At 44.1% G+C, this 272,490-nt stretch overlaps 2 protein-coding genes across 2 annotated transcripts in view; one reads left to right on the plus strand and one right to left on the minus strand.

Moving 5' to 3' along the window:
- The first annotated feature begins 82,890 nt into the window (after positions 1 to 82,890).
- Positions 82,891 to 190,626, plus strand: arhgap18 (Rho GTPase activating protein 18). The gene is made up of 15 exons (XM_078541292.1): positions 82,891 to 83,021; positions 127,874 to 128,073; positions 129,282 to 129,487; positions 135,112 to 135,187; positions 136,802 to 136,950; positions 155,840 to 156,005; positions 156,885 to 156,976; positions 158,641 to 158,718; positions 161,204 to 161,363; positions 163,829 to 163,911; positions 168,684 to 168,878; positions 174,913 to 175,065; positions 179,239 to 179,372; positions 179,588 to 179,646; positions 189,810 to 190,626. The coding sequence occupies exons 1-15, from the start codon at positions 82,906 to 82,908 to the stop codon at positions 189,899 to 189,901; spliced, it is 1,959 nt and encodes a 652-aa protein (XP_078397418.1). The 5' UTR covers positions 82,891 to 82,905; the 3' UTR covers positions 189,902 to 190,626.
- Positions 190,627 to 241,405: 50,779 nt separating this feature from the next.
- Positions 241,406 to 272,490, minus strand: part of lama2 (laminin, alpha 2) — a 582,487-nt gene continuing 551,402 nt past the window's right edge. The window contains exons 59-63 of the mRNA XM_078542125.1: positions 265,932 to 266,194; positions 263,030 to 263,183; positions 248,405 to 248,535; positions 247,958 to 248,180; positions 241,406 to 241,770 (exon numbers count right to left, since the gene is read on the minus strand). Of these exons, the coding sequence (XP_078398251.1) occupies positions 241,619 to 241,770; positions 247,958 to 248,180; positions 248,405 to 248,535; positions 263,030 to 263,183; positions 265,932 to 266,194 (923 nt within the window). The 3' untranslated portion in view covers positions 241,406 to 241,618. The remainder of the gene's footprint in view (positions 241,771 to 247,957; positions 248,181 to 248,404; positions 248,536 to 263,029; positions 263,184 to 265,931; positions 266,195 to 272,490) is intronic.

Here is a 272,490-nt window from a genome sequence, read left to right on the forward strand (position 1 = left end):
GACTTTTCCAACAGCAAATAAAAATAAAATAAAACATCTTACATTTAATTTATAACTTGACCCTGCTCATGTGACAGAGTCACATGTGGGGACATATATATAACATTTTAAAAATCTTTATATATTTTTTGAAAACTGTTTGAGCTGCCTCAGGGAGATTTTCGTGCATGCGTGCTTGAAGTTCCCCACTCGCCATCCTCCCCCTCCCCGCACAGGCAGCGCTGAACGCTGCTGCTTGCGTTTCACACTGGGCGGGCCTTAATTGGCCCGCCAGCGTGAAATCACGGTCTGGCCCCGATTGCTTCCCGACCTCCCCCCCCCGCCACCCAAGCCCACCTGACAGGGGCAAAATCCTGCCCCATGGAATCATACCTTACAGACAATGCCCTAGATACCACCATCACCTGCCATGGGTATGTCCAGCCCAATCAGGAGGACAGACCCAACAGGATGGTGGTACAGTCTGGAGAGAGTTGCTGTGGGAGTCCTCAACGTTGACTCCGGACCCCATGAAGTTTCAGGGCATCAGGACAAACATGGACAAGGTTACCATGATTACCCAAACATGATTACCATGTACCGCACCCACCTTTCAGCTAATGAATCAGTACTCCAACATGTTGAACACAACTTGGAAGGAGCATTGAGGGTGCAGAATGTACTCTAGGTGGGGGATTTCAATGTCAATCACCAAGAATGGCTTGGTAGCACCACTACAGACTGAGCTGGCTGAATCCTAAAGGACATTGCTGCTAGACTGGGTCCAGGGCAGGTGGTGAGGGAACCAACAAGAGGGCAAAACATGCTTAACTTCATCCTCACCAACCTGCCTACCACAGATGTATCTGTCCATGACAGTATGGATAGGAGTGACTACTGCACAGTCCTTGTGGAGATGAAGTCCTGTCTTCACATTGAGAATACCCTCTATCATGTTCTGTGGCGCTAACAATGGGCGAAGTGGGTTAGATTTCAAACAGATCTAGCAACTCAAGACTGGGCAACCATGAGGCGCTGTGGGCAGCAGCAGAATGGTACTTGAACACAATCTGTAACCTCATGCCCCGGCATAGCCCCCACTCTACCATTACCATCAAGCCAGGGGATCAACCCTGGTTCAATGAAGAGTGCAGGAGGGCATGCCAGGAACAACACCAGGCATACCTAAAAATGAGGTGTCAACCTGGTTAAACATATTACACAGGACTACTTGCGTGCCAAATAGCATAAGCAACAAGTGATAGACAGGGCTAAGCGATTCCACAACCAATGGATCAGATCTAAGCTCTGCAGCCCTGCCACAGCCAGTCATGAATGGTGGTGGAGAATTAAACAACTCACTGGAGGAGAAGGCTCCACAAGTATCCCCATCCTCAGTAAGGGAGGAGCCCAGCACATCAGTGCAAAAGATAAGGCTGAAGCATTTGCAACAATCTTCAGCCAGAAGTGCCAAGTGAATGCGGAGGTCCCCAGCATCACAGATGCCAGTTTTCAGCCAATTCAATTCACTCCATATAATATCAAGAAATGGCTGGAAGCACTGGATACTACAAAGGCTGTGGACCCTGATAACATTCTGGCAATAGTACTGAACACTTGTGCTCCAGAACTTGCCGCACCCCTAGCCAAGCAGTTTCCGTACAGATACAACACTGCATTTACCTGGCAACCTGGAAAATTGCCAGGTGTGCCCTGTACACAAAAAGCAGGACAAATCCAACCCAGCCAATTATCGCCCCATCAGTCTACTCTCCATCATCAGTAAAGTGATGGAAGTGGTCATCAACAGTGCTATCAAGTGGCACTTGCTTAGCAGTAACCTGCTCACTGACGCTCAGTTTGGATTCAGCCAGGGCCACTCAGCTTCTGACTTCATTACAGTCTTGGTTCAAACATGGACAAAAGAGTTGAACACCAGAAGTGAAGTGAGAGTGACTGCCCTTGACATCAAGGCCACATTTGGCTGATTGTGGCATCAAGGAGTCCTAGCAAATCGGAGTCAATGGGAATCAGGGGGAAAAATCTCTGCTGGTTGGAGTCATCTAGCACAAAGGAAGATGGTTGTGGTTGTTGGAGGTCAATTATACTAGTTCCAGTACATTACTTCAGGAGTTCCTCAAGGTAGTGTCCTAGGCCCAACCACTTTCAGCTGCTTCATCAATGACCTTCCTTCCATCATAAGGTCAGTTGTGGGGATGTTCACTGATGATTGCACAATGTTCAGCACCATTCACGATTCCTTAGATACTGAAGTAGTCCATGTCCAAATGCAGCAGGACCTGGACAATATCCAGGCTTGGGCTGACAAGTGGCAAGTAACATTCGCTCCACAAGAAGGAAGGCAATGACCATCTCCAACAAAGTGAATCTAACCATTTCCTCTTGACTTTCAATGGCATTGCCATCGCTGAATCCCCCACTATCAACATCCTGGGGGATACCATTGACCAGAAACTGAACTGCACTAGCCATATAAATACTGTGGCTACAAGAGCAGGTCAGATGCTAGGAATCCTGTGGCAAGTAACTCACCTCCTGACTCCCCAAAACCTGTCCATCATCTACAAGGCAAAGTCAGGAGTATGATGGAATACTCTCCATTTGCCTGGATGAGTGCAGCTCCCACAACACTCAAAAAGCTTGACACCATCCAGGGCAAAGCAGCCCACTTGATTGCACCACGTGCACTAATATTCACTTCCTCCACCACCGACAAACAATGGCAGAAGTGTGTACCATCTACAAGATGCATTGCAGGAAATCACCAAGGCTTCTTAGACAACACCTTCCAGACTCACGACCACTACCATATAGAAGAACAAGGGCTGCAGACACATGGGAACACCACCGACTGGAAGTTCCCCTCCAAGCCACTTATCATCCTGACTTGGAAATATATCACCGTTCCTTCACTGTCGCTGGGTCAAAAACCTGGAACCCCCTTCCTAACAGCACTGTGGGTGTACCTGCACCACATGGGCTGCAGCGGTTCAAGAAGGCAGCTCACCACCACCTTCTCAAGGGCAATTAGGAATGGGCAGTAAATGCTGGCCCAGCCAGCAACGTCCACATCCCATGAATGAATAAAAGAAAATGAACATGACAGTGATATCTGGGTCACTAAATAACAGAAGAATGGAAGGCAATTTGAGAATAATTCTTTACAACTACCAATTTCAGTAGAAGACAAAAGAGTCAGCTCAGACCTGTATATCTAACTTGCATATTCATTGGTCAGCCCTATGCTGAGTTCCTCCTGAGATATCCACCTCCTTTTTTTGCCCCAGCCCCTGCATTGAGTGGCTCCCCATCCTCAGCAATGTGGAAAAGTGTACAAGTATGTCCTGTCCACAAAAAGCACTATTTAAACAAACCAGCCAGCCAACTATGGCACCATCAGTCTACTCTCAATCATCATCAACAAAGTGATGGAATATGTCAGTGACAGTGTGATCAAATGGCATACCTACCAATAACCTGCTCACTGATGCTCTGTTTGGGTTCCATCAGGAACACACAACTTCAGACCTCATTACTGCCTTGATCCAAACATGGACAAAAGAGCCAATGACGTGAGAGTAGCATCAAGGCAGTATTTGAATAAGTGTGGCATCAAGGAGCCCTAGCAAAATTGAAATAAACGGGAATCAAGGGAAAGCCCTCTTCTGGTTGGTGTCATACCTAACAAAAAAAGATGGTTGTTGTTGTCAGAGGCCAATCATCTCAGCCCCAAGACATCGCTGCAGGAGTTCCTCAGGATAGTGTCCTAGGCCCAAGCATTTTTCGTTGTTTCATTAATAACTTTCCGTCCATTTTCAGGTCAGAAGTGGGTATGTTCACTGATGATTGCACAATGATCAGCACCATTTGCAACTCCTCAGATACTGAAGCAGCCCATGTCCAAATGCAGCAAAATCTGGACAATATCCAGTTGTACCCGCACCAGTCCTAGAATTTTGTGCCTCTCTTTCACTCTTTCTCTCCCTCTCTTCCTTTCCCCTCTCTCTCCAACTTTGTCTGACAGCTGGTAGTAAATTAGAATGATTACTTTGTTCAGCTATCAACAAAACCTGAATGATAATCAAATACTAACTAAAGGCTGTTTACTTTAAAATTCAGCCTTTCTTTAAAAAATGAATTCAAATTATGATGAGGAAATGCATTTTGTCTCCCTCAGCTTAATTCATGTTGAAGTTTACATGATAGCAAACAGAAGTTCCGTTAGGTTTGTAAATATTAAACTGTTTTTTTTGACTCTGTCTCTTTTCTTTACTCTCTTTTTCTCAACCTCATACAGGCACAGTTTCTTAGTTTTAAGAAAGCCTCAAGATAAATTTTACATGAATAAACTTTTAACATGCATCCTCCAGTTTTCCTTCAGATAATTTTGAAAAGCAACTGGATCGAAACTGACAGAACAAAAGAAAGACATTACATCAGCGCTAATAGAATGGTACTAATGTAGCAATGAACATTAGATACATAGAAACATAAAAACATTTACGGTACAGAAAGATGCCATTGTATTTGTGCAGGTTAAACAGGACCCATCCAGTCTAATGCCACCTTCCGGCTCTTGGTCTTTATTTGCCTCGGTTTCAGCACCTGAAGTGCATATCCAAATGTTTCTTTTAAATGGAATGAGAATTTCTGCATCCACAACTCTTTCAAGCAGTAAGTTTCAGATACCAGCACACTTTGGGCGAAAAAAAGTTCGCTATTCCTTTCTAATCCTTCTGCCAATTGTTTTATATCTATGCCCCCCTCTGGTTATTGACCTAAGGGATCTCGATGCTTCCTATCCATTATATCTAGGTTCACAATTTTGTACACGTCAATTAAATTTCCTCTCAACCTCCACTGTTCCATGTAAACAATGCAATTTCCTATCCAATCTTTTCTCATGACTAGAACTCTCCATATCTGGCAACATCCTTGCAAATCTCTTCTATACCCACTCTAGGGGCAGAATTGTACGTCCCCCACTGGCGGGTTTGCAGGCGGGAGAGCGTAAAATTCCCTGAGTGGCCTCCTGCCGTCCTCTTGCCCACCCCCGACCTACCTGCAATTTTCTGGAGGCTGTGCAAGGCCTAGGGCAGTCCATCCATATTCGCCCCAATTGAGGCCCTTAAGAGGCCAATTATTGGCCATTTAATGGCCTCTTCCGCTTCCAGCCCGGCCTCAATTTTGATGCTGTCAGGAGTTCAGGGGTGGGTGGTGGTGGTGGGGGCGGTTGGGGGGGGGCTGTAGGGCGGTAAAGCCCCCCAGGTCACCCTGCTTGAGTTTTGGTTGGATGGAAGAGGATTGCTTCCCTCAAGACCGCCATTTCCACGTCGGTTATTACCTCCCCCGACGGTCTGGGCCCCTCCCCACATGGGCATTCCCTCTCTCCTGGCCTAGGCCCCCACCCTCCCCCCGCCACCACCGCCACCTCTCCCCGCGCCCCCCCCCCCCCATCCCTCACACCCCACACTGGGCCTCACCTCCCCTCCCTGCCATGAAATTTCCAGCCCTTCCAACCCCCCCTCCCCCCTACCAGCAATTATCTGCACCCGGACTCTGGGACTTCTTTTAGTCCCAGCCATGGATGCTGCTGCCAAAGACACTGCTGGGACTACAGAGCTGCCGACCAATCTCTGAGATGGGACTTCCTCCTGAGTGAACGGTGGAAATCCCATCTCCAGCCAATTAATGCTCCTCAGAAGGTTAAATGGCTGTGGGGCTGCCATGATCAGTGAGGAAGCCTTCCCCATTGACTCATTGGTGGTGGGGCGGAAAACCCCACAATCCGAAAAATCCTGCCATAGGTGTGATCACATTTTTCCTGTAATTCGGTGACCAGAACTGTATGCAATACTGTAGCTGCAGTCTAACTAGTGTTTTTTACAGTTTACTATAACCTCCCTACTCTTATATTAGCTCTCGTCAAATAAAAGAAAGCATCCCTTACACTTTCTTTACTACCTTATCTACCTGTTCAGCTACCTTCAGGGATCTGTGCGCATACGATCGAAGGTCCTTCAGTTCCTCTACACTTCTCTGAATCCTACCTTTTATTGTTTATTCCCTTGCCTTGATTGTTCTCCTCACATGCATTTCCCATATTTCTAACCACCTGATCAGTCCATTGATATCTTTCTAAGGTCTATAGATTTCTTCCTCACTATCAACCACGTGGTTAATTTTCATATTGTTTGCAAACTTCTTAATCATGCACCTGGTGTACCATGCACATCTTTGGTCCCCTTACTTGGGGAAGGATGTAGTTGCATTGGAGGCGGTTCAGAGGAGGTTCACTAGATTGATTTCAGAGATGCGGGGTTTGTCTTATGAGGAGAGATTGAGCAATTTAGGCATATACTCGCTAGAGTTTAGAAAGATGAGAGGAGATCTAATTGAGGTATATAAGATGCTAAAGGGGATAGACAAAGTAGACGTGGAGCGGATGTTTCCCCTTGTGGGGCATTCTAGAACAAAAGGCCAAAATTTTAAGCTAAGTGATGGTAGATTTAAATCAGAGATGAGGAGGAATTACTTTTCTCAAAGGGTCGTGAATCTGTGGAATTCACTACCTCAGAGTGCAGTGGATGCCGGGACACTGAATAAATTTAAGGAGGAGATGGAAAGATTTTAAATTAGTAATGGGTTGAAAGGTTATGGGGAGAGGGCGGGAAATTGGAGTTGAGTCCGAAATGAGATCAACCATGATCGTATTGAATGGCGGGGCAGGCTCGAGGGGCTGAATTGCCTACTCCTGTTCCTAGTTCTTATATCCTTATGTTCTTATGTTCCTACATGTAAGTCTAATTCATTGATATATACTATGAGCAGCAAGGGACCCAGCATTTCAATCTGCGAAACCCCACCAGAAACAGCCTTCCTGTCACAATAACATTCGGCCATTACTCTTTGCTCCTGCCTTTGAGCCAATATTGGATCCAACTTGCCACTTGCTTTTAAATTATATGAGTTTTAAATTTTTGGCCAGTCTGCCATGTGGGGCCTTGTCAAAAGCCTTGCTTGAATCCATATAAGCTGCAGCAGACATGTTAACCTCATTGACCCTCCTTATGTCCTCAAAAAAAAAATCAAGTTAGTCACACATGGTCTTCCCTTAAAAAAACTTATGTTGACTATCCTTGAATAGTCCATGCCCATCTAAAGAACAATTTATACTTAGCACTTTTTCCTGCAACCACGCCCAAACCCCACTGTGGAACCATGATGTCTCTGCTCCTGCACACCTCCACTACTAATGCCTCCAGCATCATTATAATAGCACTTTTTCCAATAGTTTTCCCAACACTGAATTTAGGCTGACTGATAGTTATTACTTAGGCTATCCCTCCCTCCCTTTTTGAACAATGGTGCAATGTTACCAGTTCTTCAGTCCTCCAGCACCACTCTTCAAATATCCAAAGAGCATTATTGTCATGAAAATATAATAATTCTCATGACATTATTGCAGTTTATTGAAAAGTGGGTTAATAGTGGGATTTAATTGAGTTGGAGATAGCTGGTCTGGAGGCTTTGAGTTATCAAAAAGGAAGTTAGGTTTGAAATGCTAAATATGTAAACATGGCTGAAGTTTGAGAATGTGAGTTGCAAGGAAAATTTACGTTTATAGATAAGTTATGTTGGCTTGAATTTCAAAGAGATGGTAGGATGTTACACTTAGCCAGGAGAAGCTAAGCCAAACAGTGTGTTTATTTTCCCCAAAAGTTACTGATAAAATTAGCACTATGAAAGATTTATATTATGAGAAAAGTAAAGTTGCAAAAACATGGGAACAATGGAATTTGCAGTAAAAAGGGAGAAACATGTGTAAAGGAGATGAGGCTATGTATCAGAGAAGAAGACATTCTAAGATCTAACACAAGTGCGAAAAGCCTCCTGCCTCTGTGCGTCAAATTGCTGTCTACAGGAACCGAAGCTGAGAAAACTCACTTTGAATTCAACTGTCCAGGATATTGTGTGGCTTTGCCGGGGTCTGTTTAAATCTATTTGTTTCTACTGTTGCCTGAACTGAGGTGTAACTGGGAGCCAGATAAATTAGGGGCTTTAAGAGTTATTAAAGTAGTAATTTGTAGACCTATGTATGTGCTTGAAATCTTTTCTTTTGTTAAAAATATTTAATTTAGTTTTCTAAAACTTCTGAAGTTGTGGTAGTCTTATTACTGCTGAATTCAGGGCACAAAATAAAATACAACTTACAAAATTGTAGTGACCTCGTGGATTTGATCCACCTGGCACACACCATCTGCCGCATCATAATACTATATAAATTCAACTTAGAGTGTCATAGCTTTGGGCAAAAATATTAGCTCAGGTTTTGCTGGAGCATGCTGTTAATTTGATTCATTTGTGCATATTCATGTTTTTTTTTAAATTTTGCCCACGACATTGCTGATAATGATGTAAGTGAGGGCAACAGGGCACCCAGGACCTTGGTAACAATGGGACAAACAACATGGGAGCAAATTTTAGCAGCTCTACAAAGGTCTGGCACCATTTTTCTGGGACGTGCTGTACTGCCAACCTCTTCTAGTGCAGCCCCTATGGCATGCCCTCTTGACAAGGGCATCCCTAGTGTCTGCCACTAGTCTATGAAGGAGCATTAACCTAACGTCACATAGCCCAACTGGCTGATGTGTCACCAGGATACCTAGTTTTGACCACACAGGTCTAGGCTACAAATTTACGTATCACTCTGAAAATAAGTGCTAAGTTGCAAAATGGGCCCCCTACTCGTGCAATTTAAAGGAACAGAAACCCAAACTTAAGTAAGGTAATTCATAAGAACCTCTGCTATTGCAAAGTGTATGTAAGTACTCTGGAGTGTTAGAGGTGTTGTTCCTGGATTTGGCAGAGAGCATTGCAGGGAATTGGATGACGTGTCCACACAAAGGCTGTAATAGGTATGGGGGCAGCAGTGGTTGTGTCTTTGTGATGGCAACACAACAGGGAGATGGAGCAAGAGGTCCATGCTCACACCATCAACAATTTATCATGATAGATAGTAGGATAGTGTGCTGAGAGTTGAGAAAAGCTCATAAGGTAAGAACATACCATTATCCTCAATGTTTTCAGCTACGATGAATGCCACAAACTCCCTCAAAGCTAGCCCAATGATGCTGAAAGCCATCTTTGCCATTAAGTGTCCTTGCCTCCCATCAGTTCTGCCCTGCCACCTTGTTCTGTAAGAATATCAGTGGTTGCATTGTACTGTCTTTGGGTGATGTGCCTGCCATAGCTGAATAGCTTGAGGCATTGAGAGATGGGTGTGAGTTTGGCAGCATTGGTAATCATGTGGAGGTGAGGCGGAGTATCTTTGTGGTCACCACAAGTCCTCAGTGCCAGGGAGTGTTGCTCTGTGAGTGATGGGGGTGTGGAGCTTTGAGCAGTGTGAGAGGCTGGTGTTGCAGTGGGTAGAAGATGGGTCATGTGAAGATGCACTCAGTGAGTTGACCACCTGAATGAGGTCATTAGACATCTTGTGGCACTATTTCCATGTCCTCTGGTCCAGACTCCTCCCTGGCCATGTGCTCCCATTCCCTTCGGAGTTGTCTGCCCTTGAAGGGCCTCCTGCAACCACACCCCCCACCCCACTGTGGAACCATGGTGTCTCTGCTCCTGCACACCTCCACTACTAATGCCTCCAGTCTGTCTCCCTGGAACCTTCTCCATGCTCTGGTCCAGATTTTAAATTCCAGCAACATTATAAAATGCATAATGCTGTTCAGCCACTCTGTTGCGCGCAAAGCAACCAGCAGTACCAAGAGGAAAACAGCAGTGAGGAACCCACTCAGCCCCACATTACAATCATGGTAACCTGGTGGGAGCACCAACATTATATGTTGCCCACCTCCAACGGAACTGACGTAGTGAGCCCTGCAAGTGACTCGCGTGCCCCACACCCAAAAAAACCAAGAAAGACCAATTTTTGGTCCTATATCTCTTTAATTAATGACATTTAATGATTGAGCGATAAACAGAGGAAATACTGAGAAGGAGTGTAAATTAAAATGGGTGAACTTAATGTCAAATCAGGTGCAGAAAGAAATAAATTGTGGGAAAGATTGGATTAAAAGGGAGAAAAAAGATGACAAAGTATGCGTAAAAAATAAAAATTCTAAATTTGACTTTTTAAGATCTAAAATAATTTGCAAGCTGAAGAAATTAGACTTTTAATGGTTTACTTCCTGGATAAAGTGAGGTTGCTCAACATTCATAAACAATTCTCATGTCATTAAGTGGGTTCAAATGCTGTTAATTACTAGACCTATCTTGCTATGGCAAGTTTAATGGACAATTAATGTGCAAATGCACCAACTTCATGAAACTGATGGGGAGGTTAAGCATGAGATGTTGTTTTCACAAAGCTAACGACAGAGCAGTGTGTTATCAGTCAGCAACTAGTGATAATTCACGATTCTTACTTGCTGCCAAGTTGCTAGTTGTTTTACTCAGTAATAATGATGTGCATCCATCAAACGTGTTACTCCTTCAGCAAAATCTAGGACATTGGGTCCATGTCTACTTTTGTGAGAGGCCGAGTTTTTCAAGTAAATACTTAAACAGGGGGATTAAGGATACAAGAGGAAATTCAAAAGGCGTATTTAATTAGGCTTTTGTGATTTTGATGTTTTTTGTTTTTAACATTAGATACCCAATAATATCTTGAATTCCCCAGCAGCGATGAAAAATAAAACGATGATTTAATGATACGTCATTTTCAAAAATAAACTTCATTAAAGGGGCTGTTTTCAGGAAGAGTTTGATTTGCTTGCAACGCAATGAGGGATTTCACGGATACAAAGCTCTTTCCTCCAAACAATAAGCTTTGTAAACATTTCCAGAGGACTATCCTTGCCGTAGTTTATTGGCGGCTATCCCAAGGAGACTGTGGGATCCATGTGCGGAGAAAGCAGCATCGGGGAAGGGCAAGGGTTCTTTCCCTAGACCGGGGGATGTTATCAGATTCGCCTGGTCTAGGATAAATCACTGCTCTTGTTTTTGTGTCGCCAAGTTGGTGCAGGCGCCACATTTTACTTTGGAGAGAGGCTGCGCTCTAACTTGACCTCGGCGTTTGACAGATGGGAATAAAACTAAGCCGGCTCCAGCGTCTGTTACTTCAAATCATGTAATTCGATATATTCAACGGGAAAGAGGGGGAGAGCCCTGATCAGTAACAGCATATGCAGTTACAGCCATTCTTTAAATTGGGTTTGTTCGTTTGGTATACATTAATGTATTTTTAGAGATGATTTCCAGAGGGATTACAGTTTGTTATGTTCAGGTCCCTTAGGAGAATAAATACTGTTGCAGGAAAGTGACGAATGTTCTGAGCTACCAAAAGGTGGAAGAGGGATTCCAAAAATGGTCACGATGTGTACTAAATTGGTACATTACCTTCATCTGAGGTGAGATTTATTGCTTTCAAAATGTTGGCGCAGCCAAATTTGTTTTTTTTTTTGGCAATGTTATTTTTCATTTCCTGCCCTGTTATCATTCTGATGTTTGGACACTGAAATAATTTGTGTGGTTTGTAATTTGGGTCCGTGACCAGGGTAAAGCAAAAGGAACAGGTGACTTTGGACACTGTGAAATGTGAATGATCTACTGGCGATGTTTAGGGACATGGTCCATTTTGCAGCTTTAATTGTTTCCGCTACCATAGTTTATCTGGTACAATAACAGGCTGTGTTTTGCTCTGAGTTGTTTTTCTGTAAGCTCAGTTGGCCTGTCAGAACTGCGTTGGTGAAAGTTACTGTAGGGTATATGTTTATAAAAGGAGGGATTGATAAAACGGATCAAAATGTAGAGATTGGATAATATACCATTGCAAACACATAATTGTGATAGGATTTAACTTGGCTGCATGCATCTTGCACCTATCTTTCTACAAGCCATAGTGCCCTACTATATGGGAATTTCTGAACTGATTGTATGTGGTATCTAAAGATAAAAAGAACGCCACAAATGCTGGGAATCTAAAATAAAACAGGAGCAGGTGGGCATGCTCAATAGATCAATTAGTAAATAGAAGAGAAAAATAAAAGAGTAGATTTCCATCCCTTATTCAGCACCTGTTCGAAGCTCAAAGAAGATTGTGTGGCAGAGGATTGCACACCCCTTATGCAACTCCTGGTCAGTGGTACAGCAACGCCGCTCGTCACTGACATGAAATGAACCTACTGTGATCTCCATGGAGGGAATGTCATTTTCCTTCTCTCCACCTTTGGCTGCAGTGGGGCACAGCAGTGCAGTTATGCACGGGTGAAAACATCAGGCAGTTGTGGTGTGGCTTCCAGTCAATACATCAGGAAAGGTGTAGAAACCAGGCTGATGAACTCAAAGGAAAAGTCAGATTGAGTACATATGATTCATTTTGCAAAATTGAAAATGTAAACATATTTTTCAAAAGCACAATGATTTGGTCAGAACCATTTTCATATATTTATTTTATTCTTAAATGGGACGTGGACGTCACTGACTGGGTAAGCATTTTTATTGCCCACCCCTAGTTGCCCTTGAGAAGGCAGTGGAGAGCTGCTTTCTTGAACCGCTGCAGTCCATGTGCTGTAGGTATACCCACAGTGACGTTAGGGAGGGAGTGCCAGGATTTTGACCCAGTCAGTTTTGATGAAGTCTGAAAAATCCATTTTAAGAAGTAATACCCGTTGAAACATTTTAAAAGTCTGATAAACCATGCCAAAAAGTCATATATGTTACTTCTTAACAAGATTTACCAGACGTTTCATGTTGGTCTTTTAACAAGATTTATCTAACTTAAAAACAACAAAAAGCCTGATAAATCTTGTTTAAAAAAGTGATTACATTAAAACAGTGAAAAAGTGTGATAAATCATCTTAAAACATTTAAAAAGTCAGATTAATGTTCTTAAAATCAATCCACTTTAACATTTAAAGGATCTTTTCTGGTTTGGGCTTCATTAAGTTTTTGTGAATTGATAGGAGGTCCATTACATCTGAAAATACAAGGACTGCATTTTTAAGTGGAAATAATTAATTAGTGAGAAATCAGACCAAATTCATGATGGTTCCATACATGCTATTAGAAGTGGTGAAGCCTTGGAAGTAGTGCTGGTTGGTCCATTGCAACTTCCATATTTTCATGCCGCAGAGTACATGTTTTGGAGGTTGCAGGCCTCTCTGACATCTTAGATCACCCGTGTACTGGGAAAAGTCTGTATTTTCTTTTGTGTGATACTCCTTTAAGAACAAAATGAGCTGGGGAATATTTTGAAAGAGGGTTAATTGGTTTCCTGATTCACACTTCACTAGATTCCAAGATATACCCAAATGATCTGGGATTGAACTGCTAAGAAACAAAGGGTAAGTAGAAAGCTAATTGCAGTGGGGTGGGGTCAGCCTGTTGTTTTTCTATTTGGCAGTTCAGAACACTGGGAATTTGTGCAAAGAGAAAACAAGCTAGACTCTCTCTGAATGGAAGTTTTTTGTTTGGCAGTCTTCAAACAGATATTGGTGTTGAAGTAGGTCTCTGAGAGTAGAGCAGATACTGTGTTACTGTTTGTATTTTATCATTGAGAGACAAGAACACTGAAGACAGGGAGTGTTAGAGATTGTGGATCTAACAATACCCATTGGTGCAGTTTAAGGGGCGCCAGAGCCCACCACACTTAAAGGACTGGCAGAAGAGTCTCTGGGCATTCTATGCCATCAGGCCTGCCATAACCTGAGTTGAGAGAGGGTTTGCAGACATGTGCCTTGTCAGTGGTAACCATGTCCAAGAACTTCAGATGGAATACAGCTGCTGGTGAACACAAATCAAGGGCCAAAATGATTAGATAGGAAATGAGAGATTATACGTGATATATTTGTGCGGGAGGTAATGTGAGTGTTTGTAACTGCATAAGGCGTATCTTTGTTGTACTGACTATTTTAAGCGAAATTTACCTTCTTTATTTGAAATATCCTTCACCTGGTAATTAATGTTTCAATTATGTTGATCTTAGTTGGTTTATTAAGTAAAAATTTTTAAAAGTGAAATCCAGCAGTTTTCTTTCCGATGATTCTGTTGTGATTCCTTTCTTTTCAAAAAGTTACTGGTGTCTGTGGGGATCATAATCTAAGAACGGTAGGTGCTGAATACACAAAATCTGGGTCATTACCATGAGAATGTGGGTGATTGCCTATTGCTGTGTTCTATCTGCAAATCCAAGCAACGTGTGAAACATCTCTCAGAATAGCAGTGCTGCAACTGTTCTTCTCCACTATAGGAAGAAAACTGGGCAAATCCAGAGTTATTGAGGAAGAAGTGAATATTTTATCTCTGACATCAAAAGCAGAAAATGTATTTTTGCTCTAGAGGACCATAAGGATGATTTCTAAATTATTCTCAAAAATCTGTTGAATCTGGTGTCATCCACAGTAATGAACAACCTGTGAAATTTTGGAAAAAACAATAACATTTATTTCTGGATGTGGACCAGCTGATTAGAGAATAGGAAAAATAGGTTTGTGAATTGTTGCTCTGTTTTGCTTTAATTCAGTGCAATATTCTGCCACAGCCCAGTTTACCCATTTGGTTATTTTGTGCTGCTCTGTTTTGTTTGCTCTCTTGTGATCTTCTAAGTTTATATAGTAGATGGATTCTGGAAGTGATAAAATCTAATCAGTAATGGTCTATACCTAATGACAACTCAGCAAGTTACCGTAATGTTTTCTCAACAATTATGTTTAGTAAAACAAAGTAATTATCTTCCTGTCTTCCCAACCCACACCCATTTACACAGAGGATTGCTTTGTTTAGCACTATTTCCTTAGAACTCTAAGAAACACAGGTATGCAGGCATAAAAACAGAAAATGTTGGAAAAACTCAGCAGGAATGGCACCATCTGTGGAGAGGGAAATAGCTTAATGGTTCGAGCCCGTATGACTCTTCTTCAAAGTCTGAAGAAGTGTCATATGGGCTCGAACCATTAAACTGTTTCCTGCTCCACAGATGCTACCAGACCTGCTGAGTTTTTCTAGCATTTTCTGTTTTTATTTCAGATTTCTAGCGTCACAGTACTTTGCTTTTATCTAAAGGTATGCAGGCCTTGTTTGTTCCTTTGCAAATCGTAGTTTTAATAAATTATGAAAAATCAGATCTTGTTACTTCTCCAATTCACACATGACCCTGATTTGAACATATTTCTACATTGCCACTGGATCAAAATCCTGAAACTCCCTATCTACCAGCATTTTAGGAGTACCTTTATCAGAGGGACTGCAATGATTAAAAACAAAGGCTCACCACCACCTTATAAAAGGCAACTAGGGATGGGCAATAAATGCCAGCATCATCCACATCCCAAGAATGAAAACAACATATTTACCATCTTTAGGGAATTAAGGTCAAAGCCTAGTTCATTTACCCTGTTAACTCAAATATTTAATTGTCAAAGTTAGTCTTGGGTAGCAGCTTATAATGTGCAAAAGCAAATTGGCAGCCTGGCTTGTACCTAGCCCAATTTTCTTTTTCCTTCGATTTAAATGATAATTGTCAGGCAGCGTTTAGAACTGGCGATTATCTACTGATTTGCTATCTACTGCCTCAGGCTACCACTCGAGACTAACTTCACCCTGAATATCTTATTTTTTTTAAAAAAACTTCCGTGATTACCCTTTACTTTGAACCACAAGCTTTCAATGTAACCTTTCAAAACCATTCATGGCAAATATAGTCAAAGGATGACAAAACATTACATCAGATTTATCCTTCCCTGTCTTACTGAACAGAGATGTTACATTGACTTCTCTCCAATTCTACAATGTCGTTTGCATACTTAGAGTTGAGAATTTCAGCGAGAACCTTTGCTATCCTCTCTGACTTCTTTCAACAGGCTAAGGTGCAAAGCATCAGGGCTGTTGACCAACTCAACTTCAGTTCTACTAAACATTTTAGAACGCAAAACTTTTCCACAATTATTTCAAGCAAATGTGCAACATATGTTCCTATCTTCTTCAATACACCTACAATCTTGTTTCCACTGTCATTTACTTACAATCCACAATTAAACTCCTTTCCTACAGCATATGCTTTTTTTTTAGTTTTTAGGCACCTAAAAAGATCCTTGCTATTTCCTAATACATTATTTGATAGCCTTTTCTTATGTGCTCCTCTCACCCGTTGAATCTCAGATGAATATAAAAGATCACATGACACTATTTAAAGAAGGACCAGAGAATTTCCCTTGATAAAAGCAGAGAATGCTGGAAATACTCAGCAAGTCTGGCAGCATCGGTGGAGAGAGAAACAGAGTTAGAGTTTCATGTCTCTGACCCTACATCAGAACTGGAATATGTTAGAAATTAAATAGATTTTACATAGGTCAAATGAGGGAGGATGGTAAAGGAACAAAAGGGAAGGTCTGTGATAAAGCAGAGAGTGGGAGACATTAAACGACAGGACAGTTGGGGAGAATAGCCAAAGGAAATAATCATGGGACAAGTAAAAAGAAAAGTCCAGAGGAGGTATGAATGGCAGAAAAATGAACAACTGCCCTCCCAGAGGTACTTGTAATCATGGGTGGATCCGAAACATGAAGGATGGAATTTTAGTTGGAATCCATGTGGAATAAGTCAGAGAGAATCTTGCTGAGGAAGTTGATGTGGCAGTGAAAGTAAGTATTCATGGATACCTGATTAAACTCAAGAAGGGAAATGGAAAGTATTGAAAGTGAACAAGGTGAAAGAGACAAAAGGTATCTTCATGATGTTCTGCCCAATATATATTAATTAACCTCATTGAAAAACAGACATTTCTAATTGCTGTTTGTGGAACTTTGCCATGTGATATTGTTGACTGTGTTTACTCAATTTTAATCATGAATATACTTTCAAAAGTGCTTGATTGGATGTGAAACACTTTGGGGCATTCTGAAGTTGTGAAAGGTAATATGTAAATATACTTTTTTTTCAGTTTCCTTGTTGGATCGGAAACATACTGATCTAGCATAAATTCCCGGATATATTCTAAAAGAAAATTCCCTCCTTTTGAGGATATATATTACCTTTATTTCAATCTAACTTGCAATAATTAGCATTACCTCTTATTATTGTTCTGTTGTTCTTGTATGTTTCTACAACTGCCTTAAGATTTTTATAATCTTATTTGTGGCCTATACTAGACACCAAGATTTGTATTATTTCCCTTATGATCTCCTAACTCTATCCACATGGATTTAATACGACAGTTTCAAAGTTTAGTGATAAGATAAGGCAAACAGTGAGCAGGACTGGAAAAACATTGGGAAGGCTTAGGTTAGTAGAATGTGCAGACAAGTAGAATATGAAATTCAAAATGGAGAAGTGTAAGGTATAGTATTTTGGGAGGAAGTCAAGTCCCATGGTTTGTGTGGGCAGGTTGGAAACAGTGTGGTGGCAGTACTTAGTACTTATCAAAATGAAAATGGTTCTTGAGGTCCTGACAAGATTTGAATATTTTAGCTCTGTCAGTGCTTGTTTCTGGTTGGAGTGCTGGCTGGAAAAATCAAGGGGGTCCTGAAATCAGAATAGTTGGAACTTCAGCAATGATTCAATATTTTCTTCCCCAGTTTTAGAAAATCAGCCCCTCATTTCATGCAGCAGCATAGGATGCAGTACAGCCTCTGGAAAGCACCTTGGCCCATTCCCATTTTAGTGCCCAGGTATCATTAGACAGATTACATAAATATGGCAGAAACACAAAGAAAGTGATGATATGCATCACTTCTGAGGTTTCTGCTGAAGTTACAGTGCAAGACTGGGAGAATCTGCACAGAAATTTCACCAGTATAACTGTATGCAGCCACACTAGGTTGCCGACAGAGATAGGATTTAGTATGTGTAGATTTATTTAGTCAATATTGATGTATGACAAATGTATTAAATCCATGAAAGCTGTTTCTTTCACACATCATATACAAAACTGTTCCACTGTAGTGTCTTCCCCAGTGATTTATCCTCCTTTCACCATATATTCTAGCCTACCAGGGGTCCTACCACCAACATCTAATCTCCTGCTATGCATTATTTTCAATTTACCCTATCAGGTACTCTGCCTCACCTATTTAATCTAGAGGAAAGCTTTTTAAAATGAAACTATGTGAAACCCCGGAATATCTGTCTCATTTTATAGCCTGACAATTGACTTTTATTTATTCCTAAAACTTTTCTGAAAATCATTAATCTTACAACCTTAGCTAAGAAAATGATGGAAGCAGTCAAACCAGATTGCAAAACACACTCATCCTACTTGGGTAGGAACCATGAGGAGCAAAGCCTGCCATCTGTAGCTCATTGAGAGTAACATCATGTCAGCCATATGTTGTAGCTATGTTCCTGGTGATAACTAATGGGAAACCAGTAAAGTGCTGGCTGCCCATTTCTCACTTGAAAACAGTCAATCAGCAGTTGAAGGTCTGGCAGGAACTGTGTGCACCTTTTTTTTTTAGTGATTTCGTGGATGTGAATGTCATTGGCAAGGCCAATGTTTGTTCTTCCCTAATTGCCCTTGAGAAGGTCGTAGCGAGCTGCCATCTTGAATTGCTGCAGTCCATGTGGTGTAGGTACACCCACAGTACTGTTAGGAAGGGAGTTCCAGGATTTTGACCCAGCGACAGTGAAAGGACAGCAATATATTTCCAAGTCAGGATGGTGTGTGGCTTGGAGGTGAACTTGCAGGTGGGAGTGTTCCCATGTATCTGCTCCCCTTGCCCTTCTAGGTGGTAGAGGTCATGGGTTTAAAAGGTGCTATTGAAGATTGGCTAGCTGCTGCAGTGCATCTTGTATATGGTACACACTGCTGCCACTATGCGCAGTGGTGGAAGTAGTGTATGTTTAAAGTGGTGGATGGGGTACCAGTCAAGCGGGCTGCTTTGTCCTGAAAGTTTCTTTGAGTGTTGTTGGAGCTGCACTCATCCAGGCAAGTGGGGAGTATCCCATCACACTCCTGACGTGTGCCTTGTAGATGCTGGACATGCTTTATGAAGTCAGGAGGTGAGTTACTCAAAATTCTCAGCCTCTGACCTGCTCTTGTAGCCAAACTATCTATATGGCTGGTCCAGTTCTGGTCAATAGCAGTTCTCAGGACGTTGAAAGTGGAGGATTCAATGATGGTAATGCCACTGAATATCAAGGGATATAGTTAGACTCTCTCTTGTTGGAGATGGTCATTGCCAGGCACTTGTGTGATGCAAATGTAACTTGCCACTTATCACCCCACTTGCTGTGCCCCTAGCCAAGCTGTTCTAGTACAACTGCAACACTGGCATCTACCTGGCTATGTGGAAAATTGCCCAGTTATGTCCTGTACACAAAAAGCAGGGCCAATCCAACCCGGCCAATTACGGCCCTTCAGTCCACTCTTGATCATCAATAAAATAATGGAAGGGGTCATCAACAGTGATATCAAGCGGAACTTTCTTAGCAATAAACTGATCACTGACGCCCAGTTTGGGTTCTGCCAGGGCCACTTAGCTCCTGACCACTTTACAGCTTTGGTTGAAACATGGACAAAAGAGCTGAACTCGTGAGGTGAGAGTGACTGCCCTTGACATCAAGGCCACATTTGGCAGATTGTGGCATCAAGGAGCCCAGCAAAACTGGAGTCATTGAGAATCAGGGGGAAAGCTCTCCGCTGGTTGGAATCATACCTAACACAAAGGAAGATGGTTGTGGCTGTTGGAGGTCAGTGATCTCAGCTCCAGGACATTACTGCAGGAGTTCCTCAGGGTAGTGTCCTTGGCCCAACCACCTTCAGCTGCTTCATCAATGACCATCGTTCTATCATAAGGTTAGAAGTGAGGATGTTCGCTGATGATTGCACCATGATCAGCATCATTTGCGAATCCTCAGATACTGAAGCAGTCCATGTCCAAATGCAGCAAGACCTGGACAATATCAAGGCTTGGGCTGACACCTGGCAAGTAACATTCGTGCCACACAAGTGTCAGGCAATGACCATCTCCAACAAGAGAGAATCCAACCATTGCCCCTTGATGTTCAATGGCATTACCATCACTGAATCCCCCACTATCAACTTCCTACAGGTTACCATTGACCAGAAACTGAACTGGACTAGCCATATTGTATAGACTCCCCAAAGCCTGTCCACCATCTACAAGGCACAGGTCAGGATGGAATACTCCCCACTTGCCCGGATGAGTGCAGTTCCCATAATACTCAATAAGCTTGACACCATCCAGGACAAAGCATTCCACTTGATTGGCACCACATCCGCAAACATTCACTCCCTCCACCGCCGACGTACAGTAGCAGCAGTGTGTACCATCCACAAGATGCACTGCAGGAATTCACCAAGGCTCCTTCGACAGCACCTTCCAAACCCACAACCATTACCACCTAGATGGACAAGGGCAGCAGCTAGATGGGAACACTAGCACCTGGAAGTTCCCCTCGGAGTCACTCACCATCCTGACTTGGAAATATATTGCAGTTCCTTCACTGTCGCTGGGTCAAAATCCTGGAACTTCCTTCCTAAGAGCACTGTGACTGTACCTACACCATATGGACTGCAGCAGTTCAAGACGGCAGTCCAGCACCACCACCTCAAGGGCAACTAGCGATGGGCAATAAATGCTGGCCCAGCCAATGAAGCCCACGTCCCGTGAATGAATTAAAAAAAAACCTGAATGTTCTCTCTGTCTTGCTGCATATGAACATGGACTGCTTCTGTATCTGAGCAGTCATGAATGGTTTTGAACATTGTGCAATCATCTGTCAATATCCCCACTTTTGACCTTTATGATGGAAGGAAGGTCATTGATGAAGCAGCTGAAGATGGTTGGGCTGAGGACACTACCCTGAGGAACTCCTGCAGTGATGTCCCTGGGCTAAGATGATTGGCCTCCACCAACACAGCCATCTTCCTTTGTGCTGGGTATGGCTCTAAACCTGAACCAAATTCCAGACAGGCTTTTAAACGTCACTCAGCACACCCACCCAAACTGGGCAGGAGGCTGTTTCGGAATGAAATTGGAGTCCTGCGTCTGTTTCAGCTTCCAGAGGGCACTGATAACAAATATGCATATTGCAAGCTAAGTTCATTTCTCCAGGCATTTAGAGACCTAACTGGTGGTCCTTTATACAGATAGCTGGAGGTTCTCCCAAAATGTATGTTTTATGTATTTTTAAGATTTTAATATGGTGAGGAAGAACAGCAGTGCTCCTTCAAGCCCACAAAACCTTCTAACTTATGCTGATTTGTTTTACATTTCACCCGAACCCATCCACCACATCCTTGAAACAGGCCTTAGCCACCGACCAGTTGTGCAATTTAGCCCAATTCCTGCTTGGGAAACTGACAAGCTACAGAAGAGTGCCTGTGTGGTGTCCAAAGCTCACTGTTAACTAGGCCCAAACCTGAAGGTGTTTCAGGACTCCCGACTGCTGCGTGGGGCTGGTTCCACAAGTGCATCGCCAATATCTTATGAGATGTTGTGAGGGACATTGTCCTTCTTGATACTCCATGGCACAATGTCAGTAGGTCTTTATTACAGGTAGAATACAAGTTTGAGGCCAAACTAGCCTGTTCTGTCACCTGTACTATCTCTGTACCAAACGATAGCTGCATGTGTTTGCGGAGCAGATGGTACAGTTCGACATCTGGCTCTTTGACGATCTGGACCTGGTGCCATAAATTCCCTATGGCCATTGCCAAGCAGGTGTACCAGGTCCTTGAGAAATGGTCGGTGGTTTCTTGGCAGAAGCAACTAATACACCATGTCAGCTCTTGATCACTTCACATCCCTTCTTTCATGTAGTATCATGTAAAAGCTGACAGAATTTGGGGTCCTGCTGAGAGAGCATGTAACCTTATAGTTAATCGGACATTTGTACTAGCAGGTCTGCTGTTCCAACTTCCTTTAGGAATAGGATCCACTGGTGACCCCTATTAAAACCTGGTCTGTGTGCCCCTGTTTGTAGATACAAATATGCAGATAACATCAGAAGCTGTCCGACCAGCCTGGTGTCCCTCTGTTGTTCCTTCTCTATTTATGCAAATGATATCACTCCAGAGCTATTTTAATGGGAAACACATTGGACCAGATTTTCATCTTTGAGGTGGGAATCAGGAGTCGGGAGAATTCCTGATGTTGCGGTCCTGCTTCCTGACAGGCAGTGCCTGCCAACACTATTTTTGTGGCGAGGAGGTGGGCATCGGCTCAAGCTGGGCCTGCATCTCAGCCAGAAGGCTTGAGATGGAGATGAAGGCGGACTGATGCCAAGGCAGCCAGGTTAAAAGACCCGTCTCTGTTCGCTGAGACAACAGTCCAGTTCTGGAGATGAATGCAAGGCCCCCCAGTCATCACCACCTTACCACATTCACCCCTTACCTCCGCCACCCCCTTACTCCCTCACTCCATACCTCCAACACACTCGCCCAGTATCCACTATACACAGAACACATAAGCCCATTATAACAACAGGAAGTCTTTGAGAAGCTCATGAATCTGTCAAAATAGGAACATAAAAACAGATAATAGGAGCAGGTTATTTGACCCTTTGAGCCTGCTCTGCCATTCAATATAATCATGGCTGACCCTGTACCTCAACACCATACTCCTCTTCTCTTCCCATACTCTTTGACACTTTTAGAGTCCAGAAATCTATCTATTTCTTTCTTAAATAAATTCATTGACTTGGCCTCCACAGCCCTCTATAGTGGGGAACTCCACAGGTTTGCCACCTCTGAGTGAAGAAGTTTCTCCTCATCTCAGTCCTAAATGGCCTACCTTGTATCCTGAAACTGTGACCCCTTGTTCTAGACCTCCCAGCCAAAGGAAACATCAGCCCTGCACCCAGTCTGTCCAGCCCTGACAGAATTTTATATGTTTCAATGAGATCACCTCTCATTCCTCTAAACTCTGGCGAGGCCTAATCGGCCCAATCCCCCCTCATATGACAATCCTGTCATCCTAATAATCAGTCTGGTGAGCCTTTGCTGCTCTATGGCAAGTATATCCCTTCTTAGGTAAGGAGACCAAAACTGCACACAATACTCCAGGTTTGGCCTCACCAAGGCCCTGTACAGCTGCAGTAAGACATCCTTGCTCCTGTACTCAAGTTCTTTTGCAATGAAAGCCAATATACCATTTGCTTTTTTAACTGCTTGCTGCACCTGCATGCTTGCTTTCAGTGATTGGTGTACGAGGACATCCAGGTCCCTTTGTACATCAACATTTCCCAATCTATTACAATTACATTAGACTCTGCTATTCTGTTTTTCCCACCAAAGTGGATAACTTCACACTTATCCACATTATACTGCATCTGCTATGTATTTGCCCAGTCACTCAACCTGTCTAAATCGCCTTGAAACATCTTACCACCCTCTTCACCACTCACATTCCAACCAAATTTCATGTCATCAGCAGTTTGTTGGATCTTGTTCACATGCTTGTTGGAAGGGGATGCCGATTTGGTACTAATGATTGAAGTATCTGCTGCTCAAGTAAAAATGCTGTGTTTATTTACAAAGATACTCAGCAGCAACTAAACATGTGCTAACACTTCAAACTCTATCTCCACACTCTGCTGCTGCTACTAAATACTGACTACAGAGGTAGCCCACACTACTCTGTTGTTGGATACTAAGATCATGTGATCTTCCATTATAACATTATTCTTAAAGGTGTATCACACATCAGATTACCACATCCCTCCCCCTTTACTCAGAAATACATTTTATATTGACATTTACAATCTTCTCAAAATAGCTAACTATTTACACTGGTAAGTAATTTACAAATTCATTCATTCTGGGGGTTTCCTTATGCGTGTAAAGCATCTCAGCTCTACAACTTCATATACTTTGTCAGGAACCTCCTTTTCCAGAGTTGCCTGAACATCAGGTGCTACGCTGGACTCCAGCAGATCTGTATCCTTCACTCTTGAAGGAACAACAGATGTGCCTGAACTGGGTTGAGTTCTCTCAACAGGAAATGCTGACCTGGTCACGAGCACTGATGGAATCAATTCTTGGTGCGTAGTTTCTCTTTTCCTTAGATGATCCGCATGTCTCCAGATGACTCAGTCTTCCATCTCCACACAGTAAGATAGAGGTCCAGTTACCGCACTTATTTTACCCGGTAACCACTTTGGTCCTTCTCTGAATTTCTTCACGTATACCGTCTCTCCCACGGTAAATTTCCTCTCGTGACTATGCCAGTCGTGTCTAGTTTTCTGAGTTCCCTGACTCCTTTCCACCTTCCTCCCTAAATTTGGTGTTATTAAGCTCAATCTCACCCTGAGACAGCATTTCATCAATAAGTCTGCAGTTGTGACACCTGGTATTGTGTGAGGGGTGGTCCTATAATGGAAAAGAAAGCATGCTAGCTTGGTTGTTAAGGAATCTCCAGTTAATTTCTTCACGCCTGCCTTGAACATTTAAACCGCCCTTTCAGCCAGTCTATTTGAGGAAGTATGGTACATGAGTGATACCATTGAGGCTGATAAACTGCTGAAACTCAGCACTCTTAAATGTAGTGCCATTATCAGAATCGACCACTTCTGGTAGTCTGTTAATGGCAAAACCTTGACATAAATTCTCAATTTTAGCAGAAGACTAATGATTTCACCTCATATATGTCCATCCATTTTGAGTGGGCATCAACAATGAGCAGAAACATTGTTCCCATGAAAGGTCGAACATAGTCAATGTGCACCCACACCCATGGTCTTCCTGGCCATTCCCAAGGTTGTAATCGAGCTGTTGAAGGTAACTTTTGCAGTTGCTGACATTGTACGCAATTCTTCACTAAACTCTCTTTCACCATCCATCGCAGGCCACCATAGCTAGCTGCAAGCTATGGTCTTCATTCAGGATATTCCTGGATGTGAGCTGAATAGTTCAATTAGCAATGGCTGTCCACCCTTTTGGAGGTACTGTCACTTATGCTCCCCACAATAAGATGCCATCCTGGCTGGTTATTTCATGGCTTCTGTTGAAGTATGGTTTCGTTTTGTCAGATACAGGCTCTTGTGACCAACCATGAAGTACTTGTTCTCGTACTTTTCATAGGACTGGGTCCCTACTTGTCCAGTCTCTGATCTGTTAAACGCATACTGGTGATGAATCTAAGAAATGTATCAACAAAATAAGTTCTTGTGGAGCTGGGACTTCCATATCCTTTTCTATTAAGGCAAATGGCTAAGTGCATCGGCGTTTGCAATTTAACTACCAGGCCTATGTAAGAAAGTGTACTCTTATGCTGCCAGGATTAAAGCCTTATTTGTGCTTTTGTGTCTTTTTACGAGCTGCCGCCTTTCTAGCGCTGACTGTAATCTTACCCTTTTTGGTTTCAATATTGACCTGACTAATGTAAGCTCAACTTGAGTGAACTCAGTGGTTGCATCTCCCAGAATTTCATCATCTGTCTCCTTTAGAAAATTCTGCAACTTTTCCTCCAAAGCCTCTTTGGCTTCATGTAGCGGATTCTTCAGCTCTTCCATCTCCTTTCTGTATTGGTTTGCTGTCTCCTGGAAAATTTAAGCATTGTTGTGTCTTCTCTGCCAACTCATCCTTCATTTTGGTCAGAGAGGTGCTGAATTCTTTCCATTTATCTTCGTACTTTTCCAGTGGTACAAACTTTGACCTGAGGAAATCTGGTATTGTGTGAAGGTCTTTCAGCAGGTTTTCCTTTTCCTTTCAGAGGTTGCTCCCCTCATCTCGAACTCTGACCTTAAGCATGGTCTCTTTGAATTCCTTCTGTTTTTCTTCCTTGTTTTGGCTTAAGACAGCCTGCAATTCTTCAGGTTGTTGAGTCTTTACACACTCCTTTACCAAAGCAAAAACGTTTCCTGCTTCCGTTTGGAATCTCGGTGATCCCTCAAGGCTGATTTCCCTTTGCTAGTCTTGTCCTAGGAGGCTTGGTCCTCTTCCTCTCAGTACCAACACTGGTAGCTTTACCGATTGGTTCCCATAATTAACAGTTACACTACTTATGCCTTTGACTTGAATGTTTTCACCCATGTATGTTTTTAATTGGGCAGTTGTTTCCTCCACATTTAATTGATGTCCCCCATTACTCAGGAATTTGAAGGTGTGTCCTCCAATTACTGAAGTGGAAGCTCCTGTGTCCACTTCCATTCAAACAGGTCTACCATTCACTTTCACTGTTACATAGATTGGTTCCGTTCTTCCAACATTCAAGTTATACAATGAATAATTCTGTTGCTTCAGGCTGTTCCACATTCTAGATCTCACTTTTTTTTCTTTTGTTTAAAAGTCTGCTTGACTCTTTCCTTACACTGTCTCATTGTGTGAGCATTTTTTATGACAATAAAAACATTCTATTTTTTTTTAAAGTGCCAATTGTTAAAAGATTATTTATTTCTACCTCTATTTATATTATTCCTTGTTTTCACTGCAGAATTGCTTTTATCTCATTTTCCTGCGAGCAGGGGCTGTTTTCCGCCTCTCAGTAGAGTATTGCATTTTCCCGTCCTTTTTGGCTAGGGCTTCCCACCCGATGTAGAGGACGGTGCCGTTTTGTGCTCCCTGTATGGCTTTCGAATCTCTTACTGCAATTCCCATTGCCAGTGCTATCTCTAGCGCCTTCTTAAAATCCAAATTTGTTTTGGATAACAATTGCTTCTGAATCATGTCCTCATTCACAGTACACACTAAACAATCTCTAAGCATATCATTTAAGGAACTACCAAACTCACAATGTTCTGTTAATTGCTTCAAGCTTGCCAGATAGCTTGCAACTGTCTCTCCTGGGGCTCTAATTCTTGAGATAAACTTTGCATCATTACTAACAGCTTTGGTTGGTAATGGCCCTTCATTAGGTTCACTAATTCATCAAAATTTCTCGAGTCTGGGGCACTGGGTGCTGTCAAACTTCAAATCAAACAATAAGTCTTATTCCCACATGTACTTAAGAGGATCACCCGCCTCCTCCCCTGAAATCTCATTTGGTTGGAAAAAGAACGAGAGACGCTCAATGTAGTGGGACCAATTATCCGTTGCTGGATCAAAAGGATCAATTCTTCCGAATTGCGGCATGCTATGAGGGAGTTACTTCGACGATTTGAATGGAACTTCTACTTACAATTGCTGTGCGAGGTACAGCACCAATTTTGTTTCTCATGCTTGCTTCTGTTTAACTTGTTTAATCCTCGTCACCAGTTTGTTGGATCCTGTTTGCATCCTTGTTGTAAGGGGTGGCCGATTTGGTACTAATGATAGAGTTGAGTAGCAGACACTTCACAGGTAGAAACTCTGTTTATTTGCAAAGGTACTCAGCAGCAACTAAACATGTGCTAACACTTCAGACTCTATCTCTACACTCTGCTGCTACTAACTACTGACTACAGACTACTAACTACAGAGGTAGCCCATGCTACTCTGCTATTAGATACTAAGATCGTGTGATCTTCCATTATAACATTCTTTTTAAAGGTATATTACACACCAGATTACCACAATTACATTTTGTTCCCTCATCCAAATCATTGATATATATTGTGAATAGCTGGGGCTCAAGCACTGATCCCTGCGGTACACCACTAGTCACTACCTGCCACTCTGAAAAATACCCATTTATTCCTACACTCTGTTTCCTGTCTGCTAATCAATTCTCAACCCGTGCAAATATATTGCCCCCAATCCCACGTGCTTTAATTTTACCCACTTATCTCTAACGTGGGACTTTATCAAAAGCTTTCCGAAAATCCAAATACACCACATCCACTGGTTCTCCCTTATCTATTCTGCTAGTTATGTCCTCAAAAAAACTCCAGTAGGTTTGTCAAACATGATTTCCCTTTCATAAATCTATATTGACTTTGTCTAATCCCATTGATATTTCCTAAGTGTCCATAAGACATAGGAGCAGAAATTAGGCCATTCGGCCCATTGAGTCTGCTCCGCCACTCAATCATGGCTGATAAGTTTCTCAACCCATTCTCCCGCCTTCTCCCCGTAACCTTTGATCCCCTTACCAATCAAGAACCTATCTATCTCGGTCTTAAATACACTCAATGACCTGGCCTCCCAGCCTTCTGTGGCAATGAATTCCATAGATTCACCACTCTCTGGCTAAAGAAGTTTCTCCTCATCTCTGTTCTAAAAGGTCTTCCCTTTACTCTGAGGCTATGCCCTCAGGTCCTAGTCTCTCCTACTAATGGAAACATCTTCCCCATGTCCACTCTATCCAGGCCTTTCAGTATTCTGTAAGTTTCAATCAGATCCCCCCCTCATCCTTCTAAACTCCATCGAGTGTAGACCCAGAGTCCTCAAACGTTCCTCATATGTTAAGCCTTTCATTCCTGGGATCATTCTCGTGAACCTCCTCTGGACCTTCTCCAGGGCCAGCACATCCTTCCTGAGATACGGGACCCAAAATTGCTCACAATATTCTAAATGTGGTCTGACCAGAGCCTTATAAAGCCTCAGCAGCACATCCCTGCTTTTATATTCTAGTCCTCTGGAAATAAATGCTAACATTGCATTTGCCTTCCTAACTACCGACTCAACCTGCAAGTTAGCCTTAAGAGAATCCTGGACTAGGACTCCCAAGTCCCTTTGCACTCCAGATTTCTGAATTCTCTCCCCATTTAGAAAATAGTCTATGCCTCTATTCTTCCTACCAAAGTGCATGACCTCACACTTCCCCACGTTGTATTCCATCTGCCACTTTGCCCATTCTCCTAACCTGTCCAAATCCTTCTGCAGCCTCCCCGCCTCCTCAATACTACCTGTCCCTCCACCTATCTTTGTATCATCTGCAAACCTAGCCAGGTTGCCCTCAGTTCCTTCATCTAGATCATTAATGTATAAAGTGAAAAGTTGTGGTCCCAACACTGACCCCTGCGGAACTCCACTAGTCACCGGCCACCATCCTGAGAAGCACCCCCTTATCCCCGCTCTCTGCCTCCTGCCAGACAGCCAATCTTCTATCCATGCTAGTACCTTGCCTCTAACACCATAGGCTCTTATCTTACTAAGCAGCCTCCTGTGCGGCACCTTGTCAAAGGCCTTCTGGAAGTCCAAGTAGATAACATCCATTGGCTCTCCTTTGTCTAACCTACTCGTTACCTGTGTCCTGTTATCACATCCTTTATTATAGCCTCTAGCATTTTCCCTACTACTGATGTTAGGCTAACCAGTGTGTAATTGATTACTTGGAAATATTCTTTAAGAAGATCATAATCCTCTTAATAGCTCATAAATCTGTCAAAATAACCAAGCTCACATTCCTCTTAACAGCTGATGTGAAAATTTAGCCCATTGTGCCTGCTCCAGATCATGTGGGAGGAAGGCAACACCAAAGCAAGTGATTTAAAACAAGATAAAAATATTAAGAGTAGTAACAGTTTCCTTCCGGAGTTCTTTAAATGGATTTGTGCATGCTGCTGAGTGCCTAACAAGCCATGGAACCCAATTTTCTATTAGTGAGAAGATGAAACACTGTTATTCAGGGGCAAATTATGGTAAAATGGCATGCACTACATATATCATGACCTTACTTTTGGTAATTATATATCCACATGACCAAAGGTAGGCAGATGCTTAAATGGTCACAGAAAATTAGTGGGAAGTAAAAGTGGACAGAGATCCATTTTAATGGAACTTCACCCCTTTTCCCAATCAGGCCAGCCTGCTTTGCCCATTCAAATGGGACATTGGAAAGTCTACCCTAAGGTGACAACACTGAAATCTCTTTACATTGATATAGTGGCCATTTCAAATTAAATTTTGCAGCTATATTTAATTAAATTAATTTTCATTACTTAGTTAATACATGTTATGAATAGAATACATAGACAATATTCCACAATTTGTCATGCTTCACTAATGACGCTGACAGGCAATTGAGAGTTATCTGATCAGCCACCTTGTTGGGTGTAAATAATGTCCAATGTCTCCTTACACCTATATTTTCAGAGTAGTTATATGATGGAATTTCTTGTTTATCTGGACAAAGGAGAAAGTGTACAGATTACCTAAGCCTCACACTCGTTCCTTATGTTTGAATTGATGCTTAAAGAATCAATGATTACTCAGCACAAAATGCTGCGGCATCCTGCAGCAAGTAAGCTGGCCCTGAGTGATGCTGTTCTAAAGAATGGATTGAACTACTTTAACAACTCAAGCTAGATAATCTGGATCTAGGATCTATTTTAACAGATCCACTGCCAATTATGTGAGACAAAACAAAAGAGACTTCAGTCATTTTATTGTCAATAAGAGTGCAATTGATCTGAAGTCTAAAATCGAAACTTCTTTTAATTGTGTCTTATGTCTAAAAATTGCTATTTAATGATGAATTCTTTGATATGTGAGGCTCAGACAGTGGTGTATGGCCTTTGATAGGCATATGGGGATCAGACAGTGGTAGGTACATTGGAACAGGAGTAGGCCATTTAACCTTTGAGCTTGTTCCATCTTTCAATGAGATCATGCTTGACCTGTGACCTAACTCCATATACCCACCTTTGCCCCATTTCCCTTAATGCCTTGGATAACAAAAGTATATCAATCACATATTTAAAATTAAGAATTGATCTAGCATCAATTGTCATTTATGGAAAATAATGTTTCCTAATTTCACTCCTGAAAGGCCTGGCTCTAATTTTTTGACCCTGACCCCCTAGTCCTAAACAGCTGAAGCAGCAGGTATCACTCCTCGCTATTTACCCAATTTGTTCCTCTGTTTCCCTTAGCCTTCTAAATTCCCGGGAATACAACCCCAGTTTGTGTAGTCTCTTCTCATAATTTACGCCTTGGAACCCAGGTATCAATCTGGTAATTCTGGGCTGCACCGTTTAGAAAGTACTATGTTTTCTTCTTTTTGGATCCAAAGTGGACGACCTCACATTAGTTTATATTGAAATCTATTTCCTAGAGTTTTCCTGTTCATTATATTTATCAATAACTCTTTGCTTGGCATCGGGTGTCTTGGTGGGCGGAGGGCAACAATATGGCAAGAAGGCCAAAAATCGGTTTCACACTGTCATGAAACCAGTTTACAATCATCCGCTCCACATGTTGGGAACCTAATTTCAATACTTTAGCATCTCATTATAAGCCCAGCTCACCAGAATCGCCCCCCTATGCTGCATCATCCGAGCACATTGGTGTGATTGCATGCCATATGTTTCACAATTCTACACAAGTGATGTGCACCTGTTTGCCTACCTTGCTTTGGGCAGCACTCGCAGTCATCAGCACGAGGCTTCGCAGAGAGCACCGCGTCACTTTTAGGGCGGTTCACAGGCAGGTCTCTACCTACTAGCAGGGGTGGCTTTTCAACGGCTGCAGGGCTCGGGCTTGCTTGGGGAAGGGGGAGAAGTGGCCTCAGGCAAGGGAAGAGGCTGCAGGGCGAGGGCTGTACTGGGGAAGGAGGTATCCCAGGGTGTGTGTGGGGGCACATGTTGATCTGTGCAAGTGGCCTCAGGATGGTGAGAGCTAAGGAGGCAGTCTCCAGAGGAAGTAAGGCCAGATGGAGATGTGAGTGTGTGTGTGAGAGAGTGAGTGGTGATGTCCCTTGAGCTGGCAGTGAGTGAGATTCCAGTGAGAGTATGATGGCCTTGTGAGTGTGTGAGAGTTTAGAGTGACAAGATGGCTGCCTTGCCTTGGTGGCACGGATGAGATCATTCATCCATTTTCTGCACTGGATGGCCGACCTCTTGTGTCCAGCATTGGCGCTGACCACCTCTGCCACCTCCTCCCAAGCTGGAGTGGTGAGACTGATGGGTCTCCTGTGGCCAGAGCAGGGGTAGAGGGCATCGCGGTGGGTCTCCAAAGCGCCAAGGTGTCCTGAGGATGCGTCATTGAATTGAGGGGCTGCCCTCTTCGTGAGCAGTCCTGGGCTGAAAGCATTTAGAAATGTACGCGTGGCTGCAGTTTAAATATGGTGCTGTGAATGAAGAAGCAGTGAAGTAACAGCGTGTTTCTTGTGGCTGCATAATTAATAAGGTGGGTATGGGACAATATAACGCGAAAACATGCCATTGCGGCCAGCGGATAAAATGACTTTTTTCCTGTCCACTACCGCACTTTGTAGAAATCTGGGACAATTCCACCCTTTGTAATTTTATGCTCCCATGTATGCTGCTTACAATATTGCCTTTTTTTTCTGTCATCGGTAAATTTAGATATGTGGCTTTCTATCCCAACATCTAAGTTGTTAATAAATATGGTGAATAGTTGAGGCTGCAACGCAGATCCTTGCAAGACACCACTAGTCACATCCTGCCAATATGAGTACCTGCCCATTATCCCTACTCTCTGTCTGCTGCTGCTCAGCCAATTTTCTAACCAGCTCAGTAATTTGCCTTCAATTCCATAAGCTTCAAGTTTAGCTCACAGAATCTTATAAGGGATTTTATTAAACGCCTTCTGAAGTGCTGTAACCTGCAGGGCAACAGACCAAATACTGCAATTTCTTTCTCTTCAGATGCTTATCTCCCAATCTTGCAACTCTCCCAAGTATCCTCTCAATGTTCTCTGCTCTGAGGAGAACAACCCGAACTTCTCCAATCTATGTAAGGAGGATGTAAAGAGGCTTCAAGGGGATTTACACAGGCTAAGTGAATAGGCAAGAACATGGCAGATGGAATATAATGTGGGAAAATGTGAGGTTATGCACTTCAGTAGGGAAAAAAAACAGAAATGCGGAGTAATTCTTAAATGGTGAGAGATTGGGAAGTGTTGCTGTACAAAGGGACCTGGGTGTCCTTGTTCATAAGTCACTGGAAGCTAACATGCAGGTGCAACAAGCAATTAGGAAGGCAAATGGTATGTTGGCCTGGGATGTTGGGATTGTCCAATGAGGAAAGGTTGAGGAGACTGAGCCTATGTTCTCTGCAGTTTAGAAGAATGAGAAGCAATCTCATGAAACATACAAAATTCTTACATGGCTCAATAGGATAGATGCAAGAAGGATGTTTGCCCTTTCTGGGTGGTCTAGAACCAAGGGGCGCAGCCTCACTAATAAGAGGTAGGCCATTTAGGACTGAAGTGAGGAGTAATTTAATTACTTAGAGGGTAGTGAATCTTTGGGATTCTTTACCCCAGAGGATTGTGGACATTTAGTCATTGAGTATCTTCAAGTCAAAGATCGATAGTGTGGGACAACGGCCTACTGTTGCTCCCATTTCCTATGTTCCTATCTACATAACTGATCCCCTCATCCCTGGAACTATTCTCATAAATCTTTGTTGTATCCTCCCTGAAACCTTCACATTTTTCCTAGAATTGGGTGCAGTACTCCAGCAGAGGCCAAACCAGAGTTTTATAAAGGTTTATCATAACTTCCTTACCTTTTTTACTCTATACCCCTATTTATAAAGCCCAAGACCGTTTGCCTTTCCAAACCACCTTCTCAACCTATATATATAAAAACAAAAAGCTAAAAGCTACTGCGGATGCTGGAAATCCAAAACAAAAACAGAATTACCTGGAAAAACTCAGCAGGTCTGGCAGCATCGGTGGAGAAGAAATCAGTTAACGTTTCGAGTCTTCATGACCCTTCGGCAGAACTGAGTATAGTTAGGAGAAAGGTGAAATATAAGCTGGTCTAAGGTGGGGGGGCGGGGGGAGAGAGAAGTTGAGGGTGGGATGATTGTGGAGATAAGCAAGCAGTGATAGGAGCAGATAATCAAAAGATGTCACAGACAAAAGGATCAAAGAGGTGTTGAAGGTGGTGATATTGTCTAAGAAAAGTGCTAATTAAGAATGGAAGACAGGATACTCAAGGTACAGCTCTAGTGGGGGTGGGGTGGAAAGACTAACAAAGTTTTAGTTTTAGATTTAAAAATAATGGAAATAGGTGGGAAAAGAAGAATCTATATAAATTATTGAAAAAAAAGGGAGGGGGGAGAAATGGGGTGGGGATGAGGGGAGGGGGAGTTTAAGATCTAAAGTAGTTGAATTCAATATTCAGCCCGGAAGGCTGTAAAGTGCCTAGTCGGAAGATGAGGTGCTGTTCCTCCAGTTTGCATTGGGCTTCACTGGAACAATGCAGCAAGCCAAGGACAGACATGTGGGCAAGAGAACAGGGTGGAGTGTTAAAATGGCAAGGGACAGGGAGGTTTGGGTCTTTCTTGCGGACAGACCCAAACTTCCACCACCATGATCCAGACCCACCTTCTCAGCCTGCCTGCCATCTTCAACGATTTTTGCATTTATACCCACAGGTATCTCATGTCTGCACCCCATTTAGAATTGCACTCTTTGTTTTATATTGCCTTGCTTTGTTCTACCTAGCAAAATGTATCACTTCATTTTTCTCTATATTAAATTGCATTTACCCTGTGCCCACTTATCCCATCAGCCTGTCTCTGTCCTTTTGAAATCCGTCACTCTCCTCCTCAAGTCCACAATACTTTCAAATTTTGTGGCAGCTGCAAATTTTGAAATTGTGTCTTGCAAACCTAAGTCTAGGTCTTTAATATAGACCAAGAAAAGCAATGGTCCTGGTACTGACCAAGTAGGTCTTGGAACCTCACTTCATACCTTTCTCCAGTCCAAAAACAACCATTCACCACAACAGTCTGTTTCCTGTCACCTTTTATTCCATGGACTTTAACTTTGCTGGTAAGCCTGTTACTTTTGGCACTTCATCAAAAGCCTTTTGGAAGTCCATATGTAAATCAACCGCATCACCCTCATTAACCATCCCTGTTACCTCATCAAAAAACTCAATCAAGTTGATTAAACACTGCAGCAACATGCTGGATTTCTCTAATTAAGTCACACTTGTCCAAGTGACTGTTAATTTTGTCCCAGATTATCATCTCTAAAAGCTTTCCCACCACAGAGGTTAAACTGACTGGCTTGTAGTTGCTGGATCGGAAGATTATGGGCAATTTCCACCCTTACTCCCCTCAGCATCTTTGTATGCACACTATCTGATCCTGGTGACTTTAAGTACAGTCATTCTTTCTAATATCTCCTCTTTATCAATTTTTAGCCCATCAATTATGTCAAGTACGCCCTTTTTCACTATGACTTGGGCAGTATTTTCTCCCTTAGTAAAAATAGGTGCAAAGCAATCATTTAATACCTCCGCCATGTCCCCTGTCCCCTGCCCCCTTTTAGCTCCATAATTAACCCCACTCATTTTCTTACTACCCTTTCACTGTACATGCTTATAGAAGACTTTTGGATTCTCTTTTACGCTAGCTGCTAGTCTCTTCTCATCACTTTCTTTGCATCTCTAATTTCTTTTTTTACTTCCCCTTTCAACTTTCTATACTCAGCCTGTTTTTCACTTGTGTTACCAACCTTTCATCAATCATGCACCCACTTTTTCTGCTTCATCTAGCTCTTTATCCCTTTTGTCATCCCGAAAGCTCTGGCTTTGCTTATCCTACCTTTCTCCTTTGTGGGAATGTACTTCGACTGTGCCTGAGCTATTGCCTCTTGAAAGGCAGCCCATTGTTCTACTACAGTTTTGCCTGTCAATTGTTGATTCCAATTTTCCTGGGACAGATCTGTTCTCACCCCATTGAAATTGGTCTTCCTCCAAATTAGTATTTTTACTTTAGCTTGCTCCTTGTCCTTTTCCATGGCATAAAATTTATGATACTATGATCCCTAAAAGTTCCTAGCCTGATGCTTGATCCACTTGACCCACCTTATTCCCCAGAATCATATCCAGCAATGCCTCTTTTGTCATTGGGCCAGAAACACACTGATCAAGAAAATCCTCTTTGATACAGAGTTTCTCTAACTGCCCTCTCCACCTGTCCCAACCTCAACCCATTCCTCTGGGTCAAGGTTCATTCCATTTCCCTGGCAATGATGCATTGGGAGTTTTGCTGTCGATGGAGAGCCTGCGGTATAAGGACAAAATATCCCAGTGATGCCTCTTAGGTGCAACCTGAGGGCAGTATTTCAAGAGATGGTTAGCTACTCCTGTGGGTCAAGATTCCCTTAGACCCTTGATGGCACTTTGATCCAAGGAGAGAACCTCTGCTGTCTGCATATTGCCTGTGCCTGGGCAGCCTGGTGTCACCTCCTATGTGTCACCTTTATGGAGAAAGAAAAGGCTGGTCCCATGAAGTGCTGCTGCCCTGAGTAATGGCAGCATTATGCTGGTCTACTCTAGCTATTCTGCAGGGACATGGAGCTCAATGCCCACTGTGGACTTGCTGATCTGATGTCAGCTATCAGATCCTGAAAGTTCTGAGAGACAAAAGCCAATTGGAGCAACCAGTGGCCAATGGGTAGTATCCTGGTCTCCAGTGGGATAGCTAATCAAAAGATGCTGTATATTCTGCTTCTGACTACCAACATTGGCAGTATTCTGAGCTTCTGTGGAGCCACGTCAATGAGAAATTTGAGGTAGAGAGCTGCATCATATTTGAATTAAACTGCAAGTCACTCCATTCACACCTTCAGCTGTGGAAAATATCACAATGTTTCTCTGACTGTCCTCTCCATCTGTCCCAACATCAAGCCATTTCTCAAACCCCAAATAGTGCAAGGAAGTTAGAAGAGCAAATATGAAGGCAAATTTCTGAGTACAAAAACAATAGGGCAGTAATAGTTGGAGACTTCAACTACCCTAATATCAGTTGGAATACAGAGAGCGTGAAGGGCACAAAATTCTTAAACTGCATTCAAGACAACTTTTTTAGCCAGCACGTAACAAGCCCAATGAGAGGGGACACAATTCTAGATTTGGTCTTAGGGAATGAAGCTGGGCAAGTGGATGAAGTAGCAGGGGGTGACCATTTTGAAGATAATGACCATAATACAGTTAGATTTAACATCAATATGGAAAAGGACAGAGATAGAACAGGAGTAAAAGTTCTAAGTTGGGGGGAGGCAAATTTTAGAAAGCTGAAAGGTGAACTGATGAAAGTGGACTGGATACAGCTACTAGAAGGGAAAACAGTGTCAAATCAGTGGGAGGTATTCAAAAGCGAGATTCTACAGTGACAGTGTAAACATGTCCCCACAAAGAAAAAGGATGGTACTGCCAAAACTAGAGCTCCCTGGTTATCCAGAAGAATACAGGCTAAGATAAAGCAGAAAAAGCAAGCTCATGACAGTCACAAAAAGCTTAATACTGTAGGAAGCCTAGAGGTGCATAGAAAGTACAGAGGTGAAGTAAAAATGGGAATTAGGAAAGCAAAGAGAGGATACAAATAAATATTGGCAGGTAAAATCAAAGAAAACCCAAAGATGTTTTACCAGTACATTAAGAGCGAGAGAATAACTAAGGAAAGGGTAGGGCCTATCAGAGATGTACATGGTAACTTGTGTGCTGATGCAGAAGATGTGGGCAAGGTTCTCAATGTGTACTTTGTCTCTGTCTTCACTAAGAAGAGGGATGATTCAGACTTTCAAATTCAAGAGGAAGAGTGTGAAATATTAGATACAATAAGCATAATGAGAGAGGAGGTATGGAGGGACTGGCATCCTTGAAGGTGGATAAATCACCAGGGCTGGATGGATTGTATCCCAGGCTGCTAAAGGAAGCCAAGGAGGAAATAGTGGATGCTCTGAGGATCATTTTCCAATCCTCACTAGATACAGGTAAGGTGTCAGAGGATTGGAGGTCTGTGAACATTGTACCAATATTTAAAAAAGGTGCAAAGCATAGGCCAAAAAATTGGTCAGCCTGACTTCGGTGGTGAACAAATTATTGGAATCAATTCTGAGAGACAGGGTAAACTGTCACTTAGAAAGGCAAGGATTGGTCAGGGATAGTCAGCATGGTCTTGTTAGGGGAAGATCGTATCTTACTAACTTAATAGAATTTTTTGAGGAAGCAACAACGAGGATGTTGCCTATATGGATTTTGGTAAGGCACTTGACAAGGTCCTACATGGCAGACTGGTCAGAAAAGTGAAATCCCATGGGATACAGGGGAAGGTGGGGAAACAAAGAGTAATGGTTGATGGATGTTTTTGCGAATTAAAAGTGGTTTCCAGTTACATTCCACAGGGCTCAGTGTTGGGGCACTTGCTGCTTGTTGTATATATTGATGATTTGGGCATAAATGTGGGAGGTATGATCGGGAAATTTGCAGATGACACAAAAATCGGCCACATAATTGATAGTGAAGAGGATAGCTGTTGTCTCCAGAATTATGTCAATGGTTTGGTTGAGTGGGCGGAAAAGTGGCAAATGGAATTCGATCTGGAGAAGTGTGAGGTGATGCATTACAAAACAAGGGAACACTCAACAAATGGGAGGATATTGAGAGGGGTTGAGGAAATGAGAGACCTTGGAGTGCATGTTCACAGATCCCTGAAGGTGACAAGAGAGGTGGATAAGGTGGTAAAGAAAGCACATGGAATGCTTTCCTTTATTGGACAAGGTATTGAATACAAAAGCAAGGATCTAATGCTGGAACTGTATAAAACACTGGTTAGGCGACAGCTGGCATTTTATGTACAATTCTGGTCACCAAATTACAGGAAGGACATAATTGCTCTGGAGAGAATACAGAGGAGATTTACAAGAATGTTGCCAGGGCTTGAAAATTGCAGCTATGAGGAATGATTGGATAGGCAAGGGTTGTTTTCCTTAGAACAGAGGAGGCTGAGGGGTGACCTAATTGAGGTGTACAAAATTATATGGGGCCTAGATAGGGTAGACAGTAAAGACCTGTTTCCCCTAGCTGAGGGGTCAATTACCAGGTGGTGTAGATTTAAAGTGATTGGTGGAAGGATTAGAGGAGACATGAGGAAAAACTTTTCACCCAGAGAGTGGTGGGCATCTGGAATTCAGTGCCTAAATTGGTGGTTGAGACTGAAACGCTTAACTCATTTAAAAGGTAGCTGGATCTGCACTTGAAGTGCTGTAACCTGCAAGGCTACAGACCAGGTACTGGAAAGTGGGATTAAAAATGATCAGTGAGCTGCTGCTTTTCTCTTTTTGTGGCTGGCACAGATACAATAGGCTGAATGGCTTCTTTCTTCACGGTAACTTTGCTATGGTTCTAATGCTCCAGCAATTTAGTTCTGCAGACTTATGAGTTGTACATGCTTGGAAACTGACTTCAGAGCCTGTGCATGGGCATGGTGCTCTTCCAATGATTTCCTTTTCCTGTGAGTAGCCATGAGTTCCAATCCGACAACTCCAGAGCCACTGGTAACCTTCTCCTCAGCTTCTGCTGCAAAGTGGCACAGCCCGCACCTATTCCCCACTCTCTGGTGCTGTCCTGCACTGTGCATCACCCAAAACCAGCTTCCCATAATCTAATTCCCCTATGAGTCACTATTCGGCACATGACAGTGAGAGAGCAAGTCATGCAGGGCACAACATCTGGAGATCTCACTGCAGGAACATGAGGCAGGCTTTCTTTTCATGGGCTCCTGTGCAGCCTGGTCATCATACTTATTATTATCATTGTAGTCAACAAAGAATAAATGTCTGTCTTGCTCCTCCTCCACCTCTTTATTATCATCATCTTCCTCACTGCCTCACCCCCGCCCCACCGTCCCATAATAAATCAGTTTTAGACAGTTTAATTGTTTTCTAAAGCAATCCAAATTGTTTATAATGAGGATACTCATTAAGATGTAAGAGACAGCAGCAGACACAGACTGCTGTTTTTATGATGCCAGCATTAATTTATAAACATTATGCAGCTTAATAATTAATTACAGAAGAAATAGGTACGTGTTGTGATCTTTGCCATTATTTCTAGTAATTGTACTTCTTTTGCTTAGCTTGTATTATTCTGTGCTCATTAAATACAACTAATGTTTATAAATAAATTTGCTTCACCTCACCAGACATATCAAAATATGAACAGATACTTTTACTAATTTGATCTAAAGTCCGATAATAAAAGTATGCTGTTCTTTAGCCTCTCAAATCATGATGTGAAAAAGTTATTTATGTGAAAATAAAAGTTTTCCCATTGAATCTGATGCTGAGATTTATGGGATTGATTCTAAATACTTTGTCCAGACAATGAACTACTGATATTAATACAATACTAATATACTTTGGTTTTATGTTATATAATTGTCCAAATAATTAAATCAAACATAAATTCTGCATAAAATACATTTCTGAAATGTGAGAAATGCTAATGCAACCAATAGATAATGCTAAATGTATCTTTACCAATTGAGGGACAGAAAAGAGTATGAGTGCTGTTCATGGACAAACTCCCATTATCAGCCCAGTTAGAGAAATAAAAGACACAAGCATCAAGCTGCTGTGTCTCAGCTGAGTACTGCTGGGAATTATTTTTAAGTACTGCAATAAAAATGCATTATAGATAGACTGAAGAACTGGTTGGTAATTGGCCTCCTGCTATTTTCTAGATAGTGAAATGTAAAACAGTGCATTTTGTGAACTGACAAAAAGGAAAATGTAAGGTTTTATGTTTGTTTTCACTTGGTCAAATTGGAGTCAACTATGGGACAAGAAATCTGCAGAAGTTCCTTCACTGCATCATGTCTACATTGGTGAGGAGAAAAATCTGCAAATGGATTCATGGTGCTTTAAACTGTGTTCAATTATGATTAATAAAGGTTGGAATAGGCATTTGTACGTAAGCTCCTACAGTTTGTATGTCATAAATAATGGTCAAAGCCATAGTGCCCTTCATAATCACTAACATTTGCTTGCACTTGCAATCTGCTGCTGAGCTCCTGTATTCATTTTCTTTATAGGGTTGCCATCTACATGTAAAAGTGGGTGGCAAAAAGATTTGTTATTTCTTTACACAGTATGATAATATAAATCACATTGAGGCGAATTATTGTGCTCCTAGTGCCATCAAAGATGTGGTTAACTGGGGAGGGGCCATACATTAAATACTGACTAAATTCATTATAAGCTGATTGCAACAGAAATTGTCTCCCAACTATGAAAACACAGGTGCATGTAAGTCAGATAACATTTTGGGTAAGCCATCAACAATGGACTTTGTTACACCAAAGAACAATAGTCCTTAACAATGAATATGTGCATTGTGCCTTTGATCAGGTTTGATAACTGTTCTCTAGTGGGCTACTAATAAAGGAGAATATCTATAGGTTTACCATTTCAAGTTGATGACCCTCATCAGAACTGGAAAAGGTTGGAAATATTAAATGTTAGAGATTTTGGAGTTTTTAATCTGGGACAGAGGCATGGAAGTGGGAAAGAACAAGAGGGTTGATTATGCAAGGGAAAAAGGGATGACAATGGGACAAGTAAAGAAATAAATGTGGGACCAGAGAAGCTGTAAATTACCAGCACCCACTGGTATGAAATTGTTGAACTCAATGTTGAATCTGGAAGGTTATGAAATGTTTTTAGAGCTTTCATCGAGATTCATTGGAACAGTTGGAAGGTTAAAAATTTGCAAAATAGGAAATCAAAGCACAAGGAGTGTAGGAAAAATGAAAGATAAATCCATGAAGTTTTCAAGAACAGATCAGAAGGAGCATAGATTAAAATGAAATAAAAACTATACATGCTAATAATACTCAGTAGGTCTGGCAGCATTTGTAGAGAGAAACAGAGGTAATGGGCTGGATTTTCATTCTCAAAGTGGGTAGTGAGAGTCAGGAAAATTCTGGGCTTGGCCTGCCCACCTCAGGAGAAAGTGCCCACAAGGATGGGATTTTCATTGTTTGGATTGGGGAGATGGGAGTGGGTGTGGGCTGCAGTTGAACCAGCCAATCTGGGAGAAAGTTTGGAGGCAGCCACGGGGGTTGCCGGGTGCAGACGGGAGCTATTTAAAAGGCCTGCCTTGGTGCTGTAGGACACCATCCCAGTTATAATAAAAACAGAATGGCCCTCAAGCTCTTACCCCTCACCCCACACATTCCCTATACCCCATCCATGACACCTCCTGGCCCCCAACCAACCCCTAAGGCCCCTCATGCCCACCATGCCAAGCTAAGCCCCATAAACAACCCCAGTGGCCCCTCATGTTCCCATGCCAGTCTATAAGTCTATACCTTCCATGCCCATTCAACCCCCTAAAACTGTATAGAAGCAATGAACGCAGTAATGACAGTAGGGTGTGTTAAAAGAAAGCTTTAAAAAAGTCAGTCAGTCATTCATTGGTAACTTTCCACTCTCTTTAAAAAAAAAACTCCTTTCTACTACAACCCAATAAAAGTGAATCATCCACACCCTTTTAAAGTATCAATAGCAGTTGTATCAATAGCAGAAACTGCATGCACTTGAAACCACCATATCTTGTGTAAATAAACATTGTAAAATTGACAGCATAAGTCAGAGGGCCAGAGCTGTCAATCATACTATGTTTTCCCTGGGATGTAGGTGTTTCAACAGGCTGATGGGCTAATAGATTTCTGGGGTCTCAGCCAAGCATATAAAAATGGGGCCATAAGGGTTTTTTTGGGGTGCATACCTTGGCATGGGAGGCATGAGGAGCCGTAGGGTGTAGATGGGGCATACCTTGACATGGGGGGCATGAGAAGGACTTTTGAACTAACCTTTCAAAATGTTTCCTCATGCAGACTATAGTTGATGAAACCTCTGCGGTGCCATGAACCACAGCTCTTTAAAAAGCTGGTCCAACTCCATGAAAATTGTAGAGAACGAGGACATGCCTATCCCCCACAATGGAGCCAGCCAGGTTAGGAGTACAGGGTGTGAGCTTGAGACCTGAACCAGCCCACACCCTTAATAGGCACTCCCAAATATCAGGAAAGGGGTCAGGAATCCTGAAATTGGGACCCGCCTGCTATTTTTAAAGGGCTCCCAAGTCATCCTGACTCATCAAAAATCTAGCCCATTTTAGCTCTGATGACAGGGCTGGACAGACTGGATGCAGGATGATATTTCCTCTGGATGAGGAGTCTAGAACAAGGGGTCACAATCTCAGGATATGGGGCAGGTGATTCAGGACTGAGATGAGAAACTTCTTCACCTAGAGGGTGGTGAACCTGTGGAATTTTCTACTACAGAGGGCTGTAGAGGCCAAGTCACTGAATATATTTAAGAAGGTAATAGATGTCTAGACTCTAAAGGCATCAATGGGTATGAGGAGAGAGCGGGAGTATGGCGTTGAGATATTCAATGGCGGAGCAGGCTCGAAGGGCCGAATGGCCTACTCCTGCTTCTATGTTTCTATGAAGAGTCACAAAATTGAAATGTTAATTCTATTTCTCTCTGCACAGATGCTGCCTGACCTAATTATTTCCGTTTTTTCTGTTTTTTGTTTCATGTTTCTGGCATCTGCAGTATTTTGGCTTTTGTAATAGATTAAAAGGAGTAAGATCGCCAAACTGATTTTTTTTTTCAGTACAACATAGAATTGTACATATTTGCAGTACAAAGTATTGCTCAGAAAATTGGTAAGCTAAACCACAAGTTTTTAAAAGGGTTATGATATAACATTGGAGGGGTATATAACGGCTGGTCAATCCATTGCAGCCTGTTCAAAAATATAAGAATTATGAGGTAAAGCACCTGAAGTTTCTTCTGATCTACAGAAATTTATTAATTTAGTGCCAATTATTTGATAAATAGGCTGGTTTCAGCTTGGGATGCATATCCATAACAAACTGAATAGAAACTGACCAAACTCAATGTATGGCCAGCAGAGGGAGGAAAGCTTCTGACCATCAATCTGAGTTAGCTTTAAGCTTGTGTCCTGAAAACAAAACACAAGCGTGTGCTAATGTTAATCCACTCCATTACTGTTGCTGATCCCAACAACAGCACATTTTCTCCCCTCTCCACTTCCCAGAGACACTACTTTGCATTGGGATTATTTATTCTTCGGCCACCCCAAACTTCCACCTTTTCTTCCCTGGAACTTTGCAATGCAAAAGCAGCAGCTGCACCACATGTTTATTCCTCTCTTTCCATACTATTGTCCGGCTCCACAAACAGTCTTTCCATGTGAAGCAGCAATTTGTGTGTATTTCTTCCGTTTCCATATATTATACCCAATGCACATAGTTCGGTCCCTCCTACATTGATCATCCAATAAGCATTAGTTATGACTAATGTGTGCGCAAGTTTGAACTAGACCTCTCTGTACATTTCCACTTCAGCACCACCCGCTGCCTCCCCTCGCACCCACCAACTCACCTACCCACAATTCCATTTCCACTAATCATACCCTCTTTGGCTTTAAACACTGTTCCAATGAAACTCCAAAACAAACTTTAGGTGCTTTACCTCATAATCCTAGTGTCCACAGCCCTCTAGTTTCAATATTGACTTTCATAACAACAGACCTAAAGCTATAATGTTCCTTTTTTACTATTTCAAGTGGTGCTGAAAATTTGTAGTTGGCCTTGCTGACATCTGAGTGGAAAAGGCAGATTTTGGATGTAAGGCTCAAGGAGTTGAGGGTGATGTTTGTGGTTGGGATATTGACTTTTTGCCCTATTTATTTGGAACTGGTAAATTGTTTCCAGCATTTCCTGTTTAACTTTCAAGTTATTTGAATTTGCATCTTGTTTTTCTTTTCCATTTCCTTCATTTCCGTGTGTGGAACTCTTGGCTCCTTTTACAGTATCTTAATGGACAGAATTTAACACTTCACGGGCGAGCATGTGCCCGACCTGAATGGAAGTGAAATAGTGCAAGCATCCGGACGTCATCCCACACGCGAGCAGTTTTCAGATTGGCGGGTGCTCCCGGATGTCGGAGCCACAATTAAAAGGTCACTTAAGGCCATTATAAAGGCAATGGTTCGTGATTTTACGTTGCCTGTGTGATTTCGTGCTCGTCGCATGGGCAAAATGGGCAGGCAAGGCAGCCCACATTTAGCAAAACCTCATCCAAGGGCGGGATAACAAGGGTCAGCAGCATTGCAAGTGTGTGTAGTGAGGTGTTTAGCGGATAATTTGCTGCTAGTTGCTTATTTGAACTTGACAGCTTCATCTCAGTTCTGAGCTTCATTCGTAGCATTTCTAGGATTCGTTTCTGGACTCATTGGTGTCTCCAAGGCCTCAGGAGAATTTTGACCGTGTGGACCCTTTCAGTTATCAGACAGCCTTCTGTTACCCTGGTAATGGGGATTGTGGCCTCCACTGGAGGCACCTCCTCTGAGGAGGAAGAGAGGAGCAGAAAGGAGAGGAAGCGAGGTGTCCCTGTGCAGTTTCCAGGGGAGTGACCTGTGGGAGGAGAGGCGCGGGCGCAGGGTGGCGCAGAAAATGCCACTATCCTGCTGCCAGGGTTTACAGGCAGCGACACAGCTATCACAACATGTCAGAGGTGCAATGCTGAAGGAGGTTCCGCCTCTCCAGGGAGACGGTGACCTCCATTTGTCAGATGATTGGGCCTGAGATCAGCTCCGACTGTGTGGGTGGACACCCCATGCCAGTGGCTCTGAAGGTCACAGTGGCCCTCAACTTCAGTGCCTCCGACTCATTCCAGAAGTCAGTGGGGGATCTTTGTGGAGTGTCCCAATCAGCTGTCCACAGTTGTGTCAAGCTGGTAACACAAGCTCTGTTCAGGCGGGTATTGACATTTATTTATTTCCGTATGGATGAAGCCAGCCAGGCTGAGTACTCCAGAGGGTTTGTAGCGATTGCTGGGTTCCCCCGCATCCAGGGTGCAATAGACTGCACACATGTAGCCACCAAAGCGCCAGCGGGTAAGCCGGGTCCCTTCGTATATAGGAAGGGATTCCACTCCATGAACATCCAGGTAGTTTGCGATCACAAGACACAGATTCTGCAAGTCTGTGCTAGGTACCCTGGCGGCTCCCATGACGCCTTCATCCTCAGACAGTCCCAGGTGCCGGGGCTCTTCAGTGCTCCAGCCCACCTCAATGGATGGCTGCTGGGTGACAAGGGCTATCTGTTGGAAAGGTGGCTTATGACGCCTCTCCACCACCGAAGAACAGAGGAGCGGCGTTATAATAGGAGCCATGCCTCCACAAGGGCAGCGATAGGGAGGACCATAGGTCTTCTGAAGATGCGCTTCCACTGCCTGGGCCAGTCAGGGGGAGCATTACAATACCTCCCAGAGTGGGTGTCACTGATAGTGGTTGCATGCTGCGCTCTCCACAATCTGGCACTGGAAGAAGAGGAAATTGACGCAGCTCCACAGGCCACAGAGGATAAATCCAGTACCGAATCAGAAGAGGAGTGAGGAGAGCACTCAGGACATTCAGGCAGACCTCTGTATCCCCCAAGGAGGCAGTGACACCAGGGACACCTTGATCCAACGCTCCTTCAGCTAGGCTGCAAGAGATCTACTCCCACCTCATGCCAGGCCTGCCGCCTCCATCCCGGATGTCTGAAATGACCCTTTCCTTTGAACACAGAGTCCATTCAGTGCCTGTGCAATAAGGTTTAGAGCCACTCATGCCAGCATGAGATATTGGTGTGCCCTGCACAAAAAAGGGGTGAAGCATGCTCAGGCCATTAAGACACAAGCAAAATTTATATCATTTTGACCACCACAACAAATGAACAGAACTATATCTGGTGTTAATGGCCACACCAGTAAACATATTAACAAAACATAGCAGAACAGAAGATCACCCATGAACAGTTCCTCTTAAGGCCATAAGAGTAGGAGCAGAAGTAGAGCATTTGGCCCATTGAATCTGCTCCACCATTCAATGAGATCATGGCTGATCTGATAATCCTCAATTCCACTTTCCTGGCCTTTTCCCCATAACCCTTGATTCCCTTACTGATTAAAAATCTGTCTATCTCCGCCTTGAATATATTTAATGACCCAGCATCTACAGCCCTCTGCGGTAAAGAATTCCACAGATTCACTACCCTCTCAGAGAAGAAATTCCTCCTCATCTCTGTCTTAAGTGGGTGACCCCTTACTCTGAGATTATGCCCTCTGGTCCTAGAGTCTCCCACAAGGGGAAATAACCTCTCAGCATCTACCCTGCCAAGCCCTCTAAGAATCTTATATGTTTCAATAAGGTCGCCCCTCATTCTTCTAAACTCAATGGGTACAGGCCCAACCTACTCAATCTCTCCTGATAAGAAAATCCCTCCATACCCAGGATCAACCTAGTGAGCCATCTCTGGGCTGCCTCCAATGCCAGTATATCTTTCCTTAGATAAGGGGACCAAAACTATTCACAGTATTCTAGGTGTGGCCTAACTAGCTCCTTGTATAGTTTAAGTAAGACTTCCCTATTTTTATACTCCATTCCCTTTGAAATAAAGGCTAACATTCCATTTGCCTTCCCTATTACCTGCTGAACTTGTATGCTAGCTTTTTGTGATTCATGCATGAGGACTCCCAAATTCCTCTGTGCTGCAGTTTTCTCCATTTAAATAATATTCAGTTCCTCTATTCTTCCTGCCAAAGGGCATAACCTCACATTTTCCCACATTATATTCCATCTGCCAAGTTTTTACCCATGCACTTAACCTGTCTATATCCCTCTGTAGACTGTGACATCCTTGCCACTTGCCTTCCCATCTATTTTTGTGTGATCTGCAAACTTGGCAATAGTACATTCACTTCCCTCATCCAAGTTATTAATATATATTGTAAAAAATTGAAGCCTCAGCACTGATCCCTGTGGCACTCCACTAGTTACAGGTTGCCATCCTGAAATGCCCCCTCTTATCCCAACTCTCTATCTTCTATTAGTTAGCCAATCCTCTCTCCATGCTAATATACTACCTCCAATACCATGGACTCTTATCTTCTTAAGTAGGCTTATCGAACGCCTTTTGGAAATCCAAATATATTACATCTACTGGTTCCCCTTTATCTATCCTGCTTGTTACCTCCTCAAAGAACTCTGATAAATTTGTCATTTGATTTCCACTGTTTGAAGCCATGCTGACTCTGCTTGGCTATATGATGTATTTGTAAATGCTTTGCTATTATATCCTTTATAATAGACTCTAACATTTTCCAATGACAGATGTTAAGTTAACTGGCCTATAGTTACCTTTTTTTTTTAAATTTCCCTCCCTTTTTGAATAAGGGTGTTACATTGGCAGTTTTCCAATCCTCTGGGACTTTTCCAGTATCAAAGGATTCTTGGAAGATTACTACCAGTGCATCCACTATTTCTGTGGCTACTTCCTTTAATATCCTAGGATGCAATCCATCAAGTCCAGGGGACTTACCGGCCGTTAACCCCATTAGTTTCCACAATACTTTTTCTCTAGTGATAGTTATTGTATTTATTTCTTCCCTGTTTTTGCCGCTTGATTATTTGGTATTTTTGGAATGCTATTTGTATCTTCTACCGTGAAGACTGATACAAAATATTTATTCAACTCCTCTGCCATTCCCTGGTTCCCTATTATTATTTCCCCAGCCTCATTCTCTAAGGGGCCTATGTTCACTTTGGCCTCTCTCTTCCTTTTTATATATTTAAAGAAGCTCTTACTGTCCATTTTCATATGACGTATTAGTTTACCCTCAAAGTTTATTTTCTCTCTCGTTATATTTTTGGTCATCTTTTGTTGGTGTTTAAAACTTTCTCAAACCTCTGGTTTACCACTAATCTTTGTCACATTGTAATGTTTTTTCTTTCAATTTCATACTATCCTTAACTTCCTTGGTTAACCATGCATGGTTTATGCCCTTCCCAAAATCCTCCTTTCTCACTGGGATGTATCTTGTTGCGAGTGATGGACTATTTTCTTAAATGTCTGCTGTTCTTCATGGATCATTTTATTTGTTAAACTCCTTTCCCAGTCCACTCCAGCCAATTCTGCCCTCATTCCTTTGTAATTACCCTTATTTAAGTTTAGCACAGTTGTTTCCGACCCAACTTTCGAACTCTCAAATTAAATGCTAAATTCTACCATGTTATGGTCACTGTTTCCTAGGGGATCTTTTACTCTGAGATCATTTATTAAACCTGCCTCATTACACATTACCAGATCCAAAATAGCCTGATCTCTGGTTGGATCCACAACATATTGTTCTAGGAAACTGTCCTGAATACAATGAGTTCTTGCTTGTGGCTACCTCTGCCAATTTGATTTTCCCAATCTACATGAAGATCAAAGTCACCCATTTTTAGAAAATTCATTCATGGAATGTGGGTGATGCTGGCGAGGCCGTATTTATTGTCCATCCCTAATTGCCCTTGTTCAGAGGGCATTTAAGAGTCAAGAACATTGCTGGTGTTTCTGAAGTTACATGTAGGTCAGACCAGTTAAGGTTAGCAGATTTCCTTCCCTAAAGGACATTAATGTACTGTCTTTTTTAACAGGCCCTCATTATCTCTGATTTATTCCCTGTCCTACAGCATAGTTACTGTTAGGGGCCTGTAGACTACTCCCACCAGTGTCGACTTCCCCTTGTTATTTCTTACCTCCACCCAAATGGATTCTACATCATTCTATCCAAGATCATTTCTTGCTGTCGTACTTATTCTATCTGGTACTAACAAAGTTACCCCACCACCCTTTCCCTCCTGCCTGTCCTTTCGAAAAGTTACGTACCCCTGAATATTTAGTTCCCAACTTTGATCTCCTTGTAACCATGTCTTCGTAATGGCTATAAGATCATACGCATTAACCTCTATTTGTGTCGTTAGTTCATTTATTTCCAAATACTACGTGCATTTAAGTAAAGAGCCATTACTTTTGACATTTTACCATTTTTCCCCCTTTGACCTGATTTGCTGCTGTTTTTTGTGTTTGTACACTCTGTCCTTTCCTGTCACATTCTGGGTATCATTATCTAAGTAGCTGCCCTGCAATGCTGTTATATCCTTTTGCTTTATAAGCCTACGTGTCCCCTCTCCAGAACCCTCCCCCCTCCTCCCCATCCCCCTGCAGCCCTAGTTATTCGATTTGCCAGGACCAGCAAGCTTCAGTTGCAGCCCATCCCACCGGAACAGCTCCCTTCTACCCCAGTACAGGTGGCAGTGCCCCATGAACTGAAACTCATTCCTCCCACGCCAATCTTTGAGCCATGCATTTAAGTCCTTGACTTTATTTACCCTATGTCAGTTTGCCCGTGGCTCAGGTAGTAATTTTGAGATTGTTACCTTGGAGGTTCTGCTTTTTAATTTAGCTCCTAACTGTTCAAGTTCTTTCAGCAGAACCTCCTTTCTAGTCCTATCAATGTCGTTGGTACCAACGCAGACGACGACAACTGGATTCCTCCCCTCCCACTCCCAAGTTCCTCTCCAGCTCTGAGGAGATGTCCTTAATCCTGGCACTGGGAAAGCAATACGGCCCTCGGGACTCACGCTCATGGCTGCAGAGAACAGTATCTATCCCCCTAATTATACAGTCCCCTACCACTATTATGTTCTTACTTCCTCACCCCACTTGAATGGCTCCCTGTACCATGGTGCTGTGGTCAGTTCACTCATCCTCCCTGCAGTCTCTGCTCTCATCCACACAGCTTGCAAGAACCTCATAACTGTTGGACAATTGCAGGTGCCGAGGCTCCTCGAACGCTACCCCCTGGGTCCCCATACCTGCCGTCACATCCTCCTGTCCCTGATCACTGACCAAATTTGAATTACCTAATCTGAGGGGTGTGACCGTGTCCTGGAGAAACCAGGTAACTTTCCCCCCCTCCCTGATGTGGCGCAATGTCTGTAGCTCGACTCCAGCTCCTTAACTCAGATCCGAAGTTCCTCGAGCTGCAAACACTTACTACAGATGTGTTTGCTCTGGATCACCTTGTTGTCCAGCAGTCCCCAATGCTGCAGCAGCAACACATCACCCATCCTGCCATCACTATAGTATTTTAATTAATTAATTATTTGAGTATCCCTACTCTTTACGCTTTATTGTAATTTTTTTTTTAAACCAGTATCAATCTTATACTTAGCAAGCTATTTTTGAGAAAAAGAGTTAGAGACCTAAACTCAAACTAAAAACCTTGCTTTTACTTTAAAGACTAGAAATACTCACCAATCAGCTGCTTTCCTTGCATTCATGTCACATTGTGGTTTGTGACATCTCTCCACCACTGGTCTCACTGCAGGTAGGCCTCTCAATCCACACCATTTATCCCCTTCTGCCCACCTCTCACTCAAAATATAATGTTTTGAGCCTTAAGAATAGGATAAACCTTAATCACTTACCAGATACTCACTCACCAATTAATCAGTTTCTTCTCCTGTAGCAGAGCAAGAATCAATTCCTGGAGGCTGAAAAAGTTTAAACAAAAGCAACCAAACACCTCTTTCCTTTTTAACTCGCATAACTCCCTGACGCACTCAACTTCCACATTCTATTGTAAGTCGCATTCAAGTACGAAGTCGCACTAAGTTGGCTAGTTATATATATGCTCCTACCACAAAAGGCCTATCTGAGTCATGTAATAAGGATTCAGTTTCAGCTGCTCCTTAATTAAGCTGCTCTTTCACTGGAAGCCTTGAAAAAACCCTGCTTAAGGCTGGCAACTACAGAATTTAAACTGTAGCTTTCAGTTTAATGCCAGCTACAAACTAAATTAGGTTTGTACAAGTTAAAAATTTAGACTTTTTTTACCCAACAACTGCACGCACTCAATCCTAGGTTAAACTTGAGTCTTGTGCTCATCGTGCCTGAAACTTATGTTTATGAGTGCTAAATCTTGTTGCGACCTTGCTGGCAGCAGCAGCATTGGAGGCAGCCTGCTCGCTCTGCTGTCTTGGTGGCCTTGATGACCTTGCCGGTCATCCTCTGGCCAGCCTGTGCTGGTCCTGCCTGGGAAGGAATGGTCAGTGCCATGGCTGGCATCTCCCCAGTCATCGCAGCCTCATCAGATGCCACAGTCACTGGCAGCGGGGCGGAGGAGCTGCTGCCGTCATCCAGAGCGCCCTGAGAGGAGCCCACAGAGACAACAAGCAGGTCGTGCGCCAATGTGAGGTCGCTCTGAGCCTCCCTGTTCCCCATTGATGGACGGGCACCAAGCTAGGATAGTGGGTGCCTCATCTATCTTGCACACTGGCACTGACCACCTGAGGCCATTACCTGTGTGAGGGTTTGAAGGTCCGAGCGCAACCCTGGATTCAGCTCCTGGAGGAGCCTCTCCATGAGAGTTGCCAATCCCTCAATGGAGGAGGCAGTGCACTCAGCGATGAAGTTCAATGCAGTGTTCATGCTCTGCATGGACTCATCCAAAATAGAGATCATGGCACACACACCCTCATGGATCTCCACCAGATCCTCCCGCACATCCCGCTGGACATCCAGCATCTGCTGTCTAATGGAAGACTCCAGAAGCTCATCATCTGCCTTCAACTCAGCATCGTCCTGGTCTCCAGCAGTCTTCCAACTGCCGGCGCCCTGGGCACTCTCTGCTTCTGCATGCTCCTCAAGCAAGTGTGAAGTGCCCTTGCCAATTGTGCACTAACAATCTAATGCCCACCAAGGTCCTGGTATCTGTGCTGGTGTAAGGTACAGAGAGGGGGTGTGACGCAAGTGCAACTGAAGCTCAGTGGTCCTCCGGCGTCAAGTGTGGCTCTTTGGGGCACTGAAATTGAGTGCGTGCTGACAAATCTAAGGGAGAACAACAACATGTCATTAGTTTAAATAATCGCATTGTCACTGTGCATGCCAGGCCCTGTGGTGAGGCAATAGAGATCTGCATCATGGTGCCATTGTCTTTCAATGATCAATGGGAACTCCAGCTTTGAGGATTTCATTAATGATGAGACTACAGAAGAATGTTTGCACAATCTGACACACTCATCTCTATGTACTGCGCCCTTATCTTTGTCAGAGACCCCTGCCTTTCCATGACCAGCTGACCAAGGTGGGTGGCAACTCTCCAGCACCAAAGCATCTATTTCATACCTCGTCATGATTAGGAGGCTTGGGGGACCTCCGCCTGTCCTTGACCTCTGGATGGTTTTATAGCTCCTTTTCTCCTGAAAGGACAGAGGAGCATTGCAGCCTAGCCAACCCCACCTGAGGAGCACCTCACAACTCGTGTTGTGACCCTCGAGCTGCAAGGCACTCAGGCCAAGCAGCCAGGGCTCACCCCCTTGGCCAGCTCTGGTGTCATTGACAGTTGGCACTTAGACTCCCCTGAGCTCCACAGGGTGATGGCCAGCCCTTAACAATTCTCCACGCTGATCCATGCCAACACGGTACTCACCTTTGCTGAGTACAGCAGTTCGTTGAACCTTTTGCGGCACTGCACCCATGTGCGCCTCACAATGTCGTGGCTGCTGACCTCGGCTGCCACCTCCTCCAAAGTATTTTTGGTCTGGTGTGGTGGCCTCCTCCTCCCATTTCTGGGTACAAGGGTGTCCCGCCTGACACCAACCTGCTCCATAAGGACTGCAAGGCACTCATCCGAGAAACAGGGGAACCAAGTGCCCACCTGACCTGCCTTCCCACCTGATGTTTCCTTTGAAATGTGTCATTGTAGAGCCCTTGAGATGATTTGCATGGCGGATGAAAAAGGCATATTCAGTGATGTCAGCCAAATGGCCCAGGATCTCATCACAGAGAAAATGAACACCTTTTGTTGCCCTTGGTGTAACTTGAGCATTCAGTCAGAAGAAATAACCAATTAACGAGCTTAATTTTTGTCCTACCAGAGCCACGAAACATTTCTTATTTCTAAACATTCAGTGTTCCCATAAGCAACTCCCAACCCTTTATTGGGACTGAAGCGGCTAAAGAGGTCACCTTGCCCTGCTCTTAAACTACAATAAGACCTCCTTAGTGTTACTGGTGAGAGGCTGAAATTGCTTTTGTTCCAGGTGCTGGTACATATTAAGCATTTGATTCAGTACCCTGGGTCAAATATATTTGCATTTTGGCATCAGGGATAACATTTTGGCACCAGGGAAAATATTACAGTACCGAATACTATTTTCTTCATCAGTGATTAAGCACATAGCACAATAAAGAGTCTGTTCCAAGTTTAAAAAAAACTGCATTATTGTCAGGGGTAGGTTTCAGCTTTTGGACTGCCAACCAGCAATGTGCGCCAGCCACCCATCTGCCTGTACTGACAGTGAAGAAGAGGAGCCGTTTTAAACCCTTGGACTTATTTAACTCGAACCAATGAGTTGTAGGTAGCCCATATGCTTTGATCGGTACAATATGAGGCAGCTATCTGTACAGCAGCAGAGTATGGGCTGGCGGGACTTGTAGTCCTGGGGTGTGATAATGCCCCGAGCGGCAGCAGCTCAGATTATTTCTTTGGTGCCCAGAGGAGAACTCTGATCTCTCAATGATATTTTCAAACTTGCCTTTTTGAGGTCTTTTGGCAGGACTAGTCAGAATGTGTATTATGCAAATCAGGCAACCCCAATTTGCATATTAAATATGATCAGATACTTTGGCTGCACAGCAGTGGCCCCTGTAAAAATGGTGGTGACCAGAGTAATGATATCAATGTGCCAATCAGCCTACCAAATGCATTGAGGGCATTACTGCCATGTGAATGCCAATTTTGGTAAGTTAAAATCTTTTACATAGATTTGATTTGACTTGCGTTGACAGAGAGAAATAGCATAGTACATTGTAAAGCATGCAGGTGTGTCCTAAATATAATTATAATATTTCCTTTACATAGCTTGAGCGCACAAATCCCTAGGGTTCATATTGGACTGAAAAATATGGAAACATTTACATTTATGTCTTCATGTGCGTGTAACACAATGAGCCTCATGGAAGTACAGCTTATGGACTAAAGCTGTTATTCCAGCATTCAAAAGATAGGAAGAGCCAGGAATACCAATAACCCACAAACAACATATCAGATCTGAGTGCCAAGAGTATACTTCACCTAGGTGCATAACATTATTGCCAACCCAAACACACCGCTGCAATTCCATTTCCCAGTTCCCATCTCCCACTCACCAGAGCAAATATGGCAGTCACTGAGAATATCGTTGTATATTATCATCATGGAGGAGAAGAAGGTGAAGCACAGGATGGAGAAAAGGAGACTCAGGCACTTTTTATTGCAATGGGTTATCTCATCACTCAATTCTTTTTTTAAATCTTTCATTTGATGTGGGCATCACTAGCAAGGCCAGCAACTGTTACCTATCCCTAATTGCCTTTGAGAAGGTGCTGGGGAGCCTCCTTCTTGAATCACTACAGTCCATGTGGCACAGGTACACCCACAATGCTGTTAGGAAGGAAGATCCAGGATTTTGACCCAGCAACAGTAAAGGAACAGAGATATGGTTCCAAGTCAGGATGGTATGTGGCTTGGAGGGTAACTTGCAGGTTCTGGTGTTTGCAAGCATTTGCTGCCCTTGCCCTTCTGAGTTGTAGGGGTCGTGGGTTTGGAAAGTGCTGTTGAAGGAGCCTTGGTGAATTGCTCCAGTGTATCTTGTATATGGTACGCACTGCTGCCACTGTGTGTCAGTGGTGGAAGGAGTGAATGTTTAAGTTGATACATGGGGGTTGCGATCAAGTGGGCTACTTTGTCCTGGATGGTATCTAGCTTCTTAAGTATTGTTGGAACTGCACTCATCTAAGCAAGTGACGAGTATTCCATCACACTCCTGACTTGTGCCTGCAGATGGTGGACAACTTTGGGGAGACAGGTGGTGAGTTACTTGCTGCAGAATTCCTAGCCTCTGACCTGCTTTTATAATCTGTATTTTTATGGCTAGTTTGTGGTCAATGGTAACTCCAGGATGTTGATAGTGGGGGATTCAGTGATCATCATGCTGTTGAATGTCATGGGGAGATGGTTAGATTCTCTCTTGTTGTAGATGGTCATTGCTTGGAACTTGTATGGTGCAAATGTTACTTGCCACTTATCAGCCCAAGGCTGCATTTTGACCAATTCTTGCTGCATGTGGATACAGGCCGCTTCAATATTGGAGGAGAAGTGAATGGTACTGAAAACTCTGCAATCGTCAGCAAGCACCCCCACTTCTGACCTTACGATGGTGGGAAGGTCAGTTCTTAATATTCTTTCACAGGATTGCTGGGCATCGCTGGCTAGACCAGCATTTATTGCCCATGTCTAAATGCCCTTGAGAAGGTGGTGGTGAGTCACCTTCTTGAACTGCTGCAGTCCATGTGATGTAGGTACACCTGCAGTGCTGTTAGGAAGAGGGTTCCAGGATTTTGACTCAGCGACAGTGAAGGAACAGCAATATATTTCCAAGTCAGGGTTGAAGGGTATTTCTACCACCTGGGTTCGGTGGTTTACTCTGGATATCAATGCCCAAAACTCGAGGCTTCACCCAAAACAACTACACTTTATTATTTGATTTCTGTTACAGACAGCTCAATAATAGTTATACCAGTGACTACTCACCCCATGCTTTAGTTGCTTGGTTTCCCTGAGAAACAGACAGGATCGAGTGGTTGATCCGCCCTTGACGGTTCTCTGTTCAGATAGCTGACCAGGTTATCCCCTTCCTTGACCGGCTGCAACGATGGTCTCGAGTTTAACGAATACCATGCTTAAATAGGCCTCTGCTTCCCGCCCTGCCATGTACACACTAATTGGCTCCTTTCTCTGATAGCAACGATCCATGATTGGCTCCTTTTCATCCCTGACAACCCTCTCTAGAGCAGGAAGGTCCCGAAAGCAGGTTTGGTCAATCTCCTCCGAGGTCTGCTTGCTTCAGCACCTCCCCCACCTGTCCCCAGATCCACCGAGCAACCATTGCATAAGGGTGATTACAAACTGCCCAATTCCTACTTATTCAATGATATTCTAAACAAACAGCAGTCATCAGTTGTCTTTTGTTAAGACATCACCTTTTGATCATAGTTTGAGTTTTAAGCAAACACCTTTACACAATATTTGGTCATCAAAAAGGTCACGAAGTGGGAAAATACAGTTGTTGCCTGGCCTTTAACCAGTCACCTTCCCAATATTAGCACAACACCATGAACACAGCATAAAGATTCTCTGTTAACTCATTTGCAGAAGTTAGCCTTACAATTACTATTCAACATTATTTATAAGTTTAGCTTTTTCCTGTATCCATAAAAAGTTTCCACAATGTAATGACCCTTTTATTACATTCAAAGAGCAGCAGCTGCCCACAGGATGGTGTTTGGCTTGGCGGGAACTTTCAAGTGGTGATGTTCCCATACAACTGCTGCCCTTGTCCTATGAGGTGGTAGAGGTCGCAGGTTTGTAAGCTGCTGCCAAAGGAGCCTTAGTGAGTTGCTGCAATGCACCTTGTAGGTACACACTGCCACCACTGTGTGTCAGCAGTGGAAAGATTGAATGTTGAAGGTGGTGGATGGGGTGCCAGTCAAGCGGGCTGTTTTGTCCTGGGTGGTGTCGAGCTTCTTTGAGTGTTGTTGGAGCTGCACTCATCCAGGCAAGTGGGGAGTATTCCATCACACTCTTGACTTGTGCCTTGTAGATGGTGGACAGGCTTTGGGGAGTCAGCAGGTGAGTTACTCGCCACAGAATTCCTAACCTCTGACATGCTTTTGTAGACACAACATTTATATGGCTAGTCCAGTTCAGCTTCTGGTCAATGGTAACCCCCAAAACGTTGGTAGTGGGGGATTCAGTGATGGTAATGCTGTTGAATGTCAAGGCAGGTGGTTAGATTCTGTTAGAGATGGTCATTGTGGCATGTATGTAACTGGTCTCTTGTCAGCCCAAGCCTGAATATTGTCCAGGTCTTGCTGCATTTGGACATGGACAGCTTCAGTATCTGAAGGGTCACAAGTGGTGCTGAACATTGCACAATCAGCAAACATCCCCACCCCTGACCTTATGATGGAGGGAGGGTCATTGATGAAGCAGCTGTAGATAGTTGGGCCGAGGACACTACACTGATGAACTCCTGCAGTGATGTCCTGAAGCAGAGATGATTTACCTCCAACAACCACAACCATCTTCATTTGTGCTATGTATGACTACAACCAATGGAGCGTGTCATCTGATTCTCATTTAACTCCAGTTTTGCCAGTGTTCCTTGATGCCACACTCTGTCAAATGCTGCCTTGATGTCAAGTGCAGTCACTTTCACCTCATCTCTGGAGTTCAGCACTTTTGTCCATGTTTGAGCCAAGTAATGAGGTCAGGAGCTGAGTGGCCCTGGCAGAATCCAAGCTGAGCACCAGTGAGCAGGTAAGCTGAGTAAGTGCCTTTTGATAGCTCTGTTGATGACACCTTACATCACTTTACAGATGATCGAGAGTAGACTGATGGAGCAGTAATTGGCAGGGCTGGATTTCTCCTCAATTTGTGTACAGGACATATCTGGGCAATTTTCCACGTTGTTGGGTAGATACCAGTGCTATGGCTGTACTGGAACAGTTTGGCTAGGGGCGCAGCTATTTCTGGAGCATAAGTCTTCAGTACCAATGCCAGGATGTTGTCAGGGCCCATAGCCTTTGTACTATCCAATGCCTTCAGCCATTTCTTGATATCATTGGGAGTGAATCGAATTGGCTGAAGACTGGCTTCTGTGATGCTGAGGACTTCCGGAGGATGCTGAGCTGGAGCATCCGCTTTACACATCTGGCTGAAGATGGTTGCAAGTGCCTCAGCCTAATCTTTTGCACTGATATGCTGGGCTCCCCAATCATTGAGGGTGGGGATATTTGTAGATGATCCTCCTGAGTAATTGTCCACTACCATTCATGATTGGATGCAACAGGACCGCAGAGCTTTTGCTCTAATCCTTTGTGGAATCGATTAGCTCTGTCTATCGCATGTTGCTTCCTGTGTTGTGGCTTCACCAGGTTGACTCCTCATTTTTGCATGCCCTCCTGCACTTTTCATTGAACCAGGTTTGATCCCTTGGTTTCTCTCCTAAGGAATACAACCCACTATTGACTCCAGAACCTGACTTCCTTCTTCTTGTGTCAAATGAAGAGATATTCTCTCAATCCACTGCCCATCCAGCAATGCCACAATGCATCAGCCGCATTTCACCTACCAAACTCATTCAGCTTTTGCAAAGAATAAAAACTCACCTGCGCCATGACATAGGCTACAAATATTTGCTCTCATTTGCAGCCATTTAAATGTTAATGGCTGCATTTAGAGCACCTTGCAATATTCTGTGCTACCCCTGTTATTTCACCCCTGCAGGAAGTATGTTTAAATAATAAGCATGCAATATCAGGAGAAAACGGTTCTTCACTCTGCTAGCCCAGAGCTCGAAACTTGCACAACAATTTGAGTGTTTCTTTTGCCTAGCAAAGAGGAATGAGCACTAATAAATCTGCTGAGTTATGCTCATGGAGCTCTCAGTAGATTTAGAATACTGGGTAAGATTTCCCAAATTGGGGCACCTAAGCCATGTGACCTAGCACCAAGGAACGTAAAATATGAAGGCTGCTAAATCTGGTTGCATGGCACCTAAAGTTTCAACATTATGGGTGCCATTTCAGCTCCAAAATTGTGCCCGTGCCACGCATTCATATTTCTGGTGTGGGCTGCACTTGGTGCCATTTTGGAAGTGATTAGCATAGGTGCTGAAATGTGCTCTGAAATTAAATTACGTGGTGTAAGCAAATTGTGTCATTGGGCAGGCTGTAATGCTGATTTTACTGTAGCTGGGCATTTTCAACGCCAATGTTTCAGTTAACAACCTCTCTTAATTTCACACATATGAACATACGTTCAGTTGCAGGGGCTCCCAGCTCATATTATTTAATGGGATCATCAACCATTTCAGCTTTGTTACTGATTGTTTTTTTTGTTTCTGGCTGTTGCTGAGTTAAGAGAAATGTTTGGAGGCTTATACAGCTATTTAAAATTGGAAGTCTACAGAAGTGTCTTGCACACGGTGGAGGCCTTGGTTACCACTTTAGAAGCCGTTCGCCAAGGGTCTGCTCAGAACATTTGCTCCCAGTCACTGGTGTACCAATGCAGCAGTTTCTATCCCTTTTGGCTTGGACCATGGCAGGGAGAATGAATAGAGGTGACAGAAGAGGACAAGCTGCTCTTAGAAGAAATGGGAGAATAGCTCACAATAGGAGGCCATATCCACCCAGGATCCGCAGGGAGCATTTCTTCTTCAAGCTCAGTGAGGAAGTCTACTGCGTGTCTGCGTTTTGTTCAGGAGATACCCACTGAAATCTGCCACCGGTTGCAGACAGACCTGCAGTCTTAGAGAAGGGTGAGGATGGCATTGCTAGAGGCTATGGGGATGACTATGACCATGATTTTTTATGTATTGGGCTCCATTCAAGCTGGAGCAGACAGCATTTCCAACAAATGACAGTTCACTTTCCACTGTTGCATAAGGATGATCACTGAGGCTCTGCATGCAAGAAGAGCTGAATTCATTTCATTATCTCTAGCCAGAGAGAAGCAGGTAGAGCAAGCATGCATGTTTGCCAAGATTGCAGGCTTCCCCATGCTGTAGAATCCCATTGATTGTCAGAGGATACTGCGTGTAAATTCAGAGATATACTACAAAAGGAAAAGATTCCACTTCCTCAATGTCCAGCTCATGTGCAACCATACTCAGTGCATCATATAGGTCAATGCTCAGTATCCTGGTAGCAGTCATGATGCCCATATGTCTCACCGTATGCAGATTCAGCTTATAAGCTACTCTTGAGAATAGGTACCTCAGTTAGTATTTGAGCTGGTTGCAGCGAGAACAAGTGCTAGTGTTCCTTCATCATCAGTCTCTTCTTCCCCTTCCACTTCTTGTGTCTTTCCCAGGTCAAACTCAATCTTGCAATGACTTCCTGCATCTGCTCCAGCCAAAATGCCACTTCCATTTAAAATATGCAAGCTGGCTTTCCATGCTGCAGGATAGCTTGAAACACATGCTGGCCCCTCACAATGTTGCAGCTCCCGCTCAGATTTGCAGCCACTCAGCAGCACACTTTGTGCTGGTGGCATAAAGTTGACATGTGGCCTGCATCAGAAGGAACGGACACAGGGTCAGTTACTCATTGCACTCCCCGCACGTGTTTTCCGGGGCAATCTAATTTGAGAGAAAATGAAGCCAAATTATTATTTCACAAAACCTCTAAAAGTACGATCAAAGGACAAAAATGGAAATTAATGAAAAGCAAATTCTGAACAAATATCAGGAAAATATTTTACTCATTCAGTGCTGAAAGTTTAGAATAATATGCCATGCAAATCAATAGAGTGAAATTAATTAAAATGCCATGGTGGGAAAGTTAGACCTGCAGTATCATAATAACTAGGAGCAGGAGTAGGCAATTCAGCTCCTCGAGCCTGCCCCACCATTCAATACGATCATGGCTGATCTCATTTCGACCTCAACTCCAATTTCCCACCCTCTCCCCATAACCTTTCAACCCGTTACTAATTTAAAATCTGCCTATCTCCTCCTTAAATTTATTCAGCGTCCCAGCGTCCACTACACTCTTGAGGTACTGAATTCCACAGATTCACAACCCTTTGAGAAAAGTAAATCTTTTAAGGTGGGGCTGGCCCCCATCTCTTCATCATCTGTGACCAGTGATGCTCTGCTCCTGAAGGGGTCAGGTGCTGAAGGTGGATAAAGGATCAGATGCTTTTAAAGTTTCATGGCTGCGTCTCCATGATATGACCCTGATCACGAGTGCAAGCGAGCTGCCCTCAGACAGACGGGAGTCAGACATCCTCAGAGGCTATGTGAAGATCCATGGAGTATCCTCCTGCAATCCCTGAGTCTCCATGACAGGAGCATCATCACAGAGGGTGTGTGCACTGCCATAAGCCAGACTGGAGTCAAACATTCATAGATGCAATGTGAGGATCCACGGCATCTCTTCACTGCACGTTGTCATCATCCTCTAGAAATCTAACAGTTATGTGGGCCTCCCGAGCAAGCCTGCCTCGTCTGGCCAGTGCGAGGGCCTCATCTCGTCATAGTTTCCTTCGAAGACCTCCTCAACCTCATGCCCGTCAGCGTCCCCCTCACCAGAGGAGACCTCCAGCATCTCCTCCTCAGCCAGCTCCTCTCCCCGTTGCAGCGTCAGGTTGTAAAGGGGTCAGCAGGCGACAACGATGTGTGACACCCTCTGTGGACTATATTGCAGGACTCCACCAGACCAGTCCAGGCACCGGAACCTCATCTTCAGCATCCCAATGGTTTGCTCCACCAAGTTGCGAGTTGCAGCATGACCTTCGTTATACCTTTGCTTGGCTGCAGCCTGAGGCCGCTGCACGGGTGTCATCAACCACGGCCTCTGCGGGTAACCCTTGTCCCCAAGGAGCCAACCTTGCAGCTTCTGTGGACCCCAGAAGATATCAGGGATCTGTGAACAACTGACAATGTCGGAGTTGTGGACATCCCCTGGAAACCATGCGCAGACTTGCAGGATGCGTTTATGGTGGTGGCACGTCAGCTGCACATTCAGCGAATGGAAGCCCTTGCGGTTGACATAGTTGACTCCTTGTTGCAACGGAGATCTGAGCGCCAGTCAATGGCATCCTATGCCTGTGGAAAACTCGAGATCAGGGCAAATCCAATCACTCTTGCAGTCTAGCTCACTTGGTCCTGGGTGAAATGCATAAATTTGTGCGCCCTTGTGAAGGTGGCATCCGTGACCTCATGGATGCATCTGTGGGTGAAGGCTTGTGATATCCCACAGAGGTCACCTGTGGAGACCTGAAAGGAGCCACTGGTGTAAAAAAAAAATTGAGCATCATGGTCACTTTCACGGCCATTGGCAGCGGATGCTCTGCATGCCTCTGTGGCACAAAATCCTGCAGTAGCTGGCAGGTGTGACCGACCAGTTCCATTGACATGCTCAGTCATTGGCAACACTGGTTCTTGGTCACCTGCAGGAATGAAAGGCGGCGTCTGTCGACCCTAGTCTAGCTAGGTGCCGACTAGCTCTCTGTGGCTCTTCAGTGTGAGTGGGAGCCCCATCTGCCCCTTCTTCCTGATGGTGCAGCTCCTCCATGTGCACAGCCAGAAACCTCCGTTGCTCTCTTCTCCGTATGCCACGAGGCATACAGCTTATTCATCAGGCTACATGTTCCTGATGTACTCCTCCTGCAGGGTGAAAGAGAGAGATGCATGGGTGTACTAAGAACTTCCCTTGGTTAAGTCTGAAGGTCCCTTAACGCATCCCAGAGAGTGCTGGCCACCAGTTGGATGGCCAGAGTTTAGTGCACTGCATAGCTGCCCAAAACCCCACTCACCTCTGCCCCACTCCGGCAGCCTTGTCCACTGGACTGCATGCTGTGCTCTCAGTTCAGGCATTCTCCTAACCCGTGCTGCAAGGCTGCACTGTTAGCTTTAACCATTGAGGAGACAGGTCCAAACTGAGATGATGACATTGCAAGGGGCTGTGAGTGCCTCCACCAGTGACTGCTCCATTGCCAGCTTTAGCAGGGAGATTGTACAACATGCCCAGTTGTCCAACTGTTCTGTAGTCCACTAAAATGCTCATTAGTTTGCAGTCTGTGCTCAAGGGGTAAAAAGCTCTGGAGCACTTGGTGGCACTTGCATGCCTCTACATTGTCCAGTGGGCAGATAAGCAAGAGGCCCGACTCCACACATGTCAATGTGGCAGCGTCTGAACTGTCTGAGCTGCAAAGGAATGGTCACTTTATACAAGGTTTCCCTAATACGTGGCTGCCTCCATCCCCCACCCCGCCCTGCAGGTGCTTGTGCACTACATTCAACCGCAGGGCATCCCTTGTCCCCACCCCCAAGTCACCTCAACTGCAGGGCAGTCCTTGCCCACACACCTCCAACGTGCCTCAACATTGAAGTCCAACAGGCGATTTGTGCAAGCACTGTGTAACGTTACTGTGCACACAGCTCCAAGTTCTCCTCAAAGTGCAGCCTGCCAAATTCACGCCTTATATATGCTGTTGTGAAACACGTCGGCATCCATTCACACTGAAGTGGGCAGACGATCCAGCGAGTTGGTGGGGGGATGATTCTGGCGGGCTGGCCTTAAAATGATATGCAGATGTATTACAATGAGGTTCCCGATGCCCAATGGTGGGAAATGCAATACGCTATCGACAGGCTAAGCGGATGATCGCAAACTGGTTTCACGACGTCATGAAATCGATTTCTGATGTTCTCACCATATTGTCTGCTCATGCCACTGAGTACGCCTGACGCCAGCGGGCACGGACCATACCGCCCATCATCTTGCACCTTTGAAAATAATTTCCATAACATAGCTTGCAGAGGGAGTTAGACATGGGTTTCCTGGTCTGCTCATTTCCATTTGATTACTACAGTCGTTGGCAAGAAGTCTGTGTCAAACAGGTGAAAGGAGCTGAGCTACATGGAAATTCCTGTGCAGCCTTTGGAAAGACAGTACCTGCACCGCTTGAGACAACCAGTAAGAGAGGAACAATGTTAATTACTTTCGCTTCAATTCCTAATAACTTCACAGCATTTCTTGTGGCAGAGAACGCTGTTGTGGCTAACACCAAAGCTGCAGGAAATTAATTCATGCAGGTGGCACTGGCATTAACATCAAATCCTTCATGCCCAGGGCCAAGACTGGTTCGGAAAACATCCAGTGACCCCTTCATGGCTGGCAAATGCACCAACCGTGTTCTCTGCACTCCCTGGATACAAGCACCTTCGTCACCATCTTAAAGCAACACTTGCGCAGCCAACCCTTCATAATGCATTCTGGTAAAGAGTGGCTCTAATATAATATCTGAAGCAATGGCTACACAGTTCTCCTACCCAATTATTTTCTTGCCCAATCCAAAAATCCCTTTCTCTACTTTAACGTCATTATACTTCACATCTCTTATTTCAGCTCTTCCATGTCACTCATTTCGCACTCCTCAACTACTAGCTGTATCCTGGTTATTCTATCAACTTGTAAGACAAATTGGCACACAGTATCTTCCCAAAGTAGGTCACCACCACCCATAATCCACTCACCCCCTGTGAAAAGAAGGTCCGGAAACTAATGGGCATTTATTTGGCTCTTGTCATATGGCAAAGTCAGCAGCATCTTAATGTCAGGGTATTGTAAGTGTTCTATAACGACATGTTGCTTCCCAGTTTTCCCTGTGCCAACATTATTTTTGATCATTGGATGTGATGGAGAAGTAACTGCTGTCTGAAGCTGAAGGTTTTTACTGAACTATTTTTGATATTTACCTGGTCCGGGAGCAAGAACTCATGGGCAACTCAATGTGCAGTAAATTTCAATGGTGATCAAATGAGAGAAGCATTTAACTCCATTAGACTAATGGCTGGAGTATTTGTCCGTTGCCTCCAACAAGTTGATAAGTCCAACTGTGTTGGGTGCAACTAATTTTCAGAAGAGCTCACTAAGCAGGTTTTGTTTCTAGGCAAACTCTGACAATGGATAAGATTTTCAGATTCTGCTTCTAAAATGTTGGAATTTGGATCTCTGAGGTCAAAGGCTGTTGCTCGTTGAACTCTGCCCCCCTTATGGATGGCAATGATAAAAAGACAGCAGTTATGAATATCTAAACAAATTATTACTTTTCTTTGTTGGATTTCTTTCCTAAACTGTGTGAATACATTTTTGTCATGAGTTGTGACCTTTAGAAAACTTAATGTCATCAAAATTAAAAAGCAGTAGCTTAGGCTTTTCAATAAATACTGTTAAATCAAATCAAAGCCTATCTTTGCAAAGTAATTTGTGGCAGTTTGCTACTAATAGACCAAGAAGCTAATAAAATAGTGTAACCTATGCAGTAAAGGAAGAATTTATTAAGTCAGCTGTTGTCTATTAATATGTACACTCTCAAGATTGTTTTGTAGGCCAATTTATTACCTTTTATCAGACAATAAAAACTGGAGGACGTAAGATGTTTATGACATGGCATCAGGGCCATATGTGCAAAAATCTGTTCAGGAAGCATTTGTAAAGGAATGGTTAGCTGTTTGTCTAGTAAGTAACAAAATGCTTTATCAGTATTAGGAATGTGAGATCTCTAAAACATTGGGGGAAAACATTTGATAAGGTCTGTTTTTGGATGCGGCGATTGCAATGTGCACTTACTCTGTGCCCGGTCAAGTTGAGGCAAACTTGACACAAACTTCATGCTGCCTGCTCATCAACGTTATTGTAGCATGCAGCCCAATGCAAAACATGCTGCTGATTGACTGCATGCTCAGCAGGGGGCCCAGGTATGTGCTTGACTAGCAAAACATACAGCTAGGCTGCACTTCTCAACGGCAACCTGTGGTGGTGCATTCAGGCTAATCAACTGCTGGAACAGTGTAATAAAGGTTTTGCTTGAAGGAAGAAGACTGCAAATTGGGTGACAAGCCAGAGAGAAGTTCTCTGATGTGGAGCTAGAGACGTTAGTAATGAAGGTGAAAAGGAGAGAGGTGATGTTTCCGTAGAGGTTCTCAAGGCAAACCTTCCCAAAGAAATGGGAGCAGGTGGCTACGGAGGTTAGTTCCTAGAACCTTGCCCCAAGGACATGTGTGGTTAAGGTCAGTGAATGCATCTTTAAGTGCTAACTCCTACCTGCCGCATCACCAACCTCATGCTGCTGAATGCACCACACACCCATCACTCATCCAACGATACTCGGAACTCATGCATAACATTCAGATACTGCACCTCACCTCACATACTTAATGATGCTGTCAGCCTCACACCCACTTATTGCAGCTTCCGCATACCTCCAGCTATTCAGCTGTGGCAGACATGAAACCCAAACACATCGGTTGACATTCTCCCCTCTTTCTTGCAGGACAGGATTATGCATAGCCACAGGGAGCAGCAAAGAACCAACCTTTTGGATGAAACAGGGTTCAGCATTACAGGCCTGACAGTAAGGCTGACGTTGAATCCCACATCACAGTGAACATTCTCAAATTGCATTTTACCCTCTTCCTGCCACCTGGCATGTAGTGCAAGTTGCAGAAGGTATAATCATATTCGTTTTGTTTTCCTACTCTTCCCTGTCCTTCACTCCCTCCTGCTCTGTCTTCTGCATTTTTGCTTTCAGATACCCAAGGTCTCTACCTGGGCAGTCACTACAGCCTCACCATGAAGGGACTGAGCAACAGCAAAAATCTGATGAAGTACAATTGCTTAATTTGAAAATGTAGCCAACAGCTCCAATACTGGCACTGGGCAAGTGATAGTGTGTAGTTTTGAATTGAGATCAACACCTGGTGAGTCACTGAGCACAAGTGGACTGCAGCCAGGCAAAAGGAACGTGTAGCAAATGTTCTAGCTCACCAGAGTGTGAGATCATAGACAAGTTCTGCTGCAGAGCACCGAGATTAGAATTTCTTTGGGGTGGCATACAGGAAAACGCTGATGAGCATGCACACACAAATGCTATATGCAGGAATTCAACCCTTAACCATGAGTTGTCTTGCTTTTCCTGCCCCAAGGATGTTGGGTTCTTACAAAAGTACCAAGCAATCAAACTTTACAGTCCTTCACAAAAAATCATTTTCTGAATGGAAATGAGAAAAATATTTTCACCCAGACAGTGTGTTTCACATTTGTGAATATATATCATGGGTGAATAGTCAACTGTCAGCTCTGAGCTAACAAATCTCATTGTTACAGGACTTTACAGAGATAACAACACAGATTATAAGAACTCATCTTATAAGCTTCCATTTCAACAACTCATGAGGAGGAATGAAGTAACTACTCACTTATTGGCCGATACACTGCATAAGTATAAAATATTTCATTTTTGAGTTAATGTTCATGAAACATGTTTTGCTTGAAACTAAGACTTTCACCAGTAAAATGTCCAGAGTTTATCAGTTAGAGAGACTGAGGATAATTTTGGTCTTCTGTAATAGTGTAACACCAGCTGCCAATTCACCATCAGCCATTTTACACTATTACATAAGTCAAAATTGCCCTCACTAGGTCAAAATCTACAGGACAGTGATTTTGACACTTAAACCTGCTAAGGTCAGCAGTGTTTCAAGGTCAACAGATGTTTCCCCATTACCCTTCACACGGGACACATCTTGTGTAGCTGTAATGCTGGGAGGCCGGAAAGTCCAACCCAGTGGTCTAGAGTGGGGGATGATAGGGATAGGGTTCTGTGTCCAGAAAGATTGGAGCTGTCCAATGCACCTAATTGTTAGGATTGCCTAAAAATTGCTGTGTCAAATAATGGGCCCTCCTCATTGAGGGGGCTCAGTCACATGAAGCTGGGCCCCATCTCATGTCCAGTGGCCCAGTACACCAACAATGCTTGAGAGTCCAGGAGCTTGTGAATCCCTCATGTTGGAAACCCCCGTTGCCATCTGCATCAGGCCTTTATTGGAGGTGGAGGTTCTTGGGCAAGGTAAGGACCTGGCAGATCTGGACTATATTTGTCTTGCTCTATTCGTGCTCGACTTATGGTAGGTGTGTGCCAGAAAGGCCATGCATTTTCAGCCTTTGCTTCCTAATGAAATAAACTAGCTCAAGTTGAGGCAGACTTTACCAGAATTAAAAGTCATGAGAGGAGGGGCTGGGAAACTGAGCTCTGCCACCTGCACAGGAGAATAATGGAGTGCTCATAACAATGGAACTCAAAAAGTAAAAGGCTGGTTGATAATGAAAGAGTCTGATTTGAGGTTTGCTATTTTGTGCATATTATGCTGTTTCACAAGAAATGTAATTGCATAGCTTATGCAGGGCTCAAGCGGAATCCAAAATGGAATGATTACTGGATCAGTAACTGCAAAATGTGATTTTAAATTGGATCCAACATTATTGTAATACAGTAGTAGTAGGTGGTTGGGTCACAAAGGAAAAATTGGCCATGAAGGTACTTTTCAGTCATACTAACGTCTCCTGCTGAGTTATATCCGGCACTGGGTGCAGTGCTATTGTTCTTGTTGGTAATATTATAGGATTGCTGTTCAACTGTGTGTAACATGAGCAATGCCTGTGACAAGTTTGAGAAAATATTTACGTGGTGGCACTGTTCATCCTTGCTTCAAGCAGCTGGAAGCAACCCAAGTGAAAACTATTAGAGCAGTAGGTGGGAGATGATTAGTGCTGGAGTATAAACCCAGACCACCACCATTACCGTAATTTGTCATGATTCTGAGCTGAAAGGAACAGTGAATAGTGAATTACTATAAATTTTGAGAATGATGAATAGAATTGGTCAATAGAGCAATACGTGTTTAACCTCTCCACCACCACCCTATACCTCATGATTGTTTTTGTCCATCTTATGTCCTGACACAACTTTTTTGGAGTTTAATATTAGTAAGCTGAAAGCCATCCTGTGCTGTCCCACCAAAAAATTCACTCCTTAGGATCAAAGGCTATCCTCCATCCAGAATGTCCTTTCAACCTTAACCCAATCATAATCTCAATGTTCACCCTCACATCCAATCCATCACATAGACTGTCAATTTCCACACTGAAATATTAATACTGTTGTCTCTACTTCATCCCACCAATCATGTTCATAAATTGTCACCTCTGGCCTCATCCAAGTCCTTCACTTGCTTCCTAAGCTCCAGTGTACAGAAATTCTAACTCATTCAGAAGACTGCCATCCATAACATATCCTGTTCCTCTTTGGCTTGCCCCTTGGGAAATGGATTACCAGCCCTTAATAGAAGCCATTCACTTTTCATTCCAATACATTTGACCAAGTATTTTGCCCAGGAAGTGATGATGAAAATCTTCCCCATTGTATCTGCTCTCTGCTATATGCCGCTCCTCCACTGCTTGCCATATAGCTGGTAGCAAAGACATGCACTCATGATGATGAGCTTGTGCAGTATGCAGCAGACCATCACATAACTTGACATGCACTATGCAGATTATGTGTAGCAGAACCATGTTAAAGTATCCTAATGGTCTGCTCAATCAGATTCTGTGTGGCAGCATGGTTTTAGACACTGTTGCCCATGTGTGGATCGATTATGCACCAGAGTCATAAACCAGTTGGGCAGTGGATAGCTCTTGTAATTCAGTATCCCCTCTCTGGTTTTTTGTGGTGACTCAAAATGCAGTCGGTACAGTGGACTGCCACAGAATGAAGGCATCAGGATATCGGGCATTGCGGAAATTGAAAAAATTTAATACCTTCCTGTTGCTGTACATCACCTAATTGACAGAGTGCCACAAAGGGATAAGCATGCAGTTAATGGCACCCTGTATTATGTGGGATGCCCACTATCCTGGCAGAGCCACAGGCTTGTTCTGCCTGCTTCACTCTGGCAAGAGAGAATGAAGTGGAACATGGAACTTCAGTGATCTCCCTTGCACAGCAGTGGATGGTGAACTGCAAGATGTTGCATATACTGCCTGCTCCAAATTGGAAGGAGCCTGACACACACATTCAAGGCCATGATCACCTTCACAGCCGTTGGCAATACCATCATTACTTTTCTGACGCTGGAGTTTTGCATGCAACAGGGGGCAGTTTTCGGTGAGCACTGACTTAGTGAAGTGGAGATGTTGCGTGCACTGTTCCTCATGAAGGTTGAGGTACCAGAATTTCTCCCTGAAGATCCTGGGTGTATATGGCCACCTGCTGAGAACCCTTTTTTCCTTCTTCCTCCACTACTTACGGCAACTTGTTCTCCTCTGTGTGCCTCTACTCATTTTCCCCATCACACTGTAGATTAAGGGGTATGCAAACGACTGCACCCATCTGGGAGCAATTTTTTTTTTTCATTCATTCACGGGGTGTGGGCTTCACTGGTTAGGCCAGCATTTATTACCCACCCCTAGTTGCCCTTGGGAAGGTGATGGTGAGCTCCCTTCTTGAACTGCTATAGTCCATGTGATGTAGGTACACCCACAGTGCTGTTAGGAAGGGAGTTCTAGGATTTTGACCCAGCGACAGCGAGGGAACAACAATATATTTCCAAGTCAGGATAAAGAGTGACTTGGAGAGAAACTTCCAGGTGGTGGTGTTTCCATCTATCTGCTGCCCTTGTCGTTCTTCTTGGCAGTGGTCATGGGTTTGGAAGGTGCTGTCCAAGGAGTCTTGGTGAATTCCTTCAGTGCATCTTGTAGATGGTGCACATTGGTGCTACTGTGCATCGGTGGTGGAGGGAGTGAATGTTTGTGGATGTGGTGCCAATCAAGTGGGCTGCTTTGTCCTGGATGGTGTCAAGCTTCTTGAGTGTTGTGGGAGCTGCACTCATCCAGGCAACTGGAGAGTATTCCATGACACCACTGATTTGTACCTTGTAGATGGCGAACAGGTTTTGGGGAGTCAGGAGGTGAGTTACTCATTGCAGGATTCCGAGCATCTAATCTACTCTTGTAACCAAAGTATTTATATGGCTAGTCCAGTTCAGTTTCTGGTCAATGGTAACCCCCAGGATGTTGATAGTGGGAGATTCAATGATGGTAATGCTATTGAATGTCAAGGGATGATGGTTAGATTCTCTCTTGTTGGAGATGGTCATTGCCTGGCACTTGTGTGGTGCGAATGTTACCTGCCACTTGTCAGCCCGAGCCTGAATGTTGCCCAGGTCTTGCTGTATTTGGACACGGACTGCTTCAGGATCTGAGGAGTTACGAATCGTGCTGAACATTGTCATCAGCAAACATCCCCACTTCTGACCTTATGGTGGAAGGAAGGTCATTGCTGAAGCAACAGAAGATGGTTGGGCCTAGGACACTACCCTGAGGAACTCCTGCAGTGATATCCTGGAGCTGAGATGACTGACCTCCAACAACCATAGCCATCTTCCTTTGTGTGGAGAATTTACCCCTGATTTCCATTGACCCCTGTTTTTCTAGGGATCCTGATGCCACACTCTGTCAAATGCAGCTTTGATGTCAAGGGCAGTCACTCCCACCTCGCCTTGGGTGTTCAGTTCTTTTTTGTCCATGTTTGGACCAAGGTTGTAATGAGGTCAGGGGCTGAGTGGCCCTGGCGGAACTCAGGCGGCAGGTTATTGCTAAGCAAGTGCCACTTGATAGCACTGTTGATGACCCCTTTCATTACTTTACTGATGATCGACAGTAGACCGGTGGGGCGAAAATTGGCCTGGTTGGATGTGTTCTGTTTTTTGTGTACAGGACATACATCGGCAATTTTCCACATTGCCGGGTAGATGCCAGTGTCGTAGCTGTACTGGAACAGCTTGGCTAGGGGCGCGGCAAGTTCTGGAGTACAAGTCTTCAGTACTATTGCCGGAATATTGCCAGGGCCCACAGCCTTTGCACTATCCATGCCTTCAGCCATTTCTTGATATCACGTGGAGTGAATCAAATTGGCTGAAGACTAGCATCTGTGATGCTGGGGACCTCTGGAGGAGGCTGAGATAGATCATCCACTCAGCATTTCTGGCTAAAGATTGCAGCAAATCCTTCAGCCTTATCTTTTGCACTGATGTGCTGGGTTCCCCCATCATTGAGGATGGGGATGTTTGTGGAGCCTCCTCCTCCAGTGAGTTGTTACATTGTTCTCTACCATTCAAGACTGGATGTGGCAGGACTGCAGAGCTTTGATCTGATCCGTTGGTTATGGGATCGCTTAGCTCAGTCTATCACTTGCTATGTACGCTGCTTATGATGTTTGGCACACAAGTGTTATAGCTTAAAACAAAAACAGAATTACCTGGAAAAACTCAGCAGGTCTGGCAGCATCGGTGGAGAAGAAAAGAGTTGACGTTTCGAGTCCACATGACCCCACAACAGAACTGAGTGTAGTTAGGAGAGGGGTGAAATATAAGCTGGTTTAAGGTGGGGGGCGGGGGAAGAGAAGTTGAGGGTGGGGTGGTTGTAGGGACAAGCAAGCAGTGATAGGAGCAGATAATCAAAAGATGTCACAGACAAAAGGAACAAAGAGGTGTTGAAGGTGGTGATATTATCTAAGAAAAGTGCTAATTAAGAATGGATGGCAGGACACTCAAGGTACATCTGTAGTGGGGGTGGGGTGGAAAGACTGACAAGGTATTAGTTGTAGATTTAAAAATAATGGAAATAGGTGGGAAAAGAAAAATCTATATAAATTATTGAAAAAAACAAAAGGGAGGGGGAAGAAACGGGGTGGGGATGGGGGGAGGGAGTTTAAGATCTAAAGTTGTTGAATTCAATATTCAGCCCGGAAGGCTGTAAAGAGCCTAGTTGGAAGATGAGGTGCTGTTCCTCCAGTTTGCGTTGGGCTTCACTGGAACAATGCAGCAAGCCAAGGACAGACATGTGGGCAAGAGAGCAGGGTGGAGTGTTAAAATGGCAAGCGACAGGGAGGTTCACCAGTTTGACACCTCATTTTTAGGTATGCCTGGTGCTGCTCCTGGCATGCCCTCCTGCGCTCTTTATTAAACCAGGGTTGATCCCCTGTCTTGATGGTAATGATAGAGTTGGGGATATGCCAGGCCATGAGGTTACAGATTGTGCTCGAGTACAATTCTGCTGCTGTGATGGCCCTCAGCGCCTCATGGATGCCCAGCCTTGAGTTAGCAGATCTGTTTGAAACCTATCCCATTTAGCACGGTGGTAGTGCTGAATGGGATAGGTTTGGTTTGAGCATAAGCCTTGAAATAAGCAAAAAGGCTTTGCAACTGCAAATTCAAATAACAGAGCAAACCACCTAGGACAAACTGACAGGAGCCAGTAAAAAAAAAAATCAGTCGAAATCAATTGGCAACAAAATGTATGTACTTGATAATCCCTTAAAATAGCCCTAGTCATGGGGTATTTCCTGTTGCTGTATGCAACCGAGAAAGATTAAGAGAGGCGTTAGTTGGAGTATTGAATTCTGATCTGGGGTCAAAATAATGTCTTTTTGAGGGTTTTTGAGATATTCTCTACGGCTATTTTCTCATTTTTTGATTTTTCATTTTCACAAGCTCCTTTTTTATTAGATAATGTAGTCATGTAGTAACATTACCTTCTGTATTTGTGTTGAACTTTTTTTTAGGGTTTCCCACCCCCCCCATAACCCCTCTATGCCAATCTGTTCCCCTCCACCACACCCTTGGCCCTTTATAGCCCCTATGCCAACTCATGCCCCTAACTCACCATCCCTTGGCCTGAAACCAACCATGTCAACTCACCCAGTATTCACAATGGGTGGTCCTCTGTGGCCATGCAGCTATGAGATAAAATAAAATTCTATTAAATAAAGATTTAAGTGTCTATTGCAGGCTTCACTATATTGAATAAAAACATCATTTATAAAAACCCATTTACTATATTTTATGTTCCTTCAGTTCAATAAAGTCTTCTGAGAACAAACAGCTCTTTCACATCTGAACCCTTTATAACAACATGTATTGGAATTCATAGTTCCACTGCAAAGAGTATATAACCACTTGTAGCTGGCAATCAAACTGAAATGACAGGCACCCTGCTGTGATAGTGTTATGTATGCATCAGTCATGCAGCACTAATTCAATAATAGAAACCCTCAGGCTTCTGTCAACAGGCAGAGTGGAATAGCAAGCAATCATTTTTGTTAACACTCCAGAAGTTTTTTCAAAGGTTTAAAGGGCAGGATTTTTAAATGTCTTAATAGCTCCCTTTCACAGGTGCTTTTGACAGCTCCTTCTGGCTGTTTTAACAGTTGATTTTGATAGGTCTCTTGACAGTTCTAATCTGTTTGACAGTAAATGATTTAGGCACCTTTTACAAATATTTATGCCTACTTTTAACAATTCCAAAGGGCACCTTACCTCCCTCAAAGGGCACTTGATGTCCCCCAAAGGTGCCCTGGGGCCAGATCCAAAGGGGTAACTTACATCTCCAATGGGACATCCTGACTATCCAAATGAATCTACAAAGCTCCTACCAGGTCTAATCTGCAGACTTTGGGTTTTACACTCCATGCTATCAAAATCCCACGTAAAATGTGCCTTGCCTCCATAAAAATGAGAATTGTCCTGGGCATGGGCGGGATTTACAATTTTCAGCCACTTCTGCCATTTTTGCCATGATGGAGAGGCTCTGTCGTGGCAAAAATCTGGGCCCTAGATTGGAACCCTTTAACACAGAAGCACCATAATTACATTAAAAACACACAGAACTTCATAAAGATGAACTGACTGATTATAGCCCCCAATACCATACATTTTACAATGACCATTGAAAGCCTGTACACAAATGTAGAAACAGACAGAAATATTCTGTCAGTCTGAAACATCTTTAATAAATTCCCCAAGCCTGAAAGATCAGATGAAGCTCTAGGGTGGAACCGTCCCAGATTTGCACTATTTTGGGTAGCGGGCAGGGAAAACAACGTTTTACTCAATGGCGGCTTCTCACGCCGTATCCCACCACATTAATTATGAATTCCCAGGAACCATGCCATTTCCATGGTGGGCAGGCTCTCTCACCTGGCATGCCATCACCTCGCTGCTTCATCACATCAGGTGCCACGTTTAAAGTGCAGCCGCGCGCATGACTCAGTGCTCTCAGCCCAGGACTGCTGCACAGGAGGCAAGATGGCCCTGAAGGGCAAAAAGACTGCAGTCCCCTGGTTTAGTGACACGTCCCTTGAGCGCCTTTTGGATACCGTGGAGGCCAGCCATGATCTCCACTAGCCCCATTCTGGCCACAGGAGGGGCACCACCAATCCAGAATTGGAAGCGGTGGTTAGCATGAATGCCCTGCAAAAGAGGACAGCCGCCCAGTGCCACTAGAGGATGAATGGTCTCATCAATTCCGCCAGGGTAAGTCACCCTTCTCATCACTCTCAACTCTCATACACGCACAAACCCATCACACATCCACAGGGATCTCTCATCTCAAGGTACAACACCACTAACTCTCACACACACCCTCACATCTCCATCAGGCTCATATCCTCTGGAGCTCACGTCCTCATCCTGTCCATGTCTCCACTCACCACACAAACATTCCATGCTGTGTCACGTGTTCTGCTCACATTCTCTCCATCTGTTTCTCTGCAGGAGAAGCCTGTTCACATCAGCAGGGAGAGGTCCCAGACTGGGGGGTGGAGTGGCCCACATTAGGCCCCTCACTCACTTTAATGAGTGTGTCATCACACTGACTGTGAAGACATGGGACTGTACCTGCGGTGATGGTGAGGTCAGCAGCAAATATCCATGTGAGGATCCTGCACCACATCATCCCTCTTCAACGCAACTGTGAGTGCTCTCTCTCCTGCTTTTGACTCTGCTGCCAAGCACTCATTATCTCTACTTTGGTTCACAGGGAGCTCTGCCAAGCGACCAACACCCTCAGCCAGCCAGACCCTCAGCTCCATCCACATCCTCACCTCTGGCCAAAAGGACACTTCCTCCATTGAAGAGCTGGAAACAAGCAGCCTGGAAGACCCGTCACAGCGCTTACACACATCTTGCACCTGCGCAGAGACACACACCTCGGTGTGACCTAGATCTGGAGCAGGCTCAGGTTCACAATCTGGTGGTCAACGCACAGATACGTGTCCACGGCAAGAGGGGGCAGTTCGTGCAAGCTCCCTGGCGCTCAGAGGTCTGCTGGGGAAGAGGCATCTGTGTGGTCCAAGTCAGATGACGAACTTCTGGATTAGGTCTTTCAACTTATCTTGGAGAGTCGGCAGAAGGTGTAGAAACATCACACACAGCTGATGGAAGCCCTTGGATCATGAGTCGGAGGAGTGCCTCTGCCTACTCTCTGATGAAGTGGTGCCCAAATGTGCATGTATGGAGGTCTCCATGGGAAGGATGCGGGTGCCAATGCCATGAAAACCCTGGTCCAGCAGAACGCGCAGATGTGTGCCGACCTGCACTCCAGGGGAGCCATGGGTGAGTTTCTGCAGTGGCTACGCGAGAGGGAAACAGGGCACCTTGATGTCCCTCCAGGTACTCCTTCCCCTCAAGGAGTCAGGCCGGGGCCCCCGGCAACCTGAAGGGAAGAGGAGAGGCAGCTGGACATCCCTGAGTCATCCATTCAGTAATCTCAGAGGCTGTCCTCTCCGTCGGAGCATTTTCAACTGCCTGCTGGAGTTCTCTTTCAGTTGTCCATCTGAGCTGACCTGCGTCTCCGCCCACTGATCACACTCCCATGCAGCATCTGATCTCGCCCAACACACCACTCGTTTCACTTTTGATTTAGATAGCATGGTTGTGATTCAGTTTCTCATTTGCTCCCCCATCCTTTCCCTTCCCCCAGTCACCCATTTCCTTTCCCCAATCATAGCTGACCCGCTGGCATCAACCTTCCAATTCCCCACCGTGACCTACCAACTACAACCTTTTTCCTTCGGGGATGTCAAAGTGAATGTGCACATTCCCTTCCCTAAAATCCCACTCCCATCCACATAAACTTCCTGACTACCTCCTTCCCACCCCCAGGGTCCGTGTCTTCCTCTGAATCCCCACCATCCACCCTTGCCGTCCCTTCTATCGCTACCACTGAACCCTCACCCTGCAACCTTAATGCCTCACTCTGCCCTCATTCTCACCATTCCCTCGCACCAGACCCACCCTCAGTTCACTCCCCAGGAGGCAGTCATGGACTCAGAGCCCTCCCTTGCATGTTCACCTGGACAACCCCGCCACCCCCTCAGACCCATCCCCCTCCTCCCCCCCATTAGCACTTCCCCTTCCTGACTCCTTCCTGCACCCTTACCCCTTCCCCCCTCCCCACTCGGACTCTCTCCGCAATCCTTCTCACCACCACTCTCCCCACCCCCCTGCTCTCCGTACCTCCTTCACCACCCCCCACCTCCCTCAATGACTCTCTCCCCTCTCTGCACTCCTTCCCCCTCGGACTCCTTCCCTTACACCTTACACCTACACCTACCTCTCCAGTTGCTGCCATCTCCCCCCACTCCCCCAACCTACTCCCTCCCCCTCTGCACCTAACACCTTTGTTTCCCCCCACCTCCCAACCTCACCCCATCCTGGCACCTCTTCCTCTCCCAGTCGATCCTAGACCTTCCTCTCCCAACCCCCCGGTACATCTTCCTCTCCCAAGCTCAGCTGGACCTTCATCTCTACCCCCTCGGCCATCATTCGTCATGAGCAGATCCTCAATGATGACTTTCCAACCTCGTGAGCTGCTTTGCAGAAGAGCCACGTCCATGAGAATCCACCCAGCATGCCATGGATGTTCCTCCAGTGTGCCATTGCTCTCGGGCTCCAGCATCTTCTGCTCCTTGGATGTCTGCAATGTGAGCAAGGCCCTGGCGGTAAGTCCCGACTTCACACGTCACACTTGTCAAGACGTTTTCTGCACCGGCATGCAATCATGCTGATATGGGCAGACGATCCAACCCGGGGGCGGATGGATCTGGCGGGCTGGCCTTATAATGATGTGTCAATGTATTGCAATGAGGTTCCCAACATCCAATGGTGGGAAATGCGGTCTGAACGGACGATCACAAACTGATTTCATGATGTTGTGAAACAGTTTTCTGGTTGGCTCGCCATGTTGTCTGCTCACACCGAGCACACCCGATGCCAGCGGACACAGAAAATTCCACTCAATCTAGTTACTACACTTAGGTTTAGCAAAATACAGAGAACAGGGATAGAACACAAGCTACCCTAAACTGTGGTGACAAACAGTGTGGAAGATGCAAACATTTAAAGTCTTAACAATGATCCAAAATATGAACACAGGGAAAATCGCCTTTATAAATCAAAAGATGACACGCGAATAACGCAATTTAGTCTATGCATTCCACTGTATCTAGTCCCAAATCTTATGGGAAACAGGATATACTTTCAGGACTAGCCTTTCAGGATACCTTATTGCCATTAGAATAGGGAATAAGGACAAAGATTTCAATAGGCATTTCGTGCAACATGGGTTTCACTCCTTGGAAATGATGGGGCTTGAAACCAATATGAACTGGACAACACCGCAAAGGAAAAGAAGAGAGACAATGGATTGCAAAATTAACAGTTAACAAATGATTTGAATCAAGTATAAGGCAGGAGTTTCCATCCAGACTTAAAACTGAAAATACCCATAAAAATCCCCTATGATAAAAGCAAAATACTGCAGATGCTGGAAATCTGAAACAAAAACAGAAAATGGTAGAAAAACTCAGCCCGTCGAACAGCATCTGTGGAGAAAAAAGAGTTAATGTTTCGAGTCCGCGTGACTCTTCTTCATTGCTGAGTTTTTCCAGCATTTTCTGTTTTTGTTTCATAAAAATCCCCTGCCTGAAAGGGGGGAGGGGGTGTGCTGTGCTGTGGTGTGGTAAAGGACTGGAGAAAGGGCAGTCAAATGCCAACATAACATCCAGGGCATCACAAAGCCTGCCATCCGCCTGGCTCATGGAGGAGGCATTAAGAACATCTCATCTAATCCATGAGGAAACCTGGGGTTTGCTGATGGTCCTTCTGGAGAATATTAACAGAGATTCAGCTGTCTACACAAAGCATATGAAATATAGGACAGTCACTGCCCTGGATGTGGTGTATGCCCTGAAACAGCAAGAACAGACACTCTACACATTTGGTGGTTGAAAAAAAAAGTAAACACTGAGCCCAAAATAGTTAATTTACTCAGTTTATCTAACCCCAACTAGAAACCCCAAACACTCATCCAACCATAAGCTTGATCCTAATTTATCTAAGCCCAACACCAGGAACCATTTCTTACCTCCCTTCAAGACTGCCTCCTCTCGAAGTGATTGGTGATGATGGCAGCAGAACAATCCCAAGTACGTGCTCTAGTTTCTCCAATCACAGGCTCCCTCCCTCTTGCCCTTTCTGCTGTCAGGGGGATTAATAACCCGAGGACAGGTAACTGGCAAAGAACCAGAGGGGAGAAAAGGAGATTTTATTTTTTTTATAAGTGAGTTATGATGAGCTGGAATGCACTGAAAGGGTGGTGGTTGCAGATTCAATAATAACTTTCGAAAAGGAATTAGATATATGTTTGAAAAGGAGATTTCTTATAGGGCTATGGGAAAAGAGCAGGGGAGTGGGACTAATTGGTATCTTTTTCAAAGAGCTGGCGTAGGTACACTGGCCTACATCAGTGCTGTATGATTCTAGGATACAACACCTAGAATTGCTGGTAAGCTTGCCAGAAGGTGTAAGTTCTGTGCCCTCTCCAATTATAGCGTCTCCATTGGCAAACAAATGAAGGTGTTTTCCTTGGGAGTTCTGCATGGAGGAGAGCCACGGGGGAATCAAAGGGAGTGTTGGGGAATCTGTTGAAAACAGATGTGAGCAGAAACCCATATTTTGTAGTCAAGATGGATGTGTAGCACAACCAGGTTTTTTATAATTCCCTAAACACACCAAACGTATATATAAAAAATTGGAATTTCACTTCCTCAGTTCTATTTTTTTTGCATTGTTATCTTTTCAGAAACCTTGATATCACTTTTTTGAAAAGCTGTTTGTAAGCTTTTGCTAGTTTTTACAGTGGGCATTGAAAACATTTTCCTCAATCGTGTTTAACATTTTTATCCATGACCAATTGTATAAGAAGAACCCTGGGAAGGGCATGTTTCCCTTTTATGTACATAGTGCATGTACATACTAAAGGGATATCAATTAACAAACAAAAATGAATTTGGATAAGGTTATTGAGCATTAGGTAAAAAAATCTAATTGGAATGCACTTAAGAACCTTATACACATCAATGATAAGTCTATAGTTAGAATGTTAGATAATGTGTGCAGTTTTACTTCAAAGATTCTGAGAGAAATAGAAAATTCCAAAAGGCTTGCATTTATATAGCACTTTTTACGATCACCAGAGTCTCAAAGCAGTTTACAAACAATTAAATACATTTTTAAAGTGTGATTATTGTTGTAATGTAGGAAACCCAGCAGCCAATTCAGAAAACTCCAACGAGCAGCAATGTGGTCATGACCAGGTAATCCATTTTTGTGGTGTTGATTGAGGAATAAATATTAGCCAGGACACTGGGGATAATGCCGCTGCTCTTCTGAAAAATAGTGACATAGGACCTTTCACATCCAGCTGAGAAGTTCAGTGGGGTCTCGGTTTAACATCTCATCTGAAAGATGGCACCTCCAATAATGCAGCATTCCCTCAGTAATGCACTGGAGTGTCAGCTTGATTTTTTGCGCTCAAGGCTGATGTAAAAATTCTGATGAAAGGTTACAGAGCTGAAACATTAACCTCTCCGCAAACGCTGCCTGACCTGTAAAGTATTTCCAGTATTATCTGTTTTTATTAATAATTAAATGTGTGGACAGGAGGAACTGTTGGATGATGCCAAGGAAAGCAACTGGTGTAAGAAGTTTGGCATAGAATAAAAGGTTAGATTAGATTTTAGCTTGATTTAATTTTTTTTGTCCAGATGGAGGGGAGGGTGGAATAAAATGAAACTTTGCAGACTGTTTCCTGCATAGATTAGTTTGGTGGAGTGGAGCCCACCAATATCTTTCATACTTGGGTAAAGATTTGGATGGATTTTTGTAAAATGTAAAAGAAAGTTTACAGAACATTTTTCATGTTATATTTTATAGAATAGAATCACAGAACGGTTACAGCACAGAAAGAGGTTGTCATGCCTGGTAAAGGCATGCCATATTATGAACTTCCAGTTAATACCTTTGAAAATTGCACATAAACCAGCTGTTACGAAGGCTGCCACAAATCATGTGACTTTTGACATTTGGACTACAGAGTATCAAGTCACCAGTGAAAATCTAATTAAGTATGGACATAGGTGACAGTACCTCACAGAGATTTGTGGAATTTACACATTTCCATTTCATTGTTTAAGGATGGGCTCACACCTAAAGACTTTGGAGTTTCCAGTCTGCCTGTCTCCATGTTTAATACTGGACAAAAGAAAAGATCAATAGTCAATAGCCACTGTCAACTTTTCATTCTATTATAATGGCCTCCCCCATCCAAACTAAAAACTTGGTGGGCCTCAGAAGTGTTTACCCAGTGGTCAAGTGATTGAAGCTGGCTTCAGGCACTTCACCCTTATTACCCCAGGACCCAGCAGATCCATCTAAACTAATCAGTTGTCAGTCAATCTGAAAACTATACTCTGAAAGTATCTGCAAGTCATCAAGCAACAAAAGTACTTAACCTGTTCCAGTTTCAAAGTTCACCTGGAACCAACCTACTAGATATTCATCTACATGAAACCCCTCAACTGGCTGTGAACCCTTCATTTTACAAGAGCATAACTTCAACTATAAATCATCAAATCCATTTAAGAAACCATAGGCCTGCCATGGGGGAGACTGTAAACCAGGGACTGAATTAACTGTAATATGTAAAAGTGCACCATCAGTGTGTGTGTGAAAGAGAGACAGAGATAGAGAGAATATTGTTGCATTAATTCAGGGTAAGTGTGGAAAATAAATAACCTTTATTTTAAACTCTCAAAAGATTGCTGCTGAAATATTTAATTGGATACACACTCCATCTATTCCCATACAAGACACACATGTTATGAGAAGTAAGCAAGCAGATACATTGTCTGTGTGTGATAGAGACCAACAACAATTTAGCTAGCCACAATTCTCTGCACTTTCCCTGTAGTCCTGCAATTTTTTTTCCAGGTGCTTATCCAATTCCCTTTTGAAATCTTTGGTTGAATCTGCCTCTACCACCCTTTCAGGCAGTGCTTTCCAGATTGCAATCACTCATGTAAAAAAAGAATATTCCGTGCGCTGTTTTTGGTTATTTTGCCCTAACTCTTGTGTCCTCTGGTTTTTGACCATTTTGTCAATGGGAAGTACAATCTGACCTAGGAGTACTTGATTCTGACAAGGGTGTCCAAAATGTTCCATTCTGAAATAATACATTTAATCGCATCTATACTAACATTCATGAAAAGACAAATCAGCAAAGGCGCGTCATTAACCCAGAGCTTTTCAGTAATTGGGAGATTTCAACTGTGCCTGTCAATGCACTCCATTCACATTGTTCAATCAGAAGTTGTTCCAAGCCAGCTCATTCAATGATGGCACAACATTTTTAAAACAAAACAATTACAAAAAATATGAAACACATAAAAAAACAGAATAATCTTAATGTTTATTGTCAATAGCTTATTTTTAAATGTGTATTTTTTGATATTAGTTTCCTTCACAACTCAATGCTTTTATTTGTAAAAGTTGGAAAGAATATATATACCAACATTGGCAAATACCAAGAAATTCAGTAATGACACGCTCGAAGTTCAGTGTCTTTAATTTTACTGTTTCTTGTTTGGAACAACAAAGGCTTTTTCATGCACTAACCCTACCCTTCTTCAAAATTGTAGGGGTGGAGTTTCAATATGGAAATGATCCACGTTGCCAAGCAAGGAAGGAGTTTTATTACCCTTCTCTGCTTTATGTCGTGTCCAGTTGATCAATAACTAGCAGAAATTATGCCTCACACACTATGAATCCACTGCCTACTTCTCAGAGCGTAATTTTAACGGGATATCATTTAAATGATGAATCCACTGATGGTGTTGCGAACAGCGTAAAGGAGGAGACGGAACTCTCTTCACCAGGGTAGGAATATTATTCTTCAGTAAGAGGGATTGCATTATCTGTGAATGGCTTCAAAGAATCTCAGCACTTTGAAACATGCCTGTGCGTTAGTCATATTTCAATGTGTCAGTGCAGTGCAAAGGTTTCGGCTGCTGTGGTTAATTACTGTTGATCAATGATGCAAAGCTTTTTAAAAAAAAGTCTTTTCTACTATTTCAGAATTTGTCTGACCATAAATTGTGGAACTGCATGTTGTTACAAACCTGAATACTATTCGGATTTTAGTCCCTGTGCCATAGACTGAGCCTCTGTTAAACATGTACGTGCTTGTTTTACTGGGCTAGATTGTTGAAATACATCACAAAGTCTTTAATGTGAACTAAAACTGTAGCAGATCAAAATGAGTTGCAATTTTCTTTTGCAGAAAATATATTCTAGAAATTAGGAATTTATGTTCGCAAAGCAGAAACTCATTGTCATTATTGGCAATTGCAAAGAAATTATCTATTGTATTCGAATCACAAATTACATCACATTATATGTTACATATTTCTGCATTTTTACGAGGTACTGGTGTTCAAGTGTGTTTGCTGTTGCTACAATCACGTCATTGCACATCACATCTACTTCAAATCTCAAAAGGCTTTATTTTGATATGCCTCAGCTGAACATTTCAGCCTTTTTTTCTTGACAGTTTTGTGACTCATTCAGAAACAAATACTGAGTTTACACAACTCCTGTCATTATAGCATTTCTTATCTGTGGTATTCTACTAAAGTTTTAAAAACCTCCAATAAAATCTTCATTTGCACTGCATGAATTATTGGTTCTGCCTTCTGTTATTATAAAACACATTGGCCTAAACATTCATTAGCACTGTTCCCATTTTACAGGAGCAGAAGTGCTCCTCCCATCTCCACAGCATTACTGAAGACTGTTACCCATCTAATTGCAATGAGGCTTGGCATCCAATCTTGCTCAGGGATCACAGGCTGATCCTAACCAATTCCTCTGCCCTTTGACTCCATTGATAATTCAAAATTAAATAAGATTTTTTTTATATACTTATTGGACATCTAGGCACTTGGATTCTTAATTGAAAGAGTCAGACCGATTCATTTAGTGATCATAATGAGTTGATACAGGAGAGAAGACAACTGGCTTGAAGACAAAGGGTGACTCCATAGACTGAACAGTGGAGCAGCTGGCGGACTTCATTCCCTTGGCAAGGGCCCTTAGTGCCACCTCTGAATAGAGCAATACAAGTAACAAGACTAGTCAAAAACATATGGTGTGACATCAGTGGCAATGTTTTGGAGCAGGCCCTTCACTACCTCCACCAGATAAATCAGAACATCCAGGAAGCAGGAAGGCATTGTCCTTATACTTGAAGCCAATATACGCCTTCTGTGGGCTCTTGGTGTTCCAGAGCATAATTATCAGTGTTGAAATTCCTGATGAATGTATCTTGGATGGGATGGAACTTCTGTCCACACTGATTGCATTCCTAACTCCAGTCCATATCTTGAAGGTAGAAACATTTCTATTTTGTGGAGAGTACTGACAAGACATCTGGTTCAGGTGAGATTCCACTGTGGTGAAATGCTGCAATTCAAAAGTTTAGAACTCAAGGTTCCATATGCCAGTTTCTTAAAGCTTTATGATCGATTACCTTTGGGAAACTGTCATCTTAAATTTAAATCTCACCCAAAAGTCATAGCAATGTTGAACATACAGGTATTACTAAATGGTTAAATTACATAATATGACATGTTTCTCTCATTTATTTTTCAAAATAATTAGTATTGTTCTCCCCCACTTCCACTTAGTGGAAAAAAGTGATAGGTATTTGACTTAAGTGGGTCCTGTCCCAAATTCACCACCTACTAAATTTACCTTGGGCCAGAATTTTCCATCAAATTCAGCATTAGACTAATAGAGTTCACTATCATTTATGCATAAACGCTACAGCTACTTCAGGTGTGCAGCTATACCTGAAAATCCCAAAGTTGCTGTCTATGGTGTGCCGCTCTCATTAAAATGGCATCTCTTTGTCTGATCCATCATTGAAATAAATTGAATGACATGAAGTTGCTGCATTAGCAGAAACAAAACTAAAATCAGAAACATAGAAAACAGGACCGAATGACCTACTCCTGCTCCTTCGAGCCTGCTCAGCCATTCAGGATGATCCTCTATCTGAACACCATACTCCCTGACACTTCTAGATTCCAGAAATCTATTTCCTTTTTAAATATTCAGTGACTTGGCCTCCACAGCCCTCTGTGGTAGAGAATTCCAAAGCTTTACCACCCTCCGAGTGAAGAAATTTCTCCTCATCTCAATCCTAAATGGCCTACCCCCTATCCTGAGACTGTGACCCCTTGTTTAGAACCCCAGCCAGAGGAAAGATCATCCCTGCATCCGGTCTATCCATCCCTGTCAGAATTTTATATGTTTCAAGATCTCCTCTCACTCTTCTAATCTCCAGTGAATACAGGCCTAGTCGACTTAATTGCTCCTCATACAACAATCCTGCCATCCCAGGAATCAGTCTGGTGAAACGTTGTTGCGCTCCCTCTGTGGTAAGGAGACCAAAACAGACGTGATCCTCTAGGTGTGATCTCACCAAGGCCCTGTACAGCTGCAGTAAGACATCCTTGCTCCTGTACTTAAATCCTGTTGCAATGAAGGCCAAAATACCATTTGCATTCCTAACTGCTTGCTGCACTTGCATGCTTGACTGGTGTACAAGGACACCCAAATCCTTTGTACATCAACATTCACTGATCCATGCCAATATGTTACCCCCAATCCTATGTTTTAATTTTACACACTAACCTCTTATGTGGGACTTTATCAAAAGCTTTCTGAAAATCCAAATACACCACATCCAAGGGTTCTCTCTTACCTATTCTACTAGTTACATCCTCAAAACACTCCAGTAAGTTTGTCAAACATGATTTCCCTTTCATAAATCCATTTTGACTTTATCTAATCCCATTAATGTTTTTGAAGTGTCCTGTTATCACATTCTTTATAATAGACTGTAGCATTTTCTCCACTACTGATGTTAGGCTAAGTGGCCTGTAATTCCATTGTCTCCCTCCCTCCTTTTTTGTTAAAGAAAGATGAAAAGTGGGGTTACATTTACCACCCTCCAATCTGCCAGGACTGTCCCAGAATCTACAGAATTTGGGAAGATGACAATGCATCCAGTATTTCCATGGCCACCTCCTTTAGTATCCTGGGATGTAGATTATCAGGCCCTGGGGATTTATCAGCTTTCAGTCCCATTAATTTCTCCAGCACTATTTTTTTAGTAATACTAATCTCCTTCAATTCCTCCTGCTCACTAGACCTTTGGTTCCCCACCCTTCTGGGGAGTTATTTGTGTCTTCTTCTGTGAAGACAGAACTAAAGTAGTTGTTTAATTGCTCTGCCATTTCCTTGTTCTCTGTTATAAATTCTCCTGTTTCAGGTTGTAAGGGAACTACATTTTTCTTGACTAATCCTTTTATTTTTATGTACTTATAGAAGTTTTTACAGCCTGCTTTTATGCTTCTTGCAAGTTTACTCTCACATTCTATTTTTCACCTCTTAATCTCTTGGTCCTCCTTTGCCAAATTCTAAACTGCTCCTAATCCTCAGGCTTCCTAATTTTTCTAGCAACTTTATATGACTCCTCTTTGGATCTAATACTATCCTTAACTTCTTTTGTTAGCCATGGTTGGGCCACTTTTCTTGTTTTTTTTTGCACAAGCAAGGAATGTATAACTGTTACAATGCACACATTCTTTCCTTAAATATTAGCCATTGCCTATCCACTGTCAAGCCTTTTAATGAAGTTCCCCAATCTGTCGTAGCCAACTCATCCCTCATTCCTTCATAGTTGGACCTTAGTTTCAGGTTGGATTACTTCACTTACCATCCTAATGAAGAATTCTATCATGTTATGATTAATTTTCCCTAAAGAACCCCGCACATCAAGATTATTAATTAACCCCTTCTTGTTGCACAATACGAAATCTAGGATAGCCTGTTCCCTAGTTGGTTCCTTTTCACATTGGCCTTAAAAAAAAAAATCTCATACATACTCAAGGAATTCATCCACCACCGTATTTTGACAATTTGGTTTGCCTAGTCTATATGTAGATTAAAGTCATCCATGATTACTGCAGCACCTTTGTTACATGTATCTCTAATTTCATGTTTAATGCCGTTGCCTAACACCACTGTTGTTTGGAGGCTCGTAGACAACTCCCACCAATGATTTCTGCCCCTTGTTGTTTCTTAGCTCCACCCAGATTGATTCTGCATCTAGATTTTCTGAGCCAATATTCTTTCTCACTATTGTACTAATTTCTTCCTTAACTAACAACACCACACCACCTCCTTTTCCTTTTTGCCTGCCCCTCCTAAATATCAAACACCCTTGGATATTCAGTTCCCGGCCTAGGTCATCCTGCAGCCATGTCTCCATAGTCGCAATCATATTTGCGCTGTTAATTTGTCTACCTTGTTTGTGAATCTGTATGCATTCAGATACCAGTGCCTTTAGACTTGTATTTTTAACATTTTTACACATTTTTTGGTGCTATGGCCCTATTTGCTGCTAGTCCTTGTTTCTACTGCCTTCCACTTTTGCTTCCTACTTTTCTGTCTTTCATTCCTCTTTGTTTCCCTCCCCTGTATCTTCCTGCTCAGGTTCTCATCCCCCTGCCACTCTAGTTTAAACAACCCTCCCCCCAACACCACCAGCGAATACCCCCGTGAGGATATTGGTTCTGGTCCTGCTGGGGTGCAACCTTTCCAGCTTGTACAGGTCCCACCTTCCCCAGAATCAGTTCCAATGGCTCAGGAATCCAAATCCCTCCCACCTACACAATCTCTCCAGTCACACATTCATCTGGTCTATTCACCTATTTCTGATCTCGCTAGCATGTGGCACTAAGAGTAATCCTGAGATTACTACCTTTGAAGTCCTGCTTTTTAATTTATTTCCTAGCTTTCTATATTATGCTTTCAGGACCTCATCCCTCTTTTTACCTATATGTCATTGGTGCCAATACCAATATGGACGACAACATCTGGCTTTTCACTCTCCCCCTTCAGAATTTCCTGCAGCCACTCAATGACACCCTTGACCCTGGCACCGGCGAGGCAACATACCATCCTGGTGTCACATCTGCAGCCGCAGAAACATCTATCTGTTCTCCTTACAATAGAATTCCCTGTCCCTATCGCTCTCCCACTCTTGTTTGTTTACCCCACCCCCCCTCCAGCTGAGCCACTCATGGTGCCACAGACTTGGTTTCTCAGGGGAATAGAGCAAGAGCCATCTCCCCCAGCAGTATCCAAAACAGGAAATCTGTTAGAGAGGGAGATGGACCCTGGGGACTCCTGCACCACCTGCCTCATGTTTTTACTTTGTCTGTCAGTCACCTATTCCCTTTCTGCCTGCGCATTCTTTACCTGAAATGTGACCACCACACTGTACATGCTATCCATGAAGATCTCAGCCTTGCGGATGCTCCGGCAGTTGACTCCAACCACAGCTCCAGCTCTGAAATGCGGATTTTGAGTAGCTGTAGCTGGAGATACTTCCTGCACACTGGAAGTGTCCCTGACTTCCCAAATCACACAGGAGGAGCACTGCATGTGGCCAAGCTGCCCTGCCATTACTTACCCTTAAATTGCTCCCTTTACTTTTACTTCCTCTAGTTTAAAAAGGTGTATTAAATATATACTAGGGACCTTACTTCTTATAGCATAAACACTACTTAATCTAAACTAAAGACCAGTTTTTAGTTTAAAGACTGCAAAGTAGAAATACTGACCAGGTCCTACTTACCAAGGCTGCCACTGGTCTTAAGCCTGGTTTCCATCACTAAGGGTGCCACACGACTTGCATTATCAAAAACAAAAGAGCACCTCTTTCCCTTCCTCGCCTAATTCCTTAATCACCCAACTTCACTCAGTTGGCTGGCTTTATATGCTGCTAAGAGAAAGGCTAGCTGACCTAGTCACAGAAGAACCAGTTTCAGCTGCTTCTTTGATTAACTAAGCCCAACTGCTCACCCAGTGGAGACAGTTAAAACCCAGCTTAAGGCTGGAAACTTTAGAATTTAAACTGTAGATTTCGGTTAAATGTACTACAAACAAAATTAGACTTTTACAAAGATTTTTTAAAAATTAAGACTCCTTAGTCACCATCCACAAGCATTCAGCCCTAGGTCAAACTGAGTTTGCTGGTTGGCTTAAACGCTCCTAAAACAAAGTTAAGACTTATTATTTCAAGGCTAAGTACCATTTCATCAACGTGCTAGGTGTTAATTACTGTCAGTCAATCTACATTTCAAAAGTTCTTCATTAACTGTGGAGCACAGTGGGACATCTGATATGAAAGGCGATATAGATGCTTTCTAACACAAAAGCATAATAACTTGAATGTTGGAAATCTGAAATAAAAAAGCAAAATCATGGAAATATGCAGCAGGTCTGGGAGCACCTGCGGAAAGAGAAAAACAGTAGAATGTTTCTGTTCGATAATCTTTCTTTCTAAATTGGCTTACCTTTGGATTGCCTCGTATACCCCAGTTCAGGCACCCATAAAGGCCAAAAAAGGACCCAGTGCAATATTGATGAAATGTAGCTTAACTCATTTGCTAAAGACATCAGTAACTGAGTCAAAGACAGATATGATTAACTAATATTACCTTATTTAGCAATATCAATGATAATGCAATGGGCACCATCACAGGCAAAACATCGAGGGTTGAAATTTGATATCAATCAAACTATTTTAGACATTATGGTATTTTAGGTGCATTACAATGGGACTAAATTTCAACAGGGCCTCTCTTGTTTTGCTGTCATAACTTTGGCTGAATCACATTTATGTGGATTAAAGTGAATTTCTGGCAAACCTTTGTCAAAGCTATGGTGGTAGAGCAGAAAGACCCCTAAAGAAATTCTCCTCCAATATCTCAGCATTAACTGGGTTTTGCTTAGTGACAGCATAAAATACATTGTTGAAGATTATAGTACAGCCGTACCAATATTAAGCTTATAGCCCATGTAAAAAATATATCATTGGTAAGTTTTCAATATCTGTCCCTTTATGCTGTGAGCGTATACCCCTCCCCCCTTTTTGTAGTAGTTGGCTGATGCAGCATTGAACATTTCATTCACCCTGGCATGCTTGGGTTTCATCACTGCTGTGAGTCATCACCCATGGCCGTTGACTTATTTCTTTGATTGTGCTATAAATGTTTGTACTCTCCCTCTTCCTTAAAAAGGGCTATTAATTGTTTTGATGCAGTTTATAGTCTTCTATTTTGCTACACACTTACTCATTTTTACATTTCTAGCTTACCCTCTAGTCTTTGCCAAGGAGTGAATGATGCCTAAAATTTCTGATTATGTTAGCATTTTCACTAGCAACTTCTCCTTAGGATTTGCATAGCCACCGGGGGAATGAGTTAATCCTTTCTCCAATTATCAAAAAGGCCAGACAACAAAAACACAATAAACTAACAATTAGTTAATTAACCATAGAATCATAGTTAACAGAACTTTAACATTGAATACAGAAATAATTAGTAGAAAAGCTTAATTAATGAAATAAATAATAGTTCCAAAAGTAGTTTTGCTATTATATAGGATATGTAGCACAGAAACAGACAATTTGGGCCAACCAGTCCACACCAGAACAGTTTGTCACAGTAATTCAGCATTTACCACTTATTGAAGGTTTATTATAGGTTTACAGGAGATCTGTCTGAGATTGATACCAGTTGGTGATTCCTTAAGTTATAAGTGATAAGTTAACTTCATTAGGTAGCCAGTCTACTGAATAGATTAAAGTATGTATGCTTATAGTTAAGAGTGTATTTAGAACTCATAGGACCTTGTCCTTATGAGCTGACGTAGATGAACTGGGTGCCTTAACTTCCTCTGGAAGGATAGTACCAGCCTTCCGAAATGTCAGATTAATGTATCTCCATCTGTAGACCTGATAGTCATTCCTCTTGTATCCTCTGCTCATGAATATATTCATCTGCTGCATTGGTAGCTGTACCTTGACTAGCTGGCTTAAATCTCAATTTACTTGATCTCAGGGTAATGTGTGCATCTAAGTGAAATATTTGAATCTGCCAGTACCTGGCTGCTATAGACATACAATTTTAACCTTTGTAACCTTTCTCCCCCTCTGTGGGGGATGCAGGTTCTATTTAACAGAGGTACCCCACCACATCTGCTAAATATAGAACTGCTACACCTTCTACTACAAGAAATACAAAAGGAACAAGAATTTTACTGAGACTGAGAGCCGACGACTTTATTGTCAAAAATATCATTTAGATATCCTTAATTTCCAAAGAAAACTCCTCGATAGTATTGACCAATCTGTTAGAATAGCTCAGATCTTCTGGTATCAATCATTTCATACAGCCATGTTGATCTCCAAATCAATGAAGCATGTTAGCTCTCATGTTTACTTGTCAGTTCCTCAAGTCTTCCAGGAGGTCCAAATAAGATGGGGTATTTTAATGAGCCTCTTTAACAAGCTGTCTCCGGGCCTGTAGTGTTGATGCCATGTTTTCCATCCAAAGTAAGGAATGTTTTGTTTGTATAAGCCTTCATAGTTTAATTAGCATTAACCATTTCCTCTCCTAACATTCAGTTTGACTACTGACTCCATTTCAAGGATATAATTAAGGCAATTACTGAGGCATCTGCTAAAGCATCAAATTCCTGTTAAGAACAAGCTGTTCCACTTGCAGACAGATTTTTCTCTTTTACTGCATGACACATTGGGCAGAATCTTGTGGAGGTGATGGGGGTCTGGCCTGCTGGCTGGAGAGCCAGCGAGAAACCCATCTACTGAAAGCTGCCAGCTTCTGATCGGCTGGCAGCTCTTTTGCTAAGCAGCGTCACGGGGAGGCACTGGCTGTTCCCAGAACGACAACCAAATGAGGCCCAGCATCGCAAAACGATCCTAGCCTGAGGTAAGTAATGGTGAGAGGGGTTTCATGGGATGGGAGGGGTGGTAACAAGGTAGTGAAGATCGGCAGCAAGGACAGGATGGTGGCTCTCAGTGGGACTCCCTTCCCGGCACCAGGTCCCTCAATCAGGCACTGAACACCCTTGAAGGAGCTACATCTGCCTTAGGGAGATGACAAGCAGCCACACAGGCTTACTTGTCATGCTCCCTGTGTGGCGGTAGGCCTAGTTGCAGCTGAGTTAATGCCAGTGGCAGTGGTATGAGGCCCTTATGTGGTCATTAACTGTCCACTTAAGGGCCTCAGTTAGCGTCAGGGTGGGAAGGTGCACCATGGGCCTTCCCGCCCTGGACTTAGTCCAGTTGGAGGCGGGAAGGCAGCAGGGAGCTCCCCCGCCACCTTATTAAATGCCCTGCCTTGCTCCAAACACGCAACTTAGAGAGGGTAGAACATTCCACTTATTACGGTTATCATGCTCTCTGATTCAGATACATGCCAACCACCAGCACTTCACACTGACAGTCAGCATCACTGATACTCTATTGACATGCTGGAGGCAGGTCTCACAAAACAGCCATTTTGAATGCAGACATGTTTTTGTTTCAAGTCAGCCAAGAGTGCTGTGCAATTTAATTAGACATAGGCATACATCTTTATACATGTAAAACAGTCAGTAATCAGACAAGTGCAGAACTCTGCATATTGTATACATGACAGTCATCTGAATGAACAGGTACAAATGCGTTCTACGTGGGTCGGCAGCAGATCCAATTAGGGGATTTATATTTTAAGGTGGAAAATGCTTCTTACTGTAAACGAGTTTGTGTTGTAGCTAGAATGAATCGAGAAGAAAGGACGATCTTTCATTATTCTTATGTGGTTTTCCTTTCGATTTTAGGAAAGATGTAATCATAGATTCAAAGTGACTGAAGGTTTAGCAAAATCTGCCAGCAGCCAGCTGCCATAAAAGGAAGGCTACCGCATAGGCGTGCCTCCGATCGGCGCCCCCAATTGGGGGCGCGCCGCCATTTTACGTGGGGGGGCCAATTAAGGCCCATCCAATGTGACGTCCACACGGAAGCACTATGCACTCCCTGTGCGGCCCGGCGGGGGGAATCCCTAAACCCGAGAGTGCGCTCTTTCGCACATGCACACGAAAGAACGCATTCATCTCCTTGAAGCTAAGTGCTGCCTCAGGGAGGCCGGCTGTTCTGTCACAAATATTAAAAATAGAAAAAAAAATTTGTGACATGACCCCTCATGTGACACTGTCACATGAGTTGGGACATGTCGATAATTTTTTAAAAAGCTTTAATAAAACTTTTAAAAACCTACGTGAAACCTCATCCCGCCCGTGGATGTGGTTTCATGCTTTTTCTAATTCCCGCCAGAGAAGAAGGTAAAGCTTTAGTGTCAAAAGTAAAATAAAAACAGAAAATGCTGGAAATACTCAGCAGGTCAGGCAGCATCCGTAGAGAGAGAAACAGAGTTAATGGCCGGGATTTTCCATCCCCGCCTCGTGGGTGGGACCCGTCATGGGCGAGGCGGAGCCCCAGCCAGAAGTCCATTGACTTGTGGCGGGACTGGAAGATCCCAACGGCGGGCAGGTATAGAAAATCCCGCCCAATGTTTCAGTTTTCAATTTTTTGGATGCTGAAAGGATGTTTCCCCTTGTGGGACAGAATAGAGCTAGGGTACACAGTTTAAAAATAACGGATTTCCTATTTAAGACTAAGATGAGAAAAAATATTTTTCTCTGAGGGTCTTTGGAACTGTCTTCCCTGGAGAGAAGTGGAGGCTGGGTCATTGAATAATTTTAAGGCAGATCTAAATTCTTGACTAACAAGGGACTCAAAGATTATTGGGGGTAGGCAAAATGTGAAGTTGAGGCCACAAACAGATCGGTCAATATCTTATTGAATGGTGGAGCAGGGTTGAGGGGCTGAATGGCCTACTTTTGCTCTTAGTTCTCATGTTCGTAGGTTGATTTCCCTTCATCAGAACTGAGAAGAGAAATGTAACAGCTTATGAAATGGGGAAGGGGAGGAAGAACAAAGGGAAGGCTTTGAAGAGGTAATAGAAAGGATTGATGAAGGCAGTGCTGTTGATGTGGTGCACATGGACCTCCAAAAGTTGTTTGGTACAGAGCCAAAAAAAAAGACTTGTGAGCAAAGTTATACCTTATGGAATAAATAGGACAGTAGCAACATGGATACAAAATTGGCTGAGTGACAGAAAATAGAGGGTAGTGGCTACTGGATATTTTTCGGGCTGGAGGAAGGTTTGTAGTGGTTGGGACCCTTGCTTTTCCTGATGCATATTAATGAGCTAGGCCTTGGTGTAAAGGACACAGTTTCAAAATTTGAAGATGATACAAAACTTGGTAGCATTATGAACTGTGAGAAAGAAGTGCAGAACTTCAAAAGGACATAGACAAGCTGGTGGAATAGGCAGACAGATAGCAGATGAAGTTCAATGCAGAGAAATGTGAAGTGATTCATTTTGGTAGAAATAACATTGAGAGACAATATAAAATAATGGCACAATTCTAAAGGGGGTGTAGGAGCATAGGGACCTGGGTGTATATGTGCAGCTGGCAGGTTAAGAGAGTATCCTGGGCTTTATTAATAGGGACAGAGAGTACAAGAGCAATGAGGTATGTTGAACTTATATAAGATGCTCCAGCTCTGGGTGCTGCATTTAGGAAGATGTGGAGGATTGGAGGGAGTGCAGAAAAGATTAATGAGAATTGTCCCAGGGATGAGGAACTTTTGTAATGAAGATAGATTAGAGAAGATGGAACTGTTTTCCTTGGAGAAAAGAAGGCTGAAAGAAGACTTAATAGAGGTATTCATGCAGCGAGTAGCTAAGGTCTAGAATGTACTGCCTGAGAGTGTGGTAGGTTCAATCGAAGCATTCAAAAGGGAATTAGACGGTTATCTAAAAATGAAGAATGTGCAGGGTTACGGAGAGAAGGCGGGAGAGTGGCACTAAGTGAATTGCTTATTTGGCGAACTGGTGAAAACAGGATGGGCTGAATGGCCTCCTTCAGTGCTGTAAAAATTCTGTGGTCCTGTGAAATAGATTCATGGTGCAGAAGTCAAAGGGGGGTGGTAATGGGTATAATGAAGAAACAAAAAGATGTATGCAGATGAGGTGTGAATGGCTGCACAGCAGCTATCTGAATGCAAGGTGAAGAATAAAGAAGAAAATGAGAAAAAACAAAATAGCAAAGAAAAAGAAACAAAATGGAGCCGAGATTATGATCTGAAATTGTTGAGCTTAGTGTGGAGTCCAGAACGCTGTAGAGTGCCGAGTCAGAATATGAGACTGAATTTTGAAAAGTCACAAGGACTTTAAAAAAGGCTGCCCAGCAGCAACTTTACACTGCAGGTGGTCTTAACAAGCAGAGACTGGGACTTTTGCCCTTGGTAGGGGGTGCTGCTGGGACTGCAATCAGCCCCCAGAATAACACAGCTTAGATCCCGGAGACAGGTAAGCGGACCTTTTTGGGCAGGGAGGGATCAGGCACCTCAGAAATAGAGCAAGTGGCATGGGTGGGGAGGGTGGGTTCTGAAGACTAGGTGGAGAGGCACAAAAGGAGCGGCATTGTCTTGGGTGGGGAGGAGGGGTGCGGTGGTGGATGTAACCACCCCCCCCCCCCCAACCCCACCCCCCCGCCCCTCCCCTTCCTTCCCACCCTTTCACCAACTTTGTGAAAAAAGCAGCTTCCCACTCTTGCCCAGCTTACACTGCCCACCATATTATGACAGTGGAGACAGATTGAAATCCTGAATGGCCACTTAAGGGCCTCAATATGCCTATGGGCGGGCGAGCTAGTGGGCACCTTTACCCACCTTCCTAGTATGTGCACCAGGTTAGGGGTAGGCAGGAACACCTGTTGTATTTTATGTGCCCCGTGACTGAAAACACGCCAGCCAGTGGGGTCATAAAATCCAGCCCATGATGAGCTTACGTTAAGCTTCATTGAAACACTGCAGCAGGGCAAGGACAGAAAGATCAGAGTGGGAGCAAGGCGGAGAGTAGAAATGACAAGCGACTGGAGGCTCAGTGTCATGCTTGTGGACTGAATGGAGATGTTCTGCAAAGCTGTCACCCGGTCTACATTTGGTCTCCCCAGTGTAGAGGAGACATAGCCTCAGCAGCGAATACAGCATGCTAAATTGAAAGAAGTACAAGTAATTCACTGTTTCATTTGGAAGGAGTGTTTGGGGTCTTGGACAGTGAGAAGGGAAGAGGTGAAGGGCAGGTATTGCATCTCCTGCACTTGCATAGAAAGATGCTGTGCGAAAGGGATTGGTTGTTAGAGATGACTGAGAAGTGGAGCAGAGTGTTGCAGAGGGAATGGTCCCTTTGGAATTCTGAAATAGACCCTTTGCTATGGCACATTTCCATGTAAGCGTGGGAGATGCAACACCACTCCTTTTAACTCTTTCTCAGCAGGGCTGTTTTGTATGGTGAAGTTGTGCAGAGTCCAGTAGGATCGAACTATGCCACATGAGCTGGAGCATATTGCAGAGCAGGTCCCAGTCAGCGCTCTGCCAGCATATCTTCTGTTGAAATGAAGGATCCTATAAATATTGGCACACATAATCTGCACGAGAATACAAGTACACAAAAATTAGAGGCAGTAGTAGGCGGTGGCATAGTGGTACTGTCACTGGACTGGTAACCCAGAGACCCAGGATAATGCTCTGGGGTCCCGGGCTTGAATCCCACCATGGCAGATGATGGAATTTGAATTCAATAAAAGTCTAATGATGACCATGAAACCATTGTTGATTGTCGTAAAAACCCATCAGGTTCACTTTAGGGAAGGATATCTGCTGTCCTTACTTATCTGGTCTGGCCGACACGTGACTCCAGGCCCACAGCAATGTGGTTGTCTCTTAAATGCTCTCTGAACAAGGACAAGGGAAATTAGGGATGGGCAATAAATGCTGGCCTAGCCAGTGACACCCACATCCCAAGAATAAATAATTTAAAAATATCAGCCCCTTGAGCAGGCTCCACCATTCAATAAGATCATGGCTGATCTGAACCTGCTTTCCTCTCTACCTGCATAACCCTTGTCGATCAAAAATCTATCCATATTCAATGGACCAGATTCCACTGCTGCCTGGGGAAGAGAATTCCACAAACTAACGACCCCCTGAGATCCCCATCTCCATCTTAGATGGGAGACCCCTAATTTTTAAACTGTGTGCTAGACTTCCTCACAAGGGGAAACATCCTCTCAGCATCCCCCCCAGTCAAGTCCCCTCAGGATCTTCTATGTTTCAATATGATTACCTGTCATTCTTCTGAACTCCAATGGGTACAGGCCCAACTTGCTTAATCTTTCCTCAAAAGATAACCCCTACATCCCAGGAATGAGTTGAATGAACCTCTTTAAACTGCTTCTAATGAAATTATATTCTTTCTAAGGAGACCAAGGCTGTACGCTGTACTCCAGATGTGGTCTAACTAAGGCCCTGTACCGCTGTAGCAACACTTCCCTACTTTTATACTAAATTCCCCTTGCAATAAATACCAAAATTCCATTTGTCTTCCTAATCACTTGCTGTACCTACATACTAACTTTTTGTGATTCATGTATCAGGACACCCAAGTCTCTCTGTACCATAGAGTTCTGCCCTACCATAGAGTTCTGCAGTTTCTCTCCATTCAAATAATATACTGCTTTTCTAGTCTTCCTGTCAATGTGGACAAGTTCCCATTTTTCCACATTATACTCCATCTGCCAAATTTTTGCCCACTCACTTAACCTATCTATATCCCTTTGTAGACTCTCTATGTCCTCTTGACCACTTACTTTCCTACCTAGATAAAAACAAAAAGCTACTGCGGATGCTGGAAATCCAAAACAAAAACAGAATTACCTGAAAAAACTCAGCAGGTCTGGCAGCATCGGTGGAGAAGAAATCAGTTAACGTTTCGAGCCTTCACGACCCTTCGGCAGAACTGTTCTGCCGAAGGGTCGTGAAGGCTCGAAACGTTAACTGATTTCTTCTCCACCGATGCTGCCAGACCTGCTGAGTTTTTCCAGGTAATTCTGTTTTTGTTTTACTTTCCTACCTACTTTTGTGTCATCAGCAAATTTAGCAACCACACATTCAGTCCCTTCATCCAAGTCATTGATATGTAGATTTAGAAAGTGCAAGTCTTTCCTTTTGAGATAACTAAAGGATTTCTGTAAAAGTTCACAATCCCACATTGTTCCAATACTCTATGCTGTTCGCCTGTTATGAAAACAAAAATCATGTTGTTCAAATGTAGATAAATTCTTTGAAGTTTGTTTTCTTTTTCACTTTTTGATGCTAAAATGAAAATTTATACCATAGATTGCTTTATTCGACCTACAAGGTAACACACATTTGGCAGAATCTTTATGGAACATTTAATGCTGTATATACAGATATAGCAGCACCCACTGAATGTTTAATCTGTGGCAATTGTTTTCTTTTATCTGCACAACACAAGAAAATCCCTGGAAATCAGTGTTCCCATAGCAACCACACTCCAAATTCAGTGAAGCGGTTCAAGAAGGCAGCTCACCACCAGCTTCTCAAGGGCGATTAGAGATGGGCATTAAATACTGATCTTGCCTGCAACTATCAAATTCCATGAATGAATGATTTAAAAAGGGTGAAAGGGAAGCCACTGGACATTATCCTAATGCAAAAGCTTGATCCAACACCATTATTTAACATTGCCTGGTCAAGTCTGTTTTTGGATAAATATTAATCATTCGTGTATTGCACTGCACATGGGCAGAAAGATTTAAGTGTTATATTCAGGAAAAGCAGACTAGAGAGCAGAAGATAACTGGACTCAGGAAGTGGTAAGGGGGAGGAAAGGAATGCATAAGGGAGGGCAGGGAAGGGGGAAGTGGGGAGGGGGTAAGAGGATGAGGGGAAGAAGAGGGAACAGGAGGGAGGAACGGTGGGATGAGGAGGAGCAGAGAGGTAGAATGAGGAAGGGGATGTAGAGGGGAGGAGAGAAGGGGAAGGAAGAAGGAGATGGGGTGGAGAGGAGGAAAGAGATGGGAGGAAAGGGAGAGACTGCTGAAGAGAGGATGAAGAAAGAGGGGAGAGATGGGGAAAGGTGGAGATAATGATAAGGGAGGGGAGAAGGTGAGGGACAGAGGAGATAGGGAGGAGGAAGTGGTGGAGAGGGAGTGAGGTAAGGGAGAGATGGGAGGATAAGACTAGAGGAGGATGCAAGGAGACAAAGTGAGTCAGAGGTTAGGAAAGAGGGAAGAATAGGTGCAGTATGGTGGGGAGTAGAGATGGAAGGTGCAGAGCATAAGTTTGAAGGAGGACAGAGGAAGGAAATAAGGAGCGCAAAGGGAGGGGTGAGAGTAGAGTGAAAAGGAGTCAGCGGAGGAATATGAAACAAGGAATGAGGCTCGGAAGAACAAAGATAGGGATCGTAATGTCAACCAGGGAAAGCTATAAAACCCTCTTGAGGAGCTGGTGACAGTAGTAGCAGGAAGGTTCTCCTTTCCTCTGCCAAGGCAATTACATAATTTCAGATGGGGTGGGAATGCTGAATGCCATTCCCTTCATCACACCCTGATTTCTCTTATGTTTAGAGGGAGGGGAGAAGTTCTGGTGAGCTTTAACAATTTGCTCTTCCCTGGTTTTTCCTAATTCTTCAATGCTCGAACTATTTAATGGATAGAGTAAATGCCCTTGACCTTAACAACAGATCATCGTGAGGGGGAATTTGTATGAAATATGATGACCTTGAGTGGTCCCAATTTCTACGTTAGCAAGGGATGAACATTTATACCTACAATGTATGTCCTTAGCGCTGTGGCAACAAGAATGGAGCGGCATTAAAGAGGTTGAATATGACCCCACCCTATCTGTGGCTCATCGCTTTAATTCACCTCACTCTGACCAATCTGCCTTTGATCTTCTACACTGTTTCAATGAAGTGCAATGCAAGTTTCAAGAACAGTACCTCGGCAGAATTTTACATCCTGTGGGCAGGCGCATGCTTGACCCGATTGGGCGTAAAATCACGCGAGATGATGTTGGGCAAATGTCCTGACCCGTGATATTTCGCTTAGTGGGCACGCGCAAAAGTCAGAAGTGAGCCCGCTGACAATTAAAAGAGAAATTAAGCCCATTAACAGTGCAATTGTCTCCAATTTTTCGCCGCCTGTCCAATCTTACGGTTGGCAGACGGGCCAATCGGCCTGGCGGCCTTTACATTTTTCATCAAACTTTAGCCAAGGGCGGGCTGAAATCTCCTTTATGAAATAAAATAAAAATAAATATCTGTGAGCAGCATTTTGATGAGGTATATTTTCAGGTGCTTGATGGTGATGCATGGGCATTTTTTTCAGCTTTTTAAACTTTTATTTCAACATTTGAATGCAGCGCCATGAGGCAGCTGTCTGCCTTCAGGGAGCTCTCTCGCAGCGCTCACCCATGCCCGCGGCGACTTTATCGCCTGCCCTCTTCCCGCCCCACCTCGGCAGCACTGAGCTATTCAGTGGGTGTTTCACATTGGCTGGCCATTAATTGGCCAGCCAGTGTGAAATCGCGGTTGGGGGTTGACATCGGTTGGCGGTCTGTATCCCAGCTGCTCCTGGGCCTGCTGAATGCGTGCGCCCGCCAAAAGTAAAATTCAGGCCTCCATAGTCTTAATACTGACATTACTAACGTCAGACTGTAGCTACACCCTCAATTCTTTTCACAGCTTGTGATAGAGACCAGGTCTGCTAATATCTGGACAATTGGGATGTAGGTTGACATTTGAGTTGGAGACCCATCATCAAGCACAATGCTTGTGGAGATCTATGTGTTCTTATTCTCTCATGATTTGGGATTAACATTACTTCACTTGCATTTTCTGCTTAAATTTCATTTCTGCCAAATACACAGCTTTTTCCCTCTTTTTCTCAGTTCTTAATTTTTCAATTTTTTTTTTAACCAAGCAGACACTTTTTTATTGTGAATTTTCCTGTGTCTTTTCACTCCTTCCCTCCCAGTTGCACATTCTTTTGTCCTTTCCATGACCCCATTACCTCACAGATCAATGATGTCACCTGTTTTGATTTTGTGTGTTTGCAGGTTATTTAAAACATTAATTCCCTCTCTGGCTCCTTCTGTTTTCCAGAATTATTAAAATGCCTGTTTATTTCTTACCCTTTGGTCAGATGAAGGTTGCATATCCGAAAGATATCCTGTTGTTTTCTCCTTACAGATGTGATCTGCTCTGTATTTTCAGCATATTCAATTTATTTTAATTTCACAATGACATCGAGCTATTTGTGCTACCTTTCTAACTCAGGTAACTCTTATATTATTGAAGTTTCTTGTGTGTCCTTTAGTGAATGAATAGTAACTTTTTAGATTGTGACGTAGTTTAATGTTTAAGAATTAAATATACATAGCACAACTTATCTGCAAATCGCACTGGTTTTGTGTACCTGATAACACACTGTAGGCCCCAGCTTCAGATTGCCAATATTATTATTAATGGCTTAATGTCAACTTGAAATAAGAAAGAACTTAAATTTACATTGCTCCTTATCATGTTGTCAGGACATCCTGAAGCTCTTCTCATCTAATAAATTATTTTGGACATAAAATCACTTTTATACAAGTAAATGTAGCAAGCAATTTAGCTCATCAGGTTCCACAATCAGTAAATCAGATGAAGGATCAATTAATCTGATTTTGCTTGAGGGTAATTCATTCACAGAATCACAGCATTGTTACAGTGCAGAAGGAGGCCATTGGGCCTGTCATGTCTGTGCTGGCTCTCCATAGGAGCAATAATACCTCCCCCCACTGCCACTCCGTAACCTTCTCCCTGTAGCTCTGCACATTCTTTCTTTTCAGGTAATATTTCAATTCCCTCTTAAATGCTTCTTTTGAGCCTGCCTCCGCTACACTCTCAGGCAGTGCATTCCAGATCCCAACCACTTGCTGTGTGAAAAAGTTGCTCCTCATGTCTCCATTGCTTCTTTTGCCAATTATCTTAGATCTGTGTCCTCTTGTTCTTGATTCTTCCACAAACGGTAATAGTTTTTCCCTATGTACTCTGTCCAGACCTCTCATTATTTTGAACACCTTGATCAAATGTCCTCTCAACCTTCTCTTCCGCAAGGAAAACAGTCCCAACTTCTCCAATCTATCCATGTAACTGAAGTTCCTCATCCTTGGAACCATTCTCATGAATCCTTTCTGCACCCTCTCAACAATGCCTTCATATCTTTCTTCAAGTGTGGCACGCAGAACTGGACGCAATACTCTAGTTGAGGCCGAACCAGTATTCTATACAAGTTTAACATTACTTGCTTGCATTTGTACTCTATGCCCTATTAATAAAGCTGAGGATACTGTATGCTTTATCAAGCACTCTGTCAACCTGTCCTGCCACCTTTTTTTATTCGTTCATGGGATGCGGGTGTCACTGGCTAGGCCAGTGTTTATTGCCCATCCCTAATTGCCATTGAGAAGGTGGTGGTGAGCTGTCTTCTTGAGCTGCTGCAGTCCATGTGGTGTAGGTACACCCACAGTGCTATTAGGGAGGGAATTCCAGGGTTTTGCCCCCGCAACAGTGAAAGAATGGTGATATATTTCCAAGTCAGGATGGTGGGTGGCTTAGAGAGGAACTTCCAGGTGGCAGTGTTCCCATGTGTCTGCTGCCCTTGTCCTTCTAGATGGTAGTGGCCATGGGTTTGGAAGGTGCTGTCTGAGGAGGCTTGCTGAGTTCCTGCAATGCATCTTGTAGATTATACACACTGCTGCCACTGTGCGTCGGTGGTAGAGGGAGTGAATGTTTGTGGGCGTGGTGCCAATCAAGCAGGCTGCTTTTTCCTGGACAGTGTCAAGCTTCTTTAGTGTTTTGGGAGCTGAACTCATCCAGGCAAGTGAGCATTCCATCACACTCCTGACTTGTGCCTTGTAGATGGTGGACAGACTTTGGGGAGTCAGGAGGTGAGTTACTCATCACAGGATTCCTAGCCTCTGACCTGCTCTTGTAGCCACAGTATTTATATGGTTAGTCCAGTTCAGCTTTTGGTCAATGGTAACCCCCAGGAAGTTGATAGTGAGGAATTCAGCAATGGTAATGCCATTGAACTTCAAGGGATGATGGTTTCATTCTCTCTTGTTGGAGATGGTCATTGCCTGGCACCTGTATGGTGAAAAATGTTACTTGCCACTTGTCAGCCCAAGTCTGAATATTGTCCAGGTCTTGGTGCAGTTGGACATGGACTGCTTCAGTATCTGAGGGGTTGCGAACGGTGCTGAACATTGTGCAATCATCAGTGAACACCCCCACTTTTGACCTTATGATGGAAGGAAGGTCATTGATGAAGCAGCAGAAGATGGTTGGGCCTAGGACACTACCCTGAGAGACTCCTGGAACTGAGATGATTGACCTCCAACAACTACAACCATCTTTCTTTGTGCTAGATATGACTCCAACCAGAAGAGAGTTTTCCCCTTGATTCCCATTGACTCCAGTTTCCTAGGGCTTCTTGATGCCACACTCGTTCAAATGCTGCCTTGATGTTAAGGGCAGTCACTCTCACCTCACCTTTGCAGTTCAGCTCTTTTGTCCATGTCTCAACCAAGGCTGTAATGAGGTCAGGTGCTGAGTGGCCCTGGCGGACCCCAAACTGGGCATCAGTGAGCAAATTATTGCTAAGCGAGTGCCGCTTGATAGCATTGTTGATGACCCCTTCCATCACTTTACTGATGATCGAGAGCAGATGATGGGATGGTAATTGGCTTGGTTGGATGTGTTTTGCTTTTTGTGGACAGGACAGACCTGGGCAATTTTCCACATTGCCGGGTAGATGCCAGTGTTGTGGATGTACTGGAACAGCTTGGCTCGGAGCACGGCAAGTTGTTGAGCACAAGTTTTCAGCACTATTGCTGGAATATTGTCAGGGCCCATAGCCTTTGCAGTATCCAGTGCCTTCAGCCATTTCTTGATATCACGTAGAATGAATTGAATTGGCTGAAGACTGGCATCTGTGATGCTGGGGACCTCCGGAGAAGGCCGAGGTGGATCATCCACTCAACATTTCTGGCTGAACATTTGCGAATTCTTCAGCCTTATCTTTTGCACTGATGTGCTGGGATCCCCCATCATTGTGGATGGGGATATTTGTGGAACCTCCTCCTCCAGTGAGTTGTTTAATTGTCCATCATCATTCATGACTGGATGTTGCAGGACTGCAGAACTTAATCTAATCCATTCATTGTGGAATCGCTTAACTCTGTCTATCACTTGCTGCTTATGCTGTTTGGCATGCAAGTAGTCCTGTGTTGTAGCTTCACCAGGTTGACACCTCATTTTTTTTTGGTTTGCCTGGTGCTGCACCTGGCATGCCATCCTGCACTCTTCATTGAACCAGGGCTGATCCCTTGGCTTGGTGTTAATGGTAGAGTGGGGGATATCCCAGGCCATGTGGTTACAGATTGTGGTCAAGTACAATTCTGCAGCTGCTGATAACCCACAGCGCCTCATGGAAGCTCAGTCTTGAGTTGCTAGATCTGTTCGAAATCTATCCCACTTAGCACGTTGATAGTGCCACACAACCCCCCACTCCCCCCGTACTCCCTCCCCCTCTGTCCCTGACACCTTTGTTTCCCCCCACCTCCCAACCTCACCCCATCCTGGCACCTCTTCCTCTCCCAGTCGATCCTAGGCCTCCCTCTCCCAACCCCCCGGTACATCTTCCTTTCCCAAACTCAGCTGGACCTTCGTCTCCACCCCGTTGGCCATCATTCGTCATGAGCAGACCCTCACCTGCCGCAGACCCAGTCTAGCAGCTATGTCCTTTAGGACTCAACCAGCTTTATCTGTAGTGGTGCGATGGACATTGAAGTCCCCCACCCGGGGTATATTCTGCACCCTTACAATCCTCAGTGCCTTCTCCAAGTGGTGTCCAAATGGGGGAGTACTGATTCATCAGCTGAGGGAGGGTGGTACATGTTAATCAAAAGGAGGTTTCCTTGTCCATGTTTGACCTGATGCCATGAAACTTCATTGGGTCCAGAGTCAATGCTGAGGACTGCCAGGATAACTCCCTCCAGACTGTATACCACTCTGCTGGTGCTGTCCTGCCGGTGGGACAGGAACATACCCAGGGATGGTGATGGTGGTGCCTGGGCTATTGTCTGTAAGGTATGATTCTGTGTATGTAAGGCTATTGCTTGACTAGTCTGTGAGACAGCTCTCCCAATTTTGGCATTAGCCCCCAGGTATTAGTAAGGGGGACTTTGCCGTGTCAATAGGACTGAGTTTGCCTTTGTCATTACTGGTGCCTAGGTCGATGCTGGATGGTCCATAGAGTTTTATTCCTTTGAGACTTTTTAGCGGCTTGATACAACCAAGTGGCTTGCCAAGCAATTTCAGAGGGCAGGTAAGAGTCAACCACATTGTTGCTGGAGGGCAGGTTAAGGACAGCAGATGTCCTTCCCTAAAGGGGTGAACCAGATCTTTTAATTCCAGATTTTTATTGAATTCAAATTTCACCATCTGCTGGGATTTGAACCCCAGTCCCCAGAGTTTACCTTGGATTATTAGTCCAGTGACAGTACCACTATGCCACCTTCAATGACTTATGCACATAGACATCCAGCAGGTCCCTCTGTTGCTGCACTCCCTTTTGAATTGTATGCTTTATTTTATATTGTATCTCCACGGTCTTCCTACCAAAATGATTCACATCACCCTTCTCTGCATTGAATTTTATCTGCCACTTTTCTGTCCATTCTACCAACTTGTCTATGTCATCTTGAAGCCCTACAGTATCCTCTTCTCAGTTCACAATGCTTCCAAGCTTTGTATTATCCCCAAATTTTGAAATTGTGCCCTGTGCACCCAAGTCTGGGTCACTCATTGTTAGTCTAGATAATTTTTGGCTTACATTTATGTCCACTCAAGCTGGCAGGTTCAAATGTTTTACATTTCATCAAAAAGACAGTGGCTCCAACAACTCTCTCATTTCTGCACTGAAGCATCACCTAAACTACATGCCTTTTTAATGGGGCTTGACCTCATAACTGTACTTCAGAGACAGGAGTAATGCCAATGGAGCCAAGCTGACACATGTTATCTTGAACTTAAAATGTGTTGTCAATTCACACCAACTTGTATGGGTTAACTGAGCAGTAAGCACGTATGGCTAGTGGGTTAAAGGCAACAAGTGAGTCCATTTAGAGGAGGCAGATTATCTTAATGTCAGTAAAGATTTTAAATACTTCAGACCATTGAAGCTATAAATGATGGGTGAACTAGGTTCTATACAGTTGGCAGACTTAAAATAACAGTAAATATTCCCAATAGAGAAAAATTGTCAACCTCACTGATATGTTGAGAACTAACAGTGACGATTATTTTTAAGTAACATTGTGGATTAATGCAATGCATTTGAAATAATGTTATAGGGATTTCAGACGGAGACATTTCTATTGTAAAGATAAGTTTAATAATTCCCTATAAATTCTTTAACTTTTATGTCTTTATTATATACCTATTTCCAATAGTATATCCTGAGCTTAGAGGAGGAACTAAAATTAAGGCCGGAATTTTCCAGCCCCTCACTGGCGGGATGTTCTGACCCTGCCATTGTGAACAGAGATTTCAATAGCTCGCCGATCCTGCCACCAGGGAACCCACTGCGCGGGGGTGGGCAGCGGGGGGTGGGGGGGCTAGAAAATTCCAGCCAAAGTCTTTTTTTGAAAGGGAAACTTGCATTAATTGTATTCTCTCTTTTTATATTGATAGCTTTTGCTGGCTGTTCATTGGCTGTTATGGTTTGTTCTAGATTTTCTTTTCTACCTGTTTGATTGTTATGCTCTCTACCTATGAATATAGAAGAGCCAACAAGTTTTCCCAGCTGTGTTCAACCAAATTACATGATATTATCTACCATTATCATTTCACCATGCACCCCAGGATAACTAGATTGCACAGTAAACCTGAAACCTTGTATTGGATCTTAAGAAAGCTAATAAACTTCTCCAACATAATTAATCATGGGATGTTGGCATTACCGGCAAGGCCAGCATTTATTGCCCAATCCTCGTTGTCCTTGAGAAGATGGTGATGAGTTACCGTCTTGAACTGCTAGAGTCTGTATGGTGAAGGTACACCAATAGTGCCATTAGGGAGGGAATTCCAGGATTTTGACTCACCGACAATGAGGGAACAGTGATATATTTCCAAGTCAGGATGGTGTGTGACTTGGAGAGGACTTTTAGGTGGCAGTGTTCTCATGCATCCACAGCCCTTGTCCTTCTAGGTACTAGAGGTCGGGAGTTTGGAAGGTGCTGTTGAAGGAGACTTGGTGAGTTGCTGCATTACATCTTGTGTATGGTATACACTGCTGCCACTGTGTGCTGGTGCTGGAGGGGGTGAATGGGAATGAACTGATCCAAGCAAGTCAGGAGTATTCCACACACACCTAACTTGTACCTCATAGGTAAGTGGGAGTAGGGTTCACCTGAGGGGAGATTTGGGAAGTTCAAGAGAAAGGACAAGACAGTAGTGCAGGGTAGCGATATTGTTAATGATAACCAAACTATGTCAGAAATGGACAGAGTGTACAAACATGAATGCGCCAGCAAATAGGGTCAGAGTAGAGAAAAATGGTAAAAAGACAAAATGAAGTGCTCTTTATCTGAATGCATGCAGCACTCATAGCAATATGGATGAATTGATAGCACAACTAGAAGTAAGTTAGTTTGATATGATAGCCATTACAGAGACATGTTTGCAAAGTGACCACGGCTGGGACCTGAATATTCAAGTATATTTGACATTTTGTAAGGACAGGAAGAAAGTAAAAGGAACTGGGGTAACTCTGTTAATAAAGGATAAGATCAGTACAGCAGTGAGAAATGATCTTGGTTTGGAAGATCAAGATGTCGAATCACTTAGGATGAAGATAAGAAATAGCAAAGGAAAGTCACTGGTGGGGGTAGTTGATAGGCCCCCTGACAGTAGCTACACTGTCAGACATAGTATAAATCAAGAAATAATGGGGGCTTGTAAGAAAGATACCACAATAATTGTGGGTGACTTTAATCTTCATATAGATTGGACAAATCAAATTGGCAAAGGTGCCCTTTCATGAGTTCATAGAGTGTATTCGGAACAGTTTCTTAGAACAATAACTTCTGGAACCAACCAGGAAACAGGCTATTTTAGAACTGGTAATGTGTAATGAGACAGGATTAATTAATAACCTCATATAAAGGATCGTCTAAGTAACAACAATCAAATCATGATAAAATTTCACATTCAGTTTGAGTGTGAGAAATATGGTTCTGAAACTAATGTCTTAAATTTAAGTAATGGCAATTACAATAGTATGAAGACAGACTTGGCTAAAGTGGACTGGGAAAATAGGTTTAGAAGGTAAGATGTTAGAGAAGCAATGGCAGACATTTAAGGAGACATTTCATAATTCTCAACAAGGATATATTCAATTGAATAAAACACCATAAGAGTAGGATGCACACCCGTGGCTAACTAAGGAAGCTAAGGATGGTTCAATTGAAAAAAAAGACATACAATGCTGCAAATAATAGTGGTGACCCAGAAGATTTGGAACAACTTGGAAACCAGCAAAGGATGACTAAAAAAATAATAAAGGGGTGAAATTAGTGTACGAATTAGTGTAGAAAACTAACAAGAAGTATAAAAATAAATAGTAAAAGCTTCTAAGAATATAAAAATGAAAAGAGTAGCTAGAGTGAGTGTTGGCCTCTTGAAAGGTGATACTGAGAAATTAATAATGGAAAATAATGGAATGTTAGAGATTTTGAACAAGCATTTTGTATCCATCTCAACAATAAAGTCACAAAAAGCATCTAAAGAATAGAATAAAATCAAGAGGCAAAAGGGAGGGAGGAAATTAAAACAATCATGATCACTAGAGGAAAAGTACTGAAAAAACTAATGGGACTAAGGGCTGACAAGTCCCCTGAAGCTAATGGCCTGCATCCTAGCATCTTAAAACAGTTGCCTGCAGAGATAGTAGTCGCACTGGTTGTAATCTTCCAAAATTCCTTAGATTCTGGAAAGGTCACAGCAGATTGGAAAAGTGCAAGAAAGGAGAGAGACAAAAAGCAGGAAACCATAGACCAGTTAGCCTAACATGTATCATTAGGAAAATGCTGGAAACCATTATTAAGGAAACAGTAGGAGGATATTTAGAAAATCATAATGCGATTGACCTGAGTCAGCATGGTTCTGCAAAAGGGAAATCATGTTTGACAAACTTATTAAAGTTGTTTGATGATGTTACAAGCAGAATTGATAAAGGAGAATCAGTAGTTGTAGTATATTATTATTTCCAAAGGCACTTGACATGGTGAAACATACATCTTGTGTTATAATACACAACATAAGAGCTCATAGTGTTGGGGGTGATATCTTAGAATAGTTAGAGAATTGGCTAACTAACATAAAACAGTGAATCTGAATAAATGGATCATTTTCAGGTTTGTAAACTGTAACTAGTGGAGTGCCACAGGGATCAGTGCTGGATCCTTAGCTATTTATAATCTACATTAAAGACTTGGATGAAGGGACAGACTGCATTGTAGCAAAATTTATTTATGATACAAAGATAGGTGGGAAAGTAAATTGTGAGGAGGATACAAAGAGACTGCAAAGGGAAATAGATAGCTTAAGTGAGTGGAAATTTGTAAAGAGTAAAAATTTGGCAGATGGAGTATAATGTGGAAAATGTGAGATTGTCCACTTTGGCAGGAAGAATAGAAAAGCAAAATATTATTTCAATGGAGAGAGAATGCAGAATGCTGCAGTACAAAGGGACTTGGGTATCCTTGTACATGAATCACAAAAAGTTAGCATTCAGGTACAGCAAATAATTTGGAAGACCTGGCATATGCCTCACTCTACCATTATTATCAAACCAAGGGATGAACTCTGGTTCAATGAAAATTGCATGAAGACATGCCAAGAGCAGCACCCGGTATACCTAAAAATGAGGTGTCAGCCTGGCAAAGCTACAACACAAAATTACTTGCAAGCCAAATAGCGGAGGTAGCATCTGATAGAGCTAAGTGATCCCACAACCAATGGATCAGATCAAAGCTTTACAGAATTTTTTTTTAATTCATTCATGTGGGCTTTGCTGGCTGTGCCAGCATTTATTACCCATCCCTAGTTGCCCTGAGAAGGTGGTGGTGAGCTGCCTTCTTGAGCCGCTGCAGTCCATGTGGTGTAGGTACACCCACAGTGCTGTTAGGAAGGGAGTTCCATTTTGATCCAGTGATAGTGAAGAAACGGCGATATATTTCCAAGAAAGGATGGTGAGTGACTTGGAGGGGAACCTCCAGGTGGTGGTGCTCCCATTTATCTGCTGCCCTTGTCCTTTTATATGGTAGTGGTCATAGGTTCGGAAGGTGCTGTCTAAGGAGCCTTGGTGAATTCCTGCAGTGTATCTTGTAGATGTACAGATTGCTGCTACTGTGTGTCAGTGTGGGAGGGAGTGAATGTTTGTGGATGTGGTGCCAATTAAGTGGGCTGCTTTGTCCTGGACGGTGTCAAGCTTCTTGAGTGTTGTAGGAGCTGCACTCAGCCAGGCAAGTGGAGAGTATTCCATCACACTCCTGACTTGTGCCTTGTAGATAGTGGATAGGCTTTGGGGAGTCAGGAGGTGAGTTAACTCGCTGCAAGATTCCTAGCCTCTGACCTTCTCTTGTAGCCACAGTATTTATATGGCTAGTCCAATTCAGTTTCTGGTCAATGATAGCTTCCAGGATGTTGATAGTGGGGGATTCAGTGATGGTAATGCCATTCAACATCAAGGGTCCATGGTTAGATTCTCTCTTGTTGGAGATGGTCATTGTTTGGCATTTGTGTGGTGCGAATCTTACTTGCCACTTGTCATACCAAATCTGAATGTTGTCCAGGTCTTGCTGAATTTTGACATGGACTGCTTCAGTATCTGAGGAGTCACAAATGGTACTGAACATTGTGCAATCATCAGCGAACATCCCCACTTCTGACCTTCTGATGGGAGGAAGGTCATTGATGAAGCAGCTGAAGATGGTTGGGCCGCAGGCACTACCCTGAGGAACTCCTGCAGTGATCTCCTGGAGCTTAGATGACTGACCTCCAACAACCACAGCCATCTTCCTTTGTACTAGGTATGACTCCAATCGCGGAGAGTTTTCCCCCTGATTCTCATTGACCCCAGTTTTGCTAGGACTCTTTGATGCCACACTTGTCAAATGCAGCCTTGAGGTCAAGGGCAGTCACTCTCACCTCACCTCGGGAGTTCAGCTCTTTTGTCCATGTTTGAACCAAGGCTGAAATGAGGTCAGGAATGAGCTGAGTGGTCCTGACGGAATCCAAACTGGGCATCAATGAACAAGTTATTGCTAAGCAAGTGCCGCTTGAAAGCACTGTTGATGACCCCTTCCATTACATTACTGATGATGGAGAGTAGACTGATGGGGTGGTAATTGGCCAGGTTGGATTTGTCCTGCTTTTTGTGTATAGGACATACCTGGGCAATTTTCCACATATCCGAGTAGATGCCAGTGTTGTAGCTGTACTGGAACAGCTTGGCTAGGGGCGTGGCAAGTTCTGGAGCACAAGTCTTCAGTACTACCGCTGGAATATTGTCAGGGCCAATAGCCTTTGCAGTGTCTTCAGCCATTTCTTGATATCACGTGGAGTGAATCGAATTGGCTGAAGTCTGGCATACGTGATGCCGGGGACCTCTGGAGGAGGCCAAGTTGGATCACCCACTCGGTACTTCTGGCTGAAGATTGTTGCAAATGCTTCAGTCTTACCTTTTACACTGACGTGCTGGGCTTCCCCATTATTGAGGATGGGGATATTTGTGGAGCCTCTTCCTCCAGTGAGTTATTTAATTGTCCACCACCATTCACGACTGGATGCAGGAGGACTGCAGAGCTTAGATCTGATCCGTTGGTTGTGGAATCGCTTAGCTCTGTTTATTACTTGCTGTATATGCTGTTTGGCATGCAAGTAGTCCTTTGTTATAGCTCCACCAGGTTGACACCTCATTTTTAGATATGCCTGGTGCTGCTCCTGGCATGCCCTCCTGCTCTCTTCATTGAACCAGGGTTGAACCCCTGGCTTGATGGTAATGGTAGAGTGGGGGATATGCCGGGCCATGAGGTTACAGATTGTGGTTGAGTACAATTCTGTTGCTGCTGATGGCCCACAGCGCCTCATGGATGCCCAGCTTTGAATTGCTAAATCTGTTCAAAATCTTTCCCATTGAGCACGGTGGTAGTGCCACACAACACGATGGAGGGTATCCTCAATGTGAAGGCGGGACTTTGTCTCCACAATGACTGTGCGGTGGTCAATCCTACCAATGCTGTCATGGACAGGTGCATCTGCGGCAGGTAGGCTGATGAGGATGAGGTCAAGTATGTTTTTCTCTTTTGTTTGTTCCCTCACCACCTGCCGCAGTCCTCATCTAGCATCCTTATGTCCTTTAGAACTCAGCCAGCTCAGTCTGTAGTGGTGCTACTTATCCACTGTTAGTGATGGGCATTGAAATCCCCCATCCAGAGTACATTCTGCACCCTTGCCACCCTCAGTGCTTCCTCCCAGTAGTGGTCAATATGGAGGAGTACTGATTCATCAGCTGAGGGAGGGCGGTGCGTGGTAATCAGCAAGAGGCTTCCTTGCCCATGTTTGACCTGATGCCATGAGACTTCATAAGGTCTGGAGTCAATATTGAGGGCTCCCAAGGCAACTCCCTCCCGACTGTATACCACTGTGCTGCCACCTCTGCTCAGTCCGTCCTGCCAGTGGGACAGGACATACCCAGGGATGGTGATGGTGGTGTCTGCGACATTATCTGCAAGATATGATTCCGTGATGATGACTATGTTAGGCTGGTGCTTGACTAGTCTGTGAGAGAGCTGTCCCAATTTTGGGCACAAGTCCCCAGATGTTAGTAAGGAAGACTTTGCAGGGTCGACAGGGCAGAGATTGCCATTGTCGTTTCAGGTTTGTAGCGGTTGCTCAGCCTTTTCAGAGGGCATTTAAGAGTCAACCACATTGCTGTGGGTCTGGAGTCACATGTAGGCCAAACCAGGTAAAGACGGCAGATTTCCTTCCCTTATGGGTTTTTACAAGAATCATTAGACTTTTAATTCCAGATTATTATTGAATTCAAATTCCATCATCTGCTGTGGCGGGATTTGAACCCCAGAGCATTACCCCAGGTCTCTGGATTACTAGCCCAGCGACAACACCACTGCCATTTGTTTGTGGAACCTCCTGTTCCCAATAGTTGTTCCATTGTCTACCACCATTCACAACTGGATGTGGCAGAACTGTAGAGCTTTGATCTGATCTGTTGATTGTGGGATTATTGCATGTTTCTGCTGTTTAGCATGTATGTGGTCCTGTGTTGTAGGTTGACCAGGTTGGCATCTCATTTTTAGGTATGCCTGGTGCTGCTTCTGTAATGTTTTCTTACATTCCTCATTAACCTGATATGGTCCCCTGGCTTGATGGTAATGGTAGAGTGAGGGATGTTGAGGTTGCAGATTGTGGTAGAATGCAATTTTGCTGCCGCTGATGGTCCAACACCCCTCAAGAATACCCCGATTTAAGCTGTTAGATCTGTTGTTAATCTATCCTATTAGCACAGTAGTAATGCCACACACCATTGAACTACAGATCCATAGAAAAGTTAACATGCAGAAAGAGGCCATTCATCCCATTGTGTCTGCGCTGGCCAAAAAGAGAAAAAAGAAACTAGCCGCTCATTTTAAATCCTCTTTCCAGCACCTGTTCCCTAGCCTTGCAGGCTACAGCACTTCAGATACAGATTCAGGTACCTTTTAAATGAGTTCAGCATTTCAGCCTCAACCACCAGCTTAGGCAGTAAATTCCAGATACCCACCACCCTCTGGATGAAAAAGTTTTCCCTCATGTCTCCTCTAATCATTCTACAATCACCTTAAATCTATGTCCCCTGGTAATTGACCCCTCAGCTGGGGGAAACAAGACTTTCTTGTCTGCCCTACCAAGGCCCCTCATAATTTTGTAAACCTCAATTAGGTCATCCCTTAGCCTCCTCTGGTCTAAGGGAAACAACCCTAGCCTATCCAATCTCTCCTCATAGCTGCACTTTTCAAGCCCTGGCAACATTCTTGTAAGGAGATCTCTGCACTCTCTCCAGAGCAATTATGTCCTTCCTGTAATGTGGTGACCAGAACTGTACACAAAATTCCACAGTGGCCTAACCAGCGTTTCATACAGTTCCATCATTACATCCCTGCTTTTGTATACAATACCTCACCCAGTAAAGGAAAGCATTCCATACGCTTTCTTGACCACCTTGTCCACCTGTCCTGCCTCCTTCAAGGACCTGTGGACATGCACTCAAAGGTCTCTCACCTCCTGAACCCCTCTCAATAACTTCCCATTTATTGAGTATTCCCTTGCTTTGTTTGCTCTCCCCAATGCATTCCCTCACACTTTTATGGATTGAATTCCATTTGCCACTTCTCCACCCACTCAACCAAACCATTGATATCATTCAGGATTCGACAGCTATCCTCTTCACGATGAACTACACGGCCAATTTTTGTGTCATCTGCAAATTTCCCAATCATGCCTCTCATATTTAAGTCTAACTCATTAATATATACAACAAACAGCAAGGGCCCCAAGACTGAACACTGTGGAACACCACTGGAAACTGTTTCCAATTCACAAAAACATCCATCGACCATTACTCTTTGTTTCCCTTCACTGAGCCAACTTTGGATCCAACTTGCCACCTTCCCCTGTATCTATCCCATGAGCTGTCACTTTCCTAACAAGTCTGCCATGCAGGACCTTGTCAAATGCCTTACTAAAATCCATGTAGACAACATTCACTGCACTACCCTCATCAATCCTTCTTGTTACTTCCTCAAAAAAATTCTATTCAGTTAATAAGACATAATCTTCCCCTCATAAAACCATGCCGACCATCCCTGATAAATCTGTGCCTTTCTAAGTGACAGTTTATCCTGTCACTCAGAATTGATTCTGGCCTATAATTTTCTGGCCTATCCCTCGCACCCTTTTTAAATAATGGTACAACATTCACAGACCTCCAATCCTCTGGGATCTCGCTTGTATCTAGTCAGGATTGGAAAATGATCTTCAGAGCATCCACTATTTTCTCCCTGGCTTCCTTCAAAAGCCTGGGATACAATCCATCTGGCCCTGGTGATTTATTCATCATCAAGGATGCCAGTCTCTCCAGTATTCCTTTCTCACTATGCTTATTGTATCTAATGTTTCACACTCCTCTTTAACTAGAATGTCTGCATCATCCCTCGCCTTAGTGAAGACAGAGATAACGTATTTATTGAGAACCCTGCCCACGTCTTCAGCATCAACCCACAAGTTATCTCTGATAGGCCCTACCTTATCCTTAGTTATTCTTTTACTCTTAATGTACTGCTAAGATATCTTAGGATTTTCTTTGATTTTACCTGCCAATATTTTTTGCCAATATTCTTTGCTTTCCTAATTTCAATTTTTACTTCACCATGTACTTTCTATACACCTCTAGGCTTTCTACAGTATTAAGTCTTTTGTGACTGTCATAAGATTTCTTTTTCTGCTTTATCTTGGCCTGCTTCTGGATAACCAGGGGGCTCCAGGTTTGGCAGTACCACCCTTTTTATTTGTGGGGACATGTCTACACTGTGCCTGTAGAATCTTGCCTTTGAATGCCTTCCACTGATTTGACAGTTTTTCCTTCTAATAGCTGTATTCAGTCCACGCTCACCAGCTCTCCTCTCAGCTTTGTAAAATTTGTCTTCCCCCAGTTTAGAACTTTTACTCCCGTTCTATCTTTGTCCTTTTCCATAATGATGCTAAATCTAACTCTGTTAAGGTCACTATCTCCAAAATGGTCCCCCACTGCTACTTCATCCACTTGCCCAGCTTCATTTCCTAAGACTAAATCTAGAATTGTGCCCCCTCTCATTGGGCTTGTTATGTCCTGGCTAAAAAGGTTCTCTTGAATGCAGTTCAAGAATTTTGCACCCTCTGTGCCCTTCACACTGTTTGTATCCCAATTGATATTAGGCTAGTTGAAGTTCACAATGAATATTGCCCTACTGCCCACACAACACGATGGAGGGTATCCTCAGTGTAAAGACAGGCCTTCATCTTCACAAGGACTGTGAGGTGGTCCCTCATACCAATACTTTCATTGACATTTGCACCTGCAACAGGTAGATTGGTGAGCACAAGGTCAGTTAGGATTTTCTGTCATGTTGGTTCCCACCCGCCACAGGTGCAGTCTGGCAAATATGTCCTTCAGTGGTCAGTTAGTATTGACTCTTGATGATTCACATTGAAGTTTCCTACCCAGGGTAAATTCTGTGCCCTTGCTACCCTCAGTGCTTCTTCCAAGTGGTGTTCAACATGGAGGAGCACTGATGCATCAGCTGAGGGAAGGCAGGAGGTAGTAATCAGCAAGAAGTTTCTTTGCGAATGTTTAACTTGATGCTCGAAGCCAAGTGGCCTGTCTGGTTTTATTTTCATTATACATCTTTTTAGCAGTTTGATCCAAATGGCTTGTTAGCTCATTTCAGAGGGCAGTTAAAACTCGACCACACTGCTGTGGGTTTGGAGTCACCCAGGAAGGATGTCAGGTTTTGTTCCCTAAAGGGTATTGGTGAACCAGTTGGGTTTTTATGACAATTTGATATCTTTACGGTCAGCATTACTGCTAATAGCTTTTAAACCCAGGTTCGTTGGGCTTTTCTTTTAAACTGACTTCAAATTTACAAACTGCCACATTGGGATTTAAAGCTCGTGTGCAAATTCTAGACCCCTGGATTACTATCTCATTAACATAACCACCATAGCACTGTACCTGATAACATTGTGTGCATGGAGGGGTTTGCTGAAGGGCCAACTGTGCTGGTCTTGAGGTCCAGTTATTCTTCTTTTGGGGGCCTTGTTGGTCTTGAGTGGTGGTGCAAAGTTGACGACCCACCTTATTTTTTTCCACTTAAAAACCAGTTTCACCCCCTTTATTTCCAAAGTAGTTGTTACTCTTTGCATGTACTTGTAATGGACTTGCCCAGGTGCCTGGAACACAAGGTATCAGTAAACAAGGCTCCAGGTGGCACAGAGCAGTTCAATATTTAGCTGCCTGGATGATTGATTCTGCAACGTCATCTGATAACATCTCTTTTTCCCTATATTATTTTCAAAATATGTTAGGTTAAAACACAATGCCAATAGCTGGCATTTTGTTCCCTTTCTAGAATAAATTAAAAGTCACAGATGATTTTATTATATTTTCGTCCTGCAGCATGGTTCTTTGTACTGCATAAACAACCCTTTTATTTTGGCACTTGAAAATAGAGACACTGTTTGTGTTCCCAGGTGACCTTGGCAACAATCTGAAAAAGTGCAGACTCCTTTTCTCAGTAGGTTGTACGCTGGAGTGTAACCATTAATTAACCTTTGGAAAAGAAATAGCTGAAAATTAAAAGCAATTGGAATGCAACATGAAACACGTAACCATTGTTTGAACTGATTAGACTACATTTTACTGCTTCTGCATTTCCCAGCCTACAATTTTCCATCATTGAAGCGAATTGCTAGACAGTCCTCGGTTGACAGAAGTGGAAAACACTGGACATTATGTCACAAAAATCTAATTTGTATCATATAAAGAAAGAAAGAACTTGCATTTATATCATGCCTTTCATTTCTTCAGGACAATTCAAAGTGCTGTACAGCCAATGAAATCCTTTTGAAGTATAGTCACTGTTGTAATATAGGTACGAGGGATAGTTTACCGAATGGTAGCAGGAAAGCCTAATAGTTAGAAAACCAAATTTGTACATGTGCTCCCACCAAGACCCTAACTGATAGACAAGGTTGGAAAATTATCTTTGAGATCACTGTGAGAAATGACGATGAGATGCCTCCCTACCTGTGATAAAGGCAGTGCTTCATAAATTGCATTTATTCCATTCTCCTTGCAATATTTTATATGTTTTGAACAGAAGGACGGGTAAATGACTTCCATTCAGGCCTCTCCCAAAATTCTGTAACTGTCCCTCGTAAGTGGATGCCTGCATTATATCTTTTACAATGCTTTTTTTCCTATTGTTTGCTACTGAATATTTGCAATTCAGCTCTTCCTTTGCAAACTATATTCATGGTTTCGCATGGTCTTTCCATTGGGCTTACCAGGAAATGGAGTCCATCGAGAAGGAAGAAAAACATGCACCCTTGTATTTTAGACGTCAGGTGTACACTCAGAATTGGCTCAAAAAACCATGTTATCAGACCCATCTTTGCTATCTCTGCTCTACAATGGAGATTGTAGATATGCCATTGATTGGTACCTGAGCTGCAGATGAGTTCTAGTACAAGGTCAGCCCTGCCTGTAACTGTGAAAGTGACTGCAGCATGATTAGCAGCAATAATGATGTGACATTTAGCAAAGTGGAAAGTGTCTGTCAAAAAGAGGAAGCTGCCTGAATCTATTGTATTACCATATGTAAGCACACAGTACTACAATATTACATATAATAAAAACAAAATATTTCAGATGCTGGGAATCTGAGATAAAAACAGCAAATGCTAGAAATACCTCAGAAGGTCAAAACAGCATCTGTGGAGAGAAACAGAGTTCAGGTCGTGATGACTCTTCATCAGTATGGAGGATATGTTCCTTGACATGTTTGTTTCTGGTGTTGAAACAGTGTTGTGTATGAAATTTACTATCACTCTGATTTTGGTTGTTTTAACTTATTTAAGACTTGCTCAGAAAGGTGTCTTTGTGCGGTTTGCTCCTGCTTCTTGGGGGCACTGTCCATAGGTTGTGTAAGTATCAATTGCTTGTGATGTTACAGAACTGTAAAATGTGTACTTTAGTCAGTTTATCTAAATAATACTTGGTGTACTGCCATTGTGTAGAGTGCAGCCATTGTGTTGTGCAACTTAACCTGTTGCCTTGTTTTAATAAACACCTGAAGCTAGAGATTTCTGTTGTGGCAGATCTTGGGTAGGACAGAGCCTCTTCTTTCACCACTGCTGCCTGAAATCCTGAGGTCAGGAGCCTTAGCAATGCTCTGTGCAAGGGGCTGCACCATTTCAATGCAATTGGGGCACCTGCCCTACCAGAGGGAGAGATTTCGCTGTCTCACATATCTAGATTAAGGATCTCTTTTCAAAGAAATTGATACCGAGCTCTTTAAATGACTTTAATTTTCCTTATTAAATCGTGTAAGCAAAAATATGCTATCTGATGAAACTCTGCGTATTTCATTTCTTCCAGCTTTCATTGTCTTCCATATTCACCTCCAATCCTGGAAGTATCATGGGTATACTATTTATTTGCCTAATCTACATGTTTAGTGGAAAATATTACTCTTCTGAACTCTTTCACAAGGGAACTAAAATAACAACATCACATGCCAAACAATGTTCACTGTTTTATTGACCTGCAGTTCACATTGAGATAAAGTCTTTTTATAGGGGACAATGTTGCACCTGAGCTTTTAGCTGTCTTCTTGGAAGAAATAGTTTTTCAACAGAAAACTTCAATTGTTATTGTGCTGGTCTTAGATGGTTATTAATGCTGCTGACACCTGATGCGAGAGTATTATGCAGACAGTGTAAGCTGGCTGTGTTCACAAAACCTGTCTGTCAGGGAGACTTGGACCCCCCCAGCCATAAGAATTGAATGAATCCAACAAACTTAACCAGGCAAGAGGAGCCACCAGTATTACCAGCCATCTAAGACCAGTATAAAAGCAGCTCAATGTAATGACTGAATACAATAGCTTGCATTTTTATCATACTTTTTAAAAACAGGAAAATACTCGAAGGGGAGTTTGGGTTGGGGGCTGAATGTGTTTGTTATTCGCAATGTTTAGCTGGAGGAAGTTATGGCTTATCCAAGGCTGGATTTTGGATAAACAGTCTGGCAGCATAGAGGCAGTGAAAATCTGAGAGAGCTTGTGAGAGATAGAACTAGGTATGGAAACTGATCCCTCATGATTTGATGCCAACCACACAGTCCCAATAACCAATTCAATCTAACGTTAACCCAGAGCTAATGGGGTTTAGTGGGTTGGGTGGGATGGTGGAGAGTAGTGTCTTAGTAGTGGATAATGGCTATTTATGGACTATGGACGCATCAGGGGAGACACAGAATGTTATTGTGAGGGAGGGCCTTGGAGTCCAAGTGGTCACAGCAGTTGGATGAAAGTCCATACAGGGGATCTGGAGAGGAGAGCTCTGACAAGGAGTCTCGCTACTCAGTAAAAGTGCATTTGGTGGAGATAGCGACATTCTCAAATAATGAAGGGGCAGCTAAAAGAAAGTAATAATAAATAAATCATAAAAATGTAACCATTTTAAACGATAAATTAACTGGAAGCAACAAAATCAGAAGATAATCAACATGGAAATAGGCCTAACAGCAATCTTTGCCTGCTCCTAGGCGCCACTCAGTGGCCTTAGCATGCAACTGCAAAGCAGTATTTTTTAACCATGCTCTCACAATGGGCGGAATGTTCCCTACCCGCCGGCATTGGGCGCGTTCGGTGGCTTCATTGGACAGTATGGCCTGATCGGTTTCAGTATGGCATGAAACCAGTTCATGATTGTTCACTCAGCCCGCTCATGACGGGCCACGTTTCTTGCCATCGGACTTCGGGAACCTCACTGTAATACATCAGCATATAGTTATTAGGCCAGCCTGCCGGAATCGCTCCCCCAGCCCCCCCGCACCCCCCCCCCCCTCCCCCCGCTGGATAGTCCGTCCACGATGGCGGGAAAGCACGCTGACGTGTTTCACAACAGCACACAAACAACATGCACTTAGCGACCTGCACTTTGAGGGGAGCTCGGAGGTGGGTACACAGTAACGTTGTGTAGCACTCGCCTGTTGGACCTCAAGCTTGAGGGGCATTGGGACGTTGGGGTTAAGGGCGGCCGTGCCATTGAGGCGACTTGTGGGGGGGTGGTGGTGGGGGGGGGAGGCAAGGGCAGCCCTGCCGTTGAACGTAGCGCACAAGCATTCGGCGGGGGGGGGGAGATGGTGGGGGGTGGGGTGTAGTGGGAGTGGGGTGTAGGGTGGTCGAGGGAAGTGGTCACGCATTAGGGAAACCTGTCTAAAGTGACTATTCCTCTGCAACTCAGACAGTCCGGACGCAGCCACATTGAAATGATTGGAGCCGGGGCTCTAGTTTATCTGCCCACTCAAGCAATGCAGAGGCATCAAAGTGCCACCAAGTGCTCCAAAGATTTTCATCCCCCTCCCCTATCCCACCCTCAGGCACAGACTGCAAATTCATGAGCATTTTAGTGGACTGCAGGGCAGTTGGACGATTGTTCACGTTGTACAATCTCCTTGCTAAAGCTGGCCATGGAGCAGTCACTGGTGGAGGCGCTCACAGCCCCTTGCAATGTCATCATCCTGGTTTGGACCAGTCTCCCCCATGGTTCAAGCTAACAGTGCAGCCTTGCAGTGTGGGTTAGGAGAATGTCTGTGCTGAGCTGAGAGCACAGCATGCAGCCCAATGGGCAAAGCTGCTGCCAATCGGTCGGGTGGAGTGGGGCGGAGGTGGGTGGGATCTCGGGCAGCCATGCAGTGCACTAATCTCTGGTCATCCAAGTGGTAGCCAGCACTCTCCAGGAAGCGTTAAGGGGCTTTCACACTTAGCCAGGGCAGGGCCTTAGTATACCCAATGTAACCACGCATCTCTCTCTTTCATCCTGCAGGAGGAGTACATCAGGATCAAAGAGCCTGGTGAACTAGCTACATGCCTGATGACCTATAGAGAGTGAAGACGATGGAGGAGAGAGAGCAACTGAGGCTCCTGGCTGCCCAGAGGGAGGAGCAGCACCCTCAGGAGGAATGCGCGGCGGGGCTCCCGCACACACCGCTGAAGAGCCACAGTGAGCCATCGCTGGTTGGCGCCCAGCGACACCCAGGGTCTGTAGACGCTGCCTTTCATTCCTGCAGATGACCGAGAACCAGTGTCGCCGAAGACTGCGCATGTCTAGGGAACTGGTTGGTCACATCTGCAGGCTACTGCAGGATTTGGTGCCACGTGGACATGGAGGGCATCCACTGCCAGTGGCTGTGAAAGTGACTGTGGCGCTCAATTTCTATGCCAGTGGCTCCTTTCAGGGCTCTAGAGGTGACCTCTGTAAGATATCACAATCTGCCACCCACAAATGCATCCATGAGGTCACTGATGCCATCTTCTCCATGGCACACAACTTTGTGCATTTCACCCGGAACCGGGACAGCCAGGATGCAAGGGCCATTGGATTCGCCCTGATCTCGGGATTCCCACAAGTGTAGGGTGCAATTGACTGCACTCATGTGGCACTGAGACCTCCATCGCAACACGCGGTCAACTACATTAACCGCAAGGGATTCCATTCGCTGAATGTGCAGCTGGTGTGTGACCACCAGAAACGTATCCTGGAAGTGTGCGCACGGTTTCAAGGGAGTGTGCACGATACCCACATCCTTAGTTGGTCACATATCCCTGGCATCTTCCAGGGTCCACATAAGCTGCAGGGATGGCTCCTCGGGGACAAGGGCTACCCACAGAGGCCATGGCTGATGACACCCGTGCGGCGGCCTCAGACTGCAGCAGAGCGAAGGTATAATGAGGCTCATGCTGCAACTCACAACTTGGTTGGGCAGATCATCGGGATGCTGAAGATGAGGCTCTGGTGCCTAGACCGGTCTTGTGGAGCCCCACAATACAGTCCACAGAGGGTGTCACACATTGTTGTCATCTGCTGCGCCCTTTACAACCTGGAGCTGCAATGGGGATAGGAGCTGGCTGAGGAGGAGATGGAGCAGCTGGAGGTCTCCTCCGATGAGGAGGACACCGACAGGGATGAGTGTGAGGAGGCCCTTGGGGGTGATGATGATGAGGATGAGGCCCTCGCACTGGCAAGATGAGGCAGGCGCGTTCAGGGGGCCCTCATAACTGCTACATTTGTGGAGGATGATGACGACATGTAGTGAGGATGCTCCATAGATCTTCTCATAGCCTCTGAGAATGTCTGACTCCTGTCTGGCCAAGGGCAGCTTGCTTGCGCTCTGTGATCAGGGCCATATGATAGAGACTCAGGCATGAAACTTAGAAGCATCTGATCCTTTGTCCACCTTCAGCACCTGAGCCCTTCAGGAGCACAGTGTCACTGGTAACAGATGCTGAAGAAACGGGGGCCAGCCCCACCTGAAAGGTGCTGAGAAAACTCAGAGAGAATGAAGGAACTCGGTGGTGCCTGCCCACTACATTCTGGCAGCAATGACAAGCACCGTCGAGGTGCAGGCATCAGTAATGTTTCCAGGGAGTGTGAGGCTGGACCATCACTTTAGTCTGAAGGCCGCACAGAGCAAAGAGACGAGCCCCTGGACTGAGACACCTGCCTTTATCTTGTGCAGAAAGGTTTCACATCTGAGTGACAAGAACACTGCTCATCAGAACAAGGAGCCATAGGCAGGGAGAGATTCTTAGGAGTTTATTAACAGTGAACAGTAAGTGCAAGTGATTAACACCCAGGCCCAGGCTGTGCAACTAATTCTCCTTAACTTTCCTAACCCTACTGCTACGTCTTGGTGCTCCCCGGACATCCACAGCGGAGGTGGAGGCAGCCTGCTGACTGTTTGTGATGACTTTGGCGGGCATCCTCTGGAGGGCTGAGACTTGAAGGGCCCCGGCCTGTTTTCAGGGTCCTGCTGTGTGGCAGTGACACCCTCCTCAACCTGTGAAGCTGGAGCTGCTGAGGTCCCGGGCGGAGGGGATTCGGATGGGCCGGACACTCCCGGAGTCACCTGGGTGGATGGCACCGGGGTGTGCACCTGCTGATCCTCCTCCCTATGGGTGCCCAACGGCCCCAGGCTGACACCTTGAGGAGAAGGGATAGTTGGAATGAGATCGAGCTGCCCAGCACTCCTCTCGCGTACTAACTATGGCATTAGCGATGGAGTTGAGCCCGTGCAACAGTGCAGCAGCGGCATCCAAGGAGTCCATGGCGGCCGCCATCCTTCCAGTGTTGACCTCAGTGTGTTGCAATGCTGGCGCTATCACCTCAGCCTGAAGGTGGATGCACTCCCCCATTGTGCCTTGTAATCTGAGGAGTGCAGCAGACATCCCTTCCTGATGTTCCTGAGCTTGCCTGTGCAGCTCCAGCAACTGTGACATGACCGAGTCCAGAGGCTCGTCTTCTGACTCGGACTCAGCAATGTTCTGGCCTCCAGCAGTCCTCCGAGTGCCGAACACCTGGGAAGTCCCTGCCACCACCTATTGTGGACCAGACAGTGCGATGTGCTCACCAGATTGTGATCCCAAAGCTATTCTAAAAGTAGGTCCCATGAGGTGTGTGTCTCTGCATTAGTGGAGGGCATGGGTGAGCACTGTGATGGGACTTCAAGGAGGGGGCCTCCAGATTCTTCTTCAGAGGTTTATTCAGGGCTTGTAGTTTCCCAGATGTGCCTGCGGAAGCTAGGGGAGATAGTGTATGGCAGTGGCCTGTGAAAGAGGACACATCACTCACAGCATGGTTGTCTGATGGATGTTGCACTGCTGGATCCTCACTTGGTACAGCACTGCCGATCTCACCGTCAGCACAGGACCGGTCCCGGTCATCGCTGGCCAGCTGGATGGCTCAGTTTTCAAAGTCCATGAGGACCTTGATTTCAGGCATTCCTCCACCGGTCTGCGACCTCTCCCTCTTGTGTGCCAGCTTGTCCTGCATGAATTGACATGGAGAAAGTGTAAGCAGGATGATAAGTATGCCTGGCATGTGTGGATGGTGAGTGGCCCCATGGTCGGGAAGAGAACAATGAAGGTGTGTGTGAGAGAGTGAATGGTGATGTCCCTTGAACCGGCAGTGAGTGAGGGCCCTGTGGGTGTGTGATGGGTTTATGAGTGTGTGAGCTGAGAGTGATGAGGAGAGTGACTTACTTTGGCGGAATGGAGGAGATCATTCATCCTCTTGCGGCACTGGGTGGCTGTCCTCTTCTGAAGGGCGTTGGCACTGACCACTGCTGCCACCACCTCCCAAGCTGGGTTGGTGATGTTGCTGCCCATCCTGTTCCCAGAGCAGAGTTAGAGGACATCACAGTAAACCTCCACTGCGTCCAAAAGGCATTCCAGTGACACATCGCTGAACCCAGGAGCTGCAGACTTTTTGCCTTTCAGGGCCATGTCTTCTTTGCAGCAGTCCCAGGCTGGAAGCACTGAGATATGTGCGCGTGGCTGCAATTTAAATATGGTGCCTGGCATGATGAAGCGGCGAGGTGATAGCGGGCGGGCAAATTAGCGCTTGCTCATAACGGATACAGCGTGTTTCCCGGGAATGCATAAATAACGTGGCGGGTTTGGGGCGATGCACCGTGAAAACCCACCACAGCTGGCAGGTAAAACCATGTTTTACTCACCCACTACCGCACATAGTGCAAATCTGTGAGGATTCCGTCCAATGTTACTATTATTGTGACCCCCAACTATTATGTGACAAAAGATATGACAAATGTAATATTGCAAGCCCTATCACAGCACTTCAAACAAATGTAACAAGACTTGTAGGGAAATGTTTGTACTATTAGAATAGAATTTTCCATTAAATGGGTTTTCACTGGAATGTGTGCTAAATACTGATGTTAGTACATTCCCAATCTCTCATTGCATTATGTATGGGGAATCAAGACAGACTGAGATGTTTAGGTCAAGAATAGTTAGGGGGTGGTAGATAATTGCACCTGGCAGGGAAGAGAAGAGGAGACAAAGAGGAGGGAAGAGAAGGAGGCAGAGGAGGGAAGGATTGAAGAGCGAAGGAGCAAAGGGGTGGGAAGGAGGGGGTAATGGGGAGAGGACAGACAGGGTGAGAGATTGCAGGTAAAGGGACAAAGCAGAGAAGGCAGAGGAGCTAAGGATAGAGAAGAGGAGGAAGAAAGTAATGGACAGGAAGACGAGAGGTTGAGGAAAAGAGGGCTTTTCCAAGATCAAGTTCTCACAAAATGTAATGAGACAAATGGTCAGTTTTTTCCTTGTGGCGCGTTTCAACCTTATAGGTTTCATTGGCATTATGTGAGTGACTTGTTTCAATTATTGTCTGACTTACTCAGTTAATCATAGGTTTTTGTAACTTAATGAAAATGAGCATATTGGGGGTGATGATGGTTTTCTGTTATTGTATAAAATGGGTAAAAGTGAACCAGCTGCCATTTAAAGAATAGAAATTATAATTAAGAGAGATGTAAAGTGGACTGCAAATTCTCTACCCATTGGATTATACAAGCGAAGTCAAAATCTACCCATTGTTTTGGCTGTAGCAGCTAATGGAGGCAATTCACTAGCTGAAAAAGCACTGAGCCATATGGACCAGGAGGGCCATTGGGTTTTTCCCTGCCCCATAATGAATTAGCAGTGAGATGATGTGAACTGGCCTCAGTATCCTTGGACTAGGGAAGAGAAGATTAGAAAGGATTAATAATCTAGTAGTTTCTACGATAAATAATCTGCAGTGCTACTGTTAGCCCACCAGCACTCACTCACTAGGCTCACACTGGAAGAATAACATTTAAGTGAGGTTTTCAAGGACTCCTGGAGGTTATGGAACCATCCTTCAATATAAGTTACAGGAGCATATTTTCCTCTGGAGCCATGCTGGCACAGCACCAGTGGGCAAGGTAGAAACAATGGACAGGCATACTGCAAAGGAAGCCCAGATGAAAAGTTATATCTTATGATGTATTGCCTGCCATTTGAGCCATAGCAATACTGACTATGAGGAACATTCAAGCATTTCTGTTGCTCATGGTTGCTATGGCACTGGGGAGGAAGGATTATATATTTACAGCTTGAAGGATTGTAATTGATTGCAAGATGATCAATCCAACTGCAAGAGGCTTGTTACATTAAAACTCTTCTTTAAGAAAAACAAAAGATCCCCATTCTTCAGCTGCCCTGGGACCATTACCTGTGCTGCCCTACTCAAATCCTTCCTCAAATAATTTTACTTGCATGCAGACTGCTCAGGGTCTTAGGAGTCCAACATTTTACTTTGATTTTTTTTTTTCTTTTTATACTTTGGCCATTTCCTTTCCTTTCTGTTTATTTCTGCATTTCTACTTGTTTTAGTTGTCACTAAGTTGGCATAAGACTAAGTTTAGTTTAGTATAAGAGGATGATTTAGTACTCATCATTGCAGTATTTATCTACTGCCATAAAGTATCACTAGAAGATAATGAGTTCAGCATGAATCCAACAAGACAGGGTAATAACACTCTATTTTATCTCAGTTTACAGTCATGTTTAATGCTGATATGATGTGGTTTTGCACAGACAGAAGATCTGTTACTCATCAATATTTTGTGACTGTATTCATAAAAATGCATGATGGAAATTTGAAATAAAAATAGAAAATACTGATTTGTCAGCATTTGGAAAGAGAAAAGTAATTTGTATTTTACTTCATTTAATAACAATATCATGTGCACAGAAAAAATCTTACCGTGTTAACTTTTTTAGATCCAATGTAACAATTTTCCTTTACAAGAATAGTTGTAAAACAAAAGTTCAAACTCTGGAGTTTCTGATAAGATTTGGTAACTGTTAACTATATTAGCAAACTACTTATTTCCATACACAAATAAAAGTTTTGTAAAAACTTTGCTAAAATTAACTTGAACAATTTCAGCTAAGCTTCCTTAAAGTTAAAATCCTATGAACATAAGATATTCTAATAGGTGAAGTAATGTGAAGCAGCTCTTTTTAAAGATCTGTGTTCTTTGCTTTACAGTCGAAGATGTGGGCAGTATAGTATGAACCAAGTGCATTCCAGTAACACTATGGCGAAGCCTCAGTATGAACGGTCCTACTCCCTGGATTCTCTGGACGAATTGTCCATGGATGACTACTGGAGTGAAGTGGAACACATCCAAACAACTCAGGAAAATGATCAGGAAGAGCAAGAGGAGGTGGCTGTGAAAGTGCCTGATGGTATGTGAAGTCTATTTAGATAATTCTTCTCATGTTACTAAACTGAATTAATCAAACTACTATATCATTTTTAATCTTGTTAAATAATTTCAGACAAGGGTTCCTCCATTCTCAAGGTTGAAGCTTGTAACCCTTTGTTACAGTAAAATTAATTTTATTACACAGTATAAACTCTAAAATATGCACAGAACTTATCTGGAGCATGATGACAATGCCTGAAGAGATAAATCACTGTGCCCTCTCAGCCTGATCTGATCACTGTTTATTGCCATTTACAGCCATTTCTCAGGGAGCTCCACCAGTGTCCTATCAAAGTTATGACAGCAGATTCAGGAGAACCCTCAAGGAATTTTAGGGCCTAGGGTTTCCATTTGCTTTTTTTTCTGCGGATAGAACATTTGAAAAAAAAACTAGTTTTTTTTATTACTCAGCCCTCGCCAATCGGAAGCTCAAACTTTGGAAGATTGAAGTGCTTGGATCAGAGACCCTAACAGAACATTTTTAGAACATAAGAAATAGAAGCACAAGTAGGCCATTCGGCCCCTCGAGCCTGCTCCACCATTCAATATGATCATGGCTGATCTGATTATGGGCTTAACTCCATTTTCCAGACTGTCCCCCATAACACTTGACTCACTTGTAGATCAAAAATCAGTCGTGAATATATTCAATGAACCAACTTGCACATTTTTCTAGGGTAGAAAATGTCTCCCTGTTCCGTTTCAGGTTACAAGATTGCCAACCCTCCATAATTGACCTGGAGTCTTCAGGAATTGAAGGTCAATCTCCAGGATATTGCTGTGTGCAAACCTGGAGAAAAATCATTGGGACATCACAAAAATTTTTTTTTGTCATTTCCTTGAACATTTCCCTTTATCAGATATAATAAATATTGAAAATAAGAAAAAAGGCTGTTTGGTCGGCAGTCAAGAATCATCCAATTGGGTAATGAGTCTTCTTGCTTTCCAATTGGCATAGGAAGGCAGTGGTTCACAAGGGTGGATGTGTTGGCCAATAGGGCAGGAGTGTGGGAGCAAGTCATGTGATGGAACCTCCCGGAATACATTTAGTCACAGTTTGCAACCATGTTTCAGAATCTAGTCTCAGATTGTAGGGAGTAGATAAGTTTTTTTTTATAACCTAATTAATTAAATTCCTTTATTGTCACTGTCTTTCATTCCATTTTTTTCCTTTTGCTTCCTGTGCAGAAGGGGAAGTGGAGGAAGAGTGGCTGAAGGACGCAGGCCTTTCAGGACTAGTCAGTGGAGACACCCAGGAGAGCATGGCATTACTGTCAACCCTGACCCGTACCCAAGCAGAAGCTGTTCAGAGAAGAGTGGAAACATTTACAATGACAATGAGAAAAAAGAACAAACAACACTTCCCTGATGTCAGGGACATCTTTAGTCCACAGGTAAGGAAGGTGACTTCAGTCTAAAAGAAATCAGTGAAGCAGGCCTCTCATTCTGTTGAAGTTTAGATATCCTAAATAGGGCATATGTGATGGAGTCTTTAATCACAGGAGTTGCCAATGTTAAGACAGTCCTCCTCATATAGTAAGGAGACAGCATATTGGCGGGATTTGTAGGATTGGTAAAGACAAAGAATAACCATCACAGTTAAAGGCACAAGGACTTAAAATATACGCTCATAATACTGATTCATTTTTGGCCCTGAAACTCTATGGGGTTCTCCTGATTTTCTGCTCCAACTTGAAGTAAGTAAGTGGGAGAGCAGCAGATCTCCCAGAGACACAGTTACCAGACAATTGCACCATTCCTCTGGGGGTTCTGCCAACGTCCCACCAAAGGAAGATGGGGAGAATCCCACCAATGAATTCCAGGACAGTTATATGTTATAGTGACAACAACAACTTGCATTTATATAGTTCCTTTAATGTGGAAACTTGTTCCAAAACATTCAGAAAAAGAAGGAAAATGGAACATTAAACATTAAAACCTGCAGCATTTCATACAACAGGAGGGAAAATCAGAGGAGAGAGTCATGGTTGGTGTACTCTATATTCTTCTATTTATTGGCTAGAGCGGACATTCTTATATGGTCTAGTAGCCTGCAAAGATGACAAGGGTAGGTAAACGGAATAAAGGCAACAATTTATACAATGATAATGAGCATAAAAATTGAGCTTTCCTGCTAATAAAGTTCAACAGTGATGGGTTGTGCAATGGCACAATGTGTTGGGACTGGAATGTACCAAGAGACAACAAGAATGGATTTTGAACACCTGCTTCTCCATACAGCAAGTTCCCTATATATATATATATATATATATATATATATATATAAATCTAACAGAATAGAAAAACACTTCAAATATACTTGTAGAATTAAAAAGTCACACTTTACTGACAGGCTTAAGCAACCATTGCTTCAACATTACTACTGGTGATATAAGCAGACAAAAGCTAAATTCTTAATCTGATGTTCCTCAATTGTTATAAATGGAGGAATCAACACATTTAAAATAAAATGAGCTAATATACACACTTAAATTGCTGAAAAAACGAATGCCATACAAAACCCATTAAGAATTTGTTTGCTGATATCACCAAAAGTAGTTTTTAGGCTCATGATTTTCATTCAAATAAACAGGTAGAAAAACGTGCCAAGTGTACTTGGTGCCAATATGTCACATATCCTATCACAGTTAAAGGCACAATAACTGTGGGCAGAATTTTACGACGCATAAAATGACACGCGGTGATGTCGGGGAGAACTCCCGACGTCACCGCGCCCGATTTAAATTTTCAGGAAGGCGGGAGCGCAGCAAAATCAGCTGCGCACCCGCCGACCTGTCAATGGCCAATTGAGGCCATTGACAGGGTCAATGAAGTAATTAAAGGACCTGCCCATCCAACCTTAAGGTTGGCGGGCAAGCCAAGAGGCCCAGAGGGAACTAGAAAAAACATGAAACCTCATCCATGGGCAGGATGAGGTTTCATGTAGGCTTCAAAAAATTTTAATAAAGATTTTGTAAAAATTATGAACATGTCCCAACTCATGTGACATTGTCACATGAGAGGACATTAAGGGAAATTTTATTTTTCTATTTTTATCTTTTTTACATGTACAGCTGATCTCCCTGAGGCAGCACTTAGCCTCAGGGAGATGAGTGCGCTCTTTTGTGCGCATGCGTGAAAGAGCGCACTCTCGATTTTGGGATTTCCCCCCCGCCCGCACAGGGAGCGCATAGCGCTTCTATGCGGACGTCACGCTGGGCAGGCCTTAATTGGCCCATCCACATAAAATGGCGGCGCACCTCCGATCATGGGCGCGCCTGTATGCGCCCGCCCATTAACTTCCCCCCCAACGGGGGGAAAATTCAACCCTGTGTTTTCTCCTCATTTCCTTTCAGAATTCTCCATGATTCAAGACATTTCTGCAACTATGTATAATCAATCAAAATTCCAGGACACCCCACACAAAATTTTAGGCCTGATGTTCCAATTCAATTTACAATTTCTCAAAAAGGCAGCTGCATTTCAAGTGAATGTTCACAACCTTAGTGCAATATTTGGTCCTGAGATGAGCTTCCAAACATATTTGTGCTGTCACTAAGACCACTTATTTCCACCTCTGTAACATTGCCCAATTCAGCCCCTGCTTCCATTGCCCTTGTTGCTGAAGCCCTCATCTATGCCTCTGTTACATTTAGACTCGACTATTCCAATGCACCCCTGTCTGACCTCCCACATTCTGGTCTCAGTAAACTTGAGGCCATCCAAAGCTCTACTGCCTGCGTCCTAACTTGTACCATGTCCCATTCAACCTTGACTCCTGGCTCGCTGACTTACATTGCCTCCTGGTCAAGCAACATCTTGATTTATAAATTCCCATCCTTCTTTTCAAATCCCTCCCTGGCTTTGCCCCTATCTCTCTCTGTAACCTCCTCTAACCCCACAACCCCCCAAGAAATCTGCACTCCTCCAATTCTGGTCTCTTGTGCATCTCCAATTTTAATTGCTCCACCCTTGGTGGCCATGCCTTCAGCTATTGAGGGCCTGAGCTCCAGAATTCCCTCCATAAAACTCTCCGCCTCTCTACTATTTTTTTCCTTAAGACACTCCTTAAAGCCTCCCTCTTTGAGACAACCTTTGTTCGTCTGCTCTAATCTCGCCTTATGTGGCTTAGTGTTAAATTTTGCTTTATAAAGCTCTGTGAAGCGCCATGGGCTGTTTTATTGTGTTCAAGGTGCTATATAAAAAAGGTTGTTGTGGTGAAATGACATCCTGCCTTCAGTGTCCCATTTTAATAATGTCACTTGTGCTGTAATTTAAAGTAAACCAGCAATAGGCCACAAATACAAAACCAGACTCCCATCATTTATTATCAACATACTCAACAAGGTCATCTCTTTTCATTTTTGGCTTTGGGGAAAGGAAAACAATACTTGTCTTTATTTTTATGCATTCAATGCACAGTCTGAATGCTGAATATTTAAACCAAGTATCTTTTTCCAACAATAGTTTTTAATGCTATATTGGCCCAGAATTTGAAGAACAAAAGCATGTGAACAGCACATACCATTGTCAATGTGCAAATTGGCCAAGAACTTAAACAAAGTACTCCTCAGTTAGCTTTGTAAAAGCAGCATCTCACACATAACCTCCCTGACTTTCATGATGTAGCTGCATTTGCAAATTGATTGTCTGGAAAACTCACCACAAAAAGTTAAGTCTGGTAATTATAAGTGCAAGTACTCTTTAAACAACATGAAAATTTGTAATAAACTTGGAGTGCAGGACGGGTTTCTTGTAAAAATCAGTGAACTTTATTTACAGGCTCCAGACGGGGCTGCATGCTTGTTCCAAGACCAAACTTCGCTCTTAAGATTCCCCGCGCTTAGGGCTGATTGGTCTGTACAGCCACATGACCCCACAACAGCAAGAAATGGCCCAACCCACAATCACTACATAATTGTTAATGACTGTCAATCGACATTTCTCACCCCTAAAATGAACAATTAAAAGTGTGGAATCTCATTCCTTCAGATAATGAAATGTTGAAAATTTCTAAAATGGAAAAACCTATATGGTTTTATTTTTTCTTACTTTCTGTTTCTTTTTCTTTCTTAATCCAGCCTATCTTTCCCATTTCTCTCCCTGCACCTGATTTAACACGGAATTCAGCCATCTCTGTCCATCCTCTATTTATTTCATTAAATAAGGAGTTACACAGTTTGTCCCATCCTTCATCAGAATCCTCGCACTTTATCAACTCACAGCAAGTTACAGGACAAAATGTTTTTGAATTGAAAAGTGCAGAAAAAGTCCAACCAGCTGAGAATGAGATACTCTGCTCAAGTAAATTCCAGCCCATTATCTTTCTCATTCTATTCACTTATATTAATAATTAAAGTAATTAACCAACCATAACCTGTGCCATTTTGTTCAATTTCCTGCATGTACTCATGCAAAATTCCTTTGTTGACACATAGCCATCTGATAAAAAGAAAAGCCACATGAAGAAACAGCACATTCCTGACGTAACATTAGAAGGTCCAGCAGTATTACTCTCAGTCTCAATATAAATTTAAAAAGGCGTGATGATATTCCCGTAATTCCAGTGAGGGGCGGAAATCTCGCCTTTAGCCAATTAATGTTCCTCATGGCTGCGGGGCATCCCTGATCAGCGGGGATGCATTCCCCACCAACTTCATTGGCGGTGAGAGGGGAAACCCTGCCATCAGAATTATTCTGCCCCAGATGTGAGGAAGAGCTAGTATTTGTGAAACATTTATTCAGTGGTGTAATTGTTCTGGTTGCTGTTTCCATATCCTCAGACTTTTCCCTTGGACATAAAGTGAATTAGTTGAAGGATTCACAATCCCATTAACAGTCTGACCAGCCATGATGTGAATACCCGTTCCACCTTTATGCCAGCAAATATGATGGCTGGTCCTCTCTGCTGGGTGGGCTTTCTGAGCTCCCACAACCCATATAATGAGGAGGGTAATCCACACCCACCAGACACAAGTTACCAACTGGAGATTAATCCAGAATTCAGAGCTGCCGCTTTCATCCCCCTTCACCAGGACTGTCTGGTGGACTTTGAATCCAAATCTTCTCAGTCATAAGTAGGAATGCCATCACTAAACCAAAGGCTCTTTTCTTTGCTATGGTACTACAATTTTCATGTAATTCATGCTTGGGACAAGTTGTAGGGCAGAAAGAGGCCACCTTATCAGAATTTTTTTTCTCTAATGCTTCAGCCTGATGGTAGTAAAGGTCAGTGTTATGGCACTGACCTGCTCTTTGCCTCTGAATTATTGGAAACCATGTAGTCAGAACTAAAGTGCAAAGAACAGATACCATAAAGAGAAATTATAAAACAGATTTCAAATTGATCTAGTTTTCGTACTGTAAAAATATGAATACATTCAAAGTAAATGCCAGTAGAAAGGTTGTTTTAAAAAGGTAGGGTTATTTACCCTCAACTATGTGCCCTCAATCAGTGCACACACCATGAAGATGGAAATTTTGCATGCACCTTATCAGTGAAGAGCTGCACCCAATGGTTGCTCATTATTGGGGAATTATGCATTCACTGCTCGTGATTTTAATGGGCAGCTTCACTATTTCCTGATCTACATGGCCAGTGATTCAGAACATTCCTCATGCTTTAAAAAAGCCTAAAATAGTCTTTCTTTGGTGTGTTGCATGGATGTTCACTAGCAAAGCAAATCAATTGCTTACATTGCTAATAGGAGGGATGTGTTACAATTTGAAGGCTTATCTGTCAACAATTATGGAATATATTTACATAATTTAATTTTATCCACTTATGAAATGTTTTTTACTGTAACAAGAGGGAAGTATGTAGTACACTTCATTTTGCATTCTTTCCCCTTCTCTATTGTTTATAGCACAGCTATTTGAGTTGTCACCTTTCCTCTATTAGTCTTTCAGCCAGCAAGGGAATAACGTGAACCAACCAACCATCAATGTCACTCTGATGACTTGATCGTCGCTGAATTATACATAGAGTTATAGACAGGGTCTTTATATTAACTTTCAGGCTTCAAGTACAAATAAAGCTTCAGCTGCTGCAACTGATGAAAATGAAAGGGAAGATACCACTGAGAAAATGGAAGGTATGACATATATTTTACAAAAAATAGTAAGTGTGCTCATATTTACCATTTTGGCTTTTATGCCACTTGTTTTCCAGTCATTATTACTCAACTGGATGAAAAAATATTTTACTCACATGTTCAGTTTTGAGCTACAGAGTTTCCAAAACCTCCTTACATGATGGACCATGTTCACCCCTGGCTATCCATGGGTGTTTTTCAGTTAATGCCTTAATTAATTTTTAATTGCTTAATGAGGTAAACCATTTAGCCGTTTGTGTTCTGCAATTCCTAGAGAAACTGTTAAATGTTTTTTCTTTTAACTTCCACGGTTCCAAAGTTGAGTTTCTGAATTTTAGGGGTGCTGTGACATAATATTATGGCCTGAATTTTCCTGTTGGTGATTTGGGGGCGGGGCCCGCTCGCCGACGGGAAAATGACGTGGGATGACGTCGGGAGAAACCCCCGACGTCATCCTGGTCCATTTAAATATTGAGGAAGGCGGGCGGACAGCGAAATCAGCTGTCTGTCCGCCGACCTGTCAATGGCCAATTAAGGTCATTGACAGGATAATTAAGCTTGTTAAATGCCCTGCCCGTCCAACCTTAAGGCTGGCGGGCAGGCCAGGAGCCCCAGCGGGCAATAGAACAAACATAAAATCTCATCCACTGGCGGGATGAGGTCTCATGCCCACTTTAAAAATGTTTAATAAATTTTATGTGATATTTATTTACATGTACCATCTCGTGTGACATTGTTACATGAGGGGGACATGTTAATAATTTTTTTATTTTTCTATTTTTTAAGTTTGTAAAACTTTCACTGATCTCCCTGAGACAGCACTTAGTCTTAGGGAGCAGTGAGCTCTTTCACGTGCATGCATGAAAGAGCGCACTTTGACAGCTGGGGAATCCCTCCCCCCCCCACCCCCCCCCCCCCCGCACAGGAAACGCATAGCGCTTCCCGTTGGGCAGGCCGCTGGGCGGGCCTTAATTGGTCTGCCCACTTAAAATGGCGGCGGGCCCTGCTTCGACGGCGGAGTTCGGCTGCTCACCCGCCGCCGAGCCGGTGGGGCCCGCCCGCCAACCTAGGTCAAAATACTGCCCTATGTTATGGATAATTTATGCCAAATATAAGTACAATTCCTATAAAACATTGTGATATGACAGCCTTTTTAATATATAATACAGGTTGGGTATCCTTCAACCAAAACCCTTGGGGCCGATTGTGTTTCGGTATTAAGATATTTTCGGTTTCGGATCTACAATAGACCTAGGCCTACTTATGTTACAATAGCCTAAGCTTAGTCTAGCTATGGTCTACAAATACTAGGTTGTTTCTCCATTTGCCAACTCCTGCCTTACACCTGTAATAAAATATTACATTGTTTTATTAACATACAAATTAACTGCATAGTCGTTCAAAGTTTGGTTTTTGGATGTGTTTGGTTTTCGGATATATGGATAAAGGATACTCGACCTGTAGATTGTTCTTTGATTACAATGCTCTATATGTCCTATATTCATAAGGTAGAGTTATGCAGCAGGAGATGTAAAGGAATGGTAAGCACTGAAGTCCATTTCTCAGTTAGACGGACACAATCAGGACAATAACAAGCACCTCTTTTCCTTCTAGGGCAGCTGATCGACCCAGCTATCAAGGCTGAAGGTATTCAACAAACAGCTGATATAAATTTAGAAATATCTTACTCTGAGCAGGCTGCAAAAAGAAAAGAAAAACCAAGCAACATAAATCCCAAAGGAGAGGATGATGCATCCCTGCCCGTAAGTAGAAACATAGAATGTCACAGAGGAGGCCATTTGGCCCTTTGTGCCTGTGCCAGCCCTTTGAAAGATCTTTCTAATTAGCCACACTACCCTGCAAAGTTTTCCCCTTCAAGTATACATCCAATTCCCTTTTGAAAGTTTCTATTAAATTTGCTCCCCCCACCCTTCCAGTTGATGTATTCCAGATCAAAATAACTCACTACATAAGTTTTTTTCCCCCCTTCGTGTTGCTCCTGATCTTTTCCTAATTCCTTTGAATCTGTGTCCTATGGTTTCCAACTCTTCCATCACTGGAAACAGTTTCTCCTTATTTACTCTATGAAAACGCTTCATGATTTTCAACACATTTATCAAATCTCCATGTAACCTTCTCTGCTCCAATGAGAACAACCCTCCACTTCTCCAGTCTCTCCATAAAACTGAAGTCCTGCATCCTTCATACCATTTTAGTAAATCCTTTCTGCATGCTCTCCAAGGTCATGACATATCCTTCCTAAAGTGTGATATCCAAAGTTGGACATAATACTCTAACTGGGGCCTAACTAGCGACATATAACAGTTTGGTATAACTTCCTTCTTTTCTTACTAGGTCTCTAGTTTAGGGGCAGAAATTTACAGATGGCTGGGTTTTCGAACAGTCAACAGGTATTAATTGGCTGGATTTCCACCCATACTCCAGAGGACGTTCCAACTCAGGGAGCTGCTGGCAGGGACAGGAGGAGAGGCCTGGGTTGGTGGGGAGCGGAGCTGGGGTTCCTGTTGGAGATGCTGGGGGTAATAGTGCATCCATGGGGAGGGGGAGGCAGACCTTGTGGGGCTCTGGGGGCGGGATTGTATCTTGGAAGGGGGCCAGTGCCAGAAGTGTTCCCCACCCCTTTCCACCTGAGGTCCATGCAAGGTGATCAGCAGGCTTCCCCCAGGGCCTGAACTCCCCCTGCCAGCCTCAAAATTGAGGCCGGGCTAGAAGTGACTCATAAAATTGTGGGAAGGTCGTGGGCAGGCAGGAAAGTGATAGGAAGGCCACCCGGGGAATTTTCTGGGTACCCCTGCCTCTAAACCTGCCAGTGGGGGACTATAAAATTCGACCCTATAAAACAAATTTGCCTTTTTAACAACCTTCTCAATTTGTCCTAACACCTTCAAAGATTTTTGTACATACACTCCCAAGCCCCTCTGTTCCTGTACCCCTTTCTAATTGTACCATTTTTACTTAATATTGGGCAGAATTTTCTGTGCCCACTGGCGTCGGGTGTGTTCAGTGGCATGAGCGGACAATATAGTGAGAAGGTCGAAAAATTGGTTCCACGACATCGTGAAACCAGTTTGCGATCATCCGCTTAGCCCGTCATCTCCCTCCAATGAATGTTGGGGACCTCATTGTAACACATCCGCGTATCATTATAAGGCCAGCCCACCGGAATCATTCCCCCCACACTGGACTGTCCGACCACATCGGCAAGAAAACATGCCGGTGCACAACATGTCTTGACAAGTGCGACGTGCACAAGTTGGAACTTACTGTCCAGCCCTTGCTCACATCGCAGACATCCGAGGAGCATAAGATGCTGGAGCCCAACACCATTGGGACCCTGGTAGAATGTCCATGGTATGCTGTGTGGATCTTCATAAACATGGCTCTGCTGCGGAGCTGCTCACGGATGTTGGAAAGTCACCATTGAGGGTCTGCACACAACGGATGATGGTCAAAGGGGTGGAGAGGAAGGTCCAGTGTGTTTGGGAAAGAAAGATGTACCGGGGGGTGGTAGAGGAAGGTCTAGGATTGACTAGGCAAGGGAGAGGTGTCAGTGGATGGGGGGGTGGGGAGGTGAGCTTGGGAGGGGGTGAAAAGGTGTCGGGGAGGTGAGGTTGGGAAGTGGAAAAGAAAGATGTCGGCGGGGTGAGGTTGGGAGGAAGAACAAAGGTGTTAAGGGGGTGAAGTTGGGAGGGGGGGAATAAAGGTGTCAGGCCAGGTTGGTGAGGAGGGTGAATGGGAAAGAGAAGTGGATAACAGGGGAGAAAACGGCAACTGGGGATGTAGGTGTAAGAGGGGTGGAAGGTGTAAGGGAAGGAGTTTAGAGAGGGAGGGAGTGTGGAGAGGGGAAGGAGACCGGGGGGAGGAAGGACTGAGGAGAGGGGAGGGAGTAAGGGCGGAAGGAGAGGTAATGGTGGAGGAAGGAGTCAGGAAGGGGGAAGGATTAAGGCTGGGCGAAGGAGTAAGGCTGGAGGAAGAAGTAAGGGTGTCCGAAGGAGTTAGGAAGTGGGAAGGATTAAGTCGGGGTGAGTCCAGGGTGAGAAGGAGTCCCATGGGGAAAGGAATTCCAAGGGGGAAGAGGTTCCATGGGGGAAGGGGTTCCAAGGGGGGAAGGGGTCCGGTGGGGGATATGTCCAGGTGAACGTGCAAGGGTGGGCTCTGATGAGCCCATGACTACCTCCTGGGGAGCAAACTGAGGGTGGGCGTGGTACGAGGGAATGGTGAGAATGACCGAGGGCAGAGTGAGGCCATAGGGTGGGAAGGTGAGGGTTCAACAGTAGAAGGGGTGGCAAGGGTGGTTGGTGGGGACTCGGAGGCAGACACGCACCTTGGGGGTGGGAAGGAGGAGGTCAGGAGGGGTGGGGTGAATGTGGATGGGGGTGAGAATTTCAGGAAGGAAGAGAACGTGTTCATTCACCTGGACATCCCCGAAGAAAAAGGGTTGTGGCTGGTAGGTCATGGAGGGGAGTGGAAGGTGATGCCGGGGGGTCAGCACTGATGGGGAAAGGAAATGGGTGACTGGGGGAACGGGAAAGGATGAGGAAGCTAATGAATTGAATCACAACCATTCTATCTAAATTGAAAGTGAAATGAGAGTCGTGGTGGGCGAGGTCAGGTGCTGCAGGGGAGTGTGATCAGTGGGTGGGAGGAGATGCCGGTCAGCTCAGATGGACATCTGAAAGAGAACCCCAGCAGGCAGCATTGAAAATGCTCGGGACATTGAGGTGAGTGTCTCTGTGCTGTTGCAGGGTGTGGGTAAGCGCAGTGATGGGTCTTCCAGGCTGCTTATTTCCAGCTCTTCAATGGAGGAGGAGACCTCTTAGCTGGAGGTGAGGACCTGGATGGAGTTGATGGACTGGCTGGCTGAAGGTGTCGGTCGTTGGCAGTGCGTCCTGTGAACCAAAGTCAAGATAATTAGTGCATGGCAGCAGAGGCAAAAGCAGGAAAAAGCACTCACATTTGCCTTGAGAGAGGGATGATATGATGCAGGATCCTCACGAGTGTGTTTGCTGCTGACCTCACCGTCACCACGGGCTTGGTCCATGTCCTCACCGGTCAGCGCGATGACATGCTCCTCAAAGTGAGTGAGGAGCCTAATGTGGACCAATCCACCCCTGGGGCAGAATTGTACAAGTCGACGAGCGGGTGTGGGGCCCACTCGCCGGCACGTAAAATGACGCGCAGTGACGTAGGGGGAAACTCCCAACGTCACCACGCCCGATTTAAATTTTCAGGAAGGCAGGAGCGCAGCAAAATCAGCTGCGCACCCGCCGACCTGTCAATGGCCAATTGAGACCATTGACAGGGTCAATTAAGTAATTAAAGGACCTGCCCGTCCAACCTTAAGGTTGTTGGGCAGGCCAGAAGCCCTGGCGGGAACTAGAAAAAACATGAAACCTCATCCACGGGCAGGATGAGGTTTCAATGAGGCTTTAAAACATTTTAATAAAGATTTTGTAAAAATTATGGATATATCCCAAGTCATGTGACATTGTCACATGAGGGGACATTAAGGGAAATTATATTTTTCTATTTTTAATTTTTTTAAATGTACAGCCGATCTCCCTGAGGCAGCACGTAACCTCAAGGAGATGAGTGCGCTCTTTCGTGCGCATGCGTGAAAGAGCGCACTCTCGATTTTGGGATTTCCCCCCGCCCGCACAGGGAGCGCATAGCCCTTCAGTGCGGATATCACGTTGGGCGGGCCTTAATTGGCCCACCCACGTAAAATGGTGGCATGCCTCCAATTGAGGGCACTGATCGGAAGTGCGTCCACACGCGCTCGCTAATCAACCCCCCCCGCCACCCACCCCCCCCCCCCCCCCACCCCCCCGCAATGGAGGGAAAATTCAGCCCCTGGCCTGGGACTTCTTCCTGCTGATGGGAGCAGGCTTCTCCTGCATGGAAACAGATGGAGAGAGTGTGAGCAGGACACGTGGCACTGCATGGACATTTTTTTCTCTCTTTTTCTTAAAAATAACTTGGAAGAAGATCTATACTGGTGTAAAAAATTTAATTACAATAAAGTATAAAGAGCAGGGGATCCTTCAAGTGTGAAGAGCAGGGATACTAGAGTAATTAATTATTAAATGAAAAAAAACTATGACAGTCATGGCAGGATGGGTGTTGTGTTTGCTGCTGCAGCATGTGGGCACTGCTAGACACCAAGGTGATCTGGAGCGAACACACCTGTAGTAAGTGTTTGCAGCTCGAAGAACTTCAGAATCAAGTTGAGGAGCTGGAGTCCGAGCTGTAGACATTGCGCCACATCAGAGAAGGGGAAAGTTACCTGGGCACTTTGTTCCAGGAGGCAGTCACACCCCTCAGATTTGGTAATTCAAATTTGGTCTGTGATCAGGGACAGGAGGGTGTGATTGCAGGTGAGGCAGGTATGGGACGAAGGGGTAGTGTTCGAAGAGCCTCAGCTGCTATAATTGCCCAACAATTACAAGGTTCTTGCAAGCTGTGTGGATGAGAGCAGGGACTGCAGGGAGGATGAGCTAAGTGACCATGGCGCCATGGTATATGGAGCCATTCAACTGGGGGGAGTAAATAGAAATGTAGTGGTAGGGGATGTATAATTAGGGGCATAGATACTGTTCTCTGCAGCTGTGAACATGAGTCTTGAAGGCTGTGTTGCCAGCCCAATGCCAGGGCTAAGGACATCTCCTCATGGCTGGAGAGGAACGTGGAGTGGGAGGGGAGGGATCCAGTTGTCATCATCCACATTGGTACCAACAACATTGATAGGACTAGAAAGGAGGTTCTGCTGAAAGAATTTGAACAGTTAGGAGTTATATTAAAAAGCAGAATCTACAAGATAATAATCTCAGAATTACTACGTCAGCCATGGGGAAACTGGCATAAAGTAAATAAAGTCAAGGAGTTAAATGCGTGGCTCAAAGATTGGTGTGGGAAGAATGGGTTTCAGTTCATGGGACACTGGCACCAATAATAGGGTAGAATGGAGTAGTTCCGGCGGGGCAGGCTTCACTTGAACTGTGCTGGGGCCAGTGTCCTGGCGAATTGAAAAATTGGGCTGTAGAGAGGGCTTTAATCTAGGTGGGGAGGAGGTGCCGGAGAGGGGGAGGAGGGGGTGGTGCTCTGGAGAGGGGATACGTAGGATTGCAAAGCAAAAGGATATGGCAGCATTGCAGGGCAGCTACTTAGGTAATGATACCCAGAGTGTGACAGGAGGGGACAGAGTGTACAAACATAAAAAAAGCAGCAAATAGGGTCAAATGGAGAAAAAAAATGGTAAAAAGGCAAAATTGATGGTTCTTGAATGCACGTAATATTCAGAACAAAATAAATGAATTAATGGCACAAATAGAGGTTAATGGGTTTGATCTTATAGCCATTACAGAGACATGGTTACAAGGAGATCAAAGCTGGGAACTAAATATTCAGGGGTATGTGATTTTTTGAAAGGAAAAGCAGGAAGAAAAGTGGGGTAGCTTTGTTAGTACGAGCTAGAATAAGTATGATAGCAAGAAATGATCTTGGATTGGAAGATGTAGAATCCATATGGGTGGAGGTAAGAAATAACAAGGGGAAGAAGACACTGTCGGGTGTCGTCTATAGGCCTCCTAACAGTAGCTATACTGTAGGGCAGAGAATAAATCAGGAGATAATGAGGGTATGTAAAAAAGGCAGCATATTAATCATGGGTGACTTTAATCTTCCTGTAGATTGGGAAAATCAATTGGCAGAGGTAGCCATGAGCAAGAATTCATAGAGTGTATTCGGGACATTTCCTCAAATAATATGTTGTGGATCCAACCAGGGATCAGGCTATTTTGGACCTGGTAATGTGTAATGAGGCAGGTTTAATAAATGACCTCAGAGTAAAAGATCCCCTAGGAAACAGTGATCATAACATGGTAAAATTTAGCATACAGTTTGAGAGTGAGAAACTGTGCTAAACTTAAATAAGGGTAATTACAATGGAATGATGGCAGTGTTGGCTGGAGTGGATTGGAAAAGGAGTTTAGCAGAAAAGACGGTTGATGAACAATGGCAGACGTCTAAGAAAATAGCTCATGACTCACAACAAAGATATATCCCAGTGAGGAAGAAGGATTCAAGGAAGGAGATAAACCAACTATGGTTAACCAAGGAAGCTAAGGATAGTTTAAAATTGAAAGAGAAAACATACAATGTGGCAAAGATTAGTGGTAAGACAGGGGATTGGGAAAGATTTAAAAACCAACAAAAGATGACCAAAATAATAATAAAGAGAGAGAAAATAAACTTTGAGGGTAAACTAGTAAGTAATATAAAAACGGCCAGTAAAAGTGTCTTTAAATATATAAAAAGGAAGAGAGAGGCCAAAGTGAACATAGGCCCCTTAGAGAATGAGGCTGGGGAAATAATAATGGGGAACCAGGAAATGGCAGAGGAGTTGAATAAATACTTTGCATCAGTCTTCGCAGTAGACGACACTAATAGCATTCCAAAAATATTAAATAATCAAGGGACAAAAGGGGGGAAGAAATAAATACAATAACTATCACTAGAGAAAAAGCACTATGGAAACTAGTGGGGCTTAAGGCCAATAAGCCCCCTGGACTTGATGGGTTCTATCCTAGGATACTAAAGGAAGTAGCTACATAGATAGTGGATGCACTAGTAGTATTCTTCCAAGGATCCTTAGATTCTGGAAAAGCCCTAGAGGATTGGAGGATGGCCAATGTAACACCCTTATTCAAAAAGGGAGGGAGACAAAAAATAGGTAACTTATAGGCCAGTTAGCTTAACATCTGTCATTGGGAAAATGTTAGAGTCTAATATAAAGGATGTAATAGCAGAGTATTTGGAAATACATAATATAATCAAGCAGAGTCAGCATGGCTTCATGAAGGGGAAATCATGCCTGACAAATTCATTAGAATTCTTTGAGGAGGTAAGATAAAGGGGAACCAGTAGATGTAATACATTTGGATTTACAAAAGACATTCGATAAGGTACCGCACATAAGGATACTTAATAAGATAAGAGCCCATGGTGTTGAGGGTAGTATATTAGCATGGATATAGGATTAGCTAACTAATGGAAGACAGAGAGTTGGGATAAAGGGGGCATTTTCAGGATGGCAACCTGTACCTTGGAGTGCCACAGGGATCAGTGCTGGAGCCTCAATTATTTACAACATATATTAATGATTTAGATGAGGGAAGTGAATGTACCATCACCAAGTTTGCGGATGACACAAAAATAGGTGAGAAGGCAAGTGATGAGGATGACACAAGGAGTCCACAGAGGGATATAGACAGGTTAAGTGAGTGGGCAAAAAACTTGGCACATGGAATATAATGTGGGAAAATGTGAGGTTATGTTTGGTAGGAAGAATAGAGGAGCTGAATATCATTTAAGTGGAGAAAGACTGCAGAAAGCTGCAGTACAGAGGGATTTGGGGGTCCTCGTGCATGAATCACAAAAATCTAGCATACAGGTTAAGCAGGTAATAGGGAAGGCAGTGGGATGTTGGCCTTTATTTCAAAGGGAATGGAGCATGAAAATAGGCAAGTCTTGCTAAAACTATACAAGACACTAGTTAGACCACACCTAGAATACTGTGAACAGTTTTGGTCCCCTTATCTAAGGAAAGATATACTGGCATTGGAGGCAGTCCAGAGAAGGTTCACTAGGTTGATCCTAGGCATGGAGGGAGTTTCTTATGAGCAGAGGTTGAATAGGTTGGGCCTATACTCATTGGAGTTTAGAAGAATGAGAGGTGACCTTCTTGGAACATAAAAGATTCTTAGGGGGCTTGACAGAGTAGATGCTGAGAGGTTGTTTCCCCTTGTGGAACAGTCTAGGACCAGAGAACATAACCTCGGAGTAAGGGGTCGCCTATTTAAGACAGAGATGAGGAGGAATTTCTTTTCTCAAAGGGTAGTGAATCTGCGGAATTCTTTACCGCAGAGGACTGTGGAGATTGGGTTGTTAAATATATTCCAGGCTAAAATAAACAGATTTTTAATCAGTAAGGGAATCAAAGGTTATGGGGAAAAGGCAGGAAAGTGGAATTGAGGATTATCAGATCAGCCATGATCTCATTGAATGGCAGAGCAGACTTGATGGGCTGAATGGCCTACTTTTGCTCCTACATCTTATGGTCTTATGGAATGTTTGTGTGGTGAGAGGAGCCATGGGGAGGATGAGCTCCAGAGAACATGAGCCTGAGGAGAATGTGAGGGTGTGTGTGAGAATTAGTGGTGTTGTCCCTGATGTGTGATGGGTTTGTGAGTGTGTGAGTTGAGAGTGACAAAAAGAGTGACTTACCCTGGCCGAACAGATGAGACCATTCATCCTATAGTGGCATTGGGTGGCTGTCCTCTTTTGCAGGGCATTAGCACTGATCATCACTGCCATGCTGGATGGGTAATGCCACTGCCCCTCCTGCGGCCAGAGCGGGGGTAGAGGACATCATGGTGGGCCCCCACGGCGTCCAAAAGGGCTCGAGGAACGCGTCACTAAACCGGGGGACAGCAGTCTTTTTGTCTTTTGGGGCCATCCCTTCTTCTGTGCAGCAGTCCTGGGCTGGGAGAACTGAGAGGTGTGTGCACGGCTGCATTTTAAATATGGCGCCTGGTGTGATGAAGTGGTAAGGTGATGGCATGGCGGGCGAATGAGATCCTTCCCGCCATTGGAATGGCGTGTTTCCCGGGAATGCATAATTAACGCAGCGGGTTTGGGATAATACAGTGTTAGAAGCCACCATAGCGACCGGCAGGTAAAAGGTCATTTTCCCTGCCCGCTACTACACTTAGTGCAAATCTGGGACAATTCCACCCATTGTCTCTCCTCATTCGCTTACAGCACCTATACATTCATTCAAGATGCAAAAACCCAAAAAAAGTCAGTGAACCATGGCTGACAAAGAAAGTTAAGATTATATAAGATTAAAAGATAAGGCTTATAAAGTTGCCAGAAGTAATAGTAAACCTGAGGATTGGGAGGTCTTTAGAATCCAGCAAAGGAAGACCAAGAAACTGGTAAAGAAAGCGAGAATAGATTATGAATGTAATCTGACAAAAAACATAAAAAACGGATTGCAAAAGCTTCTATAGGTATGTAAAAAGGAAGCGTTTGACTAAGACAAATGTGGGTCCATTACAGGCAGAATCAGGAGAATTCATAATGGGGAATAGAGAAATGGTAGAGAAGCTAAATGATTATTTTGTGTCTGTTTTCACTGAGGAAGATACAGGAAATCTTCCAGATTTAGAGATCCAAGGGACTAGGGAGAATGGGGAGTTGAAGGAAATTAGTATAAGTAAGAAGGTTGTATTGGAGAAATTAATGGGACTGAAAGTTGATAAGTCCCCGGGATCTGGTATTCTGCATCCCAGAGTGTTGAAAGAGGTTGCTGTAGAGATAGTGGATGCATTGGTGATCATTTTCCAAAATTCTATAGATTGTGGAATGATTCCTGAAGATTGGAAGGTAGCAAATGTCACCCCACTATTTAAGAAGGGAGGGAGAGAGAAAACAGGGAACTATAGACCTGTTAGCCTTATATCAGTAGTAGGGAAAATGCTAGAATCTATTATAAAGGATGTGATAAATGGATGCTTGGATAATCATGATCTGATTGGGCATAGTCAGCATGAATTTGCGAATAAGAAATCATGTTTGATGAACTTATTGGAGTTTTTTGAGGATGTTACTAACAACATTTACAAAGAAGAGTCAATGAACTTAGTATACTTGGATTTTCAGAAGGCTTTTGATAAAGTCCCTCACAGGAGGTTGATTAGCAAAATAAAAACACATGGAATTGGAGGCAATGTACTAGCATAGATTAAGGATTGGCTAACAGGCAGAAAACAGAGAGTAGGAATAAAAGGGTCACTCTCGCATTGGCAGGCTGTGACTAGTAAGGCACCATAAGGATCAGTACTTGGGCCCCAGCCGTTCACAATATATACCTATGATTTGGATGTCGGAACCAAATGTAATATTTCCAAGTTCGCGGATGTACAAAGCTAGGCAAGAATGTGTGTTGTGAGGAAGATGTAAAGCCAGGAGGATTTGGACAGGCCTTGTGAGTGGGCAAGAACATTCATGGAATATAATGTGGAGAAATGTGAGGTTATCCACTTTGGTAAAAGGAACAGATGTGCAGAGTATTTCCTAAATGGTAAGAGATTAGAAAGTGTAGATGTACAAAGGGACCTGGGTGTCCTTGTCCATAAGTCACAGAAAGCTAACATGTAGGTGCAGCAATCAATTAGGAAGGCTAATGGAATGCAAGAGAATTTGAGTACAGGAGTAGTGAAGTCTTGCTTCAATTGTATAGAAGTTTGGTTAGACCATACCTGGAGTACTGTGTGTAATTTTGGTCCTCTTACCTCAGAAAGGATATTATTGCCATTGAGGGAGTGCAATGAAGGTTCACCAGACTTGTTCCGGGGATAACGGGACTGTCTTATGAAGAGAGATTGGGGAAGCTGGGCCTGTATTCTCTAGAGTTTCGAAGAATGAGAGGTGATGTCATTGAAACCTACAAAATACTTAAAGGAATAGTCAGGGTAGATACAGGTAAGATGTTTACCCTGGTTGGGGAGTCTAGAACCAGGGGACACAATTTCAAAATAAGCCACTTTGGACCGAGATGAGGAGAAATTTCTTTACTCAGAGGGTTGTGAATCTTTGGAATTCTCTACCCCAGAGGGCCATGGAAGCTCAGTCATTGAGTATGTTTAAAGTAGAGATTGGTAGATTTCTGATTAACAATAATGTAATGGGCTATGGGGATAGTGTGGGTAAAAGGCATTGAAGTGTTCAATCAGCCATGATTGTATTGAATGGCGGAGCAGGCTTGATGGGCTGAATGGCCTTCTCCTGTTCCTATGTTGCCACCCTTCCCTGTTCTTCATCCCGCTCAAGGTCAGTTTTTTGTTTACATCATGCTGAGGGTCATATCTTGGTCTTTTCTAAACATTTGAGAGATAAGGGGGTGCACAGGATGTCATCTAACAACTCAGGAATGTCAACACGGCAGCCTGAACTATGACTGTTTAGAGGTCAAAGTGTTTAAAAACCCTCTTTGCAGAAAGAAAATCATGCTGCTTAGCTAATTTCATAAAATGCAGAAAATACCCGCTTATTAAAGACCCCCAATTTCTTACACACTTGCCATTACAACAACACACTGCATGAGGTGCTTCACTGCATTTGCCATTACAGTTTATATTTAGCTGGAGAACCTTAGGCACTGGCCTTCCCCCATTGAGGCTTTGTGGCAGTCACCCCAAGCTTCAGTGCATCCCTAAGCACATAGTCCTGGGCCTTGCAATGTTCAGTCTGCAACACTTGGCCATCAACAGCTCCTTGCAGTGGAAGACCAGTAAGTTTCAGGCAGGCCAAAGAGGGTTTTTCACCAAGCTGATGATCCTCCAGCAGTAGTTGATGTTTATCTTGGTTTGCATCCCTGAGTGGAGCACAGAAGCTTACATTATGGAGCTTCTGGGGATGAAACTTGACTAAAACCATTGCATCTCTTTCCAGACCTTCTTTGCAAAGGCACACTCCAGAACAAGGCGAGTAACAGCTTCTTCCTCACTGCAGCCGCCTTCAGGGCAGCAAGCAGAGGTGGTGAGATTCCAAGCATGCAGGAAGAGTCTGAGGAGGAGGGCCCTTTTTACCACCAGCCAAGCTACATCCTGGTGTTTGTTTGAAAGTTCTGGTGATAAGGCATTTTGTCATAAGATTTTGACAGTTTGCTCAGGGAATTATCCAACAGGATCTACCATCTTTTTCCACAGGGCCTCGAAGAAATTATGTGTGGACCTCTGCTTGATCGTCTCATGATTCTTGAGGGACAGGTGGTATGGTATTACACAGCAATGTGGCCAGATCCATTCTTCAAAACATCTGGGACAGTTAGAATCTCAGCATGCAGTGACACTTGGAGCCGGATTTTCCCAGAGTCAGTAAAACTCCATGGAACTTCAAAAATTGCAGGTGGGAACTCTTGCTCCCAATTCTGACAAATCCCATTTTTTGCCAGTAGGGGGAAAGGGAACAGAGTGCGACTCACACAGGAGATAAATCCGAACTCAGCAAAGCCATTGCACATTATGGGATACTTTTTACCAAGGTGGTTCCGGTGAGTTGGGAAATTTCCCAACTCAAATGACCCGCCTCGGTAGCCAAAATTCAGCCCTAGGTGATTGCATACCAAGAGTCTATGCACAGTTTGATACAGCCATACGCAAAGGTGGCCATCAGAGTGCAGGCAACATTGTATACATTTTTCCCTCTTTATCTAGAGGTTTTGTACATCGTGACCCTGCAGTCACAGTCCAATTTCAATCACCAAATAAAGCAGAAGATAGCTTGTATTTTCGCCATGGCATAGGAGCAGGGTTCAGGCCAGATCTGTTCCATACAGAGCAACGCTGAGAACACCTCACACCTAAGGACCAGGTTTGAACCCACAATTTGAAGAGGGAGTGTTATTCCCATTTGCCCAGCTTCTGTTTCACCATGTGTTTATTCTACTGCCAGTTCTTTTCTTCTTTCACAGGATGTGGGCGTCGCTGGCTAGGCCAGCATACATTGTGCATCCCTGTTGCCCTTGAGAAGGTGATGGTGAGCCGCCTTTTGAACAGTCCATGTGGTGTAAGTACACCATAGTGCTGTTAGGAAGGGAGTTCCAGGGCTTTGACCCATCGACAGTGAGGGAACGGCGATATAGTTCCAAGTCAGAATGGTGAGTGACTTGGAGGGGAACTTGCAGGTGGTGGTGTTCCCATCTATCTGCTGCCCTTGTTCTTCTACATGGCAGAGGTCACAGGTTTGGAAGGTGCTGTCCAAGTAGCATTGTTGAGTTTCTGCAGTGCATCTTCTGGATGGTATACACTGCTGCCACCGTGTGTCAGTTGAGTGAATGTTTAAGGAGGTGGATAGGGTGCCAATAAAGGGCAGCTCTGCCCTGAATGGAGTCAAGCTTCTTGAGTGTTGTTGGAGCTGCACTTATCTAGGCAAGTGGAGAGTATTTCATCGCACTTCTGACTTGTGCCTTGTAGATGGTGGACAGGGTTTGGGGAGGTGAGTTATTCTTCACAGGATTCCTAGCCTCTGACCTGCTCTTGTAGCCACAGTATTTATATGGCTGGTTCAGTTCTGTTTCTGGTCAATGGTAACCCCCAGGATATTGATAGTGGGAGATTCATTACCAATGCCAATGAATGTCAAGGCGACATGGTTGGATTCCCTCTTGTTGGAGATGGTCATTTCCTGGCATTTGTGTGGCGCAAATTCTACTTGCCACTTGTCAGCCTGTGTCTGGATATTGTCCAGGACTTGCTGCATTTGGTCATGGACTGCTTCAGTACCTGAGGAGTCGCAAATGGTGCTGAACATTGGACAATCATCTGCAAACATACCCACATCTGACTTTATGATAGAGGAAAGGTCATTGATGAAGCAATTGAAGGTGGTTGGGCATGGGACACTACCCTGAGGAACTCCTGCAACAATGTCCTGTCACTGAGATAATTTACCTCCAACAACCACAACCATCTTTCCTTGTGCTAAATGTGATTCCAAACAGCGGAGAGTTTCCCCCCTGATTCCCATTGACTCCAGTTTTGCTAAGGCTTCTTGTTGCCACAATCAGCCAAATGCTTGACATCAGTCAAGGACAGTCACCCTCACCTCACCTCTTGAGCTTAGCTTTTTTATCCATGTTTGGACCAAGGCTGTAATGAGGTCAGAAGCTGAGTGGTCCTGCTGGAACCCGAGCTGAGTATCAGTCAGCAGGTTATTGCTGAGTAAGTGCCACTTGATAGCACTGTCAATGACACCTTCCATCTATTTGCTAATGATGGGACTGATGGGTGGTAATTGGTCAGGTTGGATTTATCTTGCTTTTTGTGGTGCACACCTTGGCCCTTCTGAACCATACCCCCAGCACCTTCAGGTAGCCTGACCTGACGGTGAAGGGGACAATGGATCAGTCGGCCCAGTTCCCAAAAAACATGGCCTTGTTCTTGCCACAATTTAACTTGGCTCCCGAGGCCAATTTGAACTGGTCACAGATGCTCGTCAATCGGCAGACTGACAGTGTATCAGAGCAGAAGACAACCGTGTCATCCATATGCTGGAAAGCTTTGACCTGAGTACCTCTGTTGCCAAGGATTGTCATTCCTCTTTTTCCTGTATCCTTCCTGATGGACTCGACAAAAGGTTCAAAACAGTACACAAACATGACGAGAGAGAGGATTGCCTCGTCAGATTCAGATTCAAGTGGAAAGCTTTCTGATTTCTACCCATGTATTCATACTATGCTACTAATGTCTGTGTAGAGAAGTTGGATCCATTTTTAGGTTCCCTCCCCAAATCCCATTTTGGAGAGCACATCCATCATGTGGGTGTGCAATATTTTGTCAAAGGCCTTTTCCTGATTCAAGCTGATGAGGCAGTTATCCCCCCCCCCATGTTACGCACATACGCAGTCGCATCCCTGAGTCGCGCTAGGCTATTTGAGGTCTTCCTGCTGGGTACAGTGCAGGTCTGATCAGGATGGACACCAACTGTAGAGCAGACTTGACTGATTGGCGATGACTTTGGACAGAATTTTGTAGTCATGTTAAGCTTTGAAATGGGCCCCAATTTCTGATTTCCTCCCTCTTCCCCTTCTGCTTGTAGATAAGGGTAATGATGCCTTTCTTCATGGATTCTGACTAGAAACATATACTCGTACATTTGCAGCAGATCTGGGATGATCCAGTCCCACAGGATCGAATACAACTCAGCCGGTAAACCATCACATCCAGGAGTTTTACTCAATTCAAACGACCAGATAGCTTTTGTCAGCTCATTCAGAGTTGGCAGTTTGTCCAGTCTCTTCCACGTACTGTCATCCAGTAACTCCGTGATAGAGGACAGGAAAGATTGGGAGGCCATGCTGTCAGTGGGTTTAATATCATATAGCCGGACATAATCCATAGTGTGTCTGGCTACAATGACGTTACCAAGCCAGCTTCTTCCTTCATGTGGCTGATCACAGAGCTCTCTCTGTGTGTATCTTTTGGAAGGAGAAACATGAGCACGCCTCATTCTGCTCCACAGTAGAGCACTTTTTCACTGGCTCAAAATTTGCTTGCGTAAGCATCATTTGAGGATAGATAGCTATAAAAAATAGTGATTTTACCAAGTTACCAAAGGATAACTACTGTTCATTAAATTATTCCTTACCAAGGAGTCTACACACGAAATAGACTTCCAGATGTAGAGGCGAAAACGATTTAATAGTCAGTTGGATGATCTAATGCCTTCAGGAAAGGAAAAGGGAAGTGAAAAAAAACTGAAGGAAAGTGGGGAGAAATAATAAACAGCCACACATTAACAAGCTCACTGCAAGAAATATTTTTCACAATCATGGAATAATCCTTACCCTTTTAAAGGAGCTGTGCCTCATTCAGATGTTACTGAGTTAGTTGAATGTAAGGACTTTGATCCTACTGTAGAAATCTGCAATTCAAAATACTTAATTGGAAAAGGTATTTCCAGCAGAGTGGCATCCCTGTTACTTCTAAGGCTGGCATCATTCATCCACTCATTACACGGGGAAAAAAATTCCTAAAAGCCATCCTAAATCTGTCTTTTACTGGCTTGAACCTTTGAAGCAATTTACTTTGAAGAAATTTTTCACATTTTTAAAAATTCTTTTATGGGTTGTGGGCATTGTTGGCAATGAGAAGGTGGTGGTGAACCTCTTTCCTGAACCTTTGCAGTCTATCTGCTGCAGATACACCCACAGTGCTGTTAGGAAGGAAGCTCCAGGATTTGGATCCAGTGACAGTATGATGTTATACCTCTATCCAATATGCCTCTACAGGATCAGGTTCAAACTACTTCTTTCAAGGCTGAAAAGTCCAAATTTCTCTAATCATTTGTCATAGCTAAGACATCAAACACTAGAAATCAACCAGCTATGATGTTTCTGTTGCTTTCAATGCTTGAATACCTACCTTGCATCTTGGTAACCAAAACTGGACATAATATCCAAAGTTTTCACCAGACAACAGCAGCATACAATTTGATCATGACTTCCACAGACTCGCATTCTACTATAATAGATCTATGTTGCAGCATTCTGTTGGTTTTAATGATTATTGCTCTGTATTGGTAGGTCATATTTAGCACCGAAAATACTCAGACTTCTAGGTTTCTTTCAGTTTCATTCTTGGCTTTTCCACCATTCATAGGGAACATGTGTCATCCATATTTTTCCCATGTTCAATATTTTACACTTAACTACAGTACATGTTGAAGTGTGAGGTAATACGTTTTGAGGAAATAAAACAAGGAATAGTGGACAACCATTGAAAGACATTGAAGGGTGACCAAAGAGATTTTCAAGTTAAATACATAATCAAAAAAAAAATGTTGGCCCAGGTCTTCCACAAAGTGGCAATCACCGTCGGATTGCTGCTCCAACTGCACTTTTCTGAGCTCCAAGGCAGCTCTGCATTTCTGGCCAGGTATTTGAGCCAGGTTTCTCTAGAAATGCGGAGTATACTGTCCATTGGAGAACTCCTTGGCAGCAGAGTAGTGTCGGGGAAAGATTGGACACATACCTATTTTACAGCATTAGCTGCCATGTGGTCAGTTTAAATGTCCAGTGTGAATGGTAGTGAATGGGTAAATGGATGAATGGGTGAGTGCATGAATGATTGATAGGCAAGGTGGTAGGGAGGGTAGGTGGGTGAGGTAATTTGGTAAGTGGGTAGGGTTCCAGGTGGTGGGTGGGGTAGGGTGGAAGGTGAGTTGGGTGGCTGGTGGGCAGCCTGGTAGGTGGATAGGGTGGTTGATGGGTAGGGTGGCAGGTGGGTGAGAGGGATGAAGTGGGTAGCTGGGTGAGTAGGTAAGTGGGTCAGGGGTTAGTCGGGTCAGGTGGGAAGGAGGGGTTGGGGTTGGGGGTTAGTCAGGATGTTAGGTCGGTTCAGGCGGGGTAGTCGGGTCCGGTTGGGGGGGTAGTTAGAAGTCAGGAGGTAGTTAGGGGGTCAAGGTGGGAGTCGGTGGGTGGCGGGTGTGGAGGTCAACGTCAGTTATTGAGGCATCATGTCTGTAGTTACCCAGGAGTTAGATTAGGATTTTTCCATCTAACTTTTCTTGAGTAACCATAAAGGCATGTACGTCAAAACTGTCCAAAGTCTCTGACTCTAGCTCAGAGTTGGAGACTTTTGCGGAGGGTCCCAGGAAGCAGGGGAATTGCCCGTCTGAAGTTCAAACTTCCTGGACAGTTCCCTCAGAGGTCAATGCGTCAGGACATCTGTGGGGTCAAAGCACATCTTGGGTCATACACCCAGTCTCCCATGATCTAGAGACCGGAAGATCTGAGTCATAGATCAATTAATTCATTCCTTAATGTTCCATGCTCGTCTGCACTCATGCTGCATGTTAAGCATTATTCTTTTAAGGATGTTTTGTTTGTCCTATACTGAATCTCCGTTGAAAATCCTCTCCAGCTAATTTTCTTGAGTTGGTCCCTCATTTCTTTGAAGCTAACCCTCTTAAATTTATACACCCTGTTCCTCATCAATCCTTAATATCTAGGCCCCAATATAATATCTAATAACCAGATCTCTATATATCATTCCTATATTGCCATAATGATATAATAACCAGGGGCAGAATTTTTTGCTCTGCGTGCAGGTGTGTGCCCGACCCACTCAAGTGTGAAATAGCACGTGATGATGTCAGGTGAACGTCCCGACGTCATCGTGCACTTGCGCGATATATCGGTCAGCAGGCACGCGCAAGAATCCCCGCTAGCAATTAAGAGCACTATTAAGGCCATTAAAGTAGTAATTAACTGAGATTTTTCATTGCCCATCCAACGTTACGGTTGGCGGGCGGGCGAATCGGCCAGGCTGCCTTTACATTTTTCAGGAAACCTCATCCACAGGCGGGATGAGGTTTCCGATATTAATAAAAAAAGATTAAAATGTTTGGACAGAATTTTCATCTGGTGTGTGTTCCAGTGATTGATTCTGACGCGCGGGCATTTTTTCCCGGTTTTTAAAATCTTTGTTTTTTGCATTTAAATTCTTCAGCTCCTTGAGGCAGCTCTCTGCCTTCAGGGAGCTTTCCTTCTGTGCTCCCCTGCGCCTGCGCTCACTTCAGCGCTCACCCTCCTCCCATCCCCTCCCTGGGAGCACTGAGCATTTCAGTATGCCTTTCATGCTGGCTGGCCGTTAATTGGCCAGCGTGAAATCGTGGTCGAGGGCTGATCATGGTCAGGGGTCTGTTCCCCGGCTGCTCCCGGACCCGCTGATCGCGGGCGCCCACCGAACTAAAAATCCTGCCCCAAATTTCTGCACATCGATGTTACATCTCCTTATAGATACTTAAAACGTGCCCTTGGCAAAATTCAAAAGTTCACCCAATATATCAACCAACATTTATCCTTTAAGCAATACCAACAAAAAACAGATGGTCCAATCATTTATTTCATTGCTATTTGTGAGACCTTGCTGTGCATGAATTGAATGCCAGAATTTGCTATATTACAATAACGATTACGCTTTAAAAGTATTTAATTGTCTATGAAGCACTTTGGGATGGGCTGAGGCTGTGAAAGGCACTATACGTCTTTGTTTCTCTCTTAAGAACTACCGGCTGCCAAAAGAAAAGACAGGCACCACTAAGGCAGGAAATCTCGCACCTCAGGACATGAAGAAAGTGCGTTCATTGGCTCTGATTGAAATAACAGCTCTTTACGATACGGTTGGTGTGGATTTCAAGCATCATAAAGCAATGAAAGTCAAAATTAGAGGTAATGAGAATACATAATATTCAAATTTTGAAACACTTGCTTCCATATGAGTCTGATATATTTAACACTTTGTGTATAAACTTTTCACTTATTTTATTCTTCATGAAATTTAAGAATTTCTTTATGCATGAGTGTGGACTTAATTGCATTATTTTCTCTCAGGTTGAGTTGACACTGGATTGTAGCACTTGTGCTACGTGTGGCAATAAGTCAGTATGGAAAATAGTGCTCTCTGTCGTGAACTTCTTAATATTCCACAGCAATGTAAAGGGTTTACTATAGATAACAACAGGTGAAAGTGCTGATTTAGAGTAAACTCCAAAGTTTGCATTTGAAAAACAATAAAATGGATAAACTCTTGTCACCACTATCAGCAAATTGGCATCTTCAACCCAGGATCAATTTGAATTGCGTGAGGTCATTTTTTTTCCTAATCCTAGCATAATCTTCAGGTATTCAAGCTGCCAAGGTTGATGACAAGGAGTGCAGTTGTAGGCCCAGAATATGTAAATAAATCTGAATCAGCAAAATCAATTGGGGTCATTAGATTAATGGTCAGCCAGGTGCTCATATGCTCATTTGGATGTCACAACAGGAAATCCATCACACGGGCTCCATATTCTTCCTGCATAATGAAAACTAACCCTTCTCCTTCTCTTTCATTTCCGGTTAGGACCATTCTGTTACGTGAAAAAGTTATTTCTGATCTTAAGTTTGAAATCACTGCATGTTCAAAAAGAAAAAAAAATCTTCTAACTATAAATTAGCATATGAAATGTTGCAACGGCATCAGGTTTTTCTTTCAGTTGTATGGAACAGAAGGAGCACACGGTGTCCTTCAAGCTCAGTGAACTCTGGATTTTCAATATGTCCTTTCAGAAACGGGATTGTTTGGAGTTCCGCTTTCAATGCTATTGGAACAGGATCAGAAAAAAGTACCAGGAACCAGGGTCCCACTCATATTTCAGAAAGTAAGTACAGGACGCAATGTATTTTCAGCTGAATGTCACTTCAGATTATCGGACTCCTGACAATTTGATAGCAGAGCTGCTCGAATTTTTCAAATGTTACATGAAGAAAAGCCATTTTTGCAACCAAGAAATCAGATCAGGAGTACCCCAGTGGAGACAAAAGGCAGAGTGTTAATGTAGTATCTCAACCATTAAGAGCTTATTATTTTATATGTTTGGAGAATGCACTCAGAGGTTCCTTGGGATGTCCATATTACTTCAGTCTGGTGCAGCGTTAACTTACGATTTGAATTTGATAAACTAGCCCAAATCTTCTGGCCTCAGGATCGTCTGAGGCTGGACATACGACTGAGATGCACATCGGGACCCGTGGAAGTCCTGACACGCAGACCTACATGGGAATTTCATGGGAAGTTTCAACTTGCTCCCGACATGACCCGACTACCCCCCGACATGACCCAAGTACACCCTGACCTGACCCAACTACCCTCTGTTCACACAACTACCCCTCGCCAAGCATCAGACTACCCCCTGACCTTCCCCAACAGTACCCCTAACCCACCCACATGTGCACCCTGACAACACTTCCCCAACCACTTGACTACCTGCTGACCACCCGACCTGGCTACACCACTGAGCACCACGCTACCCTAATCGGTGACCATTCAGCTCTCCTCTGACCTGGCCAGGCTACCCTCCCAACCCAAGCCCCACACACCCCCAACCATCCAACTATTCCCAGACCCAACCAGCACCTCACCCACCTACCACCTCACCCACATACCACTTTACCCACATACCGCCTTACCCACCTGCCACCCTACACACCTACCACCTAATCCGCCTATCACCTCACTTATGTACCATTTCACTCACTTGCCACCTTACCCACCTACCACACCACCCGCCTGCCATCTCATTCACCATACCCACATCTCCTACCCACTATCCCACTTCACCCACCGACTACCTCACCCAGCCTACCCACCTCTCCCACTACCCAATTACCCACCTGTTCAGCTCACCCAACTACCCCGTGCCCACCTACCCACTTACCTCATCCACCTACCCACGATACCCATTCATTCATTCACCCATTCACTAATACTCAAACTGGACATTTAAACTTACCATGCGGCAGCTGGTGCCATAAAAAGGGGGGGTGCCCTGTCTTCCCCCAACTCTGCTTCAACGGAGCTCTCTGAGGGATGCTGCACTTCATATTTCTGGAAAAGCCGGGCTTAGTAGGTGTCAGAACAAATGCGGAGCAGCGTCGAATAAGGGGAATTTTTGAACAGCGCGGCAATCCAACAATGATTGCCACTCCTCAGAAGGAATGGGCCGTTATATATGTACAATCTTTCTTCTTTATAGATCCTTAGCTACGTTGTATGTGTGTGAGTTATATATAAATAAGTCCTTATCTAGATAACCTAATTTGTTTGTAACTTTCTCTGCAGTTGCCAATTTGCCTTATCCCTGATTTAGATATTGGCTGGAATTTTACGGCCCCGTATCGGTGGGATGGGACCTTAAAATGCGGCGAGTTATTCTAAACTCCATTGACTTCGGCGGGACCATAAAATTCCGCTGGCGTAACGTTCCACCCATTGAAGTTGGTGTGATACCGATTTTCTAACATGAAATTACAAATATTTTTGCAGCTTATTGTTCACATAGAGGAAGAGGGGTTGAACACAGAAGGGATTCTCCGAATACCTGGACTTACATCAAAAATTAAGGTATTTTTATATTAATTGGAAAAAGACTACCTGCAAACGTACAAACTGGAAATATGTATTAAATAACTGAATCTGTGGATCTCCTTCATAATAATGATTTAATTTACACTTGAAGTGTCAGGATATAGCCATCTATGCTGTGTGTGCACAGATCAGAAGTCTAAAAACCCTTTGAAGGTGATGTTAATGCTATTTTTCTCAGTCAGAACAGGGTAGGTAGTTAAAATTGCTGTAAAGCATTTTAACTCACAATTCTTTTTTAAGGGGAGGCATAAGGGTGGGGCGGGGGGAGGGGGTTGCAAGGGTATAATGTTAAAATTAGAGTCAGACCATTCAGATGTGAAACACAAAAGGGAGTGAAAATCTGGAACAATCTTCCCCAAAAGGCTGTGGGGGCTGGATAAATTGAAACTTTCAACACTGGGATTGATGGATACTTGTTAGGTTGGTAACACAGACTTCTTTTGTAACAGCCTGACTGCAGTGAAGGTGGTATGAGAAACAAAGATATGAGTGTCTCTGGGATGAGAAAAAGAAAGATTATAGTGTTTTCTTCTGATTATATGCTAACAATAATGATGGATTGTTGAGAGTGATGGGGGAGGGATGTTTTGTTTTATTCGTTCACAGGACACCGGCTTTGCTGGCTGGGTCAGCGTTTATTGCCCATTCCCAATTGCCCTTAAGAAAGTGGCGGTGAGCTGCCTTCTTGAACCGCTGTAGTCCATGTGTTGTAGGAACACCCCTGGTGCTGTTAGGGACGGAGTTCCAGGATTTTGACCCAGCGACTGTGAAGGAATGGAGATATATTTCCAAGTCAGGATGGTGGGTAATTTGGAGGGGAACTTGCAGGTGGTGGTGTTCCCATGCATCTGCTGCACTTGTCCTTCTAGATGGTAGAGGTCAGGGGTTTGGAAGGTGCTGTCGAAGGAGCCTTGAGTTTTGCAGTGAATTTTGTAGATGGTACACACTGCTGCTACTGTGCGTCAGTGGTGGAGGGAGTGGATGTTGAAGGTGGTGGATGGGGCGCCAATCAAGCAGGTTGCTTTGTCCTGGATGGTGTCAAGCTTCTTGAGTGTTGTTGGAGTTACAATCATCTAGGCAAGTTGGGAGTATTTCATCACACTCCTGACTTGTGCCTTGTGGATGGTGGGCAGGCTTTGGGAAGTCAAGAAGTGAGTTACCCTCCACAGAATTTCCAGCCTCTGAACTGCTCTTGTAGCCTCAGTATTTATATGGCTGGTCCAGTTCAGTTTCTGGTCAATGGTAACCCCCAGGATGTGGTTAGAGAGGTATTCAGCGATGATAATGCCATTGAATGTCAAGAGGAAATAATTGGATTCTTTTTTATTGGGAACGGTCATTGCCTAGCACTTGTGTGGTGCAAATGTAACTTGCCACTTGTCAGCCCAAGCCTGGATATTGTCCAGGTTTCGTTGCATATGGGCATGGACTGCTTCAGTATCTAAGGAGTCGCGAATGGTGCTGAACATTGTGCAATCATCAGCGAACATCTCTACTTCTGACCTTATGATGGAAGGGAGGTCATTGATGAAGTAGCTGAATATGGTTGGGCCTAGGACACTACCCTGAGGAACTCCCACAGTGATGTGCTGGAACTGAGATGATTGACTTCCAACAACCACAACCGTCTTCCTTTGTGCTAGGTATGACTCCAACCAGTGGAGGGTGTTCCCCCAATCCCATTGCCTCTAGTTTTGTTAGGGAGTTTTGTTGAAAGATGGAGTGATGAAGAACTCTATGAATCTTTGCCTGTGTGGAAGATTATTAACGTGTTTTTTTAAATTCAATTACGCGATGTGGGTGTCGCTGGCTAGACCAGCATGTATTGCCCATGCCTAGTTGCTCTTAAGAAGGTGGTGGTGAGCTGCCTTCTTGAACTGCTGCAGTCCTGCATTGAACCCAGGTCCTGGGGTGATGCTGCTGACACTGACCCTGTCAGCCACCACTGTCCAGCCATGGGTCGTTTCTGTTCCTGCAGGCACTTGGGGACAGCACCTCCCTCCTTGTCTTGACCTCCACAATGACTTCCAAAGAAGCATCAGGAATCTGAGGGGCAGCCCTGTGACTCATTGCTGTGAAGATAATTGTTGCCACACTGTTTCAACAAAATCTTTCAAAAAGGAATGCAAGCTTTGTTCAAGAGCTTGTTGTGCAGAGAAATTGGGCACGCCCATTTTCCAATGTGATTAATCATATTAAAATTAGGGCTCTAATTTCAGTGCCGGTGAAATTCAGAGTGTGCCGCGTAAGGATAATACAGTGAATCAGTAAGTTATACAATAGATCTCTTAATTTGTACAAACAAACAGATTACCCATATGAAAAAAAATCTACATGGGAAATAAGCAACATTGTCTATGTTAAGAGATATGCAGGACTTTGCTCTCAAATGTAACCTAATGTGACACTGATAATGTTGCTGAAGGTGATGCGGTAATCTTTTCTCCCCATATGTTTTAAGAGTCTACGTGAAGAGCTAGAAGCACAGTTCTGTGAAGGAACTTTTAACTGGGAAAATGTACGTCAGCATGATGCAGCAAGTATACTAAAGCTCTTTGTAAGAGAGCTGCCACATCCGCTTGTCACTCTCGAGTACCTTGACGCCTTTCTAGCTGTACAAAGTAAGTTATTAATCTCCTGTTTTACTGGCATTCATAATAAAAATGGAAACACAGGACCTGATTTTTCACCATGGAGACGAGTAGCTCAAGTCAGGAAATTTCCCAGCTTGGCTTACCCGCCTCAGGACAAAGTGCCATGATTGGCCTGTTTTCATTTCGGGGGTGGGGGGGGTGAGGGATGGAGTCAGGCCCGCCATCCCCTGACACAGATTGGAGACGGCCACAGGGGCTGCAGAGTGGCGAGACGAGCTGTTTTAAAGGCCTGCCTCAGCCCTCTGGGACTTCGTCCCATATGTTTTGTTAAATATTAGGCTCTTTGGCCCTCACCGCCCCTCACCCCCCCACCCACTCCCCAAGCCCCAGCTATGCCAACTCTTGTCAACACATGCAACCCCCGCCTACCCCCCAATGGCCCCTCATACGCTCCATGCCAATCCATGACACCCACTATCTCCATGGCCTCTTACAGCCCTTATGTCAACTTAGTGCCATCTCAAGACCCCACCACCCTTTGCCCTTACACCATCCATGCCAACTCACCCAGTATGCATATAGGCAAACCTCAGGAGCCATGCTGATGTGAAATAAAATAAAATTCGAAATATTTATTACAGACTTCACTGTATAAAATAAAACTCTCATTCATGAAAGCCCGTTCAATAGATTTAAATCCTCTCAAGTATTTAATCCTTTATAAAAACAAACATTTGTATTCATAGCTAATCCTTTCGTAACCGCTTTGAGCTGTCAATCAGACTGAATTTACAGCTCCCCACTGTGATAATGACAGGTTGTGGAAAGCAGTGAAGCAATAACAACACTATAGTAATAGCACTAGGATTACATCAGCAAACATCTATTGAAATTGCTAGCACAGGTTCTTTTTACTCAGAGACTAAGGCTGGCAGTTTTTTTTTCAAATTTTGAAGGGCAGGGGATTTAGATATCTTGACAGTTTGACCATTCTACATACATTACGTATGGTTCAAGAGACTTATGTCTCCACCATAAAGTCGTGGAACACACACTGCAGTTTAAAGCCGTTCCTGGAGTGAAAATCATACCTGCTTGTCTTGTGCCCCGAGTTTGAATGGCCCAGCAATTTGCATCTGTACACTTCACCACCCATTTGCCCCCTTTCCCTTTCTGGCGAAAATGGGATTTGTCAGAAATGAAGGCGGGACTTCTGGATTCCGGTCTTATCCGCCATTTTTATTGGTCGGCAGAGACTCCATGACCCCTCAAAAATGTGACCCATAATTCCCGTGTGCGCACAATAGAACTGTTTTTTCTGCAGAGGTCAATCAAGATTTTAATGCAAAATAGTCTAAATCTGGAAAGATGGTCATATCTATTTACATATTCGTAAATGTTTGTGCTCTGTAAGAATATATATTTGTGGTGATATATGCAAATGCTACATTAACTAGAAAGTGAAAAGGTAAATTCCTGACATAGATTTTAATGAGCAGGGAATACTGCAAGATTTCCTGCAAGAATCTCAAAACTTGAATTTTCAATAAGCCCAATTCCCTGATCTCATTCTAGAATGGAACAGTAGATGCAGGGATGCCAGTGCAGAACAGTTGGGCCTGAAATCTCTGATTGTCCATTCATTTAAATAGACCTGAAATCATAATCTACAGGTTGGCAATTTCCCAACCAACAACACCATCAAGCATTCCTCTTCACCAGAAACATCCAACTGGGGAATCAATCACAAAGTGTACTCTTGGCGTGAAGATGTGTCCACTGTAAATATATATAATCTATAGCCTATAATTAAACATGAGAGGAAAACACAAAATTGCTCTTTTTTCCTGTATTTGCTTGTGCTTGACTTTCATTTCCTACTTTTTAAAATTTCTGTCTTCCCGAATTAGTCATTTTAATGGTAAGGCCCCAATTTTAACTCCAGGCAGGTTTTGGGTAGGTGGGTAGGGTGTTGAGTTGGAAATTCTCCACTGCATAAGAAATTATTTCTGGGCTATTTTAACTCCCAGGCCTCAATCCAATGACTCCTGGATTCTTTAGTGAATGCTGTCCCTATCAAATAATAGTTCGTTATTTTAATGCAAACTTGTTGAAAAACCTTCCTGTGTTGCCAGGAGAAGAAGGAGAGCTGCCTTGACAGTTATCTTAATAAGCCCCACCCCACCTCTTGCCCGCTCCAGCCCCTTCTCAGGACTTTCTATCGGACCATGACTGGAAGTGGCCCAACATTTGTGCTGTTAAGATAAGGGAACTGCATGTGGAGAGGTGACAGGCAGGAGCAGCTCCCATGTAAAACCCTAATGAAGCCCAAGGCCCAAATTCGGGCCAGACTTGGGTCTATTGGTTGAGCGAATAAATTTCTGCCAGATAAAATGTTAGCCTTTCGTTTGTGTGAATTTCACGGTAGTTTGGTTTGGGAACTGTTAGATGTGATCCTTTTTAATAACATGATGCAAATATTTGATTGACAGATCTATCAAGTAGAAAACTTCAGCTACAGGCTCTTAACTTGCTGGTGCTTCTCCTCCCAGACCAAAATAGGGACACACTGAAGGTATGATTGTCCGTTGTATTAAAAATACATTTATTAATTTTTTCCCCTCAAAATTACATTTTAAAATGTGAATAAAATTGTTTATTTATTTTGACACAAGTTTCTTATTCAAAGCAAAATAATTTTGGTTCACGTTGCATGATTAAGGAATTTTTGGGTCTAGCTCTTGTGAATAGGTGGGGTTCTTTGTGATCAAAATTTGCACATTTTAGGAAATCTTGGCTGCGTATTCTGTGATTCCCTGAGATGTACTAACTGAAACTGTTGCTACCTGATGAAGCGTATTGGGTCAATCTCTGAGGTTTCCTGATTGACACACATTTTTGATGAAAAATTAAATATTAATAAGATTTACTTGGGTAGCCAGCAGAGACTGGGTTAACGTACTATCTTTCTCCTTTCGGATTTCAATCTGAATACCGCCCAGGGATGAAAGTTTTCTTTTTCTGCTGGATTCATTAAGTATGAATTTGGGTGGTAGTTTCAACCACATCTCTTACGAATGTAGGTCTAGAATGCAAACTTGCTCATAACTTGCCCAGAGTGTCTATGGGATCCAAAGGAGGGAAGTAAAATGAGAAAAAGCTGGAAATAGTCAGCAAAACCGACAGCATCTGTTGGGAAAAAAAAAGGGCAGAACTTTGCCCTCGTCGGGCGGGCTCGGAGGGGGTGGGCGGGAAGCCAACCGCCGCCTGCGATAGGGGCAGGACCGCGATATCACGCTGGCAGGCCAATTAAGGCCCGCCCAGTGGGAAACACGCGCAGCAGCACTGCCTGTGTTGGGGGGGGGGGGAAGGAGGGCGAGCGCGCGAGTTCACACATGCACGAAAGTCCGCGCAGGAAAAGCTCCCTGAGAGGCACAGAACCTCCCCAGTGAGATGAAGATCCAACAAAATAAAAATAAAGCATTTTAAGATGTTAAAAACCATGTCCCCTCTGTCACATGAGGGGACATGTGCCTCAGGGAGCTTTTCTTGCACGCACTTGTGGCTCTGTCACATGAGAAGGGGCATGTTCGAAATTAGTATGAAATTTTTTTTTTTAATGATGGATTGAAACCTCATCCCACCCGTGGATGACGTTTTTGGGTCGGGCATGTGCCTGTCCGACAAGCTAAAAATTTTTTGCCTAAGAGTTTAGATCAATGATTGTTCAGTGATTAGAATTGTCCTGATGAAAGGTCATTGCCCTGAAACATTAACACTGAGCTGGATTTTACATGCCCTCGCCAGTGTATTTGAGGGGACCCGTAAAATGCAGCATGTGACCTTCCCATTGCCTCCCTGCCTGCCCCTGACCTGTCTCCCATTTTACAGGTGTCTGTGGTTGCGTTGGGCAACATGCCCACCCTTGGACCTATTGAGCCCCTTAAGTGGCCAATTAATGGCCAGTTAATGGCCACTTAAGTGCCTCATCCTGCCCCCACCGATATTTTACCTGTGGCAGAGGGAGGCCCATGCCAAATGGATAGCCTAGCAGCTTTTATCGGGCGAGCTGGTGACAGGCAACAGTGGGACCTCCTTTGGGGGAACTCTGTGCCCATGGGAGGTAACCCCTAGGTCATAACCCCCTTTAACCCTCCCCCTCAGCCTTTCAATCCTGGTCCCCCATGTCCCTCACCCCCTCGCTGGCCACAATCCACTGATACACCAGACTTAACTTCAGTCTATCCTCCATAATTCAGGGACTGGCTGTAGTCCCAGCACAACTTGAGCGTGGCGCTTCTGGGACTTCAAAGCTGCTGGCCTATTGGAATGGCAGCTCTCGAAGGCAGGATTTCCTCCCCAGATGGGGGCAAAGGTTAATGCCCTGCTGAGCGTAAAATAGCTGCAGGGAAATGGCTTTTCCATGGGTGGGCTCCGGAATCGTTTTTAGTTACGAGGGGAGGCAGGGAACACAATGCCCCGTAAAGTGCAGTTTCTCTCTCTACAGATGCTGCCAGACCTTTTGAGTATTTCCGGAATTTCTGTTTTCATTTCCGATTTCTAGCATCCACAGTATTTTGTTGAAGGGGGTGAAATAGGTTTTGGGTCATAGCACAAAACTGGCAATAATGAATCATCAATATGTTTTGCTCCCAGCTGATTTTCTTCCCTATTGACTTCATTGTAGAAAGGATATTGGACAGGGTGTAAAGGGGCAACGAATTCACTCTCCCTAGTTTTCTGATGACATCCATGACCAGTTAGTTTCAGCCGCAAGGAGTCCACAGAATGTTGTTTTATTTTTCATTTACAGGATGTGAGCTTTGCTGGCTAGACCAGCATTTATTGCCCATCCCTAATTGCCTGTGAGAAGGTGGTGGTGAGCTGCATTTTTGAACCGCTGCAGTCCCTGTGGCGTAGGTACACCCACGGTGCTGTTAGGGAGGGAGTTCCAGGATTTTAACCCAGCAACAGTGAAGGAACGGTGATATATTTCCAAGTCAGGATGGTGAATGGCTTGGAGGGGAACTTCCAGGTGGTGGTGTTCCCATCTATCTGCTGCCCTTGTACTTCCAGATGGTAGTGATCGCGGGTTTGGAAGGTGCTGCCCAAGGAGCATTGGTGAGTTTCTGCAGTGCATCTTGTAGATGGTACACACTGCTGCCACTGTTGATTAGTGGTGGAGGACGTGAATGTTTGTGGAAGGGGTTCCAATCAAGCGGGCTGATTTTTCCTGGATGGTGTCAAGCTTCTTGAGTGTTGTTGGAGCTGCACTCATCCAGGCAAGCGGAGAGTATTCCATCACACTCCTGACTTGTGCTTCATAGATTGTGGACAGGCTTTGGGGACTCAGGAGGTGAGTTACTCGCCACAGGATTCCTAGCCTCTGACCTGCTCCTGTAGCCATAGTATTTACATGACTAGTCCAGTTCAGTTTTTGGTCAATGATAACCCCCAGGATGTTGATAGTTGGGGGTTCAGTGATGGTAATGCCATTGAATGTCAAGGGGCGATGGTTAGATTCTCTCTTGTTGGAGATGGTCATTGCCTGGCACTTTGTGTGGCACAAATGTTGCTTGCCACTTGTCAGCCCAAGTCTGAATATTGTCCAGCTCTTGCTGAATTTTTACATGGACTGCTTCAGTATCTGAGGAGTTGTGAATGGTGCTGAACATTGTACAATTATCAGCGAACATCCCCACTTCTGACCTTAAGATGGAAGGACGGTCATTGATGAAGCAGCTGAAGATGGTTGGGCCTAGGACACTACACTGAGGAACTCCTGCAGTGACATTCTGGAGCTTAGATGGCTGACCTCCAACAATCACAACCATCTTCCTTTGTGCTAGGTACGCGGAGAGTTTTCCCCTGATTCCCATTGACTCCAGGAGGGATTCTTGATGCCACACTCGGTCAAACGCTGCCTTGCAAAAGAGAAACCTCAAGTGTAGATGGGGTGTTCTTGTAAGATTGCAGTTACGCCACAATTTCAGGTTTAGTCAATGAAGTTATGCAATGTTTAACTTGGTATTGTTTAATGTTCAAGTTAGGTTGTGTGCACTGTGTATCTTAGTTCTTAATAAAGCTTGGTGTTGGCTATGGCCCAGATATGGTCATAAAGTTAGTAGCCCCAAATTTAAAACAGCTGTTAAATATTTGCAATGCATATTGAAATAAAAACTGGCTGCATAATAAATATGTATGCAGAAAACTGATTCCATGGGTTTAGAGTTGGAACAGAGCAGTATCTAAACCCTTCGTTTAATGGCTGGCAAAGTTGAATGCTGCTACACTTGAACGCTGCAGAGAAATTTGCCCTGTGTGCCACTCCAGGACTCATGCCCAAAGGACAGCAGGGCATCTTGTACGGTAGGTGCCAACAGCAAAGCTCGTTGATGTGAGCACTACCCACAAGACTATGGAACAGGGGATAAAGTAAAAGGGACACTTTAAAGAAGCTGCCAAGATAGATTTATCCAATGTTGCAATTATCAGGTGTATCGTTTAAAAGCACACATACTATGGTGGGATACCACTTGGTAGGATTAATGTCAGCTGATTTTCTCATAATGAAAGATGGAAAAAGAATATTCATATATATACAGCACCTTCCATGATCTCAGGACATCCCAAAATACTTTACAACCAATTAAGTGTTTTTGAAATGTACTCATTGTTCTAATGCAGGAAACACAGCTGCCAATCAGCAAGCTCTTACAAACTGCAACTTGATAATAACCAGATAATCTGTTTTAGTGATGTTAGCTGAAGGATCAATATTGGCCAAGGTACCAGGGATAAATCTCCTGTTCTTCTTCAAAATAATGGTATTTTTGCAGGCCTCGATTTATTTAATGTCTCATTCAAAAGACAGCACCTTTGACAGTGCAGAACTCTCTCAGAATTGCTTTGGAGTGTTGGCCTAAATTTTTGAGCTCAAGCCTCTGGACTCAGACTTGAACCCAGAATCTACTGACGCTGAAACTGAAGAAAATCGTCAACTCAAAGTCTATTTAAAAAAGAATGCCATATTTGCACTGAAGAACTTTAGTTTTGTGACGAAACCAGATTTACTATCCACAAGACAGGCAGTAAATTTATTAACAATTATTTAGAGGAAAATTTTTGATGGCACTTAACGAATTGCTTGTTTACATTACAGATTGTGAAATACAAGGCAGAAACCCCTGAGACCGAAGCTCTTTTAAATATGCTAAAAAATAATTTAGAATGTTTCCAAAATATAAGCAGTCACGTGTTTTTGATTTCTTTCAAAATGACACCTTTTTCTTTTTAAGATTAGGAATACACTGCAGCCTTGATCATTCAATTAATATTCTTTTCCAGTCATTGCTTGAATTTCTTCAGAGATTAATAGACAACAAGGAGAGCAACAAAATGACACTAAACAACGTTTCTGTCATCATGGCACCCAACCTGTTTATGTTCAAAGGATATTGCACAAAGACACAGTTAGAAATGGCTGCTGGGACAAGCAACATAATGCGCTATTTGATTAAATACCAAGAGTTGCTTTGGACGGTAAGAACAATCTCAAATCTGCAAAGCCATGATTTTTGAAGCTAAGCATCTTGGGGTAATGTTACAACTTTGTAGCCCTGGTAGAGAGCCTAATGCTAAGAGTGCATATTGAGGACTCTGGTATTCCTGGTATAAGTATATCCAAATGTTCAGAAAATTGCGCACAGCATATGGTAGAATGAAGTTATAAAATTATTCATCTTAAGCTTGCATAATTTTGCATGTCCAAGTGACAGTGAAGTCTTACATTGGCCAATAAAAAGTGAGGCCTAAATTTTTGCTCCTGAGTCAGGAGACAGAGTCTGGACAATTCCTAGCTCTGCAAAACCAACCTGGGTAAAAGTTCCCCGGAACCCTTGATTTTTTTTGATCTGGCGAGGGACGGGTGGGGGAGGCAGGGTGTAATGGGGGTCATGGTGCGCAACCCCAGACACAGTGCAGGGGCAGCATAGGGACTGCCGGGTGAGGAGGTGGTCTAGACGGAAAGGCCCACCTCGGTGCTGTGGGACTTCATTGCAACTTTGAAAAAAAACAAAAAAGCCCTCTAGCCCTTACTCCTCATGCACCCTCACCCCTCCCGCACACTCCCCTGGCCCCATCCATGCCAACCTATGCTGCCACCTCATGCCCCTCCACCCATGGCCCTTTTATAGCCCCTAAGCCAACTTAGTGGCAACTCATGCCTTCACCCATCACCCTTTGCCCTTACAGCTTCCATGCCAGCTCACACAGTATCTACCATGGACAGACCTCAGGGCCCATGCTGAGATTAAATAAATTTCTTAAGTGTCTGTTGTTGAATTCATTATTTAAAAACTAATACTGTCATTGATAAAAACCCTTTCACTACATTCAACTTTCTTCAAATACTTAATCCCTTATAACAACAAGCATTTGTATTCATATTTCCACTTCAAATACTTTATAAGCACTTGGAACTGTCAATCAAACTGTGAACTGACAGGCACTCCAGTGTGATTGTGGTAGGCCATGAAATCAGTCATTTAACACCAATCCTGTAATGATAACCCTCAGGCTTATGTCAACCAACAGAGTGAAATAGCAGGCACTTTTTTAACATTGCAGACAGTTTTGTTTCCAAATAGTTAAAGGGCAGGAGATTTAAATGACTTGACAGCTGCCTTTGACAGCTCCCTTTGTCAGCTCCCTTTGACAATTCCCTTTGATAGTTCCCTTTGTCAGTTCCCTTTGACAGTTACAATGAGTTTATCTACTTTTTATAGACATTCATGTCTTCTTTTAACAATCCCAAAGGGCACCTTACCTCTCCCAAAGGTGTCTCGGAACTATATCCAAAAGGATACCCTACCTCTCCAGAAGGGTACCCTACCTCTTCAAATAACTCCGCTAACTTTAGACTTTCTTCCACTGGGGTAAAGTGCACAATTCGTGTGTTGGGCATCCCACTAACCAAAATCAGAACATACTGAAGGCAGTTGTACTTTAGAATGTTCTGTTGCCTCTGTGAGCCATGGATGTGGAAGTGTGACCCACCCCTGTCTTCCCCCACCTCAGCAAAAATGCTGGGGCTGAGTTCAGTGGTGGGACACCACAGCCATTCTTGCGAAGACAGGGAACATGAAAATTTAAGCCTGAGAGTTTATAATTTGAAATTTCTATCCATTTACTCCAAAACTCCAATTCTGCATTTCTACCATAGGGTGGGATTATCCCAGATTTGCACTAAATGCGGTAGCTGGCAGGAAAAAGAATGTTTACCCGCCAGCCACAATGGCGGCTTTTCACGCCTTCCCAACCCGCCCCATTAATCATGCATTCCCAGGAAACACACCGTTTCGATGGCGGGCAGGCTCTCATTCGCACATCATGCCGTCACCTCGCCGCTTCCTCACTCCAAGTGCCATATTTAAAATGCAGCCGCACGCACACCTCTCAGTGCTTCCAGCCCAGGATGGCTGCACAGAAGACATGACCCCGAAAGGCAAGAGACTGCAGCCCCCACCGATTCTGGGGACTGGGGTAGGGGGGTATCCCAGGGTGTGTGTGGGGTCACAAGTTGATCTGTTCGAGTGGCCTCAAGATAGTGAGGGCTGAGGAGGCAGTCTCCAGAGGAGATGGGGCCAGCTGGAGATGTGAGGCTGTGTGTGAGTGGTGATGCCACCTGAGCTGTCAGTGAGTGAGATGCCAGTGAATGTGTGTTTTCCACCGACTTGGGTGGTACATTTGATGTGGGGGGATGATTCTGTTGAGTTGGGCTGATAATGATATGCAGATGTATCAAAATGAAGCTCCCAATGTCCGGCTGCAGGAACCATGGCCTGCCATTGACGGGCAGAGCGAACGATTGCAAACTGGATTCACAACGTTGTGAAACCGATTTTTGGCCTTCCCACTATGTTGGCTGCCCATTCCCACCATGATGCCCAATGCCAACAGGCATGGAAAATTCTGCCCAAAGTCTTACAATGTGGATGATTAAGCCTATACAACAACAACAAAATACACTGATCAAAATGCTTATGAAATAATATAATAACTTTTCAACTAGATAAGTACATTAAGTAGACATGAATAAAAAGTTATGTTAAAAGCAAAAAACTGCGGATGCTGGAAATCCAAAACAAAAACAAAAATACCTGGAAAAACTCAGCAGGTCTGGCAGCGTCTGCGGAGAGGAACACAGTTAATGTTTCGAGTCCAAATGACCCTTCAACAGAACTAAGTAAAAATAGAAAAGAGGTGAAATATAAGCTGGTTTAAGGTGGGGGAGGTAGAGCTGGATAGCGGGCCAGTGATAGGTGGACATAACCAAAAGATGTCACAGACAAAAGGCCAAAGAGGTGTTGAAGGTGGTGACATTATCTGAGGAATGTGCTAATTAAGGGTAGAAAGCAGGACGAGCAATGTACAGATAGCCCTAGTGGGGGTGGGGTGGGGTGAAGGAATCAAAAAAGGCTAAAAGGTAGAGATAAAACAATGGATGGAAATATATTTAAAAATAATGGAAATAGGTGGGAAAAGAAAAATCTATATAAATTATTGGGAAAAAAAGGGGGGGGTAGAAATCAGAAAGGGGGTGGGGATGGAGGAGAGAGTTCATGATCTAAAATTGTTGAACTCAATATTCAGTCCGGAAGGCTGTAAAGTGCCTAGTTGGAAGATCAGGTGCTGTTCCTCCAGTTTGCGTTGAGCTTCACTGGAACAATGCAGCAAGCCAAGGACGGACATGTGGGCATATGAGCAGGGTGGAGTGTTGAACTGGCAAGCGACAGGGAGGTCTAGGTAATGCTTGCAGTCAGACCGAAGGTGTTCTGCAAAGCGATCACCCAGTCTGCGTTTGGTCTCTCCAATGTAGAGGAAACCGCATTGGGAGCAACGAATGCAGTAGACTAAATTGAGGGAAGTGCAAGTGAAATGCTGCTTCACTTGAAAGGAGTGTTTGGGCCCTTGGATGGTGAGGAGAGGGGAAGTAAAGGGGCAGGTGTTGCACCTTCTGCGGCTGCATGGGCAGGTGCCGTGGGAGGGGGTTGAGGTGTAGGGGGTGATGGAGGAGTGAACCAGGGTGTCCTGGAGGGAACGATCCCTACGCAATGCCGCCGGGGGGGTGAAGGGAAGATGTGTTTGGTGGTGGCATCATGCTGGAGTAGGTGGAAATGACGGAGGATATCCTTTGAATGCGGAGGCTGGTGGGGTCATAAGTGAGGACAAGGGGGACCCTATCATGTTTCTGGGAGGGAGGAGAAGGCGTGAGGGTGGATGCGCGGGAGATGGGCCGGACACGTTTAAGGGCCCTGTCAACCACTGTGGGTGGAAAACCTCGGTTAAGGAAGAGGGAGGACATTTCAGAGGAACTGTTTTTGAAGGCGGCACCATCAGAACAGATGCGATGGAGGCGAAGGAACTGAGAGAATGGGTTGGAGTCCTTACAGGAAGCGGGGTGTGAGGAGCTGTAGTCGAGGTAGCTGTGGGAATCAGTAGGCTTGTAATGGATATTGGTGAGACAGAGAGGTCAAGGAAGGGAAGGGAAGTGTCAGAGATGGACCATGTTAAAATGATGGAGGGGTGGAAATTGGAAGCAAAATTAATAAAACTAATAAATTTTTCCAGGTCCAGACGAGAGCATGAAGCAGCACCGAAGTAATCATTGATGTACCGGAGAAAGAGTTGTGGGAGGGGGCCGGAGTAGGACTGGAACAAGGAATGTTCCACATACCCCATAAAGAGGCAGGCATAGCTGGGGCCCATGCGGGTACCCACAGCCACATCTTTTATTTGGAGGAAGTGAGAGGAGTTTAAAGAGAATTTGTTCAGTGTGAGAACAAGTTCAGCCAAACGGAGGAGAGTAATGGTGGATGGGGATTGTTCAGGCCTCTGTTCGAGGAAGAAGCGGAGAGCCATCAGACCATCCTGGTGGGGGATGGAGGTGTAGAGGGGTTGGACGTCCATGGTGAAGAGGAGGCGTTTGGGGCGAGGGAACTGAAAATTGTTGATATGATGTAGGGTGTCAGAGGAATCACGGATGTAGGTGGGAAGGGAATGGACAAGGGGAGAGAGAATGGAGTCAAGATAGCAAGAAATGAGTTCCGTGGGGCAGGAACAGGCTGACACGATCGGTCTGCCGGGACAGTCCTGTTTGTGGATTTTGGGTAGGAGGTAGAAGCGGGCCGTCCGAGGTTGGGAGACTATCAGGTTGGAAGCTGTGGAAGGAAGATCTCCAGAGGAGATGAGGTCAGTAACAGTCCTGGAAACAATGGCTTGATGTTCAGTGGTGGGGTCATGGTCCAGGGGGAGGTAGGAGGAAGTGTCTGCGAGTTGACGCTCAGCCTCCGCGAGGTAGAGGTCAGTGCACCAGACAACAACAGCACCACCCTTGTCAGCGGGTTTGATGACAATGTTGGGGTTGGACCTGAGAGAACGGAGTGCAGTAAGTTCAGAGAGAGACAGGTTAGAATGGATGAGAGGAGCAGAGAAATTGAGATGACTAATGTCACGCCGACAGTTCTCAATGAAAAGATCAAGAGAAGGTAAGAATCCAGAGGGAGGGGTCCAGGTGGAGGGAGAATATTGGAGGTGGGTAAAAGGATCCGTTGAACGGGGAGAGGACTCCTGCCCAAAGTAGTGAGCACGGAGACGAAGACGGCGGAAGAAGAGTTCAGCATCATGCCGAGCTCGAAATTCATTGAGATGAGAGCGTAAGGGTATGAAACTAAGTCCTTTGCTGAGCACTGAACGTTCAGCGTCGGAGAGGGGAAGGGCAGAGGGTATGGTGAATACATGGCCGGGGCTGGGATTGGAAGACAGGATGGGGATAGAGGGACAGGCAGGGGTGGAGGGTTCTGGATGGGTGTTGGTATCGATGAGTTGTTGGAGCTTGCGTTCCTTTGCACCTAAAAGAAAGAGACAAAGTTTCTTGTTGAGGCGTCAGATGAGACGAAGAATAAAATGAAACTGGGGGCACACGCAGCTTTGAAAAAGGGTGCGGCAGTGTTGCTGGAGGGAAAGGTCGAGTGTGTTCATATGGCGGCGCATGGCACTGAGTGTGGATCTCAGACTGCGACGAGAACAGCAGTCCGAGGAGCGTTGTATGTCCCGGAGATACCTGTAATCCTGGGTGGGTTCAAAACATGAGGGATGGAACTTCAGTTGAAATCCACGTGGGGTAAGTCGGAGATAGAGACAGTCACTGAGGAAGGAAATATGGCTGTGAAAGCGGGTTTTAGTAAACACCTTGTCAAACACCAGGAGAGAAATGGAAAGCAATGAAGGTGAACAAGGCAAAAGAGAGATACGAAAATCCTGATGGAGAGAAGAAGTTATGTTGCTGGGGTTAGATGAAGTAGAGTGCAGGAGGCTTCTGTATAGCATAAAGACAGGCATAGACCTGTTGGGTCGAATGGCCTTTTTCTGTGCTGTAAATATTTTGCGATATTTTGTAACCAATAATTCTGGTCCTGTCACAGGGTGTTGAAATGATCTCTTAAGTTGATGAGCCAAGTGTTGACAACTGTCAGAAGAAGTCTATAAATGATAATTTTCTTCCAACTCCTTTCAGATTCCAAAGTTTATTATGAATCAAGTGCGACAACAAAACATTGAAAACCATAAAAAGCTGTCCAAGGAAAAGGCTGTGAAAAAGCTCCTGAAAAAGATGGCATATGATAAAGATAAGCACGACCGGAGCCAAACTGAGAAGAGTCTACCCAATGTGAGTAAGCTACGCCAACATTTAAATTTATTTTAAAACAGCTTAAAAATATAACTAATTATTTTATGGCACCCTTGCAGGAGTAATAAATGTGCCAAAAGATGCATATTAGGCAGGAGGCAATTTGTAAAATATTACAATGTTATATTCCATTAACTGGACTAAAATTGCTTAATGGGGCCAAAGAAATCTAATTGGAAAGAACCACAGGAGGCCACTTCACAAATAGCATAAGATATTTTGAACTTTTACTTTTGTGCTCCTCCTGGGGCTATAAATAAAGTCCAGCCAGCCCAGCCGGCACCCCAGGGATGTCCCTCCTCTCCTAAACTCTGATTAGAAGCCAGCTGATTTCTGTTCCTTCCCCAACAGTGAGCGAGCTGCCTTGAAGTAAAGGTTATGCAACCAGCAGACAGGCTGCAAATGAGACATGAGCCTCAAAACGGCTCAGGACTCACTGCAGTAACAATACTAGTTGGTGTGTATATTTTTGCAGCTTTTATGCAGAATAGAGATAGATTCCAGTTATTCTTTGGATAAAGGATTACCTCCTGTGGTCATTTATACGGAGCTTTTCACATTGATTACTGTTTCGTATTTAAAGACAGCAGTGTTTTTCAGTGCTTTCTCCTTGCAAGTCTTTATTGAACTGATCTCAACATGCCAGCCTCCAGTAAGCTGCCGCATGGTAGAGATCACATGACTATGGAGAACCAGATAGGACATGTAGAACTGATTGCATTTCAAACCCAAACATCCCCCTTTTTATACCAAACAAGGAAAGAAGCATCCCCTTTTTTTCTAATGAACAGAAAACAGCAGTACACTGTTGTCATGCAGTAATAACTGTTTGTTCTACTCGTCAGTCTCTGCACCTGCATTGCATACATATTTTTTAAATCCTGCAGGTCTTTTAATGGTACATGTGCTCATTGTCATTGGCTATTTGTCTGGATGATGTTCCTTGTCCGGAGAGTGTAGCTCCTGTAGCACTTGTCGCCGTTGTAACTGTAGTTGCTCCATTTCCGTTGTTGGGGACCCTTCCACCTCTGGGTTTGATGGTAGTTCTGTACTCAGTACAGCTGGTGAGATCCCTTCTTCCTGCCTGGCTGATTGCTGTGAAGGAACAGCTTCGCTAGTTGTGTGTATGTGGCTGCGGTACTCCGGTATATTTGATCGTTCACTTCCACTGCATACGATTGAGGTGACAATTTCTCTACGCATGTCTCAAGTTTCCATGTGGGCTGACTCCTGTTGAGAGTGTTGAAGGTTTGTACCCTGACTGGCTCTCCAATTCTCAGCTCCGGCAGTCTTGTCAAACTGGAATTTGGCTTTCTGTCATTTCACCATGGTTTTTTCACTCATGCCTGTTACTACTTTTAGTTTCAGAAGCCAGAATTTTCCCGTCGGCGATTTGGGGTGGGGCCCGCTTGCCGACAGGAAAATGATGCGGAATGACGTCGGGAGGAACCCCCGACGTCATTCCCGGTCCCTTTAACTTTTTAGGAAGGTGGGCGGACGGCGAAATCAGCTGTCTGCCCCCCGACCTATCAATGGCCAATTAAGATAATTGACAGGATAACTAAGGTAATTAAAGGCCCTACCCTTCCAACCTTAAGGCTGGCGGGCAGGCCAGGAGCCCCAGCGAGCAGTAGAAAAAACATGAAACCTCATCCACTGGCGGGATGAGGTTTCATGTCCGTTTTTAAAAAGTTTAATAAAGCTTATGTCGTTTTTATTAACATGTCCCATCTTGTGTGACATTGTCACATGAGGGGGACATGTTAATAATATTTTTATTTTTCTACTTTTTAACTTTTGTGTACTGTCACTGATCTCCCTGAGACAGCACTTAGTCTCAGGGAGCAGTGCGCTCTTTCGTGCGCATGCATGAAAAAGCGCACTTTGACAGCTGGGTATGCCCTCCCTTCCCCCTGCACAGGAAGCGCATAGTGCTTCCTGTCGGGCAGCCCGCTGGGCGGGCCTTAATTGGCCCGTCCACTCAAAATGGCGGCGGGCCCCGTTTCAGCGGCGGGGGTCGGCTGTCCGCCCACCGCCGAGCTGGTGGGGCCCGCACGCCCACCAAGGGCAAAATTCTGCCCAGTATCTTTTTTGCTTATGGAAGATTAGTTTGTGTGACATCAGTCTTTGGACTGGACTAATTTCCATGCCTTCAGTCAGTGTGTTTCTCCACTCAAGAATTGCCTTGTATATATCTGTGCTAGATTTGCTTAATTTCTTGATGATACCTTTGGCGATTTTCATTGCCACCTCATCCTTTTCATTCGACTGGAGATAGTGCAGAGATGATGTGTCATGTTGAATTTCCCAATCCTTTGTGAATTCTTCATTCATGAACTGAGAGCCATTGTCACACATCACAATGTCTGGAATGCCGTAACAACTGAATTGTGCTTTCAAGCATTCTACTATCCCTCCTTTCATCACTGAAGTCAGCTGGTCTAACTCCCAGTAGTCAGAATAGTAGTCTACAGTGACAAAATAATCAGTTCCTGCTATAGTGAAGAGGTCTACTCCTAGCTTCATCCATGGTCTGTCTGGGATGTCATGCATCATCAACAGCTCTCTAGCTTGTTTAGTTTGGTATTCATTACACACATGGCATTGGCTAATGTGGTCTTTAATTTCATTGCTCATGTTTGGCCAGTAGAGCACTTCTCTTGCCTTTCTCTGGCTCGATTCACTTCCTGATGGCTTGCATGGATGTGCTTCAGCATCTCACCTTTCATCTCCTTAGGGATGATGACTCTATTTCCTTTGTTCAAGATGCCATCTTAGGCTGTCAGTTCATCTCGGTATGCCCAATATGCTCTTGTGACCACAGGTGTATCCTGGATGCTCTCAGGCTATCCTTTCATTACTACTTCTTGTAGCGCTTGGAGAGTTGCATCATTTTGTGTAGCTCGCTTGATTTGAGCAGGGCGCTTGTCTGCATTCACTGTCTCTGCTGGTCACAAGCCACTTGTCATTATAGATTTGAAGTAAGCGACCTGTTGCATCGTGTATAGTTCTTGATCAGACTCTTTTGCTGATATCTCTCCAGTTGCCATCTGTTTAGACTTGTTTTGCTTCTTTCTAGACAAACACTTTGTGCAAAATGATTCATCTTCTTGCAGTTAAAACACTGCTTCCCCCACGCTGGGCAATCCTTCTTTTCCATTGTATGATTTCTTCCATGGTATTTGCATCGTGTACTTTGTCTGTGATTGCTCTGCTCTTTCAGCTGGAATGTCTCTCAGAATAATGTATCTACTGGTCTGTTCGGCCATACATGTGTTCTAACTGATGTTTTACAAGCTCCGCATTTCCACACTTTCCTGAGCATAGGTTTTTCCGACTTGCTCTCACTGAGGGGTCTCTTACACCTAAAACAATTTGATATTTAATCAGATCATCTTTCAGCAGTCCAAATTCACATGATTCTATAAGCTGTGTTACTGTAGCCACATACTCTTCAACCTTTGCACCTTGGGCTCTAGTATTGAATACATAGCATTCATACGTAACTCAGGGTTTAAAGCATTCATTCAAGGCTTTCAAAATCTCTGTCATCTGCTTTCTTTGCTCATCACTTAGATTTGGGTCAGTGTACAATTTGTAGCAGTCCCTCCCCAGCAGTGTTAGAAGTATTGCTACTCTTATCAGTTCTGGCTTGCTAATTAAATCTGTTGCCAGCTCATAGTTTTGCCATTGCAAGTGGAAAAACCAGCAGTTCTACCATGTATCACCTTTCTATTTGACAGGAGCTGGGATTGGAAAGTTTATTGCCATGTTCATTTACCCAGTATTTTACTTGCAGCCTTCAGTTTGTTTGCTTTCCCTTGTCCTTTTTCAGCAGCTTTTAGCAGATTTGAACATTTCTGTGTGCCTGGGTTCTCAATGTCTTCTCTGCAGGACTTCAAATCTCTATGTTAATTCCACTTCCTGACACCATGTTTCATGTTTAAAGACAGCAGTGCTTCTCAGTGCTTTCTCATTGTAAGTCTTTACTGAACCAATCTCAAGATGGCTGCCTCATGGTAGAGGTCATGACTATGGGAAGCCAGATAGGACATGTAGAACTGATTGCATTTCAAACCCAAACAATTGACAAGTGCTATCTCTGGAACAAAAGAATACATGCAATTAACTTCTGTCAATGTGTTCCTACAGTCAGTCACTCTTCAGGGTGTAATACGAGTTCAGGCACCATCTCTTTCCAAAGTTTCCATGGCGATTCAACTAACAGAAGAGCTCAAAGCTGGTGATATACTGGCACGTTTCCAGCAATGTCTTAGTCAGAGCAGGTAGGCCAAAACCTCAGATTTACTTTCTCTGCAAATATTTCTCTTAATTACTCATTATTCTACCTTGACATCAAAACTAACCAATTGCTAGCAGGTTATAAACTGGACTATATTTTCTTGCTTACTGTTATTCATTGTACACCAAAAAACCTTTAACTCCATTTTGAAAAAATAACCATCATGTAATAAAGACTGCACTTTGTTCACAACAACAGGATTGCTGAATCTCCACACAAAGAGGAAGTTTGCTTATATGAAATTGGAGGAAACATTGGTAAGAATTTACTATCAGTTGTATCTAGCATGAGGAATCTATAATTAAATTGCAGGAAGGAATTGATTTTATTAAGTGATATCAGTTTTGGAGAATAGTAATTTTGCAGCCAGTTTTAGCTTCAGGTCCTGATAGCAATGGGATAGGCTCATGTCAAAGCTTCCTGTACATTGTCTCAATCTCAATCAAATTGATCAGTGTGGTGATTCCATTTCTCACACCAGTTGTCTCTGAGTGAGAACACCAATTATTGTTGAAAATTATAAATATGTTCTGAGTAAAGGTTTAATAGGTTGAATAACTTGTTTTGCTTCATTACTTTTTGTTTTTCTGATATGTAATCACTGAGAGATTGGTTTTATGACAGAGCTGATAGAATTTATATTTGTCATTGTTCCGAGCTGGACTCAGACAAAGGTCCAAAAGGTAACAGGAGCGTGCGATGTCTAATCTAATTCTTTGTGTATCATTCAAACATACATACAAATTAGGAGCAGGAGTGGGCCTCAACTCCACATTACGCCTGCCCCTAATAACCTTTGACTCTCCAGTTAGTAAAGAAACTGTACCTCTGCCTTAAAAATATTCATTGACCCTGCCTCCTCCTCTCCCTGGGGAAAAAAGTTCAAAAGATTCACGACCCTCTGAGAGAAATAAGTTTCTTCTCATCTCTGTCTTAAATGGGAGACCCATTATTTTTAAATGGTGTCCCCTAGTTTTATTCCCTCCCACAAGGGGAGACATCCTTTCAGCATCCACCCTGTAAAGTCCCCTCAGGATCTTATATGTTTCAATAAGATCACCTCTCATTCTTCTAAACCCCAATGGATGCAGGCCCAGCCTGTCAAACCTTTCCTCGTAAGATAGCAAACCCCCGCCCCACTCCATCCCGGGTATCAATTGAGTGAACCTTCTCTAAACTGCTCCTAATGCGTTGATATCCTTTCTTAAACAAGGAGACCAAAACTGTACATAGTACTCCAAACATGGTCTCACCAACACCCTGTCCAATTGTAGCAAAACACCTCTCTACTTTTATATTCCATTCCCCTTGCAATAAACAGCAACATTCCCTTTGTCTTCCTAATCACTTGCTGTACCTGCATACTAACTTTTCCTGATTCATGTACCAGGACACCCAAATCCCTCTGTACCTCAGAGTTATGCAGCCTCTCTCCATTTAAATAATATACTGCTTTTCTATTCTTCCTGCCAAAGTGAACAAGTTCACATTTTCTCACATTATGCCCCATCTGTCAAATTATTGCCCACTCACAACCTATCTATGCTCCTTTGAAGACTCCTGATGTCCTCTTCCCAACTTACTTTCCTACCTATCTTTGTGTCATCAGCAAATTTAGCAACCATACATTCTGTCCCTTCATCCAAGTCATTGTAAATAGTTGAGGCCCCAGCACTAAACCCAGTGGCACTCCACTTGCCACATCTTGCCAACCCAAAAATGGCCCATTTATGCCTGCTCTCTGTTTCCTGTTAGCTAACTAATCCTCTATCCATGCTAATATGTTAGCCCCTACACCATGAGCTCTTATTTTGCAGAATAATCTTTGATGTGGCACCTTGTCAAATGCCTTCTGGAAATCTAAGTACAGCACATCCATAGGTTTCCCCTTTCTCCACGTTGCTTGTTACTTCTTCAAAGAACTCCAATAAATTAGTCAAACATGATTTCCCTTGCACAAAACCATGTTGACTCTGCCTGATTGCATTGAGATTTTCTAAGTGCCCCACTATAACCTCCTTAATAAAAGATTCCCTACGACCGATGTTAAGCTGACCAGCTTGTAGTTTCCTGCTTTGTGTCTCCCCCCTTTCTTTAGTAGAGGAGTCACATTCACAATTTTACAACCTGTTAGGATCTCTCCAGAATCTAGGGAATTTTGGAAAATTAAAACTTATGCACCTACTAGCTCAGAAGCCACTTCTTTTAAGACCCTGGTATGAAGCCCATCTGCTCCTGGGGACTTATCAGCTTTTTGTTCTAATAATTTTCTTAGTACCCTTTCCCTGGTGATTATAATTGTTGTAAGTTCCTCCTTCCCTTTCATATTCTGATTCATAATTATTTCTGGGATGTTATTTTTATCCTCTACAGTGAAGACTGATGCAAAATATCTGTTCAATTCATCTGCCATTCCATATTTTCCATTATTAATTCTCCATTCTCATCCTCTAGAGGACCAACCCTCACGTTACTTAATTTCCCCTTTTTGCATATCTGTAGAAACTCTTACTATCTGTTTTATATTTCTCGCCAGCTTTATCTCGTACCCTAATTTCACCCTCCCTATAATTTATTAGTCATCCTTTGTTGATCTTTATATTCTGTCTAATCTCCCTACCTGATCTTTGCAGAATTATACATTTTTTCTTTCAGTTTAATAATATCTTCAACTTCTTTCGTCGGTCACAGATGGTGTGTCCTTCCCTTGGAGTCTTTCTTTCTCACTGGAATGTATCTTTTCTGACTATACTGAAATATCTCCTTAAATGTCTGCCACTGCATCCCTACTGACCTGTCTATTCCTTAACCTAATTTTCTAGTTCACTTTAGTCAGCTCTGTCTTCATGCCCTCATAATTGCCATTATTTAAGTTTTAAACACTTGTCTTAGATCCAGCCCTCTTCCTTCAAACTGAATATGAAATTTAATCAGATCACTGTTACCTAGGGGTGCCTTCAATATGAGGTCATTAATTAATCCTGTCTCATTGCACATTACCAGATCTAGTATAGCCTATTCTCTGGTTGGTGTTAAAACATGCTGCTCTAACAAACTGTCCCAAAAATATTCTATGAACTCATCATCCAGACTACTTTTGCCAACCTGATTTGTCCAATCTATACGTAGATTAAAATCACCCATGGTTATTACTTTCCCTTTCTCATAAGCCCCCATTATTTCTTCCCTTATACCCATCCTACAGTGTGGTTACTGTTAGGGGCCCTATAAACCACTCCCACAAGTGACTCCTTACCTTTACTATTTCTCATCTGATCAAACTGATTTTTTACATCTTGATTGCCAGAACTAAGGTCATCTCTCTCTATTGTACCAACATCATCCTTAATTAACAGAGCTACCCTTCCACCTTTTTCTAGCTTCCTGTCCTTCTTAAATGTCATGTACCCTTGAATATTCAGATCACAGCATTTGGCATCCTGCAGCCATGTTGCTGTAATGGCTATCAGATCAATTAATCTGTTTTGTTATGAATGCTATGTGCATTCAGATACAGAACTCTTTGTGCTGCCTTTTTAACTAGTTTTGTAACCGCTAGCCTTATCTGCTGATGCACTCATAGGTTTGTACACTCTGTCCCTTCCTTCCACACTCTGATCATCATTTCCCTTTTTGCTACCTTACTCTCTTGCCTTGCCTTCTCTATTTAATTTATCACATCTTCTCAAACTTGATCCATTGCCCCCTATTTATCTTAAATCGCTCTCTACTGCCCTAGTTATATGGCTCTCCAGAACACTTGTCCCAGCACGGTTCAGGTGAAGACCATCCCAACAGTACAATCCCCACTTACCCCACTACTGGTGCTAGTGCCCCATGAATTGAAACCTATTTCCCCCACACCAATCTTTGAGTCATGCATTTAACTCTTTAATCTGATTTACCTTATGCCAATTTGCTCATGGCTCAGGTGGTAATCCAGAGATTATTATCTTTGAGGTTCTGGTTTTTAATTTAGCCCTAGTTGCTCATACTCCCTCAGCAAAACCTCTTTCCTAGTTTTACCTATGTCGTTGGTACCTACGTGGATCACAACTACTGGAACCTCCCCCACCCACTGTAAGTTCCTCTCCAGCCTAGAGCAGATGTCCCAAACCCTCGCACCATCAGCAACATAGCCATCTGGACTCTCACTTTTGGCTGCAGAGAACTGTATCTATCCCCTTAACTATTCCATCCCCAACTACCACTACATATCTATCAACTGTCCCCGCTTGAATGGCTTCTTGTACCATGGTGCAATGGTCAATTTGTTCATTCACCCTGCAGCCATCGCTTTCATCCATACAGGCTGCAAGAACCTTGAACCTGTTGGACAATTGCAAAGGTTGAGGCTCTTCCGCTGCTACCTTCTGCATTCCCATAGTTGCCTCACTCACAGTCACATCTTCCTGTCCCTAACCATGACCAGATCAGAAAACCCTACCCTAAGGGGCGTAAGTGCCTCCTGGTACAAATTGTCCAGATAACTTCCCCCTCCCTGATGTATCGCAGTGCCTGCAGTTCGGCCTCCAGCTCAATGGCTCTAAACCAAAGCTCCTCAAGCTGCAGACACCTACTGCAGATGTGTTTGCCCTGGATCACCCCTCCACTCAGGAACACCCACTTTCTGCAGTCACAACACAGCACCTTCCCTGCCATCTTTTATTATATGTTAATTCATTTATTTTTAATGAAATTATAATTAACAAGCACTGCTACTCCCGATAACCTTTACTACTGCCAGTAAACCTTACTACAACTAATAAATCCTTCCAATTAACTAATAAGTTACACAAGTTTTGAAGATAAATGAGCAAAATATTCATAAGCCAATCACTTATCTGTTTTCCTGTGATGTCACATTTTAATTCCTCTCAGAATTCGCTTCACTCTGGAGTCACAGATTAGACTGGATTGGATAACTCGTCTAGGTGGCGATTAATTCCACTGAGTCCGCTTTTTGCCCGCTGTTCAAGGTTTTTTTAAAAAATATACTTTATTCATAAAACATCTGGAAGAACATTACAAAACATTTCAAAATCGCCATCACAAAAAGTACAATCAGATTCAACTTTTACACGTGGATCACGAGGTGCATCAATACAATCAATGAGTATTACAGTCATTTCAATATGGTCATTACAGACAATCAGACAATGGTACTGGAGTTATCAACATACATCATGTTGCACTCTGAGGTGCTTCAATACAATTATAATACAATTAGTATTCAATGCATACATTCATTGTGAGCTGTACAGCCCGAGGGGCTCTCAACAGTTCCCAGCCCTCAGCCCGCTGTTCAAGGTGGTGGTCTCTTCCTCTTTCCCCCCAGTTTTCTAGGTGGTGATTACTAGCTCCAGATCCTCTATTCACCCACTCTTTGAGGTGGCAGTTACTGCCCCTGGATCCTCTTTTTCACCTGTTCTTCTAGGTGGTGATTATTGCCTCTGGATTCTCCTTTTAGCCACTCTTCTAGGTGGTTACTGCTTCCAGATCCTCTTCCCACCTGCCCATTCAAGAACCGCAAATTAACTGACTGTCCTTGAATAATCAAAGCTCACTAGGCTGAATGAATATTCAGTGGCCTCAAGGATAAAAATGCCACCCCAAAAACACCCTCATAGACACTGACTGACCTGGTGACTCTTTCCACGATATTCGGCTTTTATTTCTGTTCATGAATTATTGTGTTCAGTGACCGATTATCATGGTACTCATTCTGCAGTTATTTGGTGCACTGAAGAAGAAACATTTTAGGCAGAATTTTTATGTCAGCGTGCGGGGGTGGGCCTGACATGCCAACGCGTGATGACGTCGGGCGTGCATCCCAACATCACCGCACGCCATCGCAATACTTCGGTGGGCGGGCGTGCTATGAGCTCCGAGGCATGCCCACCATTAATTAACGAGCCACTTAAAGCTCTTGAGCCATTAATACACCATGATTTTTCAGAGCCTGTGTGATTTTCAGAGCATTGCACAGGCGCAACGAGCAGGTGGGTAGGCCACATTTTTAAAAACCTCATCCACGTGCGGGATAAGGGGGGTGAGTGAGCTCCCAAGTGGTATTTGGTAGACATGTAATGTTTAAACTTATTCTTACTTGCTTGTGTGAACAGGACAGCTTCAAATCTCTTCAGAGCTGCTTGGACAGGGATAACAGGTTTCAGGTCAGGATTCTGGAGTAAACATAATTCTTGGGACCTTGCAGGTTTCAGGCAGCCTTCCCTTACCCTGGGAATGGAGGTTGTGCTCTCCACTGGAGGCACCTCCTCTGAGGAGGAAGAGAGGGCCAGAAGGGGGAGGAGGCCAGGAGTCCATATTCAGCCTCCAGGGGAGTGAACTGTGGGAGGACAGGCACAGGCACAAAGGGTGCAGGGCCCACAGGAAGTGCAAGGCCAAAGGTGTCACAGAAAATGTCACTATCCTGCTGCCAGGGTTTACAGGCGGCGATGCAGCCTCCTCATTATGTCTGAGGTGCAATCCGAATGAAGGCTCCATCCCTCAAGGCGCCAGCAGGTGAGCCTGGTGCCTTCATCAACAGGAAGGGCTTCCGCTCCATGAACGTGCAGATAGTGTGTGATCACAGGATGCTGATTCTACAAGTCTGTGCAAGGTACCCAGGCAGCTCCCATGACGCTTACATCATCAGACACTCCCAGGTGCCGGGGCTCTTCAGTGCTCCAGCCTGGCTGGATGGATGGCTGCTGGGTGACAAGGGCTATCTCTCAAAAGGTGGCTCATGACGCCTCTCCGCTATCCAAGAACAGAGGCTGAGCAGTGGTACAATAGGAGCCATAGCACCACAAGGGCAGTGGTGGAGAGAGAACCATCGGTCTTCTCAAGATGCGCTTTCGATACCTGGACGCAGGGGGCGCGCTCCAATACACCCCAGATCGTGTGTCGCTGATAGTGGTTGCATGCTGCGCTCTACACAATCTGGCGCTGGAAAGTCGGGGGGTGGGGGGGGCGCTGTGGAGGAAGATGATGTTGACACAGATGCTCCGGCTGCACACGATGAGTCCAGTAGTGAGTCCGAGGAAGAGCACACACAGGGAAATGCTGAGGGGATAGATGCTGACCCGGGTAACCTCCAGGGAGGCAGGGACACCTAGCAGGCTTTAATCCAACAAACCTTCAGCTAGCACACCACATATGGGCCTCCACCACATGCCAGGGCTGCAGACTTCATACTGAATACCTGAGAACAACATCTGCCCGATTAGGAACATTAACTATGTGCCTTGTCAATAAAGCTCAATGACAAACAAGTCACTCATAAATTCATGGGCTCCTGTACACCTGCAGAAGTACTGAAGCATCCTGAGCCTTGTTCAGAGCTAAAACATTTAATGATTTCATACAACAAAACAGAAATGAAAGTTCATTCAGAGGTGTTGAGCTACACACCGACTAAGAAACAACTAATACAGGGGCAACAGAAAACCACCGGTGATAAGCCTGTGGTGTGCCTAAAGTGATTTATGCTTACGTTTTCAGGTGCTACGTCTAGGTGCTCCCCCATCGCTGGCACTGGCATTGGAGACAGCCTGCTCACTCTGCTGTCCTGTTGGCCTTGATTTCCTTGGCAGATGTCCTCTGGCCCGTGGAGCCTGTGCTGGCCCAGACTGGGAGGGAGTGGCCAGTTCCACGGCTGGCATCTCCCCTGTTGCCACAGCCTCATCGGATCCCACGGTCACTGTCAGAGGGGCGGAGGAGCTGCTGCCGTCATCCGGAGCGCCCTAAGAGGAGCCCGCAGAGACAACAAGCAACTCGTGCGCCAACGTGAGGTCGCTTCAGACCTCCCTGCTTACCATTGATGGATGGGCACCAAGCTGGCATACTGGGTGCCCAATCCATCTTCTATACTGACACTGAGCAGCTGAGGTCATTGCCACTGCGAGGACTTGCAGGTCCGAGCGCATCCCCAGGAAGCCCTGATTATTCTCCTGGAGGAGCCTCTCCATGAGAGTTGCCACCCTCTCCATGGAGGAAGCATTGTGCTCGGCCACGAGGGTCAGTGCATTGCTGATGCTCCAAATGGACTCCTCCAGCACAGAGACCATGGCACGCATTGCCTCATGTATCTCCGCCAGATCCTCCCGCAGACCCTGCTGGACTTCCAGCGTCTGCTGCCTCAGGGACGACTACAGAGGCCCATCATCAGCCACCAACTGAGCATGTTCCTAGTCCCCTGCAGTCCTCCGACTGTCGGGGCCATGGGCACTCTCTGTCTCCGCCCACACCTAAAGCGAGTGTGAAGTGCTCTTACCGCTATGCCCCGGGACACTAGCCAATGATCTTATCCCCACCGAGGTGCTGGTATCTGAGCTGGTGCCTGCCTGACTGAGAGGGTGTGACACTGGTGCACGTTTATCTTCAGGGCCCTCAGGGGTCAGTGGCGGGCCCTCTGACTCCTCAGTTCTAGGCGTGCTCCAGTGAGGCTGAAAGGAAGAACAAGGACATTTGATTAGTTGAAGTTGTAACGCTGTTAATGTGTATGCCTGGCACCCAGATCAGGATGCGCTCCTCCTTCCATTATCAATGGGAAACCCATGTTGGAGGCTGAAATCAATAAACAGTCAACAGTGGAATGGTTGCAATGACCGACATTGTGACCTCAGTGCCCGGCACTCTTACCTCCCACTGGCACCCCAACCTCACCGCTGGAGGTGGACCTGGGCGCATGGCACCTCTCCGGCTCAAGAGCCTCCTGCTTGTATCTAGTCGGTATGAGTAGGTGGGCCTGCACTCCGCCAGTCCGCATCAGTTCTGCATTATTGTGTGTGGTCTTCCCCTGAAAGGAGAGAGGAGCATTGATTTGTCCACCCTGTACCTGGATTGCCATTGCAGCCCTGCCACCCCCACCTGAGTGAAACATTGCAGGGCTCATCCGATTCATGACCCTGGAGCCACCATACATTCACACCAAGCAGCCAGGGCTGACCCCCTTGCCCAGATGCTGCCTCCATCACATTTGCCACTCACACTGTTTGACCTTCCAAAGCAAGGAAGCACTGCCACCTAGAAGGACAAGGGCAGCAGATGGATGGCTGCCCCGCCACCTGGAAGTTCCCCTCCAAGTCACTCAGCATCCTGACTTTGAAATGTTTTGGCGTTTCAGTGCTGCACCTAGGTTCAGATCCTTGAGGTCGCCCCCAGAACAGTACTGTGGGTGTAAGTGTACCGCATGCAGCAGATACAGAAGCCAGCTCAGCACCACCCTCTCAGGGGCAGCTAGGCATGGGCAATATCTGCTGGCCCAGCCAGTGAAGGCCACATGCTGTGAATGATTCAGTGCAGTAACTACATTCAGAGTTATGGGGAGCCAAGGAGGGCCAACCTAACAGCTGTGCTAAGTGACCCATGCCAACACGGTACTCACCCTTACCAATCGCAAGAGATCATTGAACCGCTTGCAGCACTGAACCCAGGTGCATCGCACCACATCGTGTGAGCTGACCCCTTCTGCCACCTCCTCCCAGGCACCGTTGTGTCATGTTGGGGGGACCTCCTCCTCCCATCCCTTGGCACAATGATCTCGCGCTGTGCTGCCACCTCCTCGAGGAGGGCAGCGAGGCACCCATCTGAGAATCTTGGGGCACAATGCCCTGCCGACCTGCCCTCCTGCCTGGCCAGTTCTCCAAGAGCACACTCGGGCATCCTTCTGTGCGCCATTGTTGGCAGCCTTTGGAATGCTGCCTGCACTGTTTTTAAACAGGCCGCTGGGTCACCATTGGACCCGGTGGTCATTCAACTCCCGCTGCTGCCTGCCCCCTCCCGCTGTTCCCAGGAGCCATGATTCACGCTGGGTGGGCCTTAATTGGCCAATCCGCGTAAAATGGCAGCACGGAGCCAGTCGCAGGTGGCAATCAGCTCCACGCCCACTCGTGCCCGCTCCCGCCATGCTAAACATTCTCCCCTATGATTACACTTGACTCTAGTAGTTAAAGGAGCAGCCTTGAATAGAAATCCAGACACTCAAATTTGCCCGTCTTGTTTTCATAGTTTCTGAATCACTCTTATTGGTATAATAGAACACCTGGGTAAAATCTCTCTGTTGTAGTAGCAAGAGTGGAGGGAAAAAGAACAAAGTCAATTGAGTTTTTCCACTAAAATCAGTTAATGTAAATAGTTGGATTTAGGAGTACTGATGTACTTACCAAGTGAGCTGGACAGTGCTGAGGTAGCTTCTGCCACTGGGACAAATATTGTATAGATAAGCAAGACATATGGAAAATTGCCATGCTAGTGCTTATCTGAACAGAATTCTCTTTCAGGAACAATGTTATATTATCGGGAAAACACACCATAGCTACTGACTTTTTAATACTGGAAGCATTTGTGGCTTTAATGTTTAAATGTAAGAAATATCAGTATCAATTTAACTTTTCTATAAATGTTTTGCTTTCAGGAGAACGCTGTCTGGATGATGATACGTACATGAAAGACCTATACCAACTTAATCCAAATGCAGAGTGGGTCATAAAGCATCGGTGTCAATAAAGTTATATTATTAATAGAAGGACAGCATGATTAGGAAATACTGGAGACGACTGACCCTGTACAGCAAAGGAAGTGACACCAACCAGACAGACTCTTTATACCAGTACTGGAATTTTATTATAGGCAGTAGACCAGAAGGAAAAAAACAATGTTGTTTATGATCAGCAATGTCTAATTCAAGAGCAAAAACTGAACTTGAAAAAGGGACAAATACTGAAAGATCAACTCCGTGTGTCATCATTTTTAAAAATCAGATTTATTGGATTTGTGTACTTCTAAGGATATGAGATTGGAAGAAAGCATATTTTAGTATGAGAAGACCATAAAAAATCAGTTATATCAACAAAAACAAAGCTTTGCTGGAAAACAGGCTACTTAGTAGCAGTGTTCCCTCTAAGCTGCATGCCTGCATGGCAAAACAGCAGTCCATCAAGTGCTGCGTACTTAATTATTACAGCTGTGCACATCCTAATGGTTAAGTGAAGTTTACTGCCTCTCCAGTCCACTGGTAAGAACTGGTTGACTCCCACATGATGGAAATTAACAGAAGAAAGCCAAGCCTGACATGATCGATCAGGTGGAATTAACAGCCGAAATTCACTTGTGTCAGCTCCTGGAGCCTGAAGCTATCAGTCAGCGCGTGACCTTCCTGCGACCCACTCTCCACCCCTCTCCGGCTCACAGGCCCTTCCGCTCACCTGCTGCTGGCCCTTTCTCTTCCTGACCCTCCTCACCGCTTCCCTCCCGGACCCTCCTCGCACCCCCCTCCTGCTCACTGCTTCCCTCCCACTCGTTCCTTCCTGGGGTAGTGGGCTGGAGGCAGGAAGCAGCAAGCGGGAGGGTGGAAGCAGTGAGCAGAAAGTAAGTCGAAAGAGTTGTTAAGAATTAGTTAAAGAATTTTTGGGACAGTTAATACCACTGATCTAGTAATTCTGCTGCAGCTGGTTTTGTAGGATTATGAAAGGAATAGTGAACCCAAAGACATTCGACACATTAAAAACACAAGGACATTTCCAGGGGATTTACAAAAAGTTTTGGATCCCTAGGCCAGACCTCCAAATAATAACACAAAGGTTCTTGTAAGGTTATCTCATGGGGCACTTTAAACTGTGTATACTTCCAAACACTACCTCTCCCAATTCACTTCTGTATGCTTTGTGAGAGACTGTTTACTTTAAAAATGGTGAATTGGTTTATTACTTTATAATACTAGGGGTGGAATAAATGTCACTACTTCCTTAACAACTACCTCAACAGTCACTCTTCCTCCTGGGATTCCATTCTCTCTTCGCCACAATGCTGTCTTCCTCATCTTCCAAGGTGTAGCTTCCCCCTTCAATATTCACTTAAATTACAGGGATAATGTGTCTCTCTGACCTGTCCCCTCCAGTTCACAAGAACCAACCTCCAAATTCACAGAGGCACTTTACCTCTGATTAAGTTTGTTGACGTGAAGAAATTACTGAGCTATTTTCCTTACTATTCATAGCAGTTTTACAGAAAACATTCAATAAGCTCAAAAAATAGAAGTTGACTTTTCCACATTTTCTATCAATTCAAAAGAAAAACCTCCTTAGCCCTTTCTATTTTGAGTTTGTCATATTGAAACAGAAGATCCTTGTCTTGAGTCATCAATTCAACTTTTCTTCTGTCAAATGACTAAAATACAAGCTACAACATAATAGCTAGCACATACCCCTCATGTATGGTACTATAGTGGCTATGGTACTGAACTTAAAACAAAGGGGATATGGGTTCAAAAGCCACGATAGTAAATTTAAAATTAAATTCAGTAAATCTGGTGATTTGTGGGCTAGCATATTACCATTCCAATGACTGGGGTTAATTCTTTCTTCTTCGACCATACCAATGGTAACTTATTCAAAATATATATAGGTATCGTTGTTTGTACTGGTGGTGTGCATCTGTACATTACCTTGATATTGACATACGTAACAAAATTCGTTATGGGCATGGGTGGAACAGTTAGAGGGAACATTGCTATGTAGTAAAACTGTCAGTCAATCATGCAGCACATCACCAAAAAACAAATTAACACCAAGCTCTTCTAAGAACAAGCTTGAAAATACTTTACAAGTTATATCACAGACAAATTAGAAGTAATTAAGCAAAAAACTCTCTCCTAAAGAAGGAAATTCTTTTGACCTTGGATTAGGCCCATCATCGTGCATGAGTTTAATAAGCAAACCGGAAGCTGGAGGCTGAAGGCAATTTCTGAACTGGGCCTTAGGTCTCATCACCATAATCCCAGAGAGCTATGGATATGCAACAGACTTAACATTACACTTGAGTGGAGCATAACTCTAACCTGAACTGGTTGGGCTGAATGGTTTGCTTCTGCCCTTGATATAGGCAGCCACCAGGCATCCAACATGGCTTTGTACTTACTTCTAGTACTTTTCGTTCAGAAGCATTAATACACTTAAAATAAGCAGGTTAATGTCTGTATTAAAATAGCAAAGAAATTTCATATGAGTATGCTGTGTTCATATTGCAAACAGTAATATCTAAATTTATTTCCATGCAACCTAAAGATATCAATGCTTTGATGAAAAGTTTGCAGCAAATATAAATTAGATAGATGTTTTAGAAAATTAGAAAAGGGAGACAGATTATATAAGAACGAAGTAACTCAACAGATTTGTTGAGATGGCCTCCTGTGCTTCGATACCAATTCCATGTGAAATTTAGTAAATATTCTACAATATGTCCTCTCAGTCTTATGGGATGTTTGTCACAAAAAAGCCTGCTTTAAAGAGTCTCCATCACATTGATTCAATGGTACTGCTTTTAAGAGGATTTATATGTGATTTTTAAAAAAAAACAAATTATCAAATTGTTTTAGATTTTTCTTTTGTTGAACATGTTCAAAATTAAATGGCTGTTTTATATATAAATATCTATATTGTTTTAATACATTTTCAGTTTTTAAACTGTACAGTTACATTTTCTAGTTCTGTAAATAAAAAAAGTATGTATGATCTATTTGTTGCAATGACGTTGCTGCATTAGTCATTTAAAGTTTTTAGTAAGAAAGCATTGTACTTGGAGAATATTTCTGTGGATTATAATGCAATCATCACTGACACAAGCAAACTTATAATATTTTGTCACCTTTCAGTTTGAACAACATGGTAGACAATAATACCCATGGTTGCATGGGTATTATGGCTTCACCCTAGCAACATGCACTGCACATATCTGGATAAAATATTGTATAGTACATAATATAATGAAATATGCAACTTAGTATTTAGTCACTGGACATTAATATTATTGTAAAGCATCAGATTTTGCACTTCCAGTTTATAGATTAATAAAAACTCAGAATTAGTCTGTGTTTGCACATGGGAGAAAGTTTCCCTGTCCACTGTGGTAACATCCTAACCTTATTGTTTATACTAGATTTGCCTCTGTCAGTAAACAAAGAAAATATTTTTCCTTGTGTCTTTTTTAATATCATTATAATAAACAATCACTTGGTACAGAACTTGAATATCGCTGAAAAGAGAGACATGTTGCTGAAGATTCTGTCTTGACTATTGTTACTACTACAGGAACACATTATTGACATTCTTACATTTGTCCTGATGAGTGCAAGACATCTTGGGCAACATGTCTCTCTCTTTTATCTCTCTCTCCCTTCAGGTACTATGCCCTAAGAGGGCATTGGTGACCATGGACCTCCAAGTTAAACTTGCTCTGGAAGCATGGATCATCTTGGTTGGTGGTACATCCATCCAGTTTGCAAGCTCTTTAAAAAGATTGTTCTTTGTCTATTTCTTTTACCATTGATCTTTCCCATCAACATCAGACTTACTAAATCATGATTTCTTATTACGTGCCCAAGAAATTCCAAATTTTTCTTCCTGATCTTGGCCAGCAGAGTTCATTTGGTCTCATATTTACTAGCACCTCTTCATTGGTAGTGTGACTCATCCAAGATATCTTCATTATTCGCCTCAAAAACTACAACCTGCAGCCTCAATTCTTCTCTATATTGCTTCACTGATCATCCAACATTCTCTTCCATATGTCCAGATTGGTGTGATGTAGCATTCCAGGATTCACAGCTTTGTCTTCATGGCTAATTTTGAGTTGATCATAATCTTTTTCATTTTTTGAAATTTTTGGCCATCCCAATCCTTCATCTTATTTCTTGGTCATACTTCCTGTCCGATGTTACTATACTTCCTTGGTAACAAAATGTGTCTACCTGTTTGATTTTTTCATCCTTCACTCTTACATTCTGGTATGATTTTCCTTTTGGACACTAATAGACTTTCCTTACCATTTATGCTCAGCCCTTTCTTCTCACTTTCACTCACTACTCTATCCAAAACCTTTTGCAGTTTCTTTTCAGAGTCGGTAATAAGAACGGTGTCATCAGCATATCTTATGAAGGTTGTAACCTCCAACTAATAATTCGGAAGGTCTTCAACCTCTCTAAGAATATTTTCACTATACAAACTGAATAAATGTGGGGAGAGAACATGCCCCTGTCTGACCCCTCTTATCTTTACAAAATCGCTCAAATTGTCAACAATATCATTTTAATAAATAAAGCATTTGCATGTATATAGCACCTTATCACATCCTTGGAATGTCCCCTAGTCTTTTACAAGCAATAGATTACTTCTGAAATGCAATTGCTGTTGCTATGTAGTTAAATACAGAAGCAAATTTGTGCATAGTAAGATCCCACAAAAAGCATATTGTAGAATGAATGTATAATATGTTTCAGTGGTGTTGGCTGAGGGATAAATTTGTCCAGGACATGGGATGAATTTCCTGCTGTTTTTCAAATAGTGCCATGGGTTTGTTTGCATCAGCCTAAGCAGTAGGTGAAGCCTTTGTTTAATGTTTCATCCTAAATGACAGTAAAGCTGTTGTTCAGTATTGCCGAAAATAAGGTTTTGACCCTAAACCATCAAAGAGCACATATTTCACAATCATAATTAAGTTTTCCCATTATTTTTCCCTTTTGTGCCTTTCAATTGTATTTATTAAAATTTCTATTTCGAGGCCTCTGAACAGTTGAAGGAGTTACTAACCACATCTATGTATTCTGAGCATGAGCATTTTGTAGAAATTCACAGCCTGTAGTGAGTTTCTCAACATTGAAGTGGTGAGGCAGGTGAGAGCGGCATGGAGTGATCTTCAGAGAAAAACAAAATATTGCAGTTGAATAACAGTGAATGTAAATTACAATCAATAATGGCCAGAATTTTCCGCTCTCATTGGCAGCGGGTGTCATGGCAGGCAGGGGCACAGAGTTTGGCGGGAGGGGCAGAAATCGGTTTCATGCCAGTGTGCAATCACAGCGGGGTCATCCGATGGCGTCCGCCACGGAGGATTGCAAATCCTGCTGGATGCCAGCGTGAACTCGATTTGCATCCCGCTAATGGGATGCAAAGTAAGGCCCGACCAGGTTTGTCCCCCCATGCCCGATTTACCTTTACGCCAGCAGGAAAACACACCAGCCCCATAACATGTCTGGACAAGCGTGACGTGCAGAAGTCGGGACTTACCTTTAAAGCTGTGCTCAGATTGCAGACATCTAAGGAGAAGTTTACCGGGCCCTGGAGGAATATATGCATTGTATACTGGCTGGATCCTCATGCACATGGCTCCTCCATGAAGCAGCTTTTGGAACATGGGAGATCTCCATGCAGCAGCTTCGACTTTGCTGAGGCTTTGGAACTTCACAGACTTTGCCATGGGTTTGCACCACCTTCCATGGTCTCCGTTGATGCTTTTGACCTGCTTTGGAACTTCACGGACTTCCCTGGGGCTGGTACAGATGATCGGTGAAGAGGGCGGGGGGGGTTGGAAGGAGAGGAAGGTCTAGGCGTGAGTCAGAGAAGAATGTGCAACGGGGGTGGTGGGGGTGGTGGGGGTGGGTGGGGGCAGTGGGGTTGAGGTTGGTGGGGGGACAAGTGTTATGACACAGCAGTTGATAAAGGCTGAGTTATTTAAAATCCCAGAGGGAAATTTTAAACATCGGTCGTAACCTATATTTTCAATTGGTATGTTTGAGATGCAGCTCTGAATTCAGGAATAAAACCACCAGGCATCGAGAGGTTTTTTGCATAAACTAAATTAAACATTTATTAATTTAACAACCAATTTAAACGCATACGCATGTCTACAAATTACTACCATACTAACTTTTAAACAAATCCCCAAATTAATCACTCCCAGGTAATCTTCCCCGAGGTAACAGTAACCCATAGACTTAAACAGGCACCAGGCAAAGCACATTTTATCTTGCAAATTCAAAATGAGGTTCCTTTCAATTTGGTTCCTTCACACAGTTGTAGGCTTAGAGGTGGCATCCCTCTGGCCCACACATAAAACTTTCTTCTGTATATACCCAGCCTTCCCTTTGAATGTTAATTCTCACTGTGTAACCAGGCCCTTTGAACTCCACCTCTTCTAGGTGTAAAGGTGGAGGAAGGTGTAAGGGTGGAGGAAGGTGTAAGGGTGGAGGAAGGAGTTGGGGGGTGGCAGTGGAATGTATAGGCAAATGTGCAAGTGCAGAGTCTGTGGAGTCAATGACGGCCTCCTGGGGAGTGAACTCAGGTTGGCGTGGTTGGATGGAATGGTGAGTGTGAGGAGGGCAAAAGAAGCTGGTACGGTGGGACGGTGAGGGTACATTGGTACCAGTAGAAGGGGTGGTAAGGGTGGCTGGCGGGGACATGGAAGCAAACACGGACTCTGGGGGTGGGAAGAAGGAGGTCAGGGTGGACAATACCAATGGGGGTGGGGATTTTCAGGAAGCTAGGAACGTATACGTTCACCTGGGCATTTGTGAAGGGGAAGGGTTTGGGCTGTCGGGTAATGATGGGGAGATCGAAGGTGATGCCGGGGGTGGACTGTGATGGGGGAAAGAACATGGGTGACTGGGGGAGGGCAAAGGGTGGGGAAGCTTATCAGAAACTTGACTACGACCACTTCGCACAAATTGAAAGTGAGCGGAGCTTCATGTTTGGCGGGTACAGGTGCTGCATGGAATCAGTGGGTGGGTGGAGATGCAGGTCAGCTCAGATGGGCAACTGAAAGCGAACCCCAGCAGGCAGCATTGAAAATGCTCAGTACAGTAAGATTAGTGTGATGGATGGTGATTAGTGCGTGGGAGAGTGCTTGCACGAAGCTCTGAAAGGCCCTGCCGCACACATACGTTTCCCTCCAGAACCACTCCTGGTCCGGCTGGGTGCAGCTGAATTGCTCGTGGGTGGGGAGAGGGGGATTGGGTGGGGATGAAGGGGAGGATTCACAAAGCCTGTATATGAAGCTGAAAATTTATACATTATTTAGTGGAAGTGAATGATTTTCAGATTATAAAGTGGCAAAATGTGTTCACCCACGCAACCACTTGTGATCAAAATTGCTTAACTTTTATAGGCCTAACATTTCTTCTAGGTGCTGCCCGGGCACCTGCAGCAGGGGTGGAGACAGCCTGTGCAATGGTTGGCCCTGTTGTCTCTGATGACTTCGGTGTGGTTCCTCTGGGGAACCGAGGCCTTAAGGGCCCCAGCTTGCTTTGGCTGTCCTCCTTTGGGCCAGCTGCTCCCTCTGGGGTGACACAGGACAAGGTTGAGGGGGTCACAGGCAAAGGGGACTCAGAGGGAGAGGGCAGCCTCTGAGATTCCTGACTGGATGACCCAGGGGTGTCCAGCTGCCTCTCCTCCTTCCTTTGGGCGCCTGAGGGCCCCAGCCTGACTCCTTGAGGGGAAGGAGCACCTGGAGGAACATCGAGGTGCCCTGTTTCCGTTTCGTGTCGCCGCTGCAGGAAATTACCCATGATTACTATGATGGAGTGCAGGTCTGCATCCTGCTGGACCAGGTTCTCCACTCCCTTTGCCATTTTCCCCATGGAGACCTCTAGACATGCATATGTGAGCACCACTTCATTAGAGAGCAGGCAGATGCACTCCTCCAACCTGCATGCCACTCTATTGAAGGCTTCCGACAGCTCTGTGTGATGTTCTGATGCCTTCTACTGACTCTCCGCGATGAGTTGGAAGGTCGAACCTAAAAGCTCGTCATCTGACTCGGGCCTGACATATGCCTCTTCCCCAGCAGTCCTACGAGTGCTGGGGAGCTCGGCTGAACCTGCCTCCTGCTGCTGCGGACACATGTCCGTGCAGTGACCACCGGGTTGTGAACCCGAGCCTGCTCTAGATCTAGGTTCCACTGAAGTGTGTGTCTCTGCTCTGGTGGAGGGTGTGGGTAAGCGCTGTGACGGGTCTTCCAGGCTGCTTATTTCCAGCTCTTCAATGGAGGAGATGTCCTCTTGGCTGGAGGTGAGGACCTGGATGAAGATGAGGAACTGGCTAAATGAGGGTGTCGGTCGCTTGGCAGAGCTCCCAGTGAACCAAAGTCAAGATAATTAGTTGAGGTAATCAGAATCAAAAGCAGGAGAGAGGGCACTCACGGTCACATTGAGAGAGGGGTGATCTGGTGCAGGATCCTCACGTGGATGTTCGCTGCTGAACTCACTGTTGCCACAGGCACGGTCCATGTCCGCCCCAGTCAGTGTGATGGCATGCTGCTCAAAGTGAATGAGGGGCCTCTTGTGGGCCACTCCACCCCTGGCCTGGGAACTCTCCCTCCTGTTATGAACCAGCTTCTGCATGAAAGAACCAGCTTCTGCATGAAAACAGATGGAGAGAGTGTGAGCATGATGCATGCTACGGCAGATGATAAAGGTGTGTGGAATGTTTGTGTGGTGAGTGGAGATATGGACCAGATGAGGATGTGAGCTCCAGAGGATATGAGCCTGATGGAGATGTGAGGGTGTGTGTGTGAGTTAGTGTTTTGTCCCTTGAGGTGTGAGATCCCTGTGGATGTGTGGTGGGTTTGGGAGTGTGTGAGTTGAGAGTGATGAGCTGATTGACTTACTTGGCAGAACGGATGACAGCATTCATCCTCTTCCTGCCTCTGGCTGACCTCCTCTCTGCTCCATTAGCGCTGACTACTGCTGCCACCGCCTCCCAGGCCACATTGGTGACCCTGGTGCACCTGCTGCAGCCAGAGAAGGAGTTCACGGGGGCCTTCCAAGGTGTCCAGCAGGCGCCCCAGAGAGAGGGCTACCATCACCTTTGCTTTCGGGGCCACCTGTTGCCTGGAGCAGAACTGGTCTATAGACATGAAGTAGACTGTGCTCTGGTATGCTTTAAATATGGCGCCCGGAGTGAGGAGGCGCTGAGGTCATGGTGTGGTGGACAAATCTGAGCCCGTCCACCAGCGATCCGGCATGTTTCCTGTAAATGCATTATTAATGAAAGTGGATGATACGGCACGAAAATCCGCCATTGTGGCTGGTGGGTAAAACATTGTTTTTCATGCCCACTTAGTGCAATTCTGGGATGTTTCCGCCCAATATTCATGTTAATGATCCATGCAATAATTATTCTACACAATTTATTTTTAACCCTGTTACTACAGTGACTTGGTTTTTGACCAGTCAAATGCCATTTTAAGTACATAGGCCCTTAGATCTATAAAGCAATATCACCTAACCTGTACGGTCTTCAGTGTGTTTCAAAATCTAGCATTGCTCACAAATTTTGCTTCTGTCACACCACCTGGTGGAGATCTGAGGAAATTCTGGCCCATGCTCATTTTCCTGATGTCACCACACCTTATGTGACCTCTGATTCCTGTAAAATGCCCAGGATGCAGATGATACCTCAATTCTTCATCATCTGGACTACCCAAAATTAAATCTTCCTTCAAAATTCCCTGACCTTAAAACAATACAGATCACAGTACTGCAACAGGATAGACTAGAGAGATTGTACTGTGTGAGGTATGCTGTCAGATGGAGAATTAAGGCAGCAAAATTTGACTCCGTAGTGCTGCTGTCTCATTGCCCTGGGACCCCAGAGTTGAAAAAAATGACATGGGATCCTCCCCGTTGACTTTTCGGCACAACCTGTGCCGATCGGCATATTAAGAAGGACAATAGCGCAAGCATGCATGGGAAGCATGCATAGTTACACGAGGGACACCCCTCACCAGTGCTCTTTAAAGGAACGCCGTGCAACCTTCTGGTTAGGTGCTTTGAACTTTTGTTGCTGTGGAGTTAGTGGAAATACTGTATACTGTGTTTTTGGCTGGATTTGGAAGGAGTGCTGCAGGTTTGAAAGGCCTCTGAACAGGTAATTTGCTCTCAGTCATGGGTGCTATATTTTCAGACGCTCATGGGTTACAGCATGACATGAAAATGGAGCACAGGCAGCAGAGGAGAGAAGTTGCTCACAGAGGAAGGAGGAGGATGGCTCTCAATAGAAGGCTATACCTACGTAGGGCATTCAGAGAGTATTTCCCTGACCTCCACTTCAGCCTGGATCAGTGACTGGTGGTCAATGAACTGTGCCACCTATTCCAACTGGATCTACAGCTGCAAATCACAGTAAGGATAGTTCTACCAGTGGCTGTCTAGGTCACTGATGCTCTCAATTTCTGTCTCCCAGGTCCTTCCACCCCAGAGGTGGCGATGTCACCAGCATTTCTCAGTTTGCCATGCATCGCTGGATCAGGGAGGTTACTGAGGCCCTGTTTTCAAGGAGCGAGGACTTCATTGTCTTCTTTATAAGCAGAGAGAGGCAGGAGGAATGAACAGGTGATTTTGCCAGGATTCCCAATGATGTAAGGAGCCTCTGACTGCAAGCACAAGGCTTTTTATTTGCCGCAACTTAATGGGAAGATGTACCAGAACTGCAAAGGCTTCCGCTTCCTGAACGGGTGTGCGACCAAGCACAGATCATCACGCTGGTGAATAACCACTAGCGTGGCAGCCGTTACGATGCTTTTATTCTGCAACAATCAGCCATTTCCACCATCTTCGAACCATCACATCAAACCAGAAAGTCCCTGTTCAAGGGCAAGGTCTAACATCTCTACAGGTGGCCAATGACTCCTTCTCCACTACCTAATCAGATATGAACTGCACTCCTCCAACAAGAGCCATGCTGCAACCAGGCATGTCATGGAGCAGACCATGGTGTCCTCAAACAACAGATCCGCTGCCTTGAGCGCTCAGGGGGAGCGCTACAGTACTTGCTGGAGTGTGTCTCATGATTAATGGTGGTCATCTGCACACTCCATGACCTGGTCTGGCCAGCTTGAAGGTGCACCTCTTTCCAACTGGGCTTCGGTGATCACCTCAGGAAGAGGAGGAGGAGGAATCTGAAACATCATCACTTCAGACAGGCTGAGCTGCCTCAGGGAGGTTGAAGCGCTTTTTAAAAAATAAATAAATACAGTAAAAAAATTTTAAAATATGTCCTCTCATATGACTCTGTCACATGAGATGGGACATGTTTTTAATTCCAAAATAAAGTTTCAATTTAATGTTTATTTGCTTTAGGAAACCTCATCCTGCTCGTGGATGAGGTTTCCTGAAAAAAGTAAAGGCCTTTTCGCCTGCCCACCAACCTTAAGGTTGGACGGGCAGCATAAATTTGATTTTAATTGGATTGTTAATGGCCTTAATAGGACTTCAAATTGTTGGCAGGCACGCGCCAGACTCAGCTGCGGGCCCGCCGAACGAAATATCACGTGAGTGCGGAATGACTTCAGGACACACATCACTGTGCATCATTTCATGCTTGGGCATGTCAGGCGCGAGCCCGAATGCTGAAGTAATATTCTGGCCTAGGAATCTAAACATGAATTCTTGTTACAGGAGTACAGGAATACCTGATGAAGCCAAGCAATCTGATCTGATGCAGAGCCATTGGCTGGGATTTTCTGGCCCCTCTGTATCGGGACCTGCGGCAGGGGGTGTGACGGGCCAGCAAAATGTCCACTGAGTTTCCTGGGACCGGAAAATCCCAGCGGCGGGCAGGGCCAGAAAATCCTGACCTTTCTGTGGAATGCTATTGCTCTGTGATACTCAGTTCTGTTATGCCCTTTCACTGCTGTTTACTATCTCCCAGAGCAATTTTCAAAATATAAAGTCACACAAACTTTCATGGTACAATGAATTACATTGAATGGAGGTATTAATTTTTTAAATAATAAAATGTATTGAAATATTTATATTGATTCAAAAGCATAATAATTAAGAGAAAAATGTCAAGATTGACTCGTTACAAAGTCACAAGAAATCAAAGTCATGATTTATTTGAATACATGTATATTCATTTTTTATAACACTTGATCATTTACAACAAATAAAGAGCAAGTAAATAAATAAGCGAGGTCTCACAGAAAAAACTACTGTAACAGCCAGATATTCACCAAAACCCATTAATCAAGTTCAGAGAGGTAGTCAAAGTAGGTAACACATAGTTGTTTACAGGGTGTTTGTTAAAGCAAATGATTCTGTAACTAGCAGTGTATAAGCTATTTTTCAACCGTTCTCAAACTATAATGTATGTGATGTGGAAGAGGCCAAAATTTAAGAATGATTAAACATTCCAGACTTGCTAAGTGTTTAAAAAGGAGAGGAGACATCTTTTAAAATTCTTCCAGAATAGGAAGAAAAATAGTAAATTAATGGCAGTTTCCAAAAAAAATCAATTCTTATTTGTTTTCAACCTAATGGAAATTTATTATTGTTAGTACAATTTAATACTAGTCTTTAATTTAAAGAGTACATAAGGTTTAAAACATTTTTAACGTTTATCGAGATAAAAACATTGTTTATTGAGAGAAGGGAAAATGTGAGCAGCACTTGTTTACAGTACGTATATAATTTCAGGGAAGCATTCATGGATTCATGGGTGTTGTGTATGGTCATGGAGTGGCTCCTGACTCCAGAAGGACAGAGAGCTATCTTTTGCAAGCTGGCTTACAGAGCTCCAGACTATTTCACTTTGACTCCTTATAACTGCCAGACAAGCTGGAATTTGGATTCAATCCATTTATAGCAAATCTTCAGCAATTGATTCATTAAAAAAGTATCATTACTGTTAGCACAATTAAACTATGTTGTGCATAGGGGAGATGGTAGTGTAGTGGTATTGTCACTGGACCAGAAGCCCAGGGTAATACTGTGGGGACCTGGGTTTAAATCCCACTCACAACAGATGGTGGAATTTGAATTCAATAAAAATCTGGAATTAAAAGTCTAGTGATGACCATTGGAGCCATTGCTAATTGTCTTTAAAAACCCATCCGGTTTGCTAATGCCCTTTTGGGAAGGAAATACTCTGCCCTACATGTGACTCCAGTTCCGCAGCAATGTGGTTGACTCTTAAATGCCCTCTGAACAAGGGCAATAAATGCTGGCCTAGCCCAGAACCAATGAATAAAAAAAACATGTTTAGGTACTCAGGACTCTGTTGACCTGCACAAAATCATGTTTTGTGAAAAATATTATTTAACAACATGAAGCAATGAAGGATGTGCGTCTTGTGCAGACATAATAGTGCATAATGAATAATAATCTCATTTTTTAAATTTATTCGTTCATGGGGTGTGGGAGTCGCTGGCTGGACCAGTGTTTATTGCCCATCCCTAATTTCACCAGAGAGGGTGTTGGTAAGCCACCTTCTTGAACTGCTGCAGTCCATGTACTGTATGTACACCCACAGTGCTGTTAGGATGGGCATTCTAGGATTTTGACCCAGTGTGAGCGAAGGAACAGCAATATATTTCCAAGTCAGGATGGTGAGTGAGTTGGAGGGGAACTTCCAGGTGGTGGTGTTCCTATCTATCTGCTGCCCTTGTTCTTCTAGGTAGAGGTCGCGGATTTGGAAGGTGCTATCAAAGCAGCCTTGGTGAGATGCTACAATGCATCTTGTCAACGCTACACACTGCTGCCACTATATGTCAGTGAGGGAGGGAATGAACATGGGGTGCCATTCAAGCGGGCTGCTTTGTCCTGGACGATGTCGAGTTTCTTGAGTGTTGATGGAGCTGCATTCATCTGGGCAAGTGGGGAGTATTCCATCACACTCCTGACCTGTGCCTTGTAGATGGTGGGCTTTGGGGAGTGAGGAGTTGAGTTACTCGCCACAGAATTCTCAGCCTCTGACATGCTCTTACAGCCACAGTATTTATATGACTGGTCTGGTTCAGTTGCTGGGCAATGGTGACCCCAAGGATGTTGATGGTGGGGGGTTCACCAATGATAATTCCAGTGAATGTTAAGGGGAGGTGGTTGCTTTGTCTCTTGTTGGAGCTGGCCATTGCCTGGCACTTTGTGTGTTGTGAATGTTACTTGTCACTTATCAGTTCAAGATTGAAAGTTGTCCAGGTCTTGCTGCATATGGGCACGGACTGCTTGATGAAGCAGCTGAAGATGGTTGGGCCTAAGGCACTACCCTGAGGAACTCCTGGTGACATCATGCTGGACCTGGTGGAAATGGCAGAGGGTGATCTGTTGAGTATGGAGGCTGTTGGAGTGGAAGCTGAGTACACAGGGAGCACTCTCATGGTTCCAGGAGGGAGGGGAAGGGGTGAGGGCAGAAGTGTTTGAAATAGATTGGACACAGTGGAGGGCCCTGTCAACCACACTGGGGGGAATCCTCAGTTGAGAAAAAAGGAAGACATATCGAAAATGCTGGTATGGAAAGTTGCATCATTTGAACAGATACTATGGAGACAGAGAAACTAGGAGAACAGAATAGAGTCCTTATAAGAAATGGGCTGTGAGGAAGTGTAGCCAAGGTAGCTTTGCAAGTCCATGGGCTTGTAGTGAATTTTAGTTGATAGCCTATCCTCAGAAATACAGACGGAGAAGTGACCTTTCGTGCATCAAAGCTACCTTGTTCCAACTTGGCATTGCCCCTTTATTACTGCTTGGGTTTCCTAGATACCAAGCTTATGTTTAGTGATGTAGAGTACTGGAAGGCTCATGGTTGTAAGTGGGAAGTGACTGAACAAGGCGAGAAAAAAATAGAGGCAAAATAGGAAGAAATAAGTGGGACAGGGAAAGATACAAACTATGGGTCAACCAGGGCAGTCTTGTTTATGAATTTTGGGAAGGAGGTGGGATGGGGGACCATGAGGGTGGAGCCAGTTCTGCCTGTAGAGCAGATAAAATACACCTGCAGACCCCTTCGGTCAAAATGGCCAGCCCTTTGCCCTCACCATTTGAGTGTCAGGTTACTGCTTCCAGGTTCTCACCCTCCAGTAGGTGCATATCCATCTTACGTTAAATTTTGCAAATGTCCACAGCTTTGCGCAAATTACCTCATCCAAGAGATTTGGAAGAGTGTTCCGGCCAGGATAGAAAACTAGCTGAAGTCTTCCCTTGTTACACTTCTGACAACAGAGCAGACAAGCAGAAATTTTAGGACCTGTGTGTCATATGATATAGTCTTGCAGCAATATAACCGCACCTGCATCAACTCAAATCAGTGTCCATAAACATCAATGCAAAAATGGAAATTTAGCCCAGAAGGGTGAGCTGATTTCCATGTGCATTAAAGCCAGTAGGTTTTTTCATATCACTTCTGCTGGGGTGTTTACACTCGGGTCTTGATTTTCAATTACTGGTGGGGGCAAGCTCGGGTGTGGACGCGCGTTGAAAATTGCGTTCCCGGGGGGTGTTACTGGATTCTGACACCTCCAGAACACGACACAATTTTCAAAGGGAGGGCAGAAGTGAGGGGGGAGGGTCGGGGAGCTGCACACCTCCAATTAACTGGCTGATGAGCTCATTAACAGGCCTCAGAGGAGCAGTTTAAAATTTTCAATCAGGAGATATGGGGAACATGCAGTGCCTGGGATATGTTAGGGTGCAGCTGTTGTGAACAGACTGTGGGGCCATGAGGGCTCATGGGTGCAATGGTGTGGTAACTGAAGGTATAGCCTCTCTTCCTGTCTATCAGGGGTCATGTGATGTACTTGGAGGCTCCGACCAGTGAGCCCTAAGCACTGGTAATCCGGGGCTGGGACTTCCTGATGAGAGTCCTGATCGAACATGTAGCATCTGAAAAGCTCTCTGTAATAAAGTTTATCTGTTTCTTGTTGAAACCAGTCCAAGCCATCCAATCATTATATTTGGTGACAAGGGTAAAATAGCTCCAACGCTGCACCTCGCCTTGTTGAATCTTAAGAAAAAAGAAAAGACTACTCCCTAGTAATGCCACTCCTCGGCAGAATCGATCCTTACAATGTGTCTATGGGCAACTGGAGCCAGTATATAGAGCGCCTTGGATTTTATTTCGTAGCGGACAAAATTACTGCGGAGGGTAAAACAGAATGCCATAATTTTGAATGTATCTGGTAGCAAGAGGGCTTGAGTACAGGAGCAATGTCAACTGTTGGAAAAATGAAAAGGCCTAATAGAAACACTTCAGCAGCGACTCTAAGGTTAATCTGATGTAGATGTGGGAGTGACCACAGACCAGACACCTACAGATTCAAGGAGGCAGAATGCCTTTACTGCCATAAGAAATGTCACATAATGAGGCAATAGAGGGCAAAGTCAAAATAGCCCATAAAGCAGCAAACCAACATGACTGAAAAATACAGCAGAACCTGAAGCTGTCGATAGTGACATCCATTCCCTGTACGAGGTCACTGCTGTAAAAACCGGACCTATCACTGTTACAATCCAAGTGAATGGAAAGCCACGAATAATGGAGGTAGATATGGGAACCTCAACCACAGTGGTGGGAGAGCACACATTTAAATACCTAAATGAAGGTACCCAGCCACTGAATCTGGAGTGGACGACTGCTAGTAGATGTGGTAAAGGGCATTGCCACAGTGCCTGTGTCTTATAGGCAAGAGACAGCTCAGCTTCCAGTGATAATAGTAACAGGTGAAGGAGCAAGGGCACAATTTTAAGTCCTGCGGCCGGGCGTGTGCCTGACCTGATCGGGCATAAAATTGCACGAGACGACATCGGGCGAGTATCCCGACATCACCGCGCACTCGTGCAATATTTCGCTCAGCGGATGTGTTCAAAAGTCGGAAGCGCACTCGCCGACAATTAAGAGGGCAATTAAGCCCATTGACGGCACAATTGTCTCTGATTTTTCGTGGTCCGTCCAACCTTACGGTTGACAGATGGATGAATCGGCCAGACAGCCTTTACATTTTTCATCAAACCTCATCCAAGGGTGGGATGAAACCTCCATTATGAAATAAAATAAAAATAAATGTCTATGGATAGCATTTTTGTGAGGTATATTTTCAGGTTGATTGTGATGTACGGACATTTTTTTGCAGCTTCTGAAACCTTTATTTCATTATTTGCAGGTCTGCAGCTCCCTGAGGCAGCTGTCTGTCTTCAGGGAGCTCTCTCGCAGCACTCACCTGCGCCCGTGGTGATGGTATCACCCGCCCTCTTCCTGCCCCCCCTCCCGGCAGCGCTGAGCTTTTCAGTATGTGTTTCACACCCTCTGGCCGTTAATTGGCAGGCAGCGTGAAATCATGGTCGTAGGCCAATCATGGTCGGGGGTCAATTGTGGTTGGCGGTCTGTTTCCCAGCCGCTCCCGGGCCCACTAATCACGTGCGCCCACCAAAGGTAGTCTTCTGGGCCAAGACTGGTTACAGAAAATCAAGCTGATTTTTCACCTGAGAACAGGAGGAGCTCCTGAGCTGCTAAGTAAATATGACAATGTATTTCGGGACGAGTTAGGGAAGTTAAAAGGCTTGCAAGCAAAATATATGCGGATTCTCAGGCAACACCATGTTTCTTTAAGGCCAGACCTGTGCCTTATGCGTTGAAGAAGGTGGACGTGGAATTGTGCTGGTTAGAAAAGCTGGACATCATTCAACTATGGGCAGCACCCATAGTTCCAGTGGTTAAGCCTGACCAAACTATACACCTTTGAGGGTACTATAAATTGACCATAAACAAGGCAGCCAAACTAGATAAGCACCCCATTCGAAGGATAGACGACTTATATGCAAAGCTAGCTGGATGCAAATCCTATACAAAATTGGACATGAGCCATGCATACCAACAATTATAGCTGGATAGCATGTCTAGAGGATACCTGACTATCAACATGCACGAAGGTCTTTATCATTATACTCGACTACCCTTTGGAGCATCGCCTGCATCTGCAATCTTCCAAAGGACAATGGAAAGTCTTTTGCAAGGACTTCCCCAAGTAGTAGTATACCTAGATGATGTTCTGATCAGAGGGTCAACCTGGAAAAGGTGCTAAGATGATGCGTGGAAGCCGGCGTATGATTAAAGAAAGAAAAATGTACATTTCAAGCGCAAGAAGTTACTTACCTGGGTCACAGGATGGTCACCATGGGTTTGCCTCCGGTAGAGAAAGTTAGAGCAATCAAAGATGCACCCTCTCCGTCCAGTGTAACCGAAGTTATGTCTTTCCTGGGTATGATCAATTAATATAGCCACATCTTGCCAAACTTGTCAACAGTGTTAGCACCATTATACTTGTTGTTAAAAAAGAATCATCATTGTTTGCGGAATTCACAACAGGAAGAAGGCTTTGTGGAAGTAAAGAAATTATTGCATTCATCATGTTTATTGGTACACTAGAACCCATCGAAAGAATTGATATTAACATGTGATTCTTCTCCTTATGATGTGGAGCCGTGTTATCACATTGAATGGAAGATGGATTAGAATGGCCCATTGGCTATGTCTCAAAACCCTCTCCACAGCCGAGAAGGGTTATTCCCAGCTAGAAAAGGAAGGCTCATCGCTGGTATTTGGAGTGAAGAAATTCCACCAGTACCTACATGGACAACATTTCACCACAAACCATTAATAGGTTTATTCAGTGACAATATGGCCATTCTGCCAATAGCATTAGCAAGGATACAATGTTGGGCTTTGATATTATCTGTGTATGAGTATGCTTATCTGCAAATACCTTTATGCATTGTTCTGGCTTATATATTGCAAATGCGGATGCACTCAGTCGTCTCCCATTACCGGATAGCATTTTACATGCTCCAGTGCCACAAGAAGTTGTATTAGTGCTGAATTTCTTGGATTCTTCATCTGTGTGTGTGAAGCAAATTAGAAACTGGATGAACAGAGGTCCAATGTTGTCAAAAGTCAGAGACCTTGTATTGCAAGGGTGGTCAAATTCACATGTTTCTGAAGAGATGGGACCATTCCCTGCCCAAAAAACAGAGTTAAGTTGTCAAGGTGGAATCTTGTTGTGGGGATTGAGAGTCTTCGTCACTTCACAAGGAAGAGAACCACTCTTGACAGAGCTTCACAGTATGTATCTGGGCATATCGAAGATGAAAGTGCTGGTGCGAAGCTATGTTTGGTGGCTAGGCATTGACAGTGACATTGAAAGCATGGTCAAGCACTGTCTCCATTGTCAGCAACAACAGAATTTGGCTGTTTCAGCTCCACTGCATCCGTGGGAGTGGCCTGGTCAACCGTGGGTTAGACAACATATGGATTATGTAGGGCCATTTCTAGGTACCATGTTTTTATTGATCATAAATGCACATTCTAAATGGATAGATGCATGTGAATTTAGATCACCAACATCGAGCGCAACTATCGAAAAACTGCGTCATTGTTTTAGCATACATGGTCTACCGGAAATCATTGTTTCTGATAATGGTGAAGTTCTTACCAGTACAGAGTTTCAGAGGTTCATAAATTTAAGTGGAATCAGACATATTAAAACAGCTCCTTGCCATCCCTCATTAAATGGCTTAGCTGAGAGAGCTGTGCAAACTTTCAAATCTGGAATGAGGAGTTTATCAGAAGGTTCTGTAGAAATTTGACTTCCCTGCTTTCTTCTCAGTTATCGAACAATACCTCATTCAACTACAGGTTCAAGACCATCTGAATTATTGATAAAATGCCACCTACATACATGGTTAAGTCTGGTGTTTCCAAACTTAGAGGGGAAGGCAGAGAGGAATCAGAGTAATCAAAAATTGAATCACAATATTCCTAGCAAAGCTTGCACATTCACTGTAGAAGTCACAGTATTCTTGCGAAATTTCAGAAGTGGACATTGTTGAGTTCCTGGAATCATTGTCCCAGAGACTGGAAGTGGAAGACAGAATTGTTTGAAGCCACGTGGATCATCTCCAGGATAGAGAGACATTCCAACAGCCAACTATTCCGCCTGTGATTAACCTCAAACCATTAATCCCTGAGGTGACAGATCGACCTAGAATAGACATGCCCAATGTCTCTGTGGAGTTGCCTAACCCTTAACTGCCACTTTCTAATATGTGTCTGGTGCTGCAGTTCCTGATCATGTTGATCCTGTGGAAGAACCTCAAGTGGTAGATCTACGCCAATCTAACCAAATAAGGAAAGCACACCAGAGACTTAATCTTTAGTCACCTGACCTAAATATATATGTTGCTGGATAGTCAAATGTTCTCTGTAAATAGAAACTGTGGAAAAAAACTAAAGGGAGAGGAAATGTAGTAACTGAAGGTATTGACTCTCCTACTGTCTATCAGGAGTCATGTGACGCCCTTGGAGGCTCTGAACAATGAGCCCTAAGTGCAGGTAATTGGGAGGGGGGCTTCCTGACAAGAGTCCTGGTCGAACATGTAGCATCTGAAAAGTTCTCTGTAATAAAGTTTATCTGTTTCTTGTTGAAACCTGTCCAGTCCATCAAGCCATTACAAATGGTTAATGTATTTAAGGAAATGAGATTTATACTTAGTACCAGTGACTGGTTTGAACAACTAAGAGGCTTGTACTTATGAACAGTGTGTGGTAGGACTCTTGAGAAGGATGTAAGGTAGCTGCCATCACTTGGAAAGCAGGGGTTAGTAGAACCAATGAGCACCAGCAGAAGGAGGTGAGATGGAAGCAGGCTACTCTAACATTGGACAGAGAGGAGGAACTTCAGCAGATGCTGTGGTGGGATTTGAACCCATGTCAGCAGAGCATTGGCCTGGGCTTTTGGATTGTTAGTCCAATGGCTTACCACTACCCCACCATCTCCCCAGCCTGGAATTGGATAAAGAGGAGGGTCTAAAAAGTCACTCTTCCCCTGTGAAGGACGGAGAGGAGGAAGAAAAAGAAGAAGAGGAGGTTGAAGGGGTGTTGTAGAGGAGCCCGCTCCCAGGCCTCACAGCGATCAGCAGGTTGGCATATCTGCAAGGAACACACTAATCTATGAATGTTTCACTTGAATGCCTCTCTGCTGTATGACAGATGACACCAAGTCAACTTCAATCAGAGAAAGCAATGATCCAGCAAACATACACATCTGAAGAATCCCATTGCTACCCATAAACATTGAGAATGGGGGTCTCCACCTGCCAACATTCTCCCATATCACAGGCATGTAACCATAGACTCAGACCACACCGCCCCTCCCAACCCTGCTCCCCACCCCACCTTATTGCACTGTCAACATCAAGCATTGCTAACAAACAAGACTGATCAAGATCACAATCAATTATTATTAAAGGAGAAATAAATGGCCAAACAAATTGAGAAAACTTCACCCAGTGGACAGGAGCGTCCTGCATGCCCTTCACCTAAAGTTAGAACAATCAAATGATACTGGTCTTCATGGTCTCCCATCTTGTCATCACCCATGGCCTGTCATAATGCCACCCTTGTGGTGTCCTGCACTGCCTCCTACATTGGTGTCAGTTCATGAAAGTCAGCAACAACAACATCTGTATAAGACATCTCGTGACTGTTGTAAGCTCCCTTTTCTTGCAGGATGATGAGAGAATGATGTATGAGTAGCCTGGCCTTCCTCACCTATTCCAGCATGACACTGACATGAGCTGTTGCACTCCTCAGTGATAGCTGCTTTTCAAGTGAGCCCTTTAAATGAGGGCGGCTGGCTTCTCGATGACACAGCTGGCCTCTTACTCTGACAATGTTAGGGAGAACTATGGGCACTCAGTCTGCTCAGCTCCTGTAAATAGAACCATAGAAAAGTTACAGCACAGAAGGAGGCCATTCGGCCCATCTTGTCCATGCCAGCATGAGGACACTCAGGTGCCCTTTCTAATCCCACCTTCCTGCTCCTGCATGCAATGTTAGAGGCCTGACACCTGGGAGAGTCGCTTACCACTCACATTTCCAGGCCTTATCAGATCTTTTCTGATAATGGCCTCATGTCATCCTGGTCACTCCTCTACAGCTGACTTCTACAGTCACCTTTCGATGTCAGTGTGGATTTGTTCAGCAAGAGGCCAAGAGCAATAACTCTCAACTCTCAGCAACTCCCTTGTTAACGTCTCAAGGGAGGCATCTGAGAACATTGCGGCCACCCATGGATGCCTGCCCGTGCCAATGCTGGTCCTCTGCAAGCCCTCCTATGCCTTCTCCTGAGTGAACAGCAAGCCCAGTCATGCTTGCTGCTTGCCTTTTCGAGAGGCTCTTGGTTACTGTGTCCCACCTCCAGGTCACTCCCGACGCCACTAATTGGGCAATGAACTTACTCCCGGGCCAAGTAAACTCTTCGCATTTTAAAATCGCATTGCATCACTGGCGCTGACACGACATGGGGTCGGGACCCAGAAATATTCTGGATGTCGTGTTCCTGACCCCAGATTGAAAATCCAGCCCTGGGTGTCTGAGTTCAGGTGCAGAGCAGCAATTGGCAACTTGTCATGATAACAGGAGCTGAATATGAAAAATCCATCATGGAAAACAATGTTTTCTCCAAGAATATAAAATGCTTTTACTATGAACCATTACATTTATCTACTCCAATTTACAACAATTGTCAGCATTTTTACACACTTCTAAATGTAAACATTCATGTGCATCATTACTCTGCTAATGACACGTTTAAAATTAAATTGCCACAGGCATGCGATTCATTACACAACCAATGATAAGTTTACCATTGATGGTGTAATTATCCACATGTCATTGATAGTGGAATAATAAAAAAGAAAGACTTGCATTTATATAGCGCTTTTCATGACCACTGGACATCTCAAAGCATTTTACAGCAAGTCTTTCTCTTTTTTAATCGTTAAACTGCCAGTGTAGGTCATGTAGGTCATTAAAATGCCAATGGCATGTGGATCATTTCATTGTCAAGGAACATGGATCATTACACTGTCTAAAGCACATGCATCATTACTCCATCAATGGCATGTAGATCATTATAACACCAATCACAGACCTCCAGAAAGGCAGCAATGGTTTTCAAATTCAACTAATTTTCCTGAGCAAAGAAAAAATTTAACCTCAGAGCAATCAGCTGATATGTACTGAAACACACAATGGACTTGGATTGCAATATGCACTGTATGCCCTCAGTCACAGAGTCTTCTGGCTTAAGATATTAAAAATAAAACTGGCATAACAGCAACAACAAAATTCAGATCAGGATGGGTAAGGCACAAAATTCATTGATTCATCTCATCTGAATGATTTTGGTGCTAGTTCCTGCACCTCCAGTGCTGGTGTCTCCCTATTAATGCTAGAAATGAGCTTTGCACGCAACAGGAGGCACTGGCAGTGTTGCTGTAGACCATGTGACTGCTCTTTATTAAAGGCAGGCTGCCTCTTAAAAGGAAGCTGCAGAAAAACATTGCCTGAAAGGAAATTCTTGCAAAACTGAACATCAGGGCAAATAGAGGGAGCCATGTTGGATGCAGTGCTGGAGACATTGGTGATGCAAGTGGGCATGAGGAGAGATGCCATGGTTCCTATCAAAGACAATTCCAAAGCCTTCTTAAGGCATATAAATAGTGAATGGGTAGTAAAAGGAGGAGAAGGGACCAAAAGGCGATTTAGGTGTGGAGGCCAAGAGGTATTAAATAAATACTTTCATATGTCTTTACCAAAGAAGAAGATGCTGCGCATAGTGAAAGAGGAGGTAGTTCAGACACTTGAATGATTTAAAATTGATAAAGAGGGGGTACCGAATGAGATACATCCAAGGATACTGAGGGAAGTGAGAGTGGAAATTGCAAAAACACTGGCCATAAGTTTTCAACCTTCCTTAATCACAGGGATGGTGCCTGAGGATTGGAGAATTGTAGTTTGAACCCTTGTTCAAAAAAGATAAGCTCAGCAACTACAGGCCAGTCAGTTTAACTTTGGTGGTGCAGAAACCTCTAGAAACAATAATTCGGGACAAAATTAAGTCACCTGGATAAATGTGAGTGAATAAAAAAAGCCAGTACAGATTTGTTTAGGGAAAATGCTAGAGTTTTTCTGAAGAGGTAACACAGAGGGTGGATGAGAGCAATGCAGTTGGTGTGGTGTGCATGGACTTCCAAAAGGCATTTTATACAATGTGCATAACAAATTTGTGAGAAAAGTTATAGCTCATGGAATAAAAGGGACAAAAGCAACATGGATACAAAATTGGCTGAGTGAGAGGAAACAAAGATTAGTGGTTAATGGCTGTTTTTTGTACTGGAGGAAGGTTTGTAGTGGAGTCCCCCAGGGGCCAGTGTTGGGACCCTTGCTTTGCTTGATATATGTTAATGACCTAGACCTAGGTGTATAGGGCACAATTTCAAAGTTTGTGGACAGTACAAAACTTGGAAGCATTGTGAACTATGAAGAGAATAGTGTAGAACTTCAGAAGGACATAGACAAGTTGTTGGAACGGACAGATAGGTGGTAGATGAAAAGAATGCCGAGAAGTGTGAAGTGATTAATTTTGGTAGGAAGGCATGGAAAGACAATATAAGATCATGGCTACAATTCTAAATGGAGTGCAAGAGCAGGGGGACCAGGGGTGTATACGTGCATAAGTTACTGCAGGTTGCAGGACAGGTTGATAGCTTGGTTCATAATCTATACAATATCCCAGGCTTTATTAATAAGGGCATAGAGTAAAAGAGCAAGGAGGTCATGTTGAACTTGTAAAAGACACTAGTTCAGCCTCAGCTGGAGTATTGCATCCAGTTCTGGGTGCCACACTTTATGAAGGATGTGAAGGCTTTGGAGAGAGTGCAAAAAAGATTCACAGGAATGGTTCCAAGGATGAGGAAATTCAGTTATGAAGATAGATTGGAACTGTTTTCATTAGGGAAAAGAAGTCTGAGTGGAGATTTGAAAGAGGTATTCAGAATCATGAGTGGATAGGCAGAAACTGTTCCCACTCATGAAAGGATTGAGAACAAGAGGGGGCAGATTTAAAATAATTGGTAGAAGAAGTAAAACGACACAAGGAAAAACTTTTTCATGCAGCGAGTGGTTAAGGTCTGGAATGGTCTGCCTGAGTGTGGTTGAGGTAGGTTCAATCGAAGCATTCAAGAGGGAATTAGACCGTTATCTAAAAAGAAAGAATGTGCAAGGTTATGGGGAGAAGGAAGGAGAATGGAATTACGTGAATTGCTCATTTGGAAAGCCAGTGCAGACAGGATGGGCCGAATGGCCTCCTTCCATGCTGTAACAATTCTGTGTTTCTGTGAGTTTGCAGGGACAAGTAGACACTGAAGAAGGGAATGGGAACAGTTGGCCAGGAAGATCAACTTCCAGAGTCTGGGCCCAAGGATCTGGCAGCAGTGCCACATGAGGCCATTGGCCTCATACAGGTGGTCAACATCAGTGAATGCATTATCGTGTGACATCTCCAATTCTCGACAACACCACCCTCTGACACTGTTCAATGCACTACACCCCCTTCACTCAACCTGATGCACTCCCTCATAGTCAAGACTCATGCCTAACATCCAGATTCTTCACTTCACCCTCACACACCTTGCAATGATACCAGCCTCACACACCCACCTCTTGCTGCCTGCACAGTCCTCCAGTATTCAGCTATGGCACGCTCATCACCTATACAGTGCAACACAATTACTGACCTTCTGCCTTCTTGCAGGACCAGATCACACACAATAGAAGGGAGCAGAACACAGTCCGGAAGGGAAGTAGATATCTGCATCATCTAAGCCATACAAGCAGATGGTTTTCAATGTCATGTGACTGGATCCCTGGCATCCAGTGTCACTGAGAACATTGAGGATTACAGGATGTTGCTATCTTATGCACTTTCTCAACTCCCAGCACACCCTTCTCCTGCTATATGTCAAGATGAGCAAGCTGCAGATGGCGGAACCATAGATCTCCTGATTCCTACCTCAATCCCCTCTCCCCCACAACAACCCTGCTCTTCTGACTTCCTGCTTTCAGACATCCAAGTGGGTGGTAGTGCTGACCTATTGGAGAGGAGCAGAATGTTTTGTTGCATCAATCATCGCAATGAAAGGGGTTAGATTGCAATTTCTACACTGTCAGGCCATCATGCAAGGCCACATGATGCAAGTGGAGATGCGCTGGGAATTGGAAAATGGCTGTTGGGCTCACAGGGGAAATACACAAAGGGGTGAGACTGGGCGTGTGTGTGTGTGTGTGTGTGGCTGAGAGGGTCAGGTAACTGCAGTGTACTTTGGTTCCAATGTGGAGGCAGTAGCGGAGGTTAAACTTCTGCACTTTGAAGCATTGGTTGCCAATACCAGGGGCTCATAGCCTTCCATTTAATACATTAGAAGAATGAACATAAGAACATAAGAAATAGGAGCAGAAGTAGGCCATTCAACCCCTCAAGTCTGCCCTGCCATTCAATAAGATCATGGCTAATCTGACCCAGGCCTCAACTCCTCTTTTGTGCCAGTTCCTCATAACTCTCAACTCCCCGATGTTTCAAAAATCTATCTACCTCCTCTTTAAATACTTTCAGTGATCTAGCCTCTGCAACACTCTGGAGTAGAAAATTCCAGACATTTACTACCCTCTGGGAGAAGAAATCCCTTTGCATCTCAGTTTTAAATGAGTGTCCCCTTATTCTGTACCTATGTTCGAGATTCCCCCACTAGTGGAAACATCTTCTCAGCATCTACCCTGTCAAGCCCCCTCAGAATCTTGTACATTTCAATCAGATCACCCCTCATTCTTATAAACGCTAATGAATAATGGTCTAACCTGTTTAGTCGTTCTTGATCAGTCAACCCCTTCATCCCAGAAATCAGCCTAGTGAATATCTTTTGAACTGCCTCCAATGCCAGTATATCCTTTCTTAAATAGGGGGACCAAAACTATACACAGTACTTGAGGTGTGGCCTCACCAACACCCGGTGCCATTGTAACAAGACTTCCCTATTTTTAAACTCCAAACCCCTAGCAATACAGGCCAAAATTCCATTTGCCTTCTTAATTATTTGCTGCACCTGCATGCTAACTTCTTGTGTCTCATGCACAAGAACACCCAGATCCCCCTGTGTTGCACTTTTTTGGAGTCTCTCTCCATTTAAATAATAGTCTGCCTTTTAATTCTTCCAACCAAAGTGCATGACCTCATACTTTCCTACGTTAAGATCCATCTGCCAAGTTTTTACCCACTCACTCAATCTGTCTATATCCTCTTGCAGATTCCTTATGTCCTCATCACAGCATGCCCTCCCACCAATTTTTGTATCATCAGCAAATTTGGGTACATTACATTCTGCCCCCTCCTCCAAGTCATCAATATCGATCATAAATATTGGAGGCCCTAGGACTGATCTTTGTGGCACTCCACTAGTTACATCTTTCCAACTGAAAAAGACCCATTAATCCTGACTCTGTCTTCTGTGTGTTAACCAATCCTCAATCCATGCTACTATATTACCCCAACATCATGAGCTCCTATCTTGTGCAATAACCTTTTATGTGGCACCTTATCAAATGCCTTCTGGAAATCCAAATGCACTACATCTACTAGTTCTCCTTTATCAACTCTGCTTGTTATAGCCTCAACGAACTCTATCAAATTTGTCGAACATGATTTCCCTTTCACAAAACCATGCTGACTCTGTTTAATTGCATTATGCTTTTCTAAATATCCTGCTATTTCTTCCTTAATAATGGACTCTAGCATTTTCCCAATGACAAATGTTAGGCTGACTGGCCTATAGTTTCCTGCTTTATGTCTCCCTCCCTTCTTGAACAGGGGCATCACATTAACGGTTTTCCAATCTGCTGGGACCCTTCCAGAATCCAGTGAGTTCTGGAATATTTCGGCCAATGCCTCCACTATCTCTGCAGCCACTTCCTTTAAAACCCTTGGGTGCAGGCCATCAGGTCCTGGCGACTTGTCTGCCTTTAGTCCCATTAGTTTGTTAAATACTTTGTCCCTCGTGATAGAGACTGTTGCAAGATCTTTTCTCCCATTAGCTCCTTCCTTACCTGTAATCGACGGGATGTTTATAGTGTCCTCCACCATGAAGACCAATGCAAAATGTTGGTTTAAGTTATCTGCCATTTCCCTATTCTCCATTATCAATTATCCAGTCGCATCCTCCAAGGGTCCCATGCTCATTTTAGCCACTCTCTTTTTATATTCCTGCAGAAGATCTTGCTGTTTATTTTTATATTTCTTGACAATTTACTTTCATAATCAATTTTCTCCCTCTTTATTAGCTTTTTAATCATCCACTCTGGTTCCTAAAAAATTCCCAATCCTGAGGCCTACCACTAGTTTTCGATGCTTTGAATGCCTTAGTTTTTGATTGGATACTCTCCTTGACCACATTTGTTAACCATGGGTGGTGCATCCTTCTCATCGAGCCCTTCTTTTTGACCAGGATACATTTTTGCTGAACGTTATGAAAAATCTGCTTAAATGTCTGCCACTGCTCATCCACTGACCTTCCCCTTAGTCTATTTTCCCAGCTGCTTTAGCCAAATCTTTCTTCATACCTCTGTAATTGCCCTTATTTAAGTTGAGCACACTGGTTTGAGACCCGAGATGCTTGCCCTGAAACTGAATGTGAAATTTTACCGTGTTCTGATCGCTACCCGCTAGAGGATCCTTAACTATGATATCTCTTATTAATCCCACCTCATTACATATTACTAGGTCTAAAATAGCCAGTTCCTGGGTAGGTTCTGCAACATATTGCTCTAAGAAACAATCCCTAATGCACTCAACAAATTTGTCTTCCATGTTATCCCTGCCAATCTGATTTGTCCAGTCAATATGCAGATTAAAATCATCCATGACAATTGTCTTACATGCCTCCATTATTTCCTAATTTAAACTTTGTCCTAGAATGAGGCAACTCTTTGGGGGCCTATAGACGACTCCCACCCGTGACTTCTTCCTTTTGCTATTCCTTTCCACCCAACCTGATTTCATACCAAGATCTATTGCACCAATATCACTACTCGCCACCGCACTGATATCTTCCTTTATTAACAAAGCTACCCCAATCCCTTTTCCTTTTGCCTATTCTTCCAGAATGTTAAATACCCTTGAATATTGAGCTCCCAGTCTTGGTCACCCTGCAACCAAGTCTCTGTAATAACTCTCAAGACATATTCATTTATTTCTATTTGTGCAATCAGTTCATCTATCTTGTTACAAATGCTGTGTGCACTCAGATAAAGAGCCTTAATCTTTGACTTTTTACCATTATTACTCATTCTGGTTCTAATTTCTGCTGCACTCTTCTGCTTATATTTTGTGCCCCTTCCTGTCACGCTTTGATTATCCTTCACCTCTTCAATACCCTGTATATCTGTTCTCTCAATTCTTTTTTATTTTTTAAACTCCCCTTCAATTGAACCCCACCCCACTCCACCACCCTCCGCCACCCAACTAGAACCATAGAACACTACAGCACAGAAAACAGGCCATTCGGCCCTTCTAGTCTGTGCCGAAATATTATTCCGCTAGTCCCATTGTCCTACACCTAGTCCATAACCCTCCAGACCTCTCCCATCCATGTATCTATCTAATTTATTCTTAAAATTTAAGAGTGAACCCGCATTTACCACGTCAGATGGTAGCTCGTTCCACACTCTCACCACTCTCTGAGTGAAGAAGTTCCCCCTAATGTTCCCCCTAAACCTTTCCCCTTTCACCCTAAAGCCATGTCCTCTCGTGTTTATTTCTCCTAATCTAAGTGGAAAGAGCCTACTCGCATTTACTCTGTCTATACCCCTCACAATTTTGTAAACTTCTATCAAATCTCCCCTCATTCTTCTATGCTCCAAGGAATAAAGTCCTAACCTGTTTAATCTTTCCCTGTAACTCAACTCCTTAAGACCCGGCAACATCCTAGTAAATCTTCTCTGCACTCTCTCAATCTTACTGATATCCTTCCTGTAGTTAGGCGACCAGAACTGCACACAATACTCCAAAGTTGGCCTCACCAAAATCTTATACAACCTCACCATAACATCCCAACTCCTATACTCAATACTTTGATTTATGAAGGCCAGTATGCCAAAAGCTTTCTTTACAACCTTGTCTAAACTAATTAGTTTAAAGTCTTATCTACAACCCTAGTTATGCGATTCGCCAGGACACTGATCCCAACATGGTTCAAATGAAGCCCGTCCCAATCGAACAGCTCTCTCATTCCCCAGTACTGGTGCCAGTGCCCCATGAATTGGAATGCATTTCTCCCACACCAATCTTTGAGCCACACATTTACCTCTCTAATCTTACTTACCCTATGCCATTTGTACATGGCTGAGGTAGTAATCCGGAGATTATTACATTTGTGGTTCTGCTTTTTAATTTAGCCCCGACTTGTTCGTAGCCCCTCAGCAGAACCTCTTTCCTAGTTCTACCTATGTCGCTGGTACCTACATGGACCATGACAATTGGATCCTTCCCCTCCCACTTCACATTTCTCTCCAACCCAGAAAAGATGCCCTTAACCTTGGCACCAGGTAGGCAACACAGCCTTCAGTACTCTCCGTCTTTGCTGCAGAGAACAGTATCTATTCCCCTAACTATACTATCCCCTATTGCTACTACATTTCTCTATCCTCCCCCTACTTGAATGGCACTCTGTACCACAGTGCTGTGGTCTGTTTGCTCACCCTCCCTGCAGCCTGTGCCCTCGTCCACACCAGGAACAAGAACCTTGTACCTATTGGACAAGGGCACTGAATGAGGCTCCTCCAAAACTAAATTCTGGATCCTCTTACTTGCCTCACTCGCAACCACACCCTCCTGTCCCTGACCACGGACATTTAATGTAATTAGTCTAAGGGGTGTGACTGCCTCCTGAAGCATAGTGTCCAGGTAACTCTCCCCATCCCTGATGTGTCACAGCGTCCACAGCTCGGACTCCAGCTCATCAACTCTGAGCCAAAATTCCTCGAGCAGCCAATACCTGCTGCAGATGTGGTCACCATGGATCGCACTGGTGTCCACCAGCTCCCACATATTACAGCTGCAACACATCGGCTGCCCAGCCATCTCTATTCTATTTAATTAATCAATTTGGATGTTAAATATTTTAGAAGTTAATTTCTTAATTGTACTCTTCAGCTGTAATAACTTCTCCTGATTTAAACCACTTGGCCCACCAAAAGAGACATGGAAGAGATACCCACCAATTACCTACCTGTTTTCCTTTGATGTCACACTTCAGCTCTGACAGGTAGAAACAGGTTGAAGGGGCTCTCAGCTGCTGGTTTTTATCTCCCGCCATCGCTGCCCTTCTCACGCATGTCTGCTCTCCTTATGGGGTCTCTCTCTCTGAACTCTGTGCTGCTTTATGGTTTCATGGTTTTAACCTCTATCTCTGAAGTCTTGCTGTTTTAATCTTTCTGTCCCATAGTCTTGCTGTTTTAACCTCTGTCCCGAAGTCTCACTGTTTTAACCTCTCTGTCCCGAAGTGTTTGCTGCATTAAGAATATCCTGGTATTTATATACAGCACCTCATCACAACTAAATATCTGGAATTTCCTAGGAACATTGGAGTAAAATTCCCTCCATGTCCTCTTTGGTTACTATGGACTTGGTAACTCATTGCCTCTCCACTCTCCCTGCCCAGCTTCCAGCAGCCGTGAGGCCTGAGTTCTGCATTTGGTGCTTTTCGCTGCTAATTGGCCTCTGAGGCAGTGAGTCATTGAATCCCTCCTTAAGGTTGGACGGGCAGATCCATTAATGATGTGAATTAGTTTTTCAATGGCCTCAATAGGCCGTTGACAGGTCAGCGGGTGCGCAGCTGAATCGGCTGCTCCCCGACCGACCTGAAAATGGAAATGACGTGGGGTGACGTCGGGAGTTCCACCCAACGTCATCCCGCATCATTTTATGTGTCGGTGAGCAGGCCCCGCCCCTGCTCGCATACTGGAAGATCCTGCCCAGTGATCAGTTACTAATTTAAGTATATAAATTTATAATAGAATAATAATAAATTAGATTATTAATTTTATTTTGTTTCAATTGAGAAGAATATGAATTGGAGCACTTCATGGAAGGCAAACCTCTGTGATTTGGCTTGTTAATCATCATATCAAATACCATAATTGAAATGCAGCTGACTGTAGCCTTTTTCTCTCATCCTTTCCTGATATTATAGATTTCCATTTGTGTCAACATAGAAGTAGAGATCCTACAAAATCTTACAACACTACAAACTCCTTGCTTCCCATATGGCTTGGTGGTATAAATATGCTAACTGGTGTGACACCTAGCCATAAAACCTTGATTTGATTCTTTGAGTGTGCTGAGTTATCTCACATCAGACAGATAAACAATAAGATAAAAACAAAAAGCTAAAAGCTACTGCGGATGCTGGAAATCCAAAACAAAAACAGAATTACCTGGAAAAACTCAGCAGGTCTGGCAGCATCGGTGGAGAAGAAATCAGTTAACGTTTCGAGTCTTCATGACCCTTCGGCAGAACTGAGTATAGTTAGGAGAAAGGTGAAATATAAGCTGGTCTAAGGTGGGGGGGCGGGGGGAGAGAGAAGTTGAGGGTGTGGTGATTGTGGAGATAAGCAAGCAGTGATAGGAGCAGATAATCAAAAGATGTCACAGACAAAAGGATCAAAGAGGTGTTGAAGGTGTGTTGAAGGTGGTGATATTGTCTAAGAAAAGTGCTAATTAAGAATGGAAGACAGGATACTCAAGGTACAGCTCTAGTGGGGGTGGGGTGGAAAGACTAACAAAGTTTTAGTTTTAGATTTAAAAATAATGGAAATAGGTGGGAAAAGAAGAATCTATATAAATTATTGAAAAAAAAGGGAGGGGGGAGAAACGGGGTGGGGATGGGGGGAGGGGGAGTTTAAGATCTAAAGTTGTTGAATTCAATATTCAGCCCGGAAGGCTGTAAAGTGCCTAGTCGGAAGATGAGGTGCTGTTCCTCCAGTTTGCGTTGGGCTTCACTGGAACAATGCAGCAAGCCAAGGATAGACATGTGGGCAAGAGAACAGGGTGGAGTGTTAAAATTGCAAGCGACAGGGAGGTTTGGGTCTTTCTTGCGGACAGACCGTAGGTGTTCTGCAAAGCGGTCGCCCAGTTTGCGTTTGGTCTCTCCAATGTAGAGGAGACTGCATTGGGAGCAACGAATGCAGTAGACTAAGTTAGGGGAAATGCAAGTGAAATGCTGCTTCACTTGAAAGGAGTGTTTGGGCCCTTGAACGGTGAGGAGAGAGGAAGTGAAGGGGCAGGTGTTGCATCTTCTGCGTGGGCATGGGGAGGTGCCATAGGTGGGGGTTGAGGAGTAGGGGGTGATGGAGGAGTGGACCAGGGTGTCCCGGAGGGATCGATCCCTACGGAATGCCGTCAGGGGGGGTGAAGGGAAGATGTGTTTGGTGGTGGCATCATGCTGGAGTTGGCGGAAATGGCGGAGGATGATCCTTTGAATGCGGAGGCTGGTGGGGTGATAAGTGAGGACAAGGGGGACCCTATCATGTTCTGGGAAGGAGGAGAAGGCGCGAGGGAGGATGCGCAGGATATGGGCCGGACACGGTTGAGGGCCCTGTCAACGACCGTGGGTGGAAAACCTCAGTTAAGGAAGAAGGAGGACATGTCAGAGGAGCTGTTTTTGAAGGTAGCGTCATCAGAACAGATGCGACAGAGGCGAAGGAACTGAGAGAATGGGATGGAGTCCTTACAGGAAGCGGGGTGTGAGGAGCTGTAGTCGAGGTAGCTGTGGGAGTCGGTAGGCTTGTAATGGATATTGGTGGACAGTCTATCATCAGAAATTGAGACAGAGAGGTCAAGGAAGGGAAGAGAAGTGTCAGAGATGGACCATGTGAAGATGATGGAGGGGTGGAGATTGGAAGCAAAATTAATAAATTTTTCCAGGTCCCGACGAGAGCATGAAGTAGCACTGAAATAATCATCGATGTACCGGAGAAAGAGTTGTGGGAGGGGGCCGGAGTAGGACTGGAACAAGGAATGTTCCACATACCCCATAAAGAGACAGGCATAGCTGGGGCCCATGCGGGTACCCATAGCCACACCTTTTATTTGGAGGAAGTGAGAGGAGTTAAAGGAGAAATTGTTCAGTGTGAGAACAAGTTCAGCCAGACGGAGGAGAGTAGTGGTGGATGGGGATTGTTCGGGCCTCTGTTCAAGGAAGAAGCTAAGGGCCCTCAGACCATCCTGGTGGGGGATGGAAGTGTAGAGGGATTGGACATCCATGGTGAAGAGGAAGCGGTTGGGGCCAGGGAACTGGAAATTGTTGATGTGACGTAAGGTGTCAGAGGAATCACGGATGTAGGTGGGAAGGGACTGGACAAGGGGAGAGAGAAGGGAGTCAAGATAACGAGAAATGAGTTCCATGGGGCAGGAACAGGCTGACACGATCGGTCTGCCAGGACAGTTCTGTTTGTGGATTTTGGGTAGGAGGTAGAAGCGGGCCGACTGAGGTTGGGCGACTATCAAGTTGGAAGCTGTGGGAGGAAGATCTCCAGAGGAGATGAGGTCAGTGACAGTCCTGGAAACAATGGCTTGATGTTCTGTGGTGGGGTCATGGTCCAGGGAGAGGTAGGAGGAAGTGTCTGCGAGTTGACGCTCAGCCTCCGCGAGGTAGAGGTCAATGCGCCAGACAACAACAGTACCACCCTTGTCAGCGTAAAGTCAGATAAACAATAAGGATGCTACAATTTGTTTCATTGTTCAGGTTGTGAGGAAAAAAGAACTCAGCCAAGGTTCCTGATATTGATTGTTAACTGATGATCCCTTGAGAAAGTGTACATGTAGATCAATGTAGGTCACAAGTGAGAGACCTGGAAGCTAGGAAATCTCAGTCCTGGATGAGTCAAGGAATGTTCCATATTGTATCAGTGTTTCATTGTTCCGCCAGCAATCTACTTAATTATGCTACAGGACAAAATCTGCTGATAAAGCTGATATCTGACTGATGGGGACGATGATTTGTGCTCCTGTATGTTTGTGCAGACCGAGTCTTTTTTTCTCTTTCATGGTTGTGGATGTCACTGGCAAGGCCTCCATTTGTTGCTCATCCCTAAGTTGATGGTTACAAAGTTTGGTCACATAATGTTCATAATTTCATTACTATGGGTGCTGTTTTGGTTGTAAAAATATTGTCTAAGTAGTGAAAAGCTAGAAACAATGGAAATCAAAGAGACTTGGGGGTGCATAGATCATTAAAATGTCATGAAGAAGTAGAGAAAACAATGAAAAAGATTAATTAAATGCTGGTCTTTTATTTTGGAGGGCTAGAATACAAGGAGGTAGAAGTTATGCCTCAGCTATACAAAGCCCTGGTTAGACTACACTTGGTCACCAAATCTTAAGAACAATACATTGGCCTTAGAGGGAGCACAATATAAATTTACCAGATGGTATCTCCAAGGGTTAAATTGCGAGGAAAGATTATACAAACTAGGGTCATATTTCTGTAAGTTAGAAATTTATGGGTAATTTCATCAAAGTTTTCAAGATGTTAAGGGTAATTGATGGCATAGATAGAGGGAAACTATTTCCGCTAGTTGGAAAGACTGGAACTAATGTGTGTAGTCTAATAATTAGAGCCAGATCTTTCAGGAATGAAATTAGGAAACGCTTCTCCACAAAGGGTGGTTAAAGTTTGGAACACTTTTCCTTAAACAGCAATTGATGCTAGGTCAACTATTACTTTAAATCTAAGGTTGATAGATTTTGGTTAACAAAAGATATTAAGGGCTATGGGGCAAAGCAGAATTAGATATGAGCATACCATCAGCTTTGATGGTTTTGGTCGCTTCACTGGCCAAGGCCTCAGTCACGGCCACTCCAATAATGGTGAACAGCATTTCCTCCATGGGGATAAGTGAATGCAGCTGTGCCTGTCTCCTCCACACATCCCTTCCACATCCCTGTTAACTGCTATTGCCTCCAGTCATATTCTGTCTTGCCTTGTAAGAGAGAGGGAAGTGTGTCAGTGAGTATGGTGCAATCTGTTTGGGTGATGTGGCTGTCATGGTTGAATAGTTGGCAGTGTGTGCAAGCTGTGGGATGTGGGTGCAGTTGTGCTAAGTGTGTGAGATATAAATCATGATTGATAGAAACTGTTGGTAGTTGAATGAACTGTTGATAGTTGGTAATATGATGAATTGAGCAGCCTCTGAAGCTAGTGGTTCGGTTGGCAGGATATCTTAAACAAGGGAAGAGAGGTTAGAGAGGCAGAGAGAATTTCTAGAGCTTAGGGCCTAGATAACTGAAGGTACAACCACCAAAGTTAGAATGGTTAAAATAGGGGATGTGCAAGAGGCCAGAAATGGAGGAGTGTAGCGATCTTAGAGGGTTGTAGGACTTGAAGAGGTTGCAGGGATAGGGAGGAGTGAGGCTATGTAGGGATTTGAAAAAAAAGTTAAGAATTTTAAAATTAAATGGTAACCGGACTGGGAGACATGTAGCTAAACAAGCACAAGGGTGATGGATGAATGGGACACATAAATTGGAGTTTTGGTTAAGCTCAATTTTATGGCAGATGGAAGATGGGAGACCAGCCAGGAGTGCATTGGGATAGTACAATCAAGAGGTAACAAAGGTATGGATGAATGTTCAGCAGCAAATGAGCTGAGTCAGGGCAGAGTTGGGTGATGTCAAGAGGTGGAAGTAGATGATCTTGGTGATGGAGTAGAAATGTGTTTCAAAGCTCATCTTGAGGCCAAATATGACATTACCATTGTGAATGATCTAGTTTAGATTTGGGAAAAGGATGAAGTCACTGAGTAGGAAATGGAATTTATGGCTAGGACCAAAGACCATGGCTTTGGCATTTCCAATATTTAGCTGGAGGACATTTCTGCTCATCTATGACTGGTTGTTGGACAACAGGGTGAAAAGTTATAATCAGCAGAGGGGTAGAGAAGTGGAAGGGTAGAGCTGGGTTCAGCAGCACAATGTGGAACCTGAAGTATTTTCAGATGATGTTGCTGTGGGGCAGTATATAGATGAGAAATAGGAAGGGCCAAGAATAGACCATGCAGGGCACCAGAGGTCATGGTACAGAAGTGAGAATAGAAGGCATTGTAGGTGCTTTTCTGGCTACAATTGGGTAGTTAAGAATGGAACTAGGTGAGTGCAGTTTCACACAACTGGGTGATGGAGGAGAGATGTTGGAGGTCAACCATGTTAAAGGCTGTAAAAACAGGACAAGAAGGATGAGAAGGGATAGTTTACTCCAGTCACACAGCATATAAATTGTGATTATGTTAAAGGCTGTTTTGGTACCTGATTGAAGGGACTCAAACATGGAGTTTTGGGAAAGATGGACATAGACTTGGGAGGTGACATCACATTCCAGGGCTTTGGAGGGGAAAGAGAGGTTGAACATGGGGTACTGGTATGCAAGAACAGAGGGGTCAAAACAGGCTTTTTAAGGAAACGGATGGTGACTGAATACTTGAAGGGGAGGGGGACGGTTCCTGACAAGAGGGAGCCATTAACCATATCAGGTAACATGGGGGTCAGGAGGGAAAGTTGAGTGGTCAGCAGCTTTGTGGGAATAGGGTCTGGGGAGGTGAGTCTTATGAAAAAGCTGAGCTGGGAGAGCATGAGGGGAAGACATGAAACTAGAGGAATGTGCGAGATCAGGGCTAGTGCAGGGAGGAGCTTAGCAGAAGTTTGGTGAGGGGAAGGAAGAGAACTGGCAGAGACAGCTGAAAGGATTGTCTCATTCCTAGTGACAAAGAAATGCAAGAGTTCCACATACATGTTGTTGGAACTGAGGGTGGAGGAGGATATTTCAGAATACTCAGAATTAGTGAGAAAGACTCTAAGGGAAGGATGTTATTACAGCTGTAGAGTACAGTTATGAAATTCACTTAAAAATATTTAACATCCAAATTAATTAATTAAATTAAATAGAGATTGCTGAGAGGGCAGCTGCAATATGTGGGGCTAGTGGATGCCAGTGCGATCCATGGTGACCACATCCACAGCAAATGTTGGCTGCTCAGAGTTGATGAGCTGGAGTCCAAGCTGTGGACACTGCGACACATCAGCGAGGGGGAGAGTTACCTGGACACTGTTTCAGGAGTCAGTCACACCCCTTAGATTAATTACATCAAATTTGGTCCGTGGTCAGGGACAGGAGAGTGTGACTGTGAGTGAGGCAGGTATGGGGATACAGAATTTAGCTTTGGAGGAACCTCAGCCAGTGCCCTTGTCCACAAGGTACGAGTTTCTTGCTTCTGGTGTGGACGAGGGCACAGACTGCAGGGAGGATGAGCAAATTTACCACAGCACTGTGGTACAGAGCACCATTCAAGTGGGGGGGAGAAAAGAGAAATGTAGTAGTAATAGAGGATAGCATAGTTGGGGGAATATATACCAAACGGCAGCAAAGACAGAGCGTCCCAAAGGCTGTGCTGCCTACCTGGTACAAAGGTTAAGGACATCTCTCCAGGGCTGGAGAGGAACTTGGAGTGGGAGGAGAAGAATCCAGTTGTTGTAGGTACGGACGACATAGGTAGGACTAGGAAAGAGGTTCTGCTGAGGGACTACGAACAGTTCGGGGCTAAATTAAAAAGCAGAACCACAAAGGTAATAATCTCTGGATTACTACCAGAGTCATGTACAAATTAGCATAGGGTAAATAAAATTAAAGAGGTAAATGCGTGGCTCAAAGATTGGTGTGGGAGAAATGGGTTCCGATTCATGGGGCACTGGCACCAGTACTGGGGAAGGGGAGAGCTGTTCTATTGGGACAGGCTTCATTTGGACCAGTGTCCTGGTGAATCGTATAACTAGGGTTGTAGATAGGACTTTAAACTAATTAGTTTCCGGTGGAGGGGGGGTGGTGGGAGCTTCAATTGAAGGGAAGTTTTAAAAAATCAAAAAGAAAACGAGAGAACAGAGGTGCAGGGTAATGAAGAGGCCAAGGATAATCAAAGTGTGACAGGAAGGGGCAGAAAATATAAGCAGAAAAGTGCAGCAGAAATTAAAACCAGAATGAGTAATAATGGTAAAAAGTCAAAGCTTAAGGCTCTTTATCTGAATGCATGCAGCATTTGTAACAAGATAAATGAGTTGATGGCACAAATAAAAACAAATGGATATGACTTGATAACTGTTACAGAGACATTGTTGCAGGGCGACCAAGACTGGGAACTTAATATTCAAGGGTATTTGACGTTCTGGAAAAAAAGGCAAAAAGGAAAAGGAGGTGGGGTAGATTTGTTAATAAAGGAAGGTATCAGTGCGGTGGTGAGCAGTGATATAGGTGCATTAGATCATGATGTGGAATCAGTTTGGGTGGAAATAAGGAATAGCAAGGGGAAGAAGTCATGGATGGGAGTCGTCTATAGGTCCCCAAAGAGTTGCCTCACTATAAGACAAAGTATGAATTGGGAAATAATGGAGGCATGTAATAAGGGTGCTACAATTGTCATGGGTGATTTTAATCTACACGTTGACTGGACAAATCAGATTGGCAGGGGTAACATGGAAGACAAATTTGTGGAGTGCGTCACAAATTGTTTCTTCGAGCAATACGTTGCAGAACCTACCTAGAAACAGGCTATTTTAGATCTAGTAATGTGTAATGAGGTGGGATTAATAAGAGATCTCATAGTTAAGGATCCTCTAGGGGGTAGTGATGACAACATGGTAGAATTTAAAATTCAGTTTCAGGGCGAGCAACTCGGATCTCAAACCAGTGTCCTCAGCTTAAATAAGGGCAATTACAGAGGTATGATGAAAGAGTTGTCTAAAGTGGGCGGAGAAAATAGACTAAGGGGAAGGTCAGTGGATGAGCAGTGGCAGACATTTAAGCAGATATTTCATAACACTCAGCAAAACTTTATCCCGGTCAAAAAGAAGGACTCGATGAGAAGGATGAACCACTCATGGTTAACGAAGGCGGTCAAGGAAAGTACCCAATCAAAAACTAAGGCATAAAAAGTGGCAAAAACTAGTGGTAGATCAGAGGATTGGGAACTTTTTCGGAAGAAGCAGCGGATGACTAAAAAGCTAATAATGAGGGAGAAAAATGATTATGAAAGTAAATTGGCAAGAAATATAAAAACAAGCAACAAAAGCTTCTACAGGTATATAAAAAGAAAGAGAATAGCTAAAGTGAGCATGGGACCCTAGGAGGATGCGACTGGAGAATTGATAACCAGGAGCAGGGAAATGGCAGATAATTTGAACCAATATTTTGCATCGGTCTTCATGGCGGAGGACACTATAAACATTCCAAAGATATCAAATAAGCAAGGAGCTAATGGGAGGAAAGATCTTGTAACAGTCTCTATCATGAGGGACAAAGCTTTTAACAAACTAATGGGACTAAAGGCAGACACGTCACCAGGACCTGATGGCCTGCATCCAAGGGTTTTAAAGGAAGTGGCTGCAGAGATAGTGGAGGCATTGGTCGAAATATTCCAGAAATCACTGGATTCCAGGAGGATCCCAGTAGATTGGAAAACCACTAATGTGACGTCCTTGTTCAAGAAGGGAGGGAGACAAAAAGCAGGAAATTATAGGCCAGTCAGCCAAACTTCTGTTGTTGGGAAAATGCTAGAATCCATTATTAAGGAAGAAATAGCAGGACATTTAGAAAAGCTTAACGCAATCAAACAGAGTCGACATGGTTTTGTGAAAGGGAAATCATGTTTGACAAATTTGCTAGAGTTCTTTGAAGATATAACAAGCAGAGTTGATAAGGGGGAACCGGTAGATGTAGTGTATTTGGATTTCCAGAAGCCATTTGGTAAGGTGCCACATAAAAAGTTATTGCACAAGATAAGAGCTCATGATATTGGGCATAACGTATTAGCATGGATTGAGAATTGGTTAACACACAGAAGACAGAGAGTCAGGATTAATGGGTCTTTTTCAGGTTGGAATAGTGTAACTAGTGGAGTGCCACAAGAATCAGTCCTACGGCCTCCATTAATTACTATCGATATTAATGACTTGGAGGAGGGACAGAGTGTAATATATCCAAATTTGCTGATGATACAAAAATTGGTGGGAGGGCATGTTATGATGAGGACATAAGGAATCTGCAAGGGGATATAGATAGGTTGAGTGAGTGGGCAAAAACTTGGCAGATGGTGTTTAATGTACGAAAGTGTGAGGTCATGCACTTTGGTAGAAAAAACCAAAAGGCAGACTATTATTTGAATGGAGAGAGACTCCAAAAAAAGTGCAGCACAGAGGGATTGGGCGTTCTTGTGCATGAAACACAAAAAGTTAGCATGCAGATGCAGCAAGTAATTAAGAAGGCAAATGGGACTTGGAACTGTATTGCTAGGGGTTTGGAGTTTAAAAATTGGGAAGTCTTGTTACAACCATACTGGGCGTTGGTGAGGCCACACCTGGAGTACTGTCCCCATATTTAAGATAGGATATAGTGGCATTGGAGGCAGTTCAAAAGAGATTCACTAGGCTGATTCCAGCGATGAGGGGGTTGATTTATCAAGAACGGCTAAGCAAGTTAGGTCTTTATTCATTTGAGTTTAGAAGAATGAGGAGTGATCTTATTGAAACGTATAAGATTCTGAGGGGGCTTGATAGGGTAGATGTTGAGAAGATGTTTCCACTAGTGGGGGAATCTCGAACTAGGGGACATAGTTACAGAATAAGGGGACACTCATTTAAAACTGAGATGGGAAGGAATTTCTTCTCTCGGAGGGTAGTGAATGTCTGGAATTCTCTACCTCAGAGAGTTGTGGAGGCTAGATCACTAAAAGTACTTAAAGAGAAAGTAGATAGATTTTTGAAATATCAAGGAGTTGAGGGCTAAGAGGATCTGGCACGAAAGAGGAGTTGAGGCCCTGGGGCAGATCAGCCATGATCTTATTGAATGGCAAGGCAGGTTTGAGGGGCTGAATGGCCTACTCCTGCTCCTATTTCTTATGTTCTTATGACACACCATCTGCAGTTAACTAAAGAAGTTAAAGGTGTTATCAAATTGGAAGAAAAAGCGTATAATTCTGCAAAGATGAGTAGCAAGTCAGAAGATTATACGGGATATAAAGAACATCAAAGAATGACTAAAAGATTAATAGGGAGGGAGAAATTAGAATACAAGAGAAAGCTAGCTAGAAATATAAAAACAGATAGTAAGTGTTTCTACATGTATTTGAAAAGGGGAAGAGTAAGTAAAGTGAACGTTGCTCTTCCAGAGATTGAAAATGGAGAATGAATAATGGAAAATAAGGGTCTGGCAAATGAATAAGATAGATATTTTGCATCTGCCTTCCCTGTAGAGGATACAAATAATACCCCAGAAATAATTGTGAATCAGGATGTGAAAGAGAGGGAGGAACATAAAGCAATTACAATCTCCAGGGAAAGGGTACCGAAAAAATTATTAGAACTAGAAGCTGACAAGTTTCCAGGTCCTGATGAGCTTCATACTAGGGTCTTAAAAGAAGTGGCTGCTGAGATAGTAAGTGCATTGGTTTTAATTTTCCAAAATTCCCTAGATGTGGAAACGTCCCAACAGATTAGAAAACAACAAATGTGACTCCTCTATTCAAGGAAGAAAGGAGACACAGTGCAGTTAGATTAACACGTCATAGGGAAATTGCTGGAATCCTTTATTAAGCAGGTTATAGCAGGGCACTTAGAACATGTCAGTGCAATCAAGCAGAGTCAACATGGTTTTGTGAAAGGGAAACCATGTTTGACTAATTTATTGGAAATCGTTGAGGAAGTTAGAAGGAACATGGATAAAGGGCAACCTGTGGATCTGCAGTACTTAGATTTCCAGAAGGCATTTGACAAGGTGCCATAGCAAGGTTACTGTGCAAAATAAGGGCTCATGGTGTAGGAGCTAACATACTAGCATTGATAGAGGATTGATTAGCTAACAGGAAGCAGAGAGTAGGAATAAATGGGTCTTTTTCGGGTTGGCAAGATGTGACAACTGGAGTGCCACAGGGATCAGTGCTGGGTCCTCAATTATTTACAATTTATATCAATGGAGAGAATTTTCTCCCTGTCAGGCGGGCTGGGCGGGAGCGGGCAGGCACGCAGCCGATCGCCGCTTGTGATCGGCTATGCACCCCCTTTTTACATGGGTCTCCCATTTACGACGGAGATGAGAAGAAATTTTTCTCTCAGAGGGCCATGAATCTTTGGCACCCTCTTCCCCAGAGAGTGATGGAGGCCGGGTTAATTATTACTTTTAAGGCAGCAGTAGATAGATTCTTGACTGCCAAGGGATTCAGAGGTTATTGGGCATTGGTGAAATGTGGAGTTAAGGCCACAATCAGATCAGCCATGATCTTATTGAATGGTTCAGTAGGCTCAAGGGCCGAATGGCCTACTCCTGCTTCTAATTTGTATGTCCGTATGTATCTATGTTTGTAGACAGGGGAGAGCAGATTAAGAAGACTGTGTGTAGCAAATAAGAGAGTCTGGGGGTTGTCTTTCCATTCCAAGGTGATCCTGGAATAGTCATACTTTATTGTGGTGAATGGTTAAACTAGCTGCCTGCCATAAATGTTCAAGTCTGCATCCCTTGGTATTAATGCACCACAGACGAGGGTCGTACCAGGGATGAAAGGGGACTGAGCAGGAGAGAGGGCGTAATAAAGAAAGACTTGCATTTATACAGCACCTTGCACAACATTAGGATGCGCCAAAGCGCTTTACAGCCAATTAAGTACCTTTAGGGTGGAGTCATGGTTGTGATTTGGACAAGAGCGTCAAATGTGGAGGTGTGATTGAGCAGATTGGTAGCTGCAGAGGTGTCATGGTAAATGGAAGACCAATGCCAGTCCAATGACAAGCCTTTATCTTAAGCTTGAGTGGATTGTTAACCTCAATATTGAACCATAACTGATTCCCCAGCCATACAATTAAAAAAACATCTTGAGGTTTGGTTGAAGTAAAGGCAGCACAGAGAACTGACACAGAATGAAAAATTGTGACTGTTGTTGGGATAGCATGAAGTACTGCCTGTAGTCGCAAACCAGTTGCACATTGAGGGAGTGGAATCACGTTCAATTTTGCAAGGTTCTGATGGGGAACATTCAAAGCAATGCATGTGCAGTAAATGGCAACTTGCTCTCTAGGGAAGCTTGCCATATAGACAAAATCTTGCACTATTTCATCTTGCTTCTGTGATACAGGAAGGAGATATTTGTCTTATTGTAGAGAGCCTGGGTGACCTCTCTGACACATCAATGCACAGCAAAATAATAGATGTTCCTACATCATCTGTTGTAGCCTGAAAGGAGCCAGTGGCATAAAAGTTGAGCATGAATGTGTCCTTAACAGCCACTGGCAGCATTGTGGACATGTTTTGTTTGAGACTGCAGCAGAACTCATCGCTATAACAACCCCTTTGGTAAAACGAAGGCAGCATAAACATTGCTACTCAGTCAAGTTAAGGTGGAAGAGGAACTCCCTGAAGATGTTCTCTATATATGGCCTCATGCTGAGTGCTTTCCTCATCCTCTTCACTCTTCCGGCATTTTGTCCTGCTCTGCAGTATCTTCCTTCTGATGCAATCTATCAAAACATCTCCCAGTATCCCATGCATGCTCTCAAATGTAGATGTAATGGCAACTTCTCATAAAAGAATCCCCAGGCCAAATGCAACAGAATTCAACATTTTAAGCAAATACACCTACAGTATTGTATCAATGATAAAGACCAGCAGGAATGCAAGCTTATGTTTTGCCTCTAAACAAAATGAACAGCTCATATACAGTCTTTAATTGGCTTGCAAAACAAATTTGGCCTATTTTCTGTCAGGTGTTTCAAATGCAAAACAAAGTTTTCTCAGTTGTATTTTCGAAGGAGTCATTATAAAATATTGTCTTAAATGACAATACCACTCCCTCCCGACCAAGATGGCCTGATGGAGATCGCAGCAGAGGTTTGTAGCCGCTGGGTCAACAGGAGAAGCTGGGTCAGTGCTGAAGAAAGGTCAACGACCTCCTGCACTCTGCCAGGGTAAATGCCACGGTGGCCTTTCAGCAAAGTAGCTCCCATGAAAGCATCAAGTAATGTAAGTGTGGAAGTGGACATGAGAACATACAAACATACATACGAACATATGAACAAGGAGTAGGAGTAGGCCATTCAGCCACTCGAGCCTGCTCCACCACACAATAAGATCATGGCAGATCTGATAGTAACCTGAAACCTGATTCCACCTACCACTCTTTCACCCCCTTGCTCACCAAGAATCTATCCACCTCTGCCTTAAAAATATTCAAAGACTCTGCTTCCACCACCTTTTCAGAAAGAGCGTTCCAAAGACTCAGGACTCTCCGAGGGAAAAAAATTCACCTCATCTCTGTTTTAAATGGGCGACCCCTTATTTTTAAACAGTGACCCTAGATTCTTCCACAAGAGGAAACATCCTCTCCACAACCACCCTGTCAAGAACCCTCAGGTTCTTATATGTTTCAATCAAGTCGTCTCTTACTCTTCTAAGCTCCAGTGGATACAAGCCTAGTAGGTCCAACCTTTCCTCATAAGACAATCCACCCATTCCAGGTATTAGTCTGGTAAACCTTCTCTGAACTGCTTCAAATGCACTTACATCCTTCCTTAAATAAGTTGACCAATACTGTACACAGTACTCCAAATGTGGTCTTACTAGTGTTTTGTACAACTGAAGCATAACCTCCCTACTTTTGTATTCATTCCCCTCGCAATAAATGACAACATTCTATTAGCTTTCCTAATTACTTGCTGCACTTGCATACTAGCCTTTTATGATTCATGCACTAGGACACCCAGGTCCCTCTGCCCCTCAGAGCTCTGCAATCTCTCACCATTGAGATAATATGCATCTCTTTTATTCTTCCTGCCAAAATGGACAATTTCACATTTTCCCACATTATGCTCCATTTGCCAGGTCTTTGCCCATTCACTCAAGCTATTTATACCTTTTTCAGGCCCTTCAGAGCTCTGAAGGAGGGTCATATGGACTCAAAATGCTAACTCTGTTTCTCTCTCCACAGATGCTGTCAGACATGCTGAGTGTTTCCAGCATTTTCTCTTTTTATTTATGAGTCAGTCTGACTGCCTTGAAAGCCTCGGCCTTCTCTGACATTGCCTCTCAGACATTTGTAGGTAGTTTGCCCGCGTGTGGTATACTCGATTACGCACCATTGCTCAGCATCGCACGGTCCTCTGGTTGCCTGCTGCCTGAGCAGCCTCACCCTCTGGTACCATCCATGTTTGTCTTCTGGCTGTTGTTGTACCTTGTCCAAGGCCATCCTCTCCTGGTTCCGCTACTGTTCCGCCCAAGCCTCCAAATATACTGGGTGAATTAGACTCATCTAGCTTCCAGAAAATGAGCTGTAGATGGAAGGCAGGCAAAGATATGTGCACCAATATCTATATGACCCTTTCCTGACCTTATGCCTGTGGGCCAATGCGGATCCCACTGCTTTGCATTGACCACACACTGTTCTCCACCCACCCATCATAGCCTCCTCCCTCCTCAACCTGGTCTCCATCCAAGTCTTCCTGTTGTCACAGCGATGTCCCTCAAAACTCCCATTATCACCCTGGAGCTGCCAGCCATCACCCTCCACCCTCTCTCAGTCACATTTGGCCTTCATTCCATCACCATCGATCCATCCTTGCCCTATCTCCAGTAACCCTCAACCCTACCACCACCCTAAAACAACTCTCAGTCTTCCTCAACCTCCCATCCGACATCCTCAATCCAATGCTCCCCATCACCCTTTACCTCTCTGCTGCCATACTTGACCCTCCCTCCATCACCCTTGATTTGCCCGAGGTAACCCTCAACTCCCCCAAAGTTACCCTTGACCTGTCCTCAATCACCCTAGACCTCACCTCCATCAAGCGTGGCCCCCTGTTGGTCAACCTTGACCTTCCCTGTGTCATCCGGCTCCTTCCCCATGTCCGTCATCCAGCTCCTTAGGCCCACCATGAACCACCCTCCCTTGGAAAGCCAACACTCGAGGTCCCTGGACAGCCAACACCTGGCCTCAAAGAGGGAACTCAACCTCTTCTCCCCATTCCAATGACCTTCCCCAAACAAGAAAAGCAACTCCTACTCATTCCAAATCCACCTTGAAGGCTATACCTCACCAGCTTTAACCAGTCGTGAAAGTGAGGGGTATGTTTCAACTTCGCTGCCGGCTTAATCATAAAGGTACCATTTAATCTGGTGAATTTGTGTGTTACTGCGTATACAGGATATGCTAATGCATTACAAATTGGTTCATGCCACTTGCTGTTGGAAACTCTAATTCTCCTCCAAGCCATTGCTGATTTAATCCAGAAATTTCACCCTGACGTCAGAAACATGATGCTGGCCTCATTTCCCACTACTGGCATCACCATTAAATCCTGCCCACTGTCTTTCAGGTAAGATGTTACATTGAGGCCCTGACTGTCCTCTCAGGTGGACATAAAAGATCCCATGGCAATAATGTGAACAAGAGCAGGGGAAATATTCCCAGTGCCCTAGCCAATATTTATCCCTTAATCACAAAGACATTTTTGGAGATTTTTATGGAGTTTTATTAGTCACCGGATGGAGTGCTGGGGAGAGACCTGCGTTGCTTCCTTTGGGAAGGCCTGCTGAATTACAAGCCAATCAGGCAATAACATGCCACTAGTGGGCCTTCCATGGGATCAGGAGTCCAGGGGCAGGAAGTCCCAATTTTTAGAGCTGCTGGCCAATCAGAAGAAGGCAGTTCTTTTGCTCAGCAGCACCACCAGAGAGGCGCCTACTAGATGCCCAGGATCTCAGAGCGACCCAGGCCAGAGGTAAGTAATAGCGAGAAGGGTTTCGTGGGTGTGGGTCATGGGGGAGGGCTGTAGGGGGGAATCAGCAGCAAGGGGAAGGGGGTGGTTCTCAGTGACCCACCCCCTTCCTGATGCCAGTTCCTTCAATCAGGCACTGAGTGCCTTTGAACGAGGGACTACCCTAGGAGATGACAACCAGCCTGCACAGGTTTACTTGTCACTCTCTCCATGCCACAACAGGCCCACCTCCTGCTGGTTTAACACCATCGGCAGTGGAATGAGGCCCTTAAGTGGGCCTTAATTGGTCAGTCAGCGGCAGGATGGGAAGGTCATCCATGGGTCTTCCCATCACAGACTTAATCAGGGTGGAGGAGGGATGGTGACGGCACCCCGCCCACCACCATCCTGACCGATTAAATGCCTTCCTCACCTCCAAACACACCACGGGAGAGGGCATAAAATACTGCCCATATTGTGGTCATAATCACATTGTTCTTTGTAGAAACTTGTTGTGTGCAAAATTGTTGCTGTGTTTCCTACATTACAACAGTGATTGCACTTCAAAAAGTACTTCATTGGCTGTAAAGCGCTTTGAGGCATCTGGTGGATGAGGCAGGTGCTATTGAAGTGCAAGTCTTTCCTTCTGTCTGGGTTTTAGAGAAGGAAGAGTAGGTTCAGAAGGGATAGGGACAGCTGCAGTTCTACCTTAGAAACTTAAGAAGGAGTCACCATCCAAATAAACGGGCTAAGGCAATTGTAATTTGATATGTCCAAAGATATCTGCATGCAGAGAATAAGGGGAAAACACCTTGGGCTCCTCTTGTGTCCTGCTCCATGGAAAGTTTGGTTGCGGAGTGGCATTTAATCAAGTTGGAGGGGACTCCACCACCTTCCTGTCTCCACCCCGATTAAGTCTGTGGTGGGAAATCCCGTGGTGGTCCTTCCCGCCCTGCTGCCACTGAGGCCTTTAAGTGGACAATTAATGCCTACTTTAGGGCCTCATACTGCTGCTGCTGGTATTAACCCAGTGGCGGGCAGGAGGCTCGCCATGTGGGGAGCACAAAAGGAAACCCGCTCCTGGGGGTGGGTCCCTCATTCAAAGGCACTCAGTGCCTGATCAAGGAATCCGACATCGGGAAGGTGGGAGCCGCTCCCCAACCCCCCCATCCCCCCAACAATCCGCCCTTGACGCTAAATCCCATACACTCCCTCTCCACAACTCCCACCCCGTGAGCCCCTCCCACCATCACTCACCTGTACTGGGGTCCCTCTTCGATCTGAAGTTTCGAGTGGCTGTAGTACTGGCTGCAGCCCTGCCTCCCCTGAGTATGGAACAGCCTGTGATTGGCTGGCAACTCTCAGCCGCCAGGATTTCTGACCCCAGGGTCCTGGATCCCAGGGGAAGGCCCGCTGCTGGCCTGTTAAGTGCCTGAATGGCACAAGGTGCAAAGTGAGGAGCTTTGGGGCTCTCGCCAGGTCTCTGGCTTGTGGCCAAGATCCACTGTTGCCTCCACAAGATTCCACCCCTTGTCTGGAAAATGGGAGGCCAGCCATGAAAGTCTGATGGGGCTCTGTGGGGCCTGTTTGAATCAGCCTTCAGGCTGATTTAGCTGGGCACCCAACATTCCCTCCAAAATAGGCATGGGTCTTTTTAAATAGGCCTTATGCAAAATCTCAATTTCAACTTTCAAGGAGAAATGGGCAACTATGCACACCAGTCTAATTTCTCCAAGCATTAAGAAACCTAACCAATGATTCTTAAAGGGGCTGCTGGAGGCCTCTCATATTCCTGGAAAGAACATAAAACTTTAAACAATCTTGGGTAAGAAAAATCACTAAACTTATCAATTGCACCGTATAAATTTCACCAACACCTTCCCATCATTCAAGGGCCTTTCACTTTATCAGAGGCCGTGCTTTAATCCCATAACTGCAAATTTTTTTCCTTGCAATGATTTTTGGTGTTCCATGAATGTGCCTGGTCAATGTCATTCCGTTGCTCTTTGAGGCTGCTGAATGCACATGGTGCAGAGTGCTTCAAGCGCTTCCATTTGTCCATATCTCCAAAATGATCCCAACAACTCCTCCTGCCAGCCATTCCTAGAATCCTCCAGCATTTGATCTGTTCCAGATGCCCTGCTGTCTCATGCCAGCTATGGCTGTTTTGTCTGCACCTAGTGACCTAGGCCGCTCCATCTCCTCTCAAAGGTTACACCCTCTGTTGCTGGGGGCCATGGATCCTTCTCATTAATGTGCTGAAACCATAATCTCCTGCTCTGAGTTTGGATGTGTTCTAGTTTATTCCCTGCTTCCTGAAGTCTTGCCTTCCCAATTATGCCAAATGCAGATACCTTTGCCATTGTTGCCACGTATTCATTGCTTGCTTCTCAGTGAATGGAATTTTTAAGTAGATGATAACTTGAATTAGTCAATTTGGTTTGAGAGGTAGTCACTTTTGATTAGTTGCCTAAGTGAATGGGACCTTTCAGCTGATCAGCATACTTCATACCCCCTAATGAGTCTTTCCAAAACTACAAGAAAAGATGCAATTAAAAAAAATTTAGATTTTCTAAACACAGAAATAATGATCAAAATTTCATTAGTTTCATGACCGATCAGAAAATTATTTTGTAGCTAGAATTGTTTCACCTGCTGAAGGCACCACGCAGGATCTATTTTTAAATAGTGTCCAAACGTCTCTAAAGAGAAGAGAAAGCTGCCTTGCACATGATGAAGAGAGCATTACACACTGGCTATAAACCCTAGTGAAATTAAATTCGACTAAAATTTAGAAGGCATGCATTCCTCCCGACTAAAATTAGTATTTCACTGAATACTATGTCCACTAAAAATTTCAGATTCCAAGGAATTAGTGGTCGTGGATGGTACCTAAATAGCACTTTTTTTCTTTTTTAAAATTCATAATGAGGTCAGATGGAGATGTCTCTAACATGACTACATTTGAGGAATATTTTGGTTATGGGCCAGGATATTTTGGATGGCAGTGTTTCCCGCCTGCTGTCCGAAGTGCCGGTGGAGAACACATCCCCACTGACTCTGCCTGCCCCACAGCCATCTCATGCTCAACTGAGCGTTAATTGGCTGCAGGCAGGACTTGTGCCCTTCACTCGGGAGAAAGTCCTGCCTTAGAGAGCTGTTGACCAATCTGATTGTGGGTGGGGGGAGGTCCAGCGACCATTGGGCCTTAAAGGTGGGACGCTCGAACTTAGAAGGGGGCTTCTGATGGAGGCGTGCCTCCCCTTCCCGCCAAAGTCCTAAACCCAATTATTTTTGGGCTTCCCCCACACCCAGAAAATCCTCCCATCAGCCTAAAAATTGAGGCTGGGTGGAAAATGGCCCTTAAGTGGTCAATAATTGGCCACTTAAGTGCCTCAATTGGGGCAAGGGTGGGTGGCCTGTCTGAGTCCTCTCCCGCCCTAGCATAAAATTGCTGAGAGTTCGGGACAAGCAGGAACCCAGCAGGAATCCCATTCGTACTATTTCACGATTCCCCCACCTAAAAACCCGCCAGTGGGGGAGTGTAAAATTCAGGCCATGGTTCATTATGGGTAATAAGTAAATTCCAACCCTCACCCAAACAGAAGAACTAATACTTTCACTTCAAAGAGGCATTTACTGAAGTAAATTTGTACTATATTTCACACCATGCATTACAATCTTACACACACAAGTTCAGTGGGGACTCTACATAATGTAAATAATAAGGGGCCATCTGCAAGACAAAAGAATACTTACTTTAGTTTTAATGAATAAATGAAAACTGAGAAAATATTTTAGAGTCATAATGTTTAGTACAGAAAAAAAATAGTATTAACGAAACATGAAGGTACTGTTTAATTTGTTTTAAACACCAAAAATGTTTCTGCCATGTACAAGATATATAGGCTTATTTTGAACCATATACTTTCATTTTTGTTTAAAACACACCAGTGGATTCCATTATGCAGGACAGGTAAGGGGTTGAACTCCCTGGAGCTCGACTGCTTTGCTGAAGTCAACTTCTAGAGTCTGCGTTCCCTTTGTTAGTTTCAGGTTACGTATGCAACCCTTGAAAGGAGTATCAATTGTCAATGCTAACTGTTTCATGTCACCTGAAATAGATTCAAAAACATGCTATTTGGTATTTATGCAATAAAGTCACTGCAGAAAACAACTTGTCATGATTAAGGCAAACAAAAATGAAGTGTAGATGCTTTCTGCACTTGTAATTTGACACAATAAACAATACACTAAGTGCTGGAAGCAGGTTAGTCAACACTTGTGGAGAGAACAGAGAAGTTAATATTTCACATTTGGACCCTTCAGCAGATCAATGGGCAAGCTGGTGAAATTGTGTATTATTATTATTACTCTTTTATTTGCCTTCTTTGCAATTTTATTTATGTTACGCATAACATTATGTTAACATTGAGGGGAGTCTAAATAGCAGTATTTGAATGACTGACCAATTTGTCTCCCTATATATAACATTGCCTTTCCCATTAATTATGGGGTATTATGCAGATATGGTTAATATAATCTGCCATTAATTTCCATGACATGAAATCCTCTTCAATTCATTAGTCAGGGAAAGTTGTCCAGATCCTCCGGAATTTCCTGATTCAGTTAAAGCAAACATATGGGCCTGGAATTTGTGGGTTTTTGATGGTTAACTGTCAGCATTCACTAACATTACCCCTCTAAATCTCACAGAAACATCAGGCTTTAGCGCAGACACAGATTAATGCGGAAATCCTGAAGTTGCAATCTATTATCTATTGCTTTGTCATAGGCTGCGCTAAGGACCTCCTCCGAGATGACAATTGGCAAAGTGAATTGATCCAGTGAGGACTTCATTTTCTCCGCTATATTGCTGTTGGAAACACCATAAAATGTGAAGCCTTGTTCAATGAGGTGTAACTTGGTTTTTAACTGCGTTTTTAATTTTACATTTGTGGAATGTTGCTAAAAGCCTCCATCATAATTAACTACTATACTTTTAAACTAGCTGTTGTAAATAATTTAAAAATTGTTGGTTCATGGCATTTCAGCTTCTACATTAACCCAATATGTATACCCTAATTGTTATTTTGCTCCCTATAAACTTACTTGATTATTAGTGCTTTTTATTTTTTTGTCTGTGAAAATACGTTAATGAGATTGGTTGTTCAGACAGCTTGATGACATCACGACAGCATGATGCTGGGAATCCCCACTAAACAATGCTACAATCAATTGCACATCAAGAGGGGGAAAGTTCTCACCATAGAGATCGCTAGATCTCTCGGTGCAGTTTTATAAATCTAGGCCATGATCTGCTCAAGTAATCAATAAACCACAATGCAATGCCTTTTGTATGAGATAGCTCATTTTGGCAATACTCTTTGAAGCCATACAACAGGCATGCATCCTCTAGTTATGTATAAGAAGAAGATTCATTACTCTATCTAGGGATGGATACAAGAGGATTGATAAACCTGGAACCCAAAAATGTAGTCCCTAGTGCTGTATTACAACTTAATTATGGACTTGTCCTTCTGATGGTACTCCTTAAATATCCCTGAGTAGATCCAAAAAATATATGGCACAGATGAAATCCTGCCATGCATATAATCTGTTTTCTCCCCTTCTTAACCCCTAAAGGGTTCTCTAACCAAGCTGACAACATTGTTGGACTTTTGTGTGTGTGAAACATCTTTTTCTTTTTGGAAAATTGGAATTGAAATTTAGGCTGAAGTGGAAAGAGACAAGAATATATCAATATTCAGTCCAGGAATTTCCTGTGTTTCTCTCAACCGGTTGCCAGCACTTTTCTGGAAGATCTGTGGGAATCTGTTTACACCTCTATCCAGGGTTTCAGCCAATCTTTTTCTGACATTGCAGCAACCAATTGGGAAAATTCCAAGGAAATTCCAGAAGTAAATTTTCCACAACATACTGTGAATGAATGTTACATTATTCAACTCTTTTAAAAGTCACCAATACACTTTGAGGTAAGTGAAACACAGTGTTTAGTGTGGTTCTAATTTTTCTTCAGTATCATTAGAACATGCTGTTAGAACATGTAGTCTTCACTTGAAGGCAACATTGTGCACATTATACTGCTGTTGGTTCTCTCCAGCTGCTTCTGTTTAAGAGTGGGTGAGCCACACAGATGCAGTCAGTTGTCTCCTCTTATGAAAACATCTATAGATTATATTGTTTTTGATTTTTGAATTTGCTAATTAGTTCAATTATGAAAGTGATAAAATGAAGTGCGTTCTGGAATTACAAACCTGACTATCAAATTTCCAGTTTTAAATTTTGATGAACGTAAAGTTAAATACAGATGGACCTTATTTCTGAATCACTAGCAAAGGGGGCTGAGGAGAGATTTGAAAGATATAAGATTATGGGTACAAGATTAGGACAGATTTAGATAAGGCAGAGAAAGAAAACGCTGTTCCATTAGCTGAAAAGATAAGGACTAGGGGATATAATAGTGGGTGGGGGTGGGGTGGGGGGTTGGTGGTGGAATTTTATGGACGCATCAGGGGTCTCGTCTGCCGGCTGGAATGCCGATCAGTGACCCGGGTTGCCTCCTCTGGGAAGTACTGCTGTTATTAAGTGCCTCTCAGGCACAAGCAGCCACACAATTTTACATGTTGCACATGCCGCATGGCAACAGGCCCGCCTGCATCTGGGTTAATACCAGCAGCAGTGGGATGAGGCCCTAAAGTGGTCATTAACTGGCCACTTAAGGGTTTCAGTTGACAGCTGGGCGGGAGGTCCCACTATGGGACCCATAGTGGGACTTCACGTCTTGGACTTAATATTGACGGAGGCAGCAGGTTGCTCACACGCTGCCCTCCTGCCTAATTAAATTCCATCCTGGTCTCCAAACATACCATGAGGGAGGGCATAAAATTCCTCCTGCCACTCACCCCGCCTGACTCTCCCACCGCCACCCTAGATTTGGAGCAAGAGATGCAGGGAGGAATGTGAGGAAGAACATTTTTTCTCTGGAACTCACAGCCTATTAAAGTGGTGGAAGCAGAGTGACTAAAGATTATAAAAGGAAATTGGGGGGCACTTGAAGGAAATAAACTTGCAGGGCCACGGGGATAGAGCAGGGAAATGGGATTGATTGGAATGCTCTGCAAAGACTTAATGGGCCAATTGGCCTCCTTCTGTAGTGTAAAGATTCTATGATTAAGTTTCTGTTTTAAATACCCTGCCTTCTCCCCAACATTGCTGGGGTCCTGTGCTGATTTGCAGTGGAATTATAGTCATGTCAAAGTCAGTTTAATCAACAAAGACATTTTCTGTACAATATTTATCTACTCAACTGGACTTGCTTTAATGCTTTTAATGTCATATTTCTGTATAAACACAACCATTGGTGATTTGCATGTTTTAATTTGTGGTTACTGCTAGTGGGGCATAAAACTGAGGTAAATCTACCCCTGATTGAAATTTGCTGAGAGGAAAATACAAGCTAAAATCATCACATTTGTTCATGGGCATTGAGACTGTTGTCAAATTAAGTATAATTATTTTAAGAATTTAAGTTCTCTCTCATAAACTGTGCTGGGCAATAATTACTACAGCACTTTCAAAGTTAGAAGAATAGTGAATTCCTTCACTCTGATTTGACAGTAGAAAGCAAATACTCTGTATTTTGTGACAAAAAGCTGTTGGTGTTTTTTTATTCTTTCACAGGATGTGAGCATCACAGGCCAGGCAAGCATTTTTTTTGCCCATCACTAATTGCGAGAAGGTGGTGGTGAGCTGCTTCTTGAACTGCTGCAGTCCATAATGTGTAGGTACACCCACAATGCTGTTAGGGAGGGAGTTCCAGGACTTTGACCCAGTGACAGAGAAGGAATGGCGATATATTTCTAAGTCAGGATGGTGAGTGACTTGGAGGAGAACTTCCAGGTGGTGGTGTTCCCATGTGTCTTGTCCTTGTCCTTCTAGATGGTAATGATTGTGGGTTTGGAAGGTGCAGTCTAAAGAGTCTTGGTAAATTCCTGCAGTGCATCTTGTAGATGGTACACACTCCTGCTGCTGTGCATCAGTGGTGGAGTAAGTGAATGTTTGTGGATGTGATGCCAATCAAGTGGGCTGCTTTTTCCTAGAGGATGTCAAGTTTCTTGAGTGTTGTGGGAGCTGCACTCATCCAAGCAAGTGGGGAGTATTCCATCACACTCCTGACTTGTGCCTTATAGATGGTGGACAGGCTTTGGGGAGTCAGGAGGTGAGTTATTCGTTGCAAGATTCCCAGCCTCTGACCTGCTCTTGTAGCCACAATATTTGTTTGGCTAGTGCAGTTTCTGGTCAATGGTAACCCCCAGGATGTTGATAGTGGGGGATTCAGTGATGGTAATGCATTTGAATGTAAAGGGAAAACGGTTAGATTCTCTGTTGCTGGAGATGGTCATCGCCAAGCACTTGTGTGGCACAAGTGTTACTTCCCACTTTTCAGCCCAAGCCCTGGGTATTATTCCGGTCTTGCTGCATTTAGACATAGACAGCTTCAGTATCTGAGGAGTTGCAAATGGTGCTGAACATTGTGCAATCATCAGCGAACATCCCCACTTCTAACCTTATGATGGAAGGAAGGTCATTGATGAAGCAGCTGAAGATGTTTGGGCCTAGGACACTACCCTGAGGAACTCCTGCAGTGATGTCCTGGAGCTGAGATGACTGACCTCCGACAACCACAACCATCTTCCTTTGTGCTAGGTATGACTCCAACCAGTGGAGAGTTTTCCTCCTTATTCCCATTGACTTGAGTTCTGCTAGGGCTCCTTGATGCCAAACTTGGTCAAATGTGGCCTTAATGTCAAGGGCAGTCACTCTCACCTCACCTCGGGAGTTCAGCTCTTTTGACCATGTTTGAACCAAGGCTGTAGTGAGGTCAGGAGCTCCGTGGCCTTGGCAGAACCCAAGCTGAGCGTCAGTGAGCAGGTTATTGCTAAGCAAGTGCCACTTGATAGCACTGTTGATGACTCCTTCCATTACTTTACTGATGATCGAGAATAGACTGATGGGGCAGTAATTGGCCCGGTTGGATTTGTCCTGCTTTATGTGTACAGGACATACCTGGACAATTTTCCACATAGCTGGGTAGATGCCAGTGTTGTAGCCGTCCTGGAACAGCTTGGCTAAGGGCGTGGAACACAAGTCTTCAGTATTATTGTCAGAATATTGTCAGGGCCCATAGCCTTTTCAGTATCCAGTGTCATCAGCCGTTTCTTGATGTCATGTGGAGTGAATCGAATTGGCTGAAGACAAGACTGGCATCTGTGATGCTGGAGACCTCTAGAGGAGGCCGAGATGAATCGTCCATTTGGCATTTCTGGCTGAAGATTGTAACAAATGCCTTATCTTTCGCATTGACATGCTGTGCTCCCCCATCATTGAGGATGGGGATCTTTTTGAACCCTCCTCCTGCAATGAGTTGTTTAATTGTACACCACCATTCATGGCTGGATGTGGCAGGATTGCAGAGTTTAGATCTGATTCATTGGTTGTGGAATCGCTTAGCTCTGTCTATCACTTGCTGCTTATGCTATTTGGCGTGCAAGCAGTCCTGTGTTGTAGCTTCATCAGATTGCCAATTCATTATAGGAAGGATGTGATTGCACTGGAGGGGGTGCAGAGGAGATTCACCAGGATGTTGCCTGGGATGAAACATTTAAGTTATGAAGAGAGGTTGGATAGACTTGGGTTGTTTTCGTTGGAGCAGAGAAGACTGAGGGGCGACCTGATCGAGGTGTACAAGATTATGAGGGGCATGGACAGGGTGGATAGGGAGCAGCTGTTCCCCTTAGTTGAAGGTTCAGTCACAAGGGGACGTAAGTTTAAGGTGAGGGGCAGGAGGTTTAGGGAAATGTGAGGAAAAACTTTTTTACCCAGAGGGTCTGAATGCGCTGCCTGGGAGCATGACGGAGGCGGGTTGCCTCACATCCTTTAAAAAGTACCTGGATGAGCACTTGGCATGTCATAACATAACATTCAAGGCTATGGGCCAAGTGATGGTAAATGGGATTAGGTAGGTAGGTCATGTGTTTCTCCCGTGATGGTGCAGACTCGATGGGCCGAAGGGCCTCTTCTGCACAGTGTGATTCTGTAATTCTGTGAAGACTATTTGTGTGAAGGAGAACATCTTGATATCAATCCTAACTTTGGTTTTACTAATTTGAAGCTGTGTCCCATTTCTTGCTCAAGTAATTTAAAGCAATTTTCTTAATCACTTTTGTGTTACATATTAAATAGTATGATGAGATCAGTCACCAATCAGTTCGTGCATACCTGGATACCCTCCAACAAAGATTGGATCATTGGTGTCAGTTGCAGTGGAGGTTACACTTAAGCTTCTGCTTTCTACTTTCTCTCCATCAACTATCAGCTCCAAACGGTATTTAATTTTATTGACCACGACATTGTGCCACTGTCCTTGACACAACCCATTGAAGTGTGTAGGCTCATAGACAGCTGTAAATATGCCAGCCCCATTGTCTATGTGAACAAATATCTGCATTGTAAGAGGAAAAGAAAAAGTAAGAGCAAAATACTGTTGAGATCTTTTTGAAAGTCAGTGGCATCATCATTTAAAAAAGATATTTGAGCATTTTTGTTGCAATAATTAAACATTTCCCACTGTATTCCCTAATAGGTTATCGAGTGCATCGATATACTCCTCCTCATCATAGAACAATGAGTCAAAGCATTTTTCTTTTATTTATGATTATAACTTACTTTTCCACCAACTAGTTCAATGCCCAGTCCATCCACTCTCTGACTGCTGATTCCCAGCAAGACAGCATCTCTTTGAGAAGTACGGAAATCAAACTCTATTCGTAAATCTGTTCCGACCCTATAACGTGCAACTGAAAAGGCACAAGAGAGCATACAGTAAGACGAGGCTCAGCATGTTGTAAGTTAGCATGGAGTAATCAGTCAAACAGATCATTTTGTTTTTTGCTGCTAATGTTACCTTAGACAAATATTAATTGCTGTAATGTGAATAAACCTCAAGCAGTAGATTGTCCACCAAGCTAACCATAAGCCGGTAAATATCTGAAAGGCACTTGAGTCAAACCAAAATAAATTATTCTTAGGGGTTAACAGTGACGCCACATGGGAAAACATGGGCTTGTGCTTCAAAAGAACAGTTGTACATTAGAGAGGGATCAGAAAAGCGCATCAGGGATTTTTGAGTGCTTTTCCTTTTTATTATACTTCTACCTCAAAGCTTGATCCCAAATCTCTCACAGGTGCCAGAATTTTTTGCAGTGGTGATGGCCCTACCCACTGGGCTGAACAGTCAGAGGCAAGACTGCTTCCACTGGGACGGGAAGCCACAATTGTATTTTATAGTCCTCAGGCAATTAATGGCTGATGTTGTGGCTTCCACCACCATGTGGGAGGATATTCCACTTCCAAGAGCTGCCGGACATCAGATGATTGGCAGCTCTTCAGTACCAGCATCACTGTGGGGTGGGGGTGGGGGAGGGCTATGATCGGAAGATTTGGGAGTCGGGGTAGCAATCAGAAGTGGACATATCCATTGGGGTGAGGGGCATCTATTGGCACAGGATGCCCACCAGAGGGCCCCCCTGCCTGGCCCATAGCCAGGTCGCCAGAGTTTACCTGGCAACCTCACCTTGCCCTATGGCTTGGCACTACCCACCATGTCACCTGATCTTACACACAACCCCTGCCATCCTGCTTATGCGTTTGATAATGTGTCCTGGCATAGAGACACTGGCAACACTGATCCTTAGACAGAATATGCAGCACAATAACAGTGCATTCAGCCCAGTGAGTCCAGTATTTGTGCTCCATTCAATCCTCCTCCCACCCTTCCTTGTCTAACTCTATCAGCCATCTTGTATTCCATTCTCCTGCATATGCTTATCCAGTTACTCCTTAAATGCATCAATACTATTCACCTCAACTATTCCATGTGGTAGCGAGTTTCACATTCTCATCAGTCCCTGGGTAAAGAAATTATTTGTTTTCTTTGATAACTATCTTATATTGATGGCCTCTGGTTTTGCTCTTCCCCAAAAGTGGAAACATTTTCTATGTGTGTCTGCACTATCAAAATCTTTTATAACTTTAAAGACTTCCATGAGGTCATCCATCAGCCTTCTCTTTTCAAGAGAAAAGAGACGCAGCCTATTCATTTGTTCGTCACTGATGTGGTATCATTCATCACAATGTGCCCCTGCAGCACAAAAAGGTAACCTTATAATTTGAGGTCAAGTTTAATCAAATTATCACCATGTTCCTGGTGTACAAAGCATGGTGTACTGGGAACAACCTAACATTAAGAAAGGTACCTCGGTGTGAGGTGAATAAAATTTGGGTTAACAAATGTACTAATATGCTGTGAGGTTTCATTAGGGATGAGTCTAAGTAAAATAGTTGAGGAGAACCCTTGTTGTAAGGATGTGAGCTACAACAGTAATTTTTATTTTGCAATGTTTATTGAGCACATGTTCAGATAGATTGGATTTTGGGCACTTAAGTGAATGTTGACTGTCACAAGGCTATGCCCCTTCATTTTTGAAAATATGATTTTTCAACTTTCAACTGACGGAACATTTTGCAAGTTGAACTGATGCAGAGCCATTGCTTAAAAATACAAGGCCACATTCTAAGGTGAAGGTAAGAAATCAACAAATCACCCTGAGGGTAGTGAAAAGAGAGACATTTCCTATAATCCAGATACCCATCCAAACTCATAACTGACTAAGGAGCCGACATTAAAAATGTAAAGCACTGGATATTGAAACAATGGCTGCCACAGACAGACACACCTGAAACCTCTTGGAAATACACAATGGGTGAAGTATTTCAAGACAAAGCTGCCAGCCACTAGAGAGAGATTGCAAGTGACACAGGCAATAACCAGAAAGTCTTTAGTAGAGCTGCTGAGGGCTGCTCTCTCTCCCTCTCTCTCTTTTAGATTAAGACTGTCACCCGGTTCAAGAAGCCAACTCCACCAGAGGCCTACCAGCGAAGCGAGATCTCATAACAACTGCAACATCTGTGTTACCTGCCTAGTGCTAGGGTTCAGGACATTTGCTTGCGGCTGGAGAGGAACTTGCAGTGGGAGGGTGAGAACCTAGTTGTCGTGGTCCATTGTGGTACCAATGACATAGGCAAGGCAAAGAAGGGGGTTCTGCTTAGTCAGCATCAGGAGCTTGGCACCAAATTATGAAGCAGGACCTCAAAGGTCATAATCTCTGAATTATTACCTGAGCTACTTGCAAATTGGCATAGGACAAATAAGGTTAGAGAGATGAATGCATGGCTCAAAGACTGGTGTGGAGAAGTGGGTTCCGGTTTGTGGGACACTGACACCAATACTGGGGAAAGTGGGATTTGAACCGTTCAGATGGTCTACACCTGAACAGTGCTGGGACCGGTGTTCTTGTGAGTTGTATAAGTAGAGAAGTAGAGAAGGTTTTAAACTAAGTAGTGGGGGCATGGGATCAAATTTGGGAAGATGTGGTAAATCAAAGAGTAAAGACAAGGCAAGAGGGAAAGGTATTATTACAGGAAATGATAAACAGACGGTGACAGGAAGGGATAGAGAGCATAAATCTAACATTAAATCAACAGATGAGACTAGAGGTTATAAAAAGAATAAAAGGATCAAACTAAAGGCTCTGTATCTGAATGCACAAAGCACTCAAAACAAAACAGGTGAGCTGAGAGCACACATAGACATAAGTAAGTACAATTTGATAGGCATTACAGAGACATGGCTGTAGGAAGACATGGATTGGGATCTGAATATTAAAGGGTATAGGACATTTAGGAAGGACAGGAAGCGAGGAATAGGTGGAGGGGTGGCTCTGTTAGTTAATGATGGTATTAGCACAATAGAGAGGGATGACCTAATTTCAGGAAACCAGGATGTGAAAACGGTTTGGGTAGAGGTGAGAAGTGGTAAAGGCAAGAAGTCACTTGTAGGAGTCGTGTACAGGCGCCCTAATGTGACCATATGATAGAGTGGAGCATAAAGGAAGAAATAATAGGAGCTTGTCAGAAAGGCACGGTAATAATCATGGGAGATTTTAATCTATATATAGTCAGATGGGCAAAGTAGCCTAGATGAGGAAATCATAGAATGTTTCAGAGATAGTTCTTAGAATAGCATATTCTGGAGCCAGCCAGAGAGCAGGCTGTACCAGACCTGGTATTATGCAACAAGATGGAATTAATTAATGATCTCATAGTGAAGGCACCCCTAGGTAGCAGCGACCATAATATGATTGAATTTTACATTCAGTTTGCAGGGGAGAGGAGTGGGCCCCGACTATGTTGTTATACTTAAATAAGGGCAATTATGAGGGCATGAAAGCATAGCTGGCTAAAGTGAATTGGCAAATTAGGTTAAGGGATGGGTCAACAGAGATTCAGTGGCAAACATTTAAGGGGATATTTCAGAATACACAGAATAGATACATTCCAACGAACAAGTCCAAGGGACACATCATCTGTGGTTAACTAGAAAGGTTAAAGATAGTATCAAACTCAAAGAAAAAGCATTTATTAAAATAGTGGAAAGTCAGAAGATTGGACAGAATATAAGGAACAGTAAAGGATGACTAAAAGTTTAATAAGGAGGGAAAAATTAGAGTACGAGAGAAAGCTAGCCAGAAATGTAAAAACAGATAGTAAGAGTTTCTATAAATATTTAAAAAAATGAGTTAACAAAGTGAGCATTGGCCCTATAGAAAGTGAGTCTGGAGAATTCATAATGGAAAACAAGGAAATGGCAGATATTTTGCATCAGTCTTCATGATAAAGGATACAAGTAATATCCCAGAAGCAGCTATAAATCAGGAAATGGAAGGGAGGGAGAAACTTAGGAAAATTACAATCGCCAGAGAAGTGGTACTGAGTAAATTGTTGGAGCTGTGGGCTGACAAGCACGCGGGTCCAGATGGACTTCATCCTAGAGTCTTAAAAGAAGTGGCGAGTGAGATAGTTGATGCCTTGATTTTAATTTTCTGAAACTACCTAGATTCAGGGAAGGTTCCATTATATTGGAAGATTGTAAATGTAACTCAGTTATTCAAAAAGGGAGGGAGACAGAGTGAGAAATACAGGCCAGTTAACTTAACATCTGTCATAGGGAAAATGTTAGAAGCTATTATTAAAGAAGCTACAGCAGGGCACTTGGATAAATTCAAGGTAATCCGGCAAACTCAACATAGTTTTATGAAAGGGAAATCATGTTTAACTAAGTTATTGAAGTTCTTTGAGGAAGTAACATGTGCTGTGGATAAAGGGGAACCGGTGGATGTACTGTCCTTAGATTTCCAGAAGGCATTTGATAAAGTGCCATATCAAAGGTTATTGCAGAAAATAAAAGTTCATGGTATGGGGGTAACATATTGGCATGGATAGAAGATTGGCTGGCTAGTAGGAAGCAGGGAGTTGACATAAATGGGTCTTTTTCAGGTTGGCAAGATGTAACAAGTGGTGTGCCACAGGGCTCAGTGCTGGAACCTCACCTGTTTACAATTTATCTAAATGACTTGGATGAAGGGATGGATGGGATGGATGCCAAATTTGTTACTAACACAAAGATAGGTAGGAAAGTAAGTTGTGAAGAACACTAAGGGAGGCTACAGTAAGATATTAATAGGTTGAGCGAGTGGGCACATAGCTGGCAAAGGAGTAAATGTGAGAAAATGTGAAATTGTTTATTTTGGCAGGAAGACTAAAAGAGAAGCATACTATCTAAATGGTGAGAGATTGCAGAGCTCTGAAATGCAGAGGGATCTGGGTGTCTTAGTGCATGAATCACTAAAGGCTAATTACTTGCAGGTACAGCAAGTAATTAGGAAAGCTAGTAGAATGTTATCATTTACTGTGAGGGGAATTGAATATAGAAGTAGGGAGGTTATGTTACAGTTGTACAGGGCACTAGTGAGATCACATCTGGAGTACTGTGTACAGTATTGGTCACCTTATTTAAGGAAGGATGTAACTGCATTGGAAGCAGTTCAGAGGGTTACCAGGCTAATACCTGGAGTGGGCAGGTTGTATTATGAGGAAAGGTTGGACAGGCTAGGTTTGTATCCGCTAGAGTTTAGGAGAGTCAGAGGCGACTTGATTGAAACATAAAAGATCCTGAGAGGTCTTGACAGGGTGGATGCAGAGAGGATGTTTCCTCTTGTGGGAGAATCTAGAACTAGAGGCCACTGTTTAAAAATAAGGGATGGTCTATTTAAAACTGAGATGAGGTGAAATTGTTTCTCTCAAGGGGTCATGAGTCTTTGGAACTCTCCTCCTGAAAAGGCAGTGGAAGCAGAGTCTTTGAATATTTTTAAGGCAGAGGTAGATAGATTCTTGGTAAGCAAGGGGGTGATAGATTTTCAGGGGTAGACAGGATGCAGATTTGAGGTTACTATCAGCCATGATCTCATTAAATGGTGGAGCAGGCTCGAGCGGCCGAATGACCTATTCCTGCTCCTTGCTCGTATGGTCGTATGTCACGTTTTTATTATTTTCCTCTGGTTAATAAATTTGCTCTTCCTTTCACTCATGAAAACCTTGCTTGATTGGTTCCTTATTGCGCACTGATTAAATAGTTAAATCCATTCTGATTTGGAAAAGGCATATCCTTGTGAAAAAAAAACAATGGGTAGAATCATCCCAGATTAGAACAAAGTGTGGTAGCTGGCGGTAAAAAAGTTGTTTCACCCACTGACTTCAATGACAGGCTTTCCCGCTGCATCATCCCATTCCCAGTGCACCCCGCCTCATTATTAATGCATTCACAAGAAACGCGCCAGGTTGCTGGTGGGGCAGCCTCTCATTTGTCAGCCCCGCTGTAACCTCAGCCTTCAGTAATCCGAATGCCATATTTAAAGGCAGCCCCTCTACCGAACTAGCACTCTCTAAGGGATCAAAAGCTGCTGGAAAGTCATGGCTTCCAAAGGGAGGAAACATGCTGCCCCCAAATCTAGCAACACCTCATTCGGGTGCCTACTAGACACAGTGGAGGCCCGCCGCGATGTCCTCTACCCCCGCTCTGGGCAAAGACCAACAAGCAAGGTTACCAATCCAGCATGGGAGGCGGTGGGAGAGGTGGTCAGCGCCAACGCCCTGCAAAAGAGGACAACCACCAAATGCCGAAAGAGGATGAGTGATCACCTCTGTTCCACCACGGTGAGTCACGCTTTTCATCATTCTCAACTCATACACTCATAAACCAATCACACATCTACAGGGACCTCACTCACTGCCCATTAAGGGATAGCACCATTCACTCTCTCACACCTTCATCTGCACTATTGATTGTGTCCTCATCCCATCCATGGCACCACACACCTCCCATACATGCCAGGCATCCTTCTCATGGCAGGCATCCAGCTTACACTCTCCATCTATATTCATGCAGGACAAGCTGACACACAACAAAAGGGAGAGGTCACAGACTGGTGGAGGAATGCCTCACAGACTGAGAGAATAGAGTCATCCAGCTGGCCAGCGAGGATCTGGACCATTCCAGTGCTGATGGTGAGCTCGGCGGAGCTTAACCAAGTGAGGGTCCAGCAGTGCAACATCAATCAAATGCCATGCTGTGAGTGAGTTCCCCTGTTCCTTGCTCCCCTACCATGCACTAATTATCTCTCCTTGCTTTCACATGCATATCTGGGAAGCAACCAAGGGAGCCCACATACCAGGTCCTCGACTCAAGACCCAAAGACACATAAGAAGAAGAATCTGATGACACCCTCATTGAAAACCTGTCACAGCGCTCACGCACACCCTCCACCAGCTCAGAGATACACACCTCGGTGGGACCTACTCCTAGAGTAGCCTCCAGTCAGATGGGGAGCCTCTGGACTTGGTCATATCTCAGTTGCTGGAGCTGCAAAGACAAGCTCAGGAACATTAGGACGGGGTGTCCGCAGCACTCCTCAGATTACAAGGCACAATGGAGGAATCCATCCGCCTTCAGTCTGAGGTGATAGTGCTGGCATGCCAATGCACCGAGGTCCACGGCCGCCATGGAGACCTTGGTCCAGGACAGCGGTCCTGCACTTCTGTGCAAGCTGAACTCCATCACTGATGCCATAGTTGGCCTCTAACAATATCAATGCAAGTGGGATGTGGGACAGCTTGATCTCACTCCAGTTTCCCCTTCTCCTCAATGAGTTAGCCAGGAGCCCTCAGGGAGCCATAGGGAGGAGGATGAGAGGGGCACATCCCTGGGCCATCCGAATACCTCCCTCCTGCGACCCCAGCAGCTCCAGTTCCACAGGCCAAGGAGGGTGCCTGAAAGCAGGCTGTGGCTCTCCAAGTCTCGGGCCTCCAGAGAGCGCCCACCAATGTCATTACAGACAGGATGTAGCAGTCAGCAGGCTGCCTCCACCTCTGCTATGGATGTCGGGGGAGCACCAAGACATAGCCGCAGGATTATGAGGGTTAAGAAGGTGTAGTTGCACAGTCTGGACATGGGTGTTTATCACTTGTACATAATGTTCACTATTGTCAATAAACTCCCAAGAATGTCTCTTTGCCTATAGCTCCTTTTTATAATTTAGATCTGAAATCTTAGTTCCTGCCAAGATAAAGGCAGGTGTCTCAGTCCAGGGCCTCTTCCCTGCACTTTGTGCAGCCTTCGGGCCACAGTGATGGTCCGGCCTCACACTCCCTGGAAACATTACTGATGCCTGCACTTTGACGGTGCTTGTCATTCCTGCGAGAATGTCGTTGGCAGGTGTCACAGAGTTCCGTCATTCTCTCTGTGTGCTCTCAGCACCTTTGAGGTGAGGCTGGCCCCCATCTCTTCAGCATCTGTGACCAGTGATGCTGTGCTCCTGAAGAGGTCAGGTGCTGAATGTTTTTCAGGTCATTGTGGGGTTTTACTTGGAGCTGGTGTACTTGGTGACCGCCTTTGTCCCTTCCGACACGGCGTGCTTGGCCAGTTCCCCGGGGAGCAGCAGGCGCACGGCGGTCTGGATCTCCCGGGAGCTGATGGTGCTGCTCTTGTTGTAATGGGCCAGGCAGGAAGCCTCACCCGCGATGCGCTCGAAAATATCGCTCACGAACGAGTTCATGATGCTCATGGCCTTGGAGGAGATGCCGGTGTCGGGGTGAACCTGCTTCATCACTTTGTAGATGTAGGTGGCGTAACTCTCCTTTCTCGACTTTCGCCGCTTCTTGCCGCCCTTCGCTACCGGTTTCTTTAAGGCTTTCTTGCCTCCCTTTTTGTGTGCTGGTTTCTTCTCATCAACCATCGGCGGAAAAAGGATCAGGTGCTGAAGGCGGACAAAGGATCAGGTGCTTCTAAAGTTTCACGGCTGCATCTCCATGATATGACCCTGATCACAGAGCGCAGGCAAGCTGCCCTCAGCCAGACAGGAGTCAGGTCTTCACAGAGGCTTTGTGAAGATCTGTGGAGTGCCCTCACTGCATGTTGTCATCATCCTCCTGGGATCTAGTGACTATTAGGTCCTATGCTGCATCTCCATTGCATGAGCCTGAGCACTGAGGGTATGTGCGCTGCCATCAGCCACACTGGGGTCAAACGTTCACAGATGCAAGGTGAGGATGTCAGGACCGTCCTCACTGCATCTCGTCATCATCCTCCATGAATCCTGCGGCTACAAGGACCTCCCGAGCGTGCTTGCCTCATTTGGCCAGTGCAATGGCCTCATCGCCAGCATCCTCACCTCCGAGGACCTCATCACCCTCATCCCCTTCAATGTCCTACTCATTGGAGGAAACGTGCAGCTCTTCCATCTCCTCCTCAGCCAGGTACTCCCCCACTTCCTGCGTCAGGTTGTGCAGCACAAAACAAGCTATGATGATACGCAATGCCCTCTGGGAACTACATTGCGGTGCTCCACTGGACTATTCGAGGCACCGGACTTCATTTTCAAAATGCCCATTGTTTGCTCCACCAAAGCCCAGGTCGCGACATGAGCCTCGTTATACCATCGCTCTGCTGAAGTCTGACGCACAGGGTTCATCAGCCACATCCTCTGTGGGCAGCCCTTGTCCCTGACGAGCCAACCCTGCAGCCTCCCTGGACCCTGGAAGATGTCAGGGATCTGGGACCTGCTAAGGATGCAGGTGCTGTGGGCACTCCCTGCGAACCATGCACAGACCTTTAGGATGCGTTTGTGGTGGGTGCACACTAGCTGAATGTTCAGCGAGTAAAAGCCTTTGCAGTTGATATAGTTGACTGCTTGCTGCTACCGAGATCTAAGTGCCACATGAGTGCAGTCGATGGCACTCTGCACTTGTGGAAAACCTGAGATCCGTGCAAATCCCAGTGCTCTTGCTTCCTGGCTTTACTAATCCCAGGCATGATGCACAAAGTTCTGTGCCTTCACGAAGATGGCAGCCGTAACCTCCTGTGCGTGGAGGCTTGCAAGGTCTTGCACAGGCCACCTGTGGAATCTTGGAAGGAGCCACAGGCATAAAAATTGAGTGCCACGGTCACTTCCACAGCCACAGGAAGTGAATTCCCTCTGTCTCCCCATGGTGCCAAATCCTGCAGCAGGTGGCATGTGTGACCGACAAGTTTCCTAGACATGCGCTATCTTCAACAACACTGGTTCTCCGTCACCTGCAGGAACAACAGGTGCCGTCAACAGGTGTCTAGTGAGGCGCCTACGAGTGACTGTTCACTGTGGATCTTCAGCTGTGCACTCAGCAAGCCCTGCCGCCCCTTCATCTTGAGGGAGGTGCTTCTCCATTTGCCGAGTTAGACACCTTTGCTGCTCTCTTCTTCTCCACTCGTCTCTGTAAGCCATGAAGCATACCGCTAAATCACCAGGCTCCATCGTCTTGATGTTCTCTTCCTGCTGGATCAAAGAGAGAGATGCATGGGTTAGCATGGGTGTCCTAAGAACCTCTCTTGGCTAAGTCTGAAGGCCCCTTCACGCATGCATTAGAGTGTTGGCCACCACTTGAATGGCCAGTGTGTAGTGCACTCATTGGCTGTCCGAAACCCCATCCACCACCGCTCTACTTCACTTGACTGATTGGCAGCAGTTTTGGCCATTGGACTACATACTGTGCTCTCAGCCAGGCGCAGGCATTCTCCTAATCCACGCTGTAAGGCTGCACTGTTAGCTTGAACCATGAGGGATACAAGTCCAAACCTTCATAAAGACATTGCAAGGGGCTGTGAGCGCCTCCACCAGTGACTGTGCCATGGCCACCTTTCACAAGGGGATTTTACAACTTGCCCAGTCAGCCAATTGTTCTACCCCCTAAAACATACATTAATTTGCAGTCTGCGCCTGAGGAATAAAAGGCTCTGGAGCATTTGGTGGCACTTTCATGCTTTTGCGTTGCTTGAGTGGGCAGAAAAGCTTCAGACGCCCGACTCTAAGCATGACAATGGAGCTGCTGCTGAACAGTCTCAGCTGCGGAAGAATGTTCACTTTTGACAAGCTTTTTCAAGTGCGTGGCCACTTCGCACACCCCACTTCCACCCACACCGCCGGCATGTGCCTGAGATTTCCTTCCGTCTGTGCCACCTTCTCCCACACCATCCACCACCCATCGCCCCCCCCCCACCCGCTCTGCTTGACCCACACTGGAGCCCTTCCTCTGGCACCACACTGAAAGCCAGCCAGGAAAACGCGACTTGCCTGTGCCCCCCGCGAATGCACAGCGCCTCTTTCTTGATGGCACACAGGAGATGGTCGTGAGCGCTACGCAAGGTTGTGTGCACTCACCTCCGAGTTCCTCTTGAAGTTCAGGTCACCAGGTGCATGCCTTTTAAAGGCAGTCGTGAAGCATGTTATTCTGAAGTCACACCGAAGTGGGCGGTAAATTTGATGCGGGGAATGATTCCGGCAAACAGGGCTGATAATGAACTGCTAAAGTATTGAAATTAGGCTTCCAACGGTGATGGGAAACGCAGCCCGCTGTAGACGAATCGAGCGGATGATTGCAAACTGGTTTCACAAAGGCGTGAAACTGATCTTTAGCCTTCTCGCCATATTGTCCCCGCCTACCATGGTGTCCAACGCCAACAGAGCAGGAAAATTCCGGTGGTAAATGTTTGCTGTGACCAACCAAGGAGGTTCACTAGAGGGGTCCTCTAGTCCTCTGTCCTTCCCACCTGGTCTTAACATGACATTTGCTTCATTAAACTTCATTAGCTGCATGCACTTTTTGGGTATTCTTGGATGTTTCTCAGTGTCTCAAATAAGTAACTTAATCAATTCGAGGACTCGAAACGTCAACTCTTTTCTTCTCTGCCAATGCTGCCAGACCTGCTGAGTTTTTCCAGGTAATTCTGTTTAACTTAATCATAATTTTGGTGAAATATAGAACAGGAATGATCAGGAAATCCACAGAGATTGGTAAATACTTGGAAGGCAACCAATGGGGATGTTGACTGTTGAACTCCAATTCCACCCCCCACTCCCCTCTCCAAGGAGGTGGTGCCATCCTCCAGTACTGCTGCTCTCACTCTTCTCTTGCTTCTGGTTACTCAGGGTTTGCACTTAGTAGCATTTTCTTTGTGATACATGGACAGGGAGGACATATATAAATGGTGAGTTTTGACAGAAGACAAGACCGTTCTTCCTGGGTGTGCTACTGGGACTCATCAATGGAGCAGGGAAACTGCTTCCCAAACGGAAACTGCCACACCTTGTCACTATCTGAAGAAGTGAACTGTAGAGGAAACAGATTGTTATGTCCTGGGGCTGTGTCTTTAAGTAAAATGAAGGGGTCTTGTGCCATGTGGCCTATTCTGAGTCTGCCTGGTTTGTGCTAATAGTGGATAGACTGAGAGTCTCCAAAGTCCCAGAAAAGTGTTGAGAATGTCGGTTGTAACCGGTTGTGCTTTAAGCTGTCCAGTTATTTCCAAGATGAAAAAGCATTGTGCTCTCAAAATAGCTAATCAGCATTTCTACTTGGGTACAAAGGCCCATGAGACTCACGTGGCCATAGAAATGGGCTTTGAGAGGGCCACAGAAACTCACAGAAAAATTAGTCTATCAGGATCTAGAAGAGGGAGAACAGCTATAGGCAGAAAAAGGCTGTGGTATACCTCACAGGAATGCGGGTAGAAGCTCGCACTCAAATTGGAAAGACTATATTTGTGAGGAATTAAAATGAGGCTGGAAGATTTACCTAGCTTTAGCTAGAGAGAGAAGTCTCCAGGAAAACTCGCACCATGAAAGACAGTTCTGGAGTTAAAAGTCTCCAGGCTGGGAAAGGAAAAGATCGGAAGTAAACCCTCAGGAACTAAGAATCATTTTGGATTGATTCTGGGAGAATTGAATGTCTACTTGAAGGACAGTGTAACGTACACGTGATAGTGTCCTTCTTTTGGCTGTATTAAACATCTTAATCTGTGGTTAAAGTATAAGTTGCCAACAAAAATAATATTTGGTCAATAGTGATTTTAGTCTGTGGCAGTAAACATCTTAAAAAGTGAAATGTTGGCCCAGATCTTCCAGTGTTCAGATCATCGGAGACCGGATGTAACCTGCAAGATACACTTCGGGATTCTACAGAAGTCCTGATGCAGTAACTCCAAGGGGATTGCCCAGGAAGTTTGAACTACCAATGGACAATTACCCTGCTCCCTGGGACTCTCGGAAAAAGTCTCCAACTCTGAATTAGAGTCGGAGACTTCAGACAGTTCTGATTTAATTACCTGAATAGTTGCCCAGGGAAACGTTAGGCAGAAAAATTCTAGTCTAACACCTGACAACTATACTATACAACTGATACCCCCAAACCCCCTCCCCAAACCTTCCCACTGACCACTTGATTTCCCCCGGCCCAACCTGACTAGCCCCACCACCTGACTACCTCCTGACCCCCACTTCTCCCTGACTCCCCCCAACCCCACCTCACTAGCCCTTCACCACCCAACTCTCCCCCTCCACCCTTCAACCCCTCCTGACCAGGCCTGAGTGCACCCCCTGACCCACCTACTCACTTACACATCTACCCACCTCACCAACCTGCCAACCAACAGCCCTACACTTCTGCCACCCTGTCCAGCTGCCACCCTGCCCAGCTTCCACCCTGCCCACCTACCTCACCCATCCTCACTTACTCACTTACCTCACCTACCCTGTCCAGTCACACGCCTACATATTCACCAATCATTCACCTATTCACTAACACACTGAAAAGCGGTTAAGACGTTTCAAAGCTTTTCAGTGCGTTAATGTACACTTACCGGAATACAGCAGCTAGTGCCATAAAAAGGGGGCCCTCAACAATCCTGCTTTATGTGGAAGCAATTTGATGGAAAACTGCTCAGCATTTCTGAAGAAGCCGGGATTGGAAGACCCAACCGGAAATGCGGAGCTCCATTGTGGTGCCGAAAAGTAGGGGCGGAGCAGCAATCCAACATTGACTGCTGCCCCTCAGAAGATTCGGGCCATCTTGTTGTGTCATCTGTCCAGCTATTAACTGGAAGTTCGAATTTCTTTTTGAAAGCTATTGTTCTCTACGGGGATTATAACACAAATGAGTGACTTCTTACTGTAATTTCACTGAGCTAATTTCAACTAATTATTCATTAGACTTCAATTATCCCTGGTGCCCTGTCCAATATTTATTCCTCAACACTCATGATTAAAACAGATTATTTGGTCATCATCTTGTTGTTTTTTGTAGGACCTTGCTATGTGAAAATTGGTTGCTGTGTTTCCTCGATTAGAACAGTGACTACACTTAAAAATATCTGTAATTAGCTACAACATGCCTTGTGGTGTCAGAAATCATGAAAGCTGTTATAAAAATGCAAGTTCTTTCTATTTTTTTTGTTGTAGGTTTTCCAGTCCTGCTAGTGGGGTGGTGAGTCTGGAGGAATCAATGAGCTTTAAGTAGCAAAGCATTGACAATGCTTGATTGTCTGGAGTAAGGCCTCATTTTCTATTCAAGCAGAACTCCCAGCCACATTGCTTTCTCATCTACCTCTTATAGATAAAATCTTTTATATCCATCTTTTAATTAAAAACCAGTTATCTCACGAATGTGCATATGATAATATTAATAATTTTCACAATGTGTTCAACTATCAAAAATGCTTAGCTGGCAAAAATATATTTACATTTTACTGTTTAAAGTAATTGTTTGCCTTATTTCAAAAACAGAACTACTAGAGATTTCTTACTGTATACACTCATTCACGAGACCAGAAATTTATGCCTCTGTAAACTTTGGAGGTTTTCTTATATATGGGCCAAAACTCATATGGGAGTATACACAGTAACTTCAAATAGCATGAAGCTACTTTCTTTGCAAGAACAGTGTTTTAAGGTGATGGCTGACTGAAATTACGCTGGTTGTTTACTGTAAAATAACTACAAACAATTTCATTGTCAAAGTAATCAAATACTTTACCTGCTTTAGCAAAACCTGTTCCATCAAAATAATTTCCTCTTTGACTATTAAGAAAACAGACACCAACATCAAGGCTGGAAGTCGGATTATTCAGGTCAAAAGTGTTGTTGTTCAATTTAAAGTTACGGATGCAACCATTTATACTGTAGACTACCTGTGGTGAAAAAATGAGTGAACAACAGATTAACATGAGTGTAAATGCAATCACTAAGCCAACTTTCAGGCACTTTTAAAGTCTTCACAGCTAACTCATCTTTTAAACCAGGCTGAAATGCTGTTGAAAAGGTCTGAGTGCAGTTTGACTGCACCAAACTGGGGTCAATTTTGACTGCCTTTGCCTGGAACTACATGGGCTGTAATGTCCTCAAAATGAAGTCAGTAGCCTCACCATCCCATTAACTCTGATGACACAGCTAGTTCTATTTTAAGAGGAGCCCACCACCGGGTATGCAAAGCTCCTGCCTGTTTCAAGCACTAGATCTCTTTTAAAATGGAAATCGATATCCTATGACCAAAAATAAGGTTATAATTATCAATTTTTGGTTGGAACTGGGTGAAGCCTGTGCAGTAAAATATAAATGTACAGACAAAGTAAAAGTCCACTGGCTTTTAAATGAAGTAAGAGAGGAGATCAAATAGACTCAGGGCACAATTTTTTAATCCTCCTTAATATGAGCATTGTGCTTTGAGATTAAAAAAGTAGGCAAATCCACACTTCTGTTTCAGATACACATGGCAATTATAGACCAGTTAGTCTAATGCTAATTTTGGGTAAGCCTTTGGAATCCAGGGCTGGATTTCACAGCCTCCCCGCTGAGCATGTTTTTGGCAGGGGGGCACGGAAACTATGTCAGGTGGCTAGCCCAGCACCTTCCCACACACCCATCGAGCTGACCCCCATAACATGCTAGATGGATGGGTGCTGAAATCAGCAGCCCAACTGCCATATTTAAATGAATAATTAAAGGTTAATTAGGCTTGTTAGTAAGCCTATTGTCTGGGATAATATGCTGTCCATGCCATAATACGGTTAGCATGGGCAGTTGGACCGGAGTGGGCAGGCTATTTTTGGCGGCCTATATGAAAAACAAACAGATGGAAGGGGAGGCACCTCATTTGGGAGGTGCCCTCTGTGCATCGGGAGCACTCCCCCTTCCCAAGATGTCACACCGCACTCCCACTTCCTTCCTTGCCACCTGCCCTCCAAAACCCAGCCCCCACCCCTGGCTACCTGCTTCCTGGGCTCTTGGATCTAAAAGCCTGGGATTTACCTTTCTGCAGCAGCCATACCCCTACTTCGTGCTTCATTCCTGCAGTCCCAGTAATGCCCACCACTGAGCTCTAACACTGCCGGGACTGCTAGACCTGCCGATCAATCACAAAAACAAAAATACCTGGAAAAACTCAGCAGGTCTGGCAGCATCTGCGGAGAGGAACACAGTTAACGTTTCGAGTCTGAATGACCCTTCAACAGAACTAAGTAAAAATAGAAAAGAGGTGAAATATAAGCTGGTTTAAGAGGGTGGGGGGGGGCGGGGGGGGGGAACAAGAAGAGCTGGATAGAGGGCCAGTGATCACGTTAACTGTGCTCCTCTCCGTAGATGCTGCCAGACCTGCTAAGTTTTTCCAGGTATTTTTGTTTTTGTTTTGGATTTCCAGCATCCGCAGTTTTTTGCTTTTATCTGCTGATCAATCAGATTGACCAGCAGCTCCCGAGGGTGGGACTTCCTCCCACTGAAGGGCGGAAGTACCATTCTCAGCTAGTTTAGTCTGCTTGCAGTGTGTTATTGCGGCGGGATTCTTTCTGGTACGTCAGCTGCTGACCAATTTTCCTTCTGAGGGTTGAACAGTCCACTTTCCCCATAAAATGCAGCCCAAACTTTGAGGCTACATTTATAAATGTGTAGGTCAATCAAGGATAGCCACCATGGGCATGTTTGACCAAGTTTTGAGAGTTTTCTTGAAGAAGAGACTGATTAGGAAGGTAAAGGGAATGGGGTTAATTCTGGTTGTAGGTTGGTGATAGGTGGACCATCAATTTAACTAATTTAACTGTCACTAAGAGAGTAAGGAGAGGGGTTAGGAGAAATTTCTGCATAGAGGGTTGAATGCCTTCCCATGTAGAGAAGCTAAGATAGAGATCACTATATATTTTAAGAGGATTAGACATATATTTGAAGTAGAGAGGAGAGAGAAAGGTTATGTGTTTAGATTTAGACTGCTCTAGAAAAGAGCTGGTCAGACAGTGGGCTAAAGGGCCTCTTTCTCTGCTGAAAACTTATATGATCCTATGGTAAAGCACAAAATCGTGCAGTATATACTACTGTGTCCTCTGACCAAATTAAAAACATAAGCTACTATTACTTATCTATTTTTGTGAGACATATCATCAAGAGCATTGCTCTTGGCTAGATAGAAAGACAAATAGGATCTGCAGTCTATTAGCACCAGTATAAAAATATTCCACTCCTCAGCAGTGATACAGCTTTTATTAATAAGCATGTAAAATGTCTGCATCATCCTCTCAAAGAAGGTAAAGAAAAAATAGTTTTGAGACAAGAGAAAAGATTCCATTGCTGAAAAAAGAACCATTAAGCACTGACTGAGGAGCTGCAAAGTCTCTAAGAGTTAAGTTCCCAGCACAAATGATTGCAATGGGAGTTAAGTTCAGACACTTGGGTATTAAGGTCAACATGTCTAACCTAAATTGCTCTTGATTTTCTGGCAAAGATTTTAATGGTCAGGTGATGAGGGGTGTTGTGACTTGGCATTATGTCCTCCTTGCCTGAATTGTCAACATATGTTCACATCAAATAAGACTCTGCGCTGGGAAAATAACCTCGAAATTTCAGGGGTGTGATTTTATGCACTTTTTACATGACTGCTCTTGTTCACAACTTACACGGCCAATTCTTCTTGTTGTGTAGTTCTTTGGCAATCCTCCAATATAAATCATACCTACAACATCCAGAATGTCTGCATTTTTAGGACTAACTGTCGTTGCGATGTTGAGACCAATTGTAACTGTTACTCTCTTCCTATCCCGGACAATTCTGACCTGCAAAAAATAAATGAAATTTATTAAAACAGTTACCGTATGCCCTATTCCACTTAAGTACAATTGCAAATGAGTAAGCTTGACCAACAAGTAAAAAGAAAAAAAAAATAAAGATTCACATGTAGCAGCATCCACATCCTCAGGACATCCCAAAGTTGTTTTGACATGTGGTCATTGTTCCTTTGCAGACCAACATAGCAGCCCTTGCGCAGTAAGATGAATTATCAGATAACCTGATTTGGTGGTTGAGGGTTAAAAATTGGCCGGAGACCAGGAGAAATCCTGTTCTACTTTGGAATAGTGCCATAGGGTCTCATATATCCAGTCAAAAAGGCAGATGGAATCTCGTTAAAATGTGTTTTCTGAAACTCAGCATGTCTGAAAAGGCCGCATTGTTTCAGTGCTGTATGAAGTGCCAACCACTGTTTTTCAAATAGTGAGGTATTTAGCCTGCTGACATAATCTGTTAATTACTCATTGTTGATTACCAGAATAAAAATTGCAGGAATTTTCCTTCATTCCCACAGGTTATTGCAGATATGTTTCAGTATTTTTCATTGTCAAATCCAATGCTAAATATTTTAAAACATATTGTTTTGGGGTGTAAAGCAGCTTTTAAATTGTTTATTAGTCTTCCCATTCATTCCTAGTTCATGAATAGTTCAGCCTCTTCACCAACTCTCATTGGTATATAATTCTCTCCCTTGCCCTCGCCATTTATGCTGGAGCTTGGCACTTCTTGGGTTGAATTTAACGGTCACAGCAGTGACCCCATCCACCAGCCAGAAAACCGGATGCAATGTCGCTACAGCAACTGTTGGAAGATCCAACATGACTGTATGGCCATCAGGTAGTTAACTGCCTGCTGTCAGGGCTTCCATCCCTTTAAGGACGGAGGCCCTGAATCCAAAAGCCAATCAGAGAACCGGTATCTCTTCCATTCCAGCAGCACCACCTGGAGTGGTAACCACTGCCCCGGTGAGCGGGATGGGCTCATTGTTAAGGGAAGAGGCGGGCTTTATGAGGAGGCAGCCCTTGCTGTTGTGGAGAGGTGCCCTCCATGGACCACAGGGTGCCCAATCAGGAGGGTTCCCTATTCCCAAGCGGCTAGGAGGCTTTTACTGGACAGCCTCCCCATGTGGTGTGTCTCCCCAACCCCACCATTGGTGGAATACCAGTGACAAAGAGATGAGGCCCTTTAGTGGCCATTATTTGGCCACTTAAAGGCCTCAATTAGCCTCCAGGTGGAAAGGCCACCCTCGACCTTCCTCATCCCTCACTGAATCAGGGAAGTCAGGAAAGTCATTCCTTCCTGATTCTATGGCTCCCCTTGCCTCCCAGCCCACTCTCAAGACGGGAGTAAAATTCCACCCCTTGAGTCGCAGTGCCTGCTGGTGTTGATGTTGCAAATACTGTGACAATTGAGTGCATGCTCTAGTTGGGATTAAGAGCAGCTGATACTAATTGGGGAAAGGTTAGGGCATATATATAAGAACCAATTTCCACCTGTGTGGTGGAAAAGTAGTCTACACTTATGTTAAACGAGGTTCTGTGAATAAACCTATGTTGAACACTGACTGGCTCCAACAACTTCTTTTACCAGGTACCTGCTCAGCAGAATAGCAGCTGGCACTATCCTTACCCTCGCCCTCAATTTAGGTCAGCATTCTTGATCCTTACCTTCATGTCACATTGGCATGCTTGCCCTCCTTCCTTTCTTGTACATGTTTGCACCATTTCCCCCCACCCCGGCTCACCTCTTAGTTTATGATAATATTCTCTACTCCCTTACCCCTCAGCTCATATTTACAGGAACTCTTGCCCACAGCTGCAGCATTGTTCAATTCCTGGAGCAATAGCAGCTAAAAGGACTTCCAGAAAAAATTTGATAAGGTTCCAAATAAGAGGTGATTAAGAAAAATGAGAGTGCATGGGTTGGAGGCATCCTGTTGGCTTGAATAGGGAATTGATTAAAAAGCAGAAGACAAAGTGTAGGGAAAATGGATATGTGACTATTGATACTCTCCAGGGATCTGCACTGGTGCCTGAGCAATTCACTATATTCATTATTAATTTAGATGAAGGAAGAGAGTGCTGCATATGTATTTGCTGATGACACTAAGTTAGGTTGCACCATAAATCATGTAGATGGGAGCAGAAAGTTGCAAAGGAACATTGATAGATTAAGTGATTTGGCAAAACTGGCACATGTAATTCAACAGGGAAAGTGTGCAGTCATCTGCTTTGGACCTCAAGGATAGATCAGAGTATTTTCTAAATGTTGAGAAACTACAAACTGTAGACAAGGAGTGATTTAGGGGTCCAAGTACACAAATCACTAAAAACTAGGGGCAGATACAAAAACCTAAGTTCAAAGGCTAATGGAACTATGAGATGAAAATCATGATATTGTTGTACAGAGCTCTGGTTAGGCCACATCTGCAGCATGGCATTCGATTCTAGGCAGCACATCTCAGGAAGGATATATTGACCTTGGCGCAGATGAAGCACAGATTTCCACCAGAGTGGAAAGGGTTAAATTATGAGGACAAATTGCATAAACTAGGCTTGTATTCCTTTGAATATGGAAGGTTAAGGATCGAATTGAGGAAATTAAGTTTATTAAATCTTTTAATAAGGTAGGCAGAGAAAAACTAATTCCTTTAGCGAGGGAGTCCAGGACAAAGGGGCATAATATTAAAATTAGAGCTAAACCATTCAGGAAAAGTCAGGAAGCACTTCACACAAATTAAAGTGCAAATCTGGAACACCCTCTCCAAAAAAGTTGTTGAGATCAATTGAAAATTTTAACACAGAGATTGATAAATTTCTGTTAGACAAGGGTATTAAGCATTAAGGAAACAAAGTGGGTATAATAAAGATAGGTATCAACTATGATTTAACTGAATGGGAAAACATGTTCCAGGGACTGAACGGCCTATTCCACAGATATGGTACCATGACGATTATGTTACTGGATGAGTAATCCAGAGATCTGGACTAATGACGTTCAGATGAGAGTTCAAATCCACCAAGGCAGTTGGGGCCTTCATTGAAAAGGTGATGGAGTATAAAAGTAGTGAACTCTTGCTGCAGCTATGCAGGGCATTGGTGAGACTGGACCTTCAGTCCTGAGACAAATTTTGTCTCCTTACTTAAGGAGGGATATCCTTGCATTCGAAGCAGTTCAGAGAAGGTTCACTAGGCTGATTCCTTGGATGAAGGGGTTGTCTTATTGAAAAAGGTTGCGCAAGCTGGGGGTTTAGAAGAATGAGAGGTGATCTTTATTTTTTATTCATTCATGGGATGTGGCCTTCGCTGGCTAGGCCAGCATCATTATTGCCCATCGCTAATTGCCCTTGAGAAGGTGGTGGCGAGCTGTCTTCTTGAACCGCTGCAGTCCATATGGTTTTGGTACACCCACAGTGCTGTTAGGAAGGCAGTTCCAGGATCTTGACCCAGCGACAGTGAAGGAACAGCAATATATTTCCAAGTCAGGATGGTGAGTGACTTGGAGGGGAACTTTCTGGTGGTGATCTATCTGCTGCCCTTGCCCTTCTAAATGGTAGTGGTCATGGGTTTGGAAGGTGCTGTCGAAGGAGCCTTGGTGAATTCCACCAGTGCATCTTGTAGACGGTACATACTGCTGCTACTGTGCGTTGGTGGTGGAGGGAGCATATGTTTGTTGATGTGGTGCAAATCAAGCGGGCTGCTTTGTCTTGGACGGTGTCAAGCTTCTTTAGTGTTGTGGGAGCTGCACTCATCCAGGCAAGTGGGGAGCATTCCATCACACTCCTGACTTGTGCCTTGTAGATGGTGGACAGGCTTTGGGGAGTCAGGAGGTAAGTTACTCGTCGCATGATTCTAGCCTCTGACTTGCTCTTGTAGCCACAGTGTTTATATCACTAGTCCAGTTCAGTTTCTGGTCAATGGTAACCCCCAGGATGTTGATAGTGGTGGATTCAGTGATGGTAATGCCATTGAACATCAAGGGGAAATGGTAGGATACTCTGTTGTTGGAGATGGTCATTGCCTGACATTTGTGTGGTGCGAATGTTACTTGCCACTTGTCAGCCCAAGCCTGGATCTTGTCCAGGTCTTGCTGCATTTGGACATGGACTGCTTCAGTATCTGAGTCGCAAATGGTGCTGAACATTGTGCAATCATCAGTGAACATCCTCACTTCTGACTTTATGATGGAAGGAAGGTCATTGATGAAGCAGCTGAAGATGGTTGGGCCAAGGACACTACCCTGAGGAACTCCTGCGGTGATGTCCGGGAGTTGAGATGACTGAACTCCAACAACAAAAACAACCATCTTCCTTTGTGCTAGGTATGACTCCAACCAGTGGAGAGTTTTCCCCCTGATTCCCACTGACTCCAGTTTTGCCAGAGCTCCTTGATGCCACACTCTGTCAAATGCGGCCTTGAAGTCATGGGCATTCACTCTCTCACCTCACCTCTGGAGTTCAGCTCTTTTGTCCATGTTTGAACCAAGGCTGAAATGAGATCAGGAGCTGAGTGGCTCTGGCGGAACCCAACTGGGCGTCAGCGAGCAGGTTATTGCTAAGTAAGTGCTGCTTGATAGCACTGTTGATGACCCTTTCAATTATTTTATTGATGGAGAGTAGACTGATGGGGTGGTAATTGGCCAGGCTGGATTTGTCCTGCTTTTTGCAGACAGGACATACCTGGGCAATTTTCCACATAGCCGGGTATATGCCAGTGTTGTAGCTGTACTGGAACAGCTTGGCTTAGGGTGCAGCAAGTTCTGGAGCATAAGTCTTCAGTACTACTGCCAGAATATTGTCAGGGCCCATAGCCTTTGCAGTATCCAGTGCCTTCAGACATTTCTTGATATCACATGGAGTGAATCGAATTGGCTGAAGACTGGCATCTATGATGCTGAGGACCTTCAGAGGAGGCCAAGATGGATCATCCACTCGGCACTTCTGGCTGAAGATTGCAGCAAATGCTTCAGCCTTATCTTTTGCACTGTTGTGCTGGGCTCCTCCATTATTGAGGGTAGGGATATTTGTGGAGTCTCCTCCTCCAGTGAGTTGCTTAATTGTCCACCACCATTCATGACTGGATGTGGCAGGACTGCAGAGCTTAGATCTGATCTGTTTCTTGGGGCATCGCTTAGCCCTGTCTATCACTTGCTGCTTATGCTGTTTGGCACGCAAGTAGTCCTGTGTTGTAGCTTCACCAGGTTGACACCTCATTTTAAGGTATGCCTGGTGCTGCTCCTGGCATGCCCTCCTGTACTCTTCATTGAACCAGGGTTGATCCCCTGGCTTGATGGTAATGTTAGAGTGAGGGATGTGCCGGGCCATGAGGTTACAGATTGTGTTCAAGTACAATTCTGCTACTTCTAATGGCCCACAGTGCCTCATGGATGCTCAGTCTTGAGTTGCTAGATCTGTTCGAAATCTATCTGATTTAGCACGGTGGTAGTGCTACACAACACAATGGAGGGTATCCTCAATGTGAAGGCAGGACTTTGTCTCCACACTGATTGTGCGGTAGTCACTCTTACTGATACTGTCATGGGCAGATGCATCTGTGGCAAGCAGGTTGGTGAGGATGAGGTCAAGTATGTTTTTCCCCCTTGTTGGTTCCCTCACGACCTGCCGCAGACCCAGTCTAGCAGCTATGTCATTTAGGACTCGGCCAGCTTGGTCAGTAGTGGTGCTGCCGAACCACTCTTGGTGATAGACATTGAAGTCCCTCACCCAGAGTACATTCTGCACCCTTGCCACCCTCAGTGCTTCCTCTAGATGGTGTTCAACATGAAGGAGCAATGATTCATCAGCTCAGGGTGGGCGGTACGTGGTAATCAGCAGGAGATTTCCTTGCCCATGTTTGACTGCATACAGTCCCTCCCGACTGAATAGCACTGTGCTGCCACCTCTGCTGGGTCTGTCCTGTCAACAGGGCTGAGATTGCCGTTGTCGTTTCTGGTGCCTAGGTCGATGCTGGGTGGTCCGTCTGCTTTCATTCTTTTTTGTGACTTTGTACCGGTTTGTTACAACTGAGTGGCTTGCTAGGCTATTTCAGAGGGCATGTAAGAGTCAACCACATTGCTGTGGGCCATGTGTAGGCCAGGCCAGGTATAGACGACAGATTTCCTTCCGTAAAAGGCATTAGTGAACCAGATGGGTTTTTACAACAATCGACAATGGTTCCATGGTCATCATTAGACTTTTAATTCCAGATTTTTATTGAATTCAAATTCCACCATCTGTCGTGTCGAGATTTGAACCCAAGTCCCCACTGGGTTACTAATCCAGTGACAATATGCCATCGCCTCCCCACTTATTGAAACATTTAAGAATTTGAGGGGCCTTGACAGGTTAGATGCTGAAAAGTTGTTTTTCCTCATGGGGGAATCTTAAAGGAG

Source organism: Cetorhinus maximus, chromosome 5, assembly GCF_964194155.1.
Source record: "Cetorhinus maximus chromosome 5, sCetMax3.hap1.1, whole genome shotgun sequence".
Lineage (NCBI taxonomy): Eukaryota > Metazoa > Chordata > Chondrichthyes > Lamniformes > Cetorhinidae > Cetorhinus > Cetorhinus maximus.

Bases quoted from the DNA above. Each gene is read 5' to 3' on its own strand.
- arhgap18 (XM_078541292.1), top strand. From the start codon at position 82,906: ATGAATCCACTGCCTACTTCTCAGAGCGTAATTTTAACGGGATATCAT. The intron at 129,488-135,111 runs GTAAGGAAGGTG...ATTAACTTTCAG, and splicing joins GGGACATCTTTAGTCCACAG to GCTTCAAGTACAAATAAAGC. The intron at 158,719-161,203 runs GTATTTTTATAT...ATATGTTTTAAG, and splicing joins GACTTACATCAAAAATTAAG to AGTCTACGTGAAGAGCTAGA.